The sequence below is a fragment of the Lissotriton vulgaris genome, chromosome 9 (genome assembly GCF_964263255.1).
Source record: "Lissotriton vulgaris chromosome 9, aLisVul1.2, whole genome shotgun sequence".
In the NCBI taxonomy this organism is placed as follows: Eukaryota; Metazoa; Chordata; class Amphibia; order Caudata; family Salamandridae; genus Lissotriton; species Lissotriton vulgaris.
In genome coordinates, this window is record NC_141697.1 from 357,016,596 (window position 1) to 357,304,953 (window position 288,358).

General features: G+C 45.6%; 1 protein-coding gene across 1 annotated transcript; it reads right to left on the reverse strand.

Moving 5' to 3' along the window:
* Positions 1-66,538: 66,538 nt before the first annotated feature.
* Positions 66,539-213,715, reverse strand: LOC147690129 (alpha-1-antitrypsin-like). Its single transcript, XM_086937730.1, has 5 exons — positions 213,634-213,715; positions 209,160-209,889; positions 160,130-160,400; positions 143,686-143,839; positions 66,539-66,805 (listed from the first exon to the last, which is right to left on the reverse strand). Exons 2-5 carry the CDS (start codon positions 209,869-209,871, stop codon positions 66,617-66,619), a joined length of 1,326 nt encoding a protein of 441 aa, XP_086793856.1. The 5' UTR covers positions 209,872-209,889; positions 213,634-213,715; the 3' UTR covers positions 66,539-66,616.
* Between the last annotated feature and the right edge of the window lie 74,643 nt (positions 213,716-288,358).

Sequence of the window (288,358 nt, forward strand, 5' to 3'; positions counted from 1 at the left end):
TGAACCTCAGAATAGTTACACATATGCCACAAAGGTCCTGAATTACAGCTAAGGGAGACAAGCAGGAGCCAGGCTGGAAGTTAAAATCCATTAATCAGCCCCTAATTCATTATTGTCAGTTGGGGCAGGGCAGGTGTTGTAACTAATTTTGCAACAATGAAAGCACTTAGCAAGTGCAAAAGATCACTAATCAGGGCGCACTAAGGAAGCAGGTGCCAGCTAAAAAAATATTCTGTGACACATTAATCAGCCCCAAATTAATTCAGGTCACTTGAGGCAGGGAAGGTGTGCTTTGCTTTGCCGAAAATAATGTACACTGGACAACCAGAGGGTGTGGTGATGAAACAGAGGGTGGCATGGGTGGGCCAGAGGGTGGCATGAGTAGTCAGAGAGTGGCAGTGGTGACAGAGAGTGGCAGTGATGAAGAAGAGTGTCCCAAACAGGCTGGACACGTAGAAACAACAAGTTCGCAAAACTTGCGACCCGACAGGTAAGTTCGCAAATTGCGAAATTGTAAAAACCCTCGCGAACTGGCAGAAACATGGGCGAACACAAAAAAAAAAAAATCCGCAAATTCGCGGGAATTCGCGGATTTTGCGGATTGCGAATCCGCAAATCCGCAAAATTCGCGAACGCGAGATCCGCAAAATTCGCTCATCTCTAAAAGAAAGCCTTTGCCACTATTCTTAACTTAGGGTTCTTTAGGGTTAGCAGTATTTCTATTGCATGTGTTTGGGTGGGGGGATTTTCGAGTCTTGGAGCGATGCTGGCTATGGATACTTTTGCTTGGTTGCTTGCAAGTGGTTTGAATGCAATCCACGGTGGGTAAGGGGGTATTTGGGCCTACTTTTACTTTCAAAGTACGTTTTGTCACCAGTTTTCTGCTAGGCCTCGTTTTTTCCGATTTGATTGGGGGTCTTCTACATTTTTGCGACTGGCTTTAGTAAGGGTCTTGGTGGGAGCACTGCTGGGAAGATCTAATTTTGTTCTAAAACACAGTTTACAGTATACCTAGCTTGAGGGGAAAGATCCGCTACATTAATTTGCCAATACTTATTTATCCTTTAAAAGGTGACTCAGACAGAGTACGCACTGTCAAAAATATTGTACTGTCTACTAGGAAAAGCAAAGTGTGACTTTTTGCACTCCACAGCCTACATACCTTATATTTATTTATCAGTGGTGTTGTAATATTATATCACTTCCTGTTTTTCGTTGAATAATTACAGGCCGGGTTTCAGTCTGTGCAATGGGGACAAAAGGATGGAGTCAGGCTTCACATTAGCGAGCCGCAATTCAACATCCGCCAGGCAGGCAGTGGACAGGGTGTCTTCTGTTCACCAACATTGATGGACGAAGCGTCAGATGGAATGGAGGAGTGCCGCTAATAAGAGGATTTTTTTTCTGCATGCAACTTACTTACCAAATTCAACAGGACAACTACAACAACATACAGATACAGTATCCATTGTGTTTTTCTAGGACTGTGACTGCATTTCTTGGATCTCTCTCTGCTTCTAAATTGATCCCTTAACACATCACTTAGTCCATTCCACTATCACATCTGCACCACACATAGTCATTTGTAAGTGCTCCTACGTAATTCGCAAGTCGCAGCACGCCCCAGCCCGTAGAGGACTGGGATGGCCCCAATGATGAAGCATGTCACCAAGGGGCAACCCTGGTGAGTGAGGGGACACCTAGAAAAAGAGCAATTTCTCCTTTTCTATCTACTACACCTTCCAGACCAACCCCATTGAGTGTTGTGAATGGATTTATAGTGACCAGCAAGGCTCTCAGGTATCTGCAACAGAGACCTTATCTTGAATATAGTTATCAATATTTCCACACACGCCCTGTACTGTCGCATTCTTTCTTCCACAGTTGTCAAAAGTATTACTGACTTTTCACTGACATGCATGCAGTAGTGCATGCACTTTCAAAGATTGATGGATAGGTTTGTACCCAAAGATTTGTTTATGTTCACAATTGTTTGTCCATGCTGTGCTTTTTTTTCTTGTCTCACAAAACCTTTCCCAAAAACCCCCGTACCCATCCATTTTTCAAACCCTAACCCTCTTCCCCCGGGCTGTGTGGTTTTGATTGATGTGTGACTAAATTACAGCAATAAATCCACACACTTGCTGGGGAGGATAAGGTGATATCAACAGGCTGGTGAAGAAATCCGAGGATATATTTTTACTCTGCTTGACAAAGACCCATGGCTAATGTCAAAGAACTTCAACCGAATTAGTAGTTATACTTTACCATTTGTTAGGCTACAATGTGGCACTGTTCTAGTGTACTGTCACCTGCTATATTCTCTATTGTACCGTTGTATTGCTCAGGAGGACAAACCAGATTTCATTTTCTTTTTTTTCATAGGCATGCAACTGCCACTGTGTCACACCACTAGTACCACCGCTATGAGGAAATTTTATCCGCCCAGGATTGCCAACCTTATTCGCTGTTTCCCGTGGAGCCAGCCCTGGGCCTAGCCCTACTTGCAAACAGAAATTACAGGTAAGATAGGCGTTTGGTTGGAGGTAGTATAATGGAGCATTAGGAGAGACGAGAGATTGACGGTAGTACTACTAAAGTCACAGGACTATTCAGGAAAACAAACTTACTGTTAAACCCCCACCCACCAGACTCAAAAGCTGTAAAAAACAGGTATGGTCAGATAAAGTTTAAAAAATTATATTTTTATAGCCCTAACAAAATAATCTCCCGCAAGACCTTCCCTAACCCCAACGATTGTCCTTCAAAAGTCCCCAAAAAACCCAACTTCCAATTCCCACCCCCCAAAAGTCTCTAAAAAAGGGGCAAGGGACACTATGGCAGGGTGCTGTTGCCTTTAGCAGCCAGGGCATCATGCTCCTTGCGGAGGGTGGCAAGTTCAAAGCGGAGGCCCTCCACCAAGTTCTTATAGTTCAGGACCTCCTGCTCCAGGTAGGACAGTCTGAGGGATAAGCGGTGCCGGTGTGCCTTGCAAATCCTGTGGGGGGCAGCTGCTGTCTTTGCTGCTCGGCGTTGGGCTTTGGTAGCCCGGCTCTGTACCGCTGGAGCACTGCGCTGCCTGGCAGCCCGCACGGAGGAGGATGCAGCTGTCCCCGTGGACGTTGTTGTTGTACCAGACTGCGTGTCCTCCTCCTCCAGGGCCACCAGCCGCCGATATTCAGCGACAGTGGCATCTAGCCTCCGTTGCCGGGCCATTCGAGCCAGCTCCTTCCTCCTTGATGGTGTCTTGGATTTGGAAGAAGCAACTACATGAAGAAAGAAAGACATAGTCTGTAACCAATGCTCCTTAAGATTAACACAAAATGATTGAGCAGAAAGTTGTCACAGTACAAGTAGCAAATTGAAAGCACAGTACATAACTATTGAGGACAGTATCTATGTAACCTCCGACTTCTTCATCCTTGCTCTAGCATTAGTGGGAGTTTAAGGGACAAATTCTACAAGCACTATGGACTTCCATTACAGTCAACTATGACAGTACACCAGTCTTATTCTTCTTCTTCTCTCTTGTTTAGGAAAATTGGTACGTTATCTTATGCAAGCCGGCATAATGCCAGCGCAGTGAACTTGCACCCGAGAAAAACAGACGCACACCATGGTGAGTGAGACAGACTTGCGTTACTGTACCGGTCCAGTACATGCAGGTGGTGAAGCTCTTACTTTTCTATTACGGGTGGCACTGAGAATACTCTGTTAAAAGGGCTACTGCTTAATTAATTTAGCTTTCACCCTACAGTGCAAATGAGTATTAGAAAAGGAAAATAAAGAAGCTAAATAATCGGATTATCTATCACTTCACATGGGATGTATTTGATGACATATGGGATGACTTTAGGTGCTTTGCTTATTATGGAGTGAACAGTGATACCCCCACACATGAATGACGTACTACTACTAAACTAAAGTTATTAAGAGAGGTAGGGAGTGTCCACCGTAATAACCGGATATATGCTGTGCTTGCAGTTTGCAATACAAACTACTGCTACTATTCATGGTAGTATTTGGACAAAATTACAACTTCTTTTCCTTTTCCTTGAATTTCCTACACTGGAACGGACGTGCGGTGCAGTGTTACATTCTCTTCAAAGTAACACTTAGTTCATCCAGTGACCGTCTACTCTCTCTAGATACACATATGCTATCTAAGAGTCAGATAGTACCATGAATGATCCAGGCATCCATCCATTCAAAGTATATGCACACATACAGTTTCTGTTTCACCCACCCAGGCTGGTCTCCTTACACCCATCCTTGCTTCATCATTCACCCAGCCATGCACCATACCATATTCTTTCCTTCCCTGCCACCTCGGGGACCAAGCAAACACATATCATTCTTCTTTGCCAGTCATCATTACGTTTCTCGTCCTTCCACACTTACTTACACCCTTCTTTCGCTTTTCGTTCAGCCCTTCCATCAAGTTCACATCAGATCTGATTGGGATTCTTCTCGCCAAAAACTTCACAGCTAAGTCGAAGTACATTTAGAGGAGCCTACTACCTGGTTTATTTATATAATACACCCGTGCAGAAAGCACAATCTGCAGTCTTCAATCTCAAATGAGTAAGGAATGTATAGCTTACCTCTGCCCGCCACCACCGTGTCATCCCCCAGAGATTTGTCCGGCACTTGCACCGCCTCCTCCCCAGAGTTGTCCTCCTCGTCCAATGCCACCACCACCTCGACGCTGGCCCCGCCTCCAGATGTTCCACCTACAAAGTACATTTAATAATGGTAGAATACACCACTCACGGGAGTCGCGCGAGCGCGTCGACAAGATGGCCGCCGCCACCGGAGCTCCATAACTACATCAGCCTAATGAGCTGATTAACAAGGTTTGCTCATTCTTGATAGCGCTTGCCTCCTACACCGGCCCCCTACCTTAGCTGTGAATTTTAAGCGTTTTCAACGCGCGAGGGACCCTCTGTTTGCTTCCTGGCTCCTCTCCCCAGCCTCTGCTCAGGTTCTGCCGATTGCCTCAGCACAGGGGGCGGTGCAATTCTGAGGAAAGGGCCTGGCTTGGGCCTAGCCACTCCCACGGCTCACCTTAACCCTTCAGCTGCCTTTTCTTCCACAACTTTTGGAGCTTTAAATACCCTTTTCCCTCATATTTCTTAAAATTTTGAGGTGGATTTGTTATTTACATTTTTTTTTTTTGACGCAAAAAGTTATTTTTTTCTCCTCAAGATGGATAATAAAAATTTAGCTAACAACAAAAGGAAGCAGCAGGTGTCTCCTCCCCCAAACAAATCTAAGGTGGTGGAAACTTCTGAACCTTCACTTAACCTGATACTGGAAGAAATTAAAGCGCTGCGCATCAATACTGATACTATTGCAAACAAAGTGAAAAATGTTCGCAAAGATATGGCGTCTATGTCCATGAAAGTTTCTGATAAATTTACAGATACAGAAGGTAGATTTATTGTTGTTAAAGTTAAAATCCATGACTCGACCTTCTTTTTGCTTAATATATATGGCCCCACGGCCGATGACCCATCGTTTTGGTCTAACTTATCTACTGAAGTTCTAAAGTTGGGACAAGTTCCTTTGATTGTTGGAGGGGATTTTAATGTGATCATTGATCCGCTACTTGATAGACTTTCTACTACCAAGTTTAGACCCCCTAAAGTTTTTCATGCTTTTAAAACTTTCCTTAGTACAACCAAATTGGCTGATGTATGGAGACTACACTTTCCCACTAAAAAATGGTTTTCTTTTTTCTCTAATCCTCATAATTCTCATTCAAGGATTGATTATTTTTTGATTTCACCCTCCTTACTTCAGTCAGCTACAAATCCCGTTATAGGCACTATAGACATTTCAGACCACGCTTTAATATCATTTGTCTTAAATATCTCCTCTACTTTTACTAAACAAAATAGGTGGCGTATGAACTCGAGTATTGTCCTTACTGATAAGCATAAACCTAAACTATTACAAGCTATACAAGACTATTTTTTGTTCAACCCTGAGGATTCCACGTCGATTGTCACCAGATGGGATGCATTTAAGGCTTACATCAGAGGTACCACTATTTCTATTATGGCTCATGAAAACAAACAATTTAACGCTAACATTAAGCATTTGGAAAAGCAAATTGCTAAATTTGAGCGTTTGTTTATCTCTTCTAATGACCCCCAGTACAAACTTACACTTCAAAAACTCCGCTATGAATATAATGCCATCCTTAGTCAAAGAGCAGGTGTTCAACTTTCAAAGTCCAATGCTAGATTTTGTTTTAACATCAATAGATCAGGAAAACTCCTTGCAAATTACTTACGAATTAAAAGAGATAAAACTCAGATTACCTCAATACGAGGTACACAAGGCAATGTAGCTATTTCTCATAATGATATTGTACAAGAATTTTAAAATTTTTATTCCACCCTTTATAGTAAACCTGACAATTGCCCTGAATCTTTAATCGATTCTTTTTTAAGTAAGTGCAATTTACCCCATATTTCCTTATCAGATAGAACAGGTCTAGATTCCCCAATTACATCTGAAGAGATTTTGCTTGCCATTAAGTCACTTCCCAAGAATAAATCCCCAGGTCCGGATGGTATCCCAGCAGAATTTTACAAAGAATTCCAATCTCACCTCCTCCCTTATTTGAATACCCTTTTCTCTCATTTTGGATCCTATGGTACTATTTCAGGCTCTTTTACGGACGCCTTAATTATTGTTCTGCCCAAACCTGATAAAGATCCTACCTTAGTCTCTAATTATCACCCCATTTCCCTAATTAACCAGGATTGTAAGCTTTATGCGAAAATCCTTGCTACTAGATTAGCTCCTGTACTCCATTCCATTATTCATCCAGACCAATCTGGTTTCATGAAAAATAGATATTCTGCTAATAATACTAGAACTCTATTACACATTATTGAACAAAGTTCTCACCTGTCCTCTCCTGCGGGAGTGATGGCTCTAGATGCTGAAAAAGCATTTGATAAGATTCACTGGCAATTTTTATTTAAAACTTTATTATCTTTTGATTTTGGTGCCCCTTTTATTCGCATGATTTCTGCTTTATATTTTGCTCCTACTGCTCGTCTGTTCATTAATGGTCAAATTTCTAGTCAGTTTCCTCTTTTTAGAGGAACTAGGCAAGGTTGTCCCCTTTCTCCACTGTTATTTCTTTTAGGCATTGAACCTTTTCTTAACTATATTCGCCTTTGTGATGACATTCAGGGTATTACGATCAATGATGTTACTGTTAAAACTTTAGCATATGCAGAGGATGTTTTATTATTTATTAATAACCCTCTTTCTTCTGTTCCTTCCCTATTAGACATTATTGCTCAATACTCTATGGTTTCAGGTTACATATTAAATGTAAGCAAAACTGAATTTTTTCCTTTGAATGTGTTTTGTACCTCAGAGATGATCCCAAACACAGATATTCTTTGGCAAAAAACCAAAATTAAGTATTTGGGTATTCTATTTGCTTCATCGCTGCCAGCTACATTAAAACTTAATTCTGATTTCATAATTGACTACATTAAAAACAAAACGTCCAAATGATCTGCCCTTCATCTCACTTGGTGGGGAAGAATGGAATCTCTAAAAATGAATATAGCGCCTAAAGTTTTCTACTCATTAGCAATGATCCCCACCCAATTTCCTCTTAGTTTTTATAAATCTGTTGACACACTCTTATCTAAATTCCTTTGGTCTAACAAAGTCCCTCGATCTGCTTACAAAAAGTTAAAAATTCCTAAAGCCCAGGCTGGTTTTTCCCTGCCAGACTTTCACCCTTACCATAAAGCTTTTATTTTAAAGCAGAGTACCCTTTGGTTTCATACTTCACATATGGTAAAACCTCCAATTTGGTTGGATATTGAAGCCTCCATTGTACGGCCCTTTTCTTTGCCTTCATTGATGTCAATGTCTTCCACGGCGAAGGTTGTTCATCTTTCCTCTATCATTTAGTCCTCCAGATTGATAATTATTGATTTAGAATCTATTTTTGAATTACCCCTACTTTCCACAATCCACTTGTCTTTATGGCACAGTGCATTACTTAAATTGAACAGAAACATTACCTTTTGGTCCTCTTGGATTTCAAAGGGAATTTTATATCTTAAGAATGTTTTTAATGGTAATGCTTTTATTCCCTTTGAACAGATACAGTTAAAGTTTGGTCTTCCAGCTACTGACCTTTTAAAATATCAATTCTTGTGTAACTCTATTTTGGATTCCTTTCCCAATGGTATTCCCTCTTCCACCACAAATGACCTATTAATTTACCTTACAGCTGCAACATCGTCCCCTAAAGCTGTCTCTGTTTTTTATAAAAGAAATTCTACCTCACAGGGCTCCAATGTTCAGATTATTTCGTCGTTCTGGAACAATGAACTTTCTATCTCCCTGTCCGATGACTCATGGTCCTCTATATGGCTTGACAGTATCTCTGGCTGGCTCCCAGTGTCCCTTTATCAAACCAATGCCTATATATTATTTAACACTTTGTGGACTCCATCACGTTTATTTCATGCTAAACTGTTACTTTCTGATGTTTGTTGGCACTGCAATGCTAGCCCTGGTTCACTTCGCCATATGTTATTTGACTGTCCAGTTATTATGAAATTTTGTTGGAAGTATGGAGTGTAATTTTAAAAATTTTACCTTTACAAGATGATATTTCCTTTAATTTATTAATTTGCAAATCGATTGCCCTAACTTATCCCCTTTCTGAGTCAGAGGCAAAATTGTTTAATTTTCTGATAACAGCTGCCTTAAAATCCATTACCTTCTGTTGGAAAGATGCTTCTTCTCTTTCAGTCCATGCTTGGTGGTCGTGGATTACCTTTACGAGAAGAGGTGCGCAGCTATCTCTTAAAGGCGTTACTCATAATTCACAATCATTTCAGTTGTTTTGGTCTCCTATTGATTCATATGTTTTGCAATGATATTGTTAAATATTTTCTAATGTTCTATTTTTACATTGCAATTTACTTGTAACTCTGTAGTTTTTTGACTTTATGAACCTATGACATGTGCTTTCCTTCCCCTCTCCCTCCCTTTCCTCCTTTCTCTTCTTCTTTAATTGTGATTCTCTTTTATTATTATATATTTATATTGCGTATTTTGGTTTAATGCATTTCATATTGATTATTTGATCGCTTACGCTTGTAAATTCCTTCCTCTTTTTTGTATTGTACTTGTTCTTTTCATTTTGTCTTAAAACTTAATAAAACCTTTCTGAACATAAAAAAAGAATACACCACTCACTACTATATAATATTTAGTCTAGGAGGAAGAAAGAAATGTGAAAAAAACTGTATACAATTTAATAATTTGTGACTGTCTACTGTAAAGTAAAAATGTCCCTTTTTCCATGGAAGGCTGTTGTCTTGCTGCACTTTTTGGCACAACTGATGAATGCTTGCTTTTTATTTTTAACACGCACCACTTTTTCTCCTAACAGACAGAAGCTTGACTTCTAAGAACACGAGCAGGATCAAGTTCAAACCAGGTGAGAGCTCGGCTCGACCACAATAAATGTGTCCAATTAATCGTCAGCACTAAGCACTTTTCCATTTCCAGTTAAACGTTTACTTTTATGAAAAACTTGATTTCAATAAATGTGTTTACTTTTAATAAAGCTTTTAAACTCAAATAGACTCTGTGGTTTTTGGTCCTCCAGACTAGAGTGGATGAGCTAAAGGTTTTGGAATTTTTGCAAGCATAAGTCCGTGCCTCTGCCATCGGTGACTTTGGGAGCTAAATGACTCTGCCACACTATCTAGTCAGTAAGGAGATTGGGGGTTCAACTACAAAGGCTGTTATCACTGAGGTATGTGGAAAGTCTAACAGCACCTTTTATAATTGATAAGCTAAGCAATGCATTATTTAGTGTCCATACTTCTGTTTGTGCAGATTTGTCCCTGCAACAGTAGTAGAAGGGATTGTCCTCCTATCCAAACCAAAAGTAAAGTAGTATCTTATTCTTTCTTGGTGGTCATTCACCTTTTTATTGTTGGCAATTGTCAAAGCATAAACATTTAGAATACTTGAAAAGACATTATGGACAATCCCAAAGGACTGCACTCAGTGCATAGAGCTATTGCTGACTAGAATGGGAGTCCAATGGAAATGCCAAATGTGCAATCTTAGTTAGCTACACAGACAGACTAATAAGAATAATCTAGTAATACTACATGGAGTCATAGTCGAGGCAGGATAAGAATTTAGATCCTGTCTACAAGAAGATCAAAGACGATTTAGAAAAAATCGAATGAGGAACGCTAGGAAAAAATAAGTACTCTATATTAAAATTAAAACTTACTGGGGCCAGCAAAGGAGCCCTCGCCTGCCCGGTCCTGGCCTGCATCGTTAACAGCACCCTCCTCCTCCTCCTGTGTCCTCCTCTTGCCCCTGGGGGAAGCTGATGTACAACATGAAAGAAAGAAAAACAGAAAACATGGATGATATTTGTCAACCAAATCAAACATTTCAAAAGAACTAACAAAATATTTTTGCGAAATAGCAAATAGACAACTACTCCACGGGATATATTATTGACCAATCTCATGTGGTCGACTACGTTATTACTTTAGTATTGCTTGATTTGCGGACCGTCGAATTGGAAATTACCTTATGTAACTCACTAAACAAAGTACTAAAAAGGTTTGCCTAGGATTGGCAGGCAGCAGTCCGCAGCACGCGAAGTGACAGCCAAAGTCCATCGTGATTGAAGATCCGCGACAACACTAAAGTTTCCTACTACATTAACCAGTCATTAAAATACTCAAACTATTAATCCACCACCACTATTTCTTCTTATCGCCATGTGTACAAAGGAAGGACTGGACTTGAGTCTGTAGGGGCTGATTTAGAAGCCCCTTGCGGCTCTTTTGCTCCATTGTTGCGTGACTTTTGTGACACAGCGACAGCACAAAAGAGGCGCAATGGTGCAGCGTATATTAACAACGTGACGCATATGGGAGATGCATCACGTTGTAAAGCCCTGCGCCAATAGGGGGCGTTCGGGCGCAAGGGAGGGCGTTCCTGCGCAGGAACGCATCCTAAAAGTGGCTGAGGGAAATCTACAAGATTTCAATCAGTCACTTTGAGGACAATGATGCGTGACTCAAACCCTGCGCCTGCTTGAAGCAGACGTACGGCTTGACGCAGCATTGGGGTGATAGGGCACCCCAGAGCATTGATGGAGCTGCACCATCGTTGCGACGCAACTCCAGCAATGCGCCGCCTTTACGGCACAGATGTGTAACGCTTTAGTGACGTTTTGGGCCCATGGTGCGCCGCATTGTAAATACAGCGCACCTTGGGTGATGGTGGCGTGACGCACAATTACTGGCGCATCCCTGCTACTTTGCAGGGATGCGCCGGTAATTAAAAATCTGAACCTTAGTGTGTAGCATTACGCAGTTCTTTAAACTACACTCATACATAATTTCACAGGCCAATGAAATGAACACAAAATCTAAAACAAATAAGCATAGTAGCAACACTACTGAGAAGAAGGAGAGCAGTATACCTGAAATGCACAGAAGATTTTGAAATATAATTTACCTACAATGTAATGAGCAGCATTATTGCTCTTGGTAAAAAACAAAAATTTGCAATATAATAACACAGCAGGAGAAAACATAGTAGTAAAGAAATAGCTACTACTACTCACCAACTTCGGGGATCTCAAGGCCAAGGAGGTCGAGCAGATCTCGCTCACGGGTCAGGACATCCGTCCAGCGGTGGGTGGCCTGGTTGTAGGTGCGCCAGACCCGAGAGTGGTGGTAAATGGCCTGGCACACCTTCTCCCACCGTTTCCGGCACTCCCGGGCCCCGTACCCGGCACTGATCTTGCCGCCTCCCATGATGGTCATGGGGAGGCGGCGCTGAACATAAAAAATGAGTTGGCCCACCTCCTCCGGGGTAAAGATCTCCCTGGGTACGACCTCCTCCCCAATCAAACACCTGCACGGGAGCCGGACACGGGTGCGGGACCCTTCCCCTTCTCGGGATGCTTCCCGGCTCCCTTCACCATGGTCTGGGCGGAAAGGAATAAAGAAAATAGAACAGGGAAGAGAAGAAAAGAAAAGAGTGTAAAAAAGTAGTTTAAAATTAACAAAATGTAGCATTAAACACAAAAATATAGGGCTAGAAAAATAGAGGGATAGATAATAAGTAAAATAAATTAAAAAAAACTTCAAACAAGCAAAGGATGGCAGAGATTGACAGAGGATGCAAAGACCATGCCCAGAACCATAGCAATGAATGAGAAACAAGATGGCCGTGCCCGTTCACGACTGCGCGGGTAAGTTCGCGCGAGATTTTCCTAGCGAACATGCGCGAAACTGTACTGGCAAGCTGCAGACTTTGCGAGATTACACTTCGTGCCCGGAAACGGAAATACGTCAGGCAAACAAGATGGCCGCACCCTTGAACGACCGCGAGGGTAACTTCGCGCCTTGCGCTACGAGCGGCTTGCAAAAACGCACAAAACCTTGCCAACACGACGCAAAAAAACAAATTGCATATTCGCACAAATTTGCGGCTTCCGAATCCGATCTCGCGCGTGTTCGCGCCCTGCGAATCCCGCGAAATTGCAGAAAAACGAGTTTTTCAAAACTGAAAGCACTCGGCAGGGGCAAGATTTCAAACTCATCATTACTAACAATTCCCTGTAGTGCTTCCTGACTGGGGCCCCTTCAGAATTCAGTTGCTAGTTGCAACAATTGTATGACCCTGCTCTCACCCTCACAGCAGGCTCATAGAATAGCTACAAGTAGGCCACAAAGGTCCTGGGAAAAAAGAAATGCACTGCACTGCAACAGAAAGCAAATTACAGATAAGGAACCAGGTGCCAGACTGGAATTTTAAAACAGTGACACATTAATAAACTAAGCCCAAATTAATTCATGTCAGTTGAAGCAGGGCTGGTGTGCTTGCTTTCCCCCCCCATAATCTACAGTGATGATGAACCAGTAGGTGGCATTGATGTAACAGAGGGTTGCAGTGGTGAAACAGAGGGTGCTGGGAACCTGTGATGATGAACCAGACGTAGAAACAACATAATCGCGACCGTTGCGTGCCGAAATGTAATTTCGCAATTGCGAACTGGTACGAAACCCTCGCGAACTGGCAGATATCCTTGCGAACACAAAAAAAAATCCGCAAAATCGCTAGAATTCGCGGATTTTGCGGATTGCGAGTTCGCAAATCCGCAAAATTCGTGAACGCGAGATTCGCAAAATTCGCCCATACTTAGTAGAGAATCTGTTTTTAACAAAAGTAAATTATGCAGGTATTGGACAAGGAGCAAGATTTCTTTCTAGTATCAATGGTTTACAAGATGACGTTATACACTTCCAAAAGTCCTACATAAACAATTTTCCTAGATGTTTGAGCATTTGGTGCATAAAAACACATGTTTTTGCCTTGTCAATATCTGCAACAATTGTCGAATTCAATATCTATCTATGTCAACAATGTAAGTAGATTATCTATAGCTCCAGACTAAATGCAAATACTACTGGATGCTCTTGAAATTTTGATATTACATTGAAAAATCAGGGCTATGGCTTTTTATTTCTCAGCTGATCGCACACGCTGTCATTGCTGAACATCGGATAGCACAGGACACTTCTCAGTTCGATAAGGGGATTATTAAAATGAAAAATACTGGTCTAAAGGAAAGAATGTATAACAAAAGAAGTAAATTGCTGCATAAATATGATAACAGTTTTATCCTTTACAATCAGTACCTGACATATAAATTATTGAAATCATGAAATGGACCTGTATAAATTTATTGAAAGAAAACATTGAAAAAATTATATTTTAAAACAACTAGAATGTTTAAAAGAAAAGGCGTTACCATTCCAAAATGCTTTGCTCTAACTGAGGGTTACAAGGTGTAGCTAGAAATGGGTTTCATAGTTTTCAGCACCTTGATTTAGAACAAGGTTGGGTCTGCAGTACAATAATGAATAACATTTGCTACAGCCCCATCTGGAAAGAGTACTTCATTGTTTACCGCCTTGCTGCAAAATAATTGTTCAGTAAACGCTGCCCCACATGGTTAAGCGAAGAAGAAGAGCATTTATTCAACTTAGATCCCCAGGCACCAGCTGACAAGTGAAGCGCACTCAACATTCTCCAGTGAGCTTCTATTCAAGATTCTACTGGAAGGAGGTATGTACCAATGGGAGGCAAAGGGTAAGGAGGAATAGGTGAGGAGAAGGAGAGAGACAGGGTGAAGGAAGGGACAAAAGTAACAGAGTTCCACTTCTAGTTACAACACATCTCCCTTTGAATAAGGGAAAGCTAAGGAAACAACACATGTAACAGTATTAACAATCACATTAAAGAATACTTTCATATTCGTCATAAATAAAATAAAAGATTACATTTTATAACCTGCCTGCCAAGCTGGCATTTTGTAAATTCTGAGCCCTTTAGAACCTTGTGAGATAGAGGATGACTTGTCCCGACTTTCCTCACTGGAAGACATCGGGAAGTACACCTTGGAACAGCGTGCCACATTGTACATGCTCCCGGTGCTTCAGTCTTCCAGCACGACAGAGTTATTATTGACACGTTTTATTCTCATAAGTTTGGAAAATGAGTAAACTTTGGCTCGATATACATTAGGGGCCAGATGTAGGTAAGTAACATTTACCGATCTTAATTACCGAAAATTACCGAATTTTACCGATTCGGTAATTAAGATTCGGTAAATGTGAGGGGTTGGTATGTAGGGAATCCAGATGTTCCCTTTTACCGAATCGGTAAAATTCGGTATTTACTGATTCGGTAAATACCGAATCGGTAAAGCCTATTGATTCCTATGGGCTTCAAGGCCCATAGGAATCAATAGGCTTTACCGATTCGGTATTTACCAAATCGGTAAATACCGAATTTCACAAGGGTGCAGGGGGTGTCACTTTGACACCCCCTGGCACCCCCTAAACAGGCGTGGGTGCCATGTGGCAGGCATACATGCCCTAAGGGCAGGTCTGCCTGTCACATGGCATAGGTGTGCATGCACACATGTGCATGCACACCGGAATCAGTATTTTACCATGAGGTTTTATTTCATGGTAAAATACTGATTCTGTAAGGCCTCTGGGACTCAGAAGAGTCCCACCAACATATGTAAAATACCGAATCGGTATGAATACCCATTCGGTATTTTACAGATTCGGTAACTTTACCGATTTGGTAAATATACCGAATCGGTAAACAAGGTCCCCCTACATCTCATTGACCCATTTACCGGTCGGTAACGGCCGAAATCGGCCGTTACCGACCGGTAAAGGCCACCTACATCGGGCCCTAGGTCTCTTGATAACCACCCAATGACCTTCCCGCCAATCATTGTTGACAGTTCCCCATTTCTGGTCGTATCTGGATTTGTAATCTTGTTGATGACGACCAACTTTTTCCATGACTGACTTCCTGTCTACCCAAACAGGACACCCCCCATTAAGGTAATTGGGAGTGAGTTCAAAACCAGGATTTCTCCCTTTGAGAGAAACAAATGGAGAAAAAACAGAAATTCCATTAGGTGTGATGTGTTACGACCATAGCATCTGTCTTATGGCTTCTTCAACAGGTTCGGGAGATGCTAAGGCCAATTGAATAGTTTTCTTAATCATCCTGTTGGCTTTTTCTACCAATCCATTAGCCTTCGGCCAATAGAGGGGTGATTTGAGGTGGGATATAGATAATGTGGCCAGGAAATGCGTCATTTCATCTGCAGTGAATTGAACACCATTATCTGTGATCAATGTGCTGGGTACACCCTCTTTGAGAAATTCAATTAATAAAGATGTAATGATGGTGGTTACCATTTTTGTTGAAATCCAGTGAGAATGGTTATCAATAAGCACAAACATGAATCTTTAAGAATAGTTAAGCAAATTTAAGGATCCTACAATGTCCGGACCTAGTTTGTCCCACGGTTTAGAAGGGACTGATACAAGAATGAGTGGAGCTTTGCTAAAGACTTTCGATTTGTCACTGGATCCATACGCCAAGCAATCTTTTACAATCCTCTCTACCATGGAATATATGTTGGGGAACCAATATTCTTGCTTGATTTTACTTTTAGTCATGCTCCTACCCAGATGGCCTTCATGGGCTTTTTTAATGATTCATTCATACATATTTTCCAGATGAAAAATCCTAGTTCCTCTGTACATGTGGTCATTTATGACTGACAACTTGTCCTTCACCACCCAGAAGGAATTGAGCTTTTCTGGTAATTATTTAGGACTCTTGGGCCACCTATTGCGGATAGTGTTTTTAAGATCTTTAAGGATAGTGTCATCTTTCATACATTTTCCCATTCATCTGTACTACTAGCAGGGCTATCAATTGAAAGAATGGTCTCATCAGGGGGGAAAACTGAGAGTTCACATTAGTGATTGGGAGTCTGGAGAGACAGTCTGCAACTAGGTTTTTGTTGCCAGGTACATAACTTATAGTGTAGCTAAAGCCTTCTAGGCCTAGAATCAATTTTGAGATGTGGGGAATGGTGTTTTCAATGCATTTAGTGGAGAACAAGGGAAGCAAGGGTTTATGATCCATTTTTAGGGTGAATGGAATCCCCCACAGTAAGAATTTAAAATGATTTATGGCCCAATAGCAAGCAAGAGCCTCCTTTTCAATTGTGGAATAGTTGAATTCCTGTTCTTTCACAGAACTTGATGAAAAAGCTATCATTCTTTCTTGTCTGTTTACATTTTGTGTGAGTCTCCTATTACTTTCATGCTGGCGTCGGTTGTCAAAATGGTTCTGGCATTAGGGTCAAACATACTTAAAATGGGTGCTTTCACTATTGCTTGTTTAATCTGTGTGAAATCATTTTGACATTGGGAGTTCCATTCGAACATGGTACCTTTTTTGAGTAACTCTCTAAGAGAGTGCACTTGTTCTGCAAAAAAGTTTACATACTTGGACATATACTCAGCAAGACCCAGAAAAGATTTTGGTTCCTCTTTATTTGTTGATGCAGGAGCTAGCTTGACTGAATCCACTAAGCTAGATTTGGGTTTGATTCCTTCAAATGAGATGGTGTGACCAAGATTAACCACAGATTCTACACCTATTTTACCTTTGTCCTTCTGTGTAGTGAAGCCAGCTTTGTTTAGTTTCCCAAGGACTTCCACTAGAACCTGGTAATGTTCCACCTCTGATTCTCCATAAATTAGGATGTTGTCCTGAAAACACAATACTTTGTCGGTCCCTTGCAGAATGTGCTGCATAATGGGTTGAAACACTGCTGCAGCAGATGCTAAGCCAAACTGCATCCTACAAAACTGGTGACACTGTATGACACTGAGCATCTCGTTGATATTGAGGAGGGGATGTCTATCAACCCAAATATTGAAATTCAGGTCTCTACGGTCAACACATAAACAAATGCTCTTCCCTCCTCCCTTAGATGCTACCACAATAGAACCAAATGCAAACAAAACAGGTGATGGACCGAATGTGGATCAATGTCACACATTCATCCCAGTCCAAAGATCTGGGCCCAAATCCATCGTTTTTTTGCACTCCACACCACCCTGGGTTAGACAATGGCGATATGCAAATCAGCTCTGACCCTGTGCCCCATGGGAACAGTCCAGTCCGAACTACAAAAGCCATGTCCTTCCCAGAACGGAATCAAGCATCCGAGGACCGGACCGGTTTCGAGGTAACACCTCTCATCAGCCCGGCTAGCTTGACTCCAGTGGTGTGGAGTGCCTGGGACCCACGTCTGGGCATCCCCAGCGCACTTATGGCGGCAATTGCAAACAAAACAGGTGATGGACCGAATGTGGATCAATGTCACACATTCATCCCAGTCCAAAGATCTGGGCCCAAATCCATCGTTTTTTTGCACTCCACACCACCCTGGGTTAGACAATGGCGATATGCAAATCAGCTCTGACCCAGTGCCCCATGGGAACAGTCCAGTCCGAACTACAAAAGCCATGTCCTTCCCAGAACGGAATCAAGCATCCGAGGACCGGACCGGTTTCGAGGTAACACCTCTCATCAGCCCGGCTAGCTTGACTCCAGTGGTGTGGAGTGCCTGGGACCCACGTCTGGGCATCCCCAGCGCACTTATGGCGGCAATTGCAAACAAAACAGGTGATGGACCGAATGTGGATCAATGTCACACATTCATCCCAGTCCAAAGATCTGGGCCCAAATCCATCGTTTTTTTGCACTCCACACCACCCTGGGTTAGACAATGGCGATATGCAAATCAGCTCTGACCCTGTGCCCCATGGGAACAGTCCAGTCCGAACTACAAAAGCCATGTCCTTCCCAGAACGGAATCAAGCATCCGAGGACCGGACCGGTTTCGAGGTAACACCTCTCATCAGCCCGGCTAGCTTGACTCCAGTGGTGTGGAGTGCCTGGGACCCACGTCTGGGCATCCCCAGCGCACTTATGGCGGCAATTGCAAACAAAACAGGTGATGGGCCGAATGTGGATCAATGTCACACATTCATCCCAGTCCAAAGATCTGGGCCCAAATCCATCGTTTTTTTGCACTCCACACCACCCTGGGTTAGACAATGGCGATATGCAAATCAGCTCTGACCCTGTGCCCCATGGGAACAGTCCAGTCCGAACTACAAAAGCCATGTCCTTCCCAGAATGGAATCAAGCATCCGAGGACCGGACCGGTTTCGAGGTAACACCTCTCATCAGCCCGGCTAGCTTGACTCCAGTGGTGTGGAGTGCCTGGGACCCACGTCTGGGCATCCCCAGCGCACTTATGGCGGCAATTGCAAACAAAACAGGTGATGGACCGAATGTGGATCAATGTCACACATTCATCCCAGTCCAAAGATCTGGGCCCAAATCCATCGTTTTTTTGCACTCCACACCACCCTGGGTTAGACAATGGCGATATGCAAATCAGCTCTGACCCTGTGCCCCATGGGAACAGTCCAGTCCGAACTACAAAAGCCATGTCCTTCCCAGAACGGAATCAAGCATCCGAGGACCGGACCGGTTTCGAGGTAAGAGTCAAGCTAGCCGGGCTGATGAGAGGTGTTACCTCGAAACCGGTCTGGTGTGGAGTGCAAAAAAACAATGGATTTGGGCCCAGATCTTTGGACTGGGTTGAGTGTGTGACATTGATCCACATTAGGTCCATCACCTGTTGTGTTTACCACAATAGAACCAACCATTCAGAACTCTCAATTCGCTCAATCACACCACTGGCTTTCAATCTGTCTAATTCTTTTCTGAGTGGGTCCCTTATCAGTAGAGGAATCGATCTGGCTTTGTGGACAACCTGTTTGTTTTGAATCTTTAACTTGATCTTGTGTAGGAAACATTTTAACAATCCTAATTTGTCGTAGAATACTTCGGGAAATTGCTTACATACTTCTTTCCAATAATAGACCTCTCGACAAGATATACTGGGTCAGGAGCATTTGATCTAGCATGATGCCCAAGTCTTTTTGGTGTTTGCACCCTAATAAATTTGAATCATTTTTTGTGATATAAACCTTTCCAAGAGTGGATCTGTCCTTGAAGTTGCTATGCATTAGAAGCATGCCCACAATAAGTTTAGGATTATGGTTGTATCCCCCAGGTTTGATGCCAGGGGGCAATAGTAAAGAGTCTTTGATCCCTGAGTTTTCCTGAAATGTGGATTCATTGATGGGAGTACATGGGGAACATGAGTCAGCAAACACTATATAAGAGTCATCGTCTAGCATGATCTTACACTTGGGGTAGTTGTTGCTAGAAAGTTCCATATTGTTTGCTTCTTGAAAAATGATATCGGTTCATTGCTGACAATATGGGTAACATTTCTTCTTATTTCCTTGCACACCTTAGCAAAGTGTCCCTTTTTATTGCATTTTCTGCATGTAACATTTCTAGCAGGGCAATTAACGTTTTTGGCCAAATGGTTGGGGTTACCACACTTGAAGCATTTAAATGTGTTACCTTCTGTTTTTTGTTTCATGACCTCGATAGATGATCTGTTCTTATCATCTTTTTCAGACATTTTATATACTCCATTGTCCATAACTTGCTTGACATCAACTGCGTCTCTCATTTCATTCATGCAAAATGCAGTGTGTTCTATACTTTCGCATTGTCAATAACATGTTTTAAATCTGGGGCATCAGCCAATAGTTTCTCTTGTATCTTCTTATCACTGGTACCTCTAACTAGTTGATCCCTGATAAGAGATTCAGTCAAAGTACCAAAATCACAAGTTGATGCTAACCCCCTCAAAACAGCAATGTAATTACTCACTTTTTCATTTTTTCCTTGCGATCCTGAAAATAATTTATGCTGTTCTGAAACAACATTAATCTTTTCCCCAAATTGTGCTTCTAATCTCTTAAGAGTGTTTTGATAAACATCGTTTGTACATCACCATGCGTATCTTCATTAACATCTTCACCTTCAATCATAGAATCCAGAAGATCATCAAAATTCTCTCTAGCATGTTTTTCTAAATTATGCAGAAGAATATGTTGTTTACGTAAAGACGAAATCGTATCATCCCCAATAGCAATTAAATAAGACTCGAAAAGGTTCACCCATTTTTTTCATGGGATAAGTGGTTCCCTCGCTTCATTTAGAAACAAAGGAGGTTGAGACATTGTAAATGCTGCCAAAGGGGAAAAAGGAGTGATCAATAATTGTGGACCACTGAGTTATGGAGCGAAAGCTGGCAGCTCGTTTTAGCTTACAGGCTCACTGAGAAAGAATGAGGTGTGAAGGCTCTGACGGTTCAGTCGATTATAAACACACCTTGCTATCATCAACGAGAAAAATTGCGATGGTCAGTAAAATATTAAAAGTGCAAGCTGCCCCTCACTCCAAGAAATCAAGAGGTGTTAAAACTCAGAGGGAAGCAAAGCGGGAAGGTGAGCTGAATAAACATGACAGTCAGATGAAACTAAAAGCTGTATGAATTAATAGGACTGCACGCTGGGTGTACAGATAGAAAGCTGTGCCTGTCAGCGATGATGAATGATGGCAGGCTATGATGTATTTTATTAGCAGCCCCATCTTGAGTGGGATCAACAGGGTGCTTGGACGCTCTGGGAACAGAGCGGAGCGGCATGTACTGTGTCACCCGGCAAGGAGCTGAGGTGATTAGAGGTGAATCTACACTCTCAGCCCCTCCCTCGGTGTAATCAACATGGCGCTCGGGGATCTGAGGAATTAGAGTAGAGCGGCATGCTGCGTCACCCGGCAACCTGCTGAGGTGATTAGAGGCGAAGAGGCAGTCGCTGACAACCCCCACAGCTGAGGGATGGGGCGTAATTCGAAACACGCATCGGTCAGTCAGTCACTGTTATCGCTGTTAGATTATCGCTAATAGCCCCTCCATTAGCGTAGTTAACACAGCGCTCAGGAAGCCCAGAGAGAATTAGAGAAAAGAGTTGTGTTGCATTACCTGGCCACCAGCTGAGAGAGATAGAGACAGAGAGCGCTCACCGTTAATAACAAAGGGAGGAGCAGGATGTGAAAGACGCTGCAGTGTGCTGGTTTAAGCTGTGCCTGTCAGCGATAATAAATGCTGCCAGGCTGCCATACAAGGCACACTGCCTTCCGATACAGGGTTGAAGGATGAGTCATAAAGGTGACAAGCACTCACCACAGGAGTGGAGGCTTGAAGCAAGCTTGCGAAGGAAGAATTCTCCTCTTCTATATCGGCAGGATTCAAATGACTGTTATTCACTCGTCAGCATCGGCAGGAGCACAGTAACATCGCTCTCCACTCTCACCTTGAGTCCTCCTCAATAGAAAATGTGAGGTGGTAGGCATGCTGACAGCTGGTGATAGAAACTGGTGAGAGGATCTTGAGCTGCCCCCAACACAGCATGGATCGTCGCCGAAATGTAAAGTAAACGCCACCACACAGGATGAGGACAAGAAGAAGAGTGTTTATTCAACTTAGATCCTCAGGCACCAGCTGACAAGTGAAGCGCACTCAACATTTTACAGTGAGCTTCTCTTCAAGATACTACTGGTAGGTATGTATCAATTGGAGGAAAAGGGTAGGGGTGAATGGGTGAGGGGAAGAAGAGAGACAGGGTGAAGGAAGGGACATAAGGAAGAGAGTCCCACTTCTAGTAACAACAATACTACTCAATTTAAACATAGTATATGGTATTTATATGACCTTTATATTAGAACGTTTAAAGCTGAGAGATTTTCCAGTTGCACCCACTTCTATTATCCAATTTGTGGTTTGGCTTGGGACATCAAACTTTAATTGTTTGAATGGTGTCTGTGCAGCCACCTGTCATGCCTTTAGCAAATAGGATGAAGGGGAGGCTTTGGAGCTGCTGCAAAAAGAGTGAGCGCTGGTTGAACACACATTTTGCTTTCTCAATGTGCCAAGCTCTTACCCTCTTACCTTCAAAAAGCTGCCCACTGGCTTAGTGTCTTTGCATACCTCCCCTTTCTGTTTAAGATGTGGTGGCAGGTGCTTCTCCTTGGCTGGGATCTGGCAGTTACATTCATCTGCTGTGCAGCACAGGAGCATTCACTATCTTTGGAGGACATCCTCATCACAACAAAGTAACTAACAAACCAATGCTTCAAGGATTAGCGGCATGGGGACATTTGAGGAGAATTAAAAGAGTTAAGACCAGAAGATGATTATAAGAATCTTGTTATGACCAATATTTTCTTAAAGTCTCTTACTAACCCAAAATGACAGGAACCATTCACCAATTTTTCTTTTTCCTAATCTAACCTAGTAGTACTTCCTGTTTAACCCTTCCTGTTTCCTATTTCCTGTTTAATTAGGCCCTAATTACGACATTGGTGATTTTCCTGTGGAACAAACACTGCTACGTCCACAGGGGGACAGCCTTGGCCATGGTGCACCCACCCACTGGATTCCGAATTGAATACAGGTCAGGCAAGCAATGCTGCAGCTGTCTCATAATGGTGACTATGCTAGACTCATAGAAGAGCTTTCAGAGCAGGCTGCCACTGTGACAGTGCCTACAGCACGTTCCTGCATGGTGTGGTATGCATGCCACACCATGCAGGAACTTGGGTGCCATTCCAGTGGAGCACAACATGTGCCCCCGCATGCATCCCCATATTGTAAAGAACAATGGTCCTTAGAACAAGAAAACATGCATTCCCAACACCAGGAGTGACAGGGGGCCTATTGTCTCCATTATCATGGCTGGTTTGCTGAGGTGAAAGGGGAGGTGGAAAGGCAACTCGTAATATGCTCGCCAGTGCCGCAGCGGATTGCTGCCCCCTTCTGCTGTGCGACCGATGCTGAATCCTGGATCCCGGCAAACACTGGGGTCCCGCGACACTCATAATACTGCGGTGGTGGAATATGGCTCTTAATGTGGAAAGAGACTGAAGACCATTGGTCTCTGCATCACAATTTAGTTGTGTACTTAACTCTTTTTTTTTTTTCAAATCTGTTCATTGGCATTTGAAGTTTTCACGCAATACAACATGAGGTTCAAGCAGCACGACACAGCCGCCTGAGCATGTCAAGGGGTCATTCAAGTGCATAGCAACATAACAATTAAGAGCCACAGTAGCACAAAATTAGCATCGCGGAAATAAAGGATAATCGCCCAGGGCTGGCCAGAACTCGGGTCGTCTGGACAGACAGGTTCCAGATTAGTCCAAAACTGTATAATAGCAGGGTGTTGGGCGGGCCTCCCCAGCCTAGATCTACTTACAGAAATGATATTGAGATAACAACTGTGAATGAACAAAACCAATAGCGGCAAAATCACAGGCACATATTCTTGACAGCCCCCCTCCTACCCCCAGCCCCCCACCATGCGCGCGCGCACCTCTTTCCACTGCTGCTTCTATGCTGCAAACCTATACGACCCAGTAGAACAATGGATGTGTTATCTAGTCAGGAGAGCAGCCCACGTTATACACCAGCCCCACAGAGGATTGAGCTAGTCCTCCCCAATCCCCGTATCTGGAACTCTATCCGGCAGCTGCAGGGTGTTAAGCATGCGCTCCTAGCTTTCTGCAATTGGTTTTCTTGCGGAGACCCAGTGTTTTCTCTCTGCGTATGGCAGTCCACTCCACTCTAGCCCATGCCTGGAAAGAAGAAGTCCATGCCTGCACGCCAGGCAGGTCACGCGCCTTCCACCGCCTTGTGAGGAGACGCTTTGCCACCACCATTCCCAAGTCTAAAAAATGTGACGACACTTTGTCTTTGGCGGTCTCGGAAGTTGTGCAAAATTTATTCCGACCAGGTAAGGGGGATCACACGCCCAGTGCATTCCTAAGTAGCTCACTAATGGCACCCCAGTAAGCGCCCAGCTCAGGGCAGTTCCATAGGATGTGCAGAATATATGCACCCACCTCTCTGCATCTGGGACAGGACGCATCAGACCTGTGGAAGTATTTGTTGATTAGTTCAGGCGTGAGGTAGGCTCTAAGAGCAACGTAGAGCTGGATCTGGCGAAAGCGCATGTTCCTGGGGATGCGCACCGGGCTTTTAAGGATTTTCTCCCACTCCCTATCAGTAAGTGTCCTTCCTAAATCCCGCTCCCATTTGCCTCTAAGTGGGGTCAGGCTGGTCTCTGTGTGTGTGTCGGTAGCGATGCAGCAAACCAGCAAACCAGGTGTCTACCCCTCCCCATAACTTGGAGGTACTGCATGGTGTGATGCTGCTCGGGCTCTGTCGTGACATCCCCCATCTGGCCGTCAGCTTCGCAACAAGGGAGCGATGCATTAAGAACCCCCCAGGTGGAAGCCCCTCTTTAGAGACCAACGCCTCATAGGCCACGAGTTCTCCATCCCGATAGAGGTCACCCAGTGTCTGAACCTCCGCCTCCCTCCATTGCTGTAACATTGGGCGAGTGAGGACCCCTTCTCTGCTCGGGGAACCCATCAGAGGTATGGCGGATGCGTACGGAATCACCTGTTGCGTTAGGAACAGGGCCCTGCGGAAGCATTTGTATGCCACCGCCTTTAGCGGCGGAGTGGGCCGCTCAGGCATTGTTAGTGGATTAAAAAGTTTTGTGAGACACTCCAAGGAGTATGGCGGTTTGCCTGTAGTTGCGTCTTCCCTCCCCGTATTTGCCAACCAGCGGGCTATAAATTGGAGCTGTGCAGCCAGGTAGTAGTGTTCGAAACAGGGGGCGGCCAGCCCTCTCCTGTCCGTGGGTAGGAATAATTTTGCCAGCGCCAGTCGGTGCCGGGAGGCGCCCCAGACAAAGTCCCGCAGGACCGCATTTAGCTTAGAGAAAAAGGATGCCGGGATAAAGAGAGGCAGATTAGCAAAATAGTACAGGAGGCGGCGGAGCATGACCATTTTGGCGAGGGCCACTCTACCTGTGGTTGTCAATGGGAGCGTGGACCAAAAACTCATCTGGGATCGGAACGCTGCCACCGCCAGCCCTATGTTTCGGTCAAACAGGTCAGCGGCTGGCGGTATATTTGGATCCCCAGGTACTTAAAGGTGTCAGCCTTCCATCGGACTCTCGTACCATCAAGGCAGTACCCCGGGTCCTCTACCCCATCGCCAAAAGCGTAAAGGCATGACTTACCAGCATTCACCCGAAGCCCCGAAACCCCAGCAAATGTACGAAGCAACTATTCTAGCTGCTCAGGTATACGTCCCACATCCCTCACAAACACCAACAGGTCATCAGCATTGAGTGGCACCTGATGAATAGCATCACCCAGCGGGATGCCATCTCCCAGCGTCTGTCGCATGGCCGCTGCCAGTGGCTCTATGGCCAGGGCAAACAGCAGCAGGGACAGGGGACACCACTGTTGTGTGCCCCAACTCACCGCTACCACCTTGGAGACAAAGGGGCCCAACCTCACGCGGATCACTGTGTAATGAAAAGGAGGGCAGCCATCTGCAAGAAATCTGCATCCAGCTCATACCGTGCCAGCACCTCAGACATATAACCCCACTCCAGACAGTCAAAGGCCTTTTCCAGGTCTAATATCAGGCCCCCCACCCGGGGCCAATCCTTTGTTGCCTCGGCCGCCACCCTGAAGTACCTCCGGAGATTCAGGGACTTGGATCTCGCTGGCACAAAGCCATTCTGGTCTGGGTGTATTAAATGAGGGACCACCGGCGCTAGCCGGTCTGCGAGTATTTTTGCGAAGACTTTGTAGTGTATGTTGAGCATTGCCAACGGCCGGTAGGAGCCCAGAGCCGTGGGGTCTCTATCCAGCTTGGGCAGGGATACCAGCAATGCCTTTCGCATAGATAGAGGAAAAGAGCCTGTGTCAATGGCTGTGTTATATAACTGAAGGAGTAGGGGCGCAAGAATTTACCTGTGCGCCTTGTAATACTCGGCAGGCAGACCGTCTGGCCCTGGAGTTTTCCCGGTTGCCATAGCCTGTATCGCGTCTCCCACTTCCTCCAGCGTAAGAGGGTCATTAAGCGCGTCTCTTTGCCCCTCAGTAGCCACAGGCAGTGCAACGGTGGCCAAGAACTCCTCAAGCACATGCCTAGGGCCAGTGCCGTGAGCTTTGTAAAGCTGCTTATGATGCTCAGTCAGGGCACGGTGGATTTTGCGTTGCGTGTACACCATCTCCCCTTGTATCGCACGTAGGGCTCCTATCGTGGTCGGGTCTTTGAATCAACGAGGGCAGCATCCTACCGGCTCTCTCTGACATGGCGTGCATTCGAGCTGTGTGCGCCGCATAATTGTGGCACCTCAGCTGTTCCATGAGGATTGGATGTTTGTCTCGGAGGGCTTCCAGCTCAAGCGAGTGCCTCCCGTCCCTTCACCCCCATCTCATATCGTAAGAGCTCTGACTCTAGACGTGTCAGGGAAGCAGACAATGTTTTTCGTATGTTCCATGTGGCCCCTATACAATGCCCCCGGATGGCGGATTTGTGTGCATCCCATCCCATTCCACCAGGGCATTGCTCACCGTTCCGCCATTGTCCTCGAAGTAGGCCAGGATGGCTGTGCTCAGTGATGAGCGAAACTCAAGTGCGGCAGGCTGTAACCTCCACGTAGGCACAGGTGGGCGATCCGCCTCCCAGCTGATCTGGAACAGTAGGGGGTTGTGGTCGGAATGTGTTCTACCCAGGTACTCTGATTTAATAATGAGTGGGAGCAGTGACTGGGTGCCAATTATTCGGTCTAACCGGACATGCAGGTCATGAACTGAGGAATAGTAGGAGTATACCCTGTCTGCTGGGTGTTGCGCACGCCATAGGCCATATACCTCCGAGTTTGAGCGCCAGTCCCGGAGTGCTTGTGCCTTCAACGCCACTGTTGCAGCTCGGAGGGGGCGGGAAGACCTGTCTAGGTGTTTGTCTAGCACCATATTAAGGTCCCCACCAAGCAACCAGGAGAGGCCTGCAAACCGGGGTAGGACCCGATTTAATCGCGCCAAGAAGGAGGGCTGATCTGTATTCGTGGCATAGAGAGATCCTAACGGAACTTCTTGGCCATTCAGTCACCCCCGCACTAGGGTATATCTTCCCTCCTGATCCACCTGGGAATCTTCGCATATAAAGGGGACACCTGCCCTCACCCAAATTAGCGTGCCGCGTGCATGTGCAGAAAAGGTTGTGCCATAGACTTGCCCCCGCCAATGCCTGCAGATCCTATTTAACTCTAACTGAGTCATGTGAGTCTCCTGAAAGAGAGCGATCCCCACTCCATGTCGCTGCAGATAGGAGAAGACAGAATAGCGGCGTGCTGGGGTGTGCATACTGCGGATGTTCCAGATCATTATATTAGTGTGTGTCATGTGCCAGGACGCATCGCACCTACACGGGGCCAGGGGAGCACTCTGGGGGAGGCGGTATCAGTGTGCTGCATGAAAAACATGAGAACAGTGACAAACAGCACAACTAAATGGGTGAATTCTCAACAGTGCATACGTCCAAGCCTAGAGAGGGCCCACCGCTTAAGGAAGGCAGGGAAGGGTCTGGCAGTCCAGCACAGTGACTGTCCGGGTGAGTGTGTTGCCAACAAGCAAGCTGCATAACGCCCTAGTCTCAGACCCCCCGGGTGTCAGAGAGGTGTATGGGGAAGTTTGGAAGGGGAAAAGCACAGAACCGATGTGAGCCACAGGCAGGGGAGCCCAGGGGCGCAGAGAGCGCTTTGCACTGGTCTACTATGGTCCTGCAAATGCATTCACATGCACTATACTATACAACACCTCAAGGCGGCGCAAATACATTTTGCTGAAAACACATTGCAGCAACGCGCACAGCAACATCATTAGAAGGATATAGAAGAAGAATGTTCAGGGACCGGAGGTCCTGCTGGACTGTTCCATTCCAATGGTGAGTCACACAATCTGGTCAGTTGTTTGGGCGTCACCACCGGCATGTGCATGTCGTCCGAGAGCCTTGTAGATGGGGATGATGAACCCCTCATGTCGTAGTTGCTGTGCAGCCGGGGTTCTGTGCGGACAGCAGTATTGACCACTCCCAGCATTGCAACCGCTTCAAGTGCTTCTTGTCGTTCCAACCGCATCTTCTCTGGACTGGGTGCGGCCAGACCGCGGCTCACACCCCGGCGAGCCCCTCTCCGTCTGCGCCTCCTCGATCACTGCTCCTGCCACCCACTCTCCTCAGGGCCTGTGGGTCTTGTCCCTTTCCATTGCCCTGTTTTTCCAGCCAGTCCCAGACATCCGATGGGGTATCAAAGAAATGGGCACCCTCCCTTGTGACCACTCAGAGGCGTGAGGGAAACAGTAAGGAGTAGGGCAGTTCTAATTCCCTCAGCTGCCTCTTCACAGCTGCGTATGTGCTTCTCCACCTCTGCACTGCTGCCGTATAGTCTGGAAAGAACCTCACACAGCTGCTGCCCATGGTGAGATCGCCCAGCTTCCCGGTTTCATAGAGCACCATGTCTCGGTCATGATAATTGAGAAGCCTGAAGAGGAACGGGTGAGGCCGGGCTCCAGGTCTTGGCGTTTGTGTTGGCACTCTATGTGCCCTTTCCACCACAAATTGTGGGGACAGCGTCCCCCAAGGTAAGAGATCTTGCAGCCAAGTCTCGGAGTACAGTTCCGGGTCTTTCCCTTCCTCTCCCTCCGGCAGCCCGACTACCCGAACATTATTGCGCTGAGAGCGCCCTTCCGCATTCTCAATGCGGTCCTCCAGGACATGAACCCTGTCTATTATGTCCTGCAACGCTGAAGCATGATTTTGCACCACAGGCTGTAGCTCTTGGATCGACTGACGCTGCATGGAGACAGATTCCGACATCTTGCGATGATCCGCATGGAGCAGGGTAAAATCCGACATTACCTTGTCTATCCGGGCTTCCAGGGACATTTTAGTCTGTTCCAAAGTGGTGCCAATGCGCTCCACCGCCGCCAACACAGAGTCCATTTTGGCCGCGAGGGACGCCGCCGGCTCCATACCGTCATGCTGATGTCCGTTTGGGGAGCCCAGGCCACCCGCCGCCTGCTGCCGCTGCTGGGATTTATCTCGGAGCCTGCCCATCGCCAGCTGCAGTGCTGTAGGCATCCACGCGTATTGTCGGCTGCTCTGGTGACTAGGGGAAGAGCCGCCTCACCGGGCTCGGGCGACCCCAATAGCTGCAAGGGGTGTTCCAGTAAAGCAGGCTCTACCATCGTCAGAGGCCACGCTGCTCTGGAGATGGCCTAGGAGAGTGCCCAGCCACCACACCCAGCCCAGGGAGTGTTCATCATCATCCTGTCACCAGTAGCGCACTTGCAGTCTCCCCCTCAGTATTAGGCAGCACCAGCACCTACCCCGTATCTCCAGGCAGCAGGCAGTAGGGGTCACAGCAGCGCAATGATGCAAGTCTGGTGCGTTGTCCACAGCCCCAGACTCCTCGCACTTCCTCCACTCGCGCCGCAGGTCTTGCCGTAGCTATTCTACACTCAGGTTGCGATGACACCCAAGATTGTGCCAACTCCTAATGGCACCTAGGCCCCCAAAGTATCCAGCGGGCCGTACCTCAATGCCCCAACATAGGAGCCACACTGCCCGGTCACAGGCGCCGTCCCTAGCCGCTGCCCTCTCTGAAAGAGGAGTTCCTCGTCACCATGATAGCCAGGGGCCCCCGGGATCTCATCCGGATTGCAAGAGCTGCCTCCCAGAGCAGACACCGCCATCATCTCAGGGGTTCCCGCAGATCGCCGCCATGCCCGCCTCCAGCATCCAAAACTCACCCACTATGGGCTCCGCAGCGTGAGCTCTGGGCCTCAGACCGGCCCTCCGCCTGACTGCCTGACACCAGGGCAGCAACTGCCCTCCTCGGCCTCCAATGGTCTGTTGCAGCCAGTCTTGGGATGCGCTTCGGGTGCCACAATCCGCCCATGGGCCCCTCTCCTCACCTCACACACGCCCCAGGGCACAGCCGTCCCAGCGCCTCCAACTATGCAGCGTTCTGCTGCCGGCCAGCAAAGTCTCGCAGTTCCACGGGCCTCGTGTGTCAGGAGGCGCAATGCCCCGGTACCTTCAGTCCTTTGGGCCTGCTACACTGTCGCCTAGGGTCGCTCCACCCTCTGTCACCGCTTCTGCAATCTCCGTTACACCAGGCACGGCAGTTCACCCGGGCCGCGGGCGTGGGCTCCAATCCAGACCGCTCCGCTGCCGTCTGCTGTCCGCTCGTTCCGGCAGGTCTGCGCTGCAGGCCTCCGCACCCCTTAGCAGCCAGCAGTGACGAAGTCTGCCAATCCTCCTGGGGGGGCAATGCGCAGTCAGGGCCGCGAGTCGCCAGGGCCCAGGGCAATGCTCAACCCGTCACCTCTCAGCCAGCCCCGGCAGCAGAGCAGAGCCCGTCAGCAGTCACCAGGCCTCCAGTTTTGTTTTGCGCCCTCTCCCTGCTGTACAAAAGGGGGTGGTAATGGACGGAGCATCTCCCCGCTGGGCAGTGCCTCCACGGCCCGTTCACAAACCTCTCCGCTTTAGTCACCCATCGGGGTCTGACGAGCCCCTAGGACTCCCCGTCATGTCCCTGCACTGAGTCCACTCAGTGTGTGCATTAGGAACACCTCTGAAGGAGAATTTCCAGAATCATTTGAGGTCTAAAGACGGAGCTCTAGTAAGTCGCGTCCGCCATGCTAGGTGGCTGGCCACGCCACCAGTTGTGTATTTAACTCTTGATGGTTTCAGTGCCCAAATTTCCTCCTGACCTCGGATTCCTTCCTGAAGATTCCATGCTCCTATCACATTCTGTGTTATTTTGAATTGCAAAGTGGTTATTGGAGGGTTCACCTATTGCTTGGTTAGGCCAAAGTTAGACTAAGTAACTCACTTCTGTATCCATCCATTGATAGGTTGTGATGGCAATTTAACAGTTTCAATAGGGGCACTACGGCTCCTAATATGCATATGGCCATAGTCCTAAAAGCAGTAAAACTGAGAACTATTATATTTTCAGACAGAGAATACTGCAGTGAAACTAACACCGTCAAATACAGCTGATAACTTTCCGGCTCTTAGTACTAACTTTCTATTTTTGTATGCCCTTCACTCCCTATAACTGAGGCTGCTGGCGCAGTGTAGAGGCACAGGAGTTCTGAAGTTGAATGAACAATAAAAAAAACTATATATTTGAGCTAGAGTCACAAAGGTAAAATGAGATGAAAGTCTAACTTTACAACTTTCGCTATTAACAAAGGGCATTTACTACTCGTAAATTCCTGTTGTGAATACTGAAAGTCGTAAGGTTCAACTTTTGATATACACAAAAGGCATTATGAGTATTAAATGCTCTTTGCAAATACTAAAAGTTATAAAGTTAGACTTCTGTGTCAGTTTACCTTTGTGAATCGAACCCTTTGTTTTTATCTTGTTACATTTCCAACATGCATGTTCCAAGTCAGATTAAATGTCAGGATATGTCTTCTGACAAAGTGTTGTTTACTCTTTTAAAGTAGAGATTGTTTGTTTTAATTTCTTTGATTTCAAAGAAAGAGACTTTTGTCAATTAAACTATGTGAACATCTCTATGGGGGAAACGGTCTTTGCCATGGAGTATAATCCCCGCATGCCTTTATCATGCAGGCTCAACCACACATGCAAGATTACCATGCAAGCCTTTACCACATAGGAATTTACAAAGAATATGCCTTTACCACGCATGCATTTACAATAAATGTAATTGTAAAGGCATAATTGGTAAAGGCAAGTTCATTATAAAAGTTTTAAAGGTAAATATATGTATGTATTAATGGTTTATATATATATATATATATATATATATATATATATATATATATACACACATATATATGTATATAAATGTATGTAACTATATATGTATATAAGTATATATATAACATGATGCGATGCGAATTGATAACGGGTGCACAAATTTGTGTTACACACCATACCTTATAATGCATTAGGGATCTTGGTAAATTGCTGGTCCTGATGAAAGCCATTTGACCCTCAGTGTCATTTGCGATATGGGTAAAACATGTAGACCGAGATACTGAAGTGGGACCTCATTACATCTCCATTCACAACAAACCTTGCTGAGTTTACCTTGCCAGAGGGTCCCACAAACAAAAATGTCAATCTAATAGCGGACACCTGATGGTAATTTTAAAAACATTAGATCCCTAAATATTTATTTTATTTTATGTGCTTGTAAAGCGCCTGAATAGACCCCCAAAGGGGTATCTCCGCGCTGTTGCTGCAAAGGGAGTGTTCTGGATAGGTATGTTATGATGGAGGTACGCAGGCAAGAGAGGCATTAATTACTGGGATACAGGTATGTTTTTAAGGTTTTCCGAAAGATCAGGTGACTGGTAAGTGATTTTAGTTCGGGGGGCAAAGAATTCCAGAGTACTGGTCCAGCATGGGCCAGCGCACGGCCACCTTATCTGGTCTTCTTTACTCTAGGTACCTGCAGTAACTGCTGGTTACTGGAGCGTAGAGAACGCCCGGGGATATAGGGCTGGAAGATTTCAGTCAGATATTTAGGGCCTTCCCCTATCATACTCTTGTGGATGGTGCATAGGGTTTTAAACTGGACTCGTTTCCTCACTGGGAGCCAGTGGAGTCTAATCAGCAGGGGACAGGAGGGAGTCCTCGATGGAGTGTTCAGGACAATCCTTGCTGCTGTATTTTGGATTACCTGTAGTTTGTTAAGTTGTCCCTCGTTTGCTCCAAGGAGCAAACCGTTACAGTAATCCACCCTGCTGATGACAAGAGCCTGCACTAGCGTTTTCCTGTGATGGTCCGGTAAGTAGGGGAAGACTCGTCTTAACATCCCAATAGTCCGAAAGCAGGTACCGGCAACTTGATTTACATGATCTTTAAATGTGAGTTGCTGATCAAGTAGCACTCCCAAGTTCCTAACCGTACTCTTGGGGATGGGGACAGGGCCTAACTCTAAGGGCCACCAGTCAGATGACCAGTGTGTTGCCGCTTGCCCGAACAGCATGACCTCAGTTTTCCCTACGTTACACTGCAGACAATTTGATGACATCCATTCTGCAATGGCTCTCATGCCATCTGCAAAAGATCTTTTTATTGCAGGTGTAAGGTTTTTGAAGGGAAAAAGGAGTTGGGTGTCATCAGCGTACGACACCGGGGTGAACCCGAAAGATTTTGCTAAGTTGGCTAGGGGGGCCACATACACGTTGAAAAGTGTGGGGCTTAAACAAGAGCCTTGTGGCACTCACTTGCTTTGCTGTAACTTAGTCATCGAAGCACACCCAGATACATTAGGTATACTGGGTTGGAACCCCATGATGAAGCATGCCACTACTATATCCAGTTGGGTGAGCGTTCTTTTACCAAAAAATCGAGGAACCCGTTTTTATTCAGAGAGATAATACATGAGTACAATTTTATAATGCTTGAATATGAGATAGCTTGCAAGTGGAGTGAATGTATGTATTTCTTAATCTCCTGATGGTTTAGGGACTGGTGTATTAGCAGGCACCTGTGGAATTTCAAAACGTTCCTTTACAGCCTAAGTCCTAATTTTAAGGCAACTCAACTAGGATAAGAAATCAGATGAGCATTAATATTTAACAATTATATTTAACAACCTAGAGTAGGTTGTTTAGGTACAAAGAAGTCAAAATGGCTCTAAATCCAGGCCTAACCTTCACATAGGAAGATATAAACATTATGCATTAAGTCCCTCCGTTAATGACAGACATAAATGTAGCACAAACAATTTCTCAAACAAAGGACACGCCACTAGTAAAACTAGTCGATGAGGGTTCTTTTACAAAACATAGGGGAACACCTTCTTTGATCAGAGAGATACATGATTAACATACTGTACAATTTCTCTCTCTTATGTAATTTGAATATCAGACAGCTTTGAAGTGTAGTGAATTTACATACTAGCTACTACCCCGGATGGTCCAATGATTATTGTTTGGATATTCCACTTAGTTTGTCAACTAGAGAAATATACATTTAATACGACTAAATTCCTATATTTAGGATACTCACTGTTGACTAAAGGACTTGTGATGGATCCAAATATGATTTCAGCCATTCTGATCGGCCTACTCCAACATTAGTAAGAGAGGTTCAATGCTTCCTGGGATTGGCTAATCTCTCTTACTAGTTCTCAGAATTTCCCCATAAAGCATGTTTTATTTCTCAAAATTTCAAGAAAAAGTATCTTTTATTTGGTTTTAGTTGGACTCCAGAGGCTGAAACTATATTTACTTCAAGAATTTAAGATACCCTTTACACAAGCACCAGTTCTTAAAAATCCAAACTCCAATAAACAATGTATTGTTCAGGCTGATACCTTTATGAAAACAGTCAGCACAGCTTTGCTAAAAAACATAAGAACAATATGAAAAACATCTAGAATATCCTATCTCTGACTTGTCTCATGTATCATCAACCTGTGATAAGAAAAATATATACTTGGAGAAAAATAAAAATAGAACAAGATTTGTGAGAAGTTACTTTTGAAATCAATGTTTACTGATATATATTTATTTCATATTCCTTTGAATGAAAATGATATAAACAAAACATTAAGCAGACAAAAAGTCAGAAATGCCAATTGCACTCTGAGGAACATATTTTCTCCTGCATCCTTGGCCCTGCTAATTGTCACATATACAAATTGTAATAGCAGCAAAACCCAAACTATTCATATATGAAATTTCCACACCAAAGAACTTTGAAACAATTGCTGAAAACTTCAGAATTTCAAAAGGTGCCACAGTCCTTTACAAATGGTGGTATGTAAGAGCACCGAACAGGACGATAGAAAATAGTAAAAGATAAATAACCTACTAATAATACAATCAATAGTATAAACATTATTCTTTCAGTCTAGGTGGTAGGTGGTTTCTAAGTTCATGGGGTAGCTAGCGGTGGTGATGATTTGCTTTCATTCTATCATACAAGGGAGGAAGGTATTTTCAAAAATGCATATTGACCAAAAATACAAGGCCCACCACCTCTGTTTAAGCCTCAGGAAGCTTCAGTAGGACACAGAAACAGAACACCTGTTCCCAAAGTAAAACAGGGTCCTTTGTCCATAGAAATTGTTTCTGAAAACTAGAGACTGTCTTCTTTGCACTGCTTTCTTAACCTTGGCCCTTGGAAACTAGGAAGATATCATCCTCAGTCCTTGAAAACTGAAATGGGAATTCATTATGTGTCCATGCTGCTTTTATTTTAAAGAAGACTTCACCTCCAGTCTTGTTACTGGAAAACAATGACTGTATAAATGAATTGAGTATATAAAATGTTGGTGCTTTGAGCATGTGTATCCAGTTCGACCTTTCCTTGACACTCCTAGCTTCATCTTAATCTAATTCTCATTCTTTGTGTCAGCTGCTTCCAACTGCTCAAGCATTCTGAGCATGCATCTGTTTTTCTTTCCTAAAGTTGAGTAACCTAACCGTTGCCCTAATTATTCCTCCCGTTGAGACAACCAGGCATAACACTCCAGAATTCCAGGAACACACATCACGACCTTCTGTAGGAGAGTAAGATCTGATTACTATGGTTACCCACACTTTTTGTTGGTGTTTCACTGTTTTTCGACTTTACTCTGCCTGGGGCCCTGCTATCCAGGACCCCAGCTGGGATGCTTCCTCTCTAAATTGATTGCATGTACTATAGGTACACTCCAGTTTGGTTACTGGGGTAGCCTTGTGAGTCGCTAGTATATGGTACACTAGGTACTAATGGCATAGGTCCCCTAGATACCGACCAGGGGATGAAGCATGTATTGTGCCACCCCTGGGAAGCCTTCCAAAATGACACCACAGGACTGCTACTGCAGCCTGGGTAAGGTGGTGCATGCACCCCTTGCTAAGATATAGGTTACCTATATCTACCTTTTATCACTGCACATATAATCAGTCACTCCTATGGCAGGCCTTATCAGTTCTGAAGGAAGAGTGCTTGGTTTTGTGTGAGTGGGTGCCCATTTATGAGCTGGGCCCCTCTGCAGCTTTCGGGGCCTATTCTCTGAGGCTGTTCTGTGAAGCAGCCAGACCATACACTCTTAAGTGCATTATAACCTCGCTGTAAATGCTAACTTTGGAACGGCTGCATGGAAACATGAAGTGTTTGGTGTCAAACACTTTGGAATCCTACCCCACCACCAGTCCTGGCGGCGGTGGTAGAATTCCACCCTTCTAGAGGGAGAGACATATATACACAGAGTAACCGGTAATAGTTTAAAAGAGCCCTGGCATCACAAAATGGATTCTGCAGCCACAGACACGAGTCTGGCCTCCTGCTGATGACCGAAACTCCGGCAGGGAAGGCCTGGACAATAGGTTTCCAGTCACAGGGAGGTGTAACCACCTCCCAGACAGGCTTTAGTGTATTGGGGCTGGGTGGGAGCACTCAATGAGTGCTTTGAAAGTCTGCACTTAGGGCACATTTGGTGTCCCTGTGCATAGTCCAGTTCAAACTGGTTGCTGGGGCTACCAGCCCCTGCACTGGCACAAAAACTGGATAAAGGAAATGGGTGTAACCACCACTCTTTCCTGACCCTCCCATAGGTGGGTCCCCAGATTATGTCCAACACCTTTCTTGGGTATAAGTAAGGAACCCCTGGCAACAGGACTTTAGATTACACCTGGATGAAACTCTGAAACTGAATCCTGGAACTTTGATGCTCCACTAAAGACAGACTAAGGTCAGAAGAATCTCCCTTGGGGTCAGGGAGTGACTCCCCTGCTTGGCAGACACAAACAAAGCATCTTTCTGGTCTGCAATTCGGAAGCTCCTGCCGGACTCCGATGTATTTGCAATAGAGGAAGAGGATTTCCAGACTTCTCAGAGGCCAACCCGAGTCCCCAGCAAAGCTGGGACCTGCAGCCCTCACAAGTGACGTGGAACCGGAATTCCTGGACACAGTGCACATTTGCTAGTGCATTGACTTCTCGACTTTCCTTGAAGTTTTGCTTTGGGTTCCTTATAGCCCAAGCATCTGCATCGAAGATTGCGGGCCTACACTCCACGAGTGTTCTGTGAGCCTGCTTCTTGCATTTCCACTTGAGACTCCTTTGCGATCCCTGGTCCATTGAATGGTGGGTCCCTACAAAGGCAACTCTAATTTTCCTTGGACTTCCCTGGTTGCTCCAGATGTGCCCTGACTCTCCACTGTGTGGTGAGTCCCACGGACCTTACTGGTCCACACTGAAGCATTTCTTTGTTTCTTGCATGGGTTGCTGTTGCCAAGGCTGGTTGGGTCCAATCCGGGCACCGATACCACATCACTCGACATCTTTTTAGGACAGATCAATTCCAGATCCTTGTTGTCATCTATGCCTCCTGGTCCTCGTGGCTGAAACAACACTTTGGAAAACAGGGGACCCCAACAAATACTTAGTTTGCTATACGTAGGGAAAAAATTAACATTGGAAAAAATGAGGAACTATAGCAAAACACTCAATTGATCACTGCCAAATACTCTCCTTTTGTCCCAAAAAGAATCGTGACTATAAATACATATATATGAGCAGAGTTTAGTTGCATATAAAAAGAATTTTTATTTCATCTTGATATTTTGTTTCAACTTACTTTTATGAACATTTTCAGATTTTTTCAGTTTTTTAGTTCATCATCCAAATATTGATCATTCAGAATACGTATAGAGTAAAACACATATATATATATACACATGACACATAAACCAAACAAATCACAATAAAACCGGTCAATGGTCTTTTAAAGTAGGCAAAGCGGTGGTTTTTGACTACGCGCGTTTTGGCAATCTGCCTTCATCAGGTGACCGTCTTTCGCACATACATAGAAAACAATATACACTAGAGAAGAGATACAGAAAAAAATAATATATAAATAAATATATTTTACATATTATATACACAGGTCGCATTTCATCATATACCTATTAATGAATCACAAAACTATTTACACTAGTATTAGGAGAGACTAGGTCAGTATTTACAAACAAAATGTACATCATGATATTTACATATGCAGCTCATGTGTCATATTCAATTTGATTGCCTAATTTATACACTTTAATCACATTGCGGATTAATGAATGCTCTTCATACAACACAGTATTAGAATCATCAAATAGTTCATACTAAATTGTCAATTGTCATATATTCACTGAATCTAAATTCACATCTCGCCCCTAAATGTTGACTATAAGTATTGGGGAAGAGGATCTAGTGTGGGATGGAAGAGTAAAATTCCAGGCGGAATAGGCATAAGATCTTAGATGCGGACAGCCTATTTAACAGAAAAACAGAATCTCGCGTTCTAATATTCTTTAGTGACACATTTTTGCTCTCTCTAGATGAGTATTAAAGCTGAGATTTGTACTAATGACATAGCTATCGTAAAGAAATTCAAGTTATACGATACTTTTACTTACAAAATACATATATTCGGCAAAAAAAGAGCTTCCTGTACAGCTGGGCTAAAGATAGTTTAGAGTTCTCAGCAAGCCTTCTAGTTTTTCGATACTGTATAATGAGGGACCTTCATGAAACAAACAAAACAGGATAATATTGTAATTTAAACGCTAATCTTTTTAATTCTAGGTTAGTATGGGTATATCTATCTTTTACTTTTTAGTGCGCATTTTTAATTTATATATATAGTATGTCTATGTCGATCTATCTTTTATTATTTGCGCACTTATTAGTCACTACAAACGATGAATATGATTTAAAATCGGAGCATTAAATCATGCCTTCCTTATTACCTGTATGTGATCCTCACAATATTATTATGACGTTGTTTTGTAGCACTTCCATGAACTTCCAGTGTCTACAATTCGAAGGCAACGGCTGTCTAAGGACATATTAGATACCGAATTAAGTGACCGTTTTTATTTATCCATGGTAAGCCTATCGTACTAAGATTTTGACACAAAATATAGAGTATACCTTTTATTTGTCTCTTGAGTTGATGAGGTTCAAAGCTGTAACATCATGTATACCACGATGACGCCAGGTAGTTATGTATTATTCTGTAAGTAAAGGACGACATTTAAGGTTTGCGTTTCAAAAGCAAAGCACGGAACTCTTCTTTATATCTAACATGTGGTAGTACGCTAAATAGGCGGCTTACCTTCGTGATTAGACAACGAATCTTCAACAGGGGTTCTATTGCAGCAGCCGTGCCGTGAGCTCCGTCCGAATGCGGAAACGGAAAACAAAGGCCCTTCACAGTTTAAATAACTATCAACTCCCGCGTTTTTAGAGGCAATTGTTTGCACCTGTTCAGCGGTGTAGGCGCGTCTGTGCTGATGTCATACACTGTGCGTCGGGAGGTGTATGGAGCTAGAAAACGGACTAGAATTAGGTGAAAAAGCAAGCCCGGTTTCTCTATATGTGACATGGATATTATCTTAAGTTTGTTGCAATAATATATGTAATAAAGATAAGAATAGAACACGTTACCGAGCTGGATTGTTTTAGATGCTTCTATTTAAGTATACAACCTATTTATTCCATCAAAAATGTACAATCTACATAGTGGGTGTTTTTAGTATGTATGGCTCAACTTCAATTACGAGAGATTGCTAAATCTACTGAATAGAAAATATGTATACGATTGGTTACTCATAAGGGTCTACAGAGAGATATGTCAAGTAGACCAAACTATTCCAGCCAGGGATCTATATGATCGCCTGCTCCCATTGGGTTTCTAGGTTAAGTCCTCTATTCATAGTGTCAAGAGTGAAAAGCCAAAAAACTTCACGTTTTTTGTGGATCTTGTCAATACAGGAGCCTTCTCTTGGCTCTATTCTCTCTATGGTCATGCCAGCGAATATCTTCAGGTTTATGCTTTTTTTCTGCATAATGAGCTACAAGGGGAGCAATTATTTTCAGTGTCCTTATTGCCGACTTGTGTTCTGTTACCCTCGTGTATAGGGATCGTGAAGATTCTCCTACATACCCTTGGTTACAAGGGCATAATAGCAGATACACAATATTTTTTGTTTTGCAATTTGTCATGCCCTTAGTCTGTATCCTAACTCCATTGTGCATCAATTCTCTTGTCTCAATAGCCTGTGGGCACACTTTACACGTGCCACACTTGTAGTTTCCAGTTACAGGATTGTGGTCTATTATACTTCTTTGGGTGCATTCTTTTCGAGCAGGCATGCGTGATCTTACCACTAGATCTTTGATATTTTTATTCTTTCTGTACGCAAATAGTGGTTTAGGGAACTTTTCTTCCTCAGATTTATTTACATTTAAGATATGCCAATTTGAGTACAGTATTTGTTGCACTTGATTGTTCAAAAAGAAATGTCTCGATACGAACAACAAATTTTTTTCCAGATTAGATTTTGTACCCTCTAACAAGTGTTGGCGGTCATAATACCTGGCCCTTTTGAAGGACTCTCGTACCAATCTATGTGGATAGCCACGCTCTTCAAACTTGTTTTGCATTACCTTTGCTCGTTCATCATAATCTCTTAATTTGGTGCAATTTCTCCTAAGCCGGAGAAATTGGCTAAAGGAGATGCTGTTCTTCTGTGCAGCCGGATGAAAACTATCATAGTGAAGGATAGTGTTACGTGCCGTAGGTTTCACAAAAAGATCCATAAATAGTTGGCCCTGATCATGTTTTACAGTGATGTCCAAGAATTCCATTTCAGTATTGCTCATGTGGGCGGTAAATTTAAGGTTCATATCACAGGCATTAAGCCAAAGTATAAATTCATTGAGGGTGTCTTCATTATCGTCCTAAATAAAAATGACGTCATCGATAAATCGTGACCAATAAAAGATAGATTCGAAAAATGGGGCCACCTCATTGAAAATATTACATTTTTCAAAGAACGCCACATAGATATTTGCGATTGTGGGGGCGCAAGACGCCCCCATACTTACACCCTTTATCTGCCTGTAGAGGGTACCTCGAAATTCAAATACATTTTTCTCCAGAACAATTCTTTGGCAGTCCAGAATGAAATCAATGTTACACTCTATTTCATACTGTTCAATGAACCATCTTGTGGCATCAATTGCACCATTACATGGGATGTTTGAATAAAGACTTTCGACATCCAATGTCACAATCCATTGTCTATTGGCATTAAAGGCTGTCCCTTCTAATTGATTAATTATGTGCCTTGTATCTTGCACATATCCCGGTATTCTTGAGATGAAAGGGCGCAGCATCGCATCAAGATATTTCGATATCAGTTCTGTTATGCTACCAATAGTGGTCACAATGGGACGAAAAGGCGGATCTAGCTCATTTTTGTGAACTTTAGGGGTTCCGTACATACTAGCCATTCTCGGGTTATCTATGTTCAGATAATTAAATTCTTTAGTACAGATATCTCCATTCTGTAAAGCTTTAGACGTCAATTTAAGAATTTTAGTTTTTGTTTTATTGGTAGGATCTCTAGTGATTCTAATGTAAAAAGTTTTGTCACTAAGCATTTCTTCAATTTTTTCAATATATTTTGAAGTGTCTAGAATCGCGATCCCTCCCCCATTGTCGCAGCTCTTTATGATTACATCCTTTGAATCTTTGAGTTGCACTAATGCTTTGTGTTCTTCCATACTGATGTTGTATGGAGTATTCGGTACACATTTAGTGGCAATACGTAATTTGTTGATTGATAGTTGCTCAAATATACGTATTGCTGGGGCCACTTGTTCCAAAGTTGGTGTGAATACCGATTTAGGGGTTAGGCCAGACTTATTGACTTCCAACACATTATACTCATTGTTGGAAAAAAAGCTTTTTAGGCGGATTTTACGAAAGAATGTCATGACATCATTGTATAATTCAAATTTATTTAGCCCAGAGTGTGGCACAAATGAAAGTCCCTTTGAAAGGACCGAATAAATTGCTGCATTAGCCTCTAATTTGCTTAGGTTGAAGATAGGGATAGTTTTTATTCCCTCCAGTAACGTGCATTTCTCGTTTCCAAATACCTGTTGGGGTTCTGAGGTTGATGGTCCTGGAACTGTGTTTGATATTGCCCCCGCTGCTGGTAAGGTTGATTTGGTTGATACTGATATTGGGGCTTGAATTGGGATCGATAATTCGGTTGCCAGTTCCCTCTGTTCTGGGGGCGCCTCCCTAAAAAAGGGCGGTAGCCTTGGTTAAATCTCTGGGCCCCTCTATTACCTCTGCCTTGATATGGTGATGCACTTGAGTCACTGTCTGAATCAGAGCTATTTGAAAAGGTGGTCACTCTCTTTGGTCTCATATCGGTTTGATATAGAGACATACCTTGATTGGTCATGTCTGTTTGTTCATAGAAATTATCTGCCAGGTATGGGTATACACCTTCTTTACTGTAAAACCGCAGATCTTTCTGGAATTTATCCATTTTTCGCTTTGTGAGATATTCACTGTATGAATTTAATTCTGTTTCTACATCTTCTAATTTTTTTTATGTCAAGAATGACTGTAGATGATTTTATTTTGTCTTCTAGCTTAAGGGTCTCTTGTAGAAGCTGATCTAAAACTTCCTTAGCTGTTTCTACAATCAACATCATGAGATCCCTAGAACATCGATTAGAGATGAGGGACCATCGTTCTAGGAAGTGTTTGATTGTTACAAAGGGACCAGGGATATTTTTTATTTGCAATCCTTGGGGAATAACTCCCGCTTTTAGATAATCTAATATGTATTTCCCATGCTCGTGGCTGAAACTTCACCTCTTTCCCCTGAAATCACCGGACATCGTTGGGCATTTGACTATCGTGCCCCTGGTCACTGGCAAGTGACCCAGACTCTGTCCGCTCTGATTTCAGGTTCTTCTCACCTTTGATCCAGGCTTGGATCACACTGAACACTTTCCACTTGGACGGCAGCAGCACTTTGCGACAGATCGCCATTGAAAACAATGATGAAACCAAAAGACACCTATGCAACCGGCTTCCCTGGGTGAGGTAACTCGAGTACTCCGGAGCTCCCATGGGTATTGGCCCTAGAACTCTTTAAGTCTAAAAGGGTTTGCTCAAACTCCTCTCCTAAGTGTCCTTTTTCTTTAAATTTCCAACTGTGACTTTCCCCATAGAAGTTAATAGTGATTTGCGGCTGTGTTTAGACACTGCACGCGTCCCCTGGTGGTCCCCTGTGTCATTACCTTGGGTGGCCCATTGTGGCCCCAGCACTTCTACTGGCTCTAGAGCTTGTGTCTAGTTAAGTCGTGGTTCTTATACCACTTTCTTAATATATGGTTTGGTACTTCCCAGGGCTCAACATATATTGTGCTAATGTACTGTGTCTTACTAAGTTTACGGAATGTACTTTTGCCTCTAGCCTCATAAAGAGACTAGAGGGATGTGTTTAGAATGAATACATATAATTTATATATATATATATATATATGTATATATATATATATATATATATATATATATATATATATATATATGTGTATATATATATATGTGTGTATATATATATATATATATATATATATATATGTATATATATATATATATATATATATATATATATATATATATATATATATATATATATATAAATATATATATCTGCGTGATTTCCTGGGTCGCTGCGGTCGGAGCCTGGGAGGTTACACTTGCTTGATATATATATATATATATATATATATATATATATATATATATATATATATATATATATATATATATATATATATATATGTATATATATATATATATATATATATATATATATATATATATATATATATATATATATATATATATATATATATATATATATATATATATATGGTGTGGTTCTCCTTTTATTTGGTCATTCAAAAGACTATAGACTGGTAAAACAAGCTGCTTTACATTTCTCCAAGATTTAGCCTGAAGGCTGCTCTCCACAGCTACCACTAGAAAAGCTTTTCATTAAGGTTGTCTTTGACCTACCATCAATAAGGGTTGTTTGGACTGGTGCAAGGTGCCCACTAGAAAAAGAATGTAAACTGTAATACATTATTTGACATCAAAATGACTGAATTCCTATTAGTAGTACAAGAGTTACTAATGTTTTTAGTTTTTAGTGAAATCTAGTACCTAAAAGATCAAAGCGCCAACCAATGACATCTAGTCCCATAAGACATGGTAAAATTTGAAAAACATGGCTGACCACAACGGAGCATGGATCGGATACAAGAAGTGGATTGAGCCTGGTTGTCGCCCCCCTTCAGACTTGGAATGTTCAAGAAAAATATTCTGAGAAGGTCAAGTTAAGTGAGTTAAGGGGACAGCTGGTGTTCAAGGAGGGAGCAACTGGATGAAGTTGCAGTGAAGATTTCGACATTCGGTCGTAGTCACTTTTGAAAATTGAAAATCTTCAGCAGGACAGGGCTGGAAGCTGGAGCTAACTAGAGTGCCAGTAGGACGGCTACCCCTTTTGGACAGGACCACTGTACAGGATTGCTGCTGTAGAGAAGCATGTAACAGAAGCTGTTGGGAAGTCAGGCAACCAGGGACGCACAATGGGCGGATAGATGAGCAGGCTTGTCCCGGTCTTCCCTGGGTTCTCAGAGCTGTTTTTAGCCAAAAATGTTCTAAGTTCCAAGGTTAGGATGTTGGTTATATGGGCACCTTTAAAACCACCACCAAGGGTCCAGGAAAGGTGGGGCACTAGTGGTACCCGCCATATTACAACACTTATACTATGTGAAATAATAGCATTCATAACAACAATAATGATATCTCAAATTACATGATGTGTGAAAACACAGTGCATGGCAGTGTGGAGAGTTATAGTTAAAGTAGTATGGTGAGTGAGGCGACAAGACTGCTTATGGAGGTGTGCGACATAGTAATTTGAAGGTGGTGCATAAATTCAAAATTTGTGTTATAACAATAACTTTAAAATGTCTAATATCTGTGTAGTTTGAGTTGGGTTTGTATGAGAAGAATAAATAACGGTTTCCTAATTATAATTGAGCTTTAACCTTTGCTTTGTCTTTGAATGTAATAGCTTTTATTTTGTAATACAAATGTGTTTGAAACTGTAGTGTTGAGTGTTATTTAGTTGAGGGTTGTTATGTGGAGTTTCTCAGAGTATAGTGGGGGATAGTGTCATAGAGTGTAGTGTTGTAAAGTGTTGTGTTGCACAGTGAAGTGGAATAGAGTAGAGTGGAGTGGTGTAGCACACAGTGGATTACAAATAGTATACAGTAGAGTGGTGCAGTTTGCCGTATAATTGAGTGGAGTATTGTACAGTTGAGTGGTGTGTAGTATAGCAGATGGGTGTGTCATACAGTACAGTTGATTGCCATCATTCAGTGGTGGCTTCTCCGCAGTGGCAGAGGAGCTTCGCTCGACTGCCTGGCTCAGAGACAGTAAATGAAAAATAAAACAATGTCATCATTTTATTTTTCATTTTCCGGCTCTGAGCCAACATGCGCAGGGAGCGGCGGGCATGAGGAGGACTCCTTAAGTGCGCATATGTGTTCGGCCGGCCATCTCTGGCTGTCCAAATCACACATTTGCGGTTGCGTTTCTCCAGACTAGCTGCATTGAGCAGCCAAGCTGGAGAAAGCCCCTGCCCTACCACCTCCTTATTGTGGCGGCCGCCACAGGTGTAATTGACTGCAGTGTTGCGGAGTTGAGTACAATGCCGTTTAGTTCAGTGTTGTCAAGATCACGGTCGTACAGTATAGTAGCAGAGAGTCTTATTCACTATAGTGTCAGATAGTGGAGTGTCACAAAGTGGTGTGTCATACAGTTGACTGTGGTACAGTGTCGTACAGTGGAGTACAGTGTCGGACAATAGAGTGCTGTTTCATATACTATCTAGGCATTTCATAGAGAGGAGTAGAGTGGCATGCCCTATAGTGTCATACAGTGTAGTGCAGTTTTTTTAGCATAGATAGGCATGGGGTGGAGTAGAGTGTTTTAGAGTGGCATACAGAGTAGTAGATTCTTGTAGAGTGGAGTTGCATAGAGTAAAGTAATTTTTTTTTACAGTGGATTGGCATAGAGTAAACTGTCATACAGTGGTATAGAGTGAGGTTCAGTGTTGTTTAATACAGTTGCCTGAATTGGAGTTGAGTGGAGTGGTGTAATGTAGTGTGGAGTGAAGTATAATAGAGTGGATTTGCAAGGTGTAAAGTAGAGTGGCATGGATGGAGTAGAGTGCAGTGTAGAGTTGAGAAAAGTGTCATAAACTAGAGTGACATCTTGTACAGTGAAGCAGAGTGTTGTGTCATAGACTGTTAGAAAGTCTGACAGAGTGGAGTCGATTGTTGTACAATGGAGTGTGTGGGCATTGAGTGGAGTACAGAGTTGTAGAGCATAGTGAATAGGGATAGAGGGTGATGGAGTGTCATAAGGTGAATTACAGTGTAGTAGAGTTTTGCAGCGTGGAATTATAAACAGTGGAGGAGAGTGCTGCAGAGTGGAATGATATAGAGTAGAATGCCAAACAGTGGTGGAGAGTTGGATAAATTATTGTACAATAGACTTGGGGGGAGTGGAGTTGAGTGGATTCACGTAGAATAGGGTGGAGTAAAGTATAATAGAGTGTTGTAGAATTGAGTGAGGTGAAGTGAAATGGAGCAGCTTGGTGTTTCATACAGTTCAGGGTGGAGGTCTGTATTGTACAGTAGAGTATCATGTTGTAGAGTGTTGGAAAGTGTCGTACAATGGAGTTCTACAGAGTGGATTATAGTGTTCTACAGTGGAGTAGTGTGGTACAGTGTGGTAGAGTGGAGTGGCATACAATCTCGTAGTACTCAGTGGCATTGAGTAGCGTAGAGTATAGTGTGTAAAGTGGAGTACTTGAGTACAGTAGAGTAGATTAGAGCAGAGTGGAGAAGTGTGCCATAGAATAGAGTGATTAAAGTGGGGTGGTGTGATATAGAGGAACCTGCACAGTGGGTTATAGAGTGGAGTAGTTTTGTACAGTGGCATAGAGTAAACTAGAGTGATGCACACTCTGATAGACTGGAGTACACTGCTGTATTGTTGTATAGCGTTTTAGGACCCTAGTGTAATTTTCCCCATTCATGCCCTTATATAGGTATAACATATCATATCCTAATATAGGCATAGGAATCATACCCATATTAAGACATAGCTCAAGTAGTCCTAATACGGCTTGGCTACTTCCACTAGTTCGGAAAATCTACAATGATTTCTTGGAAAAACCCGCCTTCAGCAGTCAGGGACTTCCCCCTGCATGAATATTAATTTATCCAAGAACTCATGGAGTTTTCAGAGAATCAAGTCTCTAATGACGTTATTATGTCCAATCTTACATCGAACTCTGCACCTTCAAGGTATAAATATGCCTACACTTGTCCAAACAAACTCACAGTGGTTTGGAGCAGTTCGACTATCTACTTGCCCGACGCGCCCTGCTGCTGCAAGTGCCGAAGGAAGCCGACCCTCCAGCTGACGCACTGAGAGACGCTGTACTTTCTCCAGCGGAGAAATCCAGCTCCAGTGTTTCCAGGCTACCCTTGCAGGTTGCTGGGAAATCGAGTCCTGAGAAAGAGATACAAGACCTCCTTCATTCTAAACCAAGGTACGGAGCTGATTAGACCCTAAGAGAATTCTTGGAATAGATTATTGGCAAAAGAATACTAAACTTAAGGTACACCTCACTTACTTCTTCCCTTGTCTAGACCTAGGTTAGGTACACCAGGGTAGAGGTATTTTAGAAGCACCAGTTGAACATTTTTAGTCATTATTTATCACTGTATGTATTTTATGCATTTTATGTATTTTATGGCTTAGAAACCATATCATGCTTTTACAAGATATACTCTTCGTACTGTTCGCTCTGTACTTTACCACAAGTATTACGATTGCAGCAGTTCATTTCTTATGCTTGAGAAAGAAGACTGTTTAATAAAAACCTTTTATTGAAAATGCCCGTCTCTCTATTTCTCTACACCTCTGGTGAAACGAAGCATGCACGATTGACTGAGTGAAATAACTATGTATTGTTTCTTAGACTCTAGAGATTGATTTCTTATTCTTGGGAAGCAAAGTTGTCATGTTTAAAGCGGTTGTCAGAAACTAATCCCTTCTTGTTCTTTTGAGAAAGTTTCTAGTGACCTCTGAACTAGCTGGCACAGCCATAATTAAGTGTAATATATTCGGTAGAGACCTAGTCCACTTCAGTCCTATGTCTAAACTACAGGATACACCATTCCAACGCGCAGAGCCTATTGGGAATGTAGGAACTACACTACAGTATAGTGGAGTGCTATAGATTGAAGTAATGTATGGTAGAGTGGAGAGACGTAGTGTGTTGTTGAGTGGGGTAGAGTGTCACAGAGTGTACTGGAGTTGGATAGACTAGAGTGGCATACAGTGAGATAGCGTAAAGTAAAGTGGTGTAGAGTGGAGCAGTGTAAAGTGTAGTGCCGTAGAGTTGAGTAGCGTAGAGTTCAGTGGCCTACAGTAGAACAGCATACAGTTAAGTGGTAAAGAATGGAGAGGCATGTCGTAGAGTGTTTCAAAGTGTTGTAGAGTAGAGTAAAATGAGATGGCATGGAGTGGAGAAGAGTGGTGTACATTGGAGTGGCACAGTGTATAGTGTTGTAGACTGTGATAGAGTGTAGAGTATGAAGCGTTGCAGAGTCAAGTGGCATAAAATGGAGTACAGTGGAGTGGAGTAGGCTAGTATGTCCTAGAGTAGAGTGGAGTAAAGTGGGAAGGATGCCACAAAGGGAGTTGCATAGTCTGTCTTATAGTGAAAGAGAGTGTTGCAGAGTGGCACAGAGTTCAGTGGAGTGTCGTACAGTATCATAGAGGGGAGTAGAGTGTCATACAGTGGATTGTAGAGTCATAGATTGTAGTACAGTTTTGTACAGTGACATACAGTGTAGTAGAGTGTTGTAGAGTGGACTTGTATAGAGTAGAGTAGAGTATTGTGGAATGGCGCTGTGTTTAGTGGATTGTTGTACAGTTCTCAGAGTGGGGTAAAATGGTGTGCAGTGGACCTGAGCAGAGTGGTGTAGCGTAGTGTGGAGAAAGGAATCATAGAGTGGAGTGGAATTGAGTGGTGTGCCATCCAGTACAGTGCCCTTAAGTGGAGTGGAGTGGAGTAGCATAGCATAAACTGGAGTCAAGTGTTTTGTAGAGTGGAGTGAGTTAGAATACATTAGAGTGGGGCAGGGAGTGGTACAGCGGTATGGCATAGAGTGTTGTAGAGTTTAGTACCTTAGAGTGCCTTTGGATAAAGTGGCATACATTGTGCTGGAGTTTGATAGAGAGATTTGCACAGATAGTTGTAGAATGGAGTGGCATAGAGTGGACTACAGTGTTGTACAGTATCATAGAATGGGTTGCAGCGTTGTACATTGGAGGAGCATAGACTGGAGTAGAGTTTGGTGGAGTGAAGGGTTGCAGAGTGTTGCAGAGTGGAGTAAAAGCTCTAGGAGCAGAGTAGACTCGAGTGGCAAAGACTGGAGTGTTGTAGAGTGCAGTATTGTGCAGTTTTGTGCAACAGAGTATGGTGTTCTGGAGTATTGTGGAGCATGTTGTCATTGCGCAGAGTTTTTGCGGACTAGAGTGGAGTGGTGTACAGTGCAGCAGTGTATAGTGGAATAGCATTGAATGGAGTAGCATACAGTGGATTGGCTTACAGAGAGGTAGCTTAGACTGGAGTGTTATACAATGGAGTGGATTAAAGTGGAATAGCATACAGTGGAGTGGCGTAGAGTGGAGTAGCTTATAGTGGAGTGGCATACAGTGGAATAACAAAGAGTAGAGTTGCATCCAGTGGAATAGCATAGACTGGAGTACCCTACAGTGGAGTGGCATACACTGGAGTGGTGTAGACTGGAGTGGCGTACAGTGGAGTGCGATAGAGTGGAATAGCCTAGAGTGGATTGGTGTAAAGTGGAGTTGTGTTAAGTGGAGTGACATACAGTGCAGTTGCGTAGAGTTGTGTAAAGTGGAGAGAGGTAGATTGGGATAGCATAGAATAGATTGCCGTAGTGTGACGTTTCATACAGTAGACTAGTATAGAGCGGATTGGTGTAGAGTGGAGCAGTGTAGAGTGGAGTGGCGGATAGTGGAGTGGCATGCAGTGGAGTGATATACAGTGGAATAGCTTGCAGTGAAGTAGCAAATAGGGGAATATCTTAGGGTAGAGTAGCATAGATTTGAGTGGCATACAATGGAACAGGGAAAAGTGGAATGACATACAGTGGAGTGGAGTAGAGTGAACTAGCATAGAGTGGATTAGCATAGAGTGTTGCTGTGTACAATGGAGTGGTATAAGCTGGAGTGGAGTACAGTAGAGTGACTTGGATTGGAGTGACAAAGGGAGGAGTGGTGTTCAGTATAATAGCAGATAGTGGAGTGGTGTAGAGTGGTGTAGAATGGAGGGGTGGAGAGTGGAGTGGTGTACACTGGAGTGGTGTACATTAGAATACTGTAGAATCGTATGGCATAGATGGAGGACAGTGGAATATCTTACAGAAGAGTGCAACATAATGGAGTGGTGTACAGTGGAGTGGCATAGAGTTGAGTTAGCTACAGTATACTACCACACAGTAAAATAGCATATAGTGGGGTGGCATAGATTGGAGTATAATACTGGAATATTATACAGTGGAGTAGTGCACAATGCAATACCATATACTGGAGTGGGGTAGAGTGGAGTGGTGTAGGGTTGAGTGCTTTACAGTGGAAAAATGTAGACAGGAGTTGCATATAGTGGAGCAGGGCAGTGTGTAGCATGGTAAATTGTAGTAGTGTACAGTGTAATAATGTAGAGTAGAGAGACGTAGAGAGGAGCGGAGTAAAGTAGAGTAGCATGGAGTGGAAAAGTGTACAGTATAGTGGCATAGAGTGGGGTGCCGGAGAGCAGAGTGGTAAACAATGAAGTAGGGTACAGTGGACTGGTGTAAAGTGGAATAGCATTGAGAGAAATAGCGAATAGTAGAGTGCCATGTAGTGGAATAGCATAGAGTGGGGTGGCATAGATTGGAGTATTATATTGGAATATTATACATTTGATTAGTGTACAGTGCAATAGCATACACTGGAGTGGGGTACATTAGAATGGCATAGAGTGGAGGGGCCTAGAGTGTAATACTGTAAAGTGGAGTGTCATAGATTGTAGTGATGTATAGTTGAGTGGTTTACACTAGAGTGGCATTGAGTGAAGTAGTGTTCAGTGGAATAGTGTAGAGTGGAGGTGTGTGAACTGTATTGTCATAGTGTGGAATAGAGCAAAGTGTAGTGTCATTCAATGTATTTGCGTATAGTGGAACAGAATAGATTGAAGTTGGATAGAACGGAATGGTTACAGTGGAGTGGCCTAGACTGGAGGGTCGTAAAGTGAAGCGGCACAGAGTGGAGTTTGGTAGAGTGGTAATAGGTAGGGGAAAATAATAAAACTAATACTTATCTATACCTAGGGCCCTAATCCAGAACACTGGGATAGTGGCCATAAAACAACATGGCTACCTTTAACCTTTGTAAAAGCATTCATTAGCCTACCGCAAAATGCTTTGCCATTACTATGTACTGTGGTTGTTTTGAGAAATATCACAAAATACTGCAAATTTCATGAAAGTTCTGCAAAACGGAAGAATAAAACTCTCAAATAGTTGCACAACAGCTATGTAAACAATAACTTGCATGCCAAATGCACTGTTTATGACTGCACCCTTAATGAAGGCCTTGCACAGTGAAGTGTTTAGAAACACACATGTGCCATAGCCTTAAGGCTTTAGCCCCTGGCAAGGCCTTTGGCTTTTGGCAATGCACAGCGGGAGGGTTGGCTGCAGGTTGCTCGAGCGGTTTGGGTGTATGCTCAACTTAGAATATGATAAAAAAAACACAAACATTTCCTGAGAAAAGGTTAAAGTGCTATTAAAACTAGGAATGCTAATAAGGTCTTAGCTATCAGAAAACAAACCTGAAATTCACTGGAAAGAAAATAAAGGTTAAAGTGACGTCATAGCTAGATGTGAAAACAAGATAAGAACTAATGTTTACAAACTGATAAAGGCAAAAAATGTAATCTTCACATGACCCTTCTGATCAGAACTCACTCTCACAGACTTTGCAGACTAGGGGCCTCCTTTACAATGATTTGGCATAGGGCAGCACTGCATGTCTTTTTGCTGCACTGCCCTACACCAAATCAAAAGGGTAGGAATGCACCACATTTACGAAATACAGTGCATGGCTGTCCTTTCAGCCAGTGATGGTACACAATATGGTGTCTAAGCCAAAGTAGGCAAGGGTGTATGCGTTGTTGGTGGGATTGTTTTTGTGAAACAGGAAAGGATACCTCCTGCACTAAAACAATCCATGGAGGGGTTTTCCTCTTTCTATGTGTGCTGGATAATGCAGCACGCTCAGAAAAAATAAAAAATGAGGAGAGAGAAATATATTTCTCTTCATTACACCTACCTGGGTGGGGGGTGTGTACTATTTTGACACATTCACAAGTTTAAAGACCCTTAGAAATCTGGGACTGCATCAAAACCCATGGGTGCTGCGTGGGAACACCCACCGCAGAACCCATGAAACGCCTCCCTGATGCAGTATAGGGCATTGGGACTTGCGCTGCGTTGCTGTGCACCATATCTATGAGGCCATTAAAAGCCACTAAAATTGGCTTTGTGTTGCCTCATAGATATGTTTCTGCACTCTGCTCGGCTGGAGCATCATAAAAAGTGACATACCAGTGGCGCAAGGGGCTTGTAAATAGGCCCCTTGGTTTTCAGGTGGCAGTGCATTTGGTTCTGCGGCCAGCATATGGTGTTCGGCCCAGGACCATCACACTATAAAATTCCACTTCAATGTTGTTTCTCAGGTTTTATTTTTCCATGAATTCACATGCACCAGTATTAGACTTTTCTGTATGTGCTGCACAATACACACCACCTATAGTGCAGCCTATAGGTGAAGATGTAACTTTGTCAGTTCACAAATTGCCCCAGACATCTAGATATAACCACTCTCCCTCCGCCTGAGTGCCTGGTGAACTTTCATGAGTCGGGACACATATGTTAACACTATCTGAGGAAGTCTGCAATGCAAAGTATGTGCCTGGTATTGGGCACCCAGACTCATGAATAGAACCAAATCCAGAGACGTTTTACGGCATGGGCAAAGTGGACAATTGCCCAGTACCTAACCTTCTAATTGACTCCCTGGTAAAGTGGGCGGGACAGTCAAAATTCTTGCCACATTGGTCAGAAAAAAACTGCATTGTTTTCCTATTTGGCAGCTGAACATCCTTCACAGAACGCCAGACTTACTAACAGTTTACGCTGGGCAAAGTCACACTAAATGATTCAAATCAGGCTTGAAGTAGTGCAAACTCCTCCAAGAGGATTTACTTTGTAGCACAAGAGGTCTTTTGCAGTGAAAATGTGACTGTTTCTCAGTGAAAATAGCATTCTACGCTGCTTTGCACCACTGTATGTTAAGGGGCGTACATTTAGTTTTAACATGGGATGATAAGTGTTGGCACCCATTTATTTTTTAAGCAAACATTAATATACTATGATAAAAAGCCTTTGAAGAATGTGCTATCATCGAGAAATGTTTAAATTTCGCCAAACATTTTACACATTCCACCGCATTCAATGCGTGGAATATATTAGAATTGCTCTATGTATCTCAGTTGATCCTCCTGGACTACATGAATCCAGGAAGGAGGGGTAAGAGGAATAGCTCTTTTTAGGTTTCGCCTGGCGTCCACTGCGCAGCAGTGTTCGCGCAGGCGAAATCTTTTGTTTAGCAGCACGGGGCTTTAACCCGCCTCTCTCTTCCATTGGCTAGCTCCATAAATGGAGGCTAGCAATTGGAAGAGAGATGCGTCAGTCATTGTGGGAGCAGATTCGTGGGCGTTCCGGTGATTTTTTCTCTCTCTGCCTCTTTTCGTACGTCATGCGTCAGTTGTTTTTTTTTGTCTTGGCGTGTTTTTGTCATTTCCAACGTGTGCTTTGCAGGGGTGGGCTGCACGATTTCACTTTCCTTGATTTGCTAGCAGGTAAGCAGCATTTTCTACTACTTTTTTTATCCCGTTCCGGCCCCCCCTCCTGCTGTCCGTGTGCCCGTTCCCGCCCCCTCCCGCTGTCCGTGTGCCCGTTAACCCGCCCCCCTCCCGCTATCCGTGTGCCCGTTCCCCCCCCTCCCGCTGTCCGTGTGCCCATTCGACTCCATGGCCAGTCTCTCGCTAGACTTTCACCCAAAGTGTCTCCATGGCTGCAGCAGGCAGGAGTGAAGGGACTCCAGGCGGAGCCTGTGACTGTGCGGAACATATGGTATGTATTAGAGGTACTAGCGGGAGAGCTGAGGAGGGGGAGAGGGCAGGACTTTTGTTTTCCCTTTCTTGTAAAACCATTAGTTCGCTCACGGCAGTCATCTGAGGCCTGGTGTTGAGTTACACGGTGCTGGAGTGTTTTTTTGGTTCTGATGTTTCATTTTATGTCTGTTTCATTCAAACTAACCGCACACATTGCTCCGGAACTTGTTGTTCTCATTCCTCTGAAGATGGCGGCCGGGCAGCAGCTTACTTGGGAAGCTCCGCAGCTCGGACCCTTTTCTCTTGTTTGGCTTTGGCAGCCCCCAGGATGTCTCCATGATGCTGGAGGTGTGGTCTCCCCTGCAGTGCCCGAACGCCATGAGCCTCGGTGTCCTCCAGCACCACCCGTGTTCCGCTCCCCCCTCCGGCGCCCCCGTCCATGGTATTTTCATTTCATTTATGTTTTCTTCTCTCGCCTTTCTTCAATGTATTGCTTTCTGTTTGTCTTTTTTAGTTTCCCTTTCACTTTGGTACTCGTATTTAATTCCTGGCAGTTCTCTAAATCTTCACATTTCCTTCATTTGTGTGTTCATCTGTTTATCTCTTTTGAGTGTTGGTAGTGCTCGTATCCCCCCCTACCCCCCTGACCGTCGTTGTACTCGAGTCCCCCTCACCCCCTGACCCTCGTTGTGCTCGTGTCCCCCCACCCCCCTGACCGTTGTTGTGCTTGAGTCCCCCCATCCCCTTGATCCTTGTTGTGCTCGTTCCCCCCACCCCCTGACCCTCGTTGCTGCTCCAGCTTTTGCATATTTTCATACAGGGTTTACCTGCAGTCGCCGTGGGGTGGCGCACCACACAGGATTCACATCTCTTATTTGCCCCAGTTCTAGCTTTACTTTGAAGTGCCCTCCATACCCACCCCACCTGCCAGCTTTCCATTAGTCACTCGTGTTCATCCCTTCAGACGAATGTCCTGCTTTTCAGGCCCATATTAATTTCCTTATGATGCTGGAAGCCTCCTGTGTCTGCGTCCAATCAAAAGATAGCTCAGCGGGTTAATCTGCATGCTGCCAAGAATTATGTGCAATCTGCATATCAAGAGTTTTGCTGATCCATCTGGGCGGATTGAATACTTTTCATTCAGAGGTCGGTGACTCCAGTACTACTTTTGACCCCTGATCACAACTAGGAGCTAATTCTGTTTCCGATGAAAACCCCTGTTGTGCCTGAAACCGATTTCAATCAAGACTGAAATTACGCTTGTTATTTGCCCATGCTCAAATTGCACACCCACACTGTTTGCCAATAAATGTTCATCAGGTAAAATCATGGTGAGTACCTTCATTGCAAATGGTGTAAAATTCCGATTTGTACACCAAGGTGAAAAAAAAATATCAGACTTTACATTAGCACATAGGCATCTGGTTAGGGGTGCAATTTTCCACTCAAATCAGAGTTCGACACTTTGAAATGAGGAAGAACACGATTAGTATGCTATTACCCGCCTTAGGAGTGCACACACAGTGCTGTCTGTTATCAGCCACGGGTGGAAACACACTCACTCACTCTCACACACAAACTCTCACACACACTCACTTGTTTTTGCAGCGAGATTGCTGATGTTTCTTTTATTTGCAATGTTAAGATTAGGTAGAGCTCCCCCAGGGCCTGGGCGCATGACGACTTCTCCACGAATTGTTCTGTGGAAGAGACACAAGGGGGCGCTGTGCTTGCTTCCCTGCCCCATGGCTGTGCTTTCTTCCCTGCCCCATGGCTGTGCTTGCTTCCCCTTTCCAAAATAAATTCAGAGTATGGAAGGACATCGATTACGAAACCTTCAGGATGTCCTTGTCCAACACTTGCCCGAACATTCAGTCCGACCCTACTGAAGCAGTGGGACAGTTTCTCAATTGGGTAGGCAATGCGGTGGAGATGCATGCCCCACTAAAAACCATATCGAAAAACAGGAAAGTGCCTTCAGCTCCTTGGTACTCAGAAACCCTCAGAAAGCAAAAACAGATCTGTAGGAACCAGGAAAGAACCTGGCGCAAGACGTATGACAACAAAAGCAAAGCCAAGTACAAAGACGAACTTAACATCTATAAAAAAATGATTCAGGAGGAAAAATAAAACTACTTTGAGCAGCAAATTAACAAATCTAAAAACTCAAGTCGACAATTGTTTGAAGTAGTTAAGACTCTGGCAGGGAAAGTGGTAGACTTGAGCCCTCCCCATTCACAGGAATTCTGCAACAATTTAGCAGGTTTCTTCTTTTCAAAAGTAAACGACATATATTCGGAATTTTCGATTGCTTCATCAAATACCAACACACAACCTAAACCACCTAGAAATAATCCGGACTGTTCGTTTACTAGATTCAGGGATGTGACAAATCAGGAGATAAGTGATCTCATGAGAAAGGTAAAAACAGGATCATCCTTAGATCCCTGCCCCCCTAAAATCTTCATTCCAGTAATTGACGTGGTTAGTAAAGTCATTACCTCTATTTGTAACGCCATGTTCCAATCCGGGATCTTCCCAGATACGTTAAAAAACACTCTCCTTAAAAAAACGGGTCTAGACAAAACAACTCTCAAAAATTATAGACCTATTGCCAGTCTGCCCTTCCTGGCCAAAATAGTGGAGAAAGCAATGAACAGCCAATTAGCTGAATATATTGAACAAAACAACCTCTTGGACGAGTCTCAGTTTGGGTTCCGGAAGCTTCATGGAACAGAGACTGCTCTCATAAAGGCGGCCGATGACATCAGAACCATCAGGGACCAAGGAGGAACAGCAATACTGGTCCTGCTGGATCTCTCGGCGGCCTTCGACACGGTCAATCATGCTGTCCTGATTGGCCGTGTCGAGGAAATGGGCATTTGCTCAAGGGCTAAGGAGCTTCTGGCCTCATTTCTGTCCAACAGAACGCAAGCAGTGACACTGGGCGCATTTCAATGCACCGAGCTTGCCCTCCCATGTGGTGTTCCGCAAGGCTCATCCCTAAGTCCGACACTTTTTAACATCTATGTGTCGGACTTAGCAAAGGTAATCAAGAACTACCGGATGAGCCTTACCTCATACGCCGACGACACCCAACTGGTGATCGCAATTAAGAATGATGGTGAGGAGGTAGCCGCCAGGTTTCAAGAAGGCATGCTGGCCATCAAGGAATGGATGTCTGAGAACTGCTTGCGTCTAAACTCTGATAAAACTGAGGTAATGATTTTTGGAAAACTATCGCCACAGTGGTCCACTTTCTGGTGGCCGACCCCACTTGGAGCCCCCCCAGAACCTGTGCAAAAGGTCAGGAATTTGGGAATTATATTCAACGACAATCTTAACTTCTCCAGCCATGCTAGTCAGGTTGCGTCGTCTGCCTTCTATAAGCTAAAGATCATTAGGAAAATCCTGCCCTATCTTCCTGAGAGTACAAGGAAAACAGTGGTGAGTTCCTTAGTACTCTCATCACTTGATTACTGCAATGGATTATTTGTAAATGCTCAGGCACGGGTGGTGGCCAAACTGCAGCTTATACAAAATGCTGCCGCAAGGCTTCTAGCTGGCATTCCCAAGTTTCAGTCCACCAAGCAAGCGATAAGGAACTACCACTGGTTAACAGTGAGAAATCGCATTAGATTCAAGACCTTGTGTCTCACCTATAAAGCTCTCATGGGTCTTGGACCAGCATTTCTCAAACAGAAACTTTTTTACTATTTACCGAAAAGATCATTACGATCTGAACAGAGACACCTACTGGTAGTACCACGCACTAGGACGGTGACATGGGGCGATAGATGCTTCACCAACTCTGCAGCAAGACTGTGGAATACGCTTCCAGGGGAAATAAAATTGGCACCCTCGCTACTTCAATTCAGAAAATTGGTAAAAACCTGGTTATTTGAACAATAAACTGATCAGCATAATACTTTTTAAGGTAGACATATGCTCCATCTGAGATTTCCAGCTAAGTCATAGCGCCAAGACACCCACGGGTATATGCTGCGCTTTATAAATTTTTAAAATAAATAAATAAATTCCCTGCCCCCTGGCTGTGCTTGCTTCCCTGCCCCCTGGCTGTGCTTGCTTCCCTGCCCCCTGGCTGTGCTTGCTACCCTGCCCCCTGGCTGCGCTTGCTTCCCTGCCCCCTGGCTGCACTTGCTTCCCTGCCCCCTCGCTGTGCTTGCTTCCCTGCCCCCTCGCTTCGCTTGCTTCCCTGCCCCCTCGCTGTGCTTGCTTCTATGCCCCCTCCTGTGCTTGCTTCCCTGCCCCCTCACTGTGCTTGCTTCCTTGCCCCCTCGCTGTGCTTGCTTCCCTGTCCCCTTGCTGTGCTTTCTTCCCTGCCCCCTCGCTGTGTTTGCTTCCCTGCCCCCTCGCTGTGCTTGCTCTCCTAGGTGTGTGTGTGTGGCTCTGGGTGTGTGGGTGTGTGTGGCTCTGGGTGTGTGGGTGTGTGTGGCTCTGGGTGTGTGTGTGTGTGTGTGTGTGGCTCTGGGTGTGTGTGTGTGTGTGTGTGTGGCTCTGGGTGTGTGGGTGTGTGTGGCTCTGGGTGTGTGGGTGTGTGTGGCTCTGGGTGTGTGGGTGGGTGTGTGTGGCTCTGGGTGTGTGTGTGTGTGTGTGGCTCTGGGTGTGTGTGTGTGTGGCTCTGGGTATGTGTGTGTGTGTGGCTCTGGGTGTGTGTGTGTGGCTCTGGGTGTGTGTGTGTGGCTGGCTCTGGGTGTGTGTGGTAGTAATTGCTGTCTGCTGAGCTCGTCCAGTAGGGTACAATAGGTCTTACATTTGTGAGAGATTAAGCTGTTGGCAATGTAAATTACAATGCCATTTATTTATCTGTTTTCAAAACCAACACATAAATAAAAATGTTGTCATTTACAATGCCAATAGCTCTAAGTTTTGCAAAGGCGAAACCGTTGCATTGTAAATGCTTGTTTTGTAAAGGGAACAGGAAAAATCTCCCTTTCAAGTCAGGAATAAATACACCGCATTATCTTGCATTTCTAGTTTTTTCTGTTATCTATTCAGGAATAGGTTCAGACAAAGTCTAGGGATCAACTGATTAGTCTAACAAACAGCTAATCAATTGATCCTGAAATTTGTCTAAACCTATTCCTGAATAAATAACTATAAACATTAGTGGCGGGGTAACATTTTATGTGTTTAGTTAGAATTTGCCCAGGCATAAGACTGTGTATTATAAGGTAATACTTCCAATTCAATTTCTTTGTTAGACAACAATCACACCTTTCTGTACAAGAATGTGCATGGGGCTAGGCAAGCTCTCTTTGTGCCAGCACAAAGGTAGTGACCAGCAGCAGGCCATTTTTATCCCTTAACCCCACCCTCCCAAAGGCCCGGGGAGGTAGGGTATCAGACCAGGCTCTCCTCTACTTTATTTCCTTTCTATTTTCAGGACACGAGGACCAAGTCCCCATGTGCAGTAATGGTTGTTGTAGCCAGTCAATCAGAGAGCGAGCTCCTGTGGGATTCACTAGAGCTCTTTGCTCCTGCGGGAGTGAGGTGAGTGATGGTCTGGCTTCCAGGCCCATGGTCAGTGATGATGGAAGACTTAAGGCTGGTTGCTCCCCCAGACACTGACACAGGGAGGAGGAGCTCCAAGCCAATCAACTTCTTCTGGGTCCCCAGAAAGATGTTGCCGCTAAGGACAGATTACTAAAGAGCATAATGCATCCGTTCCTCTTTGACTTTGCTACCAGAGAGGTGAGGGTCCCTGGAGGGACAAGCCCATCCCATACCAGCCTCAATTTATTTTATCTTCTTGTGCTGACCCGAGGGCTCCTGGCCCTCCTTAGGGGTTGGGAAGCTCTAGGAGTGGATCCACCCTCAGTCCTGCGCCCCAGAAGATGGAGCTTTTTTGCCATTCTCCTGGCCTTCTTGGGTCATTTTAAACGCTTTTGGTGTTCTTTTATTCCTGAAACTCCACCCTAGCTACCAGGAGGGGTCATTTCAGGTCTCCTGACGCAACCACACATCCCTGAGCATCCCTCCTTTTGTGTCCTTTCTTTTTTAATTCAGGAGTCCCACAATGACTGCAACGCCATATTCTCCATGTTCGGACCAGCCAATCAGGGTGCACCAATTAGTTCAAATGGGTCGATAAGAGCACACATCTGGACACGAACGGTCCAGATATATCTAACTTTTTTCCAGCGTTAATCCCTTCTTGCTCACCCCAAACACTTTATTGAAACACTAATTTATCAATACAGGCCAAACGATTTCACACCAAAGAACACAAAGGACACTTTCTGAGCAAAGTTCTAACTTTTTACCAAATTTGGAGTAATTCTGTTCCGCTGATTTTGCTATATCAGAAAACCAGCTTACCTTTGGGAATTAACATGGGAAATTGCACTTTTGGGGACTCCCATTTTTCTTCCTATGGAAATGCTGATCTAAGTATAACCACAAGGTGGCAGTCGCCAAGGTAAGTAGATGTAATGTTAAGACTAGTTCATCTTTACTCTCTATTTATATTTACCTTTACTATATAGAGGTAGTGGATATCGTGGAGTCGATATTGTTGCAGGTTTAAATTGAACATTCAATATTGAGGTGAAATGCATACCTATTGTGGAACATAACAACATTTTGCATCAGGTTTCAGAGATTTGTTGTGTCGTCGAAGCACATCTCAGGAAGCCTTCTGTTCTTTTAATCGAATAGAAGCAGCATTCCTCGGCAGAGCTTTCATACTTTCACTGGGCACTACCCACACTTCCCAATAGGATTGCTATCCTTTTTATGACCGAAATGAACAATTTTGACAATGCTATCAAATATTTATTTGGGAGTGCCGAGACTTCTCATTATGGCACCAAAGAGAGTGACAGCACTTCCAGACAGAGATTCCATACATTTACTCGGAAATTCCAATATGTTGAATCATAGCAAGCATATTTATTGCAAACTACAGCACGTATCAGGGTGGCTTCCATACCTTTTTAGGGCAATGCCAACACATTTATTTATTATACTGACTGGTGTACATCCACACCATTTCTAGCATGGTTTAAAGGTCAGGGTGGGATTATTGAATGCTCACAAACTGACGAATTTGTGAATGTTGACAAATGCACAAGATTATTCATGCCTTGTAACTCATATTACTCCCCACTTGCAAGTAATGTAGTTGTTGCTGTAGCCTTACTGGTACTAATGTGCATGTTACCACATTCCAATATCTCCTAGAGTTCTTCTACGCCCCTATCTTAAAAATACCCGTTTGAATTGCCCGTCAGATTTGCATTTTCAACATTCGGTATTTAATGTGTTCTAGTTTCAGAGCCCTGGTCCCATTGATCCAATTCTATTGCAGTGTTTCAGTGCACATGTTCCCTTTTCAGTCCTTTTTTCATTGATAATTGTGTTTCAAAGTCAATGCCTAAATATAATATTCCCATTCATACTGTCCCTGTGACAAGGTCAGAATTCACTGTCAGCTCACATGTCTATATCATCATGTCAGTATCATCAGTGTCATAGTCATAGTCATAGTCAAGAATCTTTATTCGGTGATTAAAAAACACCATAAAAGCACACATACATATACATAGATAAAAAAAACATTAAATATTAGTCAAGATCCTTGTACATAATGATACAGTAAAAATACCAACATACAGGGCCATAAATTTAAAACAGAGAGTCCCAAGTCTTTCATTCCTCTCCCCTCGTCATCCTTAGTCGAACCGCCACCTTGATAAAATTCATAACACAACATAAGGTTAGCGGGTCAGAAGCTTTTTGCAAATAGACTAAAGCATCCCTGGCATGTTCCAATTGGGCTTTTTTTAAGATGTTTACTAGGAATCTACGCCTGGGCATGGAAAAATAGGGGCAAAGCAAGATAAAATGAAGGGAATCCTGCGGAGACCGGTTGTCGCAGCCGCAGGGTCCCTTCTGCTCAATTGACGTGGTGAAACCTGCTGGAGAAGCCAACATAAAAGGAAGTAAGTTCAGTCTAAAACGACACATAAGAAATCTGTCCTGTGTGTTATACACAAGATACAGATATGGCTCCATACCCTCCACACTTTTCACCAAGTTATAAGCCCTCACAGACTTTTTCTCTCCTTCAACCTCAGCACGGCATAGGGTTTTCCGCTCTAGGAAAATTTCCCTACTTGTTTCTTGTGCTGTGCTGAGATGGTTGTGGGGTTCCTGAAGAGGTTTCCGAAGCCTAGATCCTCAAGAGTGTTTCTCACATATTTAAGCCAGGGGATGCGCATGCAGTGAGTCCTACCCAAGCAGTCCAATAAAATTTCTCTGCTTAAGTGCGCATCTGGGTTTGCCCAAATTTTTAGCCACGCCACAATTGGCCTAAGTTTTAACAAGTCAACCAGGTATGGCCTCCCTAGCTCCCTATGAGCTATGTATCCAGCAGTACTGGGTGGTACCCTCAGGATAGATTTCAGGTGTCTGTTTTCTTCCTGTTCAATTCTAGCAGTGTTCACAAAGCCCCAAACTTCTGCCCCGTAGCTTACTTTAGAGCATGTTATGGAGCCGTACAGGTTCATCACCTGTTCCGTGCTCCATCTGCCCAGCCTCCTGCCATAACCGGCTATTGCCCCATTAGAGGCAATCATTTTATTACAGCGTTCTGCCACCAAGGAGTTGAATTGGAGAGCACCATCAAAGGTTACTCCGAGATAGGAGAACGTTTTTACCTCCTCTAAACAATGGGTGCCTATTGTGTAAGAGAATTTAGAAGAAGGTTTTTTGCCTGCCAGGAGCACGTATGACTTGCCTAAGTTGACAGATAGGTCCAGGTCACTCATAAACTTGACAAACCCATCTATCAGAATTTGTAGGCTTCGGGGTGTACGCGCAAGCAAGACCGCGTCATCTGCATAAAGCAGGACAGGGATATGCCGCGTCCCAACCCTTGGGGAATCTGCTTTTAAGCCCAAAAGAGACTGCTCCAGATTATTAATGTAGAGGGAGAACAAAAAAGGGGCAAGAATACAACCTTGTCTGACTCCACTTTTACATGAAAAGGAGTCAGACAGCCCACCCTCCCTGTTAAATCTTACTTTAGCCGTAGTATCGCTATGCAGCTCTCTTAATATGGTGATTAAACCACTCTCGATCCCCAAGCCTGCCATCATGTCCCACAACTTCCCTCTATTGACGTGGTCGAATGCTGCTGCCAGGTCCATGAATCCCATATAAATGGGTTCATCACTGGCCAGAGTGTATTTGGCAGTCAGCATATATAGGTTCAGGCATTGATCGCTAGTGGACCTCCCTGACCTGAACCCATATTGAGTGTCCGAGAAGATGTTATTCTCTTCGGTCCACTCGGACAATCTGTTCAGAATTGCCCTTCCCAAAAGTTTAGCCGAAACGTCAATCAGGGAAATAGACCGGTAACACCTAGGGTCGTCCTTGTTGCCCTTTTTAAAGATTGGCACAATGATCGCTTTAGACCATGATGGAGGGAGACCACAGGTGATAGCGGTGTTTAAGACCCTAGTCATCAGGGGGGCCCATAGGTCTATATTGCTAAGAAAAAGGTCAGGGGGAATTCCATCCGGACCCGGGGCTTTCTTCTTAGTTAGACTCTCCATCCCTGCCACGATCTCCTTAAGAGTAAATACTACCAGGGGAGCCTGACTTGGGGTTGCTGATGGCTCTACAAGGGTGCCCGGTTCATGGTTGTACAAACTCCTAAAGTGGGTATCATCAGTGTCAATGTCTCCATATCCCTGCCTAGTTCAGCACATCAATGCCAAAGACCCAATGTTAATACCTCTGTGGCATTGTCCCCTGTCACAGTCAGTGTACGAGTGTCATGCTCTGTGTCTCCATGTCAGTGCCCTTGTACTCCTTTGCGAGTTTCTCTGGGTCAATATCTCTGCATCAGCATTCAATGTCAATGACCGTATGCCAGTGACATTGACATATCAGTGCACCAGTTTCTGCATGTCAGCATCCCAGTGTCAATGCCACTCTGCTGATATCTATGTGCCTTTGCACAAGGTCTCCTGCTGTCTGTGCCATCTTCTCCAAGTCTGCATTCCTGTGGGGAGTGTCCTGATGTCAGAATCTTATTGTGATTTTGTGGCAGCTTTAGAGGCCCTGTGTCATTGTGCAAATATCCTTGCCTCCCAGTGCCCCGGGATAAACATTCCAGTATAGGTGGGCGCATAACAATGTTAATGTCCACTTGCTGGTGCTGCCTTATCAAACTTTCTCTGTTCCAATATCAGTGTCTGTGTCGTACGCCATTGTCTCAATGTCAGCGTGTCAATGTTATGGCAACAGGTTCACTGTAGCGAAGGAGGTGTTTTTCTATTAGTTGCCTAAAGTCTCCAAATAAAGCACAAGTTTTCAGTTTTCAAAGGTTCGTAGCACATCTTGCTTTTTGGTTTTCTGATGTAAACTACCCCTAGCGTGAATCTCATTTAGTAGCATTTTCCTTGTCTGTTGCATGGGGATGAGTACAACAGACACAAACGTGTTTTTTCCAGCCCCTTCCATTTTTTTGTAGGGCCCGGTACACCTTTTGACTGCTGTTGTGTACGTTCCCCATGTAACATAGCACCAGGGATGTGTTACCTAGACTGGCCTGGGGGTGCAGCAGGCATATTCGCCCTCTTTCTGCACCTCTGTGACACTTCGGTGTTACAGAAGAGGCCACATACTCTTATGCACCCATGTCTGTAATACTTATTACCGCCGTATGACTTATAGCTCTATCTTAAAGGTGTTATTTTCATACGGTGAGCCCGATGTAAAGGTGTAAAACGATTTCCCTCTGTGCTCACACCGCATTATGGGTGTGAGTACAGAGCCAAAGAGGACGCCAGGAGACGCACTAACTCTGAACACCAAAAGACTACAGAAACAGAAGAAAAATTGTGGATAATACTGCTTTATTTGTAGGTTTCATAAAAGTCCCATTGCAAGTGACTGGGCATCGCCACACGAATACCGCAGGCTAACAACTATTAAGCTGTTAATAGCGTGGTAGGTCTCAGTTCCGCATAGTCCACAGGAACACCAGGACACACCCGCAGTTCAGTGGGTGCTCAGAAAAAAACAAAAATGCCTACTGTGTGTGCAGATCACATGGTGACAATAATACAGATCAGCGTAAACAAAAGGAACTATGAAATACAAACACGTTTAATGGAGACAGTGGGGCAGATTTACAAGCCAATAGCGCCACTTTTGGGTCACTTTTGCGTCATTTTCCCCCATGATAAAAATGACGCAAAAGTGGCGCCAGAGGCTTGTAAATATGCCCCAGTGTGTTTGTGAATGCAGTAAGGTTGGAGAACAGAACATAGACACTGGAATGTGGAACTTCTAGTGTAGAAAAAGTAGTAGGAAAAGAAGTTAGAAGGATGAGAAATGTTGGATCAAGTGTGACATGCATCCAAAGATGCTACTGAAAAAGGTGATAGCGATACGAAGCGGAGTAGAGTAGAGCTGGTATGGATGTGATCAATGTCGCCCAAGGAATATGGGAACATTGATGAGACAGAGAAATTGAGCTTTGGAAAATTGAGTATTAAATTAATACATTTCATAATCTTTCTTAGAGTGACGTACACACCACCATCTTTGGTAGTTTTGGAGGACCGCATGTTAGGGTTTTTGTGTGGCAAATTCCATGTGTGCACTTAAGAGTAGTGTGGATCCCAATGTGTGAGTGTGTGCTTTGGACGTCTGAGGGTAAGGGAAGTCAGCAAGAGAATGTTGGAACGTTGTTGCTGTGGCACCATTGGAGTAAGACACAATTTCTTACCAACGAAGAGTGAAACTGTTCATTTGTGTGGTTGTTACATGGAAAGATAAAGGTAAACTGAACTCTTATCCACTGGTTACCAGGACATGGTGCCATACTGATGTCAGATCTCTTCATAATCTTTACTGTAAAAAATGTGTAACACGTTCAAACTTTCAGAGCTCCATTGAAGGCCACGGTTTCACATGGATAGAAGCCACGGCATGATGCCATTTTATTTAACACATTTAAAAGTAAAATTAGAATGCAAAAATAAAAAAGCGTAAGACTAATTTGCGGTCGGGTTCACAATTTTTCCCATGAAGAGGGTGCTTCTGGTTTGCTTGTGATAAATCAACACCAGGAAGGGTCTGTTGAATTTGATGGTGGGATTGGACATTGGCATCCACCCTAAGTAAGTTGTGCCTGCAGCTTCTGTGCCTTTCTCGTCGATGCTTAGCATTGCCTTGTGAACAGCCTACAAAGAAAATCAACAAGGTTAGAAAGATGGATGGTAAGTATGCAGTCCACAATAAAAAAAAATAGCTCCAGGGCCTAAGATATAGCTCAGGAGGCCCCTATAACATGCACCACCCACAGTACCTGCCAGCATTGCTAAATGCCAGTTCCAACACTTTCTACCAACCATAACACTCATACAAATATGACAGTGTGAACTCTTCCAGGTCACACAAAGCAATAGGAATGGCCTGGGCGTGCAGGAAATAAAGGGGTGTTATCATTAGGTGAACATGACAGTTAAAACATACAATTTTATATGAAAAAACACTGAAATTATAATAGTTATCTCAAGTGGATATCTATGCCTGAAAGCAGGCATCAAAGGGTTGCAATAACCTACCGAGCATGAATAACATAAAGTGAACATGCAATAACCGGAAAGAAACACCATACCAGCCATCATCGAAAGAGCAGCAAGAGCCTGGGAAAGTCCTCCCAGTGTCCACTAAGCACCAAGGTTACTCTACCACCTCCACAGCAAGAGGAAGATGCTAACACCACCAGAAGAATAAGCCTTATTCAAAAGGCTGAAGAGAAGGCCTGCAAGTGCCCCACCAGGTTTGGGCCATCATTAGATAACATGAACCAATCACAGCAAGATACCTGAGTGTCAGATGTGGGTGCTGTGCACATTGTGTATCCAGCCGATGTACCCATAACTAGGGAAAAACCAGTCCTGCGTTGCTTGTGTTCCGTTTCAGGGGAGACCTGGCTTTGCAGTTTGGCCTGACTGTTCCCAACTGGTTGTTAGACGTGACCGCCTTAGGGTGGTGTGGTATCTTCTGATGTAGAGTTACTCTGTTTATCCCCCTCACCCCGTCCCCTGCTTGTGATAATGGTTTGTGCTCCTTTGAGAAGCTTTGGAATGGTATAGCCCTCAGAATTCTATGTGAAGCTCCCTGTGTGGAGTGTTCGTCAGAGCGTTCAGGGCAACAGCTGTGGCTGGGGTCTTTTGCTGTACTTCAGAAAATAAACACCACCTGTTTTTGTAATTCATCGTTTCCTGTCATTCCAAGTTTCTTGATTTTACACTGGCGACGAGAATGGGATGCAGAAAATATGAGGAAGAGAAGAATCTGACCCCAACACGCAAAAGTAGTTAGTCTGTTTTGTGACTATCAACGGTACCGTGAGTACAATTATATATGAAAAACCTCTCCTGAAGGGACTCATTTGATATCCCAAGTTGGCAAACAAAAACGGTTTTTAAAGAAGGGTACCTTTCAAAAATCTGTCATTTATTTTGCAAAAGGAAAAGTATTTGGGAAAAGACTACCTCTGGAAAGTCTGTGAGAGCAGCTTCACATTTTTACCCAGCTGAGCCTTTATTTATAGCGCTGATGGTATTAACTGTTGACAAGGTGCACCGTCCCCACACTCCACGGATGTTGTGGTAAACAACTCCACACCAGTCGAGGGATATTTAATGGAGTGATCCCACTCCAATTGCGCTTCTCTCTTTCCACAGTAGAGACTCCACTTATCTGCTGGGGAAACTCATTCGAACGTGCTGGTTTCTTCTTGGCAGCATTCCTTGTATCAGTGTTTGTTTTTAACTCTGTTTGGGAAGGAGTTTTGGGACGGAGGTCGTTCCTTTCCTGTTAGAAAGGGGAATCTGTTGAGGAATGTTATGATAGACGTTGTGTAGACTGTGAAAGGAGCTGGTAGTTCTTCCACTTTTGTATTACAGTGGAACAGCGGCTTCATGTGGAACTTTTTGGTATTTTTTTTTCTTTGTAATTCTATGCTATCGTACATACTAAAAAATTTCAGTTTTCAGACTATTTCAAATTTTAAAAGACATGTACACAAATTTGATGCATGCCTACCTTACAATAGAGGCATAATATTTGTATGCAGTTTTACGAGTGGGTAAAGATTGGTTGAGAAAACACAGGAGGAAAACTTGATATATCTTTGTTGCTATTCGCACGTTAATACTCACATAATCATAATGCAGAATGTTACACCTCCACCATTTTTTCTGGCCACTCCAGGGGAGCCAGTCTTAACATGGAACAAGTGGAAAAAGGTATTTCAAAACTATGCAGTGGTATGTGGTCCAAATTTAGACCTAGAAAGAAAGTGGCATTATTATTACACTACTTAGGGGCTGAAGGCCAAGAAATTTCTAGAACACCTTCCTGATCTGGGTGTAAATGATGCCAGGGGTCTGAATGAATATGAAATTAGTTTGAAGAAACTTGACATCCAATTCTTTCCGAGAATCAGCACAATAATGGGACAGTACCATTTTGGGAAAAGAGGGCAGAAGGAGGGTGAAACAGTATAGGAATTTGTTTCAGAGTTGAGAAAGTTAGCTGGCACTTGCAAGTTTGGAGGAGCGTGTGTGGAGCGGACACGTGACCAATTCCTTTTAACGTGTACGATTGAGCGAATAAGTGAAGAGGTGTGGTTAAAAGACAACCCGCCCCTTGGGGAGGTGCTTATTGTGGCAAAACAGGTGGAGTACTTGATGCAGTGTGTGAGCGAGATCAAGCAGGATTGTGAAGGGAAGGCCAAAGTGAGTGAAGTCTCGGTGGAGAGTGCGAAGGTGCTTGCCGACAAAGGCCCAATAAAGGAACAGAAGGCGAATAAGGGTAATTTGAGTTTTAAAGGATGTTGTTACAGGTGTGGTAAACCTGGACACTGAGCGAACAGCAGGGAGTACCCCGCACTCAAGGTGACATGAAATAAGTGTGGTAGGAGGGGTCACTTTAGGCAATGCTGCAGAAGTAACGCTAATTACAGGAAAAACATCAGAGCTGACACTACCCGGGTATGTGACGAAATTGTGTTACAGATTAAGGGAGAGTCTGTGAGCAATCCTAAGCATTTCATAACTGTAGAGGAGATAAAAGTTGAAGAGATGTTTGATTTGTGTTCTAAACTGACAATCATATCAGTGGAAGATTTTGAGAAAATTTCAAAGGGAAAATTGACACTGCAGAGATCAGATGTACGACCAGGAGATTATGGTGCGCAACCCATACCGATGAAGGATTATTTCTGGGGCACTGTTGGGTACAAAGAAAGACTTGCCATCTCTAAGATATATGTGTCCAAGAAAGGGGACAACATACTAGGTTGGCAAGCACAAAAGGAAGTAGGCATTTACCTCAGCCCCAACAAGAACCCTCAAATATTAGTACAAGAGGTGGGGAAAACACTGGAGGGAATTGAAGAAGAATTCAGGGATGTTTTAACCGAACGTTTAGGATGCCCACAGAATAAGACTTAAAGAGAACTCCAAGCCGTTCTCAGTCAAGGTTAAGAACCTACATATTTTGATACAGGAAACAGTGAGGGAGGAGTTAGAGAAGTTGTGCAGGTTGGAGGTGATTGAACCGGTAGAAGCCACTGAGTGGTTGGCACCCATTGTTGCAGCCAGGAAGGGGGATGGTGCAGTGCCTTTATGCACTGACCTAAGAGCACTAAACAGGGAAGTTATAGTTGAAAAGTACCCTCTGCAGAATATTTCACAAATGATGAGCAGGTTAGCGGGAGCAAAGGTATTCACTACACAGGATCTAACCTCTGCCTACTACCAAGTCATGCTCCACCCTGAATCACAAGAGCTCACTGCGTTCATCACGCCAATGGGAGCCTACAAATTCAAGCGCATGCCTTTTGGACTTTATTCCGCTGCCGTGGTCTTTCAAAGGATCATGCGCAACCTTCTAAAAGGCATACCTGGGGTGGTGTGCTACCAGGATGATGTTCTGATCTTTGGGGAGGATGGTACTCAACACGAACACCGGCTCAGACAGGTGCTAAAGAGATTCCAAGAACAAGGACTCACGGTGAAGAGAGAAAAGTGCAAGATTGGGTGTGCTCAGATAGAGTTTCTGGGGCACAAGGTGACAATGGAGGGCATTCTCCCTAAGGCAGAGCTGCAAAACACCATTCTGAACCTTACACCACCCAAAAGCAAATATTAATTCAAATCCTTTATGGGAATGGTGGAATTCTACAACAAGTTTGTTCAGAACTTTGCCAGACGCACATATACCATCCGCCACCTGCTAAGGAAAGTGGTGACTTTCGATTAGAGTGAGGCGTGTCAGAAAGAGTTCGAAGACACTAAGAAGGCCTTGGCTGAAGCTCCCAAACTCAAATCCTTTGCCTGGCAGGAAGACCGTGTTAACCACCGACACCAGCTCCAAAGGATTAGGAGCTGTTCTGATGCAAATAGGAGAAGGTGGAGAGGAAATAATAGTGTTTGCATCACGCTCACTATGCAAGGCAGAGTTCAACTACTCTGTAATCGAGAAAGAGGCTTTGGCGGTACATTGGGCTGTTAATACATTTAGAGACTTTGTGTGGGGAATGACGTTCAACCTGAGGACAGTTCACAAGCCTTTGGTCGGAGTCTTCACCAAGAAGGGGTTAGACTCCATCTCAAACAGAATCAGACCGTGGGTCGTGAGTCTCCAAGAGTACACGTTTCAGGTCGAATATGTGCCTGGGGTGAGGAACTTTGCAGCCAACTGCCTCTCTCGCCTGGTGAGAGAAGAAGGTGAGGAAGCAGTCAATGAGGAGGAGGAAGATGAGGGAGACAAGGAGATGCCGGTGTAGAACGTATGTGTCATCACCCAAGGAGCCTTAGAAGAAGCAAGCTGGTAGGAAGCCTTGAGGGCTGACGTGCTCCTGCAGAGGGTGTGTGGAAAGACAAAGGGTGTTTGGATGGACAAAGACAAGAGGGAAGAGACACTTGGACCGTTCTTGATGGTCAGAGACGAACTATCCATTGTTGATGATTGTCTTTTTGGGTACAAGGTTGGTCCCTCCTGAGGCATAGGGAGAGAGCTTGGGCAATTTATCCCACGAGGGGCACCTGGAAGTTACCAAAACCAAACAGAGGTTGCGTCTAGATTATTGGTGGCCCAGCATGGATCTTGAATTCGAGAGGAAAATAAGAGACTGCGTACCATGCTCCACCAGAGATAAGGTTCTAAAACAACACCACCTCCCATGCACTGTAGGTCTCTTCCTGTGGGCCCGTGGGCAGATGTGGCTTTTGATATAGTGGGTCCCTTGACAAGGGAACATCGCACACCTTACATACTGGTACTCATAGATCTTTATTCCAGGCGGCGCCAACTAAAGTTTGTGTCAGAAATCACTACAAGAACCATCATAGACTTCCTACTAGAAGTGTTTATAAAGGAAGGTTTGCCAAGTAGCTTATTGACCGACAATGGAGTGCAACTCTGCTAAAAAAAGATGAGGTAATTCCTAGAGTGCAATGAGGTAAAACACAAGCTTAGTGCACTTTATCACCCAGAGACAAATGGGATGGTCAAACGGTTCACCAAGACCATCAAGGAGGGTATCCAACTAGCGAGGGCAAGTGGGTTGTGCTGGAAGGACGAGGTATTGAAAAAATTAGAAGCCTACAGACTAACCCCTCATCAAACCACAGGCATGACACCTTTCGAATTACTCAAAGCTAGAAAACCCAACTCAAGGCTAGTACCAGGGTGTATGAAATGGTACAAAGGTTGGACTGGTCACTCTGAAGAGTTACAGTGGCGGGACAGAGAATGTAAGGCCATGATGGATAGGAAAAAACAGATTTGATAGACTACATGCAATCAAAGACATGGGATTCCGGGTGGGGGATCTGATTAAAGTTAAAGCACCCTCGGGTAGAGCGAATTGGTCAGAATTTTCTGAGCCTACCAAAATTGTAAAGTTATTCAGGAATGCTGTGAAAACGCAAGTAGGGAAGATTTGGAACCTGGGGAGGGTGGTGAAGTACACTGCTCCCACTGTGGACATCAACAACCCTTTAACAAATGAGAGCAGAATCCAAAGTAGTGTTAGGTCACCAGAACCGGGGTGTTCCAGGCAGGCCTACTCCATTCCCAGGGGAATATGCAGGAAGGTTTCACGCCCAAAATATTTGGAACACTATGTAGACAAATAAATGTAGCCATCATTCACTCTCCCCCATTTGCACTGTTGTTTCCTTTTAATGAGTAAAGGAGGGGGATGTGTGGTATCTTCCGATGTAGAGTTACTCTGTTTATCCCTCTCATCCCCTCCCCTGCTTGTGATAATGGTTTGTGCTCCTTTGAGAGGCTTTGGAATGTTGCATCACTCAGAATTGTATGTGAAGCTCCCTGTGTGGAGTGTTCGTCAGAGCGTTCAAGACGACAGCTGTTTTTGTAATTCATAGTTTCCTGTCATTCCAAATTTCTTAATCTCAAAGGTGGTCTTCCCCCCAACTTTTTGCCTTCCTCCTCCACTATTTCTGACCTCGTTTTTGTGGTATTAGGACTCTAAATCCTTTACCACTGCTAACCAGTGCTAAAGTGCTTGTGCTGTCTCCTCTAAACATGGTAATATTGGATTATTCCCAGGGTCACTCGAATTATGCAAGTGTGCGATGGTGGCTATTTTTGCAAAATTGTAGATTTGCCCCATAATCCATCATCTGCTGCAAAACTGCAGATTTTAACAAAACAATTGTTTCAAATTCAAATGGTTCAAAAGTTAGTTACAACGCAGCAACATCAGAGGAAGGGTATTAAACTGGTACTAATGAGGTACAACTAATAGTCAAACAGTGACAAAATAATGAAGTAATACTATCACAAAATATGCAGCATAATGCTAAATAATTTGGCTTTTCTTGCTGCATAATTTACTCAAACCTGCCACATAATTTTACCATCCCATGCCGCATAATTTCAGTGGCCCTGCTTATTCTCAATTGGCATATTTAATTTATTTATAAGTCACTAATAAAGTGGCACTACCTATGCCTGGGGCCTGTAAATTAAATGCTACTTGTAGGGCTGCAGCACTGATTGTCCCACCCACTTAAGTAACCCTTTAGACATGTCTCAGGTCTACCGTTGCAGAGCCTGTGTGCAAAGTTTGAAACCGTCAATTCGACCTGGCAACATAAACCTTTTGCCAAGCCCAAACATTCTGATTTAATATTTGTAAGTCACCCCTAGGAAAGGCCCTGGGCAGCCCAAAGGGCAGGGTGCAATGTATTTAAGTAGTAGGACATGCAATTTTACTTTTAACATATCCTGGTAGTTAAAAACTCTTTAATTCATTTTTCACTACACAAGGCCTATCGCTCCCAGACGATAACATTGGAGCTGCCTTATTACATACTTATCTTACATATCATACTTATCACAACTCTCTCCTCAGGCGGAAGCCGGGAGATTTTATGCTGCACTTTTGATTGTATTCACTCTGTGTTTTTAAAATACTTGAAATCACTTGCCATCTGCTACGAGCGCTCTACCGCCCATCCGACTAAACGCTGATGCGGACCAGGGTTGCCATAGCAACGCCGCCCTTCGGTAACCGGCCACGCCCAACCGCGCTGACCACGCCCCCGCCAGCCTCTTTAAAAGCTCGCGCTGATCACTGGCGCTTGTTGCTCACAACTCTCTCCTCAGGCGGAAGCCGGGAGATTTTATGCTGCACTTTTGATTGTATTCACTCTGTGTTTTTAAAATACTTAAAATCACTTGCCATCTGCTACGAGCGCTCTACCGCCCAGCCGATTAAACGCTGATGCGGACCAGGGTTGCCATAGCAACGCCGCCCTTCGGCAACCGGCCACGCCCAACCGCGCTGACCACGCTCCCCGCCACACCCCATCTCACCACTATTTACAATGCACCGGACCCGGAAGCGCAGCGGACGAGCGCAGCGGGCGCGACGATTGCGCGCCGAATGCGCGCATAAGGCAAGCTCGTCTGCGCTCGTCCGCGCCGAGGACGGGCCCAGGGCCACCCCCCCTGTATCACTGCTTCCCTGGCCCAATCAAAACTCATCGCCACTAACCTACACCTCTGCCCAACTTCTAAGCATCAGACCTATAGCAGAGGCAGCCCACACTCTACCTCACTTCAGCTATACTAACCCTTGTATAGGACCACTCAAATGTCCCACTTGCACTGAGAATATGCCTGCTCCTCCCATAAACTCTTCCCGTCAAGTGTTAGCAGCACTCATAAATGTACGGTCCCTGCCGAAACACAAATTTGAAATTGCCGATTTCATAGACTCACACAAACTAGATATATTATTTGTCACTGAGACATGGGGGGACGAGTCCTCCGGTCCCGATTTCAGAGATGCTACGCCCAGCAACTACTGCGTATGCAAGCTAGACAGACCAAAAAGAAAAGGTGGAGGAATAGCTATTATTTATAAAGACCATTTCAAAATAACTACAACAGAGTTAAACTACTCTGAGTGCTAGGCACTCCTCTTTACTATAGGCCTCTCCGGCAGATCATCATTCAAAGGCATGTTAATCTACCGCCCTCCAGGATCCAGATCCAAATTCCTCTCGTTCTTAGACAACATCATCGAGGCTTCAATAGGATCCCCACACTTTACCATCTTGGGTGACTTCAATTTTCATCTAGAAGCCACGGACGACCCCGATACCGCAACACTAATCAATGACCTAGAGGCAGCTGGACTCTTACAAATGGTTAAACAGCCCACCCATAAAGCGGGACACACTTTGGACTGACTCTTCACCAACAACCCAAAGATTTCCATCACCAGGTTCACCCCTCTAGTTTGGACAGATCATGTTGCCGTATGTTTTTCCATCCCAACCAACTCTAGTACCCCCCCTTCTACACCTTCTTCGCCTACCAATTTTAGAGATTGGAAAAACATTAATCTGGACCATCTCACACAGATAATGCGGGACAGCTCAATGCCAAATGAACAGGATCCCATAGCAGCCTCTGCTAACTACCTGAATAATCTAAATGCAGCTTGTAATAAGCTAGCACCCATCAAAACCTCTCACCGGAGTAGAAAACTCCCCTCTGCTCCTTGGTTCACCGAACCGCTCCGACTACAGAGACAATACTGTAGGAACCTAGAAAGGCAGTGGCGCCGCCATTTCAAACCCCTGACAAAATCACATACAAAAACGCTTTATCTAACTACAAAAAACTTATAACAGCAGAGAAAACCATTAACTACACCAACCAAATCAATCAGGCCAAAAACTCGACAGGTAAACTATTTCAGGTGGTCAGTTACCTATCCAACCCCCTTGCACCTCGCCCAGAAGGATCACAGGCTCTTTCGGACGCTTTGGCCAAATTCTTTGAAGATAAAGTCAGAGCCATTTTCACCACTTTCTCCCCTGACCCTTCTCCCACTTCCACTCTGCAATCTACCGCCGATAATGCCCCAGCCTTTCTAGCCTTTGAATCCACCACGCAAGAACTCATCCAACCCTTGATCGCCCGAACCAAATCAGGTTCACCTTTTGATCCTTGCCCTCCTGGCATTCTTAATCTCATCCCTGAATCCATTGCCCCGTTACTATCTACCATCTGTAATGCAATGTTCACAACTGGCATCTACCCTTCTGTCTGGAAGGAAGCTATCATTAAACCTCTTCTAAAAAAGCCTACCCTAGACCCTCTCCTTCTTGCCAGCTACAGGCCCATCGCATGTCTCCCGTTCCCTGCTAAGATTTTTGAAAAAATCATGAACACTCAGCTGTCAACCTACATACATGATAATAACCTGCTGGACGACACCCAGTTTGGGTTCCGACAGGGCCATGGAACAGAGACTGCGCTCTTAAAAGCAGCGGACGAGATAAGGTCCACAATGGATAACGGAGGCTCTGCGATTCTGATACTTTTAGATCTCTCCGCAGCCTTCGACACGGTCGATCATGTCACTTTGATCGACCGTGTCGCGGCCATAGAAATAAAAGACAAAGCTAAAGATCTTCTTGCTTCATTTCTGTCTAACCGCCCGCAAACAGTGAAAATAGGCAACTACACCTCTCAGACCTTCTCTCTGCCTTGTGGAGTACCGCAGGGATCATCGCTGAGCCCGACACTTTTCAACATATATGTGTCTGACTTGGCGAGGGTCATAAAATCATACGGAATCTCCCTCACTACATACGCTGACGACACCCAACTGGTATTGTCCGTATACAACGACGGCACTTCCGTGGCAGCTAACTTCCAAAATGGAATGAAGGCAATAAGCTCCTGGATGTCATCCAACTGTCTTAAACTGAATTCTGATAAGACAGAAGTGATGACATTCGGGAGGCTGCAACCTACTTGGTCCCCGCAATGGTGGCCACCTCAGATGGGACAACCTCCTGAACCAGTAACCAAGGTACGAAACCTAGGTGTCATCTTCGATAACAAGATGTCCTTCCAGCAGCATGCTAATTCGGTGGTTTCCTCTTCCTTCCACATTTTAAAAAGGATCAAAAAGCTAATCCCTTACCTACCTCCATCCGCAGGCAATATCTTAGTCAGCACATTAGTCTTCTCCAAAACAGACTACTGCAATGCCTTGCTACTAAACGCACAACAAAAGGTCCTCAACAAATTGCAGACAGTGCAAAATGCAGCAGCCAGGACCCTGTTATCTATCCCTAAATTTGCATCTGTCTCCCCTTACATCCGACAGCTACACTGGCTGCCGGTGAGGAGTCGGATCAAATTCAAGGCTTTATGCATAGCATATAAAGCTATCCACAACCGAGGCCCTCTATTTCTAAGACAAGCCTTCTGCCCGCTCGAACACCCAAGAACATTACGTTCATCCTCAGCTCACTTACTAAGAGTCCCTCTAACAAGAAGAGCTAATTGGGGCGACAAACGCTTCTCTGTCGCCACAGCCAAATTGTGGAACACACTCCCCCTCCACATCAAATCTGCTCCGACTCTGCTCAATTTCAGAAAAAAACTAAAAACTTGGTTGTTCCCAGCCTAAATCTCCCGAATCCAATTGAGAGTTTTTTGCAACTATAGCACCGAGACACCCTTGGGTATTTGCGCGCTCTAAAAATCGCTCAAATAAATAAATAAATAAATGATGAAGTCTTATTTTAAATTATAATTCTGAAAATGGCACTTTTTAGGAAGTTGACACTTTCTTACCTTAGCAATTTGGTGCACGTCTCTGGTCACATGGCTGGTTGTAGTTGGCAGTTGGGATTTATATATTCCTCCAAAACAGCCACACACAATGGGAGCTTAGGTGTGACTGGATGGGCCATCACTGGCAGGATGGAAAGTGGGAGTTGGAAACAGCCTCACTTACACCTGAATAGGCTGTGTCCTGTCTCCAAACAAAGTGCCTAACAACCCTGCATTGTCACTTCAGCCAGCTTGGAGCCAGGGTAGAGGAGACAGGGAATTCCTTGCACTTCAAAGCCACTATCTAGAAGCTTCTTCCACCTTCCAGATGCAGGGCACAATTGTATAACTGAAGGACATCAGACACTGGCACTTTAGTACACTTCTGGACCTGTGGATACTCTGCCAGAGGGAAAGACTGCTGTGCTGCTGAAGGACTGACACTCTGCTGGACTCCTGTTTTGCTGTGCTGACCTGCTGCCTGCTGGTGCCACCCCAGTCCAGGACCCTTGAAAGTGGTCCCAAGATGCTCTGTCCTCCTGAGGATCAAGCATAACCAACACATCTAATCTGCTGCATGAGCAGAAACAATGCATCTCCTCTACTGCATGGATTGGACCCAACGCAAAAGATTGGCAGTACTGCCACAGCCAGAATTGCCTTTGGAACAGCCACAGTGCGACACGTCCTTGGCACAGTCCCTTGCATCTTTCATCAACAGCAGCCTCGACGATGACAATAGACTCCACATGGCAGCCTCACAGATCCTCAGAACCAAAGCATCACCGCAACATTGATGCAACAGTGCCTCGCACCGCGGCCTTGCCGCATCTCGGAACTGGTGCATCATCTTGGGTGCTCGAAGGATCTTCGACATGGATCCACACAAAGCTCCGAAAACCATGATTGAAGGTACTTTTTTGTTCAGTGAGCATAACTGGGTGCTTGTGGCTAGCCAGCACTCCATCGCAGTTGTCCTCCACTTGTTACTTTGTCTCAGTCCGGCAGATATCTACAGTTGACGCTACACACCTTTTGGTATTGTTTTCTCAAAATACTTTAAAATTCAACATCTTTATTGCTCTAATTGGATTTACGACGTTTGGTCTTGTTCTATTTATTAGAAATCACCCTATTCTTCTAATCCTATTGTGGGCTCCTTTTGTGGTGTGTTGTGACTGTATGGCTGTCTGAACTGTTTTACAGGTACTTTATACATTACCTGTAAGAATGCCTGAGTGCTCTCTGCCAAGCTACCAGGGTATTGAGCACAGATTCATTTGGCATTTGCTTGTGCCTTACCCTGACAAGGATTGTGGTTGCTGCTTGACCAAGGCTCACCCCCAGTCAAACACAGGGTCAACACTGATTTGCATGTAGCTGTGTTCAAACTGAGATGGCATTATGTGCAAAATAAATATGGATTAAAATGCGGTCCCGAGTAATTACTAGTGGCTGACATTCTTTCAAGCATTCCATCCATCACATTTTTGTATACTTTAGTACTTTAGTGTGTCACCATTAGTGGCATGAATATGCTCAGACATGGGACCCATGTACACTGTGTCACTGGAGCAGAGCTCTATTCATCTGATGAGCCCATAACTAGGGCAAAACCAGTCCTGGGTTACTTGTGTTCTGGTTCAGGGATCACCAGGTTTGGCAGTTCAGCTGAACGATTCTGATTGGAGCAGGGTCAAGACTGATTTGCAAACAGCTGGTTTCAAACATAGTTGACATGGTGAGCAAAATAACAATGGATTGGGATGTGGGCCAAGTAATTACCAGTGGTTGAGTGTAATTCAAGCATTCCATCCAAAGGTTTCCTGTATACTTTAGTGTGTCAGAGGTAGAGCCCAAGGCTTGAACCAATGCACATAGGTAAGAGGGTGGCCAAAAGATCAAAATATTATATCTGTTAAGACTCGCCTCCTTTTTTCATACTGCTAACCATAACAAGAGTGGACGTACTCTGATATAATGTTCTATGTATGGCAGATTCAATTCACTGTAACATATTAGATGGGAGGATGAAATGGTAGTTTACCAGAACCTTTCAACATAATTCTTCAATCGGTATAATATTGCATTTGGAGCTACCCCATACCCTACCCAATATGTTGCCTTCAGAATTCACTGCATTTTATATTCTAGCAAGATGGGCATGTGAGCCCCCTCGCAGGTTGCGGGCTAAACAATGTGCGAATAGCCTTTCTTAGTTTAGTTCTGCAGTAAGCAATATGGGCATCCCAAGACTCATTAGCAGCAAAATTTAAAACCAAATATGAAAAGTTTCTAGTGCATTTTAAACTATTATTCCCAGCAGTGAGAGTGGACAAGAGGTGCTTCCTAGGGCCGCAGACAATGATGTAGGATTTTTTTTAATTGGTGCGTAGGTCTAGTGTGTCCATAAACTCCACAAATCCTTGTACGAGAAGATGAAGGGCTCTTGGTATGTGTGCCAACAGCACTGCATCATCCACAAGCAGTAGAGAGGGTAAAAGGAAGCCTTTAACTTTTGGACGCCTGTTGAGATGGTTACTAAAAAGGGGTGGATATTGTTAATATATGAAATAAATAAAAGTGGTGCTAAAACTCACTCTTGTCTCACTACATTAAAGATTCCTATATCTTTGGAAACCTTCCCCTGAGTCTAAATATTGTTAATATACGAATTTTTGGCCTCACTAAGAGAGCCAGGGCCAGTGAACTTCTTAGAACTCTTCACTGTTTGCCCATTAAGAAGCGGATCACTTTCAAGGCCCTGACCATTGCCTTCAAAGCCCTTCATAGTACAGGCGCCCGTTATCTCCAGAAATGGATCAGCTTCTATCTTCCTTCTAGATCCCTGAGCTCCTCTACCCAGGCCAGGGCAGTCACTCCTGTGATCCGACGTGCTCGCTGTGGGGGGCGTTCTTTCAAACATCTTGCCCCCCGGCTGTGGAACGCTCTTCCTCTTTCTCTCAGATCTAGCACAAATCTGCTGGCATTCAGGAAAGATCTGAAGACCCTGCTTTTCATGCAATAACCCGCTCCTTCTGAGCTACGTTCTCTCGCACGCCCCTTCCCCTTCCCTGGATCCGTGAGGTTCCTTCAGCGCCGGGACACTTTTCGGAGTAGCCGTGCGCTATAAAAGTACCCCCTTAACATTAACATTATCTAAATAAAAGCAGTGCTAAAACTCACCCTTGTCTCACTCCACGAAAGATTCCTATATCTTTGGAAACCTCCCCCTAATTCTTTATACTGATTCTAGCCTTCATGTCACTGTGCAAATGACCTAAAATATGCGCCGATGCTTCATACATCCCACAGGCAAGGAGATTTGACCACAGCTTAGAATGGTTGACACAATCAAAAGCTGAGGTCAAAGGTTCTTAAATCCATTTTGAGAAGGGTACAAGATGGACTTCTCCTCTGCCCACTCCTTGATCCTCTTATACAGAACTCTACCCATAATCTTTACTGTATTATCACGTAACAAAATGAGCCTGTGACAACCTAGTTGCGAGCGACCATCCTTTTTAAAAATAGGTACTATGATTGAGGTTGATTATGAGTTTGGTAATGGAGAACGGGCAAGACTATTAAAAACATTCAGTAACAGCAGTGACCAAAAATCAGAATTATGTTTTAAAAGGACGATTGGTATCCCATCCGGGCCAGGGGCTTTCCCTCCCTATACTCTGCCCAATAGGATCTTCAACCTCACTCAAAGGTAACAACCCTCCCTTGCAATCGGTGGCCATGGGGGGTTCACTTTCTGCTTGATAGCAGCATATATATTTGTAAAGTGCATCTCACAAGCCTCACTAGTGATATTACAGCTAATTGGGGTTGCTACCTGATTCATTCGTCTCATATCTGATACTGCTGTCCAAAAAAGTTTAACGTTCTTTTTGTTAGCCACTGAGACAACTGAATCCCATTGTTGTTTTACTTTTTCCATCTTCCTCTTGGTAATAGCATCCTTATAATTTTTACAGAGAGATGCCACCTCCAAAGGCTCTCAAGGTTTTGCCTTGAGGGCCCTGCGTAATTGGCAATTACCCATGGAACATCTGTGGTTAAACCACCTATGTCTATTTTCAAATGGGTGCTATGGTCTCAGAAGCTATTTCCTAATATTCAAACAAAGCGGAGTAAAGGCACCAACCACATGATATTCATTATCATTCTCGGATAGACAGCCATGACCAGATCTTGATTCTCTTTGAACACTTCATGAACAGTTGGGTAGGTTCCACTGCTCTCCATAACAATCTGAAACCATCAGTAGAAGTTTTGTGCGCAACACTCCATTCTACAATTGGACTTAGGGGACAGTATAAGTGCTACCTCAAGGGATTATGGTCCCAATAATTCGATGGGACTACTTTACCATACAACAATAATTCCTCAAGGTTAAATTATATGAAAAAATAGTCTATTAGAGAGGAACAACCTCTGCCCTGTAAGTGGGTAGTGGTTTAGGCCTGCTGTGTCCATAATATTATGTAGCTGCTGTGAGGTCAAATAAGCCATTAACTCTGAGCCACTATTATTGGTCCTATTCAGGACCTATTTGGGATTCTAGTAGAGGTGTTCAGGAGGTTGACTTTTGAAATAAGCCCTGTTTTAAAATCACCTGCTAGAAAAACGCCTGCCGGTTGCCCATTATCACAAACATTACTTTGTAAAAATGTGATATAGTCGGACAGTGTGGGAAATTTGGAATTTGGGTTATTCATATAATCATTAATATAAAAATTCATTATGTGCAAAATCTGACCACTCTTGTACCTCAAAACCTGGAAATGTTCATTACGAGTCTCATTTATTTTTGCACACCCCCTGCAGAAAATTTCACCCAGATGGTCAGACCGCCTGATGCTTGCCCGATCTGAAAGGGGTTGCGGAAGTGTTATGACACTCATAACTATCAATTGATATTTCCTGTGTTGCCCAGGATTCCTGAAACATGAGTATATCATATTGTTTTGTCAAAAATAACCAATCGGGTATCAACATTTTAGCCAGATTTCAATTCCGTATCTTCAACACAGAATCACCATGACTCAAGACATTGCCCGAGCATAGGGAGACATCGGAGTGGGCTCTCTTTCTGATAGATTGATGCTAATTCTTCCCTATCTGCCGATTTGGGCCTCCGTAAATCCAGCCAATCAAGGTCACCTAAGACTGAGAACCTAATGTACAAGGGTTGCAATAGGAAGTTGACATTTTGGTGTGTTTGGTGGGACTCTCAAAGCTTTTGGGTTGTAAAAATAACCTAATGGAAGGGAACATATTCTGGTGTCATCACAACCAACGCTCTCATGCAATCTCGATCTGTTTCTTACATCAGATAGTCTGCGAAGGTTCACCACAATACAGTCTAATCAATATATTTACTTCAGAAACCAACCCACCTCACCGTCCTCACCTTTAGAATCTCATTAGTGGTCATAGGGTTAAAATGTTTATGTTTAGCATTCAAGTAAACACCTTTATTATGTGACTCTCCCCATGATTTAGTTTGGGTCTCCCTGAGAGGGGTACCTCAGCCAGTACTAGAACGTAGCAGCAAGCTGCAGGGGGCAGGTCCAGTAAGCCTTTATTTGGCTTGTGACAAGTTTCAGTTTGAACTTGATTGGGAGCTTTGGCTCCTGGTAGTTCCGAATTTATTCCATCCATTTGACCCATATGGGACGAGCAGGTATCAGTCCCAGATGGACACTGTCTGTTATTGCCCTTAGATGACTCCAGAGTAACTACCGGGGCATTCAGATGTTTACTAGTGTTGGTTTCACTTGTATTACCAGCAGTGTCAATAGTATGTGTCTATGCAATCATGGCACTTTCAAGGGTAGATATGCTACTGAAACTGACCGTCAGACTGTTAGCTATACGTTTTAGCTGATCTGTGATTGGTTACAATCTTTCCACTAAAATAGAGCTGAATTTCCAGTATAAGGTGTCATGATTGATTGAGACCATGTTTGTGGGATCTAATTTCTGTGTCGAATGGGTATGATGCTGTTATTAACACCAAGCGGAAAGTTGGTCCTGTCTCTTGGAATTATCCGGAGCCCCTGTTAACGATTTATCCACAGTTTTCTCCTTTTAACAATAGGCTCTGATTCTAACAAGATACCTGAGTGGCCAGGAGAGGTTAGAACCTTGTCTGCTTGATCCTTCGCCAAATCCTGTGGGTTAAGTAAAGTCTGTGATGGGACCGAAGTCCCTGAGGTGCATATATGCCACCAAAAGCACTTACCTTCTGCAGAGACTGGGAGAATACGTGGAATGCTGAAAACAGAAAAGAGCATCACCAGCCTAGCCTCATCCAGCCACAGACAGGCGCAGACGGGCCCACTCGTGGCCCAGTCTTTTACTGGGCCAACGCCCAGGCACATCCTGCGTGCATCTTGCATAGCTGGATTCCTCTCAGCACTTTGAAGAGCACTGTAGCTGTCGCCCTACCTCCAAAGCCGCTGGTGGCCAGAGGCTTCGGGGACACATAGTCACTGATGGTAGCAACAACATCTCCCCAACAGCAGGATGCAACTTAGCGCATTGTTGCACAATGTAGCTGTGGCCCTGCCTCCAAAGCAGCCGGTGACCAGTGGTTCCTTGGACAAGTAGTCCCTGATGGCAGCAAAAGCGTCTCCCCAGCAGCGGGATGCTTCTCAGTGCTTTATAACATGATGTAGCTGTGCCCCTGACTCCGAAGAAGCCGTGGTCAGCGGTTCCTGGGACACGTAGTGCCTGATAGCATGATGGCAGCAACACATCCTTTCACACATCTTTCCTTTCACATACCCATCCATCCTTTCACCCATTCATTCAAACATCCTTTCATGCACCCATCCTTCCACTGATCCATCCTTTTACCACTCATCCATCTTTTTACGCACTCAGACATCCATCCTTGCACACTCTAATGCATCCACTCATCCATCTTTCTCTCGACCTTACTTTAGGTTAAATATGATCTCTTGTCTGCCAAGTTGCACCCTCTCCATACCTGCTAAAGCAGTGGTGTTCACTGTGCCCCTGCACATAGGCATGAAGCAATAAGATAGCCAAACTGAGGCAACGTGCCAGGTGGGCATATCACCAGATTTAGCAGTACTAACCCAATACAAAATAGTCCACTGTCAACACACATCGGCCGTGGCACCGCCATGCATCAGGCCTGGGTCCCGCAGTGCGCCAGATGAGGTAATGTGCACATTACCAAAGCCGTGACAAGCATACCTACTCAGCAGTGCTACACCATAGGGGATAATCTCCATAAGCCAACTAAATCTGAAGGTCAGACCGAAGGCACTGTGTGACAAAAGCCTCATAAGACCTCTCATGCTGCACCATATGAGACCAAGAGAACAATTCCTGAAGGGATGAGGCAACGAAGTCCACATTAAAGAAAACGAAACAACCCAATCGCCTTGTTAGTAATTCCTCAAAGCAACCATGAACTGTTTTCCCACAAAAATCAATGGTCTTCTAAACGTAAAACTATTGTCATATTTCAATCTTGGTGTGTTTAGATTCACTTACTTGACCTTTACTGTATAATGATTTATGACAAAGTTACTTTGCTCACACAGTTACCTGAATTATGATATTTTGAACATTGACTAAAAACAACTCTTTCATTGGATTTTACCGTAACTGTAACACTGAGGGGGCATATTTACTAAAAGTTCACGCAATGCAGCACAGCAGGGCAAGTGGCTTGACTGTGTTGCTTGGATGGAAGAGAGCTGAACAGTGCCATCTTTACCAAGATATGGCACTGTTCAACTTTGTGTGTGTGCTGTGGCTGCCTAGTGCTAAACCCAGGAACCCTAGTGCCATGGTGTGAGGGTGCCAGCATTATGGTAAGGAATGTATTTGTGCAGGAAGGAATGCCTTCCTGCACTAAATCATTAAAGACATATTTCTCTTTCTATGTGTGCTGCAGAATGCAGCACACATGGAAACGGGCAGTAGCTAGGAGAAATTAACCTATTTCTAGTTGTTACGGCCTTCTTGGCTAGCCACACCATTTTCAAGGAAGTCCAGGTTTACAAGTCTTTGTGAATCTGGGTTTACATCAAAATACATAGGTAGGTATTCCGTCCAACAACGCGCTGTTCGCTGATACAGCGTTCCTTGAAGTTGAAGTCCTTTCCTTAGAATCCCGGACCTCGCCGGACCCGCTACGCGGGTCCCGCATCGCCCCCTGACACCGGCAACAGCACACAGACCACCTGGGGAAGTTATCGGACAACCGGCAGGGCTGCGAGCAATAGCAGGGACTCCGAGGACCAGGAGTCCCTGCGCGCCCTTAGGATAAGCTGGGCTGCTCTCCCTGCCGGCCCCGCCCGCCCGCTCTTGGAACTAAAAGGCGGCTGCACCTGGGAGCAAGTGCATTCCGTCCAACAACGCGCTGTTCGCTGATACAGCGTTCCTTGAAGTTGAAGTCCTTTCCTTAGAATCCCGGCCCTCGCTGGACCCGCTACGCGGGTCCCGCATCGCCCCCTGACACCGGCAACAGCACACAGACCACCTGGGGAAGTTATCGGACAACCGGCAGGGCTGCGAGCAATAGCAGGGACTCCGAGGACCAGGAGTCCCTGCGCGCCCTTAGGATCAGCTGGGCTGCTCTCCCTGCCGGCACCGCCAACCCGCCAGCCATCCCATCAGTCAGGCAGTTATTTAAAGTTGGCGCTGACCCCGCTGCGCGGGAGCGCGCGGGAGGGCGCCGGGAGAAGCCCGGGACAAGGGCGGGACCGTCTGTGGCCGTCCGGGGCCGAAGGCGGCCGGGCCAGGCCCACTTCCCTTCATTGCGATTGCTGTGTCACGGTATTTACTACACTGCACCATTTTTGACTTTGCTATAGACTTCCTAAGGCCACCTGTTTCATTCTAGCCACGGTAGTGTTTGTCATTGTTTGTATGTAAAAAAAAGGTTCCTGTCATTCCCGCTTCTTGTCTGGTTCGCGGGAGGATATGTCTTCTCTCGAGGTAAACTCTGTGCCAGGAATGGTAGGGTATCCCATCTTGGGCCCTCTGGACAAATTCTTTGCCAAATTTAAGAATGAAGTCGATAGGGAGATCACACTCGCAGAGAAGCGAGCTGGGCGACGTCTCTCTATTGAGATGTTAAAAGAAAGACCCCTCCCGCCCCCGGTTGTAGATACAGGCTCCTCAATAGACTTAACTAAGTCCAAAGAACTTGATAATGACTCTTTCTCTACAGAGGATATCCCCCTCATTTTTCAGACTAAGTACCCGGACCAGAAGGATACTATAATTATCCCTGATCCCATCCCATCCCAGATAACCAATATGCAAATAATAGACTTAAGCACTCCCCTTAATGATCTAGCCCCTCTTCATGACATAAACATACCTTCTCCAATATTTACACCAGTGGGGCTCCACCAACATCCTCTTAGTACTCCCGATGGAAAGCCTAAAAGATCACCTACTGAGGAAACCAAAAAGTGCTCTAATAGTTCCTTTGGCTCTCCGCCGAGGAAGAAAAGTAGGAAGGGTGCCTCTAAAAGGGGAATTAGACCTTCTACTGATTCCATGAATGCTGCGCACACGACTCCCCAAAAGGAAGGGAAAGTGGACCCAACAGGGCATTTGATTGCTAAATCGATATCCTTTCCGAGCTATCTAGGGTTATTGAACGATATCGATTGTCTCATAAAGGATTTGATCCTTCCCCTCACCGAAAGGGTTATAAGGTTAGGGGAAAAAGTTGACCAAATCCTTCAAGGACAGAAGGGTATACCTAGTCTTAAAGCCAATGAACGCAGCAACATAATCCAGTCTATCAAACAACCTAAGCCACCGACTGTTACCCCAAAAACAACTATAAAATCCACAGAAGGGACCCCCAAACCAGTGCCAGATAGCAAACCCAACAATAAATCTGCTTCATCCAATAACACTACCAGTAAAGACACGCCCCATCTTAACACAGGGACTAAAAATAGAGGCTCCAACAATATAAATCCCCCAGGTAACACAACTCTTGATCCTAAATTAGGAACAAGATCAAGAAATATTGTTGACTTACCGCCAGAATGCCTAAACTATGTCATCGTACTTACAGGCGTTCCACCAACCCCAGAGGGTAACCCTGAACATCATTCTAATCTCAAAAATAAGGTTATCTACTGGCTGCGGAAAAACAGGCCACTCCCTATACACCTAAACCGTGACATCGTTTCGGTTAGGCGATGTAAGTGGGTGGGCCCCAGACCTAAGGACATCGAAGGTGATGTGATCATAGTCAACTTTAAAGACCACAGACTGGTCACATACATCAGCGATTGGTTTCCTGGGAAGGGTGAGGGGGGGATTGCCACACATAACCTAAGCTACTTCTACCCGGAAGTCTTGATGAAGCCCCCACCCCTAAATAAATTACCAACGAGGAAGAGAACCCATCACTTTATGAACAAATGGAATCATGAAGGCCCTTATGGACACACTATAGCCTCGCTTCCAGCTCATAGACACCATAAAGGAAATGACTCTCCCTTCTTTCAACCAACGCCCATCCCTCCTCAACCTAAGAGCCACAAACCATATGTTCCCTATAGATCAGATCCACCAATGATTCCAAGGGCTCATGATTTTTATTATAACACTAACGATTTTTGTTCTCCATCTTGGCAGCCTAACCATCCCATGCCAAACTACAAAAATCCTATTTCCTATAGTCATTGGGGCAATTTTCAATCTTACAATCCCAAGGACTCTTGGAACATACCACTAACTAATTTATTCCATCCTCTCTCTGGACTGGATGAGAATGAATGACTCATTGAGACTGATAATAGAGAGGAGTTGCTTGAGGGGTACCGGATGTCTGAAGGTATCACCGCCCAAAACGTTTCATCTAGTTCATTAAAGGAGCAACAACTTAACACGATGGTGGGGGAAATTTCATTAAGACATGCTTCGGAATTTAATTCCGTCTCATGTCATTCCCAACCAATCTCCCAGGATCGTTCTCCTGCCATTCCTAGGATTTCATCTGCCACCCTAAATATATCCCCTCCGATCCTGTGGAATTCCTTGGTGAATACTGGTAGCCCACAGGCGGCCATCAGTAGGGTACCCCATTCTAACTCTCTGCTATCATGGAATGTGGCGGGCCTAGGAAGTAAAGTTGCCAATAAAGCCTGGTTAGATGTTATATACAAACATGGTATCCTGTGTTTTCAAGAACCATGGCTTCTTGAAGAAGTTCATTTGTTAGGGTATCAGACTTTTCATTCCCCGGCTAAGCCGTCAGCACAGGGACACAACAAGGGTGGTCTCTGTGTTTATGTCTCAACAACTGTCGATGTCAAGGTTCTTAAATTTTTCCCTAGCCAATATTTCCAAATATTATCTTTAAAATGGGGCCACAATGAGAAAATCTTATTGGTGAATTTCTATAACAACATGCCCAATAGTGATATGGAGCCCACTATGTCAAATATGTTGTGTCACATGGCCCGATTTGTTGATGATTCCAAGGGGGCAAAGATCATCTGGGTGGGGGATTTTAATTGCACCATTTGCTCGCCCATTGAAACAGATTCATGTGGTTTGTCAGATTACGGGGCGGAGGGCCCAATTCATTTTTCTCACACAAAGATGGGGTCCCTTTTAAATGGTATTGTTTTTAACTTTGATTTTTCTTTTGTTAATCAGATGTGTTTACCTCCTGCCCCTTTTGAGCCAACTTTTTTTGGTAGAGGATGCAACTCGATAATCGATTTCGCCTTAATAACCCATGCTAATTCAGGGTTTATAACTTCCTGGGAAGTCGGAAAAGACATATCTAGTGACCACTATCCTTTGATAATTGGTGTAAATATAAAAGGACGCTCTAACAATAAGGGAATGCCCCGCACTTACCCATATAAGATCAACCTATCCAAAACCAACGGATATGTTGTAAAATGGGAAAAAATTGTGTCCAGTACGTTTTTACAGAACCTGATTACCCATTGTGCTGTAGATGTCAATTTTTGTTTGGAGGAACATGGGGCTCCTAGTAATGTTATGTCAGCTTTTGCTAATATTCAACATCACATTAAAAATATGTTGGTCCGTGTGTCTAAAAGTAATCCAAAAAGCTCTGAAGGGTGGTTCAACGGGAAATGGCCGAAAGCGCTGAAAGATCTAAAAGGAGCCCTGTCCCTGAAACCAAGAAACCCCCTTATAATACGCGAGGCCAGGAAACTATATAAATTAGCGATTAAAGAAAGAAGACTGGCACTAAAAAAGAGAGCATGGGAATCATTGATGGAGGCCTCTAGACAGAAAAATAGTTCTTATTTCTGGAGGGTGGTTAAAACCCTATACCACCCGGGGGAAAGTGGTAACACAATGGATCTTGCCATAACTGGTGAAAGATGGCTAATCCATTTTAGCCAACTGTATAATCAAAGGAGGGTAGATGACACTACACCACCTTTAGGGGCGAGCTCAATCGCAGATAAAAGTGTAGCCAATAGAGAAGGTGAACACCCCTCATCCTACCCATTCCCAATAGATTTAACCTTCACCATAGAAGAAGTCTGTGACGCCATCAGGGAAAGCGCTTCAGGTAAAGCAGCAGGACCAGACTGTACGCCGGTAGACGTTTACAAAGCTGAACCGAATTTCTGGGCCCCCCTGCTTACCAATGTTTTAAACATGGGAAACCGAAGTGGGTTCATTGAAAGCTGGTCGGATGCCATAGTGGTACCTATAGTTAAAAAGGGTAGTAGGGACGACCCTACCTGCTACCGTCTGATATCCTTATTGGATGGTTTAATGAAAGTGGCAGGCAGAATTATCCTAAAAAGATTACAATTATGGGAGGAAGATCATAACGTGGTATCTCATTTGCAGTACGGGTTCAGAAAAGGTATAGGGACAACTGAACAGTGCTTAAATCTGTCCCTCCTTATCTCTAAGTACACCCAGGCCAAAAGCGGAGCACTTTTTATAACCTTTATTGATTTAAGCTCCGCGTTTGATTGCGTGGACCATTCATTATTATGGACCATGCTGGGCGAACTGGGTATTGACGCCCGTATAATTATTTTTATCAAAGAGCTTTATAATAACTCAGGGGCAAGAGTGAGGTATGGCAAACAGGGGGAATGCACTGAGAAATTTTCGATCTCAAGAGGGGTGAGACAAGGTTGCATTCTGGCCCCACGGCTTTTTACCTATTATATAAATTCAGTAGGACATTACCTCTCTCTCCTACCAAATGATTACCCCACTGTGAAAGGCTTACCAGTTCCAATTTTACTGTACGCCGACGATGCGGCCATAATGTCACAGACCCAAGTCGGCTTACAGAGGGCGGTAACCAATTTTGCAAGTTACATGAAGGACAGAGGCCTTAGAGTCAGTATCTCAAAAACATTTACCATGCCATGCACCAGGAAGCATAATAGAGCCCCTTGTAATATATTCCTGGATAAACAAAAAATAGCTCCCACTGACAAGTTTTGCTACCTAGGAGTTCTGTTTGACAGACGATGCCGTTGGAAGCCTGCGATTGCAGCCAGAAAGCTGGGGTTTATCCGCACCATAGGCGCCTTGCGCGCTTTTTCTGACAGACTCGGTGGCAAACCAATTAAGGAGCTGATCCAGATCTATCGGGCTAAATGTGCTTCAACAGCCACCTACGGTGCGGGCTTATGGGGCATTGAGAAGGACCACTCACTGCAGGGCTGCGAAAATCAATTTATCTGCTATCTGTTGGGAGTGCCTAAAAGTACCTCTACATTCATGGCGCATATTGAGGCAGGAGTCAAATACATTAGTGACACCATTAAGATGTCCCCAATCCTGCTGTGGCATAAGGTGTGGGTCACACACAAAGCTAGTTTCAATAGGGACCTCATAGAAGACTGTGTGGTCTTAGTAGGGGTTGCTAACTTCAAATGGTTAACATATGTAAGATCAACATTTACCGAGCTGGGACACCCAGAGTATTTTGAAAACCCTAGAACCATGGAGGGTATCTCAAGATCAGCGCTCAAAAAAAATGTTAACCATCCACCTAGAATCTGCGAGATGGAACCTTGTAAAGCTAAAACACACAGTATTAAGTTTCCAGGAAATTACCCCCAAAGAAGGCTTGCAAACCTACCTGACTGTGGTTCCAAGCCCATTTCATCGAATGCTTCTGTCTCGCCTGCGTTTGGGGACTTTTTATCGCATGGTCACCTTACCTGAGACGAATAACTGGGCATCTAGTAAGTTGGTTTGTCCATGCGACAACATCGCAATGCAATCTAACATACACATAATGTTTTTTTGCAAACTATATTCCGACCCTAGACAACAATTTTTGAAACTTTTATTAAACCGATGGGGCTTAAGAAACTGCAGACCAGCCTTTCAAAAACTGCTACAGCTAGAAGATGACCATGTTATTTTTGCCGTTTCATGTTTTTTAAAATCGGTTATAAGGTACCGTAAATCTATGTTGCAAAACATTTCCCTCCCTGGTACCATGATGCCTGTCGCTGTCTGACGATATTGGATCTTAAACTTATAATAACTGGTGTTTTATTCTGTTTCCTAAATGAATATTTCCTAAAATGCCTAAGTAAGCAATTGTTTGTACTAATCATGTATATGAATTTTAATTGATGTATTTGTCGTGCTTTTATGATTTTACTTGAAAAATCGAATAAAGCTTACTTACTACTACTACATAGGTAGGTATACCCATGTGATGCCTACTAGACACAAAGTAGTGCTAGGCAGTGCTATGTTCTGCGCTGCTTACTTTGTATTTACTAAGACAAGCAAAGACAAGCAAATAGACTTTGTGTGGCTTAGTATTTGCCAAAATGGATTTTGTGTTGGGGCTGCACCACAAAAGTAACACAACCCAGAGAAAGAATCTTAGTAAATCTGGCTCTGAATCTATACAATTGCTTGCATGATAATGGCATGCCTCTCGATATGAAGTGATGGATGGGCTGCTTGAAGTAATCTCAGCCACTGGCAATTACTCAGATCACCTCAGACTAGACCCAGCCATATGCAAATCAGCCTTGATCTTGCTCCTATAGGAACAGTCCAGCCCGAACTGCCAAGCTAGGTCCTCTCCGAACCAGAACATAAGCAATCCAAGACCAGTTTTGCCCTAGATGGGCCTCTTCGCACAGGGTCAAGCTAGATATGAATTCATTATTGAGGTCAGACATCACAAAGGCAGGGCCAGGGATCACAAGGGGCAGGCTTCAAACTCTCATGGTTATACAGAGTGTTAAATTGAATGCTCCAGAAATATGTGCTGCGCGCCTTTTCATGCATTTGGAATCAAATTGAATTCCACTTTTTTAAAAATATTTTCTTAGTGGTGCACTTAGAACATAAAATAAGACAGCACATGTAAACATAATTTTCCAAACAGTAACTCGGAAGGGGTTACCCATGTGCTACAAACAAGTATGATATTAAGCACCATTTAGCAGCGGAAAAATAATCAATACCCTGCAACTCCTCCCCTCCGCCCCACCGTACCACCTCCAGCAGTCAAAGAATCTCAAGTCAAAACCCAAGGAGATCTGGTAAAAGTTATTCCAAAAGACAATGTGACGGGAAGCACCACAAAGGGTATACACTTGACTAAATATAAAAAATGCATGTTTCCAATTGCGATTTTGCTGAATAATGTTACAAATGGGTAAATCAGAAAAAAGAAAAGGAAAAAAAACAGTTAGCGAGTATTCATGGAGGACAACAGAGAACCTCTCCCTAACATTCAATTGCTATTCGGGAACTACCTCCATCATCAAGAAATACATTGTCCCTCTACTACATTGATTATTCATCTTTTTATTATCAATTTTTTTTTATATTTTGGGGTGTGGTTACGGCGCCAGCTAAGATGGCCGCCTAGCGTGGGTCTTCCTCCGCACCGGGACGCTCTTTAGCTTTTTTAAGCGCTTCCCAGCTTCTCTTTTTTGCGCCGGACGCCTTCCTGTCATATCGGAATCTGAGGCGCACCCGGGGAGCTATTTTATAACGGCGAGTGAGTCTTTTTTCACAGATTTCGGCCGCGGCCCGTTTCTCTCATGATGAGAACGGCCGCCGCCATTTTAAAACGCTCCCGTTTTTCCTCAACTGCGTCATGCTGACAAATGTTGCTGCTTATGCCCCTATGCTCCTAACTTCTCTTTTTTGACCAGAGCTCACCAGGATTTGCTATCCTGTCCAGATATCAACAGGAATTTGTTGCCATTAACCTGGGGGAACAGACCATCTTTTCCATCACGCTCCATTCACAGGGAGTCTATAATAATCACCTCACGCTTACATCATCTCAGAAATGACGCTGATGCCTCTTCTCCGTTGATGGACCCTCTCTGCATCTCTTATTTCTACACCTTATGGCTGGTTGACATCTTTTTGAGATATTTATGCCCTTTATTTACTCGGACTTTGTGTCTAATGGTCAAACTCTCAGATAGCTGCATTATAGAGCTTGGCGCCTACTACCGTGGACATATCTTCATGTTTTCGACATATGGGCTGCCCTCTCTCACGCTTTTAGCAGAGTTTATGACCTTATACTAATTTTTGCCCGAAATTTCAAGCTGTTTTTTTATTAACATTTTTGGGTTATTCTTCATATCTACGCCATTACATTTTTGAGGATACTATCTTTCTTGCAACTGCTTGCAGTTCTTTACGCTGGCTCCTTTGATTGGTTCTGAACAAAATTTATGTGTGTTCGCATATGGGCAAATTGCGTAAGCCAAAATTTGTTTTTATTCCCTCTAAATCCATTCAGAAGTTGACTCCTTCCTCTTCTATCAGTGCTCCTGAGACGACTGATCAAATGGTTGGCTTGGCACCACCTCGCGCCTCCCCTTCAACGCAATCGTCATCATCTAAGTCTTCTCCTCCTAATGTCTCTTCTCAGCGCTTTAAGCAAGATCCTCCTTCACCTGATAAATCATCATCTCCTCTCTCTATGGAGTTATTTCTTGAGGAGATACGAGCCCTCTGCCCCTTTGTTGAGGAGACCAGCAAAGATATGCAAATTTTGAAAGAAAACTGGACTTCCATGGATGCTAGGATTACTTCTGTAGAACAGCAGATTTCAGGAGTGCAGTCCAATTCTCAACGCATATCTTCTTTGGAAAAGTCGGTTCTTACTCTTCAACAGCATACTGAGGATTTGGAAAACAGAAATAGACGGAACAACCTCCGTATTTATGGTTTGCCGGAATCTTTGGAAGGGGATGATCCAGTGTCGTTTTTCACTTCCTTTCTTCCAAAACTGCTCGATATGCCGCCCTCCACTCCCATTAGTATTCAAAAGGCCCATCGTCTTGGTCCGCGCTCATCAGAATTTCCAAAGCCTAGAGGTGTTATTATTCTTTTTTTGAAATTCACGGATCGTCTTTCTGTTCTTTCTGCGGCCAGATCTAAACGTCAAGTTTCCTGGTTGGGCCAGAGACTTTTCTTATCTCAGGATGTTTCCAATGCTACAGCCTCTAGAAGGAAGGAGTTCCTGAATCTTCGTGCACCCTTGAGATCTATCGGCGCAAGATAAGGATTGTTTCATCCCTGCATCCTCAGAGTTACTTACCAGAATAAGACTTGGTCTTTTCAAGATCCTGGAGAACTTAAGAACTTCATTCATCTTCACTCAAGTGGTGCCATGGATACTTCATCTTCCTCCTCGAGTGGCTGATTCAACTAATCTTGTGCTTGTGTCTGTTCTTCCATGAAATGTTTGATGTTGTTAATCTTCAAGTTTTATTATCAAATTTTTCCTCTTCTCTTGCTCATTAATTTCCTCACTTGACATTTTCTTTCTCAATCTCATCTTTTGCTTTGCTTATTCCTTTTTTTGTTCTTACCTATTTGTTATTGGATATTTCTTTTTCCTCTCACACAGGTCCCTGATGTTTTTTCCTTGAATCTGTGTATATCAACCTGTCAAGTATCCAATTTGTTTTTGTCCTGGTGCGGTTGGATTCACTCCATTCGCTGGGTCCATCTTGTAGAGTGTTGCCACTTCCCCTTTTCCTTGAGTTTATCTCTTTCAGGTACGTTGTTTTCAGTCATCCTTTGGATATGTACTGTCTCTCCTTCTGCTTTCCTCTTTCCCTCCTGTTTTTTCCTCTCCTTCCACTTTCCTTTTTTCTTTGTTCCTGTTTGTTTTTTTCTAACGTCTTGATATTCTCTTTTTTCGGCTTCATGTTGTTCACATAATTTTTTGCAAATTTTAAAGTTATTATGTTTATATTGTTTGCAAATTTAGAGTTATCTCGTGGAATGTAAAAGGTTTTGTTAACCCCATTAAATGGCAGAGAGTATTGTCTCATTTATCCTCCTACACCCCTGATATTGCTCTTTTACAGGAGACTCAACTTAATGATCTCCCTTAAGTTGAAGAGAAACTGGGTCAATACAGTTTTATTTTCTCCCTCTTCCAATGAAATAAAATGGAGTTGCTATTTTAATTCATAAGAAGTTAAAATGTAAAGTATTGTTAGAAGAGAAGGATTCGGAGGGGAGATGGATCTTAGTTAAGTTACTTATTAACGCAATTCCTCTAACTGTTTTTAACATTTATGGCCCTACTCAACCTGACTGTTTGTTTTGGCCTTTAATTACAATCAAGTGTATAGAACACAAAGATGACTTTTTTCCTCTAGGAGGAGACTGTAACCAGGTGTCACAGTGTCCCCCGTGACTGATTATTAGTCTCCTCCACAGGACTGAACCGGGCCCTTTAAGGAAAGCCTGGACTTCCCTGACATAAAGCCCACCTCCATGACGTCAGAATTTGGGGGCCTATCAGCACCGACATCCAAAGAAGAAAAGGCGGACCAGGAAGAATCAAGGTGTGCAATCGGCAGCAGCATCGAGGAGAGGGAAAGAAGCCGAACCGAGCAGAGGACGAGGGAAGACGCCGAAGGAGTTCCCGACCGGGAAGAGGCACTGGGACAGCCGAGGACAACCAGAGACGCAGAGGTAGTCCCCGACTGAGAAGAAGCATCGAAACAGCCACCAAAGGAGAAGCCAGGAGGCCACTGACAATACGCTTCGCCCAGTCACGCACACAGAGAAGGGTGGCTAAGCAAGGTACGGGGCCGAATCAGAGGTCTTCTATCTTTTAAAGGGGGGGGCCGGGTAACGGAGGGGGGAGGGAACGTCATTTTCCTTGGTTAAACAAGCGTTCACTTTATCCTTTGCACACTTCCACGTCACAAGTTCGGGGTGAAGCGGCGCTATCATGCCAGTGTTCTTTTGTTGATTTCAATGGTGATGGTTTATCCCGCACAAGCGTTACCCTCACACCCTGCCCCATACCCTCGGTAATATTAGAGCAGTGATCTAAAAGCCACCTCTCTTTTTCTTTCTCTTCGGGGTGAAACGGTGACGAGGAAACCAACTCTGAAGAGCCCGAAAACAAGCAAAATTGACAAGACTGAAGCAAAGCACCTAACCAAGACTGTTTCTGCCTGCATCCTTTAAAAAATGAATAAACCTTTTTGTTGAACCAACTACTGGCTATTGGCTCCTTCCCTCCTTGTTAACCCCTAAAGGTTACACCAGGTAAAAGATCCATTTCTTGATTGCAAATCTTCTGTTTGTTTCATTCCCCACAAACCCCACAAGCAATTCTTGAACACTATACTTCAAACACATCTTTCCGACTCATGGAGGCTCACACATCCAGCCACTTTAGATTATTCTTTTTTCTCACATCCTCATGCTTCTTCTTCTAGACTAGACTATATCTTTCTTTCTCAGTCTCTTACACAAACTCTTTTATCCTCCTCTATAGAGCCTATTGTTTTTTCAGATCATGCACCTATTATCACAGATATTGATTTACTTCCTCCTCATCCTAAGCCCTCTCGTTGGCGCTTTAACTCTGCCCATCTTACTGACCCTATTTTTTTTCTTCATTTTGATCTTTTACTGCTAACTTCTTTCAAACTAACTCTACTCCAATACTCCCCGTATATTCTCTGGGATTCCTTTAAGGCTACTGCGAGAGGATTTATTATTGATTTTGACTCTAAGAAAAAGAAACAATTTCTTCAAAAACGCAAACCTTCTCTCGCATATATTAGAAAATTAGAGCGTCAATTCTATACGTCTTCCGATACCTGTATGTCCCCGGAACTTTTGCGTGCAAAGATTTCTTTCAACAAGTTTGCCACAGATAATGCCTCTTCAATTCTTCTTCGTAGTAGTGCGCATTATTATGGAGGTCGTAACAAATCTGGGAAACTATTAGCTAATTACCTTAAATCTCGTAAGGAGCGTACTTTCATTGAATCCATCTTTTCTTCTGACAATGTTCTTCTTCATACAGATAAACAGCCTCAAGTGCAACTCAGATAAATCTGAGATACTCTTCTTCGGTTGCTTATCTGACCCAGAATGGCATGAATGGTGGCCTGCTGACATGTTCCCTCCAGCACACTCATCTCAGACAGCTAAAAATCTTGGAGTTAAGATCGACAATGAGCTGACATTAAAATCCCAGGTTCTGGCTCTCTCGGGAACCTGCTTTGGTCTCCTCAAAATGCTCCGGAAGTTCTTCCCCCTGCTCTCGGAAGAGCACAGGAGAACCACGGTCCAGGCATTAATCGGCTCAAGATTGGATTATGCCAACATCCTTTATCTTGGCCTGCCTGAGTATCTCCTGCAACTCGGTCGTGCAGAACGCAGCCGCACGGGCTATCTTTGGCCTCCATAGACGTGCCAGAGTATCCAGCCTATTGCAGTCGCTTCACTGGCTGCCCATCCGGAAGCAGAGTTTAAGGCCTTGACACTGGCCCATAAGGCCCTGCACTCCATGGGAGCTCAGTATCTCCAAAGGAGACTTGCCTTTTACCATCTGGCTCGTTCTCTGAGGTCTGAGTCTTTGTTTTTAGCAGAGGTTCCCCGAGTAAAAAAGGCGCGCATTGGAGGCCGCTCTTTCAGGCTTCGAGCTCCGCAGCTCTGGAATTCTCTCCCACTGTCACTGCGCAGAACTTCAGGAAGGCCCCAAAACATGGCTCTTTGCCCGTTATCGTTCTTGTTCCCCAGTGCTGGAGCTCTCTACTCCCTGCAGTAGTTCTGTTTTATGTTGTTGTTGTTTGTCTTTTACGGTCACTAATCAAAGCGCCGGGACACTCCTTTGGAGTAGCCGTGCGCTATAAAAGACCAACCTAACATCTAACATCTAACATCTTGAATAATTCCAACTTTTCTATCAACAGCTTTATACTCCAGAATCCCCTCCTACTTCTTCCATGCTTCATTCCTACTTTGAAAAGTTGCCTAAACCGTCTACATCTCACCTTAATTTTTCTTCCCTTGCCCTTGATCTTTCCCTTCATGAACTTTCTGTAGCTCTATCTTCCCTTACTAAGGGTAAAACGCCTGTGCATTTTTCTGAACTTTTGTTACCCAAACTTTTATTGCTCTTCCAATCTTTTTACTCCTCTGGTTCTGCTGCAGGCACTTTTCAAGATGCGGAAAGAAGGTCCCTGAGTAGGGCACACACAGGTGGTCTCAGATGCTCATAGATGCCTGTATATGACCTATTTTCGTAATAATATACCAATCACACAATGTTCAGAACCTCCAAATTTCCAAGAGTATCGCAAAGATCTTTTTGTAAGTACATTCGGCATGTATAGTTACAGTCTCATAGTGATCAAAGCATAATTCAAAATTCAACATGAGATTAATTATAAGCAGAGAAAAAGATTTTTTTTGACATATAGCTATTTATTCAACAGTTTTACAATGGTGTCTCGATAGCAAAAACTAAAAAAGTGCATACAATCATAATACACAATGAATGTTAAATAAAAACTTAAAAACAATTATACGGCGATAGTTAAAATTGTTCATGAGGAACAGGTGTCGACGCGGCGTTTCGGTTGAAATTCAAATTAAAAACCTTATTCAGGACAGTTTCTCAGTGTCTAATGTTAATGATTTCCTTAGAGATAAGAAGTTTTGCCAATCAATGGTTTAGACACAAAGGGACAGAAGCAATTTTGTTATGTCAAGATGACCAAAAATCTTCATATGGTATCTTTCTGGTCCATGCTGTTATAACAGGAGCCACCGATGTAGGGATGTGTATCCACTTTCACATTATAGATTTCATTTGTGGTAAATCGCTGTAGTCACTGCCTTGTCAATTGGCTGTTTGTGTACCGACTTTGCTTATGAGGGGGTTGACCTCCCACTGGCTTGGCGATATCTTTTCAAATATAGTCGGCCTCCCTGCTCCTGTTACGACAGCATTTCGGAGGTTCTATGTTTCTCAATCTAGATTGTAATTTTGTAAAAATTATCATCCTATTTCCTTAGTCAATGTTGATTACAAGCTTTTCGCTAAATTACTCGCCTTACGATTGAACTCTTTCATGCCCCATCTTATTGGTAAGGAACAATGCGGTTTTATTAAAGGGAGGCTTACTTCTGACAAATCTTGTCTCTTTCTAAATGTTTTAAATAAAGCCCCTTCTCTCTCCATACCTTTGGCTGCTATTTCTGTCGATGCTGAAAAAGCCTTTGACAGAGTAGATTGGTCTTTTTTATTTGCTTCCCTTAAATGGCATGGCTTCGGCCCCAAATTTATTTCCCTTACTTCTTTATTATACTCTTCACCCAAAGCCTGTGTTCTAGTGAATGGCCAGCTCTCTTCTTCTTTCACTCTTTAAAGAGGTGTTCGTGAAGGCTGCCCTCTCTCTCCACTTCTTTTTGTTTTGGCTCTTGAATCATTTTTGTCCTCCATTCATCAGAATTCTTCCATTTTCGGTTTTCCTTATGGTGACCATCAATTAAAACTTTCTGCGTATGCCGATGACATCCTCTTGTTTATTTCAGACCCGGAATCGTCTATTTCTCCTTTGTTATCTGAATTCGAAGCCTTCTCCCTTGTTTCTGGCTATAAGATCAATTCAGACAAAACAGAGATTCTCCCTTTGACTAAGTTCTGTCTCCCTCATTTCTTTTCTTCCACTGGTTTTGCCTGGAATAGTACTAAGATTAAATATCTTGGTATCTGGTTCTCCAACACTATTTCCTCCTCTGTTAAATTAAATATGTTTACTGTTCTCTCTCGAATCGATCAATTATTTTCCTCCTGGAATCCTTGTTTTCTTTCTTTGTGGGGTCGACTTGATCCCATTAAGATGATAATTGCTCCTATCCTTATTTATACTCTTTCTATGTTGCCTGTCCATATTACTGCCCTGTATTTTAAACATAGAGATTATTATATCTCAAAATTTCTCTGGAAAAATAAAAAATCTAGAATTTCTCTTCTATCTCTTCGCAGACCTAATTCGAATGGTGGTGTCAACTTTCCAGAATTTCGCCTTTACCACAAATCCTTCTCTTTCCATCAAGCTTCACATTGGCTCTCATCAGAATCTTCCCCCTTCTCTCCTCTTTGGCTTTGTATTGAGCAATCCTTTTTATCGCCCTTTTCTTTTGAGGAGATAGTGCGCTTCTCTTCTAGATCCCCTTATGACTCGCTTCCTTTGTTTAAGCACACTTCCTCTCTTCTTAAACCTTTATTCTCTTCGTCTCCTATTTTGCGTGAATCCTTCCTACAGCTACCCATCTCGTATAATTCACTTATTCTTTTACATAATAGACCTATTTGTTGGGCTTCTTGGAGACTTAAGGGTATCATATCGATACATCAATTATTTAGTGGCGTATCGCCTTGTTCCTTTCCTCATTTTCAACTTCAATTCCATTGCCCTCACTCCTTTCTACAGAAATTTACCCTCCTTATGGAAATCATTCTCGATCGTTATTACTCTCTTCCCTCCTCACTTTCCCTTCCTACTCTTCGTCATCTTCTTGTATTACTCTCTACTCTTCCTGAAGCGTCTCTTATTTATAAATTATTTTCTTCTCTTCTCCTAACCCGGAACGTCTCAAGTCCAAGTTGGAACTTTCCTGCAAAACAGATCTGGGATGTACGTGGCCGATTACCTTTGGGATAAGTTCTGGTCTAAATCCTTATAAATCTCTGGATCTGCATCTCTCACTCAGTCTCTCTTTTTTCTGTATCACAGACTTTATCTTTTACCTATTTCTCTATCTCGTTTCACATCTTCCTCTAATTCTAATTGTTGGACTTGTAAATCGCCTAATGCTGACCTTCTACATATGTTTCTTTCTCTGTCCAACAGTTTCTACTTTTTGGAAACAAGTTTGGTCCTACATTTCTCATGTTTTCTCACTTTCCGGTCCATGTTCTTTCCCTCTTCTTTTTCTTGGTAGTCTTTCTGATTCTCTAACTCTCCCTTTACACTCACAAGGTCTCTTTGATCTTATGCTTGCACTTGCTTTTCAACATATATCTTCTAACTGGAAATCCCTTTCAAATGTTTCTATTCAACATTGGTTAAACTCCCTGTGTCACTATCATAGACTTGATGTCTCCTTTGCTTCCTCCTTTAAACCACCTCGTAATGTTGAGCTGTATTGGTTACCTCTTACCACATACCTAGACCAATTAGCTCAAAAGAAACCGGTTCCTGTCCATTCTGAAAACTTTAAACCCCCTTGAATGATTTTACTCTCTCCTTCTTTTGTATTTTAATACTATTTTACAGCTTCTCTTTATTATTATTGTTTTATACATATTATACAATTGTTGATTATTTCTTATATTATTCCTTTCCCTGCCATTATGGTTATGTTATGGTACATTTTCTCTTTCTCCTTTCCCCTTCCCCCTTCCCATTCCCCTTAATTAAACCCTCATAAAAATGCTTTTAGGGCCAGATGTAGGTGGCCAAATACCGGTCGGTAACGGACGATTTCGTCCGTTACCGACCGGTATTTAGAGTTTTAGATGTAGGGGGCTTAATCTTACCGATTCAGTAAATTTACTGAATCTGTAAATCTAGATGTAGGTGGCACTGAAAACAGTCCCACAGACCCTTAAGAATTAGTTATTTACCACGCAATAATATTTTGTGGTAAATAACGAATTCCAGTGTACATGCACATCTGCGCATGTACACCTGTGCCATGTGGCACACCACACATACATGCCCTAAGGCCATGTATGTGTGTCACATGGCTCACAAGCCAGAATCAGGGGTGCAACAGGGTGTCAAAGTGACACCCTGTCCCCCTTGACAATTCGGTAATTTTACCAATTCGGTATTTACCAATTTGGTAATTGACATTGATTCCTATGGGCCTCAAGTCCCATAGGAATCAATGGCAATTACCGAATCGGTAAATACCAATTCGGCAATGACCGAATCATACCGATTCAGTAAAAATTACCAAATTATTTCCTACATCTCATTTACCGAATCTAGAATACCGAATCGGTAAAATTCGGTATTCAAGAGTCGGTAAATGAGATTTACCTACATCGGGCCCATAGTTACTTAGTTTGACATTGGCAATGCTATGATTTTCCTCTGCCTTGTATGCTTTATATTCTCCTTTGCTGGTGTCAATTTGTTATCATTTAGATTCTTAATAAAGCTTTTGAAACACAAAACAAATACATTTATATTTTATTTTTTATATAGATATATAAATATATTAATTTGCTTTCAAGTTCTTTGCAAAATCTCAACAAAATGCGAGCCCAAAGAGCAAGTTAAATGAATATCTGACAGTTCACTCAAACTTCACCAGACACACAATTTACAATCATACACAACACAATCATACTCCATGACATAGCTAGACTGAACATATCAACACATATCATAATTCATTTCATTGATACATAGAGCAAAAAGAGAAGGAAAGCGCTGACGCTCGTTTCAGAGTGGGGTCGCAAACCCACAATTCCTTCGTCAGGGCACAGCAAATCAGTAATTCATTAGGTGGTTAATTGTCATCCATGACATCCTGGTAGTTTCTTATGCGTGGTGTAACAGGGTTCTATATGACAATAGTATAGAACTTTAAAAATAGTATTTCCTTACGTCACCAGGACTACGTATCTAGAACAATAGTAAGTTTAAAGCCCAGAGGTCTAACTTCTTTCCTCTCCAGGACTGGGATCATAAATTAACTATTTCCAATCCATTAAGAATTCCTCAATAGCGGAGACAATAGGGGCCAGTTACAGACTTGACACCAGTAGTATGGGTGTAGTGTAAATAATTTCTGCAGATAGTAAGGTAACCTATAGGTAAGGGTCCAAAAATAAACTGATTCTTCTAAATATTCCAATACGTGTTGGTAGCAGTCCCACTCAGCATTAGTAAATAAATAGATGACAGTTCCAAACTATAGGGCACTGTGGCGTTATTTCAATTCAGCAGATGGGATAACGCCTCCATGTCTTCCAGGTTCGGGCAAACGTGATTGGATTGGAAATAGTTTATTTATAGTCCCAGTCCTGAAGAGGAAAGAAATTAGACCTCTGGGCTTTAAACTTAGTACCGTTCTAGTTACCTAGTCCTTGCCACGTAATGAAATACTGTTTTTAAAGTACAATACTATTGTCAAATTGAGCCCTGTTGCACCACGTATAAGAAACTACCAGGATGTAACGGAGCAACCATATGAACTGGCCAGAATAGTAGAAAAATCCTATGAAGAAATGGGAAGATATAGTTTGGGAGGAAAACCAGTAAAGCCCGAACTAACAGAGAATCCTGAAAAAGTTTTTATTAAAAAAACACACTCACTACTCCTAAAAAGAAATGGGAAAATACTAGACAGACACTTCCTAAAGAGAAGCGTTCTCAATCTAGAGGTAGGTCTCCTCAAAAGGAGCCCATCTGAAAAGAGGTATGACCTCAGAAACAGGGATAATTTGAGAAAACCTGATAGATATCAAGATACTGATACCCGTTCCTCTCGTACCTTTCAGACTTCCTCGCAGAAATCCGAAAGAAGAGGACGATCAAAGCACAAGGAAGAACGCGTGAAGTCCAAAGACGATCAACACGTTCCGAAAAATAAGAAAACTCAATTCACCAAAAAGAAGGTAGCAAGTCTAAAAATCAGACATGCAGAGGATCTTGAGGACACAACTCAAGAACGGGGAGTGGGCCCAGACAATGCTGGACAGCGCAGCAAAGGTTACTATAGCTCGCAAGATCCTGAAGGATCATCTCGAAACAGTGGACATGAATGAATGCATTCAGGTTGACACTGCAGATACCAGGGTTAGTGTACCACATAAGTTATATGAAGTCACACTCAGAATAGAGGGGGCATAACTAGGAAAATAAAAGCACTCTTTTGGGAAAAACTGTCTAAGGGTATTGACATTCTTCTGGCTGAAAAAGACTGGCCACCTGAATTTGTCAGGTAGTGCCCACAGGGCGAAGAGATTATTATGCCAGCCTTCTCAAATCATATTCCTATTCATAAAAAATATACCTATGCCAGAAAATGGGCTGTGGCCCAGGCACCACCATTATATAAATTCATGTGGGATGGGATGAGGATTGTCCTCACCATAATATCTAGTTAAAAAATCAACCAACTGCTCAGAAGTAGTATCCAGTTAAACAAGAATCTAAGAAGCAGGTCAGGGAGATCCTAGATCAACCAAGGGGTGATTGAAACATGCACCTCGTCCATGAATAATTCTTTGTTTCCTTTCTCCAAACCAGACAATGCATATCGTCTAGTTTTGGACTACAGACATTTAAATTCCTGTTGCAAAACCTTTGCAGAACCAAATGCACACAGTGCAGCACTGATGAATAACATTGTGCAAAAAAAATATAAAACTACATTAGATATTTCAAACGTTTTTTCTGTCAAAACATTCCACCTGAAAGCAGGTATTTGACCACTTTCTCGATAATGGGGACACAACAACACTTTTGTCGTCTCCCACAGGAATTCAAAAACAGTCCTGGGTTATTTTCATCCAGAGTAACAGAGTTACTACAAACGTACTATGATGAGGCATTATCTTATGTCGATGACATCTATCTTACAGATGATGACTTGAACAGGCACTTTACCAGGGTGAACACCATAATACTTGGATTTGCCTCAAAAGGGTACAAATTCAACCTTAAAAAATCAAGAATTGCCCATCTCAACGTCCTATTCTTAGGATATGAACTTTCAAGTGAAGGCAAAAGCCTGGCAGCAAACTTTCTAGAAAAATGTGCGCTGCTCCAACCTCCAAAAACGCTGAAAAACTTACGGTCAGTTTTAGGATTCCTGAATTTCGGAAGAACTTACATTCTAAACTACACAGAAAGGGTTAAACCTCTCTATGAATTAATCAAACCTGATTTCAAACCTAATAATTGGACTCAAAAACACACAGAAATTTAGCGTTCAGTGCAAACAGACATGTTAGCAACAACACATTTATAAACACGCGTAAACGGACACAACCTTGAAATCCGAATCATCCCAGGGAGATGCGGATTCACATACCTAACCTTTAATGAAGGTGAAAAGGTACCAATAGCTTACAAATCATACTTGTAGACACAAGCTGAAATGAAATTCACTTCAGCAGAAGGAATTCTGACAGCGGTTCAAACTGTGGTAGCAAAAGAGAGAGCCCTCACACAGGGTAAACGCATAAAAGTCATTACTCCTGTGCCTGCCTTAGAACAAGTGACAAAGGCAGGCATTCCAAATGCAAAAGATCTACATCCAAGATGGATACAATGGGTTAATTCTCTTTCTGCGACAGATTTTTTTTTTTGTAATTCTTTTTATTGTTTTTAAGGTACAGGTAAGTACAACTTCTACAAATATCCAACTAACCTATTATTTTGGGTTCATCCTTACATTGTGTACAATCCTTATACATATTATGATACCAGCAGTACGGTGCATCATCATTGTGATCATAACAGTTTGTTTAGGGTTCTAGGTCCACCTATTACCACTACTTTGTGCAGTTATTCCATAACTGAGCAGTCACCATCAGACCCACATCTCCTTTATATATCCCACATAACACATAAAACATGTCCCAAACTACTGTGCAGTGAAAAAATGAGTCTAGACATATAGTATATTGCATGCTCAAAGTCACAGCCATATCTATTTCCACACAGCGTTATAATTAGTGTTTACTACTACTAACTATGTCAAGAATCCTTAGTTCTCGCCCCTCGGATGAGCAATCAGATAACATGTCAACGGAGCCCATATATCGTTGGGTCTGGAGGACACAGGTAACAATTCCGCGTATGTAGCTAACTTTTCTTGGCACGTTATCAAGTCATCCAACCACACCTTATATGTAGGTGCCCGTCCTCTGCCCCATCTACAAGCCAACCTCCTTTTGGCCAGTAAGAGTGCCATGGCAACAAATCTACGATGTTCTGCTTGTATGGGCTTAACATACCCTAGCAGTGCCAACAGGGGGTCAGGTTCCAGCGGGGTGTCTATCATGTAAATGTAAATGTATTTGAGCTTATATAGCGCACAGCTACCCGCAGTGGGTTTCCCGGCGCTTGCTTAGGGAACCCGTCCTGGTATTCCCCTGTGAGATATCCCGGTAGGGTATCCACAAGGTTAAAGCCAGGCATCCCGCCGCGAGGGGCCGTTGTGGAGATTAAGCAAGCTATTGCCCAGAGTCGCAGAGTGTGAACCCGTGAGTCGAGAGGGCACCGGAGCGAGAATTATCGAGTCCGAGGAATTTTTAGCCCAAGACCCGCCGAGGCGGGGAATTGAACCCTGGTCCAGGGCCGATCTCAGCTTCCGGGTCTGCCGCCTCTAACCCCTGTGTCGTAATTTGACGATGGCTGGGTTAGCGCTTACCTTTGCTACACGTTATTTTCCCTTAACTTGGCCTTATTCAAAAACGCCATTTTGTATGTTACGGCGGCCATTTTAGGGAATGAGCCGCCTCGTGGTCAGCATGCCCTTTAGTCCTTTGTCCGTGCCACTGACCACTCCAGTTTGCCCAGCAACAGGCTATTTTTAGTAACGGTCAAGCCCGTACATGCGCAGTTCTGACTGACCAGTCACCCCTTAGGAATGTTCCGCCAAACTGACCAGTGGTGTTGTAACCCCTTCTATGAGTTGGCTGTGTTCCAAAAATGACCATATATGTACCTAAAACTCTGTAACCATGTACCGCCTACCTTTTTATTACTGTAAATCTGTATAAAAGAAGGACTCGCACCGACGTTCGGTGTGATACTTCTTGCATTGCCGAAGGGTGCTGTAGGAATGTACCACCACCCCATGGGGTCTTAATAAACTTGTCTTTTGTACTTTTCAGATTCCGTGCCAACAGTTCTTTTGGTGTAAGTGGGTATTCTGCGGAGCATGTTGGCCTTGGGAACCCAATACCACAAATTGGCGACCACGAAGGGACTCATCGGTGACTCGGATGCCCGAAGGAGAGGCCGTGACGAAGGATTGGAAACTCGCCATGGACGCGTACGCTGCTACTGAGTGACCCGAGTCTTGGCACCCACGGTGTTTTCTTCCTTCCTTCTGATCTGACCTTCCAGGTGGTGCCGGTCTCCGACTGAGATCCTGCTCGTCTGTGTTGCTGTACAGTGCCCGTTTGGCTGATTCGATCAAAGACCTTGGCAGTTGGAATCTGGATATTTGAGATTTGGGTAAGATTTGTGATCGGTAAGGTAGTCTGCGGACGCTTACTGAAGTTCTATGAATGTGACTATGATTTGAGTTAGCTAACATTTTGACTTTGAGAATTTGAATACATATGTGTAGTGCACTTCACATAGGCAGGCATGTAGAGATGTTTCTCTAACTTTGTTTGTACTTTGAGCGGCACATTTTGTGTGAAGTATTGTAAGTGCCATTTTTACGGTATCACGTTTTCGTGGTACTTTTTGAACATGCCTGTTTTAAGCACACTCCGAGGGATGTGCTGTTTTGGAAATGGTACCTTATATAGGTTAAACGAATCTCAGCCGGCTCCCCCAGAGGGAACTCCTAATCGTGATATGTATGTTAAATTTGGCCTTCCCCCTATACTGTACAGTAAATTATGGCATAAATACACTAGAACCGATCCCGACTTGCAATGGCCACTACATGGGTTGTTTGATTTGCGAAAGGTTCAGTTTGTGGAGCAATGTTTGTTTCAGCGCAGGTCTAGACAGGACATGTTTGATTGTGTGCAAATGTGGGAGAAAGCAGTGCGTGAACGTATGAAGCGTGAGGTTGCCTTGGCGGACAAAGAGCAGCGCAAGGCTACTCGAGATAATGCTTTACAGCTTGAGGAGAAGGAGGCACAGGAGAAGAAAGAGAGGGAGGCACGGGAACGTAATTTGCAAACGACCGGTCAATTTCCTATTCGTCGTCCGCTTTATCCTGTCCTTAATAATGAAGTTGATGATTTTTCATTATTAGATCGATCTCCGCCTCCGTATGTTCAGCCTACGGCCCCGTCCGAGGATTCCGGTGATGAAGGTCGGGATAAGTCAAGTATCAGGTTAACAGCTGGGAGAGCCGCGGACTTGCATAGTTTTGCTAGGAAATTGAATTTGAATCACATAACTGTGTCAGAAGTTACAGCTGAAAAGGATAAGTGGTCGGAACGAGAATTGATGTGTTTCTTAACTACTTTTGCAGATGAAGTTTTTGCTCGATTCCGTAAAAATTCAGTGAACTTAGAACCTAAGGATGTGTCAGTTCATCATGAGAACATGCGTAAAGGTTTATTTGTTCTTGCAGATGCAGACAGGTTTTTCTTACGATTGCTCCAGCTACGGGATGAGGCGTCCGAATTGCGGGAAGCACGAAAGGCATCAGAACAGCCTGGGCCGGAGTCGACGGAACAGTCCAAACAGTGTTCTATCCTGGGTTCAGATAAGAATTCTAAAGTGCATGTTATGCCTATGCGTGAAGCTGCACCTCTGTATGTTCCCCCTAAAGGGGACGGTACAGATGCAGATAAAATGTCGGCAAATGCAAAGGGGTATTTTATATATAATTGGGTGTATACGCCTTGGAATAGAGCAGATGTTATGGCATTGAAAAATGCTTTACCTGATCTCCGTAAGAATCCGGCAGCATTCTATGAAGGGGTAGAGGGGGCCATTTCCTCTTGTGTTATGACTCTTGTTGATATAGATCTTTTCTTTGGATTAATACTTCCCCCCGATATGTGGAGATCGATTCGTAAGACTAATGATCAAACGATGTTTGGGGCAACTTGGAAGGAGATAAGTCAGGCTGATTTAGACAGGGAACCTGCATGCAAACCATGTGACTTAATTTTAGATCTTCCAACGGCTATTTTGAACAAACTAAAAACGCTTGTTCCTCCTAAAAGATCGATTGGACTATGTTAGCTTCATGCAAACAGAAGCCAGACGAATCGGTATCTGATTTCTTTACACGTTTTGAAGAAGCGTTTCATGATTACAGTGGTCAATCATTAACAGATGATACGGGTAGGCATCTGTTTGTTGATAAGTATGTGGCTAATCTCCTACCGGAGATTGCAGAACGGTTGAAAACAAGTGAAAGTTCCTGGACCACGGCGACCCCTGCGTCTTTGTTAACTATGGCGCAGTATTACAAGCGGCAGGAAATAGAGGCTAAAGAAAGTGTTGATAAGAAAACAAAGGAATTGAAAACGAAGGTGATGTTGGCACAGGTTTGCGGTGCGCAATCTAGAGGAAATGATAGAGGCAGGCGAGGAGGGGGTAATGCGTCGTACGGTCGTACCAACATTGCTGAGGACCAATGTGCATATTGTAAAGAGTTTGGGCATTGGGCTGAAGATTGTCCGGTGCTTCGTGAGCAACGTAGTCAGCATGGTCGAGGAGGAGGAAGGTCGAGGAATAGTTATTCAGGAGCGAGAGGTGGCGGAAGTGATCGTGGTAGGTTTGAAGCAAGGGGTCGTGGTCAGGATGAACGAAACACTTTTGATAGACGGAATCAGTATCAGATATCGGAGAATGAGAATGTGGAGCATCAGGATTATGTGCATGCATAGGATTGCGTAGGATGGGGTGTGGAATCGGTTGAAGTGCCAGTAGATCAAAGAGGTCCATCTGTATCAGCGGGCATTTTGGGTTCTACTGATCAGTTTTTAGTTGACACAGGAGCTACTCGTAGTGCTTTGTCTAAAAACTTGGTTCCAAGGGCTCCCCTGTCTGGCGAAACGATAACATGTATAGGGTTTGATGGCACACCCTCTCCTAGCCCATTATCACAACCTTTTGCACTTTGTATTGACAAATTTTTCAGTTTTTGTCCCTTTTTGTTGTCACCTCACACTCCAGATAACATTATGGGTATTGATTTGCTCAAATATTTTCGAGCAACGATACGCTGCGATCCTGAAGGAGTGCGGGTTATTTTGAATGATAATTACCCAGATTCAGACAGATTTTGTACAATAAAGGAAATTGAAGCATTAGCCTCTCTCCCGCACACGTTATGGGCGATTTCAGATACGGATGTGGGACAGATGCTCATTCCGCCTATTCGAATCACTGTCAAGGAGGGAGTACCTTTGCCACGTGTCCCGCAGTATAAGATCTCTAGGGAAGGTGAAATTGCCCTGACGCACATTGTTCAGGATTTAATCATTGCAGGAGTAGTGGAGGAAGTTCCTTACAATGTCTGTAACAGCCCTATTCTTCCGATTCTTAAAAAATACACTGACGACAAAGTCTATCGATTTATTATTGATTTGAGAGAAATTAACAAAATTGTCATTCCCCAATACCCGGTGGTGTCTGATATCACGACATTGCTTACATTGGTCCCCCCAACTGCAACGACCTTTTCTGTTATTGACCTTAAGAACGCGTTCTTTTCCATTCCCATTCATCCTGACAGCAGATACCTATTTGGCTTCACGTTAAATAATAAATCGTATAGATTTTGTCGTGTTCCCCAAGGTTACACTGAGAGTCCTAGCATCTATAGCCAGGCTTTAAAAAGACAGCTTGACTCTTTTGAATTGCAATCCGGAGTAGCACGTATACAGTATGTTGACGATCTCCTGTTGGCTGCAGACACCTATGCACAATGTGAGGAGAGTACACTTGCTTTGCTTTCCTTTTTGGCTCAGAACAATCACAAAGTCTCTAAGAAAAAGCTACAATACTGTAGACCCAAGGTGACCTACCTCGGTCATCTTTTGTCTAAGGAGGGGCGTGCATTAACATCAGACCGAATTCAAGCGATTTTAGATACGCCAGTTCCCCGCACTCAGAGAGATGTACGCGCTTTCATAGGATTAACGTCCTTTTGTAGACAATGGATCATGGGGTTTTCGCACATTATTAAACCTTTGTTAGCGTTATTGTCTAAAACTACACCAATGCCCCTTGAATGGACAGATGAATGTCAAAATGCTTTTGATCAATTGAGACAAGCCCTTTGCTCTGCACCCGTGTTAGGTACACCAGATTATACAAAGATTTTCACGTTGTACGTGCACGAGAAAGATGGGTGCACGTTATCAGTGTTAGTGCAGGCACACGGGGATAAGCAGAGGCCATGTGCGTATTTCTCAGCCATTCTTGATCCTGTAGCGCGAGGGTTACCTGGGTGTTTTCGAGCAGTCGCAGCGACAGCAGTAGCTATACGGCGAAGTGAGGGAATAGTTTTGTCACACAAATTGTTGGTGTTAGTTCCCCATGCAGTAGATGCCCTGTTAAATCAAACGAAAACACAGTATCTCACGAGCGCACGTTTAACAGGATATGAGCTCACACTTCTGGTGCCGCATATCACACTGAAAAGATGCGCTACCCTGAACCCTGCCACTTTATTGCCATATCCGGTTGAAGAGGGTCAGGAGGAAAAGCACCATGATTGTGTTTTCCTGACCGAGGAACAAACAAAGGGTCGTGTCGACTTACAGGATATGCCACTTCCAGATGTGGATGGGGAACTGTGGGTTGATGGATCGTGTTTGAGGCTGCCAGATGGTACAACTTCTGCAGCATATGCAATCACAACACTTAAGACGGTGGTAGAAACAGCACGGGTACCCCAGAAATCAGCCCAAGCAGCGGAGCTGATAGCTTTGACAAGAGCCTGCGAACTGAGTGCTGGCCTATGTGTGAACATCTACACAGACAGCCGGTATGCCTTCGGAGTAGCGCATGACTTCGGCCTACTCTGGAGAGAGCGTGGGTTTTTGACTTCACATGGAGTACACATTATGCACAGAGAACTAGTGCGTGATCTCCTAAACGCGTTGCTTTGTCCAAAGAAAGTGGCGATAATCAAATGCAGTGCACATAAAAAGGTCACTGACAAAGTGGGACAAGGCAATGCTTTTGCAGACAGTATAGCAAGACAAACAGCTATGTCACGAAATGACTCCCCCATGTATGGAGTGAAGTCGCAGGCCGAGCGATGGCATGATGCTAGAGCAGAAATACTGGACATCCAGAAATCAGCGACTGAAGCGGAACTTGTAACATGGGCAGCAGAAGGGGTGCTGGATGATGAGGGTTGTTGGAGGAGCAAGGATATGGAACGATGGAAATTGCCTGCAGCTTACTTGCAAGCGATGGTTCAGATGACACATGGGTTGGCACATGTTGGAGCTCTTGCAATTACTCGATTGTTGACACGAGTTTGGGAGCATCCTGAGCTTGCCAACACTGCCAAGAGAGTAGTGCAGACCTGTTTGATATGTTTGCAGCACAATCCTGCAAAAGGAACTCATACTCCGAAAGGAGGGTTTGTTCCACCTTCTGCACCATTCGAGGTACTTCAAATGGATTATATCCAGCTTGAGCGTTGCAATAACCTTAAGTATGTCTTAGTGGTGGTGTGTGCTTTTAGCAAATGGGTTGAGGCCTTTCCCACGAAAGATAATACGGCCTTGACAACGGCTAAGGTTTTGCTCAAAGAGTACTTCCCTCGATATGGAGTTTGCAAATTTTTGTGGAGCGATAATGGTCCGCATTTTGTTGGGAAAATTGTGGAGTATGTGCTGAAGGGATTGGGGATTCAGCAAAAGTTCCATGCTGTGTTCCATCCTCAATCAGCAGGTCTTGTCGAACGGCACAATGCCACGTTGAAACTAAAACTGGCTAAGATTGTGGCGTCCACGTCTTTGAAGTGGCCGGATGCCTTGCCGTTAGCATTACTCTCTATTAGATCAGTGCCCCACTCTTGAACGGGTCTCACACCTTATGAAGTGGTGTTTGGAAGACCAATGAATATATGGGGAGTTCCTAAGCCGCGATTGTTACATGATGTGCCTTGTATAATGATGAACGATTATTTGGCACGATTAACAAATGATTTGCTTTCTATTCACCAACAGGTTCGAGAAGCGCTCCCTGACAAGTCCATTGGAGAGGCTCACAATCTTCGTCCTGGTGATTTTGTTATGGTAAAATCGTTTGAGAGAGCGAACAGCTTGGAACCGAGGTGGCCTGGCCCCGAGCAAGTCCTGCTTGCGACTCGAACGGCTGTGCGAGTGACCAACAGGAAGCGGTGGGTGCATTCAACTCACTGCCGTCGCGTCTCTCCGGACCTGGTGAATCCTACTGTGCTGTCTGACTACAGAGACATCTTGGACGAGGAAAAGAGCCCAGCTGTGACGTCGGCCGAATCGGAGGGAGCCTTCCCGGACCACACCATTTCTGGACAACAGCGTTATAATCTGCGGCCACGATAGGAAGAAGATTTTTTTTTGGTGCGAGACTGGTTGGTTACCGCTCTGGGGTTTGTGAAACGGAAGCCGGGAATCTCAAGGGGGGTGATCAGTTCTGCCAAGAGTAGCGACACCCGTCTTGACCCCGGAGAAGAAAACAACGGCTACCTCGGAGCTCAGCACTCACATTTTTATTTTTTAGTTGTATATTTGAGACATTGTGAACTCTTTTGAACTATGGCATCTTCTGCATCACGAGACAAAAGAATTCTTGGTGCTATATTGTTTGTATTGACAATTGTGGTGATAGCAGTGATAGCCTGGGTAGTGGAACTTGTGGTGCCTGTACGAGAACATTTGCTGCCGACTACCCCAGCTCCATCTGAACACTTTCATTTCACCTTACCCTACCACGAAGAACGGCACTGACAGACTTATTTGAACAATAGCTTTATTCAAATCTTGCATCATACTCACAATATGACGAACACATCTAACTGTTGGGTATGTGGGATGTTGCCTGGGCATCAGAAGAAAGGAGGCACACCACTTATCCCACTCCCATTTTCCCATAATGGTTCCTGCAATGCTTGGTATACTCTTCTATTCACTTTGCGCTGGCCAACAAAAGGGGGGGTGCTTTTCCGTTTAAACAAGATATGCTATCATGATAGGGACGGCTATCCACAAGCTGAGGGTACTCGATTTGAATGGGAAGAGTACCGCCCCGACAACGTGTCTGCACCTCGAATCTACAGTAATCAACGGAACATTAATATGTCCAGCTCTCATGTCATTAATGTTATAGATACTAAAGCTGATCTTTGTATACGAAATAAAGGTACAATCCCTGTTGGAAAAAGTGAATGTAACACCACACTTACATTTGATAGTCCGAATGGCATATCCTTTGTGGCATCTCGAAATACATACTTCATCTGTGGCAATAAAGGTTATCATCGTCTCCCGTTAGGATGGTTAGGTACATGTTATATCTCTTTTGTATTGCCCCCTGTATTCATTGCCCCACCAATGCACCATAATGACTATATTTTATATCATGACTTTGTGTTAAATAGAGTCAAACGTGCTGTAGTCCTGGAAGACATTGATCAGACCGATACTGCACTACAACAATATGTGGATTTTAATCTGGGTTTGTTTTCCTTTGTGGGGGCTGCTCTGAACAGTCGAAAGATACGACGACTGACCCGTGTTGTTGAGGCTGTAGTTAATGATACTGCTTTTGCATTAGGAAATATAACTGAAGAGCTTCAAATATCTAGAATTGTTACGCTCCAGAACCGGATGGTTCTAGATGTAGTTCTAGCTGATTGAGGGGGGGCATGTAGAATTATCGGAAGTAGCTGTTGTGTGTACGTTCCTGACAACTCACCATCTGTATATGATGCTATATCAAAATTGCATAAAATTGCTGCTGAGATACATCCGGACAATGGTACATGGACCTTTTCGGGGTGGCTCTGGTCTATGCTTAGTACATGGGGCTGGAAGCTATTGACAATCTTATGTATCATAGTTGGGATCTTATTCTTCTTGTGTTTATGTATACAATGTGGCCCTACATTATGTTCCATGTGTTTATCAGCTTGTATTCCATCTAGACGAGCTCTTGCCCAAAATGAATTGATGCTTCATAAAGAAGTGGCTCAAATTATGTCAATTGATATAGAAGATTAGTATCCCGACTATGTCCACTATGAGGTAGCTTCAGCTAAACGCTAAAAGGGTCGTCTGTCGTAATTTGACGATGGCTGGGTTAGCGCTTACCTTTGCTACACGTTATTTTCCCTTAACTTGGCCTTATTCGAAAACGCCATTTTGTATGTTACGGCGGCCATTTTAGGGAATGAGCCGCCTCGTGGTCAGCATGCCCTTTAGTCCTTTGTCCGTGCCACTGACCACTCGAGTTTGCCCAGCAACAGGCTATTTTTAGTAACGGTCAAGCCCGTACATGCGCAGTTCCGACTGACCAGTCACCCCTTAGGAATGTTCCGCCAAACTGACCAGTGGTGTTGTAACCCCTTCTAAGAGTTGGCTGTGTTCCAAAAATGACCATATATGTACCTAAAACTCTGTAACCATGTACCGCCTACCTTTTAATTACTGTAAATCTGTATAAAAGAAGGACTCGCACCGACGTTCGGTGTGATACTTCTTGCATTGCCGAAGGGTGCTGTAGGAATGTACCACCACCCCATGGGGTCCTAATAAACTTGTCTTTTGTACTTTTCAGTTTCCGTGCCAACAGTTCTTTTGGTGTAAGTGGGTATTCTGCAGAGCATGTAGGCCTTGGGAACCCAATACCACACCTGAGCCACACTTCTCCGCATCAATCTCAATGCATGAAACACTTGGACCCAGTAGTCCCTGACAACAGGGTAGTTCCATGCTAGATGCAGAAAATCTGCTCCTTCAGTGTGACATCTATCACATCTATCATCTACTCTAAGTGTGTACTTGTGCATCTTAGCTGGTGTATAATATAGTCTGTGTAAAAATGTATAATGTATATTCCGGAGTTTACTACTCACGGAAATGCGCTCAGTCTGCAAGCAACAGGTCTCCCACTGCTCATCCGTCAGGGCAGTTCCCAATTCCTCTCCCCACCGTGTGTGCGATATCGTGATTGGCAGCTCTCTCTTTGTGTTTATTGCTGTGTATAGTTGGGAGACTAATCTTTTGGCTGTGGGCTTCATCATAATGAAATGTAGGGGGGTCAGCACCTGTGGCTTGTCTGGGAATTCAGGAGTAATCATCTGCATTTCTCTCCGTAGCCTAATGTACAAGAAAATGTCAAGAGGTGTCTTCTGCTCTATTGGAAACATGATCAGTAGTTTGAAACCTGCCGTCCGAGTACATGTCACCCCAGTTATTGATGTTAGTCTTGTATTTAAATTTATGAAAGACGACTTCCTGTAGCAGTGGCATGCTAGGGTGATATACTAGGGGCAGCAGCGGTGAGTACAGCAGGGGCACATCCAGCAAGCATCCAATACTTTGCCATGCTGTTATCGTGCATGCCAGTGCATCTGGCTGCCTATCCCTGTCCCCTACAGGAAGGTATAGCGCTCCTTCAATAGGTATGGGGTGTTCCAACCAATGCTCTACTGCCACTTGTGGCATGTACTTTGGTTGCTTCACCCAAAACCACGCATAATGGGCCTGTGCGGCAGTAAAATATAATTCAAAATTCGGTATGCCAAACCCTCCCTTCGAGTAGGGCCGCGTCATTATCTCACACTGCAATCTGGGCTGTTTACCTCCCCATACAAGGCGTATCATCTCTGATTTAAGCGTCTTAAAGAAATGCACCCCCGGGTTGAAGGGAATGTTTAAAAATAAATACAAAAGCTGAGGGAGTATAACCATTTTTTTTAAGGCCGTGCGGCCAGCCATGGACAAAGGCAATGCCACCCACCGGGTGACGCTGTCTGTAATTTGAGTCGTGGCCGTTCTAAAATTCATTCTTATAAGCTCCCCCCCTATTCGTGGTGACTGGTGAAGCGAGAGAGGTCTACATGAATCGCAGTGTTCGGGTGCTTTTCCCGGCTTCAATAATGATAATATGAGAGCTTCTCTCATTGTAGGTGGTAGATTCCTTCCAATGCATCCTCATACACTCCACTACGAATGGGAGCCATCAGGTCAATATAAGTTTTATAGAACTCAGCTGGTATCCCATCCGTACCCGTCGCTTTGCCAGATTGCATACTCATTATTGCGTCCCGCACCTCATTCAGCTCGAATGGCGTGCATAAAAAGACCCTCTGCCCATCGCTAAGCCATCCCAATTTCACCCCCCCAAGGAAGCCATCCATTTCAAGGCTGTCTCGTCTTGTCGTAGAATAGAGCTTACTATAATGTTCCAGAAAAGAGTTAAGTATATTGGTTGTTTCTCTGCATACCACCCCCTCCTAGTTCTCCACTTCCATAATGTACGTGGACCAGCGAGGCTGCCTCACCTTCTGCGCCAATAGCCTTCCAGGCCTGTCTCCCTCTCCATAGTTCCTGGCTACCAAATATTTACACCTGAACCTCACCTCTCTCTGTGCCTCTTCCGAGAACTCCGTGAGCTTCTCCCTTAAGGTAGCTTGGGTTGAGCCCCTCGGATTTACAGCAAGTTCTGATTCCAAATGTTTAAGTTCCGTTTCCAGCTTAGCGTAGCCTGGATGTTTCTAAGGACCCCTGCCCCCTTTGCCATGCAGTACCACCGAATCGTTACCTTAAATGCTTCCCACACCACTTCCACACTGTCGACTGAGTCTATATTGCGCTGAAAAAAATCACTTATCTCCTCCCTCAGTTCCTCTTGGAACACCGTGTCTAGGAGCATAGATGCGAGCATAGATGCATAGAGTTTCCAAGGGATGCGTGGCACATTAAAATCAGTGGAGGACAAGGCCATTAGCACCGGAGTGTGATCCGAATATGTCCTAGCAAGGTGCTTTGTAACAGCTATCGCTGGTGCCAATCCCCTCGTTACTAGAAAGTAGTTCAGCCTAGCGCACGACTGAGCCTGCGCAGTAAAATGTGCACCTTCTGATGTCGGTGGGTGCACATGTCGCCAGGCTTCGGTCAGCTGATAAGCTCCAAAAATGTCCTTCAACACTGCCTGCGCTTTTCTGTAATGGTGTGGTGCTGAGTGGGACCTGTCCATTCCAGGATTATATGTAACGTTAAAATCCCCTCCCCAGACTACATGTATAGTGTACGTCTCAAATATCTTATCCCAAAGCCTTTCAAAGAAATCAGGGTCATCTGTGTTGGGTCCGTAGCAACATGCCAGTGTCACTAATTGGGACCCCATCCGTCCCCATGTGATACAATATCTACCCTCCGTATCTCAGGAGGCTCCTGACAGCTGAAATGGTGCCTGTTTCTTAATCAATATCACAGTGCCCTTAGAGTAAGTGGAATACGAAGAAAAAATTCTATTTCCCACCCATTTACTGGCAAAAGTGTTCAATGCAGTACGGGGAAAGTGAGTCTCGTGCAGCATCGCTATATGCACATTATGTCTGTCTAAATATGATAGGACTTGCCTCTTCTTTCTAGGATCCCCCAGTCCCCTCACATTCCACGTGATCATGTTCAGTATACCCAAGGGCGCCTCAGCCATAATCTCTTAGTGCTGGTCGTGTACCTAGTGGTAGCCTATCGCTGTGACCCTTTTCCAGTTCCCCACTCTCCAACATTGCTGTAGCATATCGGTGACGATGCACATATTCTTTCAATAGAACCCACTCACATCTCAAATTGCCCAATGGTAATACAAACATCCTCAAAAAACACACTTCCCAACCACCACCCCCATCCCGCCTCACACTGAAGCGACCCAATCTTGCCAGTATCCAGTACCCTCCCCCCAGCCTGCCTCCCCAAAACAGTCATAGAAGTCCTTGACCATCCTGCACAATGTGTGCTGTGCTCAGTCATAGAAGTACTCCCTTTGGGGGCCATCTCCAGATGGCAACACATTCACTCCTCCTCCCGAGGCCACCTACGTTGTCGTGCCCGGGCCCCAACATGGGGGGAGGGGAGCCTGGGTCACATTACTTGTGAACAACTGGTATAAGTGGTAGGTTCTCAATACATAGTACTTTTGCGTTTATACATACTCGCCATGTCATCTTTCTTCATCTTCCAGGTACAAATTATCTGCATCTCCACTCCATTGTCATTGTGAGTCCTCCTCAGCCCCTGTGGAAGAGGATTGCTGAGAGGTCCCAGGGCCATCACTGCCACGGTGCGCACGCTTCACTGTGCGGAGGAAATCTGTAACGCCCTGAACGTCTCAGGATCGTTTAACAGACACGATAATGAGGACGCAACCACTTGTGAAGGGTTAGTTATTTTAATGAAGGCAAAAATAATACAAAGAGTAAACAAAAGTTATAGTCACTGGAATCCTCCAGGCTAAGTACGTTACCAGCCCACAGCACGGATGGTCCTAACCGTCCTCTGCATATACGCCGATCCCGGCGTATGCCAACAGAGGGCAGAAATGAAATGGCCGACAATGCCAATCGGTAGGCTGTGAGGGGCACGAAGAGTGTTGGGGAGAATCGAGGAGTCAGGGAAACACCCAGCCGGGGTCTCTACCTGAAGGGAGCAGCCGCTCAACCTCTTCCTCAGACTGCACCGGGACACGGAGTCACCTCCTGGTGATGTGTCACCGATACCCCAATCAAAAGCAAGAAGACTGAACCGAGAGCAGCCGCTCGATCGATCCTGTGGACTTCCGAGTCTTTAACGCGGCAAACACCTCCTGGTGTGCGTTACAGCTGGCAGTCCCTGTATCTCTGGTCGGGCTGGGGGTTACGACTCCAACCAGCAAAAGCGCCACTGCGCTTTGACTCAGCCGAGTCAAAAAGCGAAGCTCAATGGTTGACCGGTAGAGCTTCCGGGTCCTTCACAGGTGGCGATGGGGCAAGACACGGCCCAGGGAGTAACGACTCGACCTACCTCCGTTCTTGCCTTACTGGAGCACCACTCCGGAACACTGCTCTTCACGAAGCAGGTATGTCGGTGTAAACACAATATCCGACAGCGTTGTACCTCCCGGTTCCTCCCTTTATAGGGCGTGTTTTCCTTGAGTTATGTAACAGCTCTCCTGTTTACATAAGGGCGTGTTTTCCTTGAGTTATGTAACAGCTCTCCTGTTTACATAAGGGCGTGTTTTCCTTGAGTTATGTAACAGCTCTCCTGTTTACATAACCTCTCAACCGCTAAGCATCCTGGGAGATGTAGTTCGTTTTCGCTGGTTACCGTTTTCCTCCCCTCGCATGACAGGAATTCTTGACAGTACATCCTCCCTCTCAGCGGCTCCCCACGGGGCCAGCGCTGGCAGGAAAACGCCGATGGAACAAGGAGACCAAGCGCGGAGCATGAACCCCTTCAGCCGGTTCCCATGATTGCTCCTCCGGGCCATAGCCTTTCCACGCAACCAGGTACCACAGCTTCCCCCTGCGCCATTTGGACGCCCGTATGCCCGACACTTCATACTCCACCTCCGACTCCACGCATACCGGCCTAGGTGTCCCAGACGGCTTGGAGGGTGCTGGTTTGAGCAATGATACATGAAAGACAGGGTGTATCCGCAATGACTGGGGCAAGCACACCTTCACGTTCACGGGACCCATACACTTGGTAATTCGATAGGGGCCCATGTACTTGGGATGGAACACACTGTTCTTTCGAAACCTCATGTTTCTTGTGGATATCCAGACGTAGTCTCCAGTGCGGTACAGTGGCCCGGGCCTTCTCTTCCTGTCTGCCGCAGCCTTGTATCTTCTCTTGGCCTCTATTAGGACAGCCCTTGAGCGCATCAACGTGTCTTTTATGTGTGCCACCCTGTCCGCTGTGGCGGGAATCCTGTCCTCTCTGAACGGATGTAGAAATGGCAAGAACCTGGGATGTTGGCTATAGTTGCTATAGAACGGAGATGACTGTGTGGAGCTGTGAGTGGCGTTGTTGTAGGCTATCTCTGCAACCCATAGCAAGTCGACCCATTCTTCCCTGCCCTGGTCCACAAAACATCGCAGATACTGTTTGAGCGTTTGGTTCAGGCGCTCGGTTTGGCCGTCCGTTTGAGGGTGGTAGCTGGTGGACAGGGCGGTCTTAACATGCAGCGCAGTGCACCAAGTCTTCCAGAATTGCGCAGTAAACTGCGACCCCCGGTCCGACACGATCACCCCAGGTAATCCATGCAGTCGTACCACATTCTTTAGGAGTAGTGACGCCAATTCCCCGGCCGTAGGGACTCTCTTGCAGGGGATGAAGTGCCCCATTTTCGTCAAGTAATCCACCACCACCAGTATTGCCGTCATCCCCTGGTCTACCGGTAGGCCCACCACGAAGTCCAGTGATATGCTATCCCATGGTCTATCCGGGGTTGGAAGTGGATGTAAGAGCCCTTGGGTTCGGCCATGGTCGGCCTTCATGGTAGCACACGTAGGACACTCCTGTCCCCACCTCCTGACATCCACTCTCATGGTTGGCCACCAGAAATGCCGTCCCATGCTAGCCACCGTTTTTTCAAAGCCCAAATGACCTGCGCATGGAGAGTCATGGCACCAGATGAATGCTTGTTTCCTTAGCCTAGGCGTGGGTATCAATAGGCACCTGCCCTTCAGGGGTATCCCGTCCTTCAGCTGCCATTCTCTGTGACTGAGGAGCCACCTCCACCATGCGAATGACCTGATCCCTCTCTTTATTCCCCTCAGGAAAGTATCCGGTTGGATAACCCCCAATACCATCCTCGGGGAAATGATGGAATGCTCGGTCGCAGGCAATGGTTCCTTAACTGCAGATTGACGGGACCGGGCGTCCGCCTTCCGGTTTTCCGTCCCCGGCCGATATGTGATGCGGAAGTTGAACCCCGCAAAGAAGATCATCCACCGCAGCTGCCTTGGAGAAAAGTGTCTTGTGGCCATCATGAACTGTAGGTTCCGATGGTCCGTGTACACCGATACCACATGTCTTGCCCCCATCAACCAATGCCTCCATTCGGTGAAGGCGTCCTTGATTGCGAGAAGCTCCTTCTCCGCAATATGGTAGTTGCGTTCGGCGTCGTTGAGTTTGCGGGACATGTACGCAACGGGATGAAGCACCCCTGTGTCGTGGTTGCGTTGGGACAAGATAGCCCCCAGCGCCACATCCGATGCGTCCGCTTCCACCACGTAGGGGAGATCCGGATCGGGGTGAGCCAACACCGGCGCCTTACCAAAGGCGCTTTTCAGGGCCTCAAAGGCTGTGTTCGCTTCAGGGGACCAGACAAACTCCTTGGACTTCCTCAGTAGCTGTGTGATTGGGGCCACCAATCCTGAAAATCCATCTATAAACCGCCTGTAAAAGTTGGCGAAGCCAATGAAACTTTGGACGTCCTTCACTTTTTGGGGCACCGGCCATTCTTTCACCACCTTGATCTTTCGTTCTGCTATCTCCTGTCCCTCTGGACTCAGCATCACTCCGAGGAATTCCACGGATGTGACGTGGAAGTCACACTTGCTGAGTTTACAAAACAGCATGTTTTCCCTCAGCTTTTGGAGCTCAGCTTTGACGTGGTGTACGTGCTCCTCCACACTGGACGAATAGATGAGGATGTCGTCGATATATACGACCACGTAGATATCCAACTCCTCTCTGAATACCTCATTCAGAAAGTACTGAAAGGCTGCCGGGGTGTTGCACAGACCGAACGGCATGACGAGGTACTCAAAAAGGCCGAACCTGGTCTTAAAGGCGGTCTTCCACTCGTCTCCGTCCCTCATGCGTACCAGATGGTATGCCCCTTTCAAATCCAACTTGGTGTAGATACGAGCTTTCTTGACCTGTTCCAGAAGTACACTGATGAGAGGCAAGGGGTACCGATTTTTTATGGTTATCGCATTCAATGCCCTAAAGTCCACACAGGCTCTCAGCTCCCCATTAGCCTTCGGGATGAAGAAGAGTGGCGAGGCGGCCGGAGACTTGGACGGGCGGATGAATCCTAGCTTGAGGAGTTTATCCAGGTACCCCCGGAGATGCACGTTTTCAGGCTCTGTCAGGGCATACAGCCTGCCGCTGGGAACGCTGGCCCCTGGCACCAGGTCGATCTGGCAGTCAAACTGTCTATGTGGTGGTAGCACTTCCGCCTTCACCTCATCAAATACATCCTCAAAACTGTGATAAGCCTGGGGAGAGCCACATCTTTTTCTGCCGCTGTAGCCACCGTCTGACTCCCGCTCCCATCTGCGTATTCCACAATGCAGGGTGCAATACGGTGACGTCATTTCGATGCGATGTGTTGGCCAATCCACAGAGGGGTTGTGTTTCTGTAGCCACGGCAATCCCAATATGACGCCATATTGGGGCGCTCGGATCATGTTAAAATCGATTTGTTCCAAATGGTTCCTCCCATATCTCATCGGAAGGACCCCCGTGTGCTGCCCGATGGGCCCCGTCACCAATCGCCTTCCGTCTACAGCATAGACGTCTTCGGGTACAGCTTTGGGAAGAAGCACTAGCCCTAGCCTGCATGCCTCGTTGTGGTCCATAAACATGCCAGTGGCCCCTGAATCCACCATGGCCACAACGGGTATCCACTGGTCATGCACTCCCACGTGCACCGTGAGGAACAGGTGTCGTTGTCCCTTAGTGACCGAGTTGGAAAGTGAAGGGATGGATGAGTGACTCCGAGATGCCCCTTCTTTGGTCTGGGAGTCCTCTAGTTTTCCGCCGGTATGTCCACCACGGCTGTTACTGACCGGTTGGCCCGATAACGTGACGTCTTCGGTTTGGCAGGGCATTCACGTACGTAGTGGCCTTTTTTGCCACAATATAGGCACAATCCTTGTTTACGGCGTGACTCTTTCTCCGTGGCTGTGAGGCTCGCTCGTATTGCGCCGATGTCCATGGGTTCTCCCTTGGATGCGGTGGAAGTTTCAGGACTTCCCACCGTCACATAGGATGGAAAGGATTTTCCTTTTCTCCCATGATCCCCCTTTCTTTCACTTAGCCTATGTTCCAGCCGTAATTCCAGGTTGATAAGGCCCTCACATGTCTTGGGTTGAGGGTCAATATGAGCCACGGCGTCCTTGAGCTCATCGCACAGCCCTTGATGGAAGAGCGCCGTCTGTTTAGCAACAGGTCACTTGGTTTCCGCAACCAGCCTTCGGAACGCGTTGAGATACTGCACCAGGTCGTTGGATCCCTGTCTCAACTCAAGCATTTCTTGGTCCGCCGTGTACGAGTCAGCCCTTCTGTCGAATACCTTCAGGAATTCCTCGCGAAAAGCACCCCAATCACATAAGATGGGGTCGTCCCTGCTCACCAGAGGTATGGCCCATTGTGCCGCGTTTCCAGCCAAATAGGAAATAAGGAAAGCCACACGAGCCTGACTCGTGGGGAACGCCTTTGGTTTGTACGATAAATGTAGCGCCACTTGTGTGAGGAATACCTGCACTGTGTTAGGATCCCCACTGTACCTCTCTGGTGTTGCCAAGGGGATGGCTACCGGCATTTCCACTACTACCGCAGGGGTCTGGTTCGTGAAGGAGGTGCTGGGCGTGAGCGGGTCCAATTGGATAGCATCCAGTCTGGCTTTTACATCGGCTGTTTCTTGCCTAGAGGCAGCCAATTCAACTTGCACGGTCGCTAAAGCAGCCAGCACATCATCAAGTGTTGCCATGTCTGTTATCGACCGGGAGACAGTTAGTGTTATTAAGGTCGGATATTTTGTAACGCCCTGAACGTCTCAGGATCGTTTAACAGACACGATAATGAGGACGCAACCACTTGTGAAGGGTTAGTTATTTTAATGAAGGCAAAAATAATACAAAGAGTAAACAAAAGTTATAGTCACTGGAATCCTCCAGGCTAAGTACGTTACCAGCCCACAGCACGGATGGTCCTAACCGTCCTCTGCATATACGCCGATCCCAGCTTATGCCAACAGAGGGCAGAAATGAAATGGCCGACAATGCCAATCGGTAGGCTGTGAGGGGCACGAAGAGTGTTGGGGAGAATCGAGGAGTCAGGGAAACACCCAGCCGGGGTCTCTACCTGAAGGGAGCAGCTGCTCAACCTCTTCCTCAGACTGCACCGGGACGCGGAGTCACCTCCTGGTGATGCGTCACCGATACCCCAATCAAAAGCAAGAAGACTGAACCGAGAGCAGCCGCTCGATCGATCCTGTGGACTTCCGAGTCTGTAACGCGGCAAACACCTCCTGGTGTGCGTTACAGCTGGCAGTCCCTGTATCTCTGGTCGGGCTGGGGGTTACGACTCCAACAAGCAAAAGCGTCACTGCGCTTTGACTCAGCCGAGTCAAAAAGCGAAGCTCAATGGTTGACCGGTCGAGCTTCCGGGTCCTTCACAGGTGACGATGGGGCAAGACACGGCCCAGGGAGTAACGACTCGACCTACCTCCGTTCTTGCCTTACTGGAGGACCACTCCGGAACACTGCTCTTCACGAAGCAGGTACGTCGGTGTAAACACAATATCCGACAGCGTTGTACCTCCCGGTTCCTCCCTTTATAGGGCGTGTTTTCCTTGAGTTATGTAACAGCTCTCCTGTTTACATAAGGGCGTGTTTTCCTTGAGTTATGTAACAGCTCTTCTGTTTACATAAGGGCGTGTTTTCCTTGAGTTATGTAACAGCTCTCCTGTTTACATAAGACGTGTTTTCCTTGAGTTATGTAACCGCTCTCCTGTTTACATAACCTCTCAACCGCTAAGCATCCTGGGAGATGTAGTCCGTTTTCGCTGGTTACCGTTTTCCTCCCCTCGCATGACAGGAATTCTTGACAAAATCTTCCACTTGCTGGGGGTTTGTGAAAAAACGCTGTTTCCCTTGATGCGTCACCCGCAATCTAGCCGGTTAGAGTAGTGCGTAGTCAATTTGTGCCGCCCATAGCTTTTTCTTCACGTCAATGAACTTACGTCTGTCCTCCTGCACTATGGGCGTAAAGTCTGGATATATTGAGAACGTGTTGCCATCGTAGTTTAGTGACTGCTTGGTTCTGGCTGCTTGAAGGGCCACATCCCGGTCAACAGGCGCGCTATGATGGGCCTTGGAGGGTTACCAGGCGTCAGCCGTGGGCCAAGGGATCTGTGGGCCCGTTCGAGTATGAACTGTGAGGAGAATGCCTCCGCTCCAATGGCTGTCAGTAAAATTTTCTTCACATAGTCCTCCATCCTGCCGGTGTTGGTTGACTCCGAAAATGCCTATTACCCTGATGTTATTTCTTCCGCTTCGAGCTTCCAAGTCTTCCTTTTTAGCCGCTATTACTCTCAGTAGTTTATCCATGCGTGTAATCTGTGCCGTATGCCCGGCTGTCGCGTCTTCATTATCAGATATTCGTCTCTCAGACTCCTTGATACTTTCCTCATGCGCATCTAATTTGTGCGCTATCGCGTCCATTCTAGATGACATGCGATCCACTTTATCGACCACTGTTGTGAAACCTTGCCTCATTTCTTGAAGGATATTGTGCATGTCTGTAGTTTGTGATGCAGCACCATTGTGCCTCCCTCCATCGTCATTATCCCTATCATCTTGCAGGGGGCGTGCTGAGTTTTTGGTTGTTTCAAAGTTTAATTTCGGCTGTCTGGTGTCGGGTTTGCCCATTATTCCCCCGGTGTTCCGCTTCTGTAAGGGTATGTCGTTCCTGTTGCAACACCGCCTCACCCAACGGGTGCCAAGTCAGAACCAAGGAGAGGACAAGATCAAATTGTTTAGTTTCCCATATTTGATCTAGGGATGTATATAGTGCACACCAGGTCGACCTTCCGGTCCGTTAGCGATCTACTGCAGTGGCCAATCCTTGATTCTCCACCTTGTCGGCAGCTCTCATGAAATATCCAGCCTATCCAGTCCGCGGTGTGCATCTGGCCCCTCCAGTCTACCTTTTGTTATTTCTGTAATGTCCGCTGTTACCGACCTCGTCCTATGGTCTTACCCGGAGCCCCAATGCCGTCTCTGTCGCATGCGTCGCTCCGGTCTGCGTATCAAATTCATTGGGGGGGGGTGGACCCTGTCCCCCACACACCCATTTCTGTTTCTGAGGTATAGCTTGCCCTGGTCGCCTCATGGGGACCTGCCTCTTTCTCCCCATCAATACTCCATGCCCTGTGCAGCACCGTATCTCATTGGGGGGGCGGAGGCGGCAATAGTCCATCACCTCGTCCAGGCCGCCCGCATTGCCGCTTTGCACTCGTCTTTCACTAGCACCCAGGTGATCCAGGCCTTCACAGTTCCAAAAAGAAAACTGGCCTTTTCTCGTTCGGATCGCTGCTTCAACACTGCGCTCCCTCGCACGTCTCTGGTCCGCTCTGACCGGCAATACCCTGCACCCTTTCACTCACACACTATGGGGACTACCGCACGTCTCCGCCAAGCCAGGCCGCCCAGATTTACTCACGGCTCCAGTCCCTTCCACCAGCTTCCACTGTGCTCTATGCCGTCGCGCTCCTCATCGGTGCTGCAGTGCCGTTGATCTTCCCGCTTTCAGCGCCGCTAGACCTTTGCGTGTTGCATGTTGGGGCCCAGGTGCCATTATCAAAGCCTCGGTCTCACCCAGGGAGCCATGCTGGACTATGCTTCCACAGCCCTGCAACGCAGTCGTCGGTCGAATATTTGGCGCGTCAGCCCAGGGTCATACTGCATTTGCTCGAACCAAAAATTACACCGATGGTGCAGCATCCCTAGCCCTCCGATTTGGTGATGTTATAACCGCTCTGCATCCCAGTTGTTCAGGATAAATGAAGGATTAGTAGTCCAGGCAGCAGGAGCCTCACATCAGTGCGGCCATACTGCGTGTGCGCCCTCTAGCGCCCCCCTGCTGCGACAGATGTTGAATACGTTTTTGACCTTGAATACTTGAAGACAATACGAACAAGAATGTCCTCTGCCCACTGAAATTCTGCCTCTAGAACATTACCGCTGTATAATATATACAGACGGCTCAGCACAGCCCGCAATTGGGGTAAACAAGCTCATAGTGCTGCGTGCGCGATGGTTAAAGGTCGCTGGCGCGATGGAAAATTCAGAACTATGGCCACAAAAACTCAATCCCTAGGAGACTGTACAACTCAGCAAACTGAACTCCAAGCTTTCAAGATGGCGCCTGAAAATACCGATCGCGAATTCCCCACACTCATAGTGTGCGATTCGTATTACTGCATCTAATCTTACAATGAATATCTACAGAACTGGATTCAAAATGGTTTTAAAGACGCAAAAGGTGGCACAATCAAGCATAAAATGCTTTGGGAACAAGTAGTTATTTTACAGAAAGAACTACAAAAGACTAAAAGACTCACGTGATCCATACACTGAGTCATCAGCGTGATGGCTTTCACGTTGAAGGGAATTCATTGGCTGATAAAGCAGCGAAGGCAGCTGTGCAAACGGCTTCCGTAGCTGCAATCACTCGTTCAAAAACAAAAATAGACAGCGAAATAATGCAAGCTGTCAATGCTTCAATAAAGACAGTGATAAAACATGACCAAAAGGCTTTCCATTCAAGTACTCATTTATAACTGATGCAAATAATGTTCCTTTTGCTCGAATCCCTGGAGTGGGGGATAGAGTAATCCCAAAAATGGAACACATTTTAGGACTAATTTTAGCAGCACATGAAGGGCCAGCCTCTGCACATGCAGGTGTTTCTGCCACAGTTTCGTTATTAAAACAGCAATACTGGGGGCCATGAATGAGGAAACAAACCAGAAACTATGTTTTGGAATGGAAAATCTGCCAGAAAATGAAAGTTTAAACAGTGAAACGCCCGGCACAGACGCCCCTTCTAATTTCAGATAAACCATTAGCATGTGTTTACCTGGACCACTTTGGTAACTATAAATACATCATGGTTGCAGTGGATTCATGCTCAAGATTTATTTGGTTGTGGCCTCAGCGCTCAGCTGACGCCCGAACTGTTATAAAAGATTTGGGAGTCTTTATCGGCACATCCGCAATTTACACGCTACATTCTGGCCAGGGTCCTGCTTTTAGCTCTCTGGCTTACAAGGAGGCCCTGACCAGCTTGGGCTTTGCATTGCGGTACTCAAGTCCATTCCATCCTGAGGGAAATTCGGTTGTGGAAAGAAGAAAACGTGACATAAAGCAATCTATAACAGCCAGGGTATTAGGTTTGGGTGACGGGTGGGTCAAACATCGAATAAGTGTCCAACGTAGTCTTAATACCCTGCTAAGAGATTCTCTTGGTGGAATCACTCCATATGAAATCCTTTTTGGTACTAGAATGATGGTCGAAGACCTCGATCGTCATACTTCAGTGGTAGAACAAAAACCCTTTGATATCATAGATCGTTTGGCTGTTTTACAGGACTTAAACGAAACAAGAAGACGTCTAAGCAATACTATACAAAAGCCAACGACCACTGAAGAAAAACCACCTGTCCCAGCAAGACCTGTCTGGATTCCAAAGATTGGGGACCTGGTCAGAGAAAAAATAGTGTATAAGAAGGAATTTGGGCCTTCTTATAGGAAACCAGTACCTGTACTATAGTCCACGGATCAAGAACAGTGTTACTGCCGCCCCTTGCTGGAAGGAAGGAGAACCGGTCTGTAGCAATTGACCTGGTACAACCCCACCATGTGGCCAATAATAAGTAGTAGACCCAGTGGACTCCAAAGATGTAGCAGATGACTAAATCTTGTTACCATTCAAGAGGTTCAAACTCAAAGACTCATCACCTTTGAAGAATCTGCAGTGAGAAAAGAAGGACATTGCAACAAAGCCATGGAACTTGTGCCTCTTGAAACCCAAATAACAGTTTGTCAAGAAACTCCCATCTACAATGATGTAGCATCTGACTATACTAACATGTCAAGGGAACAAGCAGCTCCAGTGATTTCAAATAATCCGGATGCAATACCAACCATTGACAGAACTGCTTCTGGCTATTTCATCAACTTTGATACCTTTTCCGAGGATCCCAGTGAACCTGAAACTACGCCAATAAACAAACCTTTCAAGGAACAAGTCAAATAACTTGGTCACCAGCTTGCAACTACATACCTGCTCTTACAGTCACTTATTTTTAACAAAATTCGGTTCTTTGTACTTTTTATGAAGGTGTAGTAATGTCTTTTCATATATGTTTAATTGAATTTTAAACTTGTTTTGTATACCATGTCTTGCTTTTATGGTTTTAAATAACCGAATAAAGTTTCTTTGACTGACTGACTACATACCTGACTTCACCATGGGTTGAATTTTGGATTGGGCTAGGTGTAATTTTTCTCCTTCTATGGCTCATTCTTGTGTTAAGTTTGAGAAACATGATAGATGGAAAATATAGTAAAATGGACACAGCAAGTAAGAACATCAACTTTCTGCTGAAGCCACACAAATCATTTCATTCTGAACAAAGAGGCCTGTCATCAGTAAACATCACAGCCATTCCCCTATCAGGTGCTATAGCATGGGACAGAACTGATTATGACATTTATGGTCCGGTAGAGCTGTTGAAGATTCCACACCAATTTAAGGTTTACTTGAGTTTGTTTCACCAAGTACATTTTTTGATGATTGGGACTTTGAGACTGTTAATAACATGATGCAGACGTAGAAATGTTTTCAAAAGTTGCAAAACATGAATACTTAGAAGGTTCATCAAATTATGAGGAAATGTATTGTTTTAATCATTTTGGTCATCATTATTTGCACAAATCTACAAACCCTAGAAATGTGTTAACTGATAATCAATGGGAACATTGTCCAACGCCACCAAAAGGTAGCTCTAAAACATTCTATGGTACATTTCCATACTTCTCAGGTTTTAATGTCACAAATCCAGAAACCTTTTACTTTAAAAATGTTGAAAAGGCAGGCATGAAAAGTATGTTAACTAATAAAATTTTAGGACCTTACTGTAATTTACCCGATTCATGCCCTTATATAGGTATAAATCACCATATCCTTATATAGGCATAGAAATCATAACCATATTTAGACATAGCTCATGCAGCCCAAATACGGCAGGGCTACTTCCACTAGTTCCGAAAATCCACAATGATTTCTTGGAAAACTCGGCTTCTGCAGCTAGGGACTTCCCCTTGCTTGAATACTGACTTGTCCAAGAACTCATGGAGTTTTCAAAGAACTGAGACTCTTTGATTACATTATTATGTCCACCTTTACGTCAAACTAGGCACCTTCAAGGTATAAATATGCCCACACTGCCATAACAAACACACGGTGGTTTGAAGTGGTTCAACTATCTACTTTCCCGACGCATCCTGCTACAGCAAGTGCCGAAGGAAGCCGACCCTCCAGTAGATGCACTGAGAGAGACGCTGTCTTTTCTCTCGCAGAGAAATCCAGCTCCAGTGTTACCCAGCTACCCTGGTGGGTTGTTGAGAAATCGGTTCCTGAGCCTGACCTTCTTCATTCTAAACCAAGGTACGGAGCTGATTAGACCCTTAGAGAAATCTTGGATAGATTCTTTGCAAAGAATACTAAATTTATGCTACACCTCACTTACTTCTTCCCTTGTACTAGACTCAGGTTAGGTACATCGGGGTAGGCGTATTTTAGAAGCACCTGTTGAGTACTTTTTAGCCTTTGTTATTTATGTATGTATTTATCTATGGTCTAGGAACCATACAATGCTCTTACAGTATTATTTTATCCTACTCTTTTTAATGTACGCATTACACTTTGCAACCAGTATTACGATTGTAGCAGTTCATTTCTTATGCTTGAGAAAGAAGAGTGTTCAATAAAATACCTTTTATTGAAAACGCCCATCTATCTACTTCTCTGCAAACTCTGGTGAAATGAAGCTTGCACGAATGACTGAGTAAAATATCTATCTATTGTTTCCACGACTCTGAAGATCAGTTTTATCTTGGGGAAACAAAGTTGTCATGTTTATGCGGTTGTCCAAAACTAAATCCCTTCTTGTGAACTCGAGAAAGTTTCCCGTGACCACTGAGCTAGCTGGCACTCACAATTAAGTCTAATACATTCGATAGAGACCTAGTAGACATAAGTCCTACGTCACATCTATAGGATATATTATTCCAATGCGCAGAGCCAATTAGAATCAGGTCCTACATGTACCCAGGGTCTGTAAAAGGCCCAAAATTGTGGCAAAGTCCACCAATTGTTGCTCAATGGAAGATAGGTCTTCTCCGGTGTCAGTTACATAGAGTGTTGCTTGTGACAAGGGTGTGTGTGAGTTTTCCGGGTGCTGATTGGGAGCCATATGAAAGGCTTCTTCAGCATCTTCAGACGCATTGGGCAGTGATGGCATTGCCTTGGGTGGTTGTTGGTCCTGGCCCTCTCTGAAGGCTTACCCCAAACATTTTACCTTCAACCCTCCTGTTGTTTTACTTTGTTTTGGTTGACTTTAGGACTCCGTGCCCTTAACCACTGCTAACTAGTGCTAAAATGTGTGTACTCTCTCCCTAAAACATGGCAAAAGTGGCCTACACCAGATTGGCACAATTCATTTACATATAGAATCAGGTCCTACATGTACCCAGGGCCTGTAAAAGTCCCAAAATCGTGTCAAAGTCCTCCAATTGTTGTGCAATGGAAGATAGGTCTTCTCCGGTGTCTGTTACACAGAGTGTTATGTTTTGTTATGCAGATTAGTAGAGTGCCTTTCACTCAGGTGGAAATCCTGACGTGAGCAGGTGTGAGTGTAGCCAAACCTAGGGCCTAGTGGGACTACTCAAAAGCCAGGTCTTCAGCTTCGTGCAGAATTCAAGAAGTGATGAGGAAACTCTTATGTGCAGTGGAAGGTTGAACTAAGCTTTAGCAGCAATGTAGGAGAATGTTCAACTACCGGATCAGGTTTTTCATATGCTTTGGATCTGTGCGAGTAGGAACCCGGAGGGGCAAAGTAGTCTGAAAAGTTTGTGAAAACAAATGCAATTGTTGAGGTATCCTGAGCTAGTGTTATGTGGTGTGTGTGAGTAATTTGAAATATGTTTGTTTTGCATGGGTATCCAATTGAGCTTCTTCAGCTGTGGTGTGATGTGAGTGCGGCATGGTAGTTTGAGTGGGATTCTGACTACCATGTACTGAATGATCTGAAGCCTTCTGGTGAGTTGTTTGTTGATCTTAGCACAGAGGTTCTTCTAATAGTCCAGCTTGCTTGTGGCAAGGGTGTGTGTGAGTTTTCCGGGTGCTGTTTGGGATCCATAGGAAAGTCTTCCTCAGCATCTTCAGATGCATGGGGCAAAGATGGCATTGCCTTGGGTGGTTGTTGGCCCTGGCCCTCTCTGAAGGCTCACCCCAAACATTTTGCCTTCAACCCTCCTGTTTTTTTACTTTATTTCGGTTGACTTTAGGACTCCGTGCCCGTTACCACTGCCAACTAGTCCTAAAATGTGTGTACTCTCTCCCTAAAACATGGCAAAAGTGGCCTACACCAGATTGGCACAATTCATTTACATATAGAATCAGGTCCTACATGTACCCAGGGCCTGTAAATTAAATGCTACTAGCGGGTGTGTAATACGTATTGTTCCACCCAATCAAGTAGTCCTATAAAACATGTCTCAGGCCTACCATTGCAGCCTGTAGTGCAGTTTAAAACTCCATTTTGATCCGCCAAAATAAACCTTTTTTCAGAACTAAACCTTCCATTTTAATACACATAAGTCACCCCTACGTTGGGCCCCAAAGGATAATAGGGCAGCGTGATGATAATTTAAAAAGTAGGGCATGTGTGCTTAAGTTTTACATGTCTTGGGAGTGAACACCTCTTAACGTCGTTATTCACTGTTGTAAGGCCTATTTCTCCCATTGACTATCAGGTTACCTCATTACATTTAATAACGGCTAACTTTGGATTGGGAGCAGATAAAGATATGCTGTTTACACTCAAATGAATTGTAATTCTAAAGCCTTTTTATTGGTAAAGCCGGATTTAATGTCACAATTATGAAAATGCTACTTTTTAAGAAAGTTGGCATTTTCTTTTCCTAACCATTTCTACCTTCTGGCTGTGTCCTAGGTCACATGACTGTGACTGGCACTGCTGATGGGTTTGTGTATTCCTCTCAGTGACACAAAGCGAATTAAGAGTGGGCAGGAAGGGTTATCCTGATGTGATGTCTGAGGGAGGAGCTGTACCCTGCCTCACTTACACTTCAAAGAGCTTGCCTCTGGCACACACACAGAACCCTGACACCAGCCTATTGTCACACCAGATTTCTCAGGACCTTGACAGGGGAAAATAATATCTTTCCAGAACCAGATGTAAGGACAGGACAAGGTTTTCCTCCACATATAAAGGCTGGCACCAGGTATAAATATTGGACCTCCAGAGCCACTCATCAGAACACTCCTGGACCTGGTGACATTAAAGAAGAAGGACTACCCTGTTGCCAGATAACAGCCCTGCTGCGTAGGACTGCCTTGCTGTCTCGGACGAAAGACTGTTCCTGATTACCTTCAGCTTAAGCTAACCTGAGTGACTCCAAGTTTCAGTTGACTGAATTCTTGTTTGAGCTACAGGGGAATCCCAAGCCCTAGATTCCTCCCAGCATCTGCCCAGAAGACCTGCTGCAGCTGGACCTGCATTGGGAACTGGACATGCCTGAGCCCTGCTGGAATCTGATGGACTGAGTTCCTGATCCCAAAGAGGGGCCTCCAGTCCCTGGACCCTTGGTTGGCATCAGTCTGAGCTCCTTCCAAGAAGACAAGGTGAAATCCTGAAGTTTGGGTACCATGACGAATATCAATGTGAAGCTCTGGTGCAGTCCTCATTTTCATGCTGCAGTGACTACCATCAATGTCTGGCAATCTGAGATGTGAAATTTGCACTACAGTAGTGAATTTGGTGCATGCCACTGTGAAGCTTCAGCAATGACTGTCAGGAATGCCTGACCAGTTCATCGCGCTACAGTAATGACAGCCAGCACCGCTCAACCTGCTCTTTGTACTACAGTGATGATCATCCACAACACACTCCCTGCTCCCCGCGGCCTCTACCATCATGATTCGGAACTCTTTGTGCTGGACTTGGAGATGGTAATGCTCCAGCGCAGTTTACTTGTGACTTTCCCCTACTGCGGTACAAAAGGGGGTGGTGATGGGGGGAGCATCTGAATCAATCAAACACTCAAACCCAGTCAAAAGATCTGGGTTTAATCCATCACCGTTCTTTAGCCCACTCTACCACCCCAGTTCAGACATGTCTATATGCAAATCAGTCTGACCCTGTGCCTCATGGGAACAGTCCAGCCCAAAATGCCAAGCCATGTCTTCCCTGGACCGGAAACAAGCTTCCGAGGACCGGTTTCTGGCATTCCAGCCGTCTTCAGCCCGGCTTGCTTGAATCCAGTGGCAAAGTGAGCAAGGGACTCACGTCTGAGCATACCCTGCCACACTTATGGAGGCCAAAAGCGGTACAAAAGGGGGTGGTGATGGACGGAGCATCTGTATCAATCAAACACTCACACCCAGTCAAAAGATCTGAGTTTAATCCATCACCGTTCTTTAGCCCACACTGCCACCCCAGTTCAGACATGGCTATATGGCAATCAGTCTGACCCTGTGCCTCATGGGAACAGTCCAGCCCAAACTGCCATGCCATGTCTTCCCTGGACCGGAAACAAGCTTCCGAGGACTGGTTTCTGGCATTCCAGCCATCTTCAGCCCCGCTTGCTTGAATCCAGTGGCGCAAGGGACTCACGTCTGAGCATACCCTGCCACACTTATGGCGGCCAAAAGAGGTACAAAAGGGGGTGGTGATGGACGGAGCATCTGAATCAATCAAACACTCACACCCAGTCAAAAGATCTGGGTTTAATCCATCACCGTTCTTTAGCCCACTCTGCCACCCCAGTTCAGACATGGGTATATGCAAATCAGTCTGACCCTGTGCCTCATGGGAACAGTCCAGCCCGAACTGCCAAGCCATGTCTTCCCTGGACCGGAAACAAGCTTCTGAGGACCGGTTTCTGGAATTCTAGCCGTCTTCAGGCCGGCTTGCTTAAATCCAGTGGCAAAGTGAGCAAGGGACTCACGTCTGAGCATACCCTGCCACACTTATGGCGGCCAAAAGTGGTACAAAAGGGGGTGGTGATGACTAGATGACCGCAAGTGGTGCTTTGTGCTATTAGACACTATTTGTTCTAAAATATTTACATTGCGTATCTTCGGTTTTACTAACTGGACTTCTATAGTTCTGACATCATTTTATTTGTTAACGCTTTACTCTATTTTTCTAAATTGGTTTGGGATTTTTCTTGTGTTTTGTTTTGACTGCTGCTGTGCAGCATACATATTTTACACATTTTCTCTTAGTTAAACCTGACTGATTGGGTACTAAGCTTCCAGAGGATTAAGCACAGGTTACTTTAGTGACTATTGTGGGTCACCCTGACAAGGATTCTTGTTGTTGCCTGAGTGGGGCTTCCACCCACCCTCAACCAATAACCTAATGTATTTTCTTATAGAGGTCATGTTTTAGTTTGCTGTTGATGTGATTCTTCTGGTTCTTAGTGTTGTTAGTCCCAGCTCTTTTGGCCACCAGCCAGGGAAGTGCTCTTCCTGAAAATCATGATATCAGTCTTGTTGGTGTTCAGCTTCGGACAGTTGGTCTTCATCCAGTGGATTATTTCAGTCATACTGTCATTGAACTTGTTCCGGAGACTGTTTGTCTTATTCATGATGGAAAGAATGAGTTGAGTGTCATCAGCATAGGAGAGGACATTGATGTTGTAAGAGAGAATTATGCTTACTAAAGGGATCATGCATGCATTGAAGAGGGTCATGCTCAGGGATAATCCTTGCTCAAACACACAGATGAGATTGCGGCAAACCGAGGTGTACAGTGCCAGGCTGACTCCCTGGATCCTTCCAGTCAGGAAGAAGCAGATCCATTGAAGTGCATGTCCTTTGATTCTGGTGTTTCTTAGGCATTGGATGAGGACATACAACAGTAAACTGACTACATATAGCGACAGTGTATTTATGGTATAGCACATCTGTATCTCCCAATAGGCTCCAAGGAGTCACAACTGAGGGGCAAGGGGCTTGACAGCTATAGCGAAAAGCCATGATAATAAAGGGCAGCCTTGGAGGGTGCCCTGGACGATGGCTCAAGAATCAGAAATTCATTGCCCTGTTCTTTAATGGGCTATTTGGCACTCATAAAGTATATGTACCGATTTATATCAATATGGTCCTACCTACTCCAAACTGAGTCAACACACTCTGCATATATCCCAATGAAGGGAATGAAATGCCTTTCAAGATCAAGTGCAATACACTCTGCATTCAGGAATAGTTCTTAAGTATCGGACTTAACATTCCGTAATCTATGAATACTAAGGGGGTATTGTGCAACAGACTGATCATCCTGTGTCAATTGTGTGAAATCAGGCAATAAGCGACAAGCTGGTATTTTGAATACGATTTTGGAATCTATATTCAAGATCGATAGTGGATGGTAAGAAAAATTATACCTGAGATCTTTATGAGGCTTAAGCATAGTACAAGTAACAGCCTCATTCATAGAAGGGGAAAAGATACCTGGCGCTAAAGCTGACTAATAAAGAGCAACTTATTTGCGGGTCAACAACATGGATAAAAAAAAACATGTAAATCTTTGCCCAAAGTCTATTTGAGCCTAGAGTATCATTATGTAGAAGGTGTTACAATAGGGCCCTAATCTCTTGCAAAACGATTAAATCCAAATTACGCTGAGCCTCGGCAACTGGAGCTGTTATGTCAGAATAGAGGTAAGCATCTATCCCAAGATAGAATCATGCAGTGAGCTGGTAGGAAAATGATTTAGGTAATAGAAAAAAGTGGAGATGGTGGTATGAAGAGCTGGTGTACAAACAAACCTACCTAACTGAGAGTGCATATCGTGTGCAGGGGGATTAAAATAATACTCAAAACAAGTTGGAAATTATTTATTCTAGGTGTCGCCCAGGTTCCAGAGATAAAACCATGTTGGAAATGTTTGGCATGTCCTGCTAGGAAATGAGGGCATGGAGGTACCGATCTGCCCACGTGAGTATCCAGTACACAATTAAAATCTCCCCTGAAAATCCAAGGGGTGTGGAGAGATGAGTTGTCACCTGACAACAAGTGTCATTTCATCAATATTTTGAGAATAAGAGACCCCTATGAGCAACTATTTTCCATCTGAGTGTCCCTTCACCAATACATAGCATCAATTTGCGTCTATTTCAACTGTGTACATTTCAAAGGGAACATCAGCTTTAATCCATAATACAACACCACTGGCATATGCAGAATAGCCTGTGCCATATACTTGACCCGCCATTTTACTTGGAGTTTAGAAATCACAGGCAATTTGGTGAGTTTGCCTCCTTTTGGTGAGAGGCCAGACAGCTCTGTCTGCACCCTGTGGTGTCCCATGGCACGCATCCGTGCAATCTGGTAACCGTGATCTCAAAGCAGCTATTAGAGTATGGGTTCAAGTGACTTCTAGACATACCCTATTATAATGAAGAAATGCCGATTTGGGATGCCCTGGCCCTCCCCCTACATAGAGCCGGGATAGTAAGATGGGGGAAGCTAAAAGTGGAAAATGAGTTAATCCCATGGCAGTGTCTCTCTGCCTTAACCAATAATTCAGTCTTCAAATTCAAGTATCTGCAAATCCTCACTTGGACTAAATCAATAAGTAAAGAAATTGTAGGGAATGGTGACTTGGTCAAAGAAATATGTATAAGACCAACATGAAAGGAAGAAGCAGCATGGTATTGGTTAATGATCGAGACTGGAGAGGAAAAAATTAACCCTTTCACAGAGAGCTGGAAGAAGGACATTCCGGGTGAAGACCTCAAACATCTCGGGCAAGTATCTATGTCTACTCTTTGGTTATATGTGAAAGCTGCCCCTTTAAAAAGAAAAGAAAACATCTTTTCACTGTCCAAAAGGCATATTGGACGCCACTGAAACTTTCTGAACTGGGGAACGAAGTGCCCGAAGTGTGACGAAATCAACGCAAACGATTTACATATGTTCTGGCAGTGTCCTTCGATGGAGCTCTTTTGGGAACACATGAGTAGGACCATCTCTGAAATCATGGGTAAAGAGGTTGGGCTTACAGCGTCTACAGTAATTTTTGGGGTAATTTCAAGGAGGCAGAAAATCTGACTCTGTCAAGAAACCAGAAGGCACTTCTCTTTGTCCTGATACTTCTGGCACAAAGGGAGATCTGCATAAAATGGATCTTACCTGTCCCACCCACCAAATCTGAATGGATAAGTTCAGTACAACGTATCTCAACTCTTGATCGAGCAAGTAAAAGGGTTAAAAAAACAAAATTCTGGGATTTATGGGATAGCTGGTTTACAGTCTTTGTCTTAAACCTCTCTGTTTTAACTTATTGTGCACTAGCCCATCCCCATCATCTTCCGACCAACACAATTAGAGTAATTTCCTATTCTTTTATGTCTGTTCTTTCTGTTTCTTATTTTAGGTTCTGTTATTCACTTCTTTAATGGATTTACTTGGTTTAAGAAATATAATTATTGCACTCACTAGTCCAATAATTACGAATTTGCTCATCAGGCCGAGATGATGGGAAGCTAGCTAAAGCTAGGCGTGAATGGCTTATGGAGGAGGTGGAGCTTTGGATATCTCCGATAAGCCCTGTTGAAAACAGCTCCTGGGGTTCAATCTACCCACCCTTCAATGAGAAGAGACCAGGTTTTATTCTTTTTCCTCTTTGGCTATAGATATCGGCTTGACCGGCTCTACTTTCCTGGATTAAGAGCATGTTTGTAGAATTAGGACAAAAAAAATTACAAATCTGGCAACCTTTCACCAACATGCCCTCCATCGCGCGGCCTGCAAGTGGTGTGCGCCTGCAGCACCTGTCTTTTGCCCCATTGCCAGTGAACCTTCCAGTGAAGTCACATGTTCATGTAGAAGGTGTCCTGAAACTGCACTGGTGCTGTGTGTTGTTTTAATTACAGGGCAAGCGCACACTGTTTTTATACTTTTGGAACGTCAGTCATTCCTTGATACTCCGTGGGTGGCTCAGTATCCATTTTGTTGTGCTTTCTGTGCCTGCTTAGCACAGGCACTCTGCTTATTACAGTTACATATGAACATTGCCTGGTACATCGGGACCGATCTCTTTCTGTGGTGGTGGTGCTTTCTTTAGTTGACTGTTGGTGAGGGAGAGGAAAGCACATGCTGTGGTTCCCCAAAGAATCTGCACGACTGCATCACATTAAATGCTAGCAACTACAGTTCCCACTATGACAGCCATACCCCCCATGGTGTCATTTGTAGTCAATGGTCTCTCATCTGTTCAAGCTGTGAATTGGAAAGAATGGGTGGAGTGCCTAGAAATGTACTTTGCAGTGTTGGCACTAGAAAATGATAGACAACGTCCTATGCTTCTGCATTTTAGGGGTGCATTCATCCACAAGTTAGGAAAGTCTATCACAGAGGCCAGACCACGTTCATGTATGGTACACCAAAACAAGCAGTAGCTGCTCACTTCGAGCCACGTGCAAACCCAGACTATGAACGTTTTCTACTATACCAAGCTAAAAAATGATGAATCAGTAGATGCCTTCAATGACCACCTGCTGGCTGCATACTACTTGATGAAAATGATGGAATTCGAGCCCAATTTATCCAGGGGTATTTCTCAGTAGAACATGAAGAAAGCATTCTTCACGTCCCCAGAATGCCAAGGTGGACATTCTGACAATGGCTTGGTCCAAAGAGCTAACAAAGGTATGAGCAGCACACATGGGAGCAGCATTACAACACCAAGTAAAGCCGGTCAATGCTGTTGCTGCTGTAACCCTTACAAAGAAGAAAAGGTGTACCAGGCCAAATCCTGCACCAAAGCATGCTATGTGCTATGGGTAAGAAAGTTCATACCCACCAGGGCCGGACTGGGAACCACAACCAGCCCTGGCAAAGTGCTCGCCCCCTCCCCACTCGGGGAGGCAGGGAGGGAGGGGGTTGGAGATGTCGCCGAGCTCTTTGCCGGGGTCAGTTTTCGGCCGATTTTGGTACAGGGCCGATTTTGCAGTTATGCTCTCTCACACACTCTGTCTGATGCTATCTAAATCTTGTCCTAATGGTTTGCTTTGTTTGGGATAGAAGAGGAATATTATGTTTGGTCAGTGGGCAGGTCCACTGTAAGCTTACACAGGAGGGGTGTTCAGGAATTGTACCCTCCAACCAACCATTCACCCTATAGTGCAGGCTGTGATGTAGAGATAGAAAGTAATAAAAGTGCCCAAAACACACACCTCATGGCTATGTAACCACCCACTGGTGTCCGTGAGCATTATTACGCTTGGACCCAGTGAACAATACACCAGGTCATGAAGAACCAGGCATGTAACAGTGGTGAGCCGGGGCGAGGGGGGACTCTCTCGGTACTTTGCCGGAGGGCTCCTTCAAGTTTCCTAATGCCATTGTGCTACACCTAAAGAGCAATTCCTTCATGTTTGTGGTAAAATCATGCCTTGGGAAAAAACTGTCAGATTCATCAAAGACCCGTTTTGCGAGTCTGTAATAGCGATTCATAAGGAATCGCTATTACAGACTCGCAAAACAGGATTCATGTAGGAATCGCAAAATAAATTGCGATTCCTACACAGTCCTTATTTGCGATTAGCAAATTGCTAATCGCAAATAAGGAATAACTCCCCATTCATTCCTATGGGCCTAAAGGCCCATAGGAATGAATGGGGAGTTATTCCTTATTTGCGATTAGCAATTTGCTAAGCGCAAATAAGGATGCGATTTCTAGGGTGCTAGGGGTGTCCAAAGGACATCCTGTAGCACCCCTGAAAGGTAATCTACATTGGTGTTGCGCACACACATCTCCAAAGGACATGTGTGTGTGCAACATGCAACTTAGAAAAATGCTTTTAAAAGCATTTTTCTAAGTTTTCGCTATTTACCACGAGGTTTGACCTCGTGGTAAATAGCGGCCCGAAATTGCGATTTCGCAATTTAAAAATGGATGATGAATTGCATTTAAGGAATCTCAAATAGAGATTCCTTAAATGTAATTCCTCGCAAAATAGCGATTTCGCTATTACCGATTTTTGCATTTGGGATGATGAATCCCAAATGCAATAATTGCGCTCGCAAAGGGCCAGATTCTGAGAATCTGACCCTTTGCGAGCGCAATTCAGCTTCATGAATCTGGCCGAAAGTGAATGACTAGAATGTGAGCAGCTGTTATTCACAACACTTATATTTTTTGCACTACTTTCTTAGAGGGAAATGCAGCCTCACATCATAAATGGATGCAAGGATGCTGCTGCTCTAAAATATAATGGCAAATGCTTGATATTCAATGCATTATTTGCCGTTTACGTAGTTACGAGTAATTTCGTGTAATTTTTCAAAAGTTTTGTGTAATTATGCTAAAGCAAATTATGTAAATTTCCCTCCCCCCTGGTATCTTGTAAAAGGTTAGTGGTTCGAGATCATGTTGTGCATAGCGTTATGATTAATTTGGATCAATATAAAGGAATTCAATTCCCTTTTTTAAAGCAAAACTAAACCATTTGGGCTGTTGTAGTAGTCACTGGGGATCCTTCAGGGCCACTGCCTCCTTAGGGAGCCCCATTCATTCCCAGCCTACTTCTTTAAGTCTTGATTGGTCATTACTTCTTCAATTATTGATCGTGAGGCTTATGAGTGCTCTCTGAGCCCACAGCCTTCTCCATGGTTCCATTGTTATTCACTGAGTTTGCTAGAAAAAATAGAAAGGCTTGAAAAATGATAAGCTTGCGAGCTATTACATCAATGTGTAATGAAACTTTCCTGAAATTTGTAGTTTGAAATGCAAGGTAAGATGCGCAGTTTAGTAGGGTGCAATTAAATCTGATCACTCAAACATCTTACTTTTGATACTTTCAAATTCGGTTCTCCAGTGATTCCCGAAAAATCTGCGTGGTCGATGAACATGTCAGTCATTCCTAAATCTTCAAGTATGTCTTTTAACTCCAGAGTGGTGGAGATGGAGAACCTTGGTAAAGAGATACCCACAAAGCCCCTTCTGCAGAGAGACAAGTACACAAAGAAACATGCATTAGCAATGTGGAAGGAATATTTTATTACTTTCATGAAATTGCCACAAACGTAGCACCTGGAAAATTGTTAATGCAGAAACCATTAAGTACATTTAAAAATCAAGATATATCACAGATAAAAGGTGAATCTGCGAGCTGGCTAAGAGGATGCATTTGGCAAACAGACAACCCATGTTTACTGCCGCTTCCGGAAGAAATGTTTTCAGCTGCCACTGTGGAAACAATTAATGTATAATATCACACACTTAAAAGCTCTGCATTGTATTTTCTGAGGTATTGCGATTTAGCAACATTCGCACAGCTTTCTATGCTGAAATCAGTACTAATTCATTCACTATTCCTTTTAGTCAGTCAGATGGTAAATATATTTTCTGTCATCGCAATCTCGGCTTAGCCTGTGGGTTGATTCCTATAAAATGTAGTTCCACTTCTCTTTCTTTGATTGCTCACAACTGTTGTCTTTGATGCAGATGTGAATATCATACATAGTCGTAATGTACTGAGGTCAAGAGGCAGTTGCAATAGAATACCGGTCTGTGGGCGGCAGCACTTTGAACACCAGGGACAGTGGACACACAGAAGCATTACAGGTGGCCAACTCTAAGATGGTAAGGCCGGAACTAGCCTATGTTATATGACAACAATGTTAGAAATAGGGTCGCCAGTTGGCAGAGGTTTGCACCAGTAGCGGCTGGTGTCCGGGTTGAGTGGCAGGGTGGGTGGGGTGAAATGACGAATGATGACAATAAAAAAATAAAAGATACCTTTCAACGTTTATCTGCTCCTCAGCAGCACAGGCTCCCAGAATCCCCTGTGGATAATCCTGATGCTGCTTATAAGTTTTAGTTATGAGTTTGCATGAAAATACATGGATGGATGCACTGGAAATTCCATGCACCACACATGTCTACTTGATGCAAGGTAATGCAAGGCAGCACTACGTGTTGCTTTTTTTTTTTTTTTACAAATCCAAGCCACGCAAATCAAGATTTGCATAGGTTTGCAAATCCCAAACTAATTTTTGCACTGGGGCTGTGCCAAAAATAGAGTTGCAACCCAGAGGTGAAATCTTCGTAAATCTGGGCCTCAATTTATACATTTGGGCCCAGATTTACTAACATTTTGTCGAACGCAGCAAGAGGAGGAATATGCCGAAGGTATGCTGCATTCCTGCTCTCTCTGTGGAGGCACACTGAGTGGTGGCTAGTGCCAATGCAGGCACCCTTGCACCATGGCGCAAAAATGGGTGCTTTTTAGGCATACCATTTAGATGCATTCCCAGCTTTCTTAGTCTTAGTAAATATGGGATTGCACCAAAATCCATGGGTGGATGTCTGCGAACACTCACACTCTACTCAGGGACCGTCTCCCAAAGCAGAGTATCACAAGTGACTTGCGTTGTCTTGCTTTACTCAGGTTCAGGTTCATCAATAAAATGCATAGTTAATTAAAACCATTACACATAAAAAATGACACATTAAAACCATGGAACAAACTCATTTTGAAAACTTAGAAACACAACTAACATCCAATACAGATCTAGACACAATAAATTCAGTTCAAGAACTATATGAGTGGCTACAGAAAGCTTTTGATAGCTTCTCAGAACAACACAAAAGAAAACAAGAACCTTGGAGAAATACAGAGCTAAAAGATTAAACAGCAGATTAGAAAGCTGCAATGCGGCTGGCTCAAAACAAACACCAATCAAGACAAACTTCATCTGAAGAAACTTAAACGGATATACAAGTCGGTAATCAAAAACCTGACAGAAAGTACTATTCAGACAGAATTCAAAATGCTAAATGTCCCAACAAAGAATTCTATAAAATTCTCACTGAATTTTGAAAATCAAATTGCCTAGAAGGAGCTCATCCCATTACTCAAGATTTCACAGACAAACTGACAAATCATTACACAACCAAAGCAGACACTTTGGACTCCTATTTAAAAAAAGAAAAACCACCAACACTGACCCTTTTCCAAAACAACCCTCCAAGGGTAGGCTTGAACTGCCTCTGCATTCCTTCCAACAAATATCACAATTAATCTATGGACCTGGTCAAAGCAAGCAGGTCTGCCGGCAGTCCTTCTGACCTGTGTCCACCACAAACTTCAAGAAAATTCTTCTAACTACCTTTGCTGCTATACCGGTAGGAAGAATCATCCGCAATCCCTTAACTATGGGATCTTTTTCGCAAACACCTTAAAAAGTAATACATACACCCATTACTGAAGGACACAAACCTACAACCTCTTAACCCCGACAACTACAGGCTAGTTACAAATGGGCCTTTCCTGGGCAAACTGACAGAAGAGCAGCATTAGCCCAGATGTCACAATTCATTTAAGACAATTCCATACTTTCAGACTTACGGACAGGGTTCTGTCCAGTCAGAGGCACATAATCTGCCAACTGGGATGATCTTAAGAACACAGTTGACCAGAACGGGGTTGCTACACTACTTCTCTTTGATCTCTCAGCCACCTTTGACATGGTTAACCGTGACACAATAATATAAAGACTCAAGGAAGCTGGCATAGAGGGGACAGCTCTTCATTGAACCACCTCATACCTTCAAAACAGAACTATTGTCATCCATAACACCCCCTTTCTCATCCAAACCATACTTCACAAGAGCTGGGGTCTCTCATAGCTCTATCATCTCATCCATGCTTTTGAACATCTACATGAAGTAACTACTGGCACTCCAATAAATTTCACCTCACATGCTCTAATTATGCATACATAAATACTCCTTAAACTGGAAAGCCCCAAAGACATTGGAAACTCACACATTTTAAGTTTCTTCAGAGCTTCAAAGGTCTTTAAAAGACCACTCATTTGTTAATGAGGCTTTGTTGTATTTCACCTCTTCTCAGCGCCCCTGCAGCCCCACTCTGACCTTCGCTGTAATCGCCCGGCCCCATAGAGCGCTGCTGCAACCGGCAGTGTTTGTGGACACTGTTAATTTTTTTTTTTAAAAGACAGGTAGGATGTCTGCAAGTTCCGCGGGCCGCCAAGGAAGGCTTGTCGGGCCGCTGGCGGCCCGTGGGCCATACTATGAGTACCCCTGGTCTAAGGGGCTTGCCACCTTCTCTCCTGCAATTTCTAAGCCGTATGCTATAGTGAGTAAATGTTTTTGCTGCCATCACTCTCTGTAGGGGTCCCAAAATTGGACCGTACAAAGGTGATGCAAGTCACCCTTCGACTTCATGGCCTCCGTATCTCCATATGCGGAATAAAGGTGTATTTAGCGTCAAACACCACTCTAAGATACTTGTACTGTGAGGTGTAAATATGCCGGAACTATCAATAGTCCAAGTGCCAGGCATTCTAATTTTCTTAGTAAATGTAACTACTTTCATGTTTGTAAGGTTTACTTCTAATGTGTTATTCTGCATATAGGTGGAGAGACTACTTAGTAGATGCTGCAGCCCCACGGGTATCAAGCTAAGTAGAAGCAACTCATCGCATACAAGATGTGGGTCATAGGGGATCTAGATTTACTATGCCACCTAAGGTGGCTTTGCGTAGCTTAGTAAATTTACTTGAGCTTGCGTTGCCTTGCATTGCCTGACGCTCAGGCAGTATGAGCCATTAGTAAATCTGGGCCTTATTTTTTTAAACAACAATTAGTATTGAGAGAGGCACTCCTATTTTTTAACAAATCAATACTCAGTACTCAAGTTTATAACATTCATAAATCACGCGTGCTGTGGAGGAAGACGCAATGTCCATACTGCGCCAGTGAACTGAAACATGAAAAATAATCAAGCAAAACCGCTTGTCCTCTACGCACTGTTGCGATTCCAATTGGATATTTACTTAATACATGAATCTCAATGTAGCCAATATACAACATGCATTTAATACATGAAGACACATGAACCTTTTGAATTTCAAGTATATGTTTTTACTAACATGTCGATTTCATCAGGCTTAATATGATTAGGTATGAGTTGATACCATAAGTTCATAGTTTTTGAAAAAATATACATATAATGGTTTCATCACATCACATCATGAAACCATTATATGTATATTTTTTCAAAAACTATGAACTTATGGTATCTACTCATACCTAATGCATATTATGCCTGATGAAATCGATATGTTAGTAAAAACATATACTTGAAATTCAAAAGGTTCACGTGTCTTCATGTATTAAATGCATGTTGTATATTGGCTACATTGAGATTCATGTATTAAGTAAATATCCAATTGGAATCGCAACAGTGCGTAGAGGACAAGCGGTTTCGCTTGATTATTTTTCATGCCTTATTTTTTTAAAACCATGCCACAGAAACTGTCAACAAGGAGAAATGTGGCAGTAAATCTGTTCTGGCTTAGTTGGTTTCAAGGCTGCATTTCAAAATATCTTAAGGATTTTAAGCCACCTGCTGCAAAGATCTTTGTGTGCCCAGTAAATCTCAGGGAATAAAAATTATGGGACGATAACTCTGGTGGTTAATGCATACGCTGGAGAGATTTGGGTCTAATCACAGTTTTGCCTTAAAGTAGCATTTGGGCTTAATGTATATCCTGCAAAGTACATGGTGTAATATGCAGGTGACAATCTTTGATTTTATGTTACTATGTAAGGGGGTTACTGCTATGTAAGAAATAAAAAATATGAATGGTATTTAAATAGTTATTCGTATAAATACTTGTACGGACTGATACATCTGACATCGTTACAGTGCATGCATATCTCTTATTACAGGCACTAAACAAATTTAAAAACCTGCCTCCAAATTATAGTTTCTTTTTAGCACTTGTGAAGTAATAACAAGCTGTGCACTTTTGTTTTCCCTTCATTGCATTTGCATCTAGAAATGAGGCTCTAGATAGCTCCCAGCCAGGATATTCCAGTAAAAAGAGGCCTGATGGCCCCTAAATTCTGCCTTTGTTTTGGGCCAGCTGAAATCTGATAAGCCACATCACCTCCTACACGTTGCTGCTCGGAGCAAATGCAGGCAATGTGCAGGATCTGCTGAATGTGCCTCTGTGTCGGGGAAGTACATAGGGACAAGTTCATCATATGTAACTGAGGCCCAACTTCTTGCCAGGGTAGATGGTGTTCACCCTGCTAAAATAGTGGGAGGATGTCATCTACCTGCCTGTACCCCTGATTTGCACTCGGTAAAGAATAGATGGTGTTCACCCTGCTATAATAGTGGGAGGATGTCATCTACCTGCCTGTACCCCAGATTTGCACTCAGTAAAGAACATTACTGAGCCTAGTACTTATCTGTCCAGTTCTTTTTCTCCTGCCATCTCCTGGTTAACATACCCCGAGAAGTAAGTTCCTCTTGTCCACACCCTGCAGAACTGGCAAAAGTATACCAGTTATCTCACCTCCAGGCTCTCAGGCCAGAGTGTTGTGCTGAGGGGGCCTCTGGACCTTGGGGCCCCCCATACCTGGGGGCTGTGGGGGCATGTGTTTTGCCACTGGCCTTGCACAGAAGCCCGCAGCCAGCACAATGTAAAGTCGGCGTGCCAAACACCAAGGATTGATTGTCTTAAATCCAACTCTTTAACCCACCACCAGACACACCCTACCCTTTTACCTCACTGTTGCAAGATCCTATTTTCTTCCTTGTGATATTTTTTTCTGTCTTTCTCTCCCTCCGTTCATTTGTTTTTTGGTTTTGTCCCTCCCCTGCTCTGGGGGAAATGTCTCACGGGAAAACATAAGAGCGGTCGGCAAAAATAAGTGCCATTTGCCCCCACCGTCAGCCACCAGCTCAAGTTAAGCACTGCTTCTACCTCAGGGGAACCGTACCATGCACTCAGTTTACATTGTCTGCCTCACAACCAAATCCTCACCAGTGACTAGATCACTTCATTTACCTCTAAGTTACTCATTAGAGAGCAACACTTATATTTACATGCCCTCGTCAAATGCTTCAAAATCAGAATATAATCAGTACTCATAAGTGATTTGGTCAGTGCTTTAATCACAAAGTGATTTAAGTTGTCTCTAAATGCCATCCTAGCTTGCTATCTCTGGTTAAAAATGAGTGCAACCGAAGGGTGTGGCTTGAACCCACGTAAAATGGTGGCACACAAATGACTCTCCGCAGGATGGAATGGGCACTGTCAGCAGTACGGCATTCTCTTTTCCTGCCAGTGGACGAAGCTAGTGGTGGAATTACCAATGATGCCAGAGGTAACATCTTGTTGAGTTATCCTCTCTCTGCTAACGCTGCAAGTCAGCTTTTCTCAGCGGTGCGTGGCTCTCCAAACGGCTTCTCTTTTGAGTGACTCAACGTCTCTGCACCCTCATTTTCAGAGAATAGCTGCCTCCACAACCACCATGACACTTCAAATCACAAATGACAATGTTTTTATGTTTTGTGACTGAAATGTCATTTTCCAGAGATTTGCCTGTACCGACAACACTGACAGCCTACTTAATGGGGTTGACTGGGTTCATCTCGTTCTATGTCATCCGTCATTCTCTTACTTCGTCACCTGAATACTCCTTGATGTACTGCGTTTCAATATTGTGACTAATTGCTCATTTGCTCTCAGAGCTTATACCTGACAAATTGTCCGATGTGTCCTCTCTTTTATATATGGGCAGATTTAAATAATCAAAGTCGGCACTGACGTCCTCTACTCATAAGTTCATAAATAATTCATCATTCTTCTCGCAACTCGCAACAATGGAGGATTTAGTGGTCTCCTTACACAGAAGCACTCCTTCATGAAGTTTAAATGGGACTACTATTCCAAGTTCAACTAAAAAGCGTCTACCAAACCTGTGAAAAACAATCAACCTGACGCTAAGCTACAACATCTAGTGGATAGGTTGTCACAGATGCAAGGAAGACAAAACTGGGGAGGCGAAGTGAGCTAAAGGACGATGATGGATTCAAGCCAGATCTGTGACTGGGGGTGAGTGTCTGAAAAGTTTCAGCGCTCCATCCATCATCTCCTTGTGTTTGCTTTGTTCGCCCTGCGTTGGCTGGGAATGCCAAGACGTGGATCCCTTACTCACTTTGACACTGATTCAAGCTAGCCTGGCTGATGAGGGATGTTAACCCGAAATTGGTCCCAGGATGCTTGTTTCTGGTCAAGGGATGACCTGGCTTGGCAGTTTGGGCTGGACTGTTTCCATGAGGCACAGGGCCAAGACTGATTTGCATATAGCTGGGTCTGAACTGGGGTGGCAAAGGGAGGTAAAGAACAATGAGGGAAGCAACCCAGATCTGTGACTGAGGGTGAGTGTCTGAAAAGTTTCTGCGCTCTCTCCATCATCTCCTTGCGTTTGCTTTGTTCGCTCTAAGTTGGCAGATTATGCCCAGACGTGGGGCCCTTGCTCACTTTGCCACTGGATTCAAGCTAGCTTGGCTGATGTGGGGTATTACCCCAAAACCAGTTCCAGGATAGTTGTTTCCGGTCCAGGGAAGAACTGGCTTGGCAGTTCAGGCTGAACTGTTCCCATGATTCACAGGGTCAATACTGATTTGAAAATATAGCTGGGTCTGAACTGGGGTGGTAAAGTCAGTTAAAGAACGATGATGAATTCAACCCAGAACTGGGACTGGGGGTGAGTGTCTGAAAGGTTTCAGCGCTCCGTCCATCATCTCCTTGTGTTTGCGCTGAACAAAATATTGCATCATTTGGATCCACTGCTCTTAAGATGGATGCCCTTCAATCTCAAATCTTGGTTCCTTCAGAAGCAGGTTGAAGACCTTGAAAACAGGAGTAGAAGAAATTACCTCTGCCTTTACGGTTTACCAGAGGGTTTTGAAGGTCCTGATGCAATTGCTTTCTTTAAAAGAGTTCCCCCAAAGATCTTAAACCTACCTGATGGTACTCCTCTTAACATACAACGCACTCCCAGTGTGTGCCACCAATCTAAATGTGTTTCTTCTTCGAAAGGCCAAGAGGCGTTATTTTATATTTTCTGGAATACACGGATCTTCCTAAAGTTCTGTTTGTGGTTCGATCCATGAAACGTATCTTATGGCCAGACAGTTCTCTGTTCTTCTCTCAAGAATATGCAACATGCACAGCAGACAGATGCAAAGAATGTCTTGCTATTAGGTTGGATCTTTGATCCTTTGGAGCCTGTTTCTGCCTTTTTCACCCCATCTGTTTAAGGTAACCTACATCAATAACACAACTACCTACAAGGATTCTGTCAAGCTGACAAGCTTCCTTAATGCTTGCAAGATGGACATTATGTATACTTCGACAACGTCTGCTTCTTAATTGATTTTAACTTTGCAATATTTTAAATGCTTTACTCTGCTACTCATGTATCCATTTACAAAGGTTTATAATATACTTTGTGTTATTGGAGTTTTTCATATATTAACAACTTTTTATTTCCTTACAGATATCATCCCCTTCATTATGTGGCTTTCCTTGCTTTTTCTATGTTGTGTGTGCTGCGGTCACCCTACCTTCATCTCTGGGTCCGAACATGTCATCTGTTCCATGTGGTCTCAACCCTCCCTCCCACTCCTTTTGGAATTTAAGTATGTTCTCCTATTTTTTCTTATTTTCCTTATTCTACTTCTTCTCATTTCAATCTTACTCATATCTTTCTTTAGCCCATTCTTTGGATACACGTTCTTGTTAATTTTTCTTCATTCTCTATTCTTTTTTCCTTCTTACTTACTACTTTCTAATGTCATTATACACAATACAGTTATCTTTTCTTCTTCTTTTTATAGTATGCATCCTTTATACTGTGTCTGGTTTATTCTGTTATATGTCCTATACGATTGATATCTGTACCTGAACATTGTCTCCTGGAATGTTAGAAGCCAAAATTCCCCTATCAAGAGACAGCATGTCCTATTGTATTTAGCTAAATTAGATGTCAGCATAGCTTTAATTCAAGAATCAAGTCTCGCGGAATCTGAATCTTTAAATATGAAGAAAGGTTGGGTAGGTGATGTTTTCTTTTCACCAGAGAATAGCAAAAGAAATGGGGTTAAACCTTTATGTCATTAATAACTTTGTGCTAAACTTATATCTCAAGAGTCTGATGATGAAGACAGATGGTTATTTACTCACTTGATGATTGGAATGATTTAGATTTCTCTGTTTAATGTATTTGCTCCTACCAATGGTAATGTTAATTTTTGTTCTAATTTAACCCAACGCCTTATAAATTATCCTGTAGATAGTTTTATTTGTGCTCGTGATTGTAATCAGAATACGGATCCCTTTATTGACGGTAACTCAGCAGTATCCTTTATCCCCAATAAAGCACACACGTGTTTCATGCAAACTATTAAACAAATGAGCTTAATTGATGCCTGTAGGTTATGTAATCTTGGGTGAGTACACTCATTTTTCTCCGCACCACACCAAACCCAATCTAGAATAGATCACATCTTCATATTACATAATAGCTCTCAATCTTTATGATCAGCTGATATAGGAGCTATACTTCTTTCTGATAATGCTCCTGTTTCAGTTCAATTGGATATTATTTCTCCCTCCTAAACGATGGCGCATTAACAACTCACTACTCTTGAACCCGCCATTACCTCCTCATTTGTTTCTTCCTTCCATGAAGATTTCTGCATTAACCAACCTGACACTTTATCGTTTCACATTATCTGGGATGCATTTAAAGCTGCAGCTCACAATTTCATTATTAGGTACGTCTCCAATAAAGCAAAACAATCCTGTGTGTCCACCATAGCACTTTTAGCAAAGATTAAGAAACTGGAACACTCTTTCCACACCTCAAAATTGAAAGAAAGCCTAGCAGAACTTTTTTTTAAAACAAAAATCCAGTTTATAAAGGAATCTACGGATAACGCTTCTGTATACCTATTAAAGTCCTGTGCAAAATTCTATGGTGGTAAATATAACTTAGGAAAATTGCTTGCTAATTACCTTAAAGTTAGCCAGAATAGGCTCCACGTTAAATCCATTATTGACACAAACCAGATACCAAAATACAAAGACAAATACTCTTCTCCCAACTGCATGCTCTCATAACTTCTTTCTCACACTCACACAGATCTTCTGGCTCCTTTATCAATGGCCTTTTATGCTTCATTCCAAAGGAAGGGAAAGACTTCCATTTTTGCAAAAATGATAGACCTACATCATTAGTAAACGTTAATTATCAAACAAAATCTAGCCACATAACTAGGCTCTTGCCTTCCTAAATTACTTGGTAAGGAACAGTCCGGTTTTATCAAAGGGCACCACATTTCTGACAATACTCATTTATTTTTTATTATCTTGTCCAAAGCGTCACATTATTCTGCCACTCTTGCAGCAGTCACTTTGGATGCCAAAAAGGCATTTGATCGAGTACATTGGCCTTTTAGTTTTCATACTCTCAAATGGTATGGGTTTGGTCCTAAAATCATATCTCTTATCTCCCATCTCCATACTGACCCAAAGGCCGCTATCTACGTAAATGGCCTTACCTCCTCATATTTTACCCTACATAGAGGCATTTGCCAAGATTGCCCTCTATCCCCTGTCCTTTTCAACTGAGCACTAGAACCTTTTTAATCCAAAATACAACAGAATCAACATATTCATGGTTTCACATTTAATAAACAACAGGTTAAATTAGCAGCATATGCCAATAATATTTTATTGTTTCTTTCTCAACCGACATCCTCACTCCCAGCTTTTTTTTTAAGAGGTTGACTCATACAAGGTAACATATGGCTATAAACTGAATAATGGCAAAGGTAAAATATTGCCATTAACTAAATTTACCTTGAAAGAATACTTTGTATCCAATTTTCTATGGTGCCCTAAGCAACTTAAATATCTTGGCATATGGTTCACTCTGTCCATCAATACTTCAATTTCTTTAAAAATGGAAAAATGTCTTCATAAATTGACTACTCTAGTTATGAAAAGGTATCCATTATATTTGTCATGGTGGGTCCAGCTAGATAAGATTAAAATGATGTTAATGCCTATTATACTAACAAAAATCCTGCATAGTGTTGTCAAAAGTACTGCTCCCAAAAATTGAGGGAGGAGTACATTTCCCAGATTTTTTAAAATATCATAATACTTTTATACAAAGTCAAGCATTTGAATGGCTCTCAGACTCCTCATTGAACTCTCTGTTATGGGTTGACCTTGAGAAATGTTTTCTTTTCCCTTTCTCTTTTCAAGAATACTTATCTTTCACTTGCGAACCACAAACAATATCTACACCAGTTCTCAAACATTCCTATAAATTGCCTTATTCGGCATTGGGGTTTATTCCTAAAGACCTTGATACCTGTCTTGCTTCCACTGTTTGGCATAATACATTTATATTAATAAATAACAAACCTATCTATTGGAAGCCATGGAGAAATAACAGAGTATTTTGGGTACACTAACTCTTTAATCAAGATACATATCTTTGTTTCTCACAAGTTCGCTTCCTCTTTCACCTTCCCTCTTCTTTTCAAAGCAAATTTCAGGCTCTATGAAAAGCACTTGATGCTACTCATCCTCTCTTCAAATCCTGCTGGGCGAATGGCAGGCTTGACATGTTTGCCGGAGCTCCCTCCAGTGCAAATAAATCCTTCATCTTCCTGGATGAATATTTTGCTGTAAACCCTGCAAACCTGATGGGAAAGGTTATCCAGTGTGTGAGACTTGTCACAGATATCGGCACATGCCACCGAATGGACCCTGGAACAGGCGGGATCCGGCAGAACCTCAGGACAACATCTTGATAGGCAGCTGGGCGGAGTGCTGAAAGCTGGGTCGGACAGCTCGAGGAGCACCGAATCATGTTGAGGAGGCGGATCGCGGACAGAGGCAGTCAGAGTTGAGCGGGCAAAGGAAAAATCCATATGTGTAATGGTGAATCCCCCCCGGAGCTCTGTGAGACAGGAGGCCACTGCGTGCTCTGGGCCAACTGTGCAGTAAACCGTGCTGTGGCGCTCCCGGCAGGAGCCGGGAAGGTGAGCCTGTGAACGCTGGTCGACCCCCGATCTGCTCCGGCCTGGATTGAAGAGTCCAGAGGTTCAGATCGACCGCCCAGGGAGGGTGATGCAGATGTGAGGGGCCTCCCGGGCCATCAGAGAAGGAAAAAGTCATACAGGGATTGATGCACCAACAGTGTTCAATAGAGAAGTGCAGAAATGTTTGGTGGCTCAAGTCCCCCAATGGTTGGAGGTCCCGAGCACTTGGGCGGGGAAGAGTATCCTGTAACCAGGGGCTTCTGGAAGGCACTGGAGCCCTCCTACTGGAGCATCAACTGTGAGCCAAGAGACGGCTTTGCAGTAGGGCACTTACTGCTGAAGCCTGAAGTATGGTCTACTTGTGTGTGGACCTGGACTGTCTGTGGACCCGGGGCCACTGAGACTGGGGGCACCTCCATAGCATTATAGTAGGTGATTGCACCCCTGACCTGCTCTACTTGGGTCGGGAGCCTCTGACATGGTCCCCAGCACCCTAATGAGCGACTGCGTCGGATCACTTGACTCCCAGTCGGCTGGGCCCGGGCGCGCCCTGGTGGATAGTGCAAGACCACGAAGGCCTGGGGAAAGTGGACTTGTGGTCGGATTTTAGCAAAATCTGAGATAGGATCCGGGAGTGTCCCAATTGAGGGAGGTGTGCTCCTGGGATTGGAGCAGCCTGAAACTGGTCGGCACCCCCTTTGACATTGTTGCTAATAGGGCAAAAAAGAGCGTTATACAGGGTGCCTGCTCAGGCTGTTCAACAACGAAGTTTGAGAGACAAGTAAACTTCTGGTGGTGTCTTGGGGTCATTCGGCGTAGGAGACACTGGAAGGTGCACGCTGCAGGGAAGTGATCTTCTAAAAGGGATGCAGACCAGAATTAGATCCAAAATTGTAAAAGATAAAGCCAACAAAGTGCAAATTAACAAAATCTCAAACAATGCGCAGCCATGCCCTCAGCTCCCCATCGACCCAGATGTGATGCAGGCTGAGCAGGGGGAGGATGCACAGCGCATCCCGGATCTCTCCCTTGCAGACATTATGGCTGCAACTCACTCCACCAGAGAAGGTATGATCCACAGGCTAGACGTAGGGGCAATAGACGTTAATTTACTGAGATGTGATCTTCATAAAGTGTCAGATACAGTGTCCTACAATGAAAAAGATGTGAAGGTCATGTAGCAGGAGGTTATTTCTCTCATAGATACAGTTGAGCTGCCACAGAAAAAGGTGGTCCACCTAGATGACCGCGCGTAGGATGCTGAAAGAAGGTCCAGAAGGAATAATCTAAGATTCATGGGATTTCCCAAGAAGGTTAAAGGCCCATCTGCTGAGCTCTTTCTGGAGAACTGGATCCTTAATGAGCTGGCCCCCAAGAGACTTTCAAACATTTTCAATATAGAAAGAGCCCACAGAGCGCTTGCTCCGCCACCTCGTCCTGGAGCCCCACCAAGCGCTGTCATAGCCTTTTTTTTTAATTATAGAGATAGAGACATTATTCTGCAGATCATCCATTCTAAATGGCCACAATCATATCAAGTACACACCATTGCAATTTATCCTGACTATACATAAAAAGTACAGAAACAAAGGAGAACCTTCCTGGCAGTGAAATGTCGTCCTCGGGACGCCGGGCTGAAGTACAGTCTTCTCTAATCAGTCAAGTTGCGGGTGGAACAAAAAGGTAAAGCCTTTTTTCTTTCTGTCAGGCGACGGAAGTGACATTATGGCTGGATGAGTCTAGCCACTCAGACTCATCTTTGGTGCTGCAGTTGAGATCTGACAGGTCCTTGCGGAGGGTGGGACTGGCTAGGAGCAAGACCCTGGCCGATCAACAGTCCCATGGGGACCACAGCAGCAGCCCAAGTAGAATCCATGTGCATCCGGTTTTAACCCTGCAAATGGTGGAGTCAGATCCTGACTCCGAAGACAGATCACAGGATGTAATTCTGGACTCGCTTTTGCAAAGGATGCCGCGAGCTGAGAGTGCAGCGAACAACCTTACAGATAAGTATAATAGTCTCACACAAAGGAATGGTGTAGCAGCCTGGTTAAAACATTTATTTTAGTAACTTACTAGCACAGGCAGGGGGACCAATCCCCGCCCTACAGGGTTCAAGTCACGAGCTGGGAGCTGGAGGCTATTCCTCACACCCTGCTGTCTGCTCAGTTGCTTATAAGTTAAGACTGTGGGAGTACTAATTTAAAGGCACCAAGATTAAGATCAACATTTTGACAGAGAATTTTGAACATTGGTGCACTAGGTATTCACATCTTGTGATTTGGGAGGGTATGGGGCGGCATCGGTGAGCCCTGAATTTCTACGGTCGAGAGGATGCAGGATCAGCAGTGCTGCCAGGGGGTGGGAGGAGTGGGGATTTTAGTTTGTTCAACCAGTTGGGGCATTGTGGATGTCTTTCAGGAATGTGTCCTCTCGATGTGCCATATACGCAGTTCTAATCCAACTCGCTAGGGGGAGTCTGAGAGGGGTGGTTGATAGTGGGAGGGGAAAAGCACTAAAGGTAAAATAACGGGGATGGCTTCTAATTCATTGAAAATACTCACTTGGAATGTCTGAGGACTGGCAGCGTTTGAGACCCGCCACCTGGTACTGAGAACATTCTCCTGCCACACTCCAGCAACTAACACGTTTAGCCATCTACACTATTGTTTATCTCACATGAGCTGATCCTGGATGTAAAAGGGATAAAATACCAATCACGGTATATCTCAGACCATTCACCTGTCTTGCTCAGCTTGGAGGGACGGGGGATGTCTAACATCGGGAGATTTATATAATAATGGCCAAGTTGTGATAAGGGAATGTGCAGAGGCTTCCTTTAATTTGGGTAGTGGACAATTTTTTCAATATGCAAAAATCTCTCGAGTAGCTAAACAAAAATGCTGCAAGCAATGCTATGTATGGCCCAGGGTCGGCATCTGATTACTGACATATATCGGGCGATACGAGATGATATGCCAAGGAAAATACTTCCCACACAGACGAGATGGGATGAGGCGGTGGGAGACCCTATGACAGCACAGAAAGGGGTCAGGATACATGATGGGGTTAAATTGGTGAGCTCTAACGCTCGATTTAAACTAGTTCAATATAATTTTGTACACCAGGCTTACCTTACCCCCAAAATGCTGAGCAAAGTATACCCAGAGAGGTCCTATATTTGCCCATTGGTGTGGGGGAGTGGATTCAAGCTTTTTGCCATTGGTATGGCCATGACAGCTTGTCGCCCCATTCTGGTCGGAAGTTCACAGAAACTCCGGGCAGCCACGGGATGAGAGGTTACCAGGGAAATTTGGACAACAATATTAGGACTACTGCCCACACCCAAGAATAGGAAACTGAGCAGGACATTTTTACTATTAGGACTAATGTTAGCAAAAAGGCGTATTGCGTTAACATGGCTAAACCCGACATCCCCAATGTGGACAAGATCAGACACAACAAAAAAACATAGACGTGAAGCAAACATTCACAAGGGGGCAGAGAGGAGGGCACAGTTGAGGGATAAGGTTGGCACAAGTTAAAATCACATGAATAGCAAACGAATAGGGGAATAAACAAGGAGTTGAAATAATAGGCATAGTATACAAAATGTGAAATATTGACCAGATGCGTACATGAAATGTATACTAGCTTGATGAATTGCATATTACCAACGTATTCTCTGACATAAAGAAACTGTTTGTAGGACTCCTGAGTTCATCTAAGATTTGAATTCTAGACTTGTCATTAGCAGTTGCATTCCTGCAGATCATAGGAAATAGGACAAATGTGTCCAAATTATCCTTTCAATCATGGTGGTATGGGGTTTGTCACAATCATAGATTAGATACCATATGCATACCCTATGTCTCTTGCTATGAAACGTCTACATTTATGATCTCCTTTTACACAATTCTTAGATGATAATGGGTGACACTCCTCCACTCCTACTCCTCTCCCCCAAAATTATTATGTATTCATATATAGACCAGCCTCTCCTAAATCCATACTATATATGTGACTTCTTCTTTTGTAATGTTGTTTATATCGTTTTTCATATCATGTTATATTATGTATTGACTTAATATTTCTTCAATAAACGTACTTTTAAGCTTGAAAACTGAGTGCAACCAATCGAAGGGACGCCTGCACTAGAAATCGCTCTTTTTTTTCTTTATTAAGGCATACTGAATTCCTGGGAGTTTGAGAATTACCAAATTGCACAGTCCTTTAGTGCACCCTGCAGAATATAACATACCCTTTTTTCACAATGTGATCTTTTAAAAGGTTGATGTCATGGACTAAGCACTTTAAAATAATCAATAAGACATTACCCTTGTGCCAAAGACTTGACCCATTTCATTACTGTTGGTCCTGAGAGAGCATCCTGCACCTGCTTCATTTTTCCCTCTTTTGGGAGAATCAGTAAAGCACTGGTGTCTCCTTTGTATGGCATATTCACCACAACACAGTGAAGATCTTCATCGTAGTCGCTGTTGTACATTCCTAAATGGTACATCATGGGCACCTTCACAACTGTCTTCTCATCCACGTGAAAGTCACCTTCTTTTGTGTTTACCTCTTCGAAAGGCTCCTCCCATTTTCCTAGAAGGGAAAATGCGTATTGTTATTGCATGAGCATTTAGGGTACCTATCTCTTGTAAATGTAAGAGAATGTTCCTTGTGTATTCCTAAAAGTTTTGTTTCTAGAGGAAAATCAGTCACCAAGATTTATACTACAGGATTCTTTACTGAATATGATTCACTTATCTCTCTCCTTTACTCTCTTTTCCCCCTGCCCATACGAAATTCAACATAAGCCAGTTTAAGAGCATAGGGGCATAGTATCAAGAACCGGTGTTAAAATTATCGCCGTTTTATTGGCAGGAAACTGCCGATAAAATGGGGATAATGGGCTTGATAATACGCCCTTGTCAATTCCCATAGAAGCCCATGTTAACACAAGAACATGGGCTTCTATGGGAATTAACAAGGGCGTATTATCAAGCCCATTATCGCTGTAACGGCGATAATTTTAACACCGGTCCTTGATAATATGCCCCATAATTCATTAGACTTGAACAAGGTTGCATGGAACTAGGAAAGGTGACAGAAATAATCCCCTTTTGACCTTTAGAGTAAGGTCATCTTTCCTAGGTTCTCATTTCGATCCACAATAGTAGGCGGATGAAAAAAATGAAGCATATCTTTTGCAGAATTGAGTCAGTCAGCTCCCCACAAAGGATTTATGGTGAAAGTATTGCCTTGTCTCTCAGTTGACAGCCTCTCATGGCTCGCACAATGTGATTCACACCGCTGGTTCTTTGTGGGGATGTGGTACAGGGTGATGAAGCTTGCTGCATTCTGTGGGCTGCCACAGCTGTTGCTGGACCTCACTGGTCTCTGCCAGCATTAATAATAGAGTTATGTGTCGTCAACGCTTTATTTTATCATAAGCCATCCTCATCTTACTTGTCTCCTGTCAAGATCTATTTACTCATCACCGCCCACCAGCTCCAGGTACCCAGGTTTAAATCACGATCATCCCTAAATATCAAAAGAATTACTACTAAATGAACAAAACGTTTGAAAGCTATGTGTACTGTACTGCAACTTGAGATTAACTGGCACTGCATGAAAAGGTTAACCCGTATAGAAGGGAAAACTTGGTGAGAGATGCTAGTGAGATTCTATAAATGTTTAAACCATAGAGCCACAATAGAGAATCTTCAGCAAACCATATTGGAAATGAATAGTGTGCACCGCTCTGCTACTATGCAGAAATGATAAAGAGAAAATTCGACAAAAAGTGGAAAATGTCTGTACGTAAAACTAATGAAGGAAAACAAGACCATTGACGTGTAAGCAAATAAATTTCCTGTATTCATCCCACACTTGAAGCCATCATTACCAGTGGCCAGGGGTCAATCAATCAATCAATCACGTCATTTGTATAGCGCACTACTCACCCGGGAGGGTCTCAAGGCACTGGGAGAGGGGAAAGTTACTGCTCGAACAGCCAGGTCTTGAGCGGCTTCCTGAAGGCGAGATGGTCTTGGGTTCGCCGAAGGTGGGTGGGGAGGGAGTTCCACGTCTTGGCCGCCAGGTAGGAGAAGGATCTTCATCCGGCGGTGGCTCTGTGGATGCGTGGTACGGTGGCGAGTGCGTGGCCGGTCGATCGTAGCTGGCGGGTGGGCGTGTAGAAGGTCATGCGGTCGTTGAGGTACTTGGGGCCCAGGTCGTGGAGAGCCTTGTGTGCGTGGGTGAGGAGTCTGAACGTGATTCTCTTGCTGACAGGGAGCCAGTGCAGGTCTCTCAGGTGTCCGGTGATGTGGCTGTGTCGGGGGATGCATTGGAGTCTTTTTTGAAGTTTCACTGTGGTTCCGGCGTAGAGGGTGTTCCCGTACTCCAGTCGGCTGGTGACGAGCGCCTGGGTGACGGTCTTCCTGGTTTCCGTGGGGATCCATCTGAAGATCTTGCGGAGCATGCGCAGGGTGTTGTAGCGTTGACTTGTCTGGTCATTGACAGGGAGGAGTCCAGGATGAAGCCCAGGTTGCGTGCGTGGTCCGTCGGTTTGGGAGCGGTGCCCAGGGCCGGGGGCCACCAGGAGTCGTCCCAGGCGGAGGGTGATGATCCCAGGATGAGGACTTCCGTCTTGTCCGAGTTCAGTTTAAGGCGGCTGTTCCTCATCCAGTCGCCAACGTTTTTCATCCCTTCATGTAGGTTGGCTCTGGCGGTGGTGGGGTCGCTAGTGAGGGAGAGGATGAGCTGGGTGTCGTCGGCGTAGGAGATGATGTTGAGGTTGTGCTGGCATGCGATGGCTGCGAGGGGGCTCATGTAGACATTGAAGAGGGTTGGGCTGAGTGAAGATCCTTGTGGTACGCCACAGATGACTTCGGTGGCCTCGGATCTGAACGGAGGGAGGCGGACTCTCTGGGTTCTTCCGGTGAGGAACGAGATGATCCATTCCAGCGCTTTTTCTCGAATTCCGATGTTGCTGAGGCGCTTCACTAGAGTTCGGTGGCAGACGGTGTCGAATGCCGCAGAGAGGTCCAGGAGGATGAGGGCCGCTGTTTCCCCGTTGTCGATCAGGGTTCTGATGTCATCGGTGGCTGCGATCAGGGCGGTCTCGGTGCTGTGGTTTGCCCGAAACCTGGACTGCGAGGGGTCAAGGGATCCGTTCGTCTCGAGGAAGGCGGCCAGCTGTTTGTTGACGGTCTTCTCGATGACTTTGGCCGGAAAAGGAAGGAGCGAGATGGGACGGTAGTTCTTGAGGTCGGTGGGGTCCGCCGTTGGTTTCTTCAGGAGGGCGGTAGGCTCGGCGTGCTTCCAGCTCTCCGGGAAGGTGGCTGTGTGGAAGGAGGAGTCGATGGTGTGATATAGCGTGCAGAGCAATTCTGATATTTCCAGTATCTCTGGGTCTGTAATTATCAGGTCTGCGAACTTCAGACCTAATAGGCCCAGAAGTACTGGGAATTCAGGGAAAAGCTGCATGGACCTGTGGGCAACTGGTGTGCCTGGTTCACACCTCTTCTCTATATCATGGCATAGGGGAAGCAAAATACTCCACCCAACCTAATCTTCCGCCTAAAAACGCAAACAAATTTACAACCTGTTCCATGCAGGTGCTATAAGTGTGCAGATTTGATCCTGTTGCTTAAAGGTTTGGAATTATTATTCCTCGGTCTAATGTTATTAGCCATTCTGAGAAAGAAACTAGTAATCACTGAACTAATATTCGGGCATACCAACTGAAGGCTGATATTCTGTCCAACCGGCTTCTCCTTACCTAAATTGGCAACTCGTACTGAGAGCCTTACACACCATTGTTTAAAACAGCACTCATTTTTCCTAAGGAAGGATTTGTAGCAAACTAAAAAAGAGCTTTCGTATTCAAATCCTTTAGGATTGCTAGTATTACCTTGTGTGTTATTTGCAGCAAAAGTATCTGAAATTCCATTTTGAATACTGGTTGTAGTGTGCCAAGCGAAGATCTGTGAGTAAAACATCATGAACCAATCAAGGAATTTGCTGACCTGCAGCCAGCCCATCAGAAGAATCTAAAGGCAGTCTTCTAAAACGCTACACACTTGACTTCCTCCATATAACTAAAACACCGCTTTGCACCTAGGTTCACGTAGGTTCACGTATTCCCAAAAAACAAGGGCAATAAACAAACATATTAACTTCTGCAACATCACATTTATCATTGACTGACTTCCACCATTAAACTTTTGCTTTCTGATTTAGCAATTGGAGTGCACATCTAATAAGTCCAAGATGCGTGTAGATGTAAGCAGGATCTTAAATGTAGGTAAGTCAGGTACAAGCCATCAAACCCTCGGAGCAGCTCCAACATGAACCGTCCACCTGTGGTAAATAAAATTAACGGACTATTTTTCCATACATTAAATTTCAATAAGGATAGCTCAATCAAATGAGTGGCAGAGTCTGTGGTATCTGAGTCATACGGGATTTAGTTATGATCCTCGAGGAACAGGACATCATGTTCCATCACCACTAAGGTTCAGGAAAGGATATTCAACATTTTATTAACATCACACATTATATATAGTAAAACAGTAAAATTGAAATGAATACAGTAGGCGTAACAGGTGAAAAGAGAGAGATAAGAACACATGTGCGTAACAGGAGGCGTGTAAGAAGGCGGTCACGTGGGCATGCACTTGACATGTCAGAGAAACGTCACAAGAAACGTCACAAGTGGGTGGATGCTTAGAGAAAGTTTGCAAGATCATCAGAAACTTTTGGCCTAGATGCGCGCGCAACTGAGTATGACGTGTAACTGGGGAGAACTGGGGGCTTTGACTTTAGCACTAGTAGAGGAGACTGGTGTCTGGGATGTCAGAACGACCTGTACCTATAGCATATCTGGTATCTCATGTTTGGAGGATGTAGTGTCTGAAGTAAAAGGTCTCTCGGGCAGAGGCCGTTCAATACTGAATGCTAGTGCATGCATACGTGTCTTGGTGCAATACGCGGGGCCAGGGGCCTACCACGGTAACGGGTTCTGTAAATCACTTGCAAGGAGGACAGGAAGGTCGGGCCCTTTGCTCTGCAGCCGGGAATATGTTTACCTATTTCACTAGACTGGAATGTGTTTTCGAGGAGGCTGAGCAGATAATTTGTAGGCAAAATACTATTTTGGCAGGCAGGCCAGGCTGAGCCGGGCACCGCTTCGCTGGGCAGGAAGTAAGGCAGAGGTCAGGGATGCATACCTAAACTGTAGCTTTCAGAGACAGAAAAGACTCGGAGCCTCGATTAAGGGCCTAGCTCGACGGAGCCAGGAAACATGGAGAAAACGTGTGCGAGATTCAAAAGTGTACCATGTAAAGACGTTGGCACCATAGGCCAAGAAGCCTAATTAACGGGATTTTCTTGGGGAACTATATAACTGACATGTTAACGTTGGACGCAAATGCATATGCGTCTTTCTAGCATGCATGGGAAGGAAGTTACATGACATACAAGGAACATGGGTGCATGGATGGGGTGCGAGTGGGGGACACATTGGCTACCTGAAAATTTCTATTACCTCATTCCCTCCTTGGCCCCTACTACACCCTTTAGGATATATCTATGTTCATGAGACCATCTATCTGTTCATATAGCATCATTTGTTCATCTTTCTTTATTCGGGAACGGGAACGTGTACTTGGACGGGGAATACAAGCTGTGGCGCACAAGCCGCAAATCGCTGGCCCACATTGCAGACAGAGACAACAACTGAATACTATGAGCAGTATAATTCCTAGGAACAATAACAATTTCCATCCCCAGGCGGATATCACACTCCAGAGCCAACCGGACCAAGTCCAAGTGTCTGGATTCTGGTGCATCTGGTGAGCTATATTATGGAGCCTTGCTATTGCTTTATACACGGATGGCGCGTTATTAGGAATAAACACGCAACAACTGGATCCGATGACTCTACAAGCCCCGCCCCTATCGGCCAGGATGACGTCAAGGACAAGGCGATTTTGAAGAACAACAAGTCTCATAGCAGACTGCTCTTCGGTCAGGTTACCTAAAGCAAAAGTAGTCTCGTTCACTACTGCTTACAAAGTTCTGGTCAATCTTCGTATTATCTTACTATTTTGGACAGGACCTATGAACCAAAAATATCCTTTTATATAATCCCATGCTGATTCAGAATAATCGATTACGGGAGGAAGGTCTCTCTTATGTCTCACATGTACAAGATGCGAATTTCGATGATAATCAGGCGGGGCTAGGAAAACAGGTGGCAATAGGAACGCGATATAACACGTCCCATCCCAATCTAATGGCAGACGTACATAAGCTGTCTGACCACATATAAAATAAGAATGGCGGGAGGCGTTGAAAGTAGACTTCCCTTTATCACTGAATTTGACCACAGTATTACAATCACTGTGTCCTAGATGTACTGAACCATTCTTTCTGACGCATAATTCGCCTTTCACTGGCAAAACTGTAATAAACGGCAAGTCCGAATTAGTCTCAGACTGCACATTCAGAATCATGAGGTTAAGTGTAAAATTACCTAATCCATATACTTCATTTTCTAGATCGGTCCCTGTCCTTTGGGGAAGACCTTCCTTGTCTGGGAAACATACTTTATTCATAACTGTATTAAGGTTCCCCCAAATCCAATTGCCCTGGGAAACCGTGGACTTACTATCTAGGGAGGACATTAAAGTAAACCATGCACCACACGAACCATTATGTGTAAACGGATAAGGAAAGAGGGGCAGAGCTCCCTTGTATTTCTGATAGGGAGGGAGTCGGCCACATACCCAGCAATTGGTAGCATTGCTGGTCTGGTGAGAATGGTGTAACATACGAATAAATGTATTGTTGCGCATTGCTAATCGATAGGACAGTTCGTGGGGGGGCAGGTCGCTGAAAGTGTGCTCTACAGTGTCATTAGAGCAAGTATGTACATGAGAATCAAGAGGAAAGAAAACATGTAGCATTAAACTTATGCATATGATCGTAAGACTCAGAAGAAACATAAAAATGAATGCGATAACGCATCGTCTGTTCAGACTTTTGCAATATTTTTCTCTCTTTTCTATTCGTGTATCTCTCTGACTACTTGGGTCTATCTTATACATGTCAGAAACCTGTCTAACCGCTTCACCCGAGGGGGACTTAAACAATTAAACGCTGTCTGACTTACTAGACCTCAACTTGGCTCGGTACTCCTGCTGCGGAGTTTTCTCTAACAGGGGGAGTTTAGAGTCAGTGTCTGAAAGGGGGCAGTCCTTGATTACAGTCTCTGGACACAATCCATGAAAGCGCTTAATATGGCTGGAATGCAACCAGCCTTTACGTCCTTCCAGCTTCACTGCGGTCCTCGTGGTCATCAACACCAACTTTGGCTGCTTCCACCTCAGCTCCAAAGGGCTCGATCGGTCAAAATTTCGGACGTAGACGTGATCCCCTGGAACGATTTCATGCGGTTTTACTTGGGTGTTGTCCGGGAAGGCAGCCGCGACCTGTGAACGACAAGATAGTAGTGCAGACATCAAGGATGCTAGGTAATCTGTCAGCATAGTACTGTCAACATCAGTTATTCTTCGGGGCATAGGCGTACCCCACATGTTTGGGGGACGTCCACAAACTATTTCATACGGGGACAATCCAGTTCTAGAATGGGCTACCATTCGCATGTAAAAGAGGGCAACTGGCAAGGCTACTATCCAATCTACTCCTTTTTCTGCACAGACCTTCGCTAACCGTGTTTTCAGGGTTTGATTATGTCTCTCAACGAGACCAGCGGCTTCAGGGTGTCGTACGCAGTGGAATTTCCACTGGTAACCTAACAGGAGTGATACCTGTTTCATGAGCTCGGACGAGAATGGCTGACCATTATCAGAGTACACGACACGGGGCAAGCCGTATCGCGGGAAAAATTCACGGACCAGTTGTTTGGCAGTGGTTACAGCAGTGTAATCGGGAACTGGATATGCTTCAGTCCATCGGGAAAGGGCACATACAACTACGAGGACATACTTGAATCCTCTGCATCTGTCCATCTGGATATTATCCATCTGGAGGACTTCAAAAGGATGGTCAGGAGGATGAAATCCACCTTGTTCCACGGGAATACCTTTGCCTGGATTGAACTGACAACAGATCATGCAGGTACGCACTTTCTGTTTCGCTGCGGCACGTAAATGCTTGTTGAACAAAGATTCTGTAAACTGTCTAACATGGCTTTTTCTCCTAAGTGTGCTGGACTATGTGCTGTGTGAATGATAACTTGAACCATAGAGTCGGGGAGGAACCATGTGGCTCTTCCCTTCGTCATCCATCCCTGATCTGTCTGGATCCCTCCTTGTTCAGTCCATTTCTTGATTTCATCTGGGGTTGCATGTGTCTGTATGTCGAGTACTTCTAGTGTGGGATCCTTAACTGTCATGCAATGTGTCAGTGAAGTTACTTCAGTCTTTGTCGGATCAGTCGGAATGTCTGTCTGAGTCTGAGCTGTGAGTTTGGCTGTTCGATCTGCCAGGCCGTTACCCTGGGAAATAGTATCGGTGACTTTAGTATGTGCTTTGCACTTCATGATGGCTATGGCTGTAGGCAAATGTATTGCTTCCAACAGGGCTTGAATGAGGGGACCATGTTGTATCTTGGCACCGTGAGAAGTTAAAAAACCTCTTTCTTCCCAAAGAACACCGAAGTCGTGAACGACTCCGAATGCATACTGTGAATCTGTGTATATGTTTACTTTCTTGTTCTTGGCTAGTATACAGGCTTGGGTCAGAGCGATGAGCTCTGCTGCTTGGGCAGATACTGTGTCAATACGATGTGTTTCTATGACATCAGTTTCAGTGGTCACTGCATATGCGGCTACTAACTCTCCTGTGCTTGTTCTCATACATGAACCATCCACATAAAGTGTCAGGTCTGGGTCGGGCAATGCAATGTCGGTCAAGTCTTGTCTGTGCTTTGTCACAGTATTAATGACTTCTACACAGTCATGTGGTGCTGGATCAGTTGTAATGGAGTGTAACAATGTGGCAGGGTTGAGTATGTTGCAACGTCTGATTTCTATGTGAGGCTGGAACAGTGTCAGTTCATATCCTGTCAGTCGTGCTATGGTCAAGTGTTGAGTCTGGGTTCGGTTCAGGAGAACTTCCACGGAATGTGGAACCTGTACTGTCAAGGGATGTCCTAACACTATTGAATCGCTTTGTCTGATAGCTAGAGCTGTTGCTGCAACTGATTTTAAGCACGCAGGCAAGGCCTGGGCTACTGGATCCAATGTACTAGAAAAATAAGCACAAGGCTTATGGTGTCCTGCTTTATCTTGTGTGAGAACAGATAATGCAGTGCCATCGCGTTCTGTGACAAAAAGTGTAAAAGGTTTGCTGTAACATGGTGTTGCTAAAACAGGTGCTTGACATAAAGCTTTCTTCAAGTCATTAAAAGCTTGTGTATGTTCCTGAGTCCAAGGGAGGACAGTCGAAGTCGCTGCCTCCTGTGTTGTCAACTGTATGAGTGGCTTGGCTAGATCTGCATACTGAGGAATCCATTGTCTGCAGTAAGAAGTGAGGCCAATGAAGGCCCGTACTTCCTTTTGTGTCTTGGGTTGTGGCAGATGTGCAATTAACTGGATACGATCTGGTGTCAACTGTCTACCCCTCTTGGACAGCAAGTGTCCAAGGTATACGACTTGCTGGGCACAGAATTGTAGCTTCGAAGGGGACACTTTATGCCCCTTTTCGGCCAGAAAATACAAGACTGTCAGTGATGCGCGTTCGCAGTCACGTTCGGTCCGTGCTGTAATTAACAAGTCATCAAGGTATTGCAGCAGTGCAGTGTCAGTAGGCATGTGAATACTGTCTAGTTGTCGTTTCAGAGCTTGACTGTAAATACTAGGACTTTCTGTGAACCCTTGAGGTGCACGTGCAAATTTGAAGCTTCGGCCATTCAAACAGAATCCGAAAAGGTACTGGCTTTCAGGATGAATGGGGACACTAAAGAAGGCGTTTTTGAGATCTATTACGGTAAAAAACGCAGCTTCGGAATCAATGGCAGTCAATAGGGAAGAAATATCGGGGACTACTGGGTACTGTGGTATTATGCATTTATTTAGTTCTCGAAGGTCGATCACCAGTCTGTAGACTGGAGGTGCATTCGGGTCAGTTCGTTTAAGAATCGGAATGATTGGAGAATTACAAATATTGGAGTCAGTTTCTACAACTACTCCTTGTGCAAAGAGCTCATCTATAATTTTCAGTAGGGCTGTTACAGCCTCGGGGGGCAATTTGTATTGTCGGATTCGGGGCAGTACAACACCTTGCTTGAGTGTGACACGATAGGGTGTAATGTGCATACAACCTACATCAGTTGGACCTTGCGCCCATAAATGCTGTGGTACATTCTGCAATCTTGGATCAAAATCTCTCAACACATAATGACCTTTAAAGTCACGTAAAAACAATCTCACTCCTTCCGGAGAACAACATATAACTGCTCCTAGTGCTTTCAACGTTTTAATACCAAGCAAGTTTTCAGGACACGATTTCGTAAGTAACAAGTCTGTAGTACGAGACAATGGACCAACTGCAAGGGGAACTGGCTTTGACACTTCGTTGACAATAGGATTTCCTGAAAATCCAAGGGAAACATTCTGTGAGCCTGAGAGGGGTGCCCCTGGAACCTCGTCGTGACTGATGGTAGTTCTGCTCGCCCCTGTGTCAATCAAAAAGTTTCTGTCTTTCCCTAATACCTGACTATGTACATAGGGACCCTCTTGATCTACAGGAACCTCGATAAGGGGCAAGCCAACCTCCCTCTCTAGGCTGTTTCATGTATACTGCTGATAATCGGGGTAATCTGACTGTGCATACTGGTACATTTGCTGTGTGACATGTTGCGTGGCAGCAATGGGTTGGGGCCGGGATACAGCTACTGTCTGTGGCTGTTGTGCATTCTGTGGAGGTTGCGTGTTCTGTGGAATATTCTGTGGAACATTTTCTGGTCTAGGTGGTGGACGCGGTCTTTCTTTCGTCCTGCCTGTAGCAATATTGTATTTCAGAACCGGACATTCGTTTATATAGTGACCTGGCTGTTTACAGTAGTTGCAATTCCCTTTAACAGGAGCTGCAGGATGACTAGTCTGTGTCGTACCCCTCTTCTGACCATCTACTGGGACGAACTGGGCAACTAGTACTTTCATTTTCGTATCTTTCATACGCCTCTGTTCATGTTCGTGTTCCTCTCTAATTCGGTTCTGGTGGTACTGTAACATTTGTAACATTTGGGAAGGAGTATTAGCTTGCCATGTACTTTCGACTTTCAGTACTCTATTTTTAACCTGTGGTAAGGAATTCTCGACTAGTTTGGTCACAAAAAGATGTGGATATGATTCACTACTTGTTTTCAGGCCGCTATTAATAATAAAACATTTCTCGAATCTAGAATAAAAATCACTAGTGTCTTCGTCTTGTTTCTGTTTGCAGGCTGAGATTGCATCCCAGTCTTCCTTTTTAACTGTCAATAACCTAGGCAAGACTTGTACTAATAATCCTGGTAATGCTTTGGCTTTATCCCCAAGACCTATACCTGGGACTCGCCCATTTTCTTCGTCTTCTAATTCAGTCCAAATAATCTTTTTATCTCCCACCTCCCATTCTTTCTCTTTAAGTTTTTCGTAAATGCCGGCAGGCAACAATACCTTTAACATTTTAAGAATGTCGGGATACGTATAATCCCCAATCAGTAACATGTCTTTTAATTCACGGTGGAATCCTGCTGGATCTTTATCATGACAGGGCACTAATTTCTTCATTTCCAATAATTCCATTTTAGTCAAGGGAGTGTATACGAATACTCGTTGAAGCGCACCCCCTGGGGTCTCGACGGGATGAACTTCTCGTAAGGGATTCTGTCTGTCTATGTAAAAAGGTTGCCTTACTGGGGGTGGAACAGGAACGAAATGTGGAGTCAGGAAAGTTCTGTATTTGTGGCGTTGTTCTAGAATGGTATTAATTAAATCGGTACCTAGGCCTCTCCATCTTTTTAGGAGTAATTCTTCCAGTATATTATATAGGGGACCTGGATCAGAATGCTGACTTTCATATAGTGTAATGAGATGCTGGATCATGTACATACCAGCTAATCGTTGTTCGTCTGGGGAAAGACTCAAAAATGTTTGCGCTACTGAATCGTCTTTATATATATTAGTATTTCCAGCCCATTGTACTGCTGACCGTGCTAGTTCCTGATCACGCATGGTACTAAGTTCACTGTAACCTATTCTTTCTTTCAGTATTTTATCAGTGGCTTGGAATACATGTTCAAGAGAACATTGTTCTGGTATTGGAGAGAGGAAACGTTTCTTGTTTTCTAGGCGAATGGGTCTGTCGAAAGGTCTTGCTCTACCTACGTACGCTATTCTATCTGGGTTATCTTCTGCATCATCTATATCGTCATCCTCTGTTTCATTCTCTTTCTCGTCTTCCCTAGCTGCTTTTTCTTTTTCATGTATTAGTACGATTTCTTTACGGATCTTTCTGTACATGGATTCTATACAACTTTGTTTATTATGTTTACCATCAGCTATATTGTTACTCCAATTTATCAGGGCGTCCATCTCTTCTTTGCTTGTACTTGGCCGATCTCGTTCCCTTATCAAACAATTTATCAAAAACTGTAAGATCATTCTTTGTGTCTCAACCTTGTGATGTGCCATGGCCTCCTGAATACTTTCTGATCTCTCCCCTGTTCTAATAAAATGATATATGTTGTCTAAATGGTCAATCATTTCTGGTAAAAGAACCAAATAGTTTGTAACACGTCGTAAACGTAATGAATATAACATCATCTCGTCTACGCCTGGTACCGGGTCATATCTACAATCTGTAATGTACTGTATAAGGGTTGCGAATGTCGCAGCTCTGGGTGTACGTTGTAATGCTGCTTCTCTAAGCGTCATTCGTTTTACTTGAGGCGGGGTGACAGGGCGACCTCCTACGGCGCCTCCTGAAGCGGAAGCGTAACCATCAACTAGCTGTGATGTTACTACTGGGGCCATAGCTTGAAAAGTAGGTGCAGGTAATGTAGGCAGACTCTGGGTTGTCAGTGTAGCAAAAGGATTGTTAGGACCGATAGCAGGAGGGACAGTAGCAGTAGTAGTGACAGGGACAGTTGTGACAGGATGGGAAATGACAACGGGTGGGGGAGTCGAGTCTTGAGGGAGTGGTGGTAACGCGTCTTGAACAGGCTGAATAGGCTGCTGTACATTATTAGCAGGTGGTACGCGTACATTGGTATATGCTGGAGCTACATCATCTAAATAGGAAGAAAGGAAAATGTCCGCTGCGGTCTGTTTGTGACGGAGTTTAGTCGGGACCAATGGTGGTGGCAAGTTACGGGGTACTTCCGGGGTCGCCTTGGGCAGGCCCTCGGCAAGAACAGGATACATGCCTGTAATAAGGGCATTTCTTTGTCGGTCTAAATGTTCTGCTCTGACTCGTTCACCTTCTTCTAGTAACTCTTTTTCTTTAGCTTTTTCAGAGTCTTCTCTACTTTTCTCTGCTTTCCTGATTTCTTTCTCTGTTTTTCTATGCGCTTCTTTACGCCATAATTCTATGGCATCTTTCTGGGATTGTCTGGCTTTCTTCTTCCATAATGCTTCTTCTACTCTCATGATGCAATCAGCATCCCATGTCCCTGAGACAGGCCATCTATACTTCTCTTCCAGATCTTTAGTATAATCCACCCACAAATCTAGGTACAGTATGGCATCTAAGCCGTGCTTGTGGTACATAAAATGTGCGGGAGTGTCCCTAGGCGGGACGGGAACTGCTTCTTCGAGTATCCCTTTCCTAGTTCCTATCTGACGTAATTTCGAGAACAGCGGCATTTTTGAACTGACTTGAACGTGAACACAGTAAACACAATAATGAATAGCAAACAATCATTCATACCACGACATTACATTGAAACATTTTAGACTGATACCTGGTACATAGAAAACACAAATTCTGAAAATTCTCGTGAAACAATACTAGAACACTGGATTACTAGATGCACTGCTAAAATAGTACAGACAATACCGGTCCCATAAAGAGACACGTCTTCTTTACCGTATTCACCTAAGTGAACACGTCTGGACCAGGTCTGTGTACCCAGACCTGTCTTTACCGGGCACAAATTAATGAACCCGTCTAGATGCGTTCCCAACAACGGTACTCACCGGGAAGCAGAAACTGAAGGCCTCGGAAACTGGACTGGACTGGACTGGACTGCTACGGCGTCTGGCTGTTACTACGCATGCGCTTCGGAACAGGTGGGCCTCCGGATACCTCGGACCTTGCTCTCTCGACTTGGGGCTCTGGTCGGGATCCTCCGCATTCCTCACCGCCTCGTCTGGATGCCGGACCGCAGTCTCCGTCTCCTCCGTGGGCCTGAGGGAGATAGCAGGAAAACCCGCAGGTGTGCACTGGATCCTTCACGGCTGTAGAAGGGGTCAAGGCCTGCGTTACATCGCCGGCGAGTGGGGAAGGGGGGGGGTCCCTATTTAGGCGCCAGAAATATGTGGTAAATAAAATTACCAGACTATTTTTCCATACATTAAATATCAATAAGGATAGCTCAATCAAATGAGAGGCAGAGTCCGTGGTATCTGAGTCATACGGGCTTTAATTATGATCCTCGAGGAACAGGACATCATGTTCCATCACCACTAAGGTTCAGGAAGGGATATTCAACATTTTATTAACATCACACATTATATATAGTAAAACAGTATAATTGAAATGAATACAGTAGGCGTAACAGGTGAAAAGAGAGAGATAAGAACACATGTGCGTAACAGGAGGCGTGTAAGAAGGCGTACACGTGGGCGTGCACTTGACATGTCAGAGAAACGTCACAAGAAACGTCACAAGTGGATGGATGCTTAGAGAAAGTTTGCAAGATCAGCAGAAACTTTTGGCCTAGATGCGCGCGCAACTGAGTATGACTTGTAACTGGGGAGAACTGGGGGCTTTGACTTTAGCACTAGTAGAGGAGACTGGTGTCTGGGATGTCAGAACGACCTGTACCTATAGCATATCTGATATCTCATGTTTGGAGGATGTAGTGTCTGAAGTAAAAGGTCTCTCGGGCAGAGGCCGTTCAATACTGAATGCTAGTGCATGCATACGTGTCTTGGTGCAATACGCGGGGCCATGGGCCTACCATGGTAACGGGTTCTGTAAATCACTTGCAAGGAGGACAGGAAGGCTGGGCCCTTTGCTCTGCAGCCGGGAATAAGTTTACCTATTTCACTAGACTGGAATGTGTTTTCGAGGAGGCTGAGCAGATAATTTGTAGGCAAAATACTATTTTGGCAGGCAGGCAAGGCTGAGCCGGGCACCGCTTCGCTGGGCAGGAAGTAAGGCAGAGGTCAGGGATGCATACCTAAACTGTAGCTTTCAGAGACAGAAAAGACTCGGAGCCTCGATTAAGGGCCTAGCTCGACGGAGCCAGGAAACATGGAGAAAACGTGTGCGAGATTCAAAAGTGTACCATGTAAAGACGTTGGCACCATAGGCCTAGAAGCCTAATTAACGGGATTTTCTTGGGTAACTATATAACTGACATGTTAACGTTGGACGCAAATGCATATGCGTCTTTCTAGATTGCATGGGAAGGAAGTTACATGACATACAAGGAACATGGGTGCATGGATGGGGTGCGAGTGGGGGACACATTGGCTACCTGAAAATTTCTATTACCTCACACCAACCAGCTCCCAACCGACTCCACAACCCAGCATTCCACCCCATGACATCCCCAAACTTCTAGTTCCATAGCAGATCACATAACCAGGCAAAAGGTAAGAGGAAGAAATAGCAACATTGATAGATCATAGCAACATCCTAAAGGAGAAGGGCAACTGCACAAATATTCTGGGATGACTCTAACGTCTTGGAATATTTACAGACAATATAAGCATGTAAGTGCAACACCAGTGTATCAGATAGAAATGTAAGGACTGCAAAGCTGCTGCATTTCTTCAAGTGATTATTAGAGGTCTCTCTCAAGTAAGATACAATTGCTTGAAATTCACAAATCGGGCAGGGTGTGGTTTCACCCTAGAAATCTGCATATACACTCTTGCTACTCTAATGTTATCTTAAGGATAAAAGAAATATCCATGCCCGGTTGATGGTGAGGACTCAATATTGCAAATTATAAAAAATATATGCATATGAATGTGATGGGAATAGTTGATGACACTGTATTATACATAGGGGCTAGTAGTCACTGTGTCTACAACGTCCTATTCTTGGAGATCTTTTATTTTGGTGCATCCATACATGGGCAAGGGCAAGATCTAGTCACACAAGTGAAGGTGTGCAATGGTTGGAATGGGCTGGACAACTGAGCTATACTTTATGCTGTGACGTGAGGTAGCATTATTTGAGAGGCATTTCAAGAGGCCAATGGTAGAATAGTGTTAATTGAGAGCATCTATGTTTGTTGTTATTTTGTATGATATTTTGGGGTAATATGAGGCTGGCCAGGCAGCTGAATCGGTTTTAGGCCAGTCCTAAAAACGCTGCGAGAATGGAAAGGGGCGACCATTCGGTCCCCCCGAACGTATGGTGGAGTACCACGATCCCCCCGGGAAGCCATCTTGTGCGTGAGGCGAGTCTCGGCTGGTATGCCCGAAGCGGCGTAGCCGGGGCGCGCCTTTTTCCCGCCCTAGAGTTGGTTGTCCTAGACACTGACGCGACCGGCCACGCCCTCGGAGGCAGGCGGGGGCGGGTTTACGCCCGCCCTGAAGACGGATAAAAGGAGCAACAAGCCAAGAAAGCATCCTCTTGTTCCTGTGCTCTGAAGCTGCACCTCCCCGCTGCACGTGAGCTCGAGACGGAACGAAGAGCAATTTTGAGCGTTGTAATCTTTCTTTTTGTCTTACAGAGACTCTGTCTGAGAATGCCCAAGAAAGTCGGAAAGCGGGTCAGCACCGATCAGATGCTCCGCATGCTCATGAAGGAAGTAGCCGATTTAAAGAAGCAGATGGCGGCTATGGACGGGGAGGGAGGACCGAAACGGCCTTTGCCGGGAGCAGTCCCGGGTGGGAGAGGCAAGAGGTCCAGAAGAGGGGCATTCGGGGGGAGACCCCGGTCCCCGAGAGCCCACTTGAGGAGCCAACCCCGGTGCCGAGAGAGGGGAATCCGATCCCCGTGGTGGTCACCCCCGTGAGCGGGGAAGATATGCCGCCCGAGTTAGCGGCACAATTGGCAGCGTGGTTGGGAAAAGATAACGAGGGCACCACGGCTGACGACGCCAGGGCAGTGATGAGGAAAATGCGGGAAGCTAGGGAGGCTGCGAAGGCATCGTCTCCTGTTACCCCGCCAGTTCCGTCGGGGGAAAATGCGTCTGGTTCAGGTAAGCGGCCACTGCCGATCGCGGGGGAAGGGTCTGTACCTTCGCGGAGGGAAAAGGTGGCTCAGCATGTCCCAATGGAAATTAAGGAAAAGATTTGGGCGAATAAGTATGTGAACATTTTTTGCCTTGCTTACCGATCATTATGAGATGGAGCATGTTAAGAGCCAAAAGGAGCTCATGCATCCGAGTGTTTGGCGCGCAAAAATGGCCGCCTTTAAGATTGACGAAAACATTGGTACTTTGGGCAGAGCGTGGGGCATTTTTACCTCCATTATGGGCGAGCGCAGGCCCGAGTTGCTGACCGAGTTGCCTATTTATCAATCACGTATCATGGAGTATTCCGGGGCATATGGGGGCAATCAGTGGTTTTGCTATGACAACCTGTTCAGGAAAGCTAAAGAACACGACCCAATGTTGACTTGGGATTGTTATGACTCCGTGTCTTGGCAAAAGATGGAGAGTACAGGAATGTTGAAAGTACCATTGTTAGGGAGTAACGGGGGTGAATCTTCCCGCCAATACTCGGGGACGCCCTTTCGGACGGGTACAGGTAACGAGTACCACTCGAAGCCGAGTGGCAACACAGGTAAAAGGGGGATTTGTTGGAATTTCAACAGAGGGAAATGTACGAGGCCCCAGGGGTCATGCAAATTCAGACATGAGTGTGGGGGGTGTGGGCAGCCATCCCATCCTGAGTCCATGTGCAGAGCCAAAACGGGTGATAACGGTGGTAAGGGAGGCGCCAAACAGGTCTGATATAGTCCGAGGGGCGCCTTTACCTACCCCGATTGATACCATGGCAATGATTCCTTGGCTCAACGAATACCCGGATCATGCTTCCGCTGGGGTGTTGTGGAACGGGTTTTCATATGGTTTCCGCATCCCAGTGGGGGATTTTCAGGGTGTAGCAAACTGAAAGAATCAACTGTCGGTCTTGCAGCATACGGCGGTGGTACAGGTGAAGATTGGGAAAGAGGTGACTCGAGGTCGTGTCGCCGGCCCATTTGATTTGCCACCGGTTGCTAACTTTGTTTGTTCCCCTTTAGGGGTGGTCCCCAAGAAGGACCCGGGTGAGTTTCGGCTGATACATAACTTGTCGGCCCCACGTGGTCTTTCCGTGAATGATGCGATAGACCCGGAAGTGTGTTCGGTGCGGTACGCATCCTTCGATGAGGCCGTCGCCATGTTGAATCGCCTGGGGCCCGGGGCACTGATGGCAAAATCAGACATCGAGTCAGCGTTCCGGTTGTTCCCGGTACACCCAGACGATCAGCGTCTCCTTGGTTTCATGTTTCAGGGTCGATATTACATGGATAGATGTATGCCAATGGGATGCTCTATATCTTGTGCCTATTTTGAAAAGTTCAGTTGTTTTCTGCAATGGGTCTTCACAAGGAAGACGGGTTTTCAACATGTTATGCATTATCTCGATGACTTTCTGTTCCTGGGGGCAGCCGGGGATCCAGAATGTGGACAGGCCTTAAATGAATTTTGTGTCTTAATGAACCATTTTGGTGTGCCATTGGCGCCAGGTAAGACTGTGGGTCCCTCGACTTGCCTCGAGTTTCTGGGGATCGAGCTCGACTCGGAGGAAGGTTGTTTTCAATTACCGAGAGAAAAGGTATTAAAATTCAGGGCATCCCTCGAAACGTGTATTAATGAGACTAAGGTAAAACTGCATCAATTGCAACAAATGGTGGGCCAGTTGAATTTTGCCCTGAGAGTAATGCCGATGGCCCGCCCCTTTTCCCGCTCGATTGCTCAAGCCATGGTCGGCCTGAAGGAGGGTCATCACCGCACGAGGCTCTCGGCAGAGGTTCGCCAGGACATGCGCATTTGGTTGGCATTTCTGGCGGATTTCAATGGTCGAATTGTCTGGAGCAAGCCAGCGGTGTCCTCCGAGGAGTTGGGGCTGTGGACCGATTCGGCAGGGAGTATTGGTTTCGGGGCCATATTTGGCACACAATGGTCGGCCCAAAGATGGCCGTCTTGGTGGCACGAGGACGGGCTGACGAGTAACATTGCTTTTCTCGAACTTTTCCCTATTCTGGTGGCCCTGAAAACTTGGCCTGAGGGGTTCCGGGATCACTCTGTGGTGTTCTGGTCTGATAACATGACCGTGGTTGAGTGTATCAATAGTCAGGCAGCACGATGCAAATGGATTCTGAGACTGCTCAAAGAAATTGTGTTATTGTGTATGCAATTGAATGTGCTATTTAAGGCAAGACATGTGCCGGGGGTAATGAACCAAGCGGCTGATGCGCTTTCTCGTTTCCGTATGCAGGCCTTCTGGGGTTTCCTGCCCACAGCGGACCCTGTGGCGGCACCCTTTCCCGAAGCTCTCTGGTCTCTCGGTGCCCCGAACTACAAAACCTCGTGGGAGAGAGTTTAGCACCCAGGACGAGGAAGGCATATGAAGGGGCGTTCCGTTCCTATTGGGCCTTTTTGGGGGCTGCTAGGGGGGAGCTTTGGGGCCAGGAAGAGTCTGTAGTAAAATTTCTGCTGTCTTTACATCAGGCAGGCAAATCAGTAGCTACGGCCCAGAGGCATCGGGCCGCCATTTCCTTTATGGCAAGGGCTCACGGGATCCAGGACCCAACAGCGTCTTTCGTGGTGCAAAAAGCGCTACGTGGGTGGCAACGCCTTGAGGGTCGCAGAACAGATGTGAGGCACCCGATAGGTCTGGATAGGTTGGCCCTGTTATTATCCGTACTCCCTGCAACATGTTCATCCCAGTATGAAACAGTGTTATTCCGAGCCGCTTTTGCGCTAGCATTCCATGGGGCTATGCGGGTAAGCGAACTAGTGGCGAAGAACAAGCAGGATACGATGGGGGGACTGTGCCGAGAGCACATTCAGGTCAAAGGGGAGACGATATCTGTCTCGTTTGTGAGGTCCAAAACCGATCAGGGTGCGATTGGGGACTGCATAATCATACAGAGGATTCCCGGGTCTTCCATGTGCCCGGTTCTTTGCGTGGAGGAATATTTAGCACTGAGGGTGGCATCATGGGGGGGGACCTTGTTGAGACACGCTGATACCACCCCACTGACGAGGTTTCAGTTCCAGCGGGTGCTTGCGATGTCGATTTCGGCCGCGGGCTTGAACCCCGGCGAGTTTGGGACCCATTCCTTTCGGATAGGGGCTGCCACAGAGGCTACAGCCAGGGGTCTGAGTGTAGAAGAGGTAAAACGTGTGGGGCGTTGGTCCTCGAACTGTTATAAAAGGTATGTGCGGTTGCACATGTTGTGAAGCTGTAATGATGTACTCACGCTTCTTGTTTTTGTTTGGTTTTCAGTTGCGCAAGCCTACGAGGCGGGGCGGACTGTGCAGTCGACCCGACACCTGGGGACCAGCGGTCAGACATCACCGGCTGTGAAAAAGGAGGTGTGGGTCGTGGGCCACTCATACGTGAGGCGTGCCGCGGACGTATTCAAAGCAGGTGACATGATTCACGTGGCTGGGGAATACGGGTACAGTGTGTCCTTCTACGGAAAGGGCGGGCTCTGTATTGACCAGTTTCAATCCTTTTTCGAGGGTTTGTTAGGGCGGACAAGGTCACCGCCGTCTATAATCATAGTTCATCTTGGGGGCAACGATTTGGTGGCCACTGGTAGATGACTTCTTCTTGAGGCAATGCTTTCCACAGTAAGTTGGTTGGCAAGAAGAGTTCCAGGGTGCACAATTGCATGGTCCCATATGATCCCACGAAAAGTGTGGCGGGGGGCTATTTCGGTTTCTGCTCTGAATCATTCAGTAAGGAAGATAAATAACAAAGTGAGTAGATTGTTTCGTTCAAGTACACTGCATTCTGTTTCGCATGGTTGTATCAAAGGGGACAGTATGTATTTGGGGGATGGTGTTCATTTGTCCCGGGTGGGGAATGAGTTACTCATAGGAGACCTCATAGCTTGGTTAAAGAGTTTAAAACATGACCTTTAGGCAGGAGTTGTTGTGGGGGGTCCGGATAGCCGGTCAACTATCCAGCCTGTGGCGGTAAGGTCATGATCGGTGAGCAGTAATTGGAAGATCCCTATGGGGGGGCGTCACCCATTACGGATGGGAGCGCTCGGGGGAGGTGGCCATTGGCCCCTCAACGGGGAGGCGGTCCCGTCTAAGGATAGGCCGCCGGAAGGAAAGGAAAGGTGGTCAAGGCCCCTTCCTGGATAGGAGGGGCTACGGGCCCTCCTGGGGAATTTCCTGGGGCCAGGACATCTGCGACGGCAGATGTGTAAGATGTGTGGGGTTCGGGAGGGGGTTTACGCTACCTTTTAGACACCTCACACGAGTCCTCGGACGACCGTTAAATGGCGTCGAGTTCATTGGGGCCCCCGTCAAGTCCAAGGGAAATTGGTAGATGCACTTGAGGTACGCCTCTGTGCGGTTGGTCCCCTCACAAGTGAGGGTGGTAATTCTGGTTTAGGGATCTGACACCGGTTATGACCTTGCCGTTGGCCCTTAACGTTAGGATGTACAATTTCAAGTCAAATGTTTTTGTAGGATGTTAGTTCGGCTAGGAGAACCTTTGTATTAGAGATCTGTTAAGGTTAGCCAAACATCGTAATGTGGAAATGAAATTGTACATAATATGAAACTGTTATTTTAATGTTTTGATTTTGTTTCATATTTTAATAAATACGGCCGGGAGGGTCACTCCCTCCCGCCTTCCAAAAGTTCAGAACCGTTTCCGGTTTCCCATCCTTGGGGATTGTGTTGAGAGGGGGTGGCGGGTATCTCAGCCATAAAAGACGTGTGCAACAGAAGTGGAAATGACCTGGACAGACCCAACGTTAGCGGCGGCTCTAAACGTGCCTTTGCTTATGGATAAAAGGCTGTTCTATTAATGTGTAGCCTGCTTCAAATTTTGGAGCACATCTGTTTTACACCACACTTTTGTGAACAAGCATGAGTGTGGCCAAATTAACTGGCACAGGGCCAGCTCGTAGTAAAAATCTAAATTTGTGGGAGTATGGATCTGCATTGGAAAGCAATGGGGTGTTATGTCCCATGGGTAGATCCACTTCAAAGAAAACATAAGACAACTTGCAAGGAATTTAATGCAGTAACAAAACCGACACTTAAAAGGTAATGATGTTAATCCACCTGTGAATTCACCTAGAAACATCACAACATGGTTGGCCTTTTAAGAATACAAACCTGTGATATTCAGGTTACACACAGACCGTGCAACAATTTCTCACTAAATGTCTAGAGTCGTCATTAGCCAAGATCTTTTTATGTTCTAAAAACCCATACATGGTATATGTATGGGCTTTCTCACGGGTCTCATTGTACACTGTCTGGTTTTGTGTCCTTCATATTTTTTGTTTTGCTAACTACACCATACAGTGTGATTCAATGAGCAGTCTACCTCATTGGCTGGTTCCTTTGTCTGTGAGTTTGGTATTCTGCCAAAGCACAAGGTCATCACCCTCACACAAAGCAGTCCCTTATAAAGTCCCTTTATCTTTACAAGGGCTCACCTTCTCCACAAACACTGCTTCTAGGCCCACGCTTCTAACTGCAGGGCACCACATCTTGCTCGTACAGTATCTGTGGCTTCTATTTTTGGGAATGGACTCCTATCCCATTCAAAATGGCTGTCCACCTGTAAGCTTGCAATGATATGCGCATGCACAGGCTGCCATTACTGTGGAATGTCTTCAGAGCCAGTCTAGAATGACCATTCCTGCATGAGCTTGAACGCACGGGTGGCCATCTCTGAATATGTATATAAATGCTTGTTTAAAAAAGAAGGCTGCCTATGCATCCAGATCATTGTGCCTTTTTTTTAAAACGTTTTTATTAAGTTTTTATAACAAAGAGTTGCAAGACATTTTTTTAAATGGCGAAGCCAAAAAGCTCTCAGTCAGTGCAGACATATTCCATTTGCCAATGCTTTTTTTATGTGCTGTTATATCAGGCAAAATATTGTGTACATAATTAGCAACACGTTTCTTTCCTTTCGCACGCACCATTGCTACGTTTAGCCTCCCACCATACTATTGAGCTCTTCACTTCATCCCCGTTCTGGCCAATTCCTTACCCATCGTCCTTACTCTATTTGAAGTTACGCTAAGAACTATTTTTCCAGGAAGTAGAAATGCTTTTAATTTTCTTGTTTACTATTTTCCATGCTGGCAAAATCTCCAAGTTAGATACCGCAGTCTCACTATCTGGTTCCCTGAGACCCATGAGATTAGTTTTCTAAGGTCCTTGAAGTGCCACTGTTTCAAGTAAGAATTTGCACATTTCTATCATTCTTACTTAGATGCTTACTGAAGAAAATGGTGAAACATTTCATACCAAGAAAGTGTGCATATTTCCATGTACAGGAGGCTTCGAAAAATAAGTCTAATAAGCTTATCACTTGGAGAACTCCACAAGTTATAAATTCAAACATATTTGTAGAGCGATACATGTCTGTTTAGCTTTGGATAGCAAAGGGTACTTTAGATAAAGCCATCTTTCTCTCCTTATCCAATTGAGGGCAGTGCACAGTATGTAATTATTAAAAGAAACTGTATGATTTATATAACTCGAATGCCACTAGGAACTTTTACAAAACGCTTAAGAAAGGCGGAGAAGGGCCCCGTTAGTAATGGAAAATCTAAAATTTTAAAATAGGTCAATGGATATCACTAAAATAGCAATTTTATTTAAATTTGAGACCTCCATTTTAAATGACTGTCCCTTTGAAAACAGAGCCCAGATCAAAAAGGTACATACAGTAAGTCAGAGGATGTGGATTCTAAGTGTGAAAGCACCTAGATAGTTAATAATTACCACAACTTTACACCTACAACGATGGAAGCAGGCTTTGCAGCAGTGTATTATTAAAGACGAGGGCCACAATGTCAACAGTTTGAATGAGGAGTTCTGCCAGAGTTAATCAGAACTTACACTCATTTTTAGCCACATCTTATTTTTCCTAGTAAGGTCTCCAACAGCAGTTCTTCCCCCAGTAACAAAACATCAGCTGAAAACAATGTTTCGGTGAAATGGAAGTTGCAGATGAATCTAGACCAGCTCCCAACTCACTGGTGTATGAAAGTATGGGGTCAAGAGAAGAGCTCCAAACAGCTGTTATGCATTCATGGATCTGAACAACTCTCGAGATGTCAGACCTGCCTCCGAACACTCTGAGTGGGTTGTGGTGAGTAAAGGATTTTGAAAACATGTATCTATACTGTATATATTTCATTATTACCTTTCTTTTTCTTTCTTTTCTGAACTGCAGAAAGCATCTCTGATAACCACTGGGTCCACGGTACACAGCCAATCGTTAATGCCATTCATTTGTATTGCTTATGCTGTTCAAAACAGAAGCTCTCTTTGGATGATTACAAGTTGAACAGAGCTGGTAAACATACATTTGGTGAAGGTGTGGTTTTCTGAGGAAGAGGTGCTATTGCTCTGTAAAACCTCTTGGAAGCACTTAAGGTGAAGACTAATATTCAAAAAGGCAGGACGGGGAGCTCAAGAAGTGAGGAGGAGACTCTGATGTGAAGAGGGAAGTGGTTCCACTCTTTAGAGGCAATGTATAAGAAGGCCCAGCCTCCATAATTAATTCTATGGATGTGTGGGATGCATAGGATGTGTGTGAAGTCCGAGTCTGGTGGAGCGGAGGTGTCTGGATGGTTGATAGCAGGAGAGGCAGCTGTTCTGGTAAGCTAGCCCTATGCTGTGTAGTGCCTTCAATGTGTGAGTGAGGAGTTTTCACTGATTGTGTTTGTGTATCGGGTGCCAGTGGAGCACCCTAAGGTGAGGAGAGGTGTGAAGTGTTCTGCCGAGGAGGTTGAGAATGAGTTTGGCTGCCTATTTCTGGATTGTTTGTAGTCTTCTGGTGAGTTGTAGTTCCTGCATAGAGGGTGTTCCCATAGCCCAACTTGTTGGTAAAGAGGACGTGATCAATGGTTTTTCTGGTGTTGCTTGGGAGCCATATGAGGATGTATGACGTTACAACGCATGCTTTTACCACGCATGCTGTTACAACGCAAGTATTACAACGAAAATCTTTACATCGCATTACACTTGGGGGTGCTGGATAGTGAATAGTTAAATTTACTATTCCAACTCCAGTCCCCGTGGACACTAGGGAAGGTGTTGGATAGTAAATTAAAACTATTCCTTATCCTAGAGCGCCCCCCAGTGTAATGCGTTGTAATGGTTTTCGTTGTAATACATGCGTTGTAACAGCACTGCGTGGTAAAAGTTGTGTTGTAAAGGTTGCATACCGCCATATGATGATCTTCCTCAGCATCTTCAGGTTGCAGAACCAGGATGCATTCACAGCATTGACTTTAGTGGTCATATCCAGCTTACTATCAAGGATACCAAGGGTCACTGCTTGGTGGATGGGGGTTAGGGATGCCACCTACCTACCTGAACAAGAGAATCTCCTTCCACGTACCCAGTAGAAACCTCTGATCGGCCAACCTCGCCCTTGCCAAAACTCCGTACATCAACAGAGCCGTAACAGGAGGAAGAGCCTTCTCCCACATCGCGGCCAATGCCTGGAACGAGCTCCCGATCGACATCAGACGTGCCCCCACACTGAACACCTTCAGGAAGTCACTCAAGACCTGGCTCTTCAACTGAACGGAACTGCTCATCCCCTCCTCCCCTCCGGCTCCTTGAGACCCTCACTGGTGAATAGTACGCTTACAATTCCCCTGATTGCTTGATTGATTGATTGACCTTTCCAAGAAAAAAATACCGGCCATTTAGTGTTGTATTAAGAGTCTGAAAAGGCCTGGATGTGATACAAAATTGGACTGTAAACTTAAATTGTGTGTAGTCATTTATAAAATGTCATTTATTACTTTGTTTACTATTAATCAGGGATCATTATTGCAGCTCCAGAACACATTTAAAAGTGCTTTCTATTTATATTTGCTGTTTGAAGTATGGAAAGATAAAAAGTAAAAATTCTAGCGTTATGTTATATTCCTTATTTTTGTACTGGCCGTGACAGATGCATTGTATAAATACTGGCTTATGTGATATTTCTTATTTTTGTCCTGGCCGTGACTTCAACATACTGGTGGTAGAAAACTGGTCAGGTGGCAAACCTACTGGGGGTTGTTTGTTTCCAAGATCGGGTGGCAACCTGGTGGAGTCCCATGGTTAGGTATTCTTTCTGAAGACCATTACTTCTGTTTTTTCGGTGTTGATGTTGAGACAATTGGCCTTCATATATAAGTCAACTTCAGTCATGCAGGCGATGAATGTGTTCCTTGTGTTAGGGGTCTTGTCCGAAATAGAGACTATGAGCTACATGTCTGTTAAGATGAGGATGTTGATGTTGTGTGCATGGAGGGCCTTGTTTAGAGGGGTCATTTAGGTGTTGAAGAGGGTTTGGCAGAGGGACAAACCTTGAGGTACTCATAGATGAGTTTGTGGGCTTCATAGGAGTATGGTTGAATGCTGAGAGCTTGTGTTATGTCTGTCAATAAGGAACAGATTCACCAGAGAGAGGGCTCTTGGATGCCAATCTCATGGAGGCATCTGATGAGGATGTTGTATGAGAATGTGCTGAAGGGTACAGAGAGGTCTAAGAGGATGAGGATGGCCATATCTCCTCTGTCAGAATCATTCGGATGTCCTCAGTGGCAGTGATGAGTGTTATTTATGTAGTATAGTTGGTCCTGAAGCTAGACTGCATGGTGTCAAGGAGCTGGTGTTTGATGAGGTAGTCTGTGATGCATCTATTGATTAGCTTCATAAGGACTTTTCCTGGTTAAGATAGGAGGCAGATTGATCTGTAGTTGATGATTGAGGCTGTGTCTGTTGAGGTTTTTTTTAGGAGAGGCGAGACCGTGGCATGTTTCCAAGCATTCAGAAAGGTGGCTGAGATGATGGAGGCATTGAGGATGGAAGTAAGAGTTTCGCTGATGGGTTTGAGTACTTTGGTGAAGATTTGGTGGGGCAGTGTTCGGACGAAGCCTCATCGTGGAGGTCTTATTTATGGTGACAGTGGACCATGTGGTCCGGGTCAGTCCTTCTGCCATGATGGGGAGATGAGTAGTGAGTGCAATGGGTGGGGGTCGAATTTGCAGTATATGGATGTGATTTTGTTGCAGAATAATTCAGAGAGCTTGTTACAGAGGACTTTTGAGGTGGTGATGTTGTTGAACGCAGTTGCAGGAACAATTAACTCTTTAACAGTGGCAAATATTTCCTTGCTGCTCTTAGTGCCATTGTTCTGAAATGTATGTAAACATTCTTTGAAAAGTACTAGGAGTATCAAACACTAGCCATCTTGAAAGGGTGCCATTCTTTAAAGTTGCCCCCCTTGAGGGTTTTATACTCCAGATCAGAGCTGGGGTGATTAATGTAGCGTTTGCCAGCATTCAGTAAAGCTTTTCTTGAGGTGAAGAGTGTGAGCAGAATGCAGTTTGGCTGTGGGATGGATTTGCAGCAAAGATAATCATGAATGGTTGAAATAACCAGTGTCACGTTTTATGTTATACCTTGCTCAGAGGGCGCCAGAGAGCAGAACTAGAGAGACGGACCGCCGACCAGAGTGCAGCAGAGCGAAGCGGAGCGGGAGGCTCGCCGTCAACATCAAGACCAAAAGAACCCACGCCTGCCCGCCGGCCCACCGGGCCCCTGCAACGCGACCAGCAGGCAGTCCAAGTAGCGGTGCTAACCCGCCCCTGCAGCGACTACCAAACTGAGACCAGGTAGTCGGGTCTCAAGCACACGGAGCGGAGCAGGAGCGGAGCAGGAGCGGACCAGGAGGCTCAAAGGCAACTCCGCGACCAAAAGTGACCCCGCCTGTCTGCTGACTCGCTGGGCACCCGCAGCGCGATCTGAAGCGCAGCTGGCAGCTCAGGTGATGGTAGCGGCCCGCAGTCTGCCGACAGCACCCAAGGCGAGACCGAGCACTTGGGTCTCTATAGCGTGTACAGCTAAAGGCCAGCCGTCTACCAGCGGAGAGGAGGAGATCGGGGAACGGACTGAGGCGGACCGGAGTGGGAGGAGAGGACCTGAGACGGCGCTCCGAAGTGCCGGTGGTGCACCAGCACTGAAGTGCTTGAGGTGTTGGTGCGGAGCCCCAGGGAACTGGTGGACTCAGAGGAAAGAGACGGCTAGCTTGAGTGGAGGCCTCCGGCAGTGGGACGGTGAGAGGGGTGCCTGGATCTCGGGGAAGGGGTGGTGGTGATTTGAGCAGTCAGTGCTGCCATTCCCCGCCCCAGTGACCCACCCAAAGCGCCCTGCGCCTCCGAAGAGTGTCCACTCAGCCATTCGTCTTGCGCCTAGGGGGATTTTGGCGCCTCTTCACAGCCCACTATTCACCAAGTAACACGTGGGGTAGCCCAAAATAACTATCCCCCGGGAAGGCGGAACAACTACCGCCCCAGGATAAGGAAATGGCTTTCAAGAAATTGAGGTCGCGAACCATTTTTATGAAACGAATGGGAACTGAAAAAGCAATTAGGAAGTCATCCAATAAAGCGGTGAAAAGTGGAAGGATAACAAGGACTCCTGCAATAACTAATTATTTTTCCACACTTACCACCAAAGACCAAATAGAAGGTCAACCGCAAAAAGAAGGAATAAAACCTGAGTTGAAGGAGGGTGGAGAAGACATACCGGGAGTTTTACAGGACCAATCAGGTGAACAAAACCTAACAAACCCTGAATTTGATCTGAGGTAATAGAAATTTTCAGGTAGCTAATGTGTCCCCCACTCGCACCCTATCCATGCACCCATGTTCCTTGTATGTCATGTAACTTCTGTTCCGTACATGCTAGAAAGACGCAAATACATTTGCGTCCATCCTTAACATGTCAGCTATCCAGTCATGCAAAGAAATCCCGTTAATTAGGCTTCTAGGCATATGGTGCCAACGTCTTTACATGGTGCACTTTTGAATCTCGCACAAGATTTCTCCATGTTTCCTGGCCCAGTCGAGCTAGGCCCTTAAACGAGGCCCCTAGCCTCATCTCTCCTGTCTCCGAAAGCTGTATGCATCCCTGACCCCTGCCTTACTTCCTGCCAGCGAAGCGGTGCCCGGCTCGGCCTGGACTGCCTGCCAAATTCATATTTTGCCTACAGTTATCTGCTCAGCCTCCTCGAAAACACATTCCAGTCTAGTGAAATAGGTAAACATATTCCCGGCTGCAGAGCAAAGGGCCCGGCCTTCCTGTCCTCCTTGCAAGTGATTTACTGAACCCGTTACCATGGTAGGCCCATGGCTCCGCACGTTGCACCAAGACACGTATGCACGCACTAGCATTTAGTATTGAACGGCCTCTGCCCGAGAGACCTTTTACTTCAGACACTACATCTTCCAAACATGAGATACCAGATATGTTATAGGTACTGGTTGCCCTGACATTCCAGACACCAGTCTCCTCCACTAGTGCTAAAGTCAAAGCCCCCAGTTCTCCCCAGTTCCACGTCATGCTTAGTTGCGTGCGCATTCTGGTCATAGGTTTTTGCTGATCCTGCAACTTTCTCTATGCATCCACCCACATGTGACGTTTCTTATGACGTTTCTCTGACATGTCCAGTGCACGCCCATGTGTACGCCTTTTTACACGCCTCCTGTTACACACATGTGTTCTTATCTCTCTCTTTTCACCTGTTACGCCTACTGTATTGGTTTCAATTGTACCATTTGACTATGTATAATGTGTAATGCTAATAAAACGTTGAATGTCCCTTCCTGAACCTTAGAGGTGATGGAACATGATATACCATCCTCGAGGATTTTCCATTAAAGCCCGTATGACTCAGATTCCACGGACTCTGCCTCTCATTTGAATGAGCTGTCTTTTATTGATAATTATATGGAAAAATGATACGGTAAAATTAATTTACCACATAATTTGGCGCCCGAACAGGGACCCCCCTTCCTCACTCGCCGGCGAAGTCACGCAGGCTTTGACCCCTTCTACAGCCACGCGGGAAACCGTGCACGTTTGCGGGTTTTCCTGCTATCCTCCCTCGGGCCCACGGGGGAGACGGAGACTGCGGTCCGACGTCCAGACGAGGCGGTGAGGAATGCGGAGGATCCCGACCAGAGCCCTAGTCGAGAGAGCAAGGTCCGAGGTGTCCGGAGGCCCACCTGTTCCGAAGCGCATGTGTGGTAGCGTGATGCGTGGCAGTCAGATGTCGTAGCAGTCCAGTCCAGTCCAGTCCAGTTTCCGAGGCCTTCAGTTTCTTGCTTCCCGGTGAGTACCGTTGTTGGGAACGCATATAGACGGGTTCATTAATTTGTGCCCGGTCAAGACAGGTTTGGGTACACAGACCTGGTCCTGACGTGTTCACCTAGGTGAATACGGTCCGACGTGTCTCTTTATGGGACCGGTATTGTCTGTACTGTTTTAGCAGTGCATCTAGTTATTCAGTATTATCTCGAGATTTTCAGAATATGTGTTTTCTGTGTACTAGGTAATGCAGTCTGAAATGTTTTAATGTGTTTTTAATGTCGTGGGGTGAATGATTGTTTACTGTTCATTACTGTGTTTATTGTTTCACGTTCGAATCACTCCAATCATGCCACTGTTCTCGAAATTACGTCAGATAGGTACTAGGAAAGGTATACTCGAAGAAGCAGTTCCTCTCCCGCCTAGGGACACTCCAGGAAATTTTATGTACCACAAGCATGGCTTAGATGCCGTGCTGTATTTAGATATATGGGTGGACTATACCAAGGATCTGGAAGAGAAGTATAGATGGCCTGTCTCAGGGACATGGGATGCTGAATGCATCATGAGAGTAGAAGAAGCATTGTGGAAAAAGAAAGCCAGACAATCTCAGAAAGATGCCATAGAATTGTGGCGTAAAGAATCGCATAGAAGAACAGAGAAAGAATTCAGAAAAGCAGAGAAAAGTAGAGAAGAATCCGAAAAAGCTAGAGAGAAAGAGTTACTAGAAGAAGGGGAACAAGTCAGATTAGAACAATTAGACCGCCAAAGAAATGCACTCATTACAGGCATGTATCCAGTTCTTGCCGAGGGCCTGCCCAAGGCGACCCCGGAAGTACCCCGTAACTTGCCACCACCATTGGTTCCGACTAAACTCCGTCACAAACAGACCGCAGCAGACATTTTCCCTTCTTCCTATTTAGATGACGTAGCTCCAGCATATACCAATATACCGTACCACCCGTTAATAATGTACAGCAACCTGCTCCGTCTGTTCAAGCCACGACCCCTCCACGTCTCCAAGACTCGCTTCCCACGCATGTTGTCACTTCCCCTACTGCTGTCACTACTGCTACTGGCCCCCCTGCTACTGTTCCCCCTACTATTGGTCCTCTCAATCCTTTTGCGACAGCTGCAACCCAGAGTCCACCCCCATTACATATGCCTCTTATACCCGCCATGACCTCAACAGCTACAACACAGTCAGTTCATGCCCTCGCATCTGCCTCAGGAGGTGCCGTAGGAGGCCACCTCCGCACCCCGCCACAAGTGAAACGAATGACAATCAGAGAATTAGCATTGCAACGTACACCGAAAGCGGTTGCATACGAAAACCTTAGACAGTATATTACAGATTGTAGATATGATCCAGTACCTGGCAAGGAAGGAGACATGATGTTAGCCTCGTTACGTCTACGACGTGTTACAGATTATTTGATGCTATTACCAGAAATGACAAACCATCTAGACAATATATATCATTTTATTAGAACGGGGGAGAGACCAGAATGTATTCGTGAGGCCATGGCATATCAAAAGACTGAGACACAACGTTTTATTTTACGATTCTTGATTAATTGTTTGATAAGGGAACAAGACCGGCCAGGTACTGTCAAAGAAGAGATGGATGCACTGATAAAATGGAGTCAGAATATTGCAGATTGTAAACATGATAAACAGAATTGTATAGATGCCATGTCCAGGAAGATCCGTAAAGAAATAGTAACAATGCATGACAGACAGAAGGCAGAAAAGGAAGCCGAGTCAGACAAGAATGAATCCTCAGAGGAGGAAGAAATAGAGAATCAAGTAGAAAATCAAGGTACAATGGCGTATGTAGGTAGAGTGAAGCTCCCTAAACAGTATTCTTTTGACAGACCTTTTGACAGACCCATTCGTCTAGAAAACAAGAAACGTTTCCTTTCCCCCATACCAGAGCAATGTTCTCTTGAACATGTATTTCAAGATACTGATAAAATACTGAAAGAAAGAATAGGTTATCATGAACTTAGTACCATGCGTGATCAGGAACTAGCACGGTCAGCAGTCCAATGGGCTGGGAATGACAGTATATATAAAGATGATTCAGTAGCACAAACGTTTTTGAGCCTTACTCCAGAAGAACAGCGACTAGCTGGTGTATACATGATCCAACATCTCATTACACTATATGAAAATCAGCACTCCGATCCAGGTCCATTGTATAATATATTGCAAGACTTACTTCTGAGAAGATGGAGAGGCCTAGGTACCGATTTAATTAATACCATTCTAGAACAGCGTCACAAATACAGAACTTTCCTGACTCCACATTTTGTTTCTGTTCCACCCCCAGTAAGACAGCCATATCACCTAGACAGACAGAATCCCTTACGAGAAGTTCATCCCGTCCAGACTACAGGGGGTACGCTTCAACGCGTATTCGTATACACTCCATTGACCAAAATGGAATTATTGGAAATGAAGAAAATAGTACCTTGTCACGATAAAGATCCTGCAGGGTTCCACCGTGAATTAAAAGACATGTTACTGATGGGAGATTACACGTATTCCGACATTCTTAAAATGTTAAAAGTATTGTTGCCAGCAGGGATTTACGAAAAACTGAAAGAAAAAGAATGGGAGGTGGGAGATAAAAAGATTATCTGGACTGAATTAGAAGACGAGGAAAAGACACGTATCCCAGGTTTAGGTCTTGGGGACAAAACTAAAGCATTACCAGGATTATTAGTACAGGTTTTGCCTAGATTATTGACAGTTAAAAAGGAAGACTGGGATGCAATCTCAGCCTGCAAACAGAAACAAGACGAAGACACTAGTGATTTTTACTCCTGATTCGAGAAATGTTTTATTATTAATAGTGGCCTGAAAACAAGTAGCGAACCATATCCACATCTTTTTGTGACCAAATTAGTCGAGAATTCCTTACCCCAAGTTAAAAACAGAGTATTGAAAGTCGAAAGCACATGGCAAGCTAATACGCCTTCCCAAATGTTACAGATGTTACAGTACCACCAGAACAGAATTAGAGAGGAACACGATCATGAACAGAGACGTATGAAAGACACGAAAATGAAAGTACTAGTTGCCCAGTCCGTTCCAGCAGATGGTCAGAAGAGGGGTAACACGCAGAACACACAGACTAGTCATTCTGCAGCTCCTGTTAAAGGGAATTGCAATTATTGCAAACAGCCAGGTCACTTCATAAATGAATGTGCCGTTCTCAGACACAATATCGCTACAGGCAAAACGAAAGAAAGACCACGTCCGCCTAGACCAGAACACGTTCCACAAAATATTCCACAGAATACGCAACCTCCACAGAATACACAGCAACAGACAATGAAAGCTCTAGGAGCTGTTATATGTTGTTCTCCGGAAGGAGTGAGATTATTTTTACGTGACTTTAAGGGTCATTATGTGTTGAGAGATTTTGATGCAAGATTGAAAAATGTTCCGCAGCATTTATGGGCACAAGGTCCAACTGATGTAGGTTGTATGCACATTACTCCCTATCGTGTCACACTCAAGCAAGGTGTTGTACTGCCCCGAATCCGACAATACAAATTGCCCCCCGAGGCTGTAGCAGCCTTACTGAAAATTATTGACGAACTCATTGCCCAAGGAGTAGTTGTAGAAACTGTCTCCAATGTATGTAATTCTCCAATCATTCCGATTCTTAAACGAACTGACCCAAATGCACCTCCAGTCTACCCACTGGTGATCGATCTTCGAGAACTCAATAAATGCATAGTACCACAGTGTTGGAAATGGGGGTTGCCCAAGTCTCAAAGGGGGTAGCATGGCATCAAGCGGGCAGGCCAAACTTGGAGGACATGTGAAGCACTCACGCAGTACCCTCAGTCAACACACCAGGCACACTACAAAAGAGGCAGGACACCAATCTGAGTTGGAAAATTAAACAGTTTAGTATCTCCAACCTGCAAGGCAAAAATGCATTAACAGTGTCATCATAACATGGCGCCAACTGGCACCAGAGCCAAGTACTTCAGGGGGGGATTATTTACATGGGACCAAAAAGGGATTGAGTCCATAGTCCATAGCTATAAGGAAAAAGGATGGTTAATCAAACATTAGACCTGGGGCCAATCTGGCGGGGCCAACTCAGACTCTCATCCTTAGGGGGTTGGCTGGAAATGTAAGATACAACATTATGCATAAATACACCTCATGTATTATAACGCCAATCCCCACCCCTGTAAAGGAAACTTCAGGGCATCACAGAAAATCCCAACATACAGGAACACCTGCAATAAATCAGATTAGGGATATCAAACATCAGTCGGAAGCATTAATATGCATTAGCATCAGTAACCTCCTATCACTCCAACACGACCCCTGTAAGGGAAACATCAGGGCATCATGGCACAGAATAGACAGGAGCACCTGTAACAATTCAGCAAGGCTTGCTCCTTAACAGGGGATGGGAATAGGGGCCTGGAACAACATGTCAGGCCAACCTCTGGGCTCACCTGCAATAAAGGGCACCACCCGGTCTACTCCATCATCCCTGTGGGTTTATCACAACAGCCCAAATACATTTAAAATTCGGCACACACCTGCAAAAGAAAAAGTCACCTTCACCTGCCCGGGGGCACAAAAGCCTTAACTATAAAACCACCTAGGCAGTACATAACGGTAGTATCAATCATAAGCAGGGGCGCAATAACCTAAGCACCCAGCATTGACATAAGGTGTGGCCGTGTCTCAGGGGGGGCATCGATAATTCCCTGGGGGACCCTATGGGCTAGTTATCGGCCTCCTCCTACTGGCACAGTCTACTGGGGCCACAGACTCCAGCGGGGCCCAACGTTGCAGGTACCCACTGCCAGACGGGGCACCTGATAAGGTAACTCAGTCCCCGGGGGCGGGCACCGGCAATGTACCCCGTTGCCCCCCTCCCTCCACCAACTTAAGACAGGCCCACACTCACCGGCAGTCCAGGGACTCCTTGGCGGTAGGGGCAGGCACCGACAATGTGCCTCGAGGCCCCTGCCGCACAGCGTTTAACTCACGGGGCTTCCCCGACCAACCGGGAGCCTCGCGGGTCCTGCAGCACCCTCACATCAGGGTGGAAGGAAGGAGGGGTTTGCGCTTCCTCGAGCGCCCCTCCCAGCGGTATCTTTCGGCTTCTCCCGGGCCCTTCTTCCTCACAGGGGCCCGGGGTTTTCAAACGGCGTCGGCGGGGCCACCGGGGACGGCGCAGGGACCTGGCCCGCGAGGGGGAAGCCTGCCTGGCTTTCCTCCCTCCTCCTTCGGGTCGCTTCTTCCGTGTCGGCGGGCTGGCACCGACAGTGTGCCCTGGCCCCGCCTTCTCCACTGGCCCCTCACTCTGGGGCTCGGACCGGCGGGGTGGCCTCCCGCGACGGTCGCTTCTCTCGGGGCTCTGACTCGACTCCTTCCTGCCTTCCCGGCCGCCCGGACCAACGACCAATCCCTGCGCGGCGTTGGCGGGGGCGGGCCAATGACGCGGCCGGACGCCCCCGTCACATGGGCAGGTCGAGGCTGGCTTCTCGGGCCCAGCGCGGCCCTTTCTCTACTCCGGCGGCCCTCTCCTCACATCGGGGGCCGCCGCAACGCTGCACACCCCAGCAAGGGGGGGGTCTCCTCACGGCGGCGGCAGATTCCGGCGCTACCACGCAGCGCGTGGCGAGGACAAGGGGTAGGCTCCCTTTTTCAATTAATTATTTATATAGCAGACAGCGCGATGACGCGAGGGTAGGCTCCTCCCAGTATGATTCCCCTCAGGAGAATAGCGCTATTTACAGCGCACTGCTCCTTGCCACAGTCTCCTCCGGAAGCAGCGTTTTCCACCACGCACTACTCCTCAGACCAGAGCGCTATTCACAGCGCACTGCTCCTTGCGCACACACGGCAGTTCTGGGGCAGATTAGCGCTTCCAGATTATAGCGCTTCCTAGGGGGAACACAGCAGGCCCTCAGAACGCGTTTTTCTTCCCACAGCACTATTTCTCCTCACAATCTTCTCAGCACTATGGCGCTATTCACAACGCACTGCTTGTTCAGCAGTCCAGGGGCAGGTTGACTGAGGCAGATTAGTGAGGCACAGTTCCTCGGGGGCACTATCCTCCCCGGGCAGCTCCTCCCGGTCCAGCGCTTCCACAGGGGCCGCAACTTCCCAGTTCAGCACTTAAGGCAATGCAGCAGCAGCACTTCCCAAGGGGGCCACAGCTTCCTGGGGGCACCAACCTCCCCAAACAGCGTCTGACAGGCGCTCCTCACGGAGGGGGGGCGAATAGTTCCACAGCCAGCCCCAGGGGCACACTCCTCACCTCCTGGGGGGTTCAAGCCCACAGCATTCCTCCTCATGTGGGCACCTCTTTCCTTCAGCGCTGGCGTAGTTCAAGGTCCCACGGCGTCAGGGACCTATGAAGAGTCCTCCCTTGTCAGGGGTCCATGGGGACAGCAGCGGGGGGGTTTATAGGGGTGCAGGGCCCAGCTCACAGGCCCATGTGGCGGTAGCACCTCACAGCAGGTCCCCCTCCCTTCCTTGTCCCTGCGCTGACTAACTCTCTGGTGACACTTCCCCCTATTTATACCCTCCTCCCAGGCAGTGCCAGGACCTTCTAGAATGTTGGCACATCTAGCCTATACTGGTTCTAGGGGAGGGGGTGAGCACCCTGGGTGCCAGGCTTTCCCTCCAAAAGCTAGGGGTAGCTGGGTAATATTAACTAGACCGCTAACCCATGTCAGTCCAGTGGCAAAACCCATGGCCATGGCATCCATTTTAAAAGCAATACATTTCAGTCAGGTGCAGTTTAAAAATGGGGGTTTTTACAAGTGCTCACAATATGTCAGGTAATTACATTTTTCAAAAGGGGTCTCACACCACTCATGGCCTATACAGGTTTAATCCCATGGGGGAGACAATCCAGATAAGGGGGTCAAAAGCGAAAAATTTTGGGGGAAAAAGGCCAAGTCCAACACACAGTACCCGGTGGTCCCAGATATTTCATCACTATTGACTGCCATTGATTCCGAAGCTGCGTTCTTTACTGTAATCGATCTTAAGAACATCTTCTTTAGCGTCCCCATTCATCCCGAAAGCCAATACCTTTTCGGGTTCTGTTTAAATGGCCGAAGCTTCAAATTTGCACGTGCACCTCAAGGGTTCACGGAAAGTCCTAGTATTTACAGCCAAGCACTGAAACGACAACTAGACAGTATTCACATGCCTACTGACACTGCTCTACTGCAATATGTTGATGATCTATTGATCACGGCACGGACCAAACGTGACTGCGAGCGCGCGTCACTGACAGTCTTGTATTTTCTGGCCGAAAAGGGGCATAAAGTATCCCCTTCGAAGCTCCAATTCTGTGCCCAGCAAGTGGTATACCTTGGACACTTGCTGTCCAAGAGGGGTAGACAGTTGACACCAGATCGTATCCAGTTAATTGCACATCTGCCACAACCCAAGACACAAAAGGAAGTACGGGCCTTCATTGACCTCACTTCGTACTGCAGACAATGGATTCCCCAGTATGCATTTCTAGCCAAGCCACTCATACAGTTGACAACACAGGAGGCAGCGACTTCGACTCTCCTCCCTTGGACCCAGGAACATACACAAGCTTTTAATGACTTGAAGAAAGCTTTATGTCAAGCACCAGTTTTAGCGACGCCATGTTACAGCAAACCTTTTACACTTTTTGTCACAGAACGCGATGGCACAGCATTATCTGTTCTCACACAAGATCAAGCAGGACACCATAAGCCTTGTGCTTATTTTTCTAGTACATCGGATCCAGTAGCCCAGGCTCTGCCTGCGTGCCTAAAATCAGTTGCAGCAACAGCTCTAGCAATCAGACAAAGCGATTCAAAAGTTTAGGACATCCCTTGACAGTACAGGTTCCACACTCCGTGGAAGTTCTTCCGAACCGTACCCAGACTCAACACTTGACCATAGCACGACTGACAGGTTATGAACTGACACTGTTCCAGCCACACATAGAAATCAGACGCTGCAACATACTCAACCCTGCCACATTGTTACCCTCGAGTACAATTGATCCAGCACCACATGACTGTGTAGAAGTCATTAATACAGTGACAAAGCCCCGACAAGACTTGACAGACATTGCATTGACCGACCCAGACCTGACACTTTACGTGGATGGTTCATGTATGAGAACAAGCACAGGAGAATTAGTGGCCGCATATGCAGTGACCACTGAAACTGAAGTCATAGAAACACACCGTATTGACACACTATCTGCTCAAGCTGCAGAGCTTATTGCTCTGACCCAAGCCTGTATACTAGCCAAGAACAAGAAAGTAAACATATACACAGATTCACAGTATGCATTCGGAGTCGTACACGACTTCGGTGTTCTTTGGGAAGAGAGAGGTTTTTTAACTTCTCACTGTACCAAGATCCAACATGGTCCCCTCATTCAAGCTCTGTTAGAAGCAATACACTTGCCTACAGCCATAGCCATTATGAAGTGCAAAGCACATACTAAAGTCACTGACACTATTTCCCAGGGTAACGACCTGGCAGATCGAACAGCCAAACTTACAGCTCAGACAGACATTCCGACTGACATGACAAAGACTGAAGTACCTACACTGACACATTGCCTGACAGTTAAGGATCCCACTCTAGACGTACTCGACATACAGACACATGCAACCCCAGATGAAATCAAGAAATGGACTGAACAAGGAGGGATCCAGACAGATCAGGGATGGATGACGAAGGGAAGAGCCACCTGGTTCCTCCCCGACTCTATGGTTCAAATCATCATTAACACAGCACATAGTCCAGCACACTTAGGAGAGAAAGCCATGTTAGACAGTTTACAGAATCTCTGGTTCAACAAACATTTACGAGCAGCAGCGAAACAGAAAGTGCGTACCTGCATGATCTGTTGTCAGTTCAATCCAGGAAAAGGTGTCCCTGTGGAACAAGGTGGATTTCATCCTCCTGACCATCCTTTTGAAGTCCTCCAGATGGATTATATCCAGATGGACAGATGCCGAGGATTCAAGTATGTCCTCGTAGTTGTATGTGCTCTTTCCCGATGGACAGAAGCATATCCAGTCCCCGATTACACTGCTGTAACCACTGCCAAACAGCTGGTACGTGAGTTTTTCCCACGATATGGTTTGCCCCGTGTCGTGTACTCTGATAATGGACAGCCATTCTCGTCCGAGCTTATGAAACAGGTATCACTCCTGTTAGGTTACCAGTGGAAGTTCCACTGCGTCCGACATCCCGAAGCCGCAGGTCTCGTAGAGAGACATAATCAAACCCTGAAAACACGCCTAGCAAAAGTTTGTGCAGAGAAAGGTGTAGATTGGATAGTTGCCTTGCCAGTTGCACTCTTTTACATGCGAATGGTAGCCCATTCTAGAACAGGATTGTCTCCGTACGAAGTTATTTTTGGTCGTCCCCCGAACATGTGGGGTACGCCTATGCCCAGACGCATAACTGTTGTTGATAGTACTATGCTGACAGATTACTTGGCTTCCTTGATGTCTGCACTACAATCTTGTTGTTCACAGGTCGCGGCTGCCTTTCCAGACAACACCCAAGTGAAGCCGCATGAAGTCATCCCTGGCGATTATGTCTTTGTCAGGAACTTTGATAGGAAAAGTCCGCTGGAACCCAGATGGAAACAGCCAAAATTGGTGTTGATGTCCACGAGAACTGCAGTCAAGCTGGAAGGACGCAAGGGTTGGCTGCACTCGAGCCACGTTAAAAAATCTCACGGACTGTGTCCAGAAATTCCGATTAAGGACTGCCCACTTTCAGAGACTGACTCTAAACTCCCCCTGCTAGAGAAAACTCCCCAAGAGGAGTATCGTTCAAAATTGAGGTCTACTAAGTCAGACAGCGTTTAATTGTTTAAGTCCCCCTCGGGTGAAGCGGTTAGACAGGCTTCTGACATGAATAAGATAGACCCAAGTAGTCAGAGAGATAGGCGTAGTGAAAAGAGAAAAAAGTACTGTAAAGTTTTGCACAGCAGATGCATCATCGCATTCATTTCTATGTTTCTTCTGAGTCTTACGATTATATGCATAAGTCTAATGTTACACGTTTTCTTTCCTCTTGATTCACATGTACATGCTTCCTCTCATGACACTATAGAGCATACTTTTAGTGACCTGCCTCCCCATGAATTGTCCTATCGTTTAGCCATGCGCAACAATACATTCATTCGTATGTTACACCATTCTCACCAGACCAGCAATGCCACCAATTGCTGGGTATGTGGCCGACTCCCTCCCTATCAGAAATACAAGGGAGCTCTGCCCCTCTTTCCTTATCCGTTCACACATAATGGTTCGTGTGGTGCATGGTTTACTTTAATGTCTTCCCTAGATAGTAAGTCCAAGGTTTCTCAAGGCAATTGGATATGGGGGAACCTGAATACAGTCATGAATAAGATATGTTTCCCAGACCAAGAAGGTCTTCCCCAAAGGACAGGGACCGATCTAGAAAATGAAGTGTATGGATTAGGTAATTTTACACTTAACCTCATGATCCTGAATGTGCAGTCTGAGACTAATTCGGACTTGCCGTTTATTACAGTTTTGCCAGTGAAAGGTGAATTATGCGTCAGAAAGAATGGTTCAGTACATCTAGGACACAGTGATTGTAATACTGTTGTCGAATTCAGTGATAAAGGAAAGTCTACTTTCAAAGCTTCCCGCCATTCTTATTTTATATGTGGTCAGACAGCCTATGTACGTCTGCTATTGGATTGGGATGGGACGTGCTATATTGCGTTCCTATTGCCACCTGTTTTCCTGGCCCCGCCTGATTATCACAGAAATCCACACCTTGTACATATAAGACATAGAAGGGAGATCAAGACCCCGATTGTCGACCAGACTGAAACAACATGGGAGCAATATACAGATTTCAATAAAGGATTCTTTTTCTTTGTAGGTCCTGTCCAGAATAGTAAATTGATACGCAAATTAACTAGAACTTTAGAAGCAGTAGTGAACGAGACTACTTCTGCCTTAGGTAACTTGACCGAGGAACAGTCTGCTATGAGACTTGTTGTTCTTCAAAATCGCCTTGTCCTTGACGTCATCCTGGCAGATAGGGGCGGGGCTTGTAGAGTCATCGGATCCAGTTGTTGCGTGTTTATTCCTAATAACGCGCCATCCGTGTATAAGGCCATAACTCGGCTTCATGAAATAGCTCACCTGATACACCAGAATCCAGGCTCCTGGACTTGGTCCGGTTGGTTCTAGAGTGTAATATCCGCCTGGGGATGGAAATTGTTATCATTCCTAGGAGTAATATTGGTCATAGTATTCAGTTGTTGTCTCAGTCTGCAATGTGGGCCAGCGATTTGCGGCTTGTGCGCCACAGCTTGTATTCCCCGTCCAAGTACACGTTCCCGTTCCCGAATAAAGTAAGAAGAACAAATGATGCTTTACGAACAGATAGATGGTCTCATGAATATAGATATATCCTAAAGGGTGTAGTAGGGTCCAAGGAGGGAATGAGGTAATAGAAATTTTCAGGTAGCTAATGTGTCCCCCACTCGCACCCTATCCATGCACCCATGTTCCTTTTATGTCGTGTAACTTCTGTTCCGTACATGCTAGAAAGACGCAAATACATTTGCGTCCATCCTTAACATGTCAGCTATCCAGTCATGCAAAGAAATCCCGTTAATTAGGCTTCTAGGCATATGGTGCCAATGTCTTTACATGGTGCACTTTTGAATCTCGCACACGTTTTCCCCATGTTTCCTGGCCCAGTCGAGCTAGGCCCTTAAACGAGGCCCCGAGCCTCATCTCTCCTGTCTCCGAAAGCTGTATGCATCCCTGACCCCTGCCTTACTTCCTGCCAGCAAAGCGGTGCCCGGCTCGGCCTGGACTGCCTGCCAAATTCATATTTTGCCTACAGTTATCTGCTCAGCCTCCTCGAAAACACATTCCAGTCTAGTGAAATAGGTAAACATATTCCCGGCTGCAGAGCAAAGGGCCCGGCCTTCCTGTCCTCCTTGCAAGTGATTTACTGAACCCGTTACCATGGTAGGCCCATGGCTCCGCACGTTGCACCAAGACACGTATGCACGCACTAGCATTTAGTATTGAACGGCCTCTGCCCGAGAGACCTTTTACTTCAGACACTACATCTTCCAAACATGAGATACCAGATATGTTATAGGTACAGGTTGCCCTGACATTCCAGACACCAGTCTCCTCCACTAGTGCTAAAGTCAAAGCCCCCAGTTCTCCCCAGTTCCACGTCATGCTTAGTTGCGCGCGCATTCAGGTCATAGGTTTTTGCTGATCCTGCAACTTTCTCTATGCATCCACCCACATGTGACGTTTCTTATGACGTTTCTCTGACATGTCCAGTGCACGCCCATGTGTACGCCTTTTTACACGCCTCCTGTTACGCACATGTGTTCTTATCTCTCTCTTTTCACCTGTTACGCCTACTGTATTGGTTTCAATTGTACCATTTTACTATATATAATGTGTAATGCTAATAAAACGTTGAATGTCCCTTCCTGAACCTTAGAGGTGATGGAACATGATATCCAATCCTCGAGGATTTTCCATTAAAGCCCGTATGACTCAGATTCCACGGACTCTGCCTCACATTTGAATGAGCTGTCTTTTATTGATAATTATATGGAAAAATGATACGGTAAAATTAATTTACCACAGATCCAGAACAAAAAAACAGTCCATCAGTAATAGAGGAATCCCCCCTGGAATCAGACTTATCTGGCCTAATTACCCCGAGTCTATTGAACGTCCAACGCAGTACTGATTGTAACAAGTTATGTCCAGAAACAATTGTCAAGGAGGACGATAAGAAGCTCGAACCGCATTTAAGGCCAGAGGAGATACTTACTAGTACACTACAAAAATCCCCGGATCGAGAAGTTGATCTCGAACACTCACCAGACCTTTACATGTTTAAATCTTCCAGTTTAACTAATGACAACACTCCTGTGTCTAAATCACTTCTTACCTTGCAAGAAATTTTAGAGTCTATCCTCTCATTCTTAGGCCATATTCTGGAGAATTCAGACCAAACTCTTGATGTCCAAATAGGAATACTAAAATTCCTAGTAGAAGAAAAAAGAAAAAAAGACCACACCGAGTCAACAAAAATACAAGAAACACCAGTAAACACTCAAGAGGCAACAAGTAATAACAATATCATCAACACGCTGCAAGTCCAGGGAAAAAGCGACATCGGTACTCAAACGAAAGGAACATCATATAAGGGATCTCAGAATAACCACCAGGAACCAACTATATATTCTCTAAAGAAATTCTTCAGAGAAGATACAATTAACGCCTACAACCAATATCCTATTTTCACAAACATCAAAAATAAACCAACAACGTCCAATTCGGTGACTGATCAGGGAAAGAAGGCTAGCATCACCCTCGACAGCGAACAAGCGAGGGACATACAAAAAATCAAGAAGAACCAAGAAGGAGCTGGGAAAAAAAGAGGAAAGCCGCAACGAAGAATCAAAAAGAAGAAAGCGCGTAGGCTCAAATTCCAGAAAGCAAAATCTCCCCTGCATCCCAGCACGAGCATGAAGAAAGTACCAAAACACCGACTCCCACAAAGGGAATAAATCGAAACGTGGCAGCAAATGCAGACAATAAAATTCCTCAAAAAAACACCACTTTAAATCCAAGAGCCGAAGAATTTTACCTTGATCCAACAACTACAGGGTCAAGGGAGCGCTTCAAAGGGCTAGAAGACCACGACAAAAAAGCCCCATCCGGGGAAGAAACATCGTCAAAACACTTACAAATAATAGAGCTTTCTCCCACAGATAGTGCCCCACTAAATCGAGGTAGAATAGTCAACCTTCTCCAACGCATTACTCCGTTACAAACCTTAACAAGAAAAGAGATCGATTTAGTAATATTCCCAGATAAAGAAAATACCAAAACAGCGGTGGTAGTATTTTGGTCACCGGTGTTACCAGGGATCATCCTAAGAGAACAGGAGACCTTACATAAATGTGGCTATGATTTGATCCCAACACAAGAAACCACAGCCAACAATCTAAAAAATGGTTCAAAGGACCCTTATGGGAAAACTCTCATATTCAAAACAAAACTACCTATAGTACAGAAGACTCAGCAACAAACTTAAATTCAAATCAAAATCTAAGGATTTCAGTAAAGAATGGAGAAAGAGAAGTTTGGAGCCATGATGCAGAAGCAAAGGAAGCAGCAAAAACTCTCCAGTCATGGTCATGGATTTATGAGTCACTGAACGGTTGGAAAAATGCGAAGTATACGACTCAATCCTTTTAGCAACGGCCTTTCGATAACATCTTGGAACATGGCAGGGAAAACTACAGATAAAATGACAGAAGCCACAAAAAATCGACCGGACATATTGGCATTACAGGAAACCTGGTCAACAAAAACTTTTAACCAGGACGGATATTTTGTTTATGATACCCCTGCGCAGGAAGCCAAACGAGGACACGCTAAGGGAGGGATAGCTATCCTATTAATGGAAGAGTATCTCTGGGCTCAAGAGATTGTTGACACCAATTCTAAGCAATTCCAGTGTATAAAGATCAGGTTGGAGACTCACCCTTCAGACCCTCATAAAGGTCTATTACTATTCAATGTATATGTCCCTCCTGGACCAAAGAATGATGTCCAATTTGAGGAAACCTTTGATGCCATACAGCAAATAATCGAAGCTCAATCTTATCTGCCATATCTGATCATGGGTGATTTCAATGGTAAAATATCAAACACCGAAATCTCCAACTGGGCGAACTGGTACAAAGATGAAGCTCTAGATGTACCGGTGCCGACATTCCCGACTAGAAGCAGGGCTGACAAAAGGGGGAAAAATGCTATTAGCGTCACTTCCAATATTAAATGGAATTATATTGAACGGGAACGTGGAAGGTGACATCCCTGCATCCCACACAAGACGGGGAAATAGTACCCTTTCAATCCTTGATTACATGATCTGCAGCTTGGAGTCGTTTGAGTCCGCTTCACATCTTCGCACCTACTTTACTGAAGAGAGTGACCACGCAATCCTGCTATTACATACACAATGGAAAATAAGCACCTGCTCACCTAGTCAAATCATGTATAAACATAGTACAGTAGAGGCAAAAATAAACCAAAGGCGGATCTATTGGAACTCAACCATGTTAGATAAAATAACCACCTTAATCGACACAAACCATCTTCTATCCATAGAATACTCCGCTGACTTAATAACAAATTTTGAATCCATTATCGAGAAACTAAAGCAAGTCTTTCAAAATAAATTGCAACAAGCCGCACCAGTAAAGAATAAAAACAAAAATAAAACCTCGAATTCATCTACCGCAAAAAGACTAAACAAACTAATTAGAGCACAATACGTGGACCGTTCAATCTCAAGACAGGCAGAAACAAACTGAAAAATCAACTCAAGCGAGAAAAGTGTTGATTAAAAAGAATAAAGCAGGACAAAAACTGGGTCGACCTACAAATTGCGGCAAAACAGCGCAACCAACGATCTTACTGATCATTAATCGCAAAGGAAACCGGAACAAAAAAGGCACTGCACCCCATCCCAGTCCCACCTCAAGAATGGGAAACCTACCTGACAGCTCTGTACAGAGCAAACACGAGTAATGAAGAGGCTGAAAACACTGGGAATAATAGCGAAGGAAATGACGTCCCGCTCGGAACCGCCTCCCCGTTCTCAATAGAAATGCACATCCAAAATGCGAGATACACAGGAGCCTCCGGCCCAGACCAATTACCAATCAAGGTCTTACAGGCAGACCCTAAGGGTTGGAGTAAGATGCTCTCCCCCCTTTTTAACTTCATCTTCAAAACAGGACTAGTGCCAAAATCCTGGAAGGGGAGTATCATAATACCGATCTTTAAAAAAGATTCAAGACATCAGGCTGGTAACTACCGCCAAATAGCATTACAAGATGCCACGGGGAAAATCTTCGCCGCTGAAGTATTGGACCAACTCAAAAATTGGGCATTTTCTCAGGATCTAATCCCCTTATATCAGGCTGGCTTCAGGCCAAAGCACTCGGTTATCGATAACATCGCGATATTACAAACAATCCTCGACAAATACGTTGTAGGAAAATCCCAACCGGTATACGCAGCATTCATCGATTTTTCAACTGCATTTGACCGAGTAGACAGATCATCTCTTTGGAAAAAAATGAGGAAGCTAAGAATCCCTGAACAATTATTACACATCATAATTACACTACATATGCACACGTGGTGTCAAGTGCAAATGGAGTGTGAAAAGGGCCTGACCAACATAATTCCAACAGCAAATGGACTCAAGCAGGGGTGTCTTCTAGCCCCCTTGTTATTCTCACTATATCTTAGTGATTTGCCTCACCACCTGCAACAAGTGCAAAGTCTGCCTCCAAAGATCGCAGCCCAAAACGTTCACGCCCTCTTATATGCAGACGATATTGTAGTGTTAGATCTTATGCCCTTTGGTCTGCAAAGACTTCTAGACACTCTGAATAAATACACTCAGGAAAACTTCCTAATCCCGAATCTCACTAAAACAAAAATAGTTTCCTTCTCAGGAAGAAAAAGAAGTACCAAATTCTGTTGGAGACTCGGCGCTGGAACAATAGAAGAGACTGAGGAATACACCTACTTGGGCAGGATTTTCACTAAGACATTAAAAAACAATTCACAGGTTAATAACCTGACTAGGAAATCCTAGGTGCATGCCGGAGCCCTTCAAAGACTATACGCGGCTTCAGGTAACAGACATTTTTCATCCCTTCTCAAAGTATACAGTACAAAGATACCTCCAGTCTTATCATTTGCTTTGGAATATATTCCAATAAAAGAGTGGTCATTCCTGGACCAAAAAGAAAGGAAGATACTGAGGAAAATGCTAAAGGTATCACAATCCACTCCAGTGCAAGCTCTTCGCCTCGAATTCTCAATCACGAGTTCCTATTCAAGAGCCATCGCAAACTTCATCAGGTGGGCATATAACCTGCTGCACGCAAAGGATGGAACCCTCCGTTCACTACTTAAAGCCGAGACCTTCGACTGTGATGCTTCAAAACAAGTATTCTTCAGCAATATGTCCACTGCATTCAAACTAGCCGAGATCAACGTTAACCTGTTGCTTACGTGGACTCCATCACAACTGAAACTCTTTTTAAAATGTTTTACCCCCAGACTCAGTTATGATCTTGATTTTTCACACTGCGCCAAATTGACTCTGTATAAAAGCTTTGCAGAAACAATTGCACCTAAGCAAGTGCAACAATACATAGACTTTAATCTTTCGCATGGCGCTAGGAGATCAATCATCCTGTTACGGCTTGGCATTTTACCAGTGCTAACTATAACATCAAGATGGCACCTAAATGGATTTTCATTATGTAACCTCTGTTACGGAGGAGAGCAGGATATAGAACATCTTTTATTCACATGCCCTAACCCAAAAGTAGTGGCAGCTAGGACAAAACATCTGTATCCTATATACATTAACTGCCGTATCACTACCGTAAAGGACTTGATCACAGTATGTAAATTTCCCCCCCAATGAATTAGTTTGTTATAACTTTTATACATTTTTAAAACCTTTTTTAGCTTTGTATTAAAATGAAATTCTGAAAGTATTTGTAACTGAATTTTACCGTACAAAATTTGTGGTCCTCAGTAGAGTACCAAAACAAATAAAATACAACTTAAAAAACTTGAGATAATCTGCCATTCACCTGTCATTATTTAACCATCTGTATTCCTATGCATGTTGTCAAATGTTATTGCAAGCATCTTTGCAATGTGACAAGCGAATGTCAAATATCATAGGCAGGCCTTTTTATATTTTGAAAAAGACAATGTTAAAGGCGGTAGGAAGACATTATAACATTTTGAAAGTTTACGTAGGATAGGGTTTGTGCAATGTTTGTGCATACCATTTTATATGTAGTATTTAGCTGTGTCTGAATCAACGTGCCTTTTCTTTTAAAAACAAAAGTGCTTGCTGAACGTTAGTTTATGAAGTGTTTTTAAATTTCATTGCTGAGTATTTTGCCCACAGCGCCTCCTTCAGTAAGCCTTGGACTGCTCTGTTATGCTGTGCTCGCTGTCCTAAGAGTCAAGGGCTAACAGGGGTCTTCTTGGTCTCTAGTTTGGGTCAAGTAGTAGGGTGGCCCTGTTTCACCGTATGTACAAAACCCTATCTATCATATTTGAGTCACAGTAACCCAAGACTGGTGACAGTAAAATGATTATCATCCAGTTTTCCATCCATGGTTGATAAGGAAAAATGTATTGGCATTCTCAAAAGGGGTACAGGAGATTTGACGAGCAATGAAATCTGTCCATATATAACACACTGAAAAGTTAATAAAAAGTAAACGTATCACTTCAATGGCTTGCAATGTACAGACTCAGAGTATAATGAGATTATTTAAAAAAGACATTTTAATAACAAGTTAAAGTACATCTTGAGAGGACTGCAGTGCTTAATGCAGCATCCGAAGGTGTGCAGTTTTGTACATTACATTTCATTTAACGTCTACAGACTTTCACACATCTTATCTAGATCCGCAAAGGTGTAAATAGCTTTGTAAGTAACCTTAGCTGAGATAAGGGATTCAAACAAACAAAAAATATACAAACCTGTATTAGAAGGAATGTAGTAGTAACCTTAATTAAAGACTTTATAATTAAAAAAAAAGGAAAAGCCTGAAATTATTATTAGCAATTAAGCGTAGGTCCACAAGAGCAGTATCACAGTCAGTCTTACCTTTGAAGTAAATGTAGTTAACTAGAACCATTGCAGTCTGCTGATCAAGACTCTTCAGGAAGTCAACTATTTTTCCGTTTGTGTGGGTCTTCACATAATCGTTTATCTGTTTTTTTGCCATTTCCTCATTTTCAAAATTGGTTGAAAAGGCTTCTGAATGAAATTGTGTTTTGACATCATTTAGAAATGTGGGCAGAAGTTTCAATCCCTCCTTGATAAAGAGGGCATTTCCCATGCCGAGTTGCAGCTCACCATCAGCTTTGTTTAGCATCTCGATAAGGTGACTGAAGCTCTCATAGATGTCGTCTATTGAAATGCTCGAAAGGTCAAAGTTCAGGCCATGTAAGATTTGACCCAAAGTGGCATTTTTTGCACCTACAGACAACATTGCCAGGGCAGTTGCAATACTTACAGGGGAGAAGAATACATTACGGGACTCTCCTACCCCAAGAGAGTGATTAAAGAGTTGGAATGCAAAATTTGAAATGGGCTGTGAAATTTTGTGGCAGGCCATAGTTTCATTTCCATGGTGTTTGTGGTGATGGTTATGATGGTTATGCTGGTGAGGAGAGTGGCGGTCAGAGTGGCCATGTTTGCCTTCTTTTCCATGCCCTCGGTGGGCATCGTGGCCTTTATGGCCTTCATGATGATCACAGAGGACTAATCCATAAAACAGGGGGGCAAATAAACAGAGATATAGTGCAGACTTCATGTTCTTTTGAGAGAGTATCTGTGAAAACAGGGAAAAGTTAGCATTCCTACAAACAGGACCATTTTCACCAAACTATTCATTAGACAATAAATGAATTCACTTAAGAGTTTGTTTTTTGTTTCCACCATTGCTTCTGTACTAGGTGGCATTTACTTGATGTTGCCTGACTTCTAAACCCAAGGTTCCACTACTCTTATTCTTTATACTTCTGTCATGCTTAGCACTATCTATATTTTATCACTTAGAAATGACATTAGTTTGTTTTAAAATAAAATTATTAAATATACTTGCATCCTTTTTATTGGCGTCCCTGAGAACCCGTAAGGCTCATTGTATATTATCTTCCATATTTTAAGTCTTTCGTTTTAACCGATGTACCTTTTTTTAATGTTTATGATTCCAGACAATGTTTTTCTTTTATTTGATCTCTTAACTCTGCTGACACTTGTACTGTATTCACTATTCTATAGGATTTTTAAATGTAATGACATTTTTCTCTATTTATTGTGTTCTTTTATGCATTTCTAAGTGCAAAATAAAATCTGTTGATTGATTGATTGATTGATGAACAACTTGCTGTAAAACATTCAGTTGCTTTCCCCATGCCTGGGACCTGGATAAGAAAGTGTGCGAGTTCAAGAACGTGTTTCATTAAATTCACTTGTCTATTTCCCTATTGAACTCCTATAGTGATTTGAGTGTTATAATCTCGCCCTCAAACTGTTGGGCACTTTCTGATCTCCCTAAAAACTTGTGATGTGATTTTTACTATACTATCACATGAACCGTTCTTCATAAGACGGTTGAAAAAGTGGCTGGTGCATAGAAACATAGATAGTGACTCTATAGATATGGTTTCGTCCCACGCCACAATGAAAATGTGTGTTTTGTATCCTGAATAAATTTGGTGCCTAAACTTTCCTGCAGAGCCTCAATAAATTCATGAAGACTCAAGAAGGGGGCAAACGTCATAAAGGAAGATTCCAAAGTAAATTTCCATATGTAATGTTCTATAATTTCTATAATGGTTTATACTTGTAAAAAAACACGATAGGTTTTAACCTGATCCTATTCATCAATCAGTTGTGTTTTTAGGACAGTGCATTCAGTGTTTCCAGGGAAAACCAACAGGAAAGAAATGAGGTATATACATGTAGAGATATCTGGACTGATCCAATCATTAATTTCAAATCATGATTTCTGTAATACAAATTAGATTTTTTGGAAAATGTGATTAATTTGGGAAAAGGCTTCGATGTAGACCTAAATGTCTGGTTCATATTTAATATGGTGGACAATATTCACTGATTCAATTTTCATAAAATTGATCAAATTTACAAGGGGGGGGGGGTTCCTAATACCGTTGGTACAACTTGATAATTGTACTTGAATTTGACAGCGAAAATGTATTCTTCATCCTTGAATCTAATGTTGTTCCTTGTAACAATAAGGTCGAGGTGCCTTTGTTTTCAAAAAACATTTGCGACCATTTGACGGATCTTCATTAAAAGTTGTGGAGGAGGTTTATATTCAGACTTGGTTTTTATGTTTAGTGCATATCCATAAAGGGAGGAAAAGTTAAAGGGAAGATCAAAAGGTCACATTTTTTGTTTACAGTTGTAGCAGATGCTTAGGCTCAGTGCCCCTCCATATCCACAACACAAACTACATACAGCCTTGACTGTGCACCTGATTCTCATGTCTTTCTTCCTTATAGCTGTCTAGGTAATTCCTCTTTGCGAGGATAGGGTTTAGTAATGCAATACGGATATGTGAAGCTGCTCTGGGTTACTGTTACAGATAATACTTTGTTTCTTGTGATTGTATCCATTATTTGAATTGAAATTTGCTCAACAGCAGGAATAGCCACAGGTACTGCATTCATAAATCCACCAATAGCTCCATCATTTATGTGTGGGTGCAACAAAACCCTGTTGGGCATGAATGTTTAGCAAACGGTGAGCCAAAGCTGTGTATCAGTAAGTGCCAGATTTAGAAAATGTTTTTCCCCAATCCTTGCTCGTGTAAGGCCCTCATTAGGAGAATCATGAAGCAGTAAACCCAGGGGGTGCACGGCTCTAGGCATTCCAAGTTTTGTAGTGTCTCTGGGTCTGGAAATATCTAATATCTCCAAACTCTGAACCTCATAATTCCTTTCCAGGAGACACTGGGCCCGGCACTCTCTTCAGCAATGCGAACAGTTGCTGCACCTGGTCCACTTGCACCCAGACTGCGGCATGGGGAAGCAGCAAGTGCTCCCCCAGCTCTCCCCTCACCAATTCTGTCCTCCCGCCCCCTCTACCACAACCCTTAGAATAGCTTTTACCACTTCCTATGCACAGGAGGAAGTACTATATGGAACTGGATCAAGCCTCCCCAGGCTCGCTTCGTATTCCCCATTCCAACAATAATTTATACTCCCTGGATTTAAATGTGGGAATCCTGGTCATAATCAGAAATTCTGACCCGCTAGTATACCAGTATTTATGTCGTTGGACCTCATAATAGATGGGAAACCTTGCAGTTTGTACTTCTCCAACCAGCAGCTCGTGAGCTACTGGTACCTCTCCAGCTACCCATAAGTAGCTCTCCTGTGTGCACCTCAGCCTACCAAGCATTTTGTTGGTTGAATCAATGTATGCATACCAAAATATAGTAGTGTGTATTTAAGACAAAAATGTGTGGACATTTTCTACAACTCATACACTGATGTTTGGGGAGACTTATTACTAATAGTAACTTGGCGCCTGGGGCCTTACTGCTATAGCTGTTGTGTTTTACCCCTGTAGAGGTATTCCACATTGACAAAGCATTGTTTACATTTTTGGTAGGAACCATGCCTGATGCACTCACACTACAGGTAATCTTGTATATGGGGACAACTACTGTAAGCTTGACTTGGTCAGTTTTAAAATTCTGGTCTTTTTAGTAGCTTGGGGTGACTTTCATTGAGCAGAAGTAGCTCTTAGTATAGAAAAGGTTGGAGACCCTTTTAATTATGCTCTGTGGCTGTACATTTCATGCACAACACTCACAAATACTCTGGACCTGATTCACAAAGGAAAATGTACACTTTTGTGTAAGTTTACAATTGTTTCTATTCACAAATAGATTAGTATATTTACGAGTGCGGAGTCTCTGCACATAAAAAGATAGATAGAACTGTCCTATCTTTTTATGTGCGGATACTCCGCACTCGTAAAGATTCTATTCTTAAATCCCTCTGTGAATAGCAAACAATCGTAATACGTACACAAAAGTGTAATTTTACTTTTGTGATTAAGGCCCAAAGTGTACAAATTGTCTTCTCGAGGCAGGCCAGGGCTCTTGGCAGGTGCAGAAGCTTCTGTGTCTCTCTTGCACAGAGTTTGAAACATGATGTGTGACTGACAGCATAATCCCATTTCCATACAGCAATCCTGCGTTCCATAGGGCTGCTGCAGAACAATGCAGAACAGCACACGCAATGTCCTTTGCCTGCATTGCATACCATATTTACTCGACTGTGATGAGCAGCTGAGTACCTACTGCATTTCTGCGACCAATTTCAATGCATCCCACACTCGAAAAACGTGATGTGTGCAGACAGGACTCGGTTTTCAACCACTATTGCTACAAAAAACAATCTCGTTGGGAGGAGCACAAAATACGAGTTGAATACTGTATGCTGAAATATAGCATGAATCCCACAGCACAAAAGACATTTATTATAAGCAAGTAGGAGCAAACAAAACCTGAAAATAAGAAGTAATTGATGCTTACGGGAAGTTTCGAAAGGTCCACCAGACTTCACCAGAACCAGGCTCATCTAAGCGGGCGTCCTTTATACCTGCAAAACCGCACTGCTTTCAGAAAGCAGTGTACCTGGGTGAAAATTAACCACCAAATCACGTGTGGCGTATCGGGCAGAGTAAACAGTGCAGAAGCAGCTTATTCGACACATTACTCTAGAAAAAATTGAGGCCATAGCAGATAGCGGCTAACGTGACTTAAGAGTGGACTCTTGCGACAGCTAGCTTACCCATTCCACTCCATACAGTGCACAACATCTGTATTAAATATTACTATCGGCTAAGTATGGGTGCAAAGATTTAGGGGCAGATTTACAAGCCCCTTGCACCACTTTTGCATCACTTTTAACATAGAAAAGGTAACGCAAAAGTTGCGCAAGATTCTTGTAAATGTGCCGCCTAATCTTTAGTGTCATCATGTACTTTAAAAAAAGTTGAGAAACTAGTCCCTTCCCTAAAGTAGAAGGAAGAAGACTAGCAGATAGACTACAACCAGTTAATCCAAGCTCTGGTTATCTTGGCAGTGTTTAATTTGTGAATGTTTGTCTACCTGCCAGGGTTGCCATTTGCCAAGACTCTGTAGTCTCGATTCCATTCATTATTTGTTGAAATGTTTGTGATAATATATGATAAATTGTTAGTTTTATTGAAGCTACATCGACTTCCTGTACAGGGACATAGGGGCATTTTATCTAGAAGTGCGTTAAAAAACGCACATCGTACATCTTCATATCGCCGGCTATCGCCGGATTTTTTCGCCGTGATAGCGCGTAATTATCAATGCGCATCATGTAGGCAAAATTAAATCCGGCGATATGGAACATTAGCGCATGAAAACAAATGTTGTTTTCACGCGCTAATGTGTGCCTTGATAATATGGGAGGGGGGTGGATTCAGCGTTATGATCCACACCCCCATGTTATCAATGCCGTAACACCTGGTCAGAGCCGGCGTTGGGAGACCTGCGATAAACGAGTTTATCACAGGTTTTTGTCTCCCAACGCCTGCTTGGTGATAGGGTGCTCCCACCTCCAACCACATTTTACATGTTGTTGGACGTGGGAACGCCCACCTTGCATGTCATTAGCGATGTTTCTCGCTGACATGCAAAGTGGGCTTGTGGCAGGCGTTAACATGCCCTTGTGGATAGAGCTCTAGAAGTATCGCCGCTTTCTCGGCACAATTCGTCGAAAAAGCGGCGATACTTCACCTTGTTAATAATATGCCCCATACTTTCTTAAAAGTACCATTACCATTCAACGACGTTATTCATTCAGAGGCATACTTCACTGTAGTTGCCTGCAGGACACTACATTCCTCCTCACTTTACCTTCATTCGCTTCCTTATTTTAGACACATTTTCTTTGTAAATGGGTTCTCAGTCGGTGCTCCTTCACTTTGGGACCAACTGTTCCTCCAACTTCCCAAACTTTCTTCAGGTCGTTGTTTCAGGAAATGAGTCAAAACTTGTTTTCTTTCAAAATTAGTCTTTTGAATATATAGTTTACCGCTTTATCACCTAGCACCAAGAAATAGTTTGACGAGCCCATGCTTTAACAAATGTATATTAAGACAAGTCCAACCCTTTCCGAATGTTCGAAAAGGGGGGTTCTGTGTGAAAATCAGTACAAACTACATCCTCTCAATGAAATGCATTAAATAAGACATTGTCATCAATATCTACTGCTTCAGAAGCTCGGAGTCAGGGTGATGACGGAAGACATTATGAATATATAATAGCTTTAACTGAAGGCTGGTTTCCATACACGCAGAATGGCAGCATACCATTATTATATAGAATTATCGGCGAATAGCTGTTAATAACTGGTTGACTTCCACTAGGCGATTCCAAGTGGCATCAAATATTTGTTAAAGGTAACGCGTACTTCATACAGCACAAAGAAACTGCAAAATGTGTGGTATGAAGTCCCATAGAAAAAAAATGAGCTTGAAAAATAAATAAAAATCGTAAACACGAATGTTGCATTTAGAATTTGTATTCTCCTGACATAGTTTAAAATAACTCTCAAAAAGTAGCCCTCCAAAGAATTCTTTGTCCAAGGGAAAATATAATACAAGTAGTTAAGATTACTTAGTGTATGTTGGCATTTATCTTTCATCTTCGAGATTTAAGTATTCCGATCTGTAACACAAGTCTGAATTTCTTAAACGTAATCATTGAGAAGTGTTGTTTCCTGGTTTTCCCGGGAATGTTCCCAAATATCACAATATAAGCGGAAAAAGAAAGACGGGAAATATTCCTCACCAGCAGTCAAGGCTGCTAACTCTATAGGGCTGAATAAAGGCTATATGTTTCTCAATCCCCCAAAAGGCTGCTCTGCAATTTGGTGAAGTCACTAAGGTTGTTGTAGTAGGACCCTCACTGAGTCAGCACTGCCCGGGAACATGTAAACACATCTGCTTAGAGGTCATAGCATGGTAGGGGCAAAGGACTCGAAGAGATAGAGAGTAAACTGACAGATCCATAGCAAACATTGCCAAAGTTGCACATTGGTCCCTACAGGGAAGTCCAATCATCTGCAGAGGCTCCCCCCTCACTCCCAGTGTGCTCTGCTCTTTGCTAAATGTACACAATGTTTCACGTACATGTGGGGAAATGGAAAATTACTCTTTTGATATGTACAAACTGACTAGCTCCCCTTCTCTTCTCTTTTGTGTTTAATGAATCAGTGGGTGAGGGATTGACTGTACAGACAAATACGATGGCATTGGAGCATATATTTGTAATACACATCAGCAACATATGTGAAGATTGATATTCATTCTAAATATCCTAGACAAAATAATAATAATATTGGCAACCTATGTCATGCAGATCAAAAGTATATGTTCATATGAGAAACAGAAAAAAGGCAAGCATTGGCAAGGTCAATCGATCTCCCTTTGCCAGTGTATAGAGAATGACAAGCTAGGCTCTGCCGATGTAAGGCTGACCATGTTAAAAGTATGAAAAAACAAGTCTTCGTTGTTTTTAATACTTTCAAGATTGCCACCACTATGCGTAACGCAACATGCTCTGATTAGTCCCATGCCCTGCTTCAACTGCACAATGCATGCCTTTGCCAAACAACATGATACCCAATTTAAAACTATAGCAAAACTATGCTTTCATTGTTTTCTAAACTTGTATCATGGCCGGTTACTGCTAGTGGCTTCTCAACAGCAGTAGAGTTTAAAATTATATCCGGCATTGATAAATCCAATAGAGGCTACCACCATGAAGTGGGTCAGTACGGGATAGTCCGGGGGAACAACATACAGGGCGTCATTAACTCCACCATCCAGTGTCTGACACACCACAGAGAAACATCTCAGGCAGTGGGTGGACATGGGCAACCGGTGCAAAGACAACATCTCTCATCAAGTGGGAAGGTGGGAGGGGAGAGCTGAGTTGAGCTAGGAGAAAAGGGGAAAGGGTGTCAGTGTACTCTGAGGAGCAACACATGCACTCTCATGGAATATTAAAAAACTATTGGAAGACAAAAACAAAAAAGTAGTTCCATGACACTAATGGAGCGCGGGTTCACCTGCTCGTTTTAACCATACTCACCTGGGCCCATAAAAACAACAACATACACTCTTTGAACAGGTGAACCTTTTTTCTTCTTCGCTCTACTTAGTTTAAAGTTTACCTACTAGGACCTATACCATCAACTTACCAATCCTTGTTGCTGGTACCTAAAGTCCTAAGGGATCAAGGGTGTTAGAATAATAGATAGCATAACAACATTGCATTTACTTTAAAATAACCACAAACTCGGGAAAGGTTTAAACTCGTTACCTATGTAAATTTCTTAAATGTCAGAGTCCAATATTCAAATATAACTCGTTCAGTTAGAAAGACAAATGATTGAAGTAAAATATGCAGCGATTTTGGAAAGAAATATCGTTAAGCATTTGAACAAAGGGAGAGTAGAAAAAGGAAACAATACAATGACGAACCCACACTTATTTATAGTTATCTAGAATGATGTGATGACCAACCCTGGTCACGGGCTGGGATAAAGGGCAGGACTCCCGAAGGTTCAGGCATCAGTAGACAGCTTGGATACAGATCAGGACAGGTGAAAGCCAAATTAGGATGGATGCAGATTGAACCAGGTACCCTCTGCTAAGTGCAGCACCAGCATCACACCCCTCTCTGCGGCTAACAGTGGACCCCAATTGGGTTATCGGAATCTTCTCCCTCAGAACCCCGATTGGGTTATCGAATCTTCTTCCCTCAGAACCCAGATTGGGTTATTGAATTTCCCGCTAAACCCCGATTGGGTTATCGAATCTTCTGACAGAGTATTCCGCCAGCACCTCTGCTCTCGATCCCTATTGAGTGTGTTGGGTTAGTGACAGGTCAGCTATTCGGACAAGTCGGACAATCTAACTAGCTACGCCTACCTTAGATATGCCATTTTCCAGGGCAGTGTACCACCCCCCAGTGTTGCAAATTTGTGTATTTCCACAATTTGATTGGTCAAAAGACGAGGAGAGGTCATCACACCATACCAGTGATAAGGTCAGCAGCTCCAATATTGAAATTAGTACTCCCGCCCATAATTTTATTCCCCCATGCACTTTTATTCGACCCGGCAGTGAATTTATCAATATCAATAACATTGTATTTTAATTTGTACAGTCCAGCTTCCTCTTGTGGGGTTGAGAATTCATACTCCCAGGCGCATCTTCTAGCAAGTCAAGACTTGGCCGGGTTTCAATGTCAATGATGCAGGGATTTTAGCTTCTCTGCACAGGCCCAGTTCCTCCAAAGATGGAGTTCAGAAGTACACGTCAGGCCCAAAGTACGATACATGCAAAGTAGAAGAGAAACAGTTTTAGAACAAGAAATAAATTAATGCACTGTAAACCACTTATCTCTACTCTATTCCCAATATTTTATTTTAACTAGGGAATTAGTTATTAAGCAGAACTAACAACTTAGTGAAAGCAATAGTGCAAGCGTTAGCACGTTAACACACAGAGCAACCATCTTAGTTCTAATGCTCAGAAGCAAGAATTTCCCACCAAGCAGAGAGAATACGTCATGTCACGTGAGTGTGAAAGACGCATGCGCATTACAGATCCTGTGATGCAGCGGCCATATTAGGCCACTCAAGTTACTCGTTAGTAAAAGCACATAGACGAGCTTCCCCTAGATACTAGAAATGTTGTGTGGTGCAATATTAGTTAGACGAAACATGTTAATTAGTATGCTACAAAATATTTCGAGAGGGCTGAGTACAAGCAAGCCGCTTTTTGTGCGCAACCTTGCTCCATCAACACAACATGGAAAGATTCAGCTGAGTCAATCAAAAGCCTGGGTAAACAAGTCCTACTCCGGGGAAGACAAACACAGAAAAGGGAGAAAATCCATTCATAAAAATCATTGAAGTGAGATTGAGAAAAAAAAATCAAATAATGGGCAAGGAACTTTCTGTAACTGCTCCACGAAAAATGAAGGGAATTGTATGGTAAAATAAGGAATGAAAGGTGCACATATGGGGGCAGGAAAGGGAGAAGAAAGGTAACACTGGTGATGGTAATTTCATTATGTTGCCGATTTTCAGCAAGCCATAAATGTCAAAATCTAACTTTTTGGGGGGAAGATTCTTAATAGAAGAAGCAGAAATGGTCTAGCGAGAGACAGCTTTAGCTGTCTTGAAGAAATCATATGATAGCAAATAAAAAATACAGAGAAGGGATTTCAGAGTTGATTTGAGCAATTATTCATTTTGCATTGTTTGTTTTGCATCGGTAAGGAGGATAAAAAATAACTCCTCACTGCAATCACACTAGTGCTTCCCTTACACAAATGCATTGGCACACATCCTCAACAGGAACAATAGGAATAACTACATCTACCACCACAACAGGTCCACAAACCTATCAACTGCAACTACGTCGACAACCACAACTGGTTGAAGCAGGAACATTAGCTGCAATTGTGGCAAGGACAGCAACAACAGCTACTAGCAGATAAGGGACAGCCCCAGTAACCAGTCCTGTAACCATGGTTCAGACCACAACATTGACCACAGCTGCACTATGACAGGAAAAACCATAGGAACAACATCTGCCAACAAAGCAGAGGCAACTGTAGTGACTCAAATGTAACCATTTCTGGGACAATAGCAACAAAAACAGCTGCCACAACACAAGGAACTACAACATTGATAAGAGCTGCAACAACATCAGGGATCACAGCAAACTAGCTATCATCATATTAAACATAACAGCTGCCTCAATAGCCACTCCTACAGCAGCAACAGCTGCATGCACAGAAATGCCAACAGCAGTAACCACAGATATAATGACAGCAGGGACTACAAAGTGACCAAAACTTCCACCACAACAGGGACTATAGAACTAATCACAGTTGCAACAATAGCTTCATCCACAGTATGGGCCAAAACACGTTTGACTGCTCTCACTAAAGTTGTAATTACAGTAGTCAACAGAGCAAAGACCACAGCTGCCACATCAACAGGGACAATAGCTGTCACATAAGCATACCACTGCAGCAATGTCAACAGCAAAATCAGCTGTCAGCACACCATTATTCACAGCAGTAACATCGGCAGCAAGCAACAAAACGCAAACTCAGTATAGACCACAGCAGCAACCACAAAGGTGGTACAGCTGCAACAACTGCCACAACAGCAGTAACAACAGCTGTTACATCTGCAGGGACCTCAGCAGTGATCTGACGGTGAGCAGAGCTGCCTCACTGACAAAGAAAATATCGGCAAGCACAGATCTTAGCAAGGCATGGACAACACCTTAGACCACAATTCTAAAGCCAGAGGGACAACAGCATCACCTGCTGCCTCTACAATAAGAACCACGGTAGTGACAATAGGAGCTATGGCACATCATGGATACCAACCACAGCAACAACTGCTGGCAAGGTGGGGATAACATATGTGACCACCATTGTAACCAAAAAGAAAAAGAAACTGTGACCATCACCTCATCAGACCCGCCAAAAGGGTCTTCTTCAAAGACCACCTCGACAACAACGCACACAACAGCAAAGAGCTCTTTAACATTGTGAAGGAACTCTCGAACCCCAGCTCCAACACCAATGACGTCCCACCTTCGCAAGACCTGTGCGACTCGCTGGCCACCTTCTTCCACAGCAAGATCGCAGACATTCACAACAGCTTCAACACCATGACCGCCCGACAACCACCAAGACCCCCGCCCCCATGACCACAATCTGCACCAGCCGCCTGCTCGCCTGGACCAACATCAACAACGACGACACCATCAAGATCATGAACACCATCCACTCCGGATCTCCGTCAGACCCCTGCCCCCACCACATCTTTAACAAAGCCACCACAGCCATCACACCCCATCTCTGGAAAGTCATCAACACCTCCTTCAAGACAGCAACCTTCCCGGAGAGCTGGAAGCATGCCATAATCAACGGCTTACTCAAGAAACCCAAGGTGGACCCCAAGGACTTCAAGAACATCCGGCCCATCTCCCTGCTCCCGTTCCCGGCGAAGGTCATCCAAAAGACTGTCAACAAACAACTGACCCACTACCCCGAGGTGAACTGCATCCTGGATAAGCATGGGCGAATTTTGGGAATTTGCGATCCGCGAATTTGCGGATTTGCGAACTCGCGATCCGCAAAATTCGCGAATTTGTGCGAATTTTTGTTTTTTTGCGTGTTCGCGGGGTTTTTTGCGTGTTCGCAGGGCTTTTTGCGTCTTCGCGAGCCGCTTGCATAGCGAAGTTACCCATGCAGTCGTTTATGGGAGAGGGAGAGAGAGATAGATAGATAGATAGATAGATAGATAGATAGATAGATAGATAGATAGATAGATAGATAGATAGATCGATAGATAGATAGATAGATAGATAGATAGATAGATAGATAGATAGATAGATAGATAGATAGATAGATAGATAGATAGATAGATAGAAAGAGAGAGGAAGAGAGGGAGAGAGAGAACGAGAAAAAGAAAGAGAGGCCAGATCTCTGAAGGGCCAGATTCCTGAGTTGCCCCTACAGAACATACAGCTTTTTATTTTGAGCAAAATGCGTATGAAAATTGTGCTGTAAAGGTCTCTTTTAGTTAACCCCTCCTGACAACTCAAAATGGGTGTATTTGCCATCCTCTACCTTCTTCCTGTTTTTTATATCTGTAAGTGCTTCCTGATGAGGTTTAATTCCTTGGACAGGTGCCTCGTTGCCTACTTGTAACTATTCTCTGACCCTGCTTCAAGGGTCAGAGCAGGGTCAGAGAATAGTTGCAAGTAGGCAACGAGGCGCCAGGATGCAATAAGCAGCAGGTGTCCAAGTTGAAGTTAATTTGTTTGTAACCCTTTTGTAAAAGGTTACAAAGAAATTAGGTTCAACTTTTGCACCTGCTGCTGTAACCCTTGCTTGGCTGAAAATTCTTCCCCGCTGATTCTCGGATTTTACCGCGATTTCGCGTGATTCGCGGATCGCGAAATCGCGGAAAATCCGCAAATTCGCCCGCGAAACGGATTTTACGCCCACCCTTAATCCTGGACCCTTCCCAGTCCGGGTTCCACAGCAACCACAGGACTGAAACTGCCCTCATCGCCACCGCTGATGACATCAGGACCCTACTAGACAACGGAGAAACAGCGGCCCTCATCCTTCTAGACCTGTCAGCTGGTCTGCCACCACACACTACAAACACGCCTCCACGGCGCTGGGATCCAAGAGAAGGCCCTGGACTGGACATCCTCCTTCCTCTCAGGCAGAACACAGAGCGTCCGCCTTCCCCAGTTCCCCTCCAAAGCCACCGAGATCACCCTGCGGTGTACCCCAGGGCTCATCCCTCAGACCAACGCTGTTCAACATCTTCATGGCACTACTCGCCCACGTCGCCCGACTGCATGACCTCAACATTATATCCTATTCAGACGACACCCAGCTGATCCTCTCCCTCACCAAAGACCCCCAAAACGAACCTCCATGAAGGAATGAAGGCCACAGCTGAATGGATGACGAACAGCTGGCTGGAGCTGAACTCGGACAAGACGGAGGTCCTCATCCTCGGATCCACCCCCTCGGTCTGGGCCGACTCCTGGTGGCCGACCCCACTGGGAACAGCCCCAACACCCACCGACCACGCACGCAACCCAGAGGTCATCCACGACTACACCCTCTCCATGACTAAACAGGTCAACGCCATCTCTTCCTCATGCTTCAACACCCTCTGCATGCTTTGCAGGATTTACAAGTGGATCCCCACCAAAACGAGAAGAACAGTCACCCAGGCCCTCGTCAGCAGCAGACTGGACTACAGAAATGCCCTCTACGCAGGAGCCTCGGCCAAACTCCTGAGACGGCTGCAACGCATCCAGAACGCCTCTTCACGCCTGATCCTAGGCATCCCTCGCTGCAGCCACATCACACCCCACCTGAGATACCTGCACTGGCTCCCTGTCAACAAAAGGATAACCTTCAAGTTCCTCACCCACGCACACAAAGCACTCCACAACACTGGACCAGCATGCCTCAACAGACGACTCAGCTTCTACACCTCCACCCGCCAGCTCCGCTCCCCCGACCTCGCCACAGTCCCCCGCATCGGTAGAGTGAATACCGGAGGCAGATCGTTCTTCTATCTTGCCGCCAAGACCTGGAACACCCTCCCCGCCCACCTACGGCAGACCCAAGACCTGCTGACCTTCTGAAGACTCCTCAAGACCTGGCTCTCCGAGCAGTGGCGGCATCCACCCTTCCCAGCACCTTGAGACCCTCATGGGTGTGTAGTGCGCTTTATAAATGTCATGATTGATTGATTGATTGATTGATTTAATCGAAGACACTGGCAATTACTCTGGCTTGCTTTATGCACACTCTGCCACTACAAACAGGGGCCAACAGAAGGAAAATCAAACTTGGTTCTGCTGCAATGGGAACAGTTCGGTGTGAATTGCTAAGCTGTGCCCCTTCTTAATCGTTGCACAAGCAACGCTAGACCAGTTTCAGCTTGTTGGCTCAATGCAAATACAGCTCGGGACCTATGGCACGTGGAGCACACGGAGCATAGGGCCCTTTTCTGAATATAAACTGTGTACTTAGAGTGTTTCATTGACGAAAGCAAACACACATTGTGAAATTCAATATGACTGGATTGAATGCTCTACAAATGCAAAGAAAGGTATTCAGAAATATCCGGAGACTATTTGCTCCTTGTTTCTGTGCAACCCGCCTTTTTATGTGGTTCCTCTGTCTCTGTCCCCTTTTAAGTCCTAAGGTGTCTGCTGTCGTGCTGCATACTACACAGTGGCATTGTAAATTGTGTTTCCCATTTTTCTACGCCAGTGTTTGCATGAATTTGTGGAAAAAAACAGACCTGTGGACTGTATGAATGCATGTTGAATTTAAAATGAGTTAGAATTGTCACTCATTTAATCTTCCAGTGATTTTCAGGTTGGTCCACTTCATCACTGGCTTATCGTCTAGCTGCCTTTTCCAGTTTGTGTGTGTCATAAAAGCTCCACCATTTCGCAGATCTGCTCTTCCTATTCGTTGTAAGACAGAAACGTGCAAGGTTTAATGAGTAGGGATTCTTGGCATTTTCCAAATATACTTCATCATCTACATTCTGTTGTGGAAATGAATGCAAGGGGGTCAATATGGGAAACTTGAAGTGCTAGCCTCACCATGTGCCAGCGAAGGACTGTTTGTGGGCGATTCTTATTCTATGGATTACCTCACGATTGTAGAGTACTAAAGGGGTTAATCTATCTGTACCTGGTCCAATGGTATTTGTTTGGACACGTAGATGCCATGGACTGTGAGAGTTGTTTTGAGTGAGGATTGGTGTCTTTTCTCTTTGTTTCCAGCCCGGTGGTGGCCTCACAACCATTGGCCCTGTTTGGCGTGTAAATCCTTACAGTAGATGTCCTGAGAGCCCTTCACCAGGACATTTACCTTCACGATGGTGTCACATTGGGCATTGTGTCTTGCTTCCTTTGTTCAGGGTTGGTGGTCGCAGTACACGTTACTATAGAAATGCGAGCTGTATTATTGTTTTTTTTTTAATTTGAGCATTTCCAATTTTCAGAACTAACTTTGTTGACTAGACAGCCTCCGTTTTTCCTCTGTCCTTGACATTTTTTTCGTCTGTGTTGTTGTACCCTGAAGAAGGTGGTCCTTCCTTTTGGTTTTGCACTGAAACTTGCACCAGCACCATCACAACTTAGACGTGAATCTGAAGAATACATTATTGCAAAATGACTAACTAATTTCGTTAATTTATATGTAAACCTGATGCATAGACTTGTTTTCTTAGAAACATAACTAAAGGATTGCATTAGGAGATTTATATGTTTATATATTTTGAGGACAGTGTATGGTTTAATTTATTCTTCTGTTTTTAATGTTTGGCTGTTAACATTGATAGAATGAGTGGATTATGACTGATACGAGTTTGAGTGTGGATATGGTTTTTATTCTGAGTGGAATGTCGGGTTGGCTACTGAAAGTCCATATAGGTATTTCATGTAATGTGTATTATTGTGTTTGAATATTCGACATTTAGGGCCTGATTACGAGTTTGGCGGTTAGGGATCTGCAGTTGAAACCCCGCCACCTAGTTGGTGGTCCGCCTCCCGTATTACCACATTGGTGGTTTGTAGAATGAAAGACTGCCAGAGCACTGTTGCCACTGCCAGCCAGTCGCCAATCGCCTCAACAGCGGCATGGGGAAAGCAGTTGTCAGAGGGCGTTACAGATAAGTTCACTGCTGTAGGAATTCCGAGTTGAATTTCCATTGAACCGACTGTGGGGGTAAACCTGCTTCGAGTCAGTGGAATCCAAGGAATTGGAGTACATACTCAACCATTTCCTTTTCTAGCCTTCAGTCTTCCATGTGGATCCCTACCTCCAGGATCCCCCTTCACAGCAGCATCTTGACTATGAAGAAAATTACTCTGTTGGCACCAAAATCCAGATAAGTCAGGTTGGTAGTTTTTACACATTGACTGGACTGGGTACATATGGTCCAGACTCCAGCAATGAGATTTCCCGTTGGGAATTGCAGCGCCGGCCCAACGAGGAGCAACGCCCGATGATGAAGCATGACACCCTTCGGGTGTGTGAGGGCAACAGGAGACAAGACGTGTTCTTCCCCTTACTCATGTGTCTGCTTACCTAGGACCCCTCTTTCCCTTTGCCTTTCTTCTTATTGCAAACATCAGGGTGATGTTATGCACCCTGCTTGAGGAACAGTGTCTTGTTTTAGTTTTTGTGATATCACTTGGAGCATAGACACTGGACCTTTAACTGGCTCCTAGGTTCCCCCCTCTTTTTTGACAGAGTATGTAAAACATTTGGCACGAGAATGGGCCTATATACAAAAATTCTTTAAAAAGTATAACAAAAGGACTTCTTGCATGATAAATATGTTCTTTTCTGTACACATTAGCTAAGATGTTTATATTGACATGTTTGTATAAATTATATCAGTATTATTTGATGAGTTTGCAGTGATAGATGTTTTTGTTCTAATCCACAAGCATCACACAGTGCAGTCTTAATGGGCACCAAGTTTGTTAAATTCAGAAGATACATAAAGATGGTAAGAAATAGTATCTTTATTGAAGTACAGCATCAACGTCCAGTCAGCTTCACCTCTAACTCCAACTGGCTCTGTGAGGAGCTCACATTCTATATGACATCACAAGATTCCTTAAACATAAACTAAACATCAGATTATAACACATCCCCTCCTCACCAAATTACACAAAACTGCAAAAATAAGAACTTGAAATAAATAATAAAACATAGGGAGAAAAATGACCTGAAGTAGTACAGTAAAATTGGAGTAAGAAAAAATGTAATATTGCAATTCAAATCATAACGTAATCTTTAAATTTCACAGGCAAATGACGTTGTCTGCTGGAGGAATTACCTGAATTTGAATTAGTCGATGTTAGACCAGCTCCTGAGGTTCCAGCACTTTGGTCACTACTAGATGACCACGTATCAACAACATCACCTTGAGCACAACTCCCATGGTTTGAAAAATATGGTGATTCTTTAGACATTTAACTAACCTAGACATTCTCCAAATGCTATCATTGTTGACCTTCACCACATTTTTCCTTATAGAAACAATAGTGAAATGACCAATAAAGGTGCTCTTGCCTTTGAAAGTGTGCCTAGGATTCTTTATCAACAATCTGTCTCCAACATTCCACTTCTTTCCCTTCACATACATTTTAGAGTCATATCTTGTTTTGTATTCGTTTTGATAATCCAAAATCCTATTTTTTTTTTGTTTCAGCTGAAAAGGTGTCCTCCTCAATAACAGGCATCCAAAATTGATTTAGTTTGGAAATTGCCTTCCTCCCTCTCAAGGCTTCAAAAGGCGAAGTTAAAGTAACAGCATTAGGTGTGGTTCTATGTGCCTACAGGGTATCTCTCAAAATTTTCTTGAGAGAGATTCTAGAATCTAAAGCACGCTGAACACAACTTTTAACTAGTCGATTCATTCTCTCTTTTAAACCATTAGCCTGAGGAGAATATAATGCTGTTTTTTGATGAATCACATCACAATTTTTAAGAAAGTCATACATTTCACAAGAAACAAATTGTACACCATTATCTGTTATCAAGAATTTAGGTATACCTTCGGAAGTAAATACTCCCTTGAGAAACTCAATAACAGATTTAGCATTTACAGAAGGTGTACACTTTGTCACCACTCATTTAGATGTGTAATCCACCAATAAGATGACAAAACGTTCACCAGGTAGTTACAAATCAAATGGTTCCCATTATGTCTAAGCCTAGCTTCGTCCACACTGCCTCTGGGATTTCAACCGGTGACAAAGGCGGACGATTGGTAGCATACGATTTGTCATTAGATGCATATAATGTACTATCTTTAACTACATCTTCAATCATACGATCCATTGTAGACCACAAATATCTTTCCCTCACCCTTGCCTTAGTGAGGGTTCTTCCAAGATGACCATCATGAGCAGTGTTGATAATTTTGTTTCTAAACTCAACTGGAGGAATCACCCTCACACCTCTCAGCAAATTGTCCTCAACAAAGGAAATTTCATCTTTAACAGACCAATATGTTTTCATTTCTTGATCCAATTATTTGTAATCTAGCAATCCCTGACTTATCCAGGTTTTAAGCTCAGTTAAAATCCTATCTTTATTCACACCATCCACACATTCATTCTGTGTCAATGCATTCTCAGCAACCCAAAATACACACTCCTCCTTGTCATTACCAACAACCTCCTCCACAGGTAATCGCGACAAACAATCAGCAGATTTGTTATTTGACCTAGGTATGTATTGTACTAGAAAGTTGTCTTCCTGCAGACCCTCACTCCATCTCTTAATTCTGGGCGTTAAGTGTTCACTATGCCTACATTAAAAAATCTGAACAAGAGGTCGATGGTCAGTTCTAACCAGAAATGGAATCCCCCATAAATAAAACTTAAAATGTTGAACTGCCCAAAAAACACTAATTAAAAAAAGTTCGAAAAAAATCGGAAGTGAGTCCCAAAACAAAATAATGTTGGGGAATTGATGCTGTTCACTTGTCCCCAATCAAGTCAAGTCGTCCTCGTCGCCATTGTTAAATTCAGACGATACATAAAGATGGTAAGAAATAGTATCCTTATTGAAGTACAGCATCAACGTCCAGACAGCTTCACCTCTAACTCCAAATGGCTCTGTGAGGAGTTCACATTCTATATGACATCACAAGATTCCTTAAACATAAACTAAACATCAGATTATAACATGCTGCATTTTATAATATCTTAGAGGGTTAAAGGTAGCTGCTGTACAGATCTTTAAGTACTGGGCAATTTTTAAAAGATAATAATAATAATGGCAGAATGACTGATGATTCATTTATTTGCATGTGGACAGGTCTGAGTTTTGTCATGTCATTGTGTTGACTCATCATAAAGTAGTGCAGAGGGTTAATGTCCCACCTCTAAAACACAATGTATAACATGCAGAACTCACATTTGTATTTTATGCATTTACCTCAGTGAGTTAATACCTTTTTCACAGAGATCCTTTTGTTGATTGCAGTTCATCAGTTACAATCTTTCTGATATGGCTCTTTCGGTAGGGTCGTCCACCCCAACCTTTTGCCTTCCTCCGCAAACATTTTGCTGAATTTGTGTTGTTGGATTTAGGACTCTGGGGATCTTTCTACTGCTAGCCAGGCTACTAGAGGATGGGCGCAGGTAAATTCAGGGCTTGGCTGCCTCTTATTCTAACTAGGATGGTGGTTGCTGCTTGATCAGGACCCATACACGAGATAACCAATACCCCAATATCGAACAGAAAGACATAAGTTTTAAAATCATGTTATTGTTTTTACCTGCAATCTTTTATTATTCTAAGGTTGCTTAAAAGGGTTTCTTTGGTTAGTAATACATTCTTGTAAATGCTGACAACCCCAACCTCATCATTACATTTTAAATCCAGAGTTTGTGTTTTTTCAACCCAATCACACTTTACTCCCATGCTAAGCATTGGCGGAAAATCCGTTCCGCTCGCGGATTTTGCGGATTTTCGGTAAATTCGCAATCCGCGAGATTCGCGAATTTCCCGCAAAATCCGCAAATCCGCACGCAGCGGATTTTTTTTGCGGCGCGCGGCGTTGGTGATAAAATTTTTGCGGCGCGCGGCGTTTATCATCGTTTGCCGGGTTGTTTTTCTCGAAAGTTTGCGAGTGCTGCGCCATTTTGGATCTTGCTGTGTGATCCCGCGGGAATTGGCGAGCGCGCAACGTCATCGCGGATTGCCAGCGAGAGTTTGTCAACGCGAGTACGGCGAGATCACGTCTCGCGGTACTTCGCAATTGCGAGATTTGAGATGCGGGGAGCGAAAATATAAAATTTGCAATTCTGCACAAGAAATCCACCAGCAAGCAGCATAAACCTTCTAGAAATGATGATTTTTATCTGAATAACTCCTTAGGTTGACATTTGCCTGCACTTTTTTAGCGAGGAGTCCATTTTGGGGAGGGGGGAGGGGGGTGGGAGGGAGGAAGTGCCCCACAGTCTTCAACTTCCTGTTCCTGTTCAGCAGGCTCCTCCCAGTGCTTTGTCCATCTCCTGGTCACTTTTCATTTGGATCTGGAGCTGGAAGGATTACTTTTTGTGGATGCTGCTGGATATTTTGATTTGAGGCCTTTTTGACTTTCTTTGGATCACTGTTGGATTAGAAATTTTACAAGTAAGTTTGTTTGGGGCATTACAGTTGCTGCAACTAAAATTTTGGAATTTTCGATTTTTGGGCTGTTTTGGGGCCTTTTGCCCAGGGGTACTCAGTGGTGGGTGGACTGAGTCTTTCTGTGGGTTGTCTTGAACTTAAACATCATGGAGGCCATGGATGGATTGGGATTGTGCTGATTTTTCAGTGATTTTCGTTTTTTGGGGCTGTACTTGTGGCCTTTTCACCAGGGGTATTTGAGTCTAGCATGGGCCTAGTCTTTCTGTAGGTTGTCTTGAATTTAAACATCATGGAGGGCATGGATGGATTGGGATTGTGCTGATTTTTCAGTCATTTTCGTTTTTTGGGGCTGTACTTGTGGCCTTTTCACCAGGGGTATTTGAGTCTAGCATGGGCCTAGTCTTTCTGTGGGCTAGTTTGAACTTAAACATCATGGATGGCATGGATGGAATGGGATTGTGCTGATTTTGCAGTGTTTTTCGATTTTTGGGGGTGTTCATGGGGAGGGACAGGCCATGTGGCTGGTGGCCATTTTGAGTGCAGCTACAGGCACTGGCCATGTGCTGGCAGGCAAGTGGCCATTTTGAATGCAGGCTTTGTTGTTAGGCCTGCAACCATTTTGCCTACTTTTCAACCTTTATTTATGCCCAGGGGTAGTGAGTCTTGCATGGGTCTAGTCTTTCTGTGGGCTGTCTTGAACTTAAACATCATGGAGGGCATGGATGGAATGGGATTGTGCTGATTTTGCAGTGTTTTTCGATTTTTGGGGGTGTTCATGGGGAGGGACAGGCCATGTGGCTGGTGGCCATTTTGAGTGCAGCTACAGGCACTGGCCATGTGCTGGCAGGCAAGTGGCCATTTTGAATGCAGGCTTTGTTGTTAGGCCTGCAACCATTTTGCCTACTTTTCAACCGTTATTTATGCCCAGGGGTAGTGAGTCTTGCATGGGCCTAGTCTTTCTGTGGGTTGTCTTGAATTTAAACATCATGGAGGCCATGGATGGAATGGGATTGTGCTGATTTTTCAGTGATTTTCGTTTTTTGGGCCTGTACTTGTGGCCTTTTCACCAGGGGTATTTGAGTCTAGCATGGGCCTAGTCTTTCTGTGGGCTGTCTTGAACTTAAACATCATGGAGGGCATGGATGGAATGGGATTGTGCTGATTTTGCAGTGTTTTTCGATTTTTGGGGGTGTTCATGGGGAGGGACAGGCCATGTGGCTGGTGGCCATTTTGAGTGCAGCTACAGGCACTGGCCATGTGCTGGCAGGCAAGTGGCCATTTTGAATGCAGGCTTTGTTGTTAGGCCTGCAACCATTTTGCCTACTTTTCAACCTTTATTTATGCCCAGGGGTAGTGAGTCTTGCATGGGCCTAGTCTTTCTGTGGGTTGTCTTGAATTTAAACATCATGGAGGCCATGGATGGAATGGGATTGTGCTGATTTTTCAGTGATTTTCGTTTTTTGGGCCTGTACTTGTGGCCTTTTCACCAGGGGTATTTGAGTCTAGCATGGGCCTAGTCTTTCTGTGGGCTGTCTTGAACTTAAACATCATGGAGGGCATGGATGGAATGGGATTGTGCTGATTTTGCAGTGTTTTTCGATTTTTGGGGGTGTTCATGGGGAGGGACAGGCCATGTGGCTGGTGGCCATTTTGAGTGCAGCTACAGGCACTGGCCATGTGCTGGCAGGCAAGTGGCCATTTTGAATGCAGGCTTTGTTGTTAGGCCTGCAACCATTTTTCCTACTTTTCAACCTTTATTTATGCCCAGGGGTAGTGAGTCTTGCATGGGCCTAGTCTTTCTGTGGGTTGTCTTGAATTTAAACATCATGGAGGCCATGGATGGAATGGGATTGTGCTGATTTTTCAGTGATTTTCGTTTTTTGGGCCTGTACTTGTGGCCTTTTCACCAGGGGTATTTGAGTCTAGCATGGGCCTAGTCTTTCTGTGGGCTGTCTTGAACTTAAACATCATGGAGGGCATGGATGGAATGGGATTGTGCTGATTTTGCAGTGTTTTTCGATTTTTGGGGGTGTTCATGGGGAGGGACAGGCCATGTGGCTGGTGGCCATTTTGAGTGCAGCTACAGGCACTGGCCATGTGCTGGCAGGCAAGTGGCCATTTTGAATGCAGGCTTTGTTGTTAGGCCTGCAACCATTTTGCCTACTTTTCAACCTTTATTTATGCCCAGGGGTAGTGAGTCTTGCATGGGCCTAGTCTTTCTGTGGGCTGTCTTGAACTTAAACATCATGGAGGGCATGGATGGAATGGGATTGTGCTGATTTTGCAGTGTTTTTCGATTTTTGGGGGTGTTCATGGGGAGGGACAGGCCATGTGGCTGGTGGCCATTTTGAGTGCAGCTACAGGCACTGGCCATGTGCTGGCAGGCAAGTGGCCATTTTGAATGCAGGCTTTGTTGTTAGGCCTGCAACCATTTTGCCTACTTTTCAACCTTTATTTATGCCCAGGGGTAGTGAGTCTTGCATGGGCCTAGTCTTTCTGTGGGTTGTCTTGAATTTAAACATTATGGAGGGCATGGATGGATTGGGATTGTGCTGATTTTGCAGTGTTTTTCGATTTTTTTGTGCTGTATAACTGAACTGATGTTCCTCTGTCTTCCATTGTTTTTAGGTGCACAAGACTCAAGAGAACCACCAGTGCCAGGAAGAAGTCCTGCAGCGGTGTGTGTGTGCAGCATAACGTCACGCGACGTCACGTCTGGCCTCAGACAACTCTACAATTCGTGCAACTGCGGCCTGCTGTCTGACCTGCTCTGAAGAAGATGGCCCCAAAAAAAGGTCTCCGTAGCTCCTCTAGCAAGAAAGTTGCTAGTAAGGAGCAGAAGAAGCAAGTTACCAAGGAGGCTGGTGTGCCACCCGCCACGTTTTTTGGGAGAAAAAAAAAAGTGCGCCTGCAGCAGCAGGATCTGCTGGGGACCAAGCTGGGAGCAGCACCCCTGCTCCATTGGGTTCAGTGCCTCCACCACCACGCCAACTTAAGTCAAAGCCCTTGAGTGCTTCAGAGGCAGTCAGTGTACTTCTCCAATCACCATCGACCAGTGATGTTGGCTCATCGCAAGAAAGTAGCAGCAATGTCCCTGAATCAACACAGGTTGTTGTAACTCATCTGACAAGTGTTGAACAACCACAGCCGCAACAACAACACCATGTGCAAGTACACGCCCAAGTACATGTGGAAGGAGAGGCATCAAAAGGAGATGCGCAAGCAAAGGTGCATGGAGGTTCACAAGTGCCCACAATAGTTGTTCCTCCCGAAGTAGGGGCACATCAGGAAATCGACAATGAAGCCGAGGTATCATTGGAAGCCACTCCTCCTGATGATCATTCATTGTCTTCCACATCCCTAGCAAGGAAAAGATCAAGGGGGGTGTCTACATCTTCTTCAAGCCCACCGCCTTCTGATGATCTGGATGACGAATGGGTACCACCACGGCAGCCTGAGAGTGAGGCACACCATGATCTGACACCGGTACCTAAGCGTAAAAGGAAGGTCGTCGAAAAACTCATACCTATGGAGTGTGATGAGGCTCAACAAGAAGTGACAGATACTGCTGGTGATGAAGCCTCTCACGATGACGACGAGCCAGTCATCACAGTGGTCACTGCAGCCCCACCGGGCATGCAGCAAAGAGACATTTTGACCCTATCCCGAGAAGCTGCTGAGCGTGATGATGATGTCGACGAGGAGGCAATGGAAATGGAATCATTAGATTTGGAGTTAAGTAGTACACCAAAACCTACCGCTTCCATATTTCTTCCTCTCAAGAAGGTACCCACCTCGACCTCAATTCATGGTGGTGAAAGTGCAAAACGTACTGAAGTTCGGCAATCCACATCCTCCACTTCATCTGGCATTAGCAGCAGGACCACCACCACCAGTATCGCCGCCTCCTCCGGCCCCCAAAGACATTTCAAGTCTCCAGTTTGGGACTTCTTTAGTGTTTGCCCAAAAAAGGAAAACGTAGCCATTTGTAGCATTTGTAAGCTTCGAGTTAGTCGTGGTAAGTTTGGTACCAACTATGGTACCGGAGGCCAGAGAGGTCATCTTAGGAGAACGCACAATTGTCCAATGGTTTGCGCACCTAGACGCGGTCAAGGAAGCCCGAATTGCACGTAATGAAAACGTTGATTTTTCATCTGATGATGACGAGGAGGAAGAAGACGATTCAAACACTTCACTTACACCCAGTACCCCTGTCAGCAGCACACCCCATGTGAGCCACACTAAGAGTGTGGGAGAGAGTGAGACATCAATGCGGAAAAGTTCATCAGCGAGCGTAACTGGGTCGAAGATATCATCATCATCCCGTAAATCCTTGGTCCAGGGCAACATTAAAAAGATGTTGTTTACAGAAACGCAATATGAACGCAACCACCCACTGGCGCGTCTGTATAACACTAAGCTGGCTAAAATGCTAGCTCTGGACCTTCTCCCTTTTTCTTTTGTAGAAGGGGTTGGTTTTCTAGAATTAGTGGCAGCGCTCTGCCCTAAATGGAAGGTTCCTAGCCGGTTCTATTTTGCCCGAGTTGCGGTTCCAGCACTACATGAAGATGTTCTGAAGGTGATTGGGGCAGCTTTGCAGAAGAGTGCTGTTCACACTATACATCTGACAACAGACATGTGGACCAGTGGCGCAGGCGCTGATTACATGTGCATCACTGCACACTGGGTCTCTTTTTCAGGGGCTAAAGCAAAGCTAAACACAGGTGTTGACACGGACATTGTTTTTAAAGCTGCTCGGAAACATGCAACACTAGCCATGTTTGGTTTGGAGAAACGTCACACAGCAGAAAACATTTTGGATGTCTTTAACACACAGGTCCTTAACTGGCTGTCCCCACTAAAACGCCAGGTTGGTTATGTTTCCACGGACAATGGCGCCAATATAGTTAAGGCCATGAGGGACGGTTACTATTTCAGAGTGCCGTGTTTGGCGCACTGTAAAAACCTGGTTGTCCAAAAATTCTTGGCTAATAAAGCCAGTGCAGCGTACAGTGTATTGGACACCTGCCGAAAAATGTGCAAGCATTTCAGCCATTCTTTTAAGGCCCGGAAGCAGCTGAGGAGCCTGCTATATCAACGTAAAATGCCAGTGAAAGCACTCATCCAGGAGGTGGTAACACGTTGGAACTCAACCTTCTACATGCTTGAGCGTCTGTATGAGCAGTATATGAAACTCGATCAATATTTCCTTACAGAGGGTCCAGAGGAGCTGAGGATGGGTGGGCCGCAATGGAACATAGTTCAAGGCCTGACACGCATGCTTCGTCCTTTTGAGTTCTTCACGCGTGCAGTCAGCAAGGAGGACTCTAATTTGGGAAAAGCTATCCCATTGTTGTACATGCTGGAGGACCAACTGAAGGAGGTGTGTTCTGTGTTTGAAAAAGATGACAAAAACCAAGACTCTTTGCTTCTGGCTGAGCAATTATTAGAGCTCCTACAAGGTGATGAACGTCTTAAAAAGATCCACTCAGAACAGCATTACATTTGTGCTACTATTCTGGATCCACGCTACAAAAAGGCGCTGGCAGGCCAAGCATTCTTTCCTTTTGATGATGAACATGTTCCAAAGTACAAACGTTGGCTAGCCTTGTCAGCCAAGAGGTTTGAAACAGAACGGCTGAAAATTGAAGGAAATGGCAGTACATCAGCAGGCCATCCCCAGTCAAAACAATCCACTTCTGCACCTGTGGCTGTGGCACAAGTGACCTCTCAGCCGTTAAAGACACCGGCAACCGGATCATCTGCACGAGACACAACAGAAACATTGGAGGCTGAAGAGGATTGGCTAGCTCTGCGTGGGTTTGGTTCTCAAAAGGTCAGAGGCACAGCAAGAGCTAAGCAAAGTGGAGGAACCTTGGAAGAGGACCTTGAGTCGATGGTGAAGGACTATCTGAATGACTCAACAGAGGTCTATGTTAATTCTGACCCATTGGCGTATTGGCATGGGAAAAAAGAATTGTGGCCACAGCTCACCAACCTGGCTTTAAACTACTTGTCTTGCCCACTCGCAAGCGTGTCTTCTGAACGGGTTTTCAGTGCTGCTGGTGGCATTGTAACTCCCAAACGGAGCCGCCTCTCGCCCAAAAATGTGGAGAGGTTAACAATGATCAAGATGAATCAGCACCTCATACCACCAGATTTCAGAGTACGAGAAAGCGTGCCGGATGAAGAGGAGGTGGCCAGCAACATAGATGAGGGAATTTCTACTCTGTCAGGTGACACTGAGCTCACCCTGCCTGAATTCGCAGAGTATGATGACGAAGCCTTATTCTTATTCCTGGACCGTGATACCGAGCCCTGAAAATGAGACAACGAATCAATAACTTTCTTTTTCGTCCCTATTCACTTTTATTCCTGTCTGTCTGTCTTTCTTTGTTGTGCACAGTTAATATATTTCAAACTTTAATCAGATAATCACAAAATCAAGCCCATCAGCAGAACTGTCTTCACTGGTTTGCTAATTGATTTGAAGTTGCCGCAGTCTGCATTCCTCAGGTTCACAATTTCAGAAGAACATGCTCCTCTATCCTCCTCCTCCAGACTCCTATTTCCATCAAACCAGAGGGCTGGTTTACGCCCAATGAAGAAAGACTCAGCACTTGTGGGGGTGTTGTTGTACCTCTTTGCAGGTGAGTTGACGGCTCTGGGGCCATTGCTGGGAAGCTCTAATACCGGATAAAAGTGTTTTGGACCAAATCCCAGGCGGAAATTTTTTTGTGTTTTTGATGACTTGCTTGCCTTTGAGGTGCTCTTAGGGGGGGTTCCGTCTGTTTGTGGGTGAGTTTCGTGGTCTGGGAGCACTGCTGGGACACTCTAATCTTGATTGCATTTGCTTTTCAGGAAATCTGTCGTGGCAACCCCGACTTATGGCCTAGCTACGCAGCGCGTTTGGACCGAAGGCCGAGAAATATTGCAAGTATGAGATTTTGCTTTTGGCCTGTTTGGGGGTGTTATGCTTCTTGGCGGGTGGGTTGGCGGGTCTTGGGGCATTCCTGGGAAGGTCTAATACCGGGTAGAAGTGGTTGGGACAAAATCCAGGCCGCTTTTTTTTTTGGCTATTTCTGACATTTTGCTCAATGTAGCGTTTTCGGGGGCCTGTTTGGGGGGCTTCCTGGTGTTTGTGGGTGGGTTTCGGGGTCTGGGCGCACTGCTGGCTATATATACTTTACTTTGCAAGAGGTTTGAAGCAAATCCATGGTGGCAGAGGGGAGTTAGGGCCTAGCTGCAGAGCGCGCGCGGAGTGATTTGGGAAATTTGTGAAAAATTGACTAAGTCCCCATTTTTGTACTTTTGCTCTTTGGCTGTTTGGGGGTCTTATACTCGTTTTCTCCTGGGTTGACGGCTCTGGGGCCATTTCTGGGAAGCTTTAATACCGGATAAAAGTGTTTTGGACCAAATCCCAGGCGGAATTTTTTGTGTGTCTTTGATGACTTGCTTGCCTTTGAGGTGCTCTTAGGGGGGGTTCCGTCTGTTTGTGGGTGAGTTTTGTGGTCTGGGAGCACTGCTGGGACACTCTAATCTTGATTGCATTTGCTTTTCAGGAAATCCGTCGTGGCAACCCCGACTTATGGCCTAGCTACGCAGCGCGTTTGGGCCGAAGGCCGAGAAATATTGCAAGTATGAGATTTTGCTTTTGGCCTGTTTGGGGGTGTTATGCTTCTTGGCGGGTGGGTTGGCGGGTCTTGGGGCATTCCTGGGAAGGTCTAATACCGGGTAGAAGTGGTTGGGACAAAATCCAGGCCGCTTTTTTTTTGGCTATTTCTGACATTTTGCTCAATGTAGCGTTTTTGGGGGCCTGTTTGGGGGGCTTCCTGGTGTTTGTGGGTGGGTTTCGGGGTCTGAGCGCACTGCTGGCTATATATACTTTACTTTGCAAGAGGTTTGAAGCAAATCCATGGTGGCAGAGGGGAGTTAGGGCCTAGCTGCAGAGTGCGCGCGGAGTGATTTGGGAAATTTGTGAAAAATTGACTAAGTCCCCATTTTTGTACTTTTGCTCTTTGGCTGTTTGGGGGTCTTCTACTCGTTTTCTCCTGGGTTGACGGCTCTGGGGCCATTTCTGGGAAGCTTTAATACCGGATAAAAGTGTTTTGGACCAAATCCCAGGTGGAAATTTTTTTGTGTTTTTGATGACTTGCTTGCCTTTGAGGTGCTCTTAGGGGGGGTTCCGTCTGTTTGTGGGTGAGTTTCGTGGTCTGGGAGCACTGCTGGGACACTCTAATCTTGATTGCATTTGCTTTTCAGGAAATCCGTCGTGGCAACCCCGACTTATGGCCTAGCTACGCAGCGCGTTTGGACCGAAGGCCGAGATATATTGCAAGTATGAGATTTTGCTTTTGGCTTGTTTGGGGGTGTTATGCTTCTTGGCGGGTGGGTTGGCGGGTCTTGGGGCATTCCTGGGAAGGTCTAATACCGGGTAGAAGTGGTTGGGACAAAATCCAGGCCGATTTTTTTTTGGCTATTTCTGACATTTTGCTCAATGTAGCGTTTTCGGGGGCCTGTTTGGGGGGCTTCCTGGTGTTTGTGGGTGGGTTTCGGGGTCTGGGCGCACTGCTGGCTATATATACTTTACTTTGCAAGAGGTTTGAAGCAAATCCATGGTGGCAGAGGGGAGTTAGGGCCTAGCTGCAGAGCGCGCGCGGAGTGATTTGGGAAATTTGTGAAAAATTGACTAAGTCCACATTTTTGTACTTTTGCTCTTTGGCTGTTTGGGGGTCTTCTACTCGTTTTCTCCTGGGTTGACGGCTCTGGGGCCATTTCTGGGAAGCTTTAATACCGGATAAAAGTGTTTTGGACCAAATCCCAGGCGGAATTTTTTTTGTGTTTTTGATGACTTGCTTGCCTTTGAGGTGCTCTTAGGGGGGGTTCCGTCTGTTTGTGGGTGAGTTTCGTGGTCTGGGAGCACTGCTGGGACACTCTAATCTTGATTGCATTTGCTTTTCAGGAAATCTGTCGTGGCAACCCCGACTTATGGCCTAGCTACGCAGCGCGTTTGGACCGAAGGCCGAGAAATATTGCAAGTATGAGATTTTGCTTTTGGCCTGTTTGGGGGTGTTTTGCTTCTTGGCGGGTGGGTTGGCGGGTCTTGGGGCATTCCTGGGAAGGTCTAATACCGGGTAGAAGTGGTTGGGACAAAATCCAGGCCGCTTTTTTTTTTGGCTATTTCTGACATTTTGCTCAATGTAGCGTTTTCGGGGGCCTGTTTGGGGGGCTTCCTGGTGTTTGTGGGTGGGTTTCGGGGTCTGGGCGCACTGCTGGCTATATATACTTTACTTTGCAAGAGGTTTGAAGCAAATCCATGGTGGCAGAGGGGAGTTAGGGCCTAGCTGCAGAGCGCGCGCGGAGTGATTTGGGAAATTTGTGAAAAATTGACTAAGTCCCCATTTTTGTACTTTTGCTCTTTGGCTGTTTGGGGGTCTTATACTCGTTTTCTCCTGGGTTGACGGCTCTGGGGCCATTTCTGGGAAGCTTTAATACCGGATAAAAGTGTTTTGGACCAAATCCCAGGCGGAATTTTTTGTGTGTTTTTGATGACTTGCTTGCCTTTGAGGTGCTCTTAGGGGGGGTTCCGTCTGTTTGTGGGTGAGTTTTGTGGTCTGGGAGCACTGCTGGGACACTCTAATCTTGATTGCATTTGCTTTTCAGGAAATCCGTCGTGGCAACCCCGACTTATGGCCTAGCTACGCAGCGCGTTTGGGCCGAAGGCCGAGAAATATTGCAAGTATGAGATTTTGCTTTTGGCCTGTTTGGGGGTGTTATGCTTCTTGGCGGGTGGGTTGGCGGGTCTTGGGGCATTCCTGGGAAGGTCTAATACCGGGTAGAAGTGGTTGGGACAAAATCCAGGCCGCTTTTTTTTTGGCTATTTCTGACATTTTGCTCAATGTAGCGTTTTTGGGGGCCTGTTTGGGGGGCTTCCTGGTGTTTGTGGGTGGGTTTCGGGGTCTGAGCGCACTGCTGGCTATATATACTTTACTTTGCAAGAGGTTTGAAGCAAATCCATGGTGGCAGAGGGGAGTTAGGGCCTAGCTGCAGAGTGCGCGCGGAGTGATTTGGGAAATTTGTGAAAAATTGACTAAGTCCCCATTTTTGTACTTTTGCTCTTTGGCTGTTTGGGGGTCTTCTACTCGTTTTCTCCTGGGTTGACGGCTCTGGGGCCATTTCTGGGAAGCTTTAATACCGGATAAAAGTGTTTTGGACCAAATCCCAGGCGGAATTTTTTTTGTGTTTTTGATGACTTGCTTGCCTTTGAGGTGCTCTTAGGGGGGGTTCCGTCTGTTTGTGGGTGAGTTTCGTGGTCTGGGAGCACTGCTGGGACACTCTAATCTTGATTGCATTTGCTTTTCAGGAAATCCGTCGTGGCAACCCCGACTTATGGCCTAGCTACGCAGCGCGTTTGGACCGAAGGCCGAGATATATTGCAAGTATGAGATTTTGCTTTTGGCTTGTTTGGGGGTGTTATGCTTCTTGGCGGGTGGGTTGGCGGGTCTTGGGGCATTCCTGGGAAGGTCTAATACCGGGTAGAAGTGGTTGGGACAAAATCCAGGCCGATTTTTTTTTGGCTATTTCTGACATTTTGCTCAATGTAGCGTTTTCGGGGGCCTGTTTGGGGGGCTTCCTGGTGTTTGTGGGTGGGTTTCGGGGTCTGGGCGCACTGCTGGCTATATATACTTTACTTTGCAAGAGGTTTGAAGCAAATCCATGGTGGCAGAGGGGAGTTAGGGCCTAGCTGCAGAGCGCGCGCGGAGTGATTTGGGAAATTTGTGAAAAATTGACTAAGTCCACATTTTTGTACTTTTGCTCTTTGGCTGTTTGGGGGTCTTCTACTCGTTTTCTCCTGGGTTGACGGCTCTGGGGCCATTTCTGGGAAGCTTTAATACCGGATAAAAGTGTTTTGGACCAAATCCCAGGCGGAATTTTTTTTGTGTTTTTGATGACTTGCTTGCCTTTGAGGTGCTCTTAGGGGGGGTTCCGTCTGTTTGTGGGTGAGTTTCGTGGTCTGGGAGCACTGCTGGGACACTCTAATCTTGGTTGCATTTGCTTTTCAGGAAATCCGTCGTGGCAACCCCGACTTATGGCCTAGCTACGCAGCGCGTTTGGACCGAAGGCCGAGAAATATTGCAAGTATGAGATTTTGCTTTTGGCCTGTTTGGGGGTGTTATGCTTCTTGGCGGGTGGGTTGGCGGGTCTTGGGGCATTCCTGGGAAGGTCTAATACAGGGTAGAAGTGGTTGGGACAAAATCCAGGCCGCTTTTTTTTTTGGCTATTTCTGACATTTTGCTCAATGTAGCGTTTTCGGGGGCCTGTTTGGGGGGCTTCCTGGTGTTTGTGGGTGGGTTTCGGGGTCTGGGCGCACTGCTGGCTATATATACTTTACTTTGCAAGAGGTTTGAAGCAAATCCATGGTGGCAGAGGGGAGTTAGGGCCTAGCTGCAGAGCGCGCGCGGAGTGATTTGGGAAATTTTTGAAAAATTGACTAAGTCCCCATTTTTGTACTTTTGCTCTTTGGCTGTTTGGGGGTCTTCTACTCGTTTTCTCCTGGGTTGACGGCTCTGGGGCCATTTCTGGGAAGCTTTAATACCGGATAAAAGTGTTTTGGACCAAATCCCAGGCGGAAATTTTTTTGTGTTTTTGATGACTTGCTTGCCTTTGAGGTGCTCTTAGGGGGGGTTCCGTCTGTTTGTGGGTGAGTTTCGTGGTCTGGGAGCACTGCTGGGACACTCTAATCTTGATTGCATTTGCTTTTCAGGAAATCCGTCGTGGCAACCCCGACTTATGGCCTAGCTACGCAGCGCGTTTGGACCGAAGGGCGAGATATATTGCAAGTATGAGATTTTGCTTTTGGCCTGTTTGGGGGTGTTATGCTTCTTGGCGGGTGGGTTGGCGGGTCTTGGGGCATTCCTGGGAAGGTCTAATACTGGGTAGAAGTGGTTGGGACAAAATCCAGGCCGATTTTTTTTTGGCTATTTCTGACATTTTGCTCAATGTAGCGTTTTCGGGGGCCTGTTTGGGGGGCTTCCTGGTGTTTGTGGGTGGGTTTCGGGGTCTGGGCGCACTGCTGGCTATATATACTTTACTTTGCAAGAGGTTTGAAGCAAATCCATGGTGGCAGAGGGGAGTTAGGGCCTAGCTGCAGAGCGCGCGCGGAGTGATTTGGGAAATTTGTGAAAAATTGACTAAGTCCCCATTTTTGTACTTTTGCTCTTTGGCTGTTTGGGGGTCTTCTACTCGTTTTCTCCTGGGTTGACGGCTCTGGGGCCATTTCTGGGAAGCTTTAATACCGGATAAAAGTGTTTTGGACCAAATCCCAGGCGGAATTTTTTTTGTGTTTTTGATGACTTGCTTGCCTTTGAGGTGCTCTTAGGGGGGGTTCCATCTGTTTGTGGGTGAGTTTCGTGGTCTGGGAGCACTGCTGGGACACTCTAATCTTGGTTGCATTTGCTTTTCAGGAAATCCGTCGTGGCAACCCCGACTTATGGCCTAGCTACGCAGCGCGTTTAGACCGAAGGCCGAGAAATATTGCAAGTATGAGATTTTGCTTTTGGCCTGTTTGGGGGTGTTATGCTTCTTGGCGGGTGGGTTGGCGGGTCTTGGGGCATTCCTGGGAAGGTCTAATACCGGGTAGAAGTGGTTGGGACAAAATCCAGGCCGATTTTTTTTTTGGCTATTTCTGACATTTTGCTCAATGTAGCGTTTTCGGGGGCCTGTTTGGGGGGCTTCCCGGTGTTTGTGGGTGAGTTTCGTGGTCTTGGAGCACTGCTGGGACACTCTAATCTTGATTGCATTTGCTTTTCAGGAAATCCGTCGTGGCAACCCCGACTTATGGCCTAGCTACGCAGCGCGTTTGGACCGAAGGCCGAGAAATATTGCAAGTATGAGATTTTGCTTTTGGCCTGTTTGGGGGTGTTATGCTTCTTGGCGGGTGGGTTGGGTTGGCGGGTCTTGGGGCATTCCTGGGAAGGTCTAATACCGGGTAGAAGTGGTTGGGACAAAATCCTTGCAGAAAAGCCTTTTGGCACTTTTTGTAACTTAGGGTTCGTTAGGGTTAGCCCTAGCAGCAGGATTGCATGTGTTTCGGGGTGTTCTCTCTTAGAGCACTCGTGAGAATGTGTAATTTTGGTTGCAAGTCATTTGAAGAAAATCCATGGTCGGAAAGGGGGGATTTGGCATAGTTAAAGAAAGCCTTTGCCACTATTCTTAACTTAGGGTTCGTTAGGGTTAGCAATATTTCTATTGCATGTGTTTGAGTGGGGGGGATTTCGAGTCTTGGAGCGATGCTGGCTATGGCTAATTTTGCTTGGTTGCTTGCAAGTGGTTTGAATGCAATCCACGGTGGGTAAGGGGTAATTAGGAAGGGGGTACTTCGGCCTACTTTTACTTTCAAAGTAAGTTTTGTCACCAGTTTTCTGCTAGGCCTCGTTTTTTGAGATTTGATTGGGGGTCTTCTACATTTTTCCGACTGGCTTTAGTAAGGGTCTGGGTGGGAGCACTGCTAGGAAGATCTAATTTTGTTCTAAAACACAGTTTACAGTACACCTAGCTTGAGGGGAAAGATCCGCTACATTAATTTGCCCATACTTATTTATCCTTCAAAAGGTGACTCAGACAGAGTACGCACTTTCAAAAATATTGTACTGTCTACTAGGAAAATCAAATTGTGACTTTTTGCACTCCACAGCCTACATACCTTATATTTATTTATCAGTGGTGTTGTAATATTATATCACTTCCTGTTTTTCGTTGAATAATTACAGGCCGGGTTTCAGTCTCTGCAATGGGGAAAAAAGGATGGAGTCAGGCTTCACAGTAGCGAGCCACAATTCAGCATCAGGCAGGCAGTGGACAGGGTGTCTTCTGATCACCAACATTGATGGACGAAGCGTCAGCTGCAATGGAGGAGTGCCGCTAATAAGAGGATTTTTTTTCTGCAGGCAACTTACTTACCACTTCCAACAGGACCACTACAACCACATAGATACAGTATCCCTTGCCTTTTTCTCTGACTGTGACTGCATTTCTTGGATCTCTCTCTGCTTCTAAATTGATCCCTTAACACATCACTTACTCCACTCCACTATCACATCTGCACCACACATAGTCATTTGTAAGTGCTCCTACGTAATTCGCAAGTCGCAGCACGCCCCAGGCCGTAGAGGACTGGGATGGCCCCAATGATGAAGCATGTCACCAAGGGGCAACCCTGGTGAGTGAGGGGACACCTAGAAAAAAAGCAATTTCTCCTTTTCTATCTACTATACCTTCCAGACCAACCCCACTGAGTGTTGTTGTGAATGGATTTGTAGTGACCAGCAAGGCTCTCGGGTATCTGGCTACAGAGACCTTATGTTGAATATCGTTATCAATAATTCCACACAGGCCCTGTACTGTCGCATTCTTTCTTCCACAGTTGTCGAAAGTACTACTTACTTTTCACTGACATGCATGCAGTAGTGCATGCACTTTCAAAGATTGATGGATAGGTTTGTACCCAAAGAATTGTTTATGTTCAGTTGTTTGTCTATGCTGTGCTTTTTTTTACAGGGTGTCTTCTGGTGACCAACATCGATGGACGAAGCGTCGGCTGCAATGGAGGAGTGCCGCTAATAAGAGGATTTTTTTTCTGCAGGCAACTTACTTACCACTTCCAACAGGACCACTACAACCACATAGATACAGTATCCCTTGCCTTTTTCTCTGACTGTGACTGCATTTCTTGGATCTCTCTCTGCTTCTAAATTGATCCCTTAACACATCACTTACTCCACTCCACTATCACATCTGCACCACACATAGTCATTTGTAAGTGCTCCTACGTAATTCGCAAGTCGCAGCACGCCCCAGGCCGTAGAGGACTGGGATGGCCCCAATGATGAAGCATGTCACCAAGGGGCAACCCTGGTGAGTGAGGGGACACCTAGAAAAAAAGCAATTTCTCCTTTTCTATCTACTATACCTTCCAGACCAACCCCACTGAGTGTTGTTGTGAATGGATTTGTAGTGACCAGCAAGGCTCTCGGGTATCTGGCTACAGAGACCTTATGTTGAATATCGTTATCAATAATTCCACACAGGCCCTGTACTGTCGCATTCTTTCTTCCACAGTTGTCGAAAGTACTACTTACTTTTCACTGACATGCATGCAGTAGTGCATGCACTTTCAAAGATTGATGGATAGGTTTGTACCCAAAGAATTGTTTATGTTCAGTTGTTTGTCTATGCTGTGCTTTTTTTTACAGGGTGTCTTCTGGTGACCAACATCGATGGACGAAGCGTCGGCTGCAATGGAGGAGTGCCGCTAATAAGAGGATTTTTTTTCTGCAGGCAACTTACTTACCACTTCCAACAGGACCACTACAACCATATAGATACAGTATCCCTTGCCTTTTTCTCTGACTGTGACTGCATTTCTTGAATCTCTCTCTGCTTCTAAATTGAACCCTTTACACATCACTTACTCCACTCCACTATCACATCTGCACCACACATAGTCATTTGTAAGTGCTCCTACGTCATTTGCAAGTCGCAGCACGCCCCAGGCCGTAGAGGACTGGGATGGCCCCAATGATGAAGCATGTCACCAAGGGGCAACCCTGGTGAGTGAGGGGACACCTAGAAAAAAAGCAATTTCTCCTTTTCTATCTACTATACCTTCCAGACCAACCCCACTGAGTGTTGTTGTGAATGGATTTGTAGTGACCAGCAAGGCTCTCGGGTATCTGGCTACAGAGACCTTATGTTGAATATCGTTATCAATAATTCCACACAGGCCCTGTACTGTCGCATTCTTTCTTCCACAGTTGTCGAAAGTACTACTTACTTTTCACTGACATGCATGCAGTAGTGCATGCACTTTCAAAGATTGATGGATAGGTTTGTACCCAAAGAATTGTTTATGTTCAGTTGTTTGTCTATGCTGTGCTTTTTTTTACAGGGTGTCTTCTGGTGACCAACATCGATGGACGAAGCGTCGGCTGCAATGGAGGAGTGCCGCTAATAAGAGGATTTTTTTTCTGCAGGCAACTTACTTACCACTTCCAACAGGACCACTACAACCACATAGATACAGTATCCCTTGCCTTTTTCTCTGACTGTGACTGCATTTCTTGAATCTCTCTCTGCTTCTAAATTGATCCCTTTACACATCACTTACTCCACTCCACTATCACATCTGCACCACACATAGTCATTTGTAAGTGCTCCTACGTCATTCGCAAGTCGCAGCACGCCCCAGGCCGTAGAGGACTGGGATGGCCCCAATGATGAAGCATGTCACCAAGGGGCAACCCTGGTGAGTGAGGGGACACCTAGAAAAAAAGCAATTTCTCCTTTTCTATCTACTATACCTTCCAGACCAACCCCACTGAGTGTTGTTGTGAATGGATTTATAGTGACCAGCAAGGCTCTCGGGTATCTGGCTACAGAGACCTTATGTTGAATATCGTTATCAATAATTCCACACAGGCCCTGTACTGTCGCATTCTTTCTTCCACAGTTGTCGAAAGTACTACTTACTTTTCACTGACATGCATGCAGTAGTGCATGCACTTTCAAAGATTGATGGATAGGTTTGTACCCAAAGAATTGTTTATGTTCAGTTGTTTGTCTATGCTGTGCTTTTTTTTACAGGGTGTCTTCTGGTGACCAACATCGATGGACGAAGCGTCGGCTGCAATGGAGGAGTGCCGCTAATAAGAGGATTTTTTTTCTGCAGGCAACTTACTTACCACTTCCAACAGGACCACTACAACCACATAGATACAGTATCCCTTGCCTTTTTCTCTGACTGTGACTGCATTTCTTGGATCTCTCTCTGCTTCTAAATTGATCCCTTAACACATCACTTACTCCACTCCACTATCACATCTGCACCACACATAGTCATTTGTAAGTGCTCCTACGTCATTCGCAAGTCGCAGCACGCCCCAGGCCGTAGAGGACTGGGATGGCCCCAATGATGAAGCATGTCACCAAGGGGCAACCCTGGTGAGTGAGGGGACACCTAGAAAAAAAGCAATTTCTCCTTTTCTATCTACTATACCTTCCAGACCAACCCCACTGAGTGTTGTTGTGAATGGATTTATAGTGACCAGCAAGGCTCTCGGGTATCTGGCTACAGAGACCTTATGTTGAATATCGTTATCAATAATTCCACACAGGCCCTGTACTGTCGCATTCTTTCTTCCACAGTTGTCGAAAGTACTACTTACTTTTCACTGACATGCATGCAGTAGTGCATGCACTTTCAAAGATTGATGGATAGGTTTGTACCCAAAGATTTGTTTACGTTCACAATTGTTTGTCTATGCTGTGCTATTTTTTCTTGTCTCCCAAAACCTTTCCCAAAAACCCCCGTACCCATCCATTTTTCAAACCCTAACCCTCTTCCCCCGGGCTGTGTGGTTTTGATTGATGTGTGACTAAATTACAGCAATAAATCCACACACTTGCTGGGGAGGATAAGGTGATAGCAACAGGCTGGTGAAGAAATCCGAGGATATATTCTTACTCTGCTTGACAAAGAACCATTGCTAATGTGAAAGAACTTCAACCGAATTAGTAGTTATACTTTACCATTTGTTAGGCTACAATGTGGCACTGTTCTACTGTACTTCTGTCACCTGCTATATTCTCAGTTGTACCGTTGAATTGGTCAGGAGGACAAACCAGATTTCATTTTCTTTTTTTTCATAGGCATGCAACTGCCACTGTGTCACACCACTAGTACCACCGCTATGAGGAAATTTTATCGGACCAAGATTGCCAACCTTATTCGCTGTTTCCCGTGGAGCCAGCCCTGGGTCTAGCCCTACTTTCAAACACAAATTACAGGTAAGATAAGCGTTTGGTGGTTTGGGGGTATAATGGAGTATTAGTAGGAGAGACGAGAGACTGAAGGTAGTACTACTAAAGTCCTAGGACTCTTGGATTCACTTCACTTAGTCTGTGAGAGGCACTTAGTGTTGAAAACATTTGGGCATTTACATTTAAAGGAAGAAAATGGAACTAAACTTTCAGGAAAACAAAGTCACTGTTAAACCCCCACCCACCAGGCAAGCAGTAAGAAACGGGTATGCTCAGATAAAGTTTGAAAAAGTATATTTATATCCCTAACAAAATAATCTCCCGCAAGACCCTCCCTAACCCCAACGATTGTCCTTCAAAAGTCCCCAAAAACCCAACTCCCAATTCCCACCCCCCAAAAGTCTCTAAAAAAGGGCCAAGGGACACTATGGGTGGATGCTGTCAACTTTTTGGGCCAGGGCATCATGCTCCTGGCGGAGCAAGGCGTGCTCTACGCGGAGCCCCTCCAACTGGTTGGAAAAGTGGTGGAGCTCCTGCTGGAGGCGGGACACCATCAGGGTACTGCGGCGCAGGCGTGCCTTCAATGCCTTGTAGGTGCAACGGCTGTGAGAGGAAGCTGTAGCTGTTGTCCTTGCTACTCGGCGGTGACGTTTGGCTTTGGCAGCCCGGCTCAGTCTGGGTGGACCACTGTGCTGGGTGGCACTGGCAGCCCGTGGGGGAACGGAGGCCGATGCAGACGACGTAGTTGTTGTGGTCGACTGCACACTTTCTTCGTCCTCCAGGGCCACCAGCCGCCGATATTCGGCCACAGCGGCATCGATCCTCCGTTGCCGGGCCGCTCTAGCCAGCTCCTTCCTCCTTGTTCGTTTGGAAGGAGAACCTATATGAAGAAAGAAAGACATAGTCTGTAACCAATGCTCTTTAAGATTAACTCAATCATTCAGCAGAAATTTGTGTTGCACTACAACTAGCAACTTGCAAACGCATTACATAACTATTGAGGCCAGTATCTGTCTAACCTCACACTTCTTCATCCTTGCTCTAACATTAGTGGGAGTTTAAGGAACAAATTCTACGAGCACTATGGACTTCCATTGGAGTCGACTATGAAAGTACACCAGTCTTATTCTTCTTCTTGTCTCTTGTTTTGGAAAATTGGTACGTTATCTTCTGCAAGCCGGCATAATGCCAGCGCAGTAAACTTGCACCCGAGAAAAAGAGACGCACGCCATGAGGAGTGACCTAGACTTGCGTTGCGTTACTGTACCCGTCCAGTAAATGCAGGTGGTGAAGCTCTTACTTTTCTATTACGGGTGGCACTGAGAATACTCTGTTACAACTCAAGGGCTACTGCTTAATTAATTTAACTTTCACCCTACAGTGGAAATGAGTCCTAGAAATGGAAAATTGAAGAAGATAAATAATCTGATTATCTATCACTTCACATGGGATGTTTTTGCTTATATATGGGATGACTTTAGGTGCTTTGCTTTTTATTGAGTGACCAGTGATACATCCACACATGAATGACTGAGTACTACTAAACTTATTAAGAAAGGTAGGGAGTGGCCACCGTAATAACCGGATCTATGCAGTGCTTGCAATACAAACTACTGCTACTATTGATGGTAGTATTTGGACAAAATTAAAAGTTCTTTTCCTTGCATTTCCTACACTGGAACGGACGTGCGGGTGCAGTGTTACATGCTCTTCAAAGTTACACTTAGTTCATCCACTGACCGTCTACTCTCTCTAGATCATGGGTACTCACAAACTTTCTCTCAGGGGCTACATTTACAGTGTAGTTTGGGGCCGAGGGCCGCACTGGTGGGGGCGGAGTCAGAGGGGGCGGGGCTAAAGCAAAACGATAACTTGTGACCATGAGGTTGCACACAGGTCCCTGCAGCAGATGCCCTCATCCACTGAGCCACCAGACCCAGCATTTACATACATCTCTCTCCCTCCTGCTCTCCCTCCTGCCCTCCCTCTCCATCTCTCTCTCCCTCCTGCCCTCCCTCTCCCTCCCCCTCTGTCATCTCACTGTGTGTGTGTCTATCTGTGTCAGCCTTCAGCCCGGGTTGAGACCGCTTCCTCAACGCGCACACACAGACAACAACACCAAAGTACTTAACAGGTCTTTAAAAGACCATTAACATATTATTGAGGCTTTGTTTGTTGTAGCGCCCCTGCTTCTCCACCCTGACAATCACTGCTTGCCCGGTCCCACAGAGCAGAGGCTTTGTTCTATTTCACCTCTTTGTGGCCTTGCATCTCCACTCTGCTCTGTGGGGGCCGGGGGAGCAGTGATTGTCAGAGTGGAGATGCAGGGGCGCTAACAGGTGAAATACAAAAAAGCCTCTGCTCTGTGGGGGCCGGGGGAGCAGTGATTGTCTGCAAGGTCTGCGCACCGCCAAGGAAGGCTTGCCGGGCCACCACCGGCCCGCGGGCCGTACTATGAGTACCCCTGCTCTAGATACACATATGCTATCTAAGAGTCAGATAGTAGCATGATCCAGGTATATGGACACATACAGTTTCTGTGTCACCCACCCAGGCTGTTGTCCTTCCACCCATCATTGCTTCATCATTCACCCAGCCATGCATCTCATATTCTTGCCTTCCCAGCTAGTCTTCAATCTCAATAAGTAAGGAATATATAAGAGCTTACCTCTGGCCGCCACCACCACCGTCTCAACTCTCACAGCCGCCGCCTCCTCCCCTGAAGAATCGCCCTCCGCCTCCGTGTCGAGCACCACCACCTCCACACTGGCCCCGCCACCAGATGTTCCACCTACAAAGTACATTTAAGAATGTTAGAATAAAGCACTCACTAGTCTTTGGTCTAGGAATGAAGACATGTGAAAACAATGTAATTTGTGACTGTCTACGTTAAAGTTAAAAAAAATGTCCCTTTTTCCAGGGAAGGTTGTCTTGCTGCACTTTTTGGCACAACTGATGAAGGCTGTTTTTTTAACACGCACCATTTTTCTCCACACAGACAGAAGATGGACTTCTAACAACAAGATCAAGTTGAAACCAGGTGAGAGCTCGGCTCGACCACAAGAAATGTCTTCAATTAATCGTCAGCACTAACCACTTTTCCATTATCAGTTAAACGTTTAGTTTTATTATGACTTCATTTTAATAAATGTGTTTACTTTTAATAAAGCTTTTAAACTTAAATACAATCTGTGTTTTTTGGTCCAGACTACAGTGACTGAGCGAAAGGTTTTGCAATTTTTGCAAGCATGAGTCCAGATAGAACACTTCAAAAGACATTATGGACAATCCCAGAGGACTGCACTAAGTTGATAGAGCTATTGCTGACTAGAATCATGGGAGTTTCGCCAACCGTGCAATCTTAGTTAGCTACACAGACAGACTAATAAGAATAATCTAGTAATACCACAGGGAGTCATAGTAGAGGCAGGATAAGAATTTAGATACAGTCTACAAGAAGAGCAAAGACAATTTTGAAAAAAGTCAAATGAGGAACGCTAGGAAAAATAGGTACTAGTCTAAAATGAAAACTTACTGGGGCCAGCAGAGGAGCCCTCGCCTGCCCGATCCTGGCCCTGTTGAACAGCATCCGCCGCCTGCTGCTCCTGTGTCCTCCTCTCGCCCCTGGGGGGAGCTGACGTACAACATGAAAGAAAGAACAGAAAACATGGATGATTGTTGCTTGTCAATGTCAACCAAATCAAACATTTCAAAAGAACAATAACAAAATATTTCCGCGAAATTATATTGATTAGGGTTAGTTTTCATTTATTTGCAGACCTGTGACTTCGAAAGTCACGTAACTCACTAAACAAAGTACTGAAACGTTCACCTAGGACTGGCAGGCAGCAGTCCGCAGGCAAGACGCAAAGTGACAGACAAACTCCATTGTGATTTCAGTCAGATCAGTGACAACACTAACAGTTGCCTGCTACATTACCAGTCATTTAAATAGTCAAACTATCAATCCACCGCCACTATTTTTCTTATTGTCAGGGGTACAAAGGAAGGGGCAGATTTAAGCCCCTTGCGGCTCTTTTGCGCCGTTCTTGCGTGACTTTTGTGACGCAGCAGCTAAACAAAAAAGGGCGCCATGGTGCGGCGTATAATATTATAACAACGTGACGCATTTGGGAGATGCATCCCGTTATAAAGCCCTGCGCCATCAGGGGGCGTTCCGGCGCAAGGGATGGCATTCCTGCGCTGGAACACATCCTAAAAGTGGCTGAGGGAAATCTACAAAATTTCAATCAGTCACCTTTAGGACAATGATGCGTCACACAAACCCTGCACCTGCTTGAAGCAGACGTACGGCTTGACCCAGCATTGGGGAGATAGGGTACCCCAGAGCATTGCTGGAGCTGCGCCATCGTTGCGACGCAACTCCAGCAGTAAAGCTTCGGTGACGTTTTGGGCCCATGGTGCGCCGCATTGCAAATACGGCGCACCATGTTTGGTGGTGGTAGCGGGCCGCACAATTAATGGCGCATCCCTGCTACTTTGCAGGGATGCGACGGTAATTGCAATTCTGCCCCTTAGGGGCATACTTACTTACGCGTTCTGGCGCATCTCCAGAGATGCGCCAGATCAAATGCGTCACGCAAAACTACCCTTGCGACACGGCAGATGCGCCTCATTTACAATGCGGCGCGCCCTGGCGCAAGGGTAGGCACTTGCGTGACGCATCTCGTCACGTAAGAGCGGCGCATCGCTGGAGTCACGTCGCCAACGCAATGCAACTCCAGTAATGCTCAGGGCCACCCAATACTTAACATGCTGTGTCAGTCCTTTCGCCTGCTTCGAGCAGACATAAGGAATTGAATTGACGTAGCAGCGTCGCAGAAGTGCCTGCGTTAAATCTTGTAGATTTCACGCAGGCAATTTTGCGAGGCGCACACCCGCCGGACCGCCCACCCTGCGTACTAGGAACGCACCCATTGTGGTGCAGGCCCATGGCTTTATAACGTGACGCATCTCCCTAGATGCGTCATGCTGTAAATGACTCGCAGGGATGCGGCACGTTTAAGCCGCTGTTGCGTCACGCAAGGCAACGTAAACGTGGCGCAAGGGGCTTGTAAATGTAATCTGCCCCCTAGTGTCTAGCATTACGCAGTTCTGTATAGTACACTCATACATAATAGTTACTCAGGCCAATGAGACCACGAAATAGAAAACAAATAAGCATAGTAGCAACGCCACTGAGAAGGAGAGCAGTGCACCTGAAATGCACAGAAGATTTTGAAATATAATTTAACTACAATGTAATAGTCATCAGCGGCATTATTGGCTTGCTCCATGTAAAAAACAAATATTTGCAATACAACAACACAGAGCAGGAGAAAACATCATAGTAGTGAGTGATTAAATGGCTACTACTACTCACCAAGCCCGGGGATCTCCAAGCCGAGCTGGTCCAGCAGGTCGCGCTCGCGGTCCAGGAGGTCCGTCCAGCGATGGGTGACCTGGCTGTAGGTGCGCTGGACCCCGTAGAGGTGGGATATGGCCCAGCACACCTTCTCCCACCGCTTCCGGCGCTCCCGCATGTTGTAGCCGCCGGCCGCGATCCTGCCGCCTCCCGCGATGGTCCTGGGCAGGCGGCGCTGGACGAAGTAGACCAGCACGCCCACTTCCTCCGGGCTGAATATCTCCCGTCGCGTCACCTGCTCCCCCCTCAATCTCCCGCATGCTGTCCTGGCACTGGGTCCAGCACTACTCCCCGCCGCCGCTGCGGCCCTCAAGTGCCTGGGCAGCTTCACGGCGCCTGGCTTGACCATGGTCTGGGCAGGTAAGGTAGGAAGAAGTAGAAAATTAAGAAAGAATAGGATAGGGAAGAAGAAAAGAAAAGAGTTTAAAAAAGTAGTTTAAAAGTAAAGAAAAATAGCAGAAAAGACAAAAATATACAGCTAGGAAAAGAGAGGGATAGATAAGAAGCAAAATCGTAAAAAAAAAACTGAAAACAAGCAAAGGATGGCAAAGATACCAAGAGGATTAAACACCATGCCCAGACACAGGAAATGAATGAAAAACAAGATGGCCGGCGCCCGTTCACGAGCGCGAAAGTAAGTTCGCGCAAGATTTTCCTCGCGATCTCGTGCGAACCTCTAGATTTCCCGCGCGATCTCGTGCGAACCTCTACTCGCAATGCGCTTACTGCGCGAGATTATACATAGCGGGCGGAAACGGAAATACGTCACGCAAACAAAATGGCCGCGCCCGTACTCGACCTTGGGGTAAATTCGCGTGTTGCGCTGCAAGCGGCTCGCGAATACTGCAAAAAAACTCGCGAAACAACAAACCGCAAAAAAATAAAATGCTCATTCGCACGAATTGGCGGCTTCCGCGGTCGGTTTCGCACGACGCCGCGCCCCGCGAATAGCGCGAAAAAACCAAAAAACGATTTCAGCAAAAGCAAAAGCAATAAGCAGGTGCAAAAGGTCAACCTCATGATTTGTAACGATTCTCTGTAGTGCTTCCTGAGGGGGCCCTCCAGAATTCGGTTGCCTGCTTGCAACTATTGTGTGACCCTGCTCTGGCCTTAACTGTATGCCACAAAGGTCCTGATTTACAGCTAAAGGAGCAGACAAGCAGGTGCCAGGCTGGAACTTGAAATTCTTTCAGTGACACATTAATTAGCCCCTAATTCATTATTGTCAGTTGGGGCAGGGCAGGTGTTGTTAATAAACTAACCCCAAATTAATTCATGTCAGTTCAAGCAGGGCAGGTGGGCTTGCTTTTCCCCCCCCATCTTCTACAGTGATGATGAACCAGAGGGTGGCATTGATGTAACAGAGGGTGGCATGGGTCAAAGAGAGGGTGCCAGTGGTGAAACAGAGGGTGCTGGGAGGCTGTGATGATGAACCAGACGTAGAAACAACATAGTCGCGACCGTTGCGAGCCGACAAGTAAGTTCGCAATTGCGAACTAGTACCAAATCCTCGCGAACTGGTAGAAACACTTGCGAACACAAAAAAAAAAAATCCGCAAATTCGCGAGAATTCGCGGATTTTGCGGATTGCGAATGCGCAAATCCGCAAAATTCGCGAACGCGAGATTCGCAAAATTCGCCCATGCTTATCCCATGCCTTGTAGCCCTCAGTTTCTTATATAAATTTACCATACATTGATTTGCACACTGGTATGATTCATTGTTTCTATATAGCGTGTGTGAGGAAAAGTGCTCTCACAGACTATAATGGGATAAGTAACGCTATGAAAGAAATTAAATGTAAGAGAGGGTCTATGGAGAGAGGAGGGGCACCATTGTAGGGTGGTAGTGAGGGGAACCATTGTGAAGGAGGTCAAGGAGCTGAGTCTTTACGCTGGGTGGCAGCCCCCCCTGGAGAGTGCTCGGACCGGTTGAGGATTCTGATGAGAGCTGCGTGCTACGGGGGTAAGGCATCAATCTCTGGGAGAAGTGCGCAATGTGGCCTGGAAAGATGGTGACCGCCGCAAGAGCAGTGGCATTGGAATCCCCCATTGAGAACTGAGGCACGCTATGGGGAACTGCCTGGCTGACTGTTGTTGATCTGGTGACCTGTGGACCCCTGCCGGGAGGCGAACGAAGAAGTCAGAGCATGGCTTCAATGCTCTCAGAGAAGGCAGAGATCGAGGAGTGACTCTGAGCGGATCTGGAACAGGATGGACAAATCTCACTAGCAGCCCTGCCAGCTGGGCATTGAGGGCACAAAAGTAGAGCCAGGGCATTGCACCCAAACCTCGACCTGAACAGAAGTGAAGTGGGCACTGCCGAACCATTAGTGCACATCATAGACTCGCACCACTGCAACGCGGGGAGTTTGGGTTGATTCGCCCTTGTGGAGTACCTACCATTTGTCGGAGGGAAAAGTATAGGTGAGCGAGGGGGGCCTACGTCAATATGGGTAAGCCTAGGGGTCACCAGGCTGGAGGCCCTCAGGAGGAGGAAGGCGATGCTTCAGATCAGTCTCGGACTGCCCAGGAGGACCTGGTGCAGCAACAACTTCAACACATATTGGAAGCCATAGTGGACACAAAGGCGACCCTCCACCAAGCTATCAGTACAATTGCAGTGGGACTTTGGCTACTAAGTGACGAACACAAAAAATTCTTGGAGAGGGTCAAGAAAAATGAAGTTGTCTTGCAGAGTTGATGCTGGTGAAGAAATACATGACACAGCAGCTGAAGGCTCTAACGGACAGGGTAAATGTTCTGGAGCACAAAGACGAGGATGCAGAAGGATGCAATCAGAGAAACAATGTTCAGGTAGTAGGGCCCCGGAGGGAAAAGAGGGGGGAAATATGGTTGCCTTCCTGGAGACATGGTTTAGGAGTGTTGTAGCCCCGGAGGGCCTCCCTGCCTTCTATTCGCTTCAAAGGGCCCACAGGGTGCCAGCCAAGCCGCTGGCTCCGGGGAGACCTCCGAGTACTGTGGTGGCTCGCCTGCTCCATTTTCGTGATAGGGACTTACTTCTGCAAAAAGCAGGAACAGACGGCTCCTTCATACTAGATAATGCTACGCTGTTTCTGGACTATACACTGGAAGTACAGAGGAGGCAGGGGTAGATCTTTTTTTTTTAAATATATTTTTATTGCAGAATTAGAAACAAGATTACTCAATAGACCAACCAGTACACTTGCAGCATCCCAACAGGTTATATTACAGAAACACATTACACAGCCAAGTAGCCCACATCCCGGAGGCTGGGCGGCGCTTCAATTCTCGTTCCCCGGTCGATGCCTCAGTGTGTGCCCTCTCGGGGCATCAGGTCGGTTATGTCATATAGTATCTGCTTTTACCCCTCAACACCCGCCCCCCCCTCTCGCACCGTCGATCCCCAGATTGCATCTTTGTTCGCTCCCATCAATTCCTGTTCACCCCCTTCCAGGTCCATCTAGATCTAATAGATTGCTCCACGGTGCCAAACCAGGTTCCCAACAAACACCCCCCCCCCCCAACTGCTGCTAATGCGGGCACCCACAATCCGTCCCAGCGCTGAGGTACGCCACCTATCAGGATCCGCATACCAACATTCAATCCACATGGAATACTCTCCCCTCTCTACTCTCCCTCTGCATCATCAGTCATGTAGTCACGCAACGCTTGAACCACTAACTCCCAGGACCTTGCCAGCTCCAGGCATATCTCGTTGCCAGTCCTAGTGGCCTGACGCATCCTGATCACACTCTCGCACCCCGACCACTTCAACAGCTCATTCCTCCTCCTCCTCACTGACGGGCCTTCTTTGGACTTCCAATGCCAAGTGATTTCGCGTTGTGCCAGCATGATCCCCAGATCAATAAATTTGCTTGTTATTTTAGTCTTCCTAGTATGCGGGAACCAAAGGAGCAGGCACGCCGCCATATCAAAGTCTACCTCCCTATCAGTGACAGCATTCAGGAGTTCCCCCACTTCCGGCCAATACTCCCCCAATGTCGGGCACCCCCACAGTCGGTGATCGAGATCTACTTCCGGTGCCACGCACCGCGGGCACACGGCGTCAAGCACCTGGAAGTGCCGTCGCAACCTTTCCGGGGTCAAGTACGCCCTATGGACAATGAAAAAATGCACCTGCTGAAATCGCGCGTTCCTCGTTCCCTTCCAGGTCCGACGCAACACTTGGCTCCAGACGGTATCCGGTATGGGTTTGCCTATACTGACCTCCCATCGCGACTTTAGCGCCAGCAAGGGCTCCAGTCCCTCATTCAACAGTCTGGTATGGAGACAAGTCACTGCCTTAACGGTGCCCGCTGCCATTACCACGTACTGGCATGCCATGGTCACCTCCGGCTCAGTCAGTCCGCCCCCCCAATACCGCTGCATCGCAGCCACCACCGCCGCATGCAGTAGGAAAATTCCATCTGGCAAGCCAAACTGCTCCTGTAACACCTGATACGGGACCAACACCCCATCAACATAAAGGTCTCCCACCATCTGCAAGCCCAGCTCCTCCCACATCAACAATTGGGACCAATCGCCCCCATGGGGTAGCGCAGTCAGCAGTCCCAGCGGTATCTCCGGCGCATATGGCCGGCCTTTTCCTGCTCTCTTCATACTCCTATCCCAACACAATTTAAGCGTCTTTTCCTCCATCGTGAGGTCCCTCACGTCCAGTTTCTGCTGCATAATGATATAGGACAAAACATGTCTCTGAATGCCAATCCCCCGGTCTTGGTCAGGGCCCCGGAATTCTCTGGCCACATTCTGCGTTAATATTTGGAGTTGCGCTGCCAAATAATATAATTCAAAGTCGGGGACGGCCATCCCCCCTTCGAACTTGGGCCTAGTCAGAGTATGCAGTGCTACCCTGCGCCGTCCGTGGCCCCAGAGGAAGCCGGTCAACAATGTCTTCAGGTCTCTAAAGAGCTTCTGCGGGATCCATATCGGTAGTGTTCTAAAATAATAAAGTAGCCGCGGGAGTGCTACCATCTTCAGCAGTGCCACCCGACCCAACACGGACAATGGGAGGGAGGCCCAAAAGTCCATGCAACCCTTCAGGGCACGAATGCAGCGCTCCACGTTCCCCTCCAAGAGATCCGTGGCCTCATGGTAGATTTGCACCCCTAAGTAGGTGAAACAGGAGGGTTCCCACACCACCTCTCTGGTAAGTTGTGGGCAGAGCGTACTCTTCTGCAGCGGGAATATACAGGTCTTGGTCCAGTTCACCCTGAGGCCTGACAGCCGCCCGAATCTACCCAGCATGTCTACCGCCCCCTCTAGAGCTCGCCCAGGATCCGCCAGGTACAACAACAGATCATCGGCGTATAGCGATATGTAGTGCGGCTCAGGCCCCTGCGCTATCCCGTTGTACACAGCACCAGAACGTGCCTGAGCTGCCAACGGCTCCATCGCCAAAGCAAATAGCAGAGGAGACAGCGAACAGCCCTGCCGCGTTCCCCTACAGACCGGATAAGCCGTAGACACTATGGGTCCCAATCGCACCCGCGCCCTCGCCGAGGAATAAAGCACCCTCGTCCAACTCCGGAATCCCTCTCCAACCCCAAACTTCAGCAGCACTCCATCCAAGTAGTCCCATTCTAGGCTATCGAACGCCTTTTCGATATCAACTGCTAAAACCACTGGATCCCGGAATGATGTTGCAGCACCATCCATGACTCGGACCAAACGACGAATATTCATCGAGGTGTTCCTAGTTGGGATGAATCCCGCTTGATCCCTATGTACCAGGGTGGTCATCAGCGGCATGAGCCTGGTAGCCAGGATGCGGCTCAAGATCTTATAGTCCACCGTCAGCATTGACAACGGGCGGTAAGAGGTCACGTCCAACGCATCCCTTCCCGGCTTCAGCAGCGGGACCACCAGTGCCTCCCTCATGGACTCAGGTAAGCACCCCACCTGTCTCGCCTCCGCGTACACCGTCAACAGTCTAGGCGCCAGTATATCCACGAATTTGGCGTAGAATTCTATCGGCAACCCGCCCACCCCTGGTGTTTTATTCCGCGCCATGTGTTTAATCGCCCCCCGTATCTCGGCCAAAGTGATGGGGCCCCCCAGTTCCTTCGCCTCCTCGATATCCACTGTCGGTAAGGGGATCGGGTCTAGATATTCTCCTATCTCTGAGGTCTCGGCCTCCAGGTGGCGTTCGTACAATCCTGTATAGTAGGACTGGAAGCGCGCCAGTACCGCTGATTGAGAAAAAACTACCTCACCATTCTCGCGTCTTATACTCATGACCGGGCACCCCCTAGGTCCTGGGTCAGCTAGCTTGGCAAGCAGCGTGCCCACTTTATCCCGCTCCTCATGTATCTTAACAACATACAACTTGTAATCATAGCACCGCAGTCTTTCCGTCTCAGTCGCCACTGCCTCTTTAGCCTGCATCAGTCGCTCCTGTAACTCTGGCCGCTCAGGCCTTCTCAGCTCCAATCCCCTCAACGCCTCTTCCGCTTTCGCAAGGTCACTCAAAACAGTCTTTCTCGCATTTGAAAACCTACCCATGCATACCCCTCTCATCACTACTTTCATCGCATCCCATTCAATCGACCTAGTCGTGGCCGAACCTCCATTTTCTGCAAAATAGCAGTCAATACCCTGTCGTATCGTGTCACTAAACACCGGGTCCTCCAATGTATCCGGACGCAGTCGCCATGATGGAACTGCCGATCTCACCTGTTGCCACTGCATGGAGATCAACAAGGGATTATGATCTGAGATGGTCCTAGTCAGGTACTCAGAATGAATCACTGCACTCACCAGGGAGCCCCCACATAGCACCGAGTCTAGCCTGACATGTAGATCGTGCAGCGTGGAAAAATAAGAATAGTCTCTGATCTCAGGATGTTGTGCCCTCCACACATCTACCAAACCCCACCTTTCCTGCCATTCCCTCCTTTGGGTTGCTAGGCGGCGTACCGGGGAGTCTACTAGTGGCGGGTGAGACCTATCTAATATCACATCAGAAATGGAGTTAAAATCCCCGGCCAGTAAGATAGGGCCCGCTAAAAAATAAGCCAGTGAGCGTGATAAACCCTCAAAGAAATGAGCTTGATCAGCATTGGGGGCATATATGTTACACAGCACCACCTCCCTACCATAGAGACGCCCTTCCACCACCACATATCTACCCTCGGGATCCACCCGCTGACTCGTAACTTGAAATGGCGTGCCCGCCCGTATCCATATCAACACCCCTCTAGCGAATGCTGAGTATGTCGTGCCAAAGACCTGACCCCGCCACCTCTTCTGTAAAGCCCCACACTCCTTCTTAGTCAGGTGAGTTTCCTGAAGCATTGCAATCTGAACACCCCTCCGAACCAAGTAGGCATGCACCTTATGACGCTTCACCATCGTGCGAATACCTCGAACATTCCATGTAACACATTTCAAGTTAGGTAACGTCCCCATGAAGAGCTTTCCGACACAGTGTTACTAGCCACCAATTAACCCCCGCATTGCAGCAATTGTACTCCCCCTCCAAAACATTCCCCAGAACTCCCCAAACCCCCCTCCCCAGGACAGGACCTAATAACCCAGCTTCAGCCCCGTTCCAAACCTGTAACACCCCACACATCCTACTAACCTGTGGTCGACACCACAGAAGGCCGTAAGGGCCCTGAGGGGGCTATGGAGCACCAAACCAGGGCGGCAGAGCTACCACCCCGCGCCCACAGTCCCAAACTGCTCATACAGCCCCATACCTGGCAGGCCGATAAAGACCTGGAGAGTCCGTGCCGACAGGCACCCCGGAAGTGTTCATTAGTCACAGGCCTCACTCGTTAAACAAGCCATCCGCAGTCTGTGGCGTGACCACCGGCCCCTTCGCACCCCCCACATCAGAGTCGTCCCCTCCGGTCTTCTCTGCCTCTTCCTCCGAATCCGATCTTCCAGACGTTTTCTCCTGCTGCGACCCTGTAATGGTTGCTGTAGCCAACAACGCACCCCTCCTGTCGGCCGGTATTTGCGTGTCCTGCTCGGCCCTCTTAAGCTTATTCCGGGAGCGGATGCGCTTTGATTTTCTGAGCCGGACTGGCTTCTGCTGATCCCTGCTGTTTCTGTGTGCACGGTCCGTCCCCGCACGATAACTTTCAAGCCATGACCATGCCTCGTCGGGAGTTTGAAAAAAGTGGGTCCTGTCATCAAGGATCACTCTCAGCTTAGCAGGGAAAAGCAAAGAGTATTGGATCCCCTCCTCCCTCAACTCCTTCTTCACCGATAAGAAGGACGCTCTACTCTTCTGAACCTCCTGCGTGTAGTCCGGGAAGATCGTGACATTGTTATTATCCACCTGGAAGGGGCCCTGGGATCTTGCCCTCTGAATCAACAGATCACGGTCCTTATAGTGCAGCAATTTGACCACCATCGGCCGAGGCGGTCGACCTTCCAGGGGTGGTTTAGCAGGCACTCTATGCGCTCTTTCCAGGAAGAAGAAGGGGGACAGACCCTCCGGCGCCACAACTGTTCTGAACCAGTCCTCCATATACGACACCGCATCACCCTTCTCAATTTTCTCCGGAAGCCCCACCACCCGCACGTTGTTCCTCCGGTTCCGGCTTTCTGCATCCTCCGCCCTTCGCTCCAGGAGCGCCAGTCGGCCTATGATGTCCGTCAATTTATGTTCCGCTGTGACCACCGCCGGTTTCAGGTCCTGAAGCAGTTGTTCATTCGATTTCACTCTATCAGCGAGCTTAGCGTGATCTGCCCTCAGTAGGCCCAGCCCCGTCGCCACCTGCGCAATGTCCTGATGCAGCGTTTCCTTTGTAGCAGCGATCGCCTCCAATATGGCGTCAAGTCGCTGGTTCAGCCGCAGTTCCTGCGGCGTGGTCTCCAGTGTGGGCTGAGCACCGCCACCCTGAGCCAAGGCAATCCCGCCATCTTGCCCCTGTGGCGCAGCGAAGCCAGCCCCTAGTGCGGTCATCTTGATTACGAAAAAATGCGCCACTCGGGCCTCCTCTAGCTAATACAGTTCACTGTGGCGACTCCACTGTCCGCTCCTCGCCAGGGGCCCCCGGCGCTATTCGGTGGTAAATGACAATGGGGCCAGCAAGCACATCCACAGAGCCAGCCTCCCGTAGTACACTCTCAATCCCCCTTCTGCGCACAGCCGCCTACCTCTGATCCTCGGCTGTAGACTGCGTAGCGCGACCAGCACTCACATAGCGCCTCGAGGGACCGCAAGGGTCGGGGCAACAACACAGTGCGCACTTCCAGAAGGAGCAGGCAGGAGTAATTCAGGGCCAATCGTGCACATTGCGCAATCCAGCGCCCCGCCGCGTGTTTTGCAGCTTGCACTGTTCACAGTCCCCCGCTTCTCCAGCCCAATGCCTCAGGATCTCCAGCCGGGCGGATCCCGCTGCCGTTTGCCACACGCACCGAGCAGTCCCAACACCGGCCGCCCCCCTGGGGACGTTCAGGGCCCGTAGGAGATCTAGCCCGAGCCCAAGGGGGTGGCCGCCTTTCAATCTGTGGCGTCCTCCGTCCTTCTCAGCTCTCTGCGGCCGGGAGAGCAAGCACCACTATTGTCGCCGGTCCCGCCAGCCAGCCCAGCTCCAGCCGTCCCACCGGCGAGCAGCCCCACAGGTCAGTAGTGCCTGGGAGGGGAGCAGCCAGATGCCAGGTCTGTGCACCAGTGATCGGGGTAGCGGGAGGGGGAGGGGCGCCACTCACATTAGCCCCCAGTCGCGGGGTGCTCCCGCTGTGCCTGGATCATCTCCAACGATCCCCCGCCTCAGGCCTCTGCTCCGCTCGGTCCGTCCCGCAGCTTCCAGCACGACTGCCTCCCCCAGGAGCGCCGCTTCTATCGCTCCCGGGTCGCCAGCGCCGCCATCTCGCCTTTGTCCCCAGGTCGGGTCTACGAGGCTCCGATGTCCGGCAACGTTCGTCCACCGGGGGGCCAGACGGAATCCGGACTCTCCTTTACGGGTCAGCGACCCCCCACGCCACCGAATCACGCCTCCAGGGGCACCGGGGGCAGGTTATTCCAGGATGAAAGCGGGACTCGGCGCGGAGCAACTCGCTCACGCAGCCATCCCGGTCGGCGCCTTAGCCACGCCGAGGCAGGGGTAGATCTTATTACTTTTTCACCCACTGATCTTTAAATTACACATGATGAGGTAATTAGGGAAATAAACGCAAGCAAGGGTGGTAATGCCTCAGGTCTCGACGGGCTGCCAATTGACCTGTTCAAGTCAATCCCATTATTATGGTCACCACTGATAACACGGGTCCTCCAAGCCTGTTGTGCGAAAGGCTTTATTAAGACCTGGTCAGAGTTGGTAATAATACAGATTTTTAATAATGGGGACCAGGAAAATCCTGCATGTTATTGCCCAATATCCCTATTAGACTCCCTGATGAAGGTAATGGGAAGGGTTCTTCTGGATAAATTACACACCTGGGCAGATAAGAATAACATTATAAGTGATGTGCAATATGGTTTTTAGACAGGCGTTAGGGACAAATGAGCAGGTTTTAAATCTTAGTATTTTAATCGGAAAGTACACTCAGGCAAAGGCTGGGAAATTTTATGTGGCATCTGTAGATCTTACAGCCACAATGGATTGTGTTATACACAACAAATTGTGGAATATCCTGACAAATCTGAAGATCGATCCGGTATTCGTTCAGTTTTTAAGACAACTATATTCCGGGGCTACTGCTAAGGTGAGGTATGGATCTAAAAGGAAATGTACTGCACCGTTTAGTGTGGAGAGGAGTGTGAGACAAGCCTGCATCTTGGAGCTGTTCCTGTTCACTTTATATACCAAAGCTTTAAAACAGGAACTCGAAGAAAAGGGGAGAGATCCACCATATGTCAACAAACGGCCAATAGTCTTCCTCCTCTACCCAGACGACACAGTACTTATGGCACGCACGCCGTTAGGTCTGCAGAAAGCCCTTGCCACATACACTAGTTTCATGGATAATTTACGATTAAAACTAAATGTGAAAAAAACATTTGTCATGACCTGCGGGAGGGGAAGAAATAAATGTAGCAGCCTACCATTAGGGGATAGCAGGGTAGACTCTACAAATATTTTTACTTATTTGGGCATCTTATTTGATCATACAGGTTTGTGGGGTCCAGCGGTTAAGAGTAGGAGCCTGCTTTTTATGAAGGCGGCCCCGGCTGTTGTTAATTTTTCCCCAAAAATGGTCAAAAGGCCCCCAGGTATTCTTCGTAACATATACCAAGCAAAGTGTTTAAGTATTGCGATATTTGGGGTGGGAGTTTGGGGTTTTTATGATGTATTCCAGATTCAACGTGTGGAGAATGCGGTACCAGCCAGTTCCCCAGTTTTTAATTGCCACAGCAAGCTGGGTATTTCCTAAATTTTCGATGTTATTACGGTGCAACCTATACTACTTTGGCACATAATTTGGACCTCTAGTAGTATAGGTCTAAATAGAGAGATAATTAAGGATTCGATTAACCTGGACCATGCAAGTAAGATCGCTGGGTTGAATTATGTCGAAAAATGTATGATTGAGCTAGGACGTTTAGATTATTATTCTTCTCTAAGAAAATGAATTCCATTTCTAGGAAGGAGTTCAAATTAACCTGCATGACCCATTTAAAGACACTTAGAGCTGTCCTGGAGATGAACAAAGGGATGGTAGCCCAGTATAAATTGTCCCTGATAACTAATGACATTCAACCATACCTTTTATGCTATACTAGCAGCCCGTCCGGACGTTGCCCGGGAGCAATCAGGCTTCAGGGCCCCCGCCCGCCCATTTTTTTACTGAATACCTTTTTGTGCCAAGCATGTGTTCCCTCCACCACCCGTTTGATTCCCGGCACATTGTTTGTGATCTTTGAGAACTTCACATGGTGAATTTTCCACTGTTTTGGCTGCTTTTTACTGAATACCTTTTTGTGCCAAGCGTCTGATCCCTGCACCAACGCCTAGTGCACGTTTGATTCCAGGCACAATGTTTTTGATCTTTGAGAACTTTACATGGTGAATTTCCCGCTGTTTTGGCTGCCCTTCAATCTCTTGTTCCTCACGGCGTGTTCGGTGAACACAGGCACTTGCCAAAGCAAAGAAAAGTCCGGCGGATCTGGGTCGTGGGCGCTTCTTTTATTTTTGGCATTGTATAGGCATTAACAGGGTGACTTTTGCTGAGTTCGGAGCAAGTGTTCAGGGCCCCCGCCTGCCCCGACGTTGTCCGTGGGTCCCCCGGAGTGCACCCGCGGCTGCTTGACCTACCTGCTCCTCCCATCCTGTCCGTCGCTCCTCCGCTCCTCACCTTTCCTCCCCGTCTGTCTGCCGCTCCTTACCGCTCCTCCCCGCGCTCATTTCCGCCGCTCCTCCACCCCTCCCCACCTGTCCGCCGCTCCTCCCCACGCTGATGTCCTCCGCTCTTCCTCGCGCTCCTGTATGCCTCTCCTCCCCGCGCTCCTGATGTCACCACGCACGTCGCGGCTGGCGCTACTTGCAAGGGACTACTTTTTTTATGTTAAATTTTTTAAACAACGTATATATTTTAAATTTATATAGCCTATGTCCATCTGCAGACCCTGACAATTACAACAATGTGTCTGGTGTTTCAATTGGTGCTGTGGTTCCCGAGTTTACCCGCCTCAAAGGTTCCCAGTTCTTACTTTATAATAGTAGTATAGATAGAGGGGTATGACAGATATGTTCTAACACGGTTTAGGTTTGGTAGCTTCCATCAATTGGTAAGTTATCCAGATCTAAACGACTGATCTAGAGAACTCTGCCTTTGACCATGCGACAACCTGTCACCACAATCCACTATTCATGTGACCTTATTTTGTAAATGTTATGCAAAGGAAAGAGCTAGATGGATCCTACCATTGTTAAAGCTGGGGGGATGGAGGCAGTTTAGACCTGCCTTTTTATATTTACAATTTTTGGATAGTGCCTTATGTGTATGTGCTATGACTGGTTTTTTGAAAAATATATTGAGAGTAAGGAAAAAATGAATAGTTAAACTTACTCTGAAAATAGAATAGAATGTATTAATCTTGAGAGTCATCTTGTTTTTTCTTAAATGTACCTCACGGAGATTAAGCTGTATGGAATAACTACGTTAAGCGATCTGCATAGTTTATGTGCTCTTTTAAATTAATGTATATATGAAATGTTTTTGTGCTTCCGTGCAGCGCAGATTCTTCCCCGGTGCTGGACATTCCAGAACAGGGTGCGGTCATGACGGAACCATTCCGTCATCAGCACAGCACAACCGTGACTGATGACGGAATGGTTCCGTCACCAACATCGAAGGGGTTAAATTGTCTGCTTTTGTGATTTCAACCCCTTCCATTCTGATGACGGCCAGGAGCCGTCATGGCACACAGTGCTCGTGTGCTGATGACGGCTCCCGGCCATCATGACAGCACCCGCGATCGGAATGTGCCGCACAGGTGCAGAATCGCGGCCGCGCCCAAGGAGTTAAACGACTAAAATCGAATAAAGCTTATTTTGAATTTGAACTTCAATTTGAGAGAGGGGCCATGGAGAGATGAAACAAACACTGAGGTTATTTCTGATTGTGTTATGGTTTGCTACCTAAGAAAAAATTGTGGCAATGTATTTTTGCACATTATAAAAATTACATTGGACAATTCACCTGTTTCAAAATGGCAGAAAATAATTCTTGAACTACAACAGAATGTAGCCAGTAAAAGCCTTGCTCTACACCACTGCTCTGGTGAGAGGTACGGGATTGTGGGTGGGTCCTCCTTAAGAAGCTACCCTGTCTCGAGTCTGCCATGAATTTACGTAGACCTGTGGCTGACAAGGAAAAAACAGGCTGCTTGAGGAGCGGCTCTCCATTTTCAGAGCAGAAATAGCTCTCTCTCTGACATTGAGAAATGGTGAGAGGGGTGAAGCACAGATGGTGGCAAGAGATGGTGATAAGATGCCTGGTACCTTTTTTACATTGGGTAGGAGGATGAGGAGGGGTATTGCTGAGGGTGGAAATGGAGTATGGCCAGATAACAGGACCATTTTTTGTATTCAGGACGGAGAGATGAGAAGAGGCGATTTAAGAGGGTGGAAAGTGATGTTGTCAGGCCTCCATGTATTTTATTTGGGGATTAAGAAGTGAATTGGGTGACGCATAAGGTGTCAGTACAATGTGTTTTTCTATTTACCTTTTTGCAGGTCAGGGAGAAGAGATAGTCAAGAATGCTTGAAAGTGGGTGCAAAAAAAACAGCTATTTTTAAGGGAGGCAGAGAGAGAAGACTGTATGTTGTGGACTACTCCTCTATGTCCCCTGCATTCCTGATATGAGAAGTGGGGATTGTTTTGGGGGGACACATTCCACAGTAAAATGAAGATGGGTTGCTGTGAATAACATGGATTTTTCCACCTTGTTATGTACAAATGTTATGGCTAACAAATGTAATGGTGTACATTTAATTGGATTACAAAGTTCACTAAGCTGGTCGTGCCAGGCACCTGTAGGTGTCTCCTGATATAAATGGGGAGTGTTTAAATCCTCGAGCCATTTGTCATTATTATGAATGGTAACTTGTCATCTACATTAAGTTAAGCATACTCGTCTCAGGATACACCTTCTGAATTGGTTGCCATGAACCTGTGCAATGTTGCAATGCTTTATATTTGATATTAAGGTGCTAATAATGTGGCTTTTAATTGTAAAGAACCCTGGAGCTAGCTCTCTATGGTGCAAGGGAGAAATTGCAATCGGGCATGGCCCTAAAAGTGGGCAAGGCTTTACAACTCTCTTGATTGGTCCACCTTCAATCATATCACTATTGTGGGGCACATATTAGTCCTAGTTTATCGACTATAAAGTCCTTTGTACCACCATTGTTGTAGTTTTTCTATGCTGTAAATAAAAGGTTTTGCCATTACCCAATGTAGTGCTGGGCAGTTTACTGACTGTTGTTTTATAACATTAAGGGGCTTATATTACGATGTCAGGAGGGTCGTGGCTTGCCAGCCAAGATGGCGGATGTGTCTGAAGCAGCTCCGTGCTCAGGGCCCTGTTCTCCGCCCAAACCATCCAGCTGCTGCCATCGTCACTCTTGCTGAGCGAGCTCACAGTGCAGCTGGCAACACAATGCAGTATGAGCAGTCGAGCGTGAGAAATGCAGTGACCCAGGTCATACAGACCCCCGATGCCATTGCTGCAGATGGCATGACAGGGCCATCTTGAAGAGCCAAGCAGGTAAGCGAGCGTGTCCGAGCTGGCAACCCTGTCATGGCCGTAGCACTGCACCAGCCAGGGAGAGACAGCAGTATTTGGGAAGCCTGAACGAGCACATGAAGAAACGTCACGGAGCAGTGAAGCATGGCCGAGAATGAGCACAGGCCGGCCGTCAAGAGCGGGGGAACTTAGGGAGTGCACAACACTGGCTACGTCAAGTGATTACCCCGCCTGTCACCCTGTGGCCTGGCCACAGCATCTCGAATGGGTTCCGGCTGCTCTGTCGAACCCAGACCCTCCCACAGGTAGAGTGTCCGGCCGTGAGTGAGCAAGAAAGGGGATATGTCCAGTGGGCGACCAAAGTTCTCAGAAACTGATGGTCTGGAGGCACGTTGCTGTCAGACCTGGTGGGCACTGATGCCATACCAGAGGCCTGGCTGGTGCCTAGGAGGAGTGGCGGTCGACCGCGCAACACAGGCGTGCAGGGCAGGAGCTCGCGCAGGAGTGGGTGGACATCTGACAGAGTACGGGGCTATCTCGAGCCCAGACCTGACTGCGGTGGGTGTGTGGGCTACACTCCGAGAGTGCAGGGCCTCCAGGTTGGCGCTGACTGACATCCCGTGGGAGGGCCTGGTCAAAAATATCACGGCACTGACAGCCTATCTTTCACCATACACGAGGGGTATTGACTTCTATATTCCTCTTTAATCTCCAGATAGTGACAGGAGTGACTCCCCCCTGTGCCCCGATTCACTGGACCTTTATAAGTAGCAATGTAATTATTGGCGCTTTACTCTCTGGCATCTTTTAATTATGTGTATATTTCACCATATAATTTTTATATGTACGTCTGTCACTACGTAACTTTTAAATGTATGTGAGTCTCACCGTAACAACACAGCACATTTAAACGCTTACCTGTTGCGCATTTGAGAACATCAACTCCTTGATGGCGCGAGGGCCAGCCGCCATAGGTGACGGCATCACCACGGTTAAGACACTGGGGACACTTAGGTTACTGTGAACACCCAAAAGGCTCCATAGCGCCACCATAATAGTCCACAGCACAGGCATGCTAGCACTCACAGCGTGCTGTGTTCTACCCACTGTCACCTGTTTTCCTTGATATCAGCAACCACCAAGCACGCCATAGAACACCTCTTAACGCATTGGTGTGCATTGTCTGTTCTTCCTTCCCACAGGATTTTCTCGCTCCCCAGAAGGTGCCTGTAGCCCACAGGCGCGCCTTCCACCACCTTTTTTCCACACACCTTAGCGCATGAGTAGGAGATTAAAACACGTGGCCTTTTCTTTTGCCACTCACTCACCCTGGTCCTGAAGAAAGTCCCGCCCAGACTCTACAGGGACTGAAACATGTAGACCGTTATCAAGTCAACTAAGTAATCATAATTTTTTTACTATCAGTTGCAGCACATAGTTTTTAATTGACACCCTGGGCTGCCACGAATAAATTACCAGGCAAGGATACTTCACACTATTGCACGAGACCCGCTCCGCTGTAGTCCGGCGTTGAAGCACAACCAGGCGGCACTCGGCTGCCTGGTTGGACCCCGATGATGAAGCATGACACCAACCAGGTTGGTGTGTGAGGGGTTTTTAAACAAAGACTGCTTGTGCCCAGCTGACACAGCTACATTTACAGGTGACATGGGATACTAACCAGATTCCATCACTCCAACACAGTGGGCCAGTCCTCTTTGTTTACTTGGAAAACTTTTTCCCCTGTCCCAACTGTCCTGCTCTGGCGAGGCATGCCAGCATGATTTTGTCCATTTGGTACCTGGGCTTAGGTCTGCATGTATCAGGAGGTATCCTGGCGCTGCTGGACGCTGTGCGATATAGGCCTGCAATACTGACACTGGACAATATCTACCGAGAGGGGACAGCACAATAACTACCCCTTTTCCTACTTGGTCTGTCGTAGACCTTCTGAGGGAGATGGTCAGGTTCCTGTCTACGCTAATGTCCGTCAGCCCCAAGGCGTCCCCTGAGCTGTCGCTCCTGGAGCGCGCTGCTCCGAAAAGCACCAAAGAAGGCTAGGCAAAAGGCCGCCGCAAACAGGGAAGCCTCGAACTGCGAGTGTGCCACTGCTTGTAAAACATCTAGCATGGATTGAAGGGTGATAAAATCAATGGGAGACCTGTTGTCGGGGGCCCGTGGTTCGTCTCTCGCCCAGGCCTTCAACGCCGCCCTGATGACGAAGGACTTGGCCAGATCCCGAGCCCCTCTAAGTCTGGCATCGTGGCTGATGGCAGCCAGATGGCCACAAATCCAGGAGTGAGATTTTCCTTGCCTCCTAGCCCAGACAACAAAAGCCTGCACTCTGTCCTCAAGAGTCAATGCTGACAGGCCCATTTCGTCAACAGCTTTGATAAAATTCGCCAGGTGACTCCAGTACCTGGGGTCAGAGATCTCTCCCCCAGTGCTCTTAATTCCTGCTCCACTCCAAGAAGCGCCAGAGTGCTGGTGGGAAGGGGGTCATCTCCGCTCTCGCCCGCGGGCACGCCGCCCGGAAACGGTCCCACTGGAAACGAGAAAGTGCATCAGCTGCAACGCTTTTGACCCCCAAAATATGCCTAGCCCTAAAATCAATGTTACAGCGCAAGCTCCTACTGGCTAGCTCCCTCAGCACACAGAGTACTAGCGGGCAAGTGGCAGTTTGCCCGTTGATGGCCTGGGCGACCTCCATGTTGACTGACCAAAAAAGGACCTTTCTGTCCGACAGGGGCCCTGGCCAGAGGTGTAATGCAATGACAATGGGGAAAAGTTCTAGCACCGTGATGTTGGAGGTTATGCCGCGCTTGCTCCAGGCGTTGGGCCATTCCTGCGCACACCAGTGTTCGCCCGGAATTGCACCAAAGCCCTCCTTTCCTGATGCGTCCGTAAACATGCTGATTTCTGGACTGTCTACCCAGGGAGACCTCCAGATCACCGTCCCATTGAAGTCAGACAAGAACTCCTCCCACAAACCAGGTCTTTCTTCAGGCCAGCGGACAACTTCACAAGGTGATGGCACTTGACTACCTTGGCCGTGGCCCTGGCTAATCTTCCAGCAAACCCTCGGCCCACTGGGATGACTCGAGTTGCAAAATTGAGCTTCCCCAGGAGGCTCTGGATGACCCCTAAAGGTGCTTTGTCCCTCCCCAGCAATTCCTGAATATCCTGTTTCAAGTCTTGCACCTTCCCGGCAGGGAGTCTCGACATGCCCTTAACCGTGTCTAACTCAATACCCAGAAAGGTGAGAACCTGGCCGGGCCCTCAGTCTTGCCAGGTGCCAAAGGCACTCCCAGGTGTCTCGCCAGGTCTGTGAAGCATTCTAGTCCATCACTGCATTCCTGCGTACCCTCCCTACCAATGAATAAGAAATCATCCAGGTAGTGGGTCACCCCTTTGACGTCATATTTCACTGAGATTGACTACTGCAGGAAAGAGCTGAAAGCCTCAAAAAAGGCGCAGGATACAGAGCAGCCCATGGGCAAGCACTTGTCAAAGAAGAATTCCACTCTCCACTTGAAGCCCAAGAGGTTCTGGCTCTCGGGGTGAACAGGCAGAAGTCTAAATGCTGCTTCTATGTCCGCTTTGGCGAACCATGCCCCCTTCCCTGCTCTCCTAACCAAGTCAATTGCCATGTCTAATGTACAGTAGGAAACAGAACAGGAACCCTCAGCCAGCCATGAGTTTACTGAGTCACCCTCGGGGAAGGAGAGGTGGTGGATCAGCCTAAAGGACCCTTGCTCCTTTTTGGGGACCACACCCAGTGGGGATACCACAAAGTCCGGGAGGGGCGGGGATCAGAAAGGGCCAGCCACCCTCCCTAAAACCAGTCCCTTTCTTATCTTTTCGCGCACCACCTCCGGGAGGTCCCTGGCTGACTTCAAGGTCTCAGAGTCCCTGCTGACCTTGGGACCCAGGTATGGGATTTTGAAGCCTTCAATAAAGCCTTCCACCAAGGTGGCCCTATCTTTCACGTTGGGATAGCTCCTCAGGAAAGGCAGGAGGTTAGGGATGATGATCGGAGATGGTCCTTTTGAGGGGAGCGAAGCCACAGGAGCTGGGGCCGCTGTAGAGGAGAGGGTGGCATGGTCGGGAGAGAGGGAAGGAAGGGAAGGAAGTGAGGAGGGACGGCCGCGGGAGGGCCAGGCTGGAGTAGGGCCGTTACTTGTCTCGACTGGCAGGGCCCGCTGCAGAATCGCGCTTGTCGCATGACGAGGAGGGATGGGGGCCCCTGCACTTGCAGGAGTGTGCACGTGCAGTTTCCACCTTTCCACCGTTGTACAGCCTGCATATCCCTGAGAAACCCTTTCTGTTCCCTTGTCTGTTGAAGCCTCCTCCACTGCGGCCCCCTCGAAAGGACTGCTTCAAATGCCCCTTCCTATCCTGGTTCTGGCCCTTACCTGCCTCAACCTTCTTATCATTGGGGCTACCTTTGTCCGCAGCATCTGCCTTACCCTTGCCCATGTGCTGCATCCATAGCCTTACTTACATTTGGTCCCAGTCTAACTCTGGGCAAACAACCATCTTCTTCCTGAACTCACAATCATATCAGTACCAACCCAAGCCACTACTCGATTCAGCCTCTTCCGTTATGACGCTCGCACACTGGAAAAGGCCCTGGCCTTCTCAGGAAAGCGTTCTGTAATGATTGCCGCTAGAATGGAGAACGCCTGCCTCCAGGTCTTAATCGATTTTTCGGGCCAAGCCTGAAAACAGACCGTCTTATCCTCCTCCTTGCCCCCCATTTTCCTGATGTCCACCCCTTCGGCCCCAAGCATGAGAAGGGAGAAAATATCAATGAACTCCCTACGGCAGATGCCTTCCTTGGCCGCCTGAGGCACCTGCCAAGCGAGGGAGCACGTGCCCAACAGCAGGGGAGCCATGGTCATTAGTGACATTGGGGCAGGTGCCACCCCCGGGGTGGCGATGCACGCGGAGGGGCAGTCGCTGCAGGATACGCGGGCAAGACAGGGGTAGCAGGGAGCAGCGCTGGGGCAGGACGCGCAATATGCGCTATGCATTGCTGGACGCCCAAGCCCACCGGGGCAGCCAGGGTTGCTCGAGAGGAGACCGCTGCGCTGCTGGTGCTTTCCCCACCCTAGGCAGAGAGCCCACCCCACACCTGTATAAACAATGCGTTGGCTGGGGCCTGAATTGCTGGCGCTGGTACCACCGTCCCAGCCCCAGGAGACACAGCTGCAGTCCCCACTGGAAGGATAGGTGCCCTTAAGCCTGCTCTGACCTCTGACATGAAGTCTGCAAGGGTGTTCGTGAGCTTACCCAGGTCCTCACGTGTGGCAAAGTCTGGGGTTGGCGCAGGTGCCGCCGATGGGGGAGGTGCCCTGACCGCGGCGGGCGGGGCTGCGGCTGCATGCATGATTACATTTCTGGCTAACTCAGGCGCGCGGACTTTGGCAGGTGCCAGGTCCGCGGGAAAGTCCTTAACAGTTGCCCTCCGCACTCTCTCGGACCTGGTAGGCCCAGCTTCCTCTGTTATCTCCTGTTCAGCTGCTGGGGGTGACAGGCCGACCCCGTAGTCCCTGGGATTGTTGGCATTCAAAAGTTCGCTTGCCCAAGCCACCCCCTTTGCCTTTATCAGGTCCATGACTGCTTTCAGCTGTGCATCTTGGGAAGGTCCTAGCACGGAGTCATCGACTTGGGACGTCTGGTTAAAAAGCGGGGGGGATCCCTGGCTGTCCATTCCAAAATTGGGCTCTTTCCCTGAAAAAGAAAGAGTCTGTGAGCTGGCAAGCTGGGAAAGGGGTGGTTCCGCGGATGAGCCCTGCTCGCGGCCTTGCCAGAGAACCACAGTTGCCCATGAGCGCCGCAACCCCCCTCCTGCCATCCCCAGCTGACCCTGAGCTCACTATACATACCTCAGCAAATCTGATCCTGGTGCAGGGGGGAGGAGAGCAGGAAGGCGTTACACGAAAAGGGGTTCGGGCACGGCGTCGGTCTGAAAGGCAAATGGATTGCTGAGTACAGCTCATAACCAGGCCTGGGTGCCCATGGGGTGTAGCGCATGCTAAGTGCGGCTTAGCTGAAAGTTGCATCCTGCGGGGAGCTCGGGCACAGGACAAGCCGGGCTGGCCATACAGCACAATGGATAAACAACCGGAACTGTGCAAGGTGCTAAATAGACACAGTTGACATGTGAGGAGAGGTGCTACATCCCCAGGGGTTCTTATGCCAGCCAATTGCAATCTAATAGCACATACCCCAGAGGTTACATATGCAGCCGACCAATCTGACCCTGATATGCAGCTGAAACACTTTAGCCCCTTGGGTCCCACGAGACCTTGAGAGAAACACTTGTAGCGAGCCCGCGGCATGGCTGAGGTGCCAGGGAAGCCAGTACCTAGTGCACCGGCGTGTGCTGACAATAACACCGGCCCAGGAACACGGGCCCCAGCATGGAGCTGGACGCCACCCTCCCGTGAATCCGGGCAGGACCGAGGGGGAGTCTGGCCAGTCAGCACCCACCCCCTGGAGTACGCTCCCTCCAGGAAAAAGGAAAGGAGAGCACCTCCCAGGGGGAGATCGGCCCTGGGGCGGGCCCGGCGAAAGCAAGGCAGAAGGCTGAATGGGCACGGCGAGCTCGGTGAAAGATGGCCACCGCCCGCTCGGGAAACCGGATGTCAGCACTGAGGACAGCCCGGCCTGCGCCCTCTCCCCGGAGCTGCGCCGCACTCCTCGTCTGAAATGCCCTGCCTGGAGCCACCTAGCACAGCCGGGTACAGGTTACTGCGCCTAAGGCATGGGTGCCACATATAAGCCACAGCGCCCCCCGCCTGGAGGCACCACGAGATCGGGCCAAGGCCCGCGCGCACTGGACTGTGTGGGCGCGGCGACCCAGCCGCGCCTGCTCAATCAGCCGAGGCTCAGCTCCCGGACACCGCCCAGAGGCCCCTGGCGAAAGCGTGACTGACCCGTTGCCCGCGGTGGTGCAGGGCGGAGCCACCAAGGACGAGCAGGTGCCGGGCGGGGAGCAGCCTGGCGCTGGAAGCAGGAATACCGGCCCAGGTTCTCCCGCAAGTGGAACATGACCGGAGACCTGCACGCTGCCTAGTCCCTGGGCGGCGGACAACGGCGCCACGACAGGGGCATCCCCGGGACCGGCCAACCCATCCCTGCTGAAGGTGTCCTGGGGAAGCAGCTGGGACTGTGCGGGGAGGGGGAGGGATCGAGTGCCGGCAAACAACCTCCCCGCCAAGGGAGACACCGCCTGGGGCTCGTGCTACGGCCTGTTAGAGGGCCGGGGGTAGCAGCGAAACACACCCCATGGGGCGCTCCCCCCGCAAGCACTGAGTCGGCCCACAAGAGTCACAGAGAGCAGACGGGCCGGACGGGCCGGACAGCCCTGCCCTCCTCCCCAGCCCGCGCGACCGGGAAGGTCGGCTGGAGGGCTCCATGTCGTCCTGATTACCCCCACCTCCACAGCGGCCCGTCGGTAAGCGGGCCGCCTAGCCCGGCTCAACTTCCAAGAAGAGGGAGTAGGTGGAGGGGGGTTACCAGCCCGTAGGCCTGCACTCACCGCAATGTATTGGTCCCGCAAAAGTGTGTCCTTGGTATCCGTCGCTCAGTGTCCGGAGCGGCAAAGAGGCATCTAAAATGGTGTCATGAACAAAGGCAGATTGACTAACCTTGCGTAGTCGAGTACAGCAGGAGCGATGATGCTAGATTACCCCTTCCCTATTAGCGGCGCCCCCGCGGAGCTATATATATGTACAGACTCCACAAGAGGACCACCCACGGGGAAGGGGAAAAAGTGGAGAAAGAAAATATAACGGAGTAGCAGCCAGAAACCATCTACAGCAGGAGGTGATAGGGTAGGTGATCACTCTAGGCGTCTGTATACTGTTTCTGAAGATGGCTGCCACAAACACTCTTGGAAAAAAGGCACAAAAGGAAAAAATAAAGCATAAAAGAAAACAAGAAAGGAAGACTCTGGGATCTACGCTCAGGTAGGTTAAAGCATCATCTGTACGCTCGGTAGTAGATAAGAAAAAGTTTCTACTTATCCACACATGAGGTCTCTTCAGGTTTTGATGCTTCAGGTGCGTAAACAATTCTTCCCAAACGCTCAGTATTTCCCAAAGTACAATATCCGAGCCTCTCAACGGCTCTGGGCGGTAGCACAAATCCACAATACCCGAATGCCCTTTGACGGCAGTTCAGAAAGCACAAAAGAGTACAAAAATAAGGTCCATATTTCCAAAGTGCCCGTTAACTTCACTAGCGGTTTCACTTATCTCCGGGTGACGAATCCAGTGCAACGCGACTCGAGCAGTGTGTCAACAAAAGGTGAGGAGACACGGAATGCTCAGCGAGTCGAACGCGAGTATCTCCACAGGGGCAAGGCTTCGCAAGAACTAAGCACAGAGTAGCCGTTGCTCTTGGCCAGCATTAAGTCTCGAATCCAAAGGCATCGGAAAAAATGTTAAAGTCGAATCTTCTCCAAGTACGAACTGTGGTTAATCTCAGGTGACAAGCACCGGAGTAAGGGAGGGAGGAGCAGATATAGGAAATAGCCAGAAGCAGAGAATAGTAGAGATAGACAACAGACCATACCGCAGGCATTCCGGGAATTGTAGTCAGGAGGTCTAGGGAGCCGGAATCATGACAAATGGCGAGAGGAGGTTAAATACCCCTCGTCCTGCCTCCCACCCCGGACGTGCGTCACTGGCCCGCCCACCCTCCTGCCGAGACTCCACCTGCCCGGGGTGGAGTGGATGACCGAAAGGCAGGGGGCAGGGAGGGGCCCTCTGTGACTACGAGGCCACCCTCCTAATGGCCACCGGGTGGCCTCGGGCAGCCACAAGTCTAGGCCTGCATGAAAGCGGCACGCAATGACAGTGGGTGGATGACTCGAGGCAGTGTCTGCGAAGGACGCAGGCAGGACAAGCTCGTGCAGTGCCTAATAAGGGATTTGACGTCTGCCATGCAGCCAGTGAGACGCAGAGGTCCCTGCGTGTAAACCCATAAAGTCTCGCCATACAAACAAACTCAACAGGCGCAGTTCTCTAAACCTGCAGTCCTGGCTAGCTCAAACACAACCAGTGTGGGTAACTGGAACCCATCGAATGAGCACCCGTTGGGTTGGTAAACAGAGTCACAAGACTGCTCCCTTGACTCTGAAGTGACTGGATGTTATAACGTTGGCACCTGTGGCATCGATTGGCACAATGCGCCCCAACTCTCACAAGACAGTACCTCACAGGCAAGCTGTAAGAAGGGCAGACAGCGAATTGGAACAGGCACGCAAGCCAAGCAATCAGGCCAAGATCTGGAGGGGAGACACACTAGAATCCAAAATTGATACAGTACTCAAGGCAGTAGAACAGGATGGGGCTTCATTGTCACAGACCCGCACATTCCTGGAGGGCTGAATAGATATAATCACATCGGACTTCACATTACTGCATGCAGACTATGCAAACTGGTGGGGAGGGAAACCAAAATGAAGGTAGAACTGGAGGAGGCCCTCCCAACCCTCAAAATCACATCTGCTGAGGTGCAAGAATTCACTGAGCAACTGCACACTCTGGAGCACAGAATGGATGGAGCTGAGGGCCGTTCTCGCTGCAATGTCCGTGTCGTCAGCCTAACGGAGGGAGCGGAGGGCCGCGGTGCAGTGGCGTACACAGAGCAATGGCTGAGGACCCTGGTGCCGGCACACATGCTCTCTGCTTTCTTCACCGTGAAAATGGCACACAAGGTGCCCTCGGGTGCCTGTCTGTGTCCCTTCCTGTTTTTCCTGCTCAATTTTAAAGATTGTGACTCAGTGCTCAGGGAGGTACGCAAAATGGAGACAGTTAAAGTGGATAACGCATTGGTCCTCTTCTTTTCAGACTATGCCTTGGGGATACAGAGACAGTGAAGCACATTTCTGGTGGTGAAGAGACGAATGCTAGAGCTTGGTATCCGATACTCCCTTTTTCCCCTGCGTGCCTACGTGTGGTCACAGAAGATTCCACCCATTTTTTTAACATTTCTTGAAGATGCCTGGAACTGGCTGGAAGTGGCGGGGCACCACAAATCGCAGACAGGCGCGAGAGTGCCAATGAAACCAGTGACGGAACCGCAGGAGTGCTAGAAGTTTGCCCACATAGCGCAATCCAGTCCCGGACCTGGAGCAAATGATACAGGAAAGGCATGCAGCTGCAGACGGTGGCATCGATGTGGAGCCACAAAGCTGCTGGGGATTCAGATGCCTCATCGGAGCGCTCCCTCAGTAAGGACAGTTCATCTACAGTGTGGCCATCTGGTGAAGACTTGCAGAAGTCCCCAACAGTGACTCCTCAAACTGCTGATGACTTAATATGATGGCTGTTAGAAACTCTTGCAATATTCCAAGTTTGGTTTCAACAGCATAAACACTGTAGGCAAACACATACAATGTGCACACAGCACAAAAACGCCTATGTCTCTGCCCCTCCTCAGCCTCAATCATGGGCTTAGCCCACGGTTGAAAGGTATGCAATGCACTGAAAGATGCATGCCCACGAAGCAGATACACTAAGGCAGGGCCCAGGTACCTGCAGGCCTCACCTTCTCTTGCTGCTATAATCCGCCTCCCCGATAGGAAGCGCAGCGAAACAGCCAACACTTGCCACTTTGCACAGTTCACAGTTTGAGCAGGCACAAGTTATCCCTCTGCTTGTTCTAAGTTGCAAAGGGAAATGTTTACCCCCTTGTTAATCGTCCAACACACTGTTACCGTACCACAGAATCTACCGCAGATACACCTCCTGCCCTAGGTACATGTATGCTATCCACGGTTTGCCCCCCCATGTGCTGCGTTCCTCATGCCCACTGCCACTCTATATTAATATTCAATGCCACCTACCACACTATTTACCTGAAACATTAGAGGTATGCATATGCCAGCTCACAGATACGAAGCATAAGCCTACATCAAGCGTCATGCTGCTTGCATAGCACTGTTACAGGAAACGCACTTAGTGCAGCCAGAGAATCGTAAACTGCAGCATTGATGGAAACGTCATATATTGGCCATTGGCTATTCCTCCTATGCTAGAGGTGCCCTCATCTGGATTCACCCAGACATCCCATACACGCCTGAAGAGACAGAAATAGACACTCATGGAAGCTTTGTATTATCTCGGGCAGACTGAATAGGAGCCTGATCATTCTAGGGTCCATGTACGCTCCAAATACCGATCAGGGAGCATTCTGGCATACCTTTTCTGACATACTGTCCCACTGGTGCGACATACCCTGGTTGCTGGGGGGAGATTTTAACTCTGTGCTAGACACAAGCTTAGACAGGTCCTTTCCACCGCTACAGTTCACCCCTGCCACATCTTGCGCCAAGGCCTTAGATGAGTGGATGCACCACTGGGGTTAAATTGACAGGCGGAGGGTACTACATCCGTAGGCACGCCTATACTTGCACTACTCCCACCCACACAGACTGCACATGTGCATTGATCAGTTCATAGGAAGCTCGACACTCCTTGCCGAATGCAATCGCTCGGACTATTATTATTATTCTTATTATTATTATTATATTCTTATATAGCGCCAGATTTGACCCCCGAAGGGGAATCTCCGCGCTTGTCTTGGGAGCCCGTCCTGGCTTTTCCCTGTGAGATAGCCCCTACAGGGCATCCCCAAGGTGAAAGCCAGGCATCCCGCCGCGGGGGGCCGTTGTGTAGATTAAGCAAGCTTAATGCCCAGAGTTGCAGAGTGTGAACCCATGATTAGGTCAGGCACCGAAGCGAGAATTATCGAGTCCATGGACATTTGAGCTCAAGACCCTGCCGCGTCGGGAATTGAACCCTGGTCCCGGGTCTGACCTCTGCTTCAGGGTCTGCCTGCTCTAACCAGTGAGCCACTATTAAGGCCTGAACGCACTCTAACCACAATCCTCACATAATACAGATGCACCACGAGCACACTGCACAAATTACCCCCACATGGAGGCTGCAGGCTGGAGCTCTGTAGGACTCCCCTTTCAGAGCCTCATTAGCCACTACTATCGAAAATTACTATGAGACGAATGCAGACCTCGTCCCGAATGCGGGTATCATGTGGGATGCGAGTAAAGAAGTGGTCCGAGGTGAATACCTAGGACTTAGTTGGTGTGTGTGTCGGCATTTATACCAAGAAACAACACGCATTGAGGATGCCCTCATTCAATTAGAATCAGATGTAGCAACTGGCACCCAGCGTGCCCTAGACAAACTGAAGAACGACCATGCTAAAGTTATGGAAAGGCTACGGTGCCTAAACTATGCTGCACTCATGCAGCAGCAGATAGAGCAGGTAGGCTACTAGCGAGACTAATCAAGCAGGAGCACTCACAACACCCAGTTTTCTCATTGTAATCCGTGTCAGGGCACCTGCTGGCTTGCTAGCAAGACATACACAAGAGTTCACACCTCACTATGCTAAGCTATACAAGTCGATTCTTTGGGTGGAGCCCCGGGTCCTGTATGACTATTTGTTCCCGCTGTTAATGCCAACAGTGTCTGCAGAGCAGAGGGCAGAGCTAGAGGAGCCACTCACGCTTTAGGAGACAAGCAGCCATACAGGCTCTGGCAACCGATAAGGTGCCCGACCCTGATGGTTTTCCAGCTGAGCAATACAAAGCATTTCAAACTATCCTAGCCCGCAGCTTCTGTCATTGTATCATAGTGGGCAAGAGTCATTTGTCCTCTTAGAGGCTCTCCGCAAGTCACTCCTGAATTGCTGGTCTCACTCCCCAAGCCGGACAGAGTCCCGGAGCTGTTAGACTCCTACCGACCATTGGCGCTGTTGAACACAGATTACAAGGTGTTGGCCAAGATATTAACATGTAGACTAGCTCCTCTGGTACCATAACTAGTGCATGCAAACCAAAATAACTTTGTACCCACTTGCAGTACGTTGCTGAACATGCACCTTTTCTTCTGAGTGGCCCGTTACTCCAGTGAGAGCTGGACTCACTCATGTTGCCTAGTTCTCAATCTGGAGATGGCGTTTTACACTCTAGAATGGGACTTTTCATTTGCTGCCCTTAACAAATACAGGCTGGATGAAAAGTTCCTGCATCTGGGTAAGATAATATACATGTATCCCACAGCTAAAATTAAAACAGGTCTATGTGTCTAAGGTGATCCCAATTTAACGTGGTATGAGACAGGGATGTCGGCTCTCCCACTGCTGTTTTCACTTGCCATCAAACCATTGGCTGAGTCTCTCCGACAGACCAGTGATGTCCAGATTCGCCCATGTTCACGCCCACCAAGAAACTACAACTCCCAGAGGCCCATGGATGAACCAACGCGTGTTATTTATACGACGCGCTGCGCACACACGAGCGTGGGTAATTCTTTTTGTTGACGTTATTCCAAGAAGCTTGTGGAGCGGCGAAGATGTCTGAAGTTCATGGACCCAGAGCGTTGGTGAGTCTGCAGCTTCGGCTTTCAAGGCGGCGGTTTCTTGGATTGCCGCGGACGCCTTTTTTCTTGAGGGTGTCTTGTTTCTTTGTAATTTAGAAAGTGGGGGGTTAGTTTTCACCGCGGACGCTTTCATCTGTGTTTCGTTTGGGATATTGTTCTGTGGGCGGTGGTGACGTAACCGCGACAGCCCGACCTTCAGACTCTTCTGGATATTTGGTTTTTCATAACAATTAAGGAGGCGGTTTTCCTAATACCGCGGATGCCTTTCATTTACTTTTGGGCGGCGGTGACGTAACCGCGGAAGCCCGACTCTTTGTTTTGCATTCTTCAATCCTGTTGGCAATTGCTCAGGGCGACGGTATATGCACCGTGGAAGACCCACATTTGTTTTCTCTCTAATGAACACTAAAGATAGTACAGGAAGTATCATTGAGGAGCTAATTCCATACCCCTGAAAGAGGAAAAGCAACTCTACATGATATACTTAGATGCTTTAGTTGTATTCCTTTGGAGATATAATTTCCCTGTTAGAATCGGTGAGCCACTGGGTACACTAGAGGAGGGTATTGGAAGTAGAAGCCTGCTTATGTATGCCTCTGTTAACGTTTGTTCCTTTGTGCATTAGGTTCTATCAACTTTGAAGCACTCTGTTATGATTGAAGGTCTGACAAGAGTATGCTGGTACATCTGGTGGATAAGGTATGCAAATTCCGCTAGCGATATCATATGAGAGTAGACTGTATATATCTTATGTTTCTGATCTTGTTGCTTTTTTATTTCCAGGTTCTCATCCCCGCTGTTCCTACCCTTCCCTTTCCCTCGCCTGATCGCCCTAAAACTCTGTACGTTTATGGTTAGAGTTTGGGGATGTCGGGAGGTGGGCCATTATTTGCATCATCTAGATCCTGAGGAGTGCTGATTCCGACAAGTGAGTTTCCCTATATGCTGATGAGCTGCTGATATATTTCTGAGATGTGCATAGGCCATGCAGAGTGGTTGAGAGAGCGCTGTTGGAGTTTGCTTCTTTTTCAGTTCTCTGGGTAAATTGGGGGAATTTGTGCCTATACCCGTTCGTTGAGGCGACTCCTGATCCAGAATTAGTGCTGGGTGGTAAACCAGTGCCATGGCAGCTGTCATCTTTTCACTATCTGGGCATCTGCATTTACAGCCAGCGGTAAGATCGCAGACTTTTTGGCACACCCTTCTGCTGGCCGCTATGGGCTGCATTGCACTTCTGAAAATGGTGGAGCTCCAGCCGCTGCTCTACCATTTCCCAAGCCTCCCCCTATATATTAGACCCTCCTTTTTCCATGCACTGGAATGAGACCTGAGGCAGTTCATATGGCATGGTACGTGCAGCAGGGTAGCGCTAGCAAAATTTAATCTGCCCATCAACCGGGGTGGATTAGCTGTCCCCAACATTAAAACACTATTATTTAGCGGCACAGCTACAATGGGTGGCTTGCTGGATCAGTAGCATACATTTAGCGGACACTACCACGCAGCGACCTGGCTACACTCAACCCCAAATTGGGCCCTGTTCCACCCTGGCAGGAGGGGGCACTTCTGCCGCAGCTTAAAACCCACGAAAGGGACTACCCCGTATGCTCCCTCCCTACCCATACTTGGCACGCCAAGACAACATTTTGCGGTCTCCGACGCAGAGCTCACTGCCTGGGAGACTGCAGCGTTACTGACCCTGGGAGACCTGTATCAACACCAGGTATTAGTGCCATTCAACACTTTAGCTGAAGACAGCGGCCTACCGCAAGGCCAATTTCTCCTACACCCCACACTGATAAGGGCATTGCGACTTCCGAGCCTTGTGGGGAGACATGACTCAAGAACACATGACACACCATACCATCGAATATCTCCATGAGCTGGGCCCTGGCAGGAACCTCACTAAATGGTTCACTAAGTCCATACGAACACACTCGGCACAACCACTAACATTGCTCAGACAGAGCTGGAATACAGACCTGCAGAGGCAATGCACCGAGTGTGAACGGATGGCCATCCAAGAAGCACCCACATACATCCCAAGGAATGCCTGGTTCCGTTTAATACAATATTATATTCTCCAATGGGCGTATATGATGCCAGCCAAGGTCAATAGGTACTTTGGCCAGGAAGATACCAGATGCCCGAGATGTAGACTGATAGATGCAGACCTTTTGCACATGCTATGGGCATGCACAACTCTTGGCGATTATTGGGGAGCAGTGACGAAGCATCTGACTGAATGCACAGGACACACAGTAGAATGCTCATGAAAACCTGCCTGCTAGGCCTCTACCACACAACCAAGAAGCATAAAGTAACGTCCCGATTTATAAACCTTGGGCTCATTGTTGCCAAGAACCTAATCGCTAGGCGTTGGAAGTCGCCAGGGCCGCCAATTACAAAAGCCTGGCTACAATCATTGACATGCTGGGCACAAACAGAGTGGGTGGCCCTACACTGGGAGGATACCTTAGGGGTACAAACACTTCTGCTGGCAGCGGCATGGGATGCAATACTGCTGGATCTTCAAAACTCTTGGCAGGACGATCCAGACCTCCCCCCCCCCCCCCCCCCCCCCCATGACATACTGGACATGCAAAGTCCAACGGTCAGAGCAGAGTTAGCGGGGCGCCGCTGGATACTCCACAATACGGGGATTCACGCCATCACAAGTGCCATTCACCTCACATACATAATCAGGTCACGCTATATTTTTGCATCCAGCCACAGCTAGAATCTTACACTCTAAGCATTTAGAAGAGGCACACATGCAGCCGCAGTGCCCTCCACAGTGGGGACAGTGGGGCATCATGTCAGGTGGGGGGCTGTCGCATGCGCCAAGTGGTACAACACAACCTTGTCCCAGTTCTTACTTCCCCTGTTAATCAATGCACTGTCACACATGATGCACCTTGTGCGATGCACGAACAATATGTCATACATGTCCTCACTATGCAGATCAACTGTATTATATGTCTCTTTTTTTGCAGTGTGTGCATGCATGTGACATGTGAAGATGCTTATTAAATTGTACCAAAATGTAAAATTCAATAAACAAATTTAAACAAAAAGAGGCTTAATATGATGTCGGTCTGTAAGCCTCCGCAGGCTTGTCGAGGTCAGTATCACTGCCCGATCTCGCATCGGAAGCGGTAGTTCCAACCGCGGTATTATGATGCACTCCAAAACATGGCTTATCGACGATACGGTTCTTCAGAATCTGACTGGCAATTCCAACAGTGATGGTTTTGGAATAGAGCAGATCCAAGCTCAGTCCCGCCCTGGAACCGCCCCCCCTATTGCGATGCATATTTTTGATGCGCCGTCTGTGTCGGTCAAGCCACCTCATCAGTACCGAAACTCACCACAACATGCTTCCATAGTTCATGTACAGTTCTGGAGCCCATTGTGCATGTCATACCACTTCTGTACCTACTCAATGACTAGCAAGACCAAGACTGGCATAGACTTTGCTGCCAGTAAGTGACACACATACTGCTACACCAGTGGGCTTCAAAATTAGCAATGCCGTGCCCCCCTGTAAAAATTAATAAACTCCTCAGGCCCCCTCAATTTATGCACAATTATTCATCTAAATTGGCTATGTCTCACTATGTCTAAACCAGGAATCTGGTGTTGCTGATTTCTTTCATTCCATTGTCTCTCAAATGGACAAACAAAATGCCCTTAACTCAAAGGTGATGTGGCAGATGAAATGATGAACAGGCCTATGAAGGAACTCCAATGTTGCATGTGTAAAATTATGACACTATGACATTTCATAATTGCTTCAAATAAATTATTATTGGTATGTTAGCACACCAATCTATACTACTATTATAAAGAGAGAACTTGCACCTTTTGGCAAGGTAAACTCGGGAACCACAGCGCCAATCCACACACCCAATACATTTTTGTAATCCTCAGGGTGTGTGGATGGACATAGGCTCCATAAAATAAAATTAAAACGTAAATTAAAAAATTAAAATTAAAAAACAAAGTAGTCCCTTGCAACTAGCGCCGGCCGCGACGTCTGCGTGAGGGGAGGAGTGGCCGGCGTTCACCAGAACCAGGAAGAGCAGCGCGACGTCTGAGTGAGGGGAGGAGTGGCAAGAAGCAGAACCAGGAAGAGCCGGAGGACCACAGCGCCGGTATGAGAGAACCGGCAGGAGGAGCAGTGACAGGTACGTTGCGGCTGCACCGCCGTGTTGCTAAAGCCGGTATGAGAGAACCGGCAGGAGGAGCAGTGACAGGTACGTTGCGGCTGCACCGCCGTGTTGCTAAAGTCTGGGCGGGAGGCGGGAGCGGGAGGGAGTCGGCAGGTGCACCGCCGTGTTGTAGAAGTCTGGGCGGGAGGCGGGAGGCGGGGGGCGGGAGGGAGTCGGCGGGTGCACCGCCGTATTGTAGAAGTCCGGGCGGGAGGCGGGGGGCGGGAGGGAGTCGGCGGGTGCACCGCCGTGTTGTAGAAGTCCGGGCGGGAGGCGGGAGGCGGGGGGCGGGAGGCGGGAGGGAGTTCTGCCCTAGGATAATGCAGCCCGCAGCCCCCTTCTGCCCCAGGCAACGCTGGGGCGGGCTGCTAGTGAGAATATAATTCAATCCAATACAGCAGGATTGTTATTATTTAAGCTTTGTTACCCCTTTTCACACATACTCCCAGTCAGGAAATAAATGACCAAAGTTGTCAGAGAGGGTCCATTACAAGGCTGGCTTACTGCTGCTTAAAACAGAACATGTGGCTTGTTTTGGCTAGATACTGGTGCCCTTTCCCCCCCCGATATCATTTAAGGCTTCCCCCAGGGAGGATCATCCTCCCCCCATTTTGAAGACCTCTTTCCTACTCATGGAAGTGACCACAAAGCGAACATGCAGTAATGTGAGAGTCCCGTAGCATGTTGTGCCGGGGGATTGAGGGAATGTTAGCATCGAGTATCCACAATGTGAACTGGAAACACAGGGACTGACTCAACATAAAGATAGGAATACAAATTGGCATTGGCACTTAGATATATGTATAGACATATGTATGATGAGCTCACCACTGCTCTAAGTGCCACATGTCATGGCAACATAACACTAATTCACACCTAAAGGTGTGTCCCACAGAAACCCATACACTGGCACACTACATTCTCCCTGAACCAAAACCCTCATCACCACTACTAGGAGCAAAGACTAAGGGTCCACCTGATCTCCTAAACTGCATCGTGAAGGAGTGCAGTGTCACTGAAAATGTATAACTTGAGATGTACCACTTGTGGGGGCTTGAAGGTGAATTGGAGGAGCAAGCACTGACAAACGTATATCAGTCTATGAATAATAGATGGACTTGATAGTGGCTAGCATTATCATGATGGCAATTGTATGCACAGAAAGCTACCATCCAAACTCCATTGAGTGCAGCAACATCTTGAATAACCAGAAAACAGAGTTTGCTGCTGCATCACCTACTAGTGTCCCACAACTAATAGCTGAGATATGTGTAACACTACAAGCACATTCTCCTACTGTCTTCATTGACGCAACTACAAATCCCAATGCGTTGAAGTCACCTTTTTGTAACAAGGTCAATTGACAATAACAGTCTTTGCCAATGTCAAACACTCAGGCCTCCTAGGTACAATATAAGGTGTGCATTCATTTATCTAGATCCTGTCACATGCCTGAAGTATTGACATATCATATGTGTAACAATATGTGAAAACCACACTCATGTGGCTCATTTGGCTGAAAAAAGTTGGCCACATAGACACTATACAAATCCCTATGAGCCCCACCCCAATTTCCTTCTTAAAGGAAGCTACTCCAACTCAAGATGTGACAAACAAGAAAAAGCAGTCACAATGCAAAGACTACTAGACTGATACTCTCTACCACCACCCAGAAGTCCTAATGCTCGTGATTGTACCACTGTTTGCACGTGACACATCATACCTGGTCATATACTCACACTCAACATTACTTGACACACAAACACTCCTTGACAACCCTGACCCACTCTTGAGAGACATGTCTCTCTGATAGCACACTCATCACCTATCAGGCAGGTAACCATGGTCAAGTGTGGTGCATTATATCTATGGGTGGAGGTTCAAATGTGGGTCCATGTATACATCAAGACAGAATATAAAGGCACATCATGTTGCCTATGTTCAGTTACTAATAGGGGTGGGTGGAATTTGCGGAGTCGCGTTACGCAAAGTTCAGCAAAACGGTAAAAAATCTTGTTACGCAGAATTCCATGAGCATGCGGAATTGCTTGTTCCGCCCGTTTGCGATATGTTTTTCCTGTTCGGGAACGCTGTTTGCGTGCTCGGGGGGGGGAAATATCTCACCAAATTGCCCATGTGGTCGCCAATTGGCACGGCCATCTTGTTTAACTTGTCCTGCCCGCTCGCGATGGATGTTTCCTGTTCAATAAATCAATCCATTTATAAAGCGTGCTACTCACCCGTAGGGGTCTCAAGGCACTGAAGGGAGAGGGGGTGCTGCTACTGCTCGAATAGCCAGGTCTTGAGGTGTTTCGTGAATGTGAGATGGTCCTGGGTCAGTCGTAGGTGGGCAGGGAAGGAGTTCCACATCTTGGCGGCCAGGTAGGAGAACGATCTGCCTCCGGTGGTGGGTCTGAGAATCC

Coding starts and splice junctions, on each gene's coding strand:
- LOC147690129 (XM_086937730.1), bottom strand. CDS start 209,871: ATGAAGTCTGCACTATATCTCTGTTTATTTGCCCCCCTGTTTTATGGA. Junction 143,840..160,129: donor GTCAAGTCTTTGGCACAAGG/GTAATGTCTTAT, acceptor GTCTCTCTGCAG/AAGGGGCTTTGTGGGTATCT. Junction 66,806..143,685: donor CGAATTTGAAAGTATCAAAA/GTAAGATGTTTG, acceptor TTTTCTTTGTAG/GCTGTTCACAAGGCAATGCT.